A 288,358-nucleotide genomic window follows, 5' to 3' on the forward strand; every position below is an offset into this window, starting at 1 on the left:
ACCCCACTGATTCTGAAAGTTTTACCAGCAGTCTAATAATCTTGGCCATGGGAAATTAAGTAAAATTTCCTTACTTTAAATTATATTTATTGTGAAATGTTTTAATTACCCATGGATAAAATTCAACCGGCAATGAGACCCATTCCCAGGTCTGAATGCAGATTTGACAGTCGACTGATTACCTCAGTTGATGCTATGGCTTGCAGAGAAAACAGCAACCTAATTTCATCTGGAAGCCAATGTATTATATCCCAGTGTCAGGATCTTCAAACAGTGATAATCCGAACGAAGAGAAATGGCTCTAAAGGTACACCTAGCTCTCTGATTTTGTAAACACATATATCTTGTTCCAATTTGACCATCATCTAAAATTTAACTCCTTGAAATTGAGAATGGATCTCTCTGGTATCCAGTAGCTTTCAATCTTGGCTACACATTGAAATCACATGCAGAAATTAAAAAAAAAAAAAAGGCACTGATATTTATCTCCCCTCCTCCCCCCATTCTAATCTAACTGGTCTGGAGGATGATCTGAGGAGCCAAGGTTTAGATGCTCTCCAGGTGATTCTAATGTGCAGACAAGGTTGAGAATGTCTATTTTTAATGATTCTTTGAAAGATCAGATTTCTTTTCATTTTTTTCACAATTTCCTGAAGTTAGGAAAACCTTATTAAAATATACCACCAGTATAATGAGGAAAAAATGGTGGAGGGAATCAAATAAACAAGCAAACAAAAATAATGCAAAGACCAAAAAAAGTAGTTTTTCTAGGAAGTAGGGGATCTTGACAGGGAGAAAGTTATTTAAACTCTTTTTAAAATGGACAAAGCCAATACCAAAGACTACTCTGTACCAGAAATGTTGAGTCTAAAGGAAGTTGAAATTGTTCAGCCTAATAGGTAAAAAGATGTTTCCCTTTGACAGAGAAGCTATTTCTTATTGGCATTCTTATTATTTGGCCAATAGTTTTTATTTTCTTAAAGTGAGTATTTTGCTGATTGTTCTGGCAGCTGAGAAGCTGCTGGTTGGTTGGTTGGTTGGTTGGTTCTAGGAGAGCACTTTGGGAGGAGAGAGAGAAGAAATTGGGAGATGGACTTAAAATCGCCTCCATATGCATGCCAATAGGTCAGATCCTAAGATCTGGAGAGAAATTGCCAGTGAAAGCCTTCTATACCAGGGTTTGATTGCTGGAGGTTTGAAACAGCAATGTCAAGTACCTTTTTTTTCCATGTTAGAATTCCTTCTTGATTGTCTACCCAGGTCTTCAATAATGCTTTGCTAGTAATCAGTACTATTCATTGTCTATCTTGTGTTGGTGTGGTCTTAAGGAATGAAGAAAACAAGCTCTGGTCATGTTTATAGTGAAGTGGGACAACCTGCAGTAGCAGAAATGAAACATCAAAAGCAAGGAAAAAAGCTCTTGGATTATGGGTGACAAACTGAAATCCTATAAGGACTTCAGGGCAATTTTCTGCAGTTATACAGGAAGATATCCTGAGATGCGCTGTTTAGACATGAGTGGAATAGATAACTAGAAAGTTTAAGAAACTGAGGAATATATGCCTTTATGGAAGGGAGCCTCATTCCAGATCATTCTAAATGTACTACAGTAGAGAATGCTAGCACTCTTCAATATCCATATTATTTTTTCTCCTCTTCCTGAGAATACCTCTAAGCAACATTTCCTTCCCTCCTTACTATGAACCATATGTCCATATGATTGGGTTCCAGCTAATGGAAAGAGGGCAAAAGTAATTTAAAACATTTCCAGGCTTGACTTCTAGAACTTTTACTATGATCTCCCATGTTCTTTCTCTTTACTCATTACACAACAGAATGCAGAGATTTGTTCCACGTGGAAATTTGAGACTACCCTAGAGGATAACAGAACCAAAATAAAGGAGGCTGGGTACCTAAATCATCACAGGAAAAGCTGCCCATCAAACATAGTTTGGACTGTGAGAAAGATAAAAATATGTATTACGTTAAGCAACTGAGATTGGGGGTTGTTTGTTACAGCAGTTAGTTTCACTTAACTTGACAATGTACAAAGTGACTATCCAAATCCAAAGATTCCCATTCTGTACAGTTGTTTGCCAAAAAAAATTTTTTTAATTTAAAAACAGACCTAAAAAACCCTCAATAAATTTGAAAGAGTTCAAAATGTGCAAAATGATTTCTGGCCGGAATGGAATTAAATTAGGAAATCAGCAACAGAAAAAAATCTGGAAAATCCCCAAATATTTTAAAACTGAAACGTCTAAGAAACTCATGGGTTGAAGAAGAAGTCAAAAGGAAAATATGTGTTTTGAACAGAATGAAAATCAAACCACATTTCAAAATTTGTAGAATGATGTTAAAGCAGTACTTAGGGAGATGTACTGCACATTATAGTTATCTCTTTAGTAAATCAGTGTCCTTTCTCTTCAATTCTGTTCCTCTCTTGCCCATTAATTTCCTTTCTGCCCATGTGAAGATGGAAACTATGATTTGATCTTCTTTGTATTACCACTAACTATCATAATTTACCCACTAAATAAATATGTATTGAGAGACTACTGTTGGCCTATAATGCTGGTTTAGAATAAGGCTTGATAAATAGGTACTGAATCAATAATGAGAAAATTTTGGCTTGGAGAGAGAGAAATGAAGGAAAGGAAGAAAGTCAGCAGCTCCACTGTCCAGATAGCTTTGCCAAATAAGAACATTTCATATTCAGGTTCATTCCCCTTATAATCTTTTTTTTCCTTCATAATCTTGATGCTCATTTTCCTCTCTTTTAAAAGAAGTCATAGAATTACAAATCTAATGTCATTGCATTTAATGCACAGATCTGTGGTATCTACATAAAGATCCTACCCAGCCTCCTCTAAGTACCTCTGAGAACACTATCCAGATTGCCTGTGCCTTTCGTGATAGTACAATGCTTTGGACTTACCTTTCTAAACCGATCTGTAATTCTGATGAAAATGGGAATGTATTGGCATTGACTTTGACTTGAAGTCCTTCCTGCTCAAGTGATCTGTCCTATAATCAAAAGTAGCTTGTAGAAAAGCAGAGCTATCTTCACTCAGTGACTTCAGCCTCGGAAGAGAAAGGAGGTATCCCCAAAACTTCCATTTTCATCCCTTTGCAATGTGTTAGAAAGTAACAGGTCTGGGTACCTCACGTTAAACATGTTTGTGTTTCCATTTTCTACAAACTCTCCATATGCAAACTCCATGAATGTACACAACTGAGAGCAACACTTCTCTTTAAATGCCCTATATTAACCCCTTCAAAGGTAAAGCAGTGCCCGATGACCCTGAAAAAATGATTTTCATCACATTCCCACTCCTTTATGATGAACATCCACCTTTTGATTGACCGGTACATGATCCCTACTCATTTCCCTTGACTATTTTAGTGGACTCTTTCCAGATTTCTGCAGCCCCATTATATCTTCCTTATGACTTTAAAATTGCACATATTATCCAAGAGCTTACGTAAGAGGAAGATGGTGTTTGCAGTTTGATACCCATTGCCCTTCTCATGATTCCTTCCATTTGGATGGCATTATTGTCTGCATTCCAGAACGTGTCTTGCCAATGTCTTCGAGGAACAATCACCCATTACTGCCACATCGTGTTCTGGAGCTAAAACTTAAAGCACAAAATTTATCATAATTTATATTTTGGAATCTCATTTTCTAAAATGCATTACTTAAGTGTGGCCACAATGACAAATCCTGCTCATAAACTTTTTTGTCACTATTTAATGTTTCTCATATGTCAATTTAATAAGCCTTTTGTGTTCCATGTCTGGTTGCCTAACATTTTAAATGACATCATGTTAAGCATATAAATTCAGCTCCCTCCTTCCGAGGTAGTGTGTGACTCTTACTAATTTTTATTAGAACACAATAAACCTTGCCATTAAGACAGCGCTTTTAGATAGAAGCTGGGTAAAGCCAACACTTTGAATTCAGAATGACAGGTTAATAATCACTGCCATCTGCAGGCAACAACAACAACAACAAAAAACCTCTGGCTTCTACCCACTTGCTTGATCAAAGGCAATTTCAAATGAACAAAATAATTATATTTCCAGGGAACAATGCACTCATAGATAAAAACAGACTTGGTTATTTCCTGCCCTCCACATTTACATTGGAACGAACAGCACCCAGAGCAAACAGAAGAATATTGAGCAAAAACAGTTCCATTGACAAACCTGAGGTCACAATCTTCACTAGAGAATGTAGAATGAAAAGCAAGATGAGGGTGGGAATAGGTGTGTCCCCCAATAGAGTCCTTTTGGAACATTACCACTCTCAGTTGACAAATCCATTTCGTTTATTTCAGTTCCCTCTGCTGAATATCTGCCTGGTGCCCATACTCAGCTCAAGTCTATGTTACCCATTATCAGGGCAGGAAATTGATGTGTTCCAATTCATTGTTTGCATATATAAATACAGTATGGAGAAAAGATTACTATATCAACGGGAAACGTGTTTTGGTATAATGTTTTCAAGAAAATATATTTTTAAAGAGATATCCTTGGGTGATAGTTCAACTCAGTTTTTCCAGATGAGAGTCTCTGTTGGCGTTCAGGAAAAACACTTTGTCGTTATTCTTTGCATCACAGTATGGTTAGCATTCCTGGACTCCACCCACTGAGGGTCAATAGAATCTCCCAGTCATGTGACAGTCAAAAATGCTCCCCATATGTTTCAAAATGATCCCTAGGGCAACTGTCCTGTTTTCCCTCTCAATAAACAATAAATAATAAATAATTTCCCTATTGTATGGTCAATGATTGGAGACATTTTAAACCAAAGATACAAGGGAGAGCTGAATATAGAGAATAATTTGTAAAGAACCATAAAAATACTCATCTCTACTAGAACCACTTGCTAAATAATGCCTAATGGAGGGTCTAAACTTAGAAACTTTAAAAAGTTAAATTATATATGGCTAAAATGTAATAATAATAAAAGACAAATGACAAGCTAGAAACATATTTGCAGGGACTAATAATTTTAATGTATAAAGAATCCCCATATATCAATAAGAAAAAAACTAATGCCCAAAACAAAATTGGACAGAGGAAATCAGCAAGCAATCCAAAAGTAAGAAAAATGGTTACTAACATAAGAGAATATATTCTACCTCATTAATAATCCAGTGAGCATAAATCATATAAATTAAAACAACAAAGAAGTAATATTTGTACCTATAGAATTGAAAACTTTATTTAAGTGAAAATATTCAGTATTGGTGAGGATTCAAAGACATGAGTGAATAGAGACAAAAATTGATGTAGCCATTATGGAGGAAATTTAACCATAGCCTCAAAGCCTTCAAATTTTGCAATTCATTTAACCCATCAAACCTACCTTTGGGAATTTAGACTGGGAATATAATTACAGTTGTGAACAAAAATTTGGCTACAAGGTTGTTCATTGAATCATTATTTTTTGTAGTAACAAGGTAGATACAACTTACATTTTTAAGAACAGGAAAATTAGATTTAAATACTATTACTAGAAGATAAAATAATTGTGAACTAAAAATAAGACACTTGAAAAACATTAATGGCATGGAAAATACTCTTAGTATATTATTAAGGGGGAAAAAGGATACAAAACACTATTTTAATATAATACCCTTTCTGTAAGATACATGTATAGTGTATGTGTATATGTTTATATGCTCATATATATATTATAGAAAGATACAAAGAAAGAGAGGTACTATATATCTCTCGTAGAGACAGCCTGTCTATCTTGTTTTTCTTTGCAAACTCATACCTAGCATGGTGCCTGGCACATAGAGTGTGTATTAAGAGGGTACCAAGTCAGGGTGCCTGGGTGGCTCTGTCATTAAATGTCTGCCTTCGGCTCAGGTCATGATCCCAGGGTCCTCGGATCGAGCCCCGCATGGGGCTCCCTGCTCCGCGGGAAGCCTGCTTCTCCCTCTCCCACTCCCCCTGCTTGTGTTCCCTCTCTCCTATCTCTCTCTCTGTGTCAAATAAATAAATGTTTAAAAAAATATTTAAAAAAAAAGAGTGTACCAAGTCAATCACATATGTAAGTGAATGATTAATAAAGGACCATGAAAACATTCACTAAAATGTTTATTGCTTATTGGAGCTGAAAGTCATGATTTTTTATCTTTTTTCTCTTTGCTTATCTTTAGTTTCTGGGTTTTATTCAATGAATATGTATTACTTTTGTACCTTAAAAAAAAGTGTAAGAAGTCATAGGGAAAGCCTTAATTTAGTTAGAAATTTTTAGATCTTAAGGGGAAAGATTTTTTTACACATGCTGTAGGAATTTTGCCTTTATTTATCATGCTCAGCTGTTTCTTGGCCATAATTTGAACTAATATAAGTGCCTACTCACCTGCTGGGGAAAAAAGTGTTTCCCTACCCTCCTCTGGTGCCTCAGAAAACAATAAGACTCTGAACCATCCCCCCTTCCTAGGAAGCAAGAACAGGGTAACCGGGGGAAAAGAGCCCCTGGGAACACTGAAGAGAACAAGATTCTAGTGCCAATTGTATTGTTAACTCTGAAATGGTGCAAGTGTTATAGAAACGATGCTAGGCTCTTGGATTTTTATGTTTGCGGTGGTTCTTGTTTGAAGTGGTATGTATCTTACGCCAACTGACGTCAATTTTTATAGTTATAGTTTGAGGGATAGTTTAATTGCTTTTATGAAGTTGTAAATTGTAGTTAATTCCCTGTCTAGAAACAATCAATGATCTACTACGACAAACAAGCAAGAGTCCCACCTAGTGGCAGCTCACTTAATATGCGCGTAGTTCTTGGGCGCTGGAAAGAATTTAAGAAAGAATCCTGCAGAGGTAATATTGCAGGGATTGGGCTCTCTGACCTAATGTGCCTTACCAGCTCCATTACATTGATGGTGAAGTCTCCCTCCTACCTAGGATTTTAGATTTCGGAAATGTGACAGTTCCTGTCAACTTGGGAAACATATGATCCTGAATTGCTACTATCGCTACCGTGTGTTGCCAAATATAAAGTTCTTCTGGAAGATGTGGTATATATACACAATCGAATATTACTCAGCCATAAGAAAGAATGAAATCTTGCAATGTGAGACAACATGGATGGATCTAGAGGGTATCATGCTTAGTGAAATAAGCCAGAGAAATACAAATACCATACGAATTCACATGTGGAATCTAAAAAACAAAACAAATGAACAAGCAAAAACAAGGAGAACTGGATTCATAAATATGGAGAACAAACTAGTAGTTGTCAGAGGGGAGGGGGTGCAGGGATGGGAGAAAGAGTGAGTGGGATCAAGAGGTACAAACTTCCAGCTATAAAATAAGTAAGTCACAGGGATGAAAAGCACAGCATAGGGAATATAGTCAAGAATATTATAACTTTGTTTGGTGACAGATGGTGACTAAGTGTGGTGAGCATTTCATAATGTATATAATTGTGGAATCATTGTTGTACACCTGAAACTGATGTAATATTGTATGTCATACTCCAACAAAAATTAAAATAATTAAAAAATTAAATGTTCTTCGGAGATGACCATTGATCTTTCATAGCTTCTTTTTTTTTTTTTTTTTTTTTTTAAGAGAGAGAGTGGGAGAGAGAGAGAGATAATCTTTAAGCAGCCTCCATGCCAGTCCGGAGCCCAGGCGGGTCTCCATCTCACAATCCTTGAGATCATGACCTGAGCTGAAATCAAGAGTCTACTGCTTAACCAACTGAGCCACCCAGGTGCCCCCATAGCATCTTTTTTAATACAACCCAAATCATCAGGTTTCAGGGAGCCATTGTCCTCTCATTCACTTATTCAATCACTTCAGGAACATTTATTGAGCACCTCTAATTCCCAGGAGCTGAAATTAAGCACTGAAAATGTAAAGAGATTGAGGAACATTCTCAAGCTGAGGAGGAGTTCATAATCTATCATGTGACACTGCGCTGGATAATCTGTTACAGCTCAGCACCACCACCGTCCCCTTTAAGGTTTGCTCTCAAAAATCCCCTTCCCTGGGATTGGAGCTTCCCGTAAGAGGAAGTTGCTGGAGATTTGGAAGGTGGAAGAGAAAGAGGGGCTGTATACTCTAGAGGTAACTGCAGCTAGACTCAGGAGCAGATGAGAGATTCAGAGCAGCTCCCTGGTGAGCTCTTGGGGACTGTGGTGCCCAGAGCACGGGAGAGTGCTTCGGAGCACAGCATCTTCCGGGTGAGTTTCTGAGACCCGCCCTCACTGTTACTTCCTGCCAGGTCTTCTTCAGTGTTGGTGGCCCTCCCCTGGGCTCCCCTGCCTTCATGACTTCCTCAGCTCTTCCAATGGTCAAGTAAGACCCTCATTCCTGGAGCAAATCCTGAAAGCCCAGAAAACATGGAGTGCTTTCTGTTTCCCTGACCAAGCCCTGACTGATTCAGTCACACAGTGGGCTAATCCTACGACACAATGATGCAGGAATATACGAGGTATTTATGAGAACTGAGTAGTAGAAATGCATCCCAGCTTTAGAAGGATCAGGGAAGGCTTCCCCGAGAAATTGGCACCTGAGATAAGTCTTAAAGGTGAAAAGAAATTATCCGGGTAAAAAGGAAGATGTAGAGACTAAAGTATTTAGAAAAAAAAGCCAGGTTTGGGGAAGACTAGCTAACCAAAATAGAACCATGTTTAAAGGAAAGACAACAACACAAGACTCTAAGTTCTCAAGTTTACAATTAGTGTGTTGACAGAGAATAAAATGGCAGTGTGCTCACATGAGTATCATTTCTGTAAAGCTCATCACAGATTTGTAGATATCAATGTGGCGAAGTATAGCAATGCTGTTCGTACTTCATCCACCCCATCGCCTTAAATCAGATGGGCACACCAAACTCCCCAGCTGCTGTGGAAGCTAGCTGCGAACAGCTCAGAGCTGTAGCCTCTCCAGAGAATGACCTTCAGCTGAGGGGAGCTCCCTCACCTGGAAGTGCCTGGAAGGTTTTGCCTTCCTTGAAGGACGTCAGGAGCCCCGGGTTGACTGATCCAGGCGGACAAAAGCCTGGGCCCCTTGGGTCAAGGTGAGATAACTTTGTGGTGCCATATGATTTCCCCATGAGAACAAGTTGAGAATAGACGTTAGGAGAAACTTCGTCTTTGCTTCGCTTTCCTCTTGTCCTTTCCTCTGCTTTCCTCACTTCTTGATATGTGCCAGAACCGTAAAAGTTTGGAAGTGGTTAAGCATGAAAGGTAAGGCATGTCTTAGCCTAACCACGCCAGAGCTTCTTGCATACTGTGCAAAGGGAGTTTGAACTTTATCTTCCAGAAGCATGGTCTTAAAATGTTTGATTGTTTAGACCATCAGTAAAGAAATTTAGAGCATGCTATACGGATGTGTTTATTAGTATACCAATATGTCCTACATTTTGTAAATGAGGAAAAGAACGGAAATTTTAAACAGAAAAATTTTAAATTGAAGTTCTAGTTTTCCATGTACCCCATAAATCATCTTGCACCTTGCTTTAGATGGCGTGCACCACTTTGGGCACCATGGAGGCAGAGAGGAAGTTTGGTCAACTTTGCATTTCAGATCTATGATCGCATTAGGCTTCTCCTATCTAGGCCAATGATGTGTAGGTCTTTGCTGGAATGGGTCTCTAATACCTGCTCTTGAGGAAGGAGGGAGCAGAGATTACAGGACTACTCCATTTCATCTTCTAATGAGCATCTTACCTAAGAAACACACAAACACATGCACATGTGCGCGCACACACACACACACACATATATATACATATATGTGTGTGTGTATATATATATATATATATATATAGAGAGAGAGAGAGAGAGAGAGAGAGAGAGAGAGAGTGTCAAGCAGCTCTTTACCAGAATTTCCAGTGAGAATCTAAACAGTAGGGATGTAGGAGATGGGGATGGAAAGTCAATGTCCCTGCCTCCCACCTGCCAAAAACACACATACACACATGTTCTCCAGCTTTCTCCTCCTTTCCACCTTAAGAAAGCACTGACCTCACTGCCTAAATCTCCTGAATATGACCATGGAGACACCCCTTAGGCCACTGAAAAGCACCCTATTTGCTTTCACTTTCTGTGCCCCATGTTCCTCTTTGCTCCCCGCCACCTCCAGGTCTTCCTCCCAATGCCTCCGTTTTGCTAGACTGCTACTCTTTTCTCAAGAAGTAAGCAAGTCCCAAAACTTCTCTTGGGTCAGATACATTTTTACAGTCTCCTCTTCTCTGTGTGACTCTATCCCAGCCACCCTTGCTCTTCTGCTCAATGTTGCCACTAAGTAGAGGATTATGGGAAGCTTTTGAACCTAAGAGGGAGCAGAGAGGAAGATCATTTGGGCAGTCCTCCTCCCATTATTGCCTGCTTTTGTTTTTCTCAAGCCATCCCCTACAGTCTGGAAAAGAAAGCCTCAGACATCTCTCACAAGCATGAATCTCCTCTCCCTGGTGCCACAGGGTTCAAGGAGGAAATTGTCACCTCCACAAGTAGCATCACTTTGACCTTACGAGAATTTATGGGAACTGGGATGTCAGTCCAAATGGAGTCCCTCAAATATCTAAATGATCAAAAGTAATAAACCAAATAAATACAACTCCAGAATATAATTTGTTCGATCTGCCTACCTTGACAAATACACCATCGTAAGGTCAAAATTGAAAAACAGAGTGACTAGTATGTGCCTGGAAGTTGTTATGGTCTTAGGTGGTGCTATTTGTGTCTTTCTCACACCTTCGGTTATACTGGAAAGCCAGCTTTCTTCCATCAGCCTGACACTGATATATGCCATGCCTGTTGCTCCTTCCTAATTCTGTGACTCACCTGGGCTGGTGGCAAGGGAAGGAGCTCTTCTCATCTCAGACCCACACCCGAGATAGGGAATGAAGAGAGAAAGTGGGTGGGCAAGACGTGAGTTTCATTTTGGGCAGCAAAGTTCGTGATGACAGAAAACTGGAGATGCCCAAGAGTTAGATGGGAGTCTGAGATGTGACATTTTCAGCATCATCACATTAAAAGTCATACCATCTGCTGAGGCTTTAATTCTAGTAGCAAATAAGAATGGATGAGAAAATGAGATTGACCCTTTCTTTTACTCTAGCCGGTTATTCCACAGAATAAAAAAAGCTTTCATGTCTCTGCGAGAGATAGACATAGTAGATGTCTTTTGAATGAGCACAAAATGATAAGTAACTCAATCAACAGTGTATGAAGAGCCTGCAATTTCCACGATCCCAAATCAGGCTCTAGACCATGTTTAAAACTAAAGAGCTATGGTGTCTGACAACTGGAAATCTAAAATTTACAGGGAGAGGCAACAGAAACAAGACTCCTATATACGACAGGTCATATATTCACAAAACCTTTATTCTCTACTGAGTAGAGTAAGGGAGGAAAAACTTCTTTCTACCCTTCTAGGTTCTGTGGCTGGCCTAGGAATTAAACTGATAGAAGAGAGATGGATAGAGAAAAACACAGATTTGACTCTACATGTACAAGGGAGTCTCCACAGGAAAATGAAGACCCAAAGAGCAGAAAGGCCCAAGTGCTCATATACTAGACTGAACAAAGAGTAGTAATTGTGAAAAAGGAACAAAGATGTCATGGGGAGATGAAAGGAAGATAAGAGTTATTTTAGCAATGTCTGTTCCTATAGATTTCTCTCGACCTCAACTCTCTGCCTCTGGTGGTAAGAATATATCTTTCCTCCTGGCACCTAGAGAGTATCTTTCACATGGGAGTTTTATCTCCTGCTTTCAGAAAGAAAAAGGGAAGGTCAGTGTGTTTTTGCACCTGCTGCTTTTTCAAGTGCATTTAGCTCAAAACAATCCTTATGTTAAAATCGCATATTTGGGGGTGGTCTCTTCTGATATCCTTCATTCCCTCCCTTTGAAACTTCCCCAAGAAGTTTCCCAGTCCAGCAGCTGAGTTGGTAGGTTGTTTCATATCTCACTGAACTGGTCTCTTAGTCCTGAGAAGAGGCCCATTCAGTCAAACAGCTGTGTCTTATTTCAGAAGGCCCATCTAAATTAGGCCTGTACATGGTATGAGTAATCAGGCATTTTGTGAGGGGCATTTCTATGGAAACAAAAGAAAAGCAAAGGTTAGTGATGAGAAGAAACTACAAGCTCAGTTTTGATTTCACAGGGCAGTCCGTCAAGAAGATTTTTAGATCTTGGTCTCAAAACCTCTTTAGATGGTAATGAGTACAGTTAGTGGCAGTCTGATGAATTTTCCTTGGTTTGCAGTTCGAATGTGTCTGGTGATGGCATCCGGTGCTCTGATGAACGTTCTGAGTGGCCCAGGGGGCAGCAGGGATAAAGGCTGTTCGTACACATTCTGTTGTGGGGATTTCTTGGAAATTCATATCCTGTCACTCAGCCTCAGTTTGCCCGACTTCGGAAGAAAGGCAGTTACATTTCTCAGTGATGTCAAGTCAGGAGGATAGGAGGAAAACTGGAAATGTTACCTGCTGACAAAATGCACAAAATGGCAGGAGACAGTTTACAAAGAGGAAGAAAGGCTCCAAGTCCATGACCATGACACCATTCAACAACCCACAAGGCTATCCTATAGTTTTAATTGAAATGTAGAATTTTTGCCCTACGATCACTCCCATTTTTATCAAAGATAATCTAAGATTAATTTGTTTGCAAACTAAGTCTAGTCTCCTTAAAGTTGGCCCAATGATTTACGTAAATGCAGCAACAATAGTGATTTACCTATCATACAGGCTTTTTTTAAGTTTGCTTTACTGGAACTTTTCATGAGGAATCTCAGATTGGACTTTTAAAAGCCTTGTGAGGCTAAGAAGCTAAATCAGAAACATGCCACCAGACTTCACTGTCATTACCTACAGATTGGGGTGAACTCTTCTTTAGGTTTGCGAGGTATCTTGAGGTTCCTGGGTCTGCCAGGCAGTAACTTTCTTTACAAAACCCTTAAGGCTGAGAACCAGGGAGGCCAGGTACCAGGCCAGTAGTCCAAGAAAGTTTTCTAAGTATTGGCTCCATAACATCAAAATTCGTTTCTTAAATCTGGTCATATCTGATTCCGTGCATATTATTCTCAAATATGACATTCCTGTCAAAGCCTTGGTAATCTAACTGATGTTTCCAATTGTGTCCTGTTATAAAGAGAACAGATTCTTATTGAACTTATGCAAATTATTATATTTCCATGAAAATAAGAAACTTAATATGAGTTTCTGAATTCAAGAGGGGTCAGCCAGGGAGAAAAATAAAGGTTTCATTTTGTTTACAAAGGTACAGTCTACTAAATGGTTGCAAGTTACAGTTAGCTTAAGTGAAAAGAAAAAAAAAAAAAAAAAAGGTTTCCTTAAATCTGGAACACAAAGCACTAAGGAACCAGTAGTGTTTCAAACAAAAGAACCAGTCAGTTATTATCATCCTCATCAGGTCACTTAGTCCCATGTAATCAACTCTTTTTTTTTTTTTAGATTTTATTTATTTCTTTGACAGAGAACACAAGCAGGGGGAGCAGCAGACAGAGGGAGAGGGAGAGGGAGAGAGGGAGAAGCAGGCTCACCAAGCAGGGAGCCAGATACAGGACTCGATCCCAGGACCCTGGGATCACGATCTGAGCCCAAGGCAGATGCTCAAGGACTAAGCCACGCAGGTGTCCCCCCCGCCCCCAACCCTGGCCCAAGGAATCAACTCTTGCTCTGCTTGATCTTGGGTTAGCAGTTTTCTGAACTCATCAGTTTCTTTATTAGAATTCTGGAAATTCTCATCCATTTCACTGGAATGATTTTGAAGTTATCAGGAACCTGGACACTACAGTAATTGTCAGAGTCCTTTCTATGGATCTCTTTTAAGGTGGAGTGCTTTTTGCCCATAGTTGATTGCAAAAGCTTTCAGAAAAGCATCAGAGTACAACAGAAGTTTTTGAAGGTCAAGACTCAAAAATAGACATGGTTAAAGATCTGGTGAGAGTTAATTATAATGCAATTGACAAAGAAATTTGGTTATTTCTTTGGCATACAACATTCTCAGATAATAACTGGAATTATACCTGATTACTCAGTATAAAGACTTTGACATATTTCTGTGAATTTGGATATAATTCAATCCTCATACAAAATAATTTCTGAAACCTTTATATTGGTAACATATGCCCATACAAATATCATCTAAAGATTTAACATTACTTCTTATTTGACAATGTTTCTCATGTATTTTAACATATTAAATAAACCTAGTTAGTTTAACATCTCTCTTTTTTTTTTTTTACAAAGTCAGAGAACACATTCTTTTAAGATTTTCCAGGGAGCCTCTGGGCAATCTCGAAGTCAGTTTGAAGTCAAAAAGAGTTTACTTACAATTTGATTTGGGAAGTTTGACAAAAATGTCAAAAGGCTTGAACGCTTGATCAAGTAAGATCACAGATCACTGTGAAACAATTCTTAGCTATCTATGTAACAAAGTGATAATAAGAGATTTCAAAGATAAGTATTGAAGATTACATGATTGTAAAAAAAACGTTAGCTCTTTCAACATTGAGAAGACTCCGTTTTCTCAAATTATCAAAGACCCAATAAAGACAACATGAAGCACAGGAAATTATTTTGATAAAACACAGACTCTGTGTTTTCTAGGCAGATTATTCAACAGGTAAAGAAAGTCTTTCACAACAATCTAGGAAAACTTTGTTTTTTTAACTGAGAAAGGAAATTAAATTCTACTGTTGCATAGGTACAGTATTGCTATTGAAGCTCATTTTTTAAAAACCCTTTTAATAATTCATTAAATTTTAGCCAGCTTGACCACACAAGACTCTCTTCTCTCTCTCTCTTTTTAATCCAGTTTTTTGTCCTTTATTTTCCTCTTTTTAAATTTTTAAACAACCTTTAAATATCCTTAACTAGGACAAAATTACTCTACTCTTCCCTAACAAAACACATTCTTTATACCCCATACTTTTCCTTACCACAAACACATCATATTTTTCTTGAAATTTTGCATATGGTTTCTTTCCTCTACCTTCATTATTCCTAGTAGTTCTATTTACATGTATTTATTAGATTTCCCTAATTTCCAGTGAAAACCAGGAATTAAGTAGTTGTGAACTATTTCTCACCTACCAACATTCTGTAGTAGATTACCAAATTTATGAATAAACCATTCATAATTTCTAGAGGCATGTGCTTCCTCATAGTATAATTTTTCAATGTGGTGAAAAACATGTTTGCTGATCGAAATATCTTTCCTCTCTCAAATAAGAAGCCAAAGGTAGGTAAACTATACATTTAGCTATTAATATTTCAGTATTTTATCTTATTTGGAAATGACCTAGATATTCAGTGCATATCCATCATTTAATTTAATTTAGTTTATCTGTAAGATTTCAAGTTACTAAAAATATTTCAGAAAATACTTTTAAGTAGACACATTGTAAAACATAATTATTGTTGAAAAGTTCATTTATAAACTTTATCCTACCTACATTTATTTAATTTACTTGTTTTTAACCATTTTGCTTGAATTACTCATGAAAATTTCATAAGACGTTAAACAAAGCTGGCCATGGTCATATTTTTCTTGTTGACAAATGAGATAAGTATCAGAAAAAATTTAGAGAAGCAAAGAACCTAGAAGTTAAAATATACAGCTGTCCCCAACCTTTTTTTTTTTTTTACTGCCTTGTTTGACATACATCAATTTATTTTTATTGTACATTTTGTTCTTAGGTTGAAAATTTAAACTTCTGTAACTTAAACATCTAGTAGAGATAACATAAGCTTATGCGACTAGTAAACCCTGGTAGAAAAAGTTCTAAGTCTGCATCATATTTAATGTCGACAACTTTAAAGATACCTATTTTTATTAAACCAATAAATTTAAACTAGCTTTTATTTACTGAAGATTATCCCAGACCACGTGACCTTGAAAACCATTTGGGTTAGTTTCTATATTTCTGAGAGTTTTTAAAATAGTTACTTCATGTAAACACTTATTATTTTTATTTTTTTTTAAATATTTTATTTATTTGAAAGAGAGAGAATGAGAGATAGAGAGCACGAGAGGGAAGAGGGTCAGAGGGAGAAGCAGACGCCCCGCTGAGCAGGGAGCCCAACATGGGACTCGATCCCGGGACTCCAGGATCATGACCTGAGCCGAAGGCAGTCGCTTAACCAACTGAGCCACCCAGGCGCCCAACACTTATTATTTTTAAAACCAGTTGAAGCAGAGCTCCTTTATGAATTAATTTGGGCAATAACCTCCAGAGGTAGTAAATACATATACACACATACCTATATGCATGCATCCATATACAGAGACATCCATAACCATATAGGCAGATGCAAATAGAAATCTGAGAAGTTTCATTTTAAATCTCAGCCATGAGTTAGTAAATTGTTTCTATATTTATACCTGACTTCTATCAGTCGATGTCATCTTTGCATTATTACTGTTGTGATGATGATGATGATGACTATTACTTCATCTAAATTCTGTTTTTAGACAGAGGGAACAAGTTAAGGTTCCCTGCTCAGTAATGGCTAAATCTTCTTACCAGTATTTATGGGAAAGACTTTTAAGATTTTTATTTGCCTTTGGTAGGTAATTTTATGGAGACTGTGGACTAAATTTGGGGTGGGGGACCCTGTGGAAATACCAAATAGCAGTTTGTTGTGTTTTTTTTAAGACTCTTTTTCCTTTTTTTTTCTTTTTGTCTCAGAGGTTATATTAGCTAAGAATTACCTTCTGGAATATTTACATTTATGTTTCCAGGACTTTGAGAAAGGACATAGGATTTCTCTAAGAAGGAATTCGGAGGTACATTTGCCTATTATCAGATATCTAGGGTTGTTGCCATTTAATTTTTTTCTTTAAGTGTAGGATAGTCCAAGGAATTGTGTGTGTCAGAGGTGGGGGGGAATATGGAAAGGCCTGGAATCAGTGGGGTGTGGTTAGAATAGGGAACATAAATTGAGCCCTCCTGCATGTTTTCAGTGACCTTGTCAAAACTTTGGCTGGGGGGACCTGGGGAGCTATCAGTGTTTTATGTAGGTTTCAAGCTTGCTTGAGTGTCTTTTGCACTTCTTAATTTTTGCTCGAAGTCTGATCTCTACAACCTAATCTAGTCAAGGGAATCTTAAACAAGCCAAGGCATTCTCTTGTAACTTTTTCTTTTTCTCCCCCCTTTTCAATCGGATCTTCCCATAGGTATTAATAGGATATTTGTTTAGGATGAGAGCTCTCTAACATTCCTTTTAGATATAAAAGCCAAAGTCTTCAAAGGTATACCTATTTCTTTAAAAAAAAGAAAAGAAAAAAGATGTATTTTGCAGGGCGGGGTAGGGCAGAGGGGCAGAGGGGTAGAAGAGCAGAGCGAGAGAAAGTCTTAAGCAAACTCCATGCCGAGCATGAAGCCAGACACAGGGCTTGGTCTCACAACACTGAGATCAAACCCTGAGATCATGACCTGAGCTGAAACCAAGAGTCGGATGCTCAACCCAGACTGAGCCACCCAGGCGCCCCAGAGTTATATCTATTTCACTGTGACTCCAAAGCAATAAGCCTTTCTGTGACTTAACTATGGACACAAGAAGAGGCAAATATGCAGCCCCAGCCAAGATCCAGAGTTACTCCTATTAAGCTTAAGAAAGTAAAGACCTTCATTGTCACAGACAGTAAGAATAGTTCACGTTTGTGAAAACTTCTCTCTGGCTCTCCCATGAACGTGGCAGTCCAGTCACAGACCTGCTCATCTGTGATACTGGGTGGGCAATACTAGAATGAGACTTTGTAAGAGCTAACAAGGCAACTAAGGTGGAGATGACAAAGGCCCCTTATGGACCGAGACCCCTCTATTAAAACAAACTCCCCTGAGAACTAGCATGGTCCGGCAAAGAGAATTCTGCTTGTCATTTTGTGTTCAGGGTGCCTAGCCAGCTAACTAACCATCTGATACAAGTCCAATAACCAGCGAGAATATTCTCATTAGTCACAAAGCCACAGTCCAAGGACATTTCAATTCTGATACCAATTCCAGTGTGAGGGCTTTCTCCCCATACATCCAAGCAATTTTCTAATTCTTTGTAGATACTGACCAAGTGTCCCACAAATGTAACTCAATTCTGACACTTTCCACCTGAAGATAGCATCAGATCCCACAGATTAAGGGCTCTGTCCCCCAAGACTGCCCCCCTCTTCAGATGCCAGTTCCAAATTCAGATTGTTTGCCTGTACTCTGAATGATCAGACCCCATGACCCCCCTCCTTGAGTTTGATGAACTTACTAGAAGGGCTCACAGAACCAAAGAAACCATTTTTTTTCTAGATTACCAGTTTAGTACAGAGGATATTAATATGAATCACCAGCTAGATGAATAAATACATATGGCAGGGTCTCAAGCCTCTGTCCCCGTGGAGTTTGGGACATAACACATGGATGCGTTCTGGTACACCAACCGGGAAACTGTCTGAACCCTGTCTTTTTGGATTTTTATAGAGGCATCATTACATAGGCACAATTGATTAAGTCACTAACCTTTGGCAATTGATTGAACCTCCAGGCCTGTTCCCCTACCTTGGTGGGGGGGGATGGTGGGACTGAAAGTTCTAATCCTCCAATCACCTGGTTGGTTCCCCTGGTAACCAGCTCCCATCCTTAGGTGTTTTCTCAAAGTCACCTCATTGACATAAACTCAGGTGTGCTTGAAAGGAGTTTGTTATAAATATCAAGACCCATTTATTGCTCTTCCTAGGAAATTTCAAGAGGAAAACATACAAATTTTATCCTACATGTACATAGCAGTTTCCACAAGAAAATGAAGACCCAAAAAACAAAGGCGGAAGTGCTTATATGTACTAGGTTGAGCAGAGTAGTGAGTAATTGTGAAAAAGGAACAAAGATGTCATGGGGAGACTAAAGGAAGATAAGAGTTATTTTGTCAAAGTCTGTTTGGACCTCTTTCTCTCAACCTCAGCTCTCTGTCTCTCCTGATAAGAATGTTTTTCTCCTCCTAATATAAGGAGGGCAGCTTTTACCCTGGAGTATCATCTCCTGCTTTCAGGAAGTAAAAGGCAATGTCAGTGTCATCTTGCACCTGCTGTTTTTCAAGTACTTTTAGCTCAAAATAATCCTTATGCCGGATGTGACCTATTTTGAGGGGTTACGAGTTCTGCCACCCTCAGTAGCCCCACGTCTGTCACAAGGTCTTTAAGATAGGCATAACTGAATGAACAAGTAAAATAAAACTACAAAAAAATTCCTTCTTGGGCACCTGGGTGGCTCAGTCGTTAAGCGTCTGCCTTCGGCTCAGGTCATGATCCCAGGGTCCTGGGATGGAGCCCCGCATCGGGTTCCCTGCTCCGCGGGAAGCCTGCTTCTCCCTCTCCCACTCCCCCTGCTTGTGTTCCCTCTTTCACTGTCTCTCTCTCTGTCAAATAAATAAATAAAATATTAAAAAAAAAGACTCTCCCTCTCCCTTTACCTCTTCCCTCTCTGCGCGTTCACACTCTCTTTCCCTCTCTCTCTCAAATAAATAAATCTTAAAATGTTTTTATTACATAAATAACCAGAAGTAGAATTGCTGGATCATGGTAGATCCATTTTTAATTTTTTGATAAACTTCCACCCTTTTTCCATAGTGGTTGCAACAATTTACATTCCCACCAACAGAGCACATAAGAGTTCCTTTTTCTCCATATCCTTATCATCACTCATTATCTCTTTTTTTTTAAAATATTTTATTTATTTATTCATGAGAGACAGAGGGAGAGAGAGAGGGAGAGAAGCAGAGGGAGAAGCAGGCTCCCAAGGCTCCCATGACCTGAGCCGAAGGCAGACACTTAACCATCTGAGCCACCCAGGCGCCCCTATCTTTTTTTTTTAGGATTTTATTTATTTATTTAATTGACAGAGAGAGAGAGAGAGACAGCGTGGGAGGGAACACAAGCAGGGGGAGTGGGAGAGGGAGAAGCAGGGTTCTGGCTGATCAAGGAGCCTGATGCGGGGCTCGATCCCAGGACCCTGGGATCATGACCTGAGCCGAAGGCAGTTGCTTAACCAACTGAGCCACCCAGGCACCCCTATTATCTCATTTTTTGATGATAGCCATGCTAACAGGTGTGAGGTGATATCTCATTATAGTCTTGATTTGCATTTCCTTGATGACCAGTGATGTTCAACACTTTTTCAAGTACCTGTTGACCATTTGTATATCTTCTTTGGAACACTATCTATTCAGATCCTCTGCCCAATTTTTAACCATATTGTTTGCTATTAGTTGTATGAATCCCTTATATATTTTAGATATTAACCTCTTATCAGGCAAATGATTTACAAATACTTTCTCCCATCACATAGATTGTCTTTTCGTTTTGTTGATAGTTTCCTTTGCTGTGCAGAAGCTTTTTAGTTTGATGTAATTCCACTTGTTTGTTTTTGCCTTTTTTGCCAGTGCTTTGGGTGTCTTATCCAAGAAATCATTGCCAAGATCAAGGTCAAGAATTTTCTCTGCTTTTCCTTGGAGTTTTATGGTTTTAGGTCTTACATTAAGTCTTTGATCCATTTCAAATTGATTTTTAGGAGTTGGATAAAACATTGGTCCAGTTTCATTTTTATTCTTTTGTAAGTGGATATCCAGTTTTCCCAGGACAATTTATTGAAGAGACTATCCTTTACTCATTTTGTGTTCTTGATTTTCTTGTCAAAACTTAGTTGATTATATATGCATGGGTTTGTGTGTAGTCTATTCGTTCTACTGGTCTACATGCCTGTTTTTATGCCAGTACCTTACTGTTTTGATTACTCTCCTTTGTAATATAGTTTGAAGTCATGAAGCGTGATGCGTCCGTCCAGCCTTGTTTCTCTTTCTTAAGATCACAGTGGCCATCCTGGGTATTTTTTAAGTCCAAATAAAATTTAGGAAAGTTTTCGCTATTTCTGCGAAAAATACCATTGGGGTTTTGATTGGGATTGCATTGAATTTGTAGATCACTTTGGGTAGTGTTAATAATTTTACAATATTAATTTGTCCAATTTAAGAACTTGGGATATGTTTTCGTATGTGTCTTCTTTAATCTCCTTCATCAGTGTCTTATAGTGTTCCATGTACAGGTCTTTCACCTCCTTATTTAAATTTATTCCTAAGTACTTTATTGTTTTTAATATGATTGTAAATGGGATTGCTTTCTTAATTATTCTTTTAGAATGTTTGTTTTTAGCATATGGAAATGCAACTGATTTCTGTATGTTGATTTTGTATGCTACAAATTTACTAAATTTATTTATTCTAATGGTTTTTTCATGACATCTTTAAGGTTTTATATATATAAACATGTTATCTGCAGAGACTATTTCATTTTTTTTTCTTTCTGATATAGATGTTTTTCTTTTTCTTGCCTAATTTCCACAGCTACGATTTTCAGTACTATGTCAAATAGAAATGGTGAGAGTGAGCATCTTTGTCTTATTCCTAATCTAGAGGAAAGGATTTTCACATTTTACTGTTGAACATGATGTTTGCTGTGTGCTTATTGTATATGGCCTTTATTATGCTGAGAAACATTACTTCTTACTCAATTTGCTGAGTGTTTTTATCATAAAATTATATTTTGTCAAGTACTTTTTTGCATTTATTGAGATGCTCATATGGCTTCTATCCTTCACTTTCTAATGTGGTCTCAACCACATTGATGTGAGGATGTTGAATTTTCCTTTCATCCCAGGGATAATTCTCACTTAATCATGGTCAGTGATCATCTTAATGTGTTGTTGAATGCAGTTTGCTGATATTTTTTGAGAAATTTTGCATCTGTGTTCATCAGGGATATTGGCCAGTAATTATGTTTTCTTGTAACATCCTTGTCTGGCTCTAGTATCAGGGTAATGCTGGCCTTGTAAAATGAGTTTGGGAGTGTTTCTTTTTCTTCAAATGTTTGGAAGAGTTTGAAACAGATTGATGTTAATTATTCTTTAAATGTTTGGTAAAGTTACTGCTAAAACCATCTAGGCCTGGGCTTTTCTTTGTTGGGAAGTTTTGATTGCTAATTCAATCTCCTTACTAGTAAATTGTGCAGACTTTATATTTCTTCATGATACAGTCTTGATAGGTTGTATGTTCCTAAAAAGTTATCCACTTATTCTAGGGTATCCAGTTTGATAATGTATAATTATTCAAGTATCTCATAATCCTTTGTATTTTTGTGGTATCAGTTGTAATGTTTCGTCTTTCATTTCTGATTTTATTTGAGTCCTCTATCTTTTCATCTCAGTTAATCTAGCTGAAGGTTTGTTAATTTTTTTTTTTTTTGTCTTTCAAAAAAATCAGCTCCTAGTTTCATTGCCATTTTTTGGTCTCCATTTCTTTATGCTCTGATCTTTGTTATTTTCTTCATTTTGCTTACATTGAGCTTAGTTTGTTCTTTTTTAGTTTCTTGAGATGTAAGGTTGTTGATTTGAGATCTTTCTTGTTTCTTAATATAGGTGTTCATTACTATAAACTTCCCTCTTAGAAGTACTTTTGCAGTGTCCTATAGGTTTCGATATATTATGCTTCCATTTTCATTTGTTTTTAGTTTTCTGTTGATTTCCCTTTTGATTTCTTCTTTGATTCATTAGTTTTTCAGTAACATGTTGTTTAATCTCACACATTTGTGAACTTTGCAGCTTTCATCCTATTATTGACTTCTACTTTTATGCCATTGTCATAGGAGAAGGTACTTGGTATGGTTTCAGTCCTCCTAATTTTAGTAAGACTTGTTTTGTGGCCTATTATGTAATCTATCCCGGAAATGTTCTGTGTGCACTTGAGAAGAATGCGTCTTTTGCTGCTGTCAGATGGAATGTTCTGGTATATGTCTGATAGGTATATTTGGTCTAAAGTGTGATTCGAATCCATTATTTCTTTATTGATTATCTGGATGATTTTTCTATTGTTGAAAATAGGTATTGAAGTGCCCTATTATTATTGCATTGCTGTCTGTTTTATCCTTCAGATCAATTAATAGTCATTTTATATAATTTGGTGCTTTAGTATTGGGTACCTAGAATTGATCTCTTTATCATTTGTATAATCTTTTTTTTTTACTCCTGTTACAATTTTGACCTGTCTTTTTAAAGTATATTATCAGTATATTTACCCTTGCTCTCTTATGGTTTCCATTTGCATGGAATATCTTTTTCATTCCTTTCATTTTCAGCCAATGAATGTACATAAAGCTTAAGTGAGTCTCTTAGAGACACCTATAATTCATTCAGTCACTGTGTCTTTTAACTGGAGAATTCAAGCCATTTATATTTAGAATAATTAATTTTTGATAGGTAAGGACTTACTATTGCCATTTTGTTAATTGCTTTCTTATCATTTTGTAGTTCCTTTCTTCCTTTCTTCCTATATTGCTCTTTTTCTTTGTGAGTTGATGATTATTTGTACTAGTGTGCTTTGGCTCTTTTTCTTTATCATTTGTGTCTCTTATAGGTTTTTGCTCTGTGGTTACCATGGGGCTTTTATAATAAATCTTACAGTAACAAACTTCTATTTTAAGCTAATAACAACTTAACTTCAATTGCATTAAAATTTTCTGCTCATTATTCATGCCCCCTACAATTTATGTTGATGTACCAATTAATATCTTTTTATATTGTGTATCCATTAATATAATATTGTAGCAATAATTATTTCAACACTTTTGTGTCTTAACCTATATGTTAGAGTTTGAAGTGATTTATCACCACCATTGCAGTATTAGAGTTAAATTTGACTATATATGTACCTTTGCCAGTGAATTTTATATTTTATATTTTCATGTTTTCATGTTGCTGTTTAGTGTCTTTTCATCTCAGCTTTAGCTTCCCTTAGCATTTTTTTTTGTAGGGCAGGTCTATTGGTGAGAAATTCCCTCAACTTTTATTTGTTTGGAAATGTCTTTATCTCGCCTTTATTTCTGAATGACAATTTTGCTAGGCCTTGGATAAGTTTTTTTTCTTTGAGCATTTTGAACATATCCTTCCCTTCTTTCCTGGCCTATAAGCTTTCTGCAGATAAATCTGTGGATTGCCTTATCAGGACCCTTTTGTATTTGATACTTCTTTTATCTCTTGCTGTCTTAAAAACTCTGTCCTTGATATTTGAGAGCCTAATTATAATGTGACTTGGTGAAGATATCTTTGTGTTTAGTCTCTTTGGGGGATCTTTGACCTTCATGTACCCAGATGGCCATATTGCTTTCTATATTCGGGATATTCAGCTATTTTTTTCTTTAAATAAGATTTCTGTTCCCTTCTCCCTCCCTCTTCTTCCTAAGATTCCCATAATATGAATATTATTTTACTTGTTGGTTTCCCATAATACAGGTAGGCTTTCTTCACTCTTTTCCTTCGAATTTCTTGAATTTCCTCCAACTGGGTAATATCAAGAGATCTGTCTTCAAACTCACAGATCATTTTTTCTGCCTAATTGTGCCTGCTGCTGAAGTTCTCTATTGCATTTTTTCCATTGCATTCATTGTACTCTTCAGCTCCAGAATTTTTTTTATTCCTTTCCTGTTTCTCTCTCATTTTGTTCATGTATTGTTTTCCCAAGTTCACTGACTTACTATGTTCTCATGAATCTCTCTGAGCTTTCTTGAAATAATTATTTTGAATTCTTTTTCAGATAACTCATAGATCTCCATTTTGGGGAGATTAGGTCAGTAACTGGAAAATTGTGTTCCTTTTGTAGTATTTTGTTTCTTGTTTTTTTAATCTTTCTGATGATTTTGAACTGATCCTGTGCATTTGATGGTATTTCCCTCTTGAAGCCTTTTCATACTATCCTTGGTGGGAAAAGACTTTCATCTGGAAGTGGCTGTGAGGGTATTGGCTGGGTGGGATGCAGTATCTTTGGTTCCTGAGAAGGTATAGTGGCATAGTCTTCATGCAGACTATGCCGTGGCATAGTCTCCGTCAGCTGAGAATAGCATTGGCCAGACTACAGGAATCTTCTGCGACCAATACTGTAGAGGTCCTGCAGGTGTCAGTAGCAGGGAGGGCTATGGGGTCATCAGAAGCAAAAGCTCCTGGGATCTTTCTGTTCTCTTTTTCTTGGCTCTGGAAGGACATTCTTCTCAAGGGGACCCTTCTCAGCACCTGGCCTGGCATGCTGGTGCTCAGAGCAGTATCAGACCCAGAGTCCTGGGATCAGGCAACATGGAACTACCACAGCACCCTGGTCCTGGAGCACAGATGCACTTGCTGCAGTTTGTGGCACTGGTAGCTAAGGGGTGGGCATGTGTAGGTCTTCTGTGAAACCAGGACTTGGGGGCTCGGGGGCTCACCGAAGTGACTCTGGCCAAAGGAGGATGGAATTCAGCAGCAGCATGGGTCCTGGGATGACAAGGTGCAGCAGTGGCTGGGACCCAGAGGGTAGGGTGCAGTTGCAGCACAGCCTGGAGATAGTGGGTCAAAGTCCCAACACTGGCCCCAAGGGCAGTCAAAATATAGCAGCAGCAGAACCCTGGTAGTTATTTCCTGAAGCCACATATTGGGACCTGGGGAGCTGAGCTCAGAGCAGGGGCAGCACTCTCTCTGGCAATGAGAGTTCAAAGCCAGAAACTGGGGCCTGTGGGATGGGGTTCAGGGCAACAGAAGCACCCCAGGAAATTATGGATCAGGGCCATGACCTGGGACCCAGGGGGTGAGGCTCAGGGAGGTAGCAGCCCAGTCCCAACAAGAAGGGTTCAGAGTTGTGAACTGGGACAGGAGTACGGGTCTCAGGGCAGCAGCAACAACTGCAATGTCAGTTGAGGTGCACCTTGGGATTTGTGGGCATTGAGGGGATGGGGTTCACAGCCACGGCAGCCCATTCCCAGAAATGAGGGTTCAGAGCCATGACCTGGCACCTGGGGGGCCTGGGATCAGGGCAAAGACAGGATGGCCCCAACAATGTAGGTCAAAGAATGACTTGGGACGCAGGGTGTGAGCCTCAGAACAGCAGAGGCTGCTCTGATAAGATGGGACAAAGCTGCAGCCTGGAGTTGGAGTGGGATGCAAAGCAATAGCAGTTCTGGTGCTCTATATGGCAAGGTGCTGTGGCTTCCCACTCCCAGAGACTGGGGCACAGCAGCAACTGGGGCTCCAGAAGGCAGGTCTCACAGCAGGGGCAGCTCCAGCCTTTGGGAGTAAACACAGTGCAGGGGAGGGTGGATTCTGAGGCAGCTCTGTCAGCTGGGATCATCACTGGTGAAGACTCTGGGAGACCTTTGTAGCACAGTGATGAGGCTTGCTGGGGTTCTCCTGCTCTCCTCTGTCCAGTGGGGTAAAATTCTTCTGAAAGGATCCTTCCTGGTGTCAAGCTGCTCTTGACTGTGACACAAGTAATAGGCTTCCTGTACTTTTCTATACAGCCACCCTTTATTATTATTATTATTTTTTAATCTCTGCAGGGTTTTGCTGCTACTTTGGAGTCCAGAGCTTTCCCTGAACTATCTTCTTTGGTGTAATTTAGTGTGTGTGTGTGTGTGTGTGTGTGTGTGTGTGTGTGTGTGTAAGGGAAGACAATCATTGGAACCTCTTAACCTTCCATCTTCCTGATGTCATCTCCTTGTTTTTAACTACTGACAATTTAATTATAATGTGTCTTGATGTGGGTCTTTTTCAGTTCATCTTATTTGAAACTCTCAGAGCTTCCTGGATCTGGATGTCTGTTTCTTTCCCCAAGTTGGAAGAGTTTTCAGACATTATTTCTTTGAATAAGTTTTCTGCCCTGTTCTCTCTCTCTCTTCTCCTTTTGGGATGCCTATAATGTGAATATTGGTCCACTTGATGGTGTTCCAAGCTATTTCCTTTCCTTTTCACCCTTTTTGTTTTCTTTTTTCTCCTCTGATTTTTATAAATTCTACTGCCCTGTCTTCCAGTTTGCTAATCCTTTCTTCCATTTAATCTCGTCTATTACTGGACCCCTCTATTAAATTTTCCACTTCACTTATTGTATTCTTCAGCTCTGTGATTTCTGTTTGGTACTTATATTTTTCTCTCTTTGTTGAGACAGAAAATTCTTACTTTCTTCATGTGTCATTCTCCTCACCTCAGTGAGTATCTTTATGACCATTATTTTGAACTACATTTAGTTAGGGTCTGTTTCTGGAGTTTTATCTTGTTCTTTTGTTGGGATCATATTTCTCCATTTCTTCATTTTTCTTAGCTCTCTGTGTTGATTCCTATGCATTAGCAAAAACATCTCTGTCTCCCAGTCTTGACAGAGGTTCTTATGTAGGCAGTGAATCTTATCTACCAGCCCAGAATTGAGCTCTTGGTTGTCTCTCAAAACTTTGTGATTGTCCACACAGACTTCTTTGTTCTTAGTGGCTCCCAGCGGTTGAGGGAGTGCTAAAAAGGGGAGGATCTCAGTGAGTGCCTAGATGTAAGCCGATTAAAAGTTAGGCCCTCAGGCAGCAGCCTTTAAAATATGCAAATATACCTCTTTCAGGGGAAGGATGGGAAATGAGTTTCTGTCTACTGCCTGTGCATCAAGGGAGGGTGGGTAGCTGGGTCAAGATGTTTCTTTGTTTGTTACAGTTCCACTGAATCTGTGCATATAAGCCACGCTGGCCACCAGAACCAGGCAATCAAAGGGTGCATCATCTGGGTAACAGGCAAAAGCCAGGACACCATACATGTGCACAAGCTCTTTCCAAGGAGACAGTGGCCTCTGGAGCAGAGCAGAGAGAGAACATGGAGATGCCTTCCCTATTGCAAACCCTCTTGATATGTGCTAAATTAGGAGCCTGACCCTCAGGCTGCAGCTTTTTTAGGATATGCAAATATATCTCCTTTAGAAAAAGATGGAGAGACAAGTGTTATGTCTGCTTTTTCCGTGCTGAGCACTGTGGAGATAGCCTTGGTGAGTCTTAATGAGCCATTTAAGAACTGCTTCTTTATTTGCTATAATCTTGTGGGTCTCAGGGACACAAGCCTCACTGACTTTCAGAGCTTGGTGTTTCAGGACCCATCCCTTAGGTGGAAGTCTTCAAAGTTGAGGAACTAGATGTTGGGCCCACAGGCTCTACTTCTCAGGAAGAAACTGAGTTGTGAGTTTCCCCCCAATTATATGTCACTGTGCTGGGTGGGACTTACGATGATGGCATGGGGCAGCCCTTCCTACCCATTTCAATGTGGGTGTTTTTTTTTTCCTTGTTTGACTGACATGTAGGAGTCACTCAGCTGGATTTCTTTCAGAGGGAATTGTTCCTTGTGTAGCTGGAGACTCGGTGGGAGGTGAGTTCAGGAGGCTTCTATGTCATTAAGATCAAAACTGCCAAAATCAAGAGATTTAAAAACTAATATTTAAAAATCTAGATTTCTGTATTCTCTTACAGAACAGCAATATTGCCCATAGCATGGAAAGGTTGGATATAAGGAACAGCTGTGCCCTATACACAGCCTGATCCTTCTTTGTCATTGGGCACAGCAATCCAGGGTCCCAGCCCAGGCTGGCTTCACCATTAACACCTGCCCAGCTCCTCTAAGCTACTTTTTTCACTTGTATTGAGCTATAACTGACATACAATTTTGTATAAGTTTAGCCACGTATAGCATAATGATGTGACATACATATATTGAAAGTCATTACCATGATAAGGTTAGTTAACATCCATCACTTTATACAGTTACAAAGAAAAAAATTCTTTGTGATGAAAGCTTGGAGGTTCTACTTCCTTAGCAACTTTCCCTCTCAGCTGTGTAATTTCGGTGATGGTGTAGGACATATCACATGGTACCTTATGACCAAGATGTTTCCAAGGTTGTTACATGGGGGGGGTGTGATTTTAACCTATTACCATAAAAAAGTGCTAAACCACAAATGTGTACACACACACGAACATAGAACTCAGAGTTAAAACGGACCAAAAAATTCCCCCCTAAAATCTTGTGGAACATTATTTGGCTGAATATTGTCTTGCTCCACCTTGTGGTCATTTGAGAGACACACAACCCTGACCACCTCAGTGCCAAATAAAACAGAATGTGGCTTCATTTAGTGATAACGTAATAGGATTGAGATAATGTTGTGTTTGGCGTGTTTTAGCAAAGATCCCAAACCAGTAGTTCATAAAATTTGATCTGCTCAGTTGATGCAAAGCCTCAGAAACCCTGCCACTTTATCCAGTCATGAATTATTCTTTTCTTTTCTTTTCTAAGATTTTATTGAGAAAGAGCAAGCAAAAGCGGGTACACAAGCAAGCGTGAGCTAGGGGAGGGGCAGAGGGAAAGAGAGCATCTCAAGCCGACTCCATGCTGAGCAAGGAGCCTGACGAGGGGCTCCATCTCACAACCCTGAGATCATGACAACCAAAATCAAGAGTCCCACGCTTAACCAACTGAGCCGCCCAGGCGCCCTGAATCATTCGTTTCAACTGTTTTCTTCTTACTCCCTGAAACAGACAAACAGAAATCCAGGATTCTTCCCTAACTTTCCACTTTCAAAACCCCTTCTCCAGAATTTCTAACATTCTCACTAAAACCTCTGTTGGTGAGCTCAACCTCAAAGCATAAAGTTAGAGAACAGAAGTTACTACTTCTGTTTGTAAGAACCCACAAAGACACTTGTTGCGCAGCCTAGTGGTCATGGTGTGAGGGCTCACCAAGTTTCCACCGCCTCCGGTGCCTGGGTGGCTCAGTAGGTTAAGCCTCTGCCTTCGGCTCCGGTCATGATCCCGCAGTTCCAGGATCGAGTTCCGCATCAGGCTCCCTGCTCAGCAGGGAGTCTGCTTCTCTCTCCATCTTCCTCCCTCTCATGCTCTCTACCATTCTCTTTCACTCTCTCAATAAATAAATAAAAATCTTTAAAAAAAAAAGTTTCCATCGCCTTGCTAATCGAGACTTCTTTTCCACGGTATTCATTCTAATCAACAGCTAATTCCATCAGCCACGAGTTGATGGCTCTTTCAAGGTCTATAGAGGCAGTGCTTGTACATTCCATTTTTTTGGTCCATAAAACGGGGATGACAACAGCAGTGGGTACCTCTCAGGATTATCTTAGAGACCTGGTCTGGTCTTAGATCACTGTTAGCTGACAGTTGTCAGTACATAAAGTGGTCAGTACAAGGTTTTGTCTTCTGTCTGGCTTAGAGTCAGGGCTAGTTGCAGTAGGCAGTTATGGAAAGGACAATTCACGGATAGACTGATTATGTTCAAAAGGCAGATAAAAACAGATTTGGGCTTGTCCACATTCCTTCTTACCTTTGAGAGTATAAAAGATCTTTCCTTTTAAGCACATACTTTTTACAAGATGGATCAAAGGAGGGACATGAAAAGTTCAGAAAAAAATATATATCAGTTCATACTGGCCTATACAACAGTCATATGCTGTTAGCAAGTTAACTGTTGAGCTTCCCTGCTGGGATTTATTCTATGAAATCAGCATGTTATCTCTCCATCTTGGCATAAATAATTTGTCCCCACCACTAGGTTGGAGAAATGCCTTAGAAATTGCCTGGAGAGAAAAATCAGTGTGTTGTGGCTGCCACCTTGTGGTTTTATGTATTATATTTAGTCCTCAGAAATCAAGTATTTTCTACTGCAACCACCAGTTTCTAAAATATACCAACAATTTGAGTATAGTTTTTTTTTTCTAACATCATTAAAAATTCTCCAAGTTGCACAAAGGACTATGAACTAATTCCTTGGCATCCTTTTACTGTCTAGCTAGGGTTGAAATCAGGTAAGAGTTCACATAAGATCTAAGTCATGTTAGCTCTCAATCACAGAAGATCTCAATTACACAACTGGTGTGTGCTTATGTGTGTTCATTAAACATTTTCAAAATTAAAAAAATTCTCATGCCTAAATTAGATGTGTTAAATAACTTATGAACTACCCATAAAATGGGATATATAATCCCATTAAAAATACAGAAGAAGAGAAAATTTTGGGAATTATATTTTTCCATGCAAATAATTCAGTAATCTTTTGAAAGGTCACACAGAGTAGGGTTAAGTACAACCCTGGGACCTGGGATTAAATATCCCATTTGGATTACTTATTAGTTATGTGAACTTGATATATGACAGAATACCTGAGTATCACTTTACTCATCCATAAAATGTGGATGAGCTCAATAGTACATACCTCATGGGGATCTTGAGAAGATTGTAGCTTTTTTTTTTCTTTAAATTTTATTGTTATGTTAATCACAATACATTACATCATTAGTTTTTGATGTAGTGTTCCATGATTCACTGTTTGTGCATAACACCCAGTTCTCAATGCAGAACGTGCCCTCTTTAATACCCATCACCGGGCTAACCCATCCCCTGACCCCCCTCCCCTCTAGAACCCTCAGTTTGTTTTTCAGAGTCCATCATCTCTCATGGTTCGTCTCCCCCTCCGATTTACCCCCTTCATTCTTCCCCTCCTGCTATCTTCTTCTTTTTTTTTTTCTTAACATATGTTGCATTATTTGTTCCAGAGGTACAGATCTGTGATTCAACAGTATTACACAATTCACAGCACACACCATAATACCCTCCCCAATGTCTATCACCCAGCCACCCCATCCCTCCCACCCCCCCACCACTCCAGCAACCCTCAGTTTGTTTCCTGAGATTAAGAATTCCTCATCTCAGTGAGGTCATATGATGCATGTCTTTCTCTGATTGACTTATTTCACTCAGCATAACACCCTCCAGTTCCATCCACATCGTTGCAAATGGCAAGATCTCATTCCTTTTGATGGCTGCATAATATTCTATTGTGTATATATACCACCTCTTCTTTATCCATTCATCTGTCGATGGAAATCTTGGCTCTTTCCAGAGTTTGGCTATTGTGGACATTGCTGCTATAAACATTGGGGTGCACGTACCCCTTCGATTCCCTACATTTGTATCTTTGGGGTAAATACCCAGTGGTTCAATTGCTGGATCGTATGGTATCTCTATTTTCAACTGTTTGAGGAACCTCCATACTGTTTTCCAGAGGGGTTGCACCAGCTTGCATTCCCACCAACAGTGTAGGAGGGTTCCCCTTTCTCCACATCCCTGCCAACATCTGTCATTTCCTGACTTGTTAATTTTAGCCATTCTGACTGGTGTGAGGTGGTATCTCATGGAGGTTTTGATTTGGATTTCCCTGATGCCGAGCGATGTTGAGCACTTTTTCATGTGTCAGTTGGCCATTTGGATGTCTTCTTTACAGATATGTCTGTTCATGTCTTCTGCCCATTTCTTGATTGGATTATTTGTTCTTTGGGTGTTGAGTTTGATAAGTTCTTTATAGATTTTGGATACTAGCCCTTTATCTGATATGTCATTTGCAAATATTTTCTCCCATTCTGTCGGTTGTCTTTTGGTTTTGTGGACTGTTTCTTTTGCTATGCAAAAGCTTTTTATCTCGATGAAATCCCAATAGTTCATTTTTGCCCTTGCTTCCCTTGCCTTTGGTGATGTTTCTAGGAAGAAGTTACTGCAGCTGAGGTCAAAGAGGTTGCTGCCTGTGTTCTCCTTTAGGATTTTGATGGACTCCTGTCTCACATTTAGGTCGTTCAACCACTTTGAGTCTATTTTTGTGTGTGGTGTAAGGAAATGGTCCAGTTCATTCTTCTGCACGTGGCTGTCCAATTTTCCCAACACCATTTGTTGAAGAGACTTTTTTCCATTGGACATTCTTTCCTGCTTTGTCAAAGATTAGTTGACCATAGAGTTGAGGGTCCATTTCTGGGCTCTCGTTTCTGTTCCATTGATCTATGTGTCTGTTTTTGTGCCAGTACCATACTGTCTTGATGATGAGAGCTTTGTAATAGAGCTAGAAGTCCGGAATTGTGATGCCGCCAGCTTTGCTTTTCTTTTTCAACATTCCTCTGGCTATTCGGGGTCTCTTCTGGTTCCATACAAATTTTAGGATTATTTGTTCCATTTCTTTGAAAAAAGTGGATGGTATTTTGATGGGGATTGCATTGAATGTGTAGATTGTTCTAGGTAGCATTGACATCTTCACAATGTTGGTTCTTCCAATCCATAAGCATGGAAAGTTTTTCCATTTCTTTGTGTCTTCCTCAATTTCTTTCATGAGTATTTTATGGTTTTCTGAGTACAGATCCTCTGCCTCTTGGTTAGATTTATTCCTAGGTATCTTATGGTTTTGGGTGCAATTGTAAATGGGATCGACTCCCTAATTTCTCTCGCTTCTGTCTTGTTGTTGGTGTATAGGAATGCCACTGATTTCTGTGCATTGATTTTATATCCTGCCACTTTACTAAATTGCTGTATGAGTTCTAGCATTTTTGGGGTGGAGTCTTTTGGGTTTTCCACATAAAGTATCATATCATCTGCAAAGAGTGAGAGTTTGACTTCCTCCTTGCCAATTTGGATGCCTTTGATTTCTTTTTGTTATCTGATTGCTGTGGCTAGGACTTCTAATACTATGTCGAATAGCAGTGGTGATAGTGGACATCCCTGCCGCATTCCTGACCTTAGGGGGAACGCTCTCAGTTTTTCCCCATTGAGAATGATATTCGCTGTAGGTTTTTCACAGATGGCTTTTATGATATTGAGGTATGTACCCTCTATCCCTAACTCTGAAGAGTTTTGATCAAGAAAGGATGCTGTACTTTGTCAAATGCTTTTTCTGCATCTATTGAGAGGATCATATGATTCTTGTTCTTTCTTTTGTTAATGTATTGTATCACGTTGATTGATTTGTGGATGTTGAACCAACCTTGCAGCCCAGGGATAAATCCCACTTGGTCATGGTGAATAATCCTTTTAATATACTGTTGGATCCTATTGGCTAGTATTTTGGTGAGAATTTTTGCATCCATGTTCATCAAGGATATTGGTCTGTAATTCTCCTTTTTGATGTTTTTTTTGGGGGGATCAGGTAATGGTGGCCTCATAAAATGAGTTTGGAAGTTTTCCTTCCATTTCTATTTTTTGGAACAGTTTCAGGAGAATAGGTATTAATTCTTCTTTAACTGTTTGGTAGAATTCCCCTGGGAAGCCATCTGGCCCTGGGCTTTTGTTTCTTGGGAGATTTTTGATGACTGCTTCAATTTCCTTAGTGGTTATAGGTCTGTTCATGTTTTCTATTTCTTCCTGCTTCAATTTTGATAGTTGATACATCTCTAGGAATGCATCCATTTCTTCCAGGTTATCTAATTTGCTGGAATATAGTTGCTCATAATATGTTCTTATAGTTGTTTGTATGTCTTTGGTGTTGGTTGTGATCTCTTTCATTCATGATTTTGTTGATTTGGGTCATTTCTCTTTTCTTTTTGATAAGTCTGGCCAGGGGTTTATCAATCTTGTTAATTCTTTCAAAGAACCAGCTCCTAGTTTTGTTGATCTGTTCTACTGTTCTTTTGGTTTCTAGTTCATTGATTTCCGCTCTGATCTTTATTATTTCTCTTCTCCTGCTGGGTTTAGGCTTTATTTGCTGTTTTTTCTCCAGCTCCTTTAGTTGTAGGGTTAGGTTGTGTATTTGAGACCTTTCTTGTTTCTTGTGAAAGGCTTGTATTGCTATATACTTTCCTCTCAGGACTGCCTTTACTGTATCCCAAAGATTTTGAACAGTTGTGTTTTCATTTTCATTGGTTTCCATGAATTTTCTTAATTCTTCTTTAATTTCCTGGTTGACCCATTCATTCTTTAGTAGGATGCTCTTTAACCTCCATGTATTTGAGTTCTTTCTGACTTTCCTCTTGTGATTGAGTTCTAGTTTCAAAGCATTGTGGTCTGAAAATATGCAGGGAGTAATCCCAATCTTTTGGTACTGGTTGAGACCTGATTTGTGACCTAGGATGTGATCAATTCTGGAGCATGTTCCATGGGCACTAGAGAAGAATGTGTATTCCGTTGCTTTGGGATGGAATGTTCTGAATATGTCTGTGAAGTCCATTTGGTCCAGTGTGTCATTTAAAGTCTTTATTTCCTTGTTGATCTTTTGCTTAGATGATCTGTCCATTTCAGTCAGGGGGGTGTTAAAGTCCCCCACTATTATTGTATTGTTGTCAATGTGTTTCTTTGCTTTTGTTATTAATTGCCTTATATAATTGGCTGCTCCCATGTTAGGGGCATAGATATTTACAATTGTTAGATCTTCTTGTTGGATAGACCCTTGAAGTAGGATATAGTGTCCTTCCTCATCTCTTATTACAGTCTTTGTTTTAAAATCTAATTTGTCTGATGTAAGGATTGCCACCCAAGCTTTCTTTTGGTGTCCATTAGTATGGTAAATGGTTTTCTACCCCTTCACTTTCAATTGGGGGTGTCTTTGGGTCTAAAATGAGTCTCTTGCAAGACAGTATATCGATGGGTCTTGTTTTTTAATCCAATCTGATAGCCTGTGTCTTTTGATTGGGGCATTGAGCCCATTTACATTCAGGGTAACTATTGAAGGATATGAATTTAGTGCCATTGTATTGCCTATAAGGTGACTGTTACTGTATATTATGTGTGTTCCTTTCTTGTCTATGCTGCTTTTAGGCTCTCTGCTTAGAGGACCCCTTTCAATATTTCTTGGAGGGCTGGTTTCGTGTTTGCAAATTCCTTTAGCTAAATTTTGTTTGTCCTGGAGATTTGTATCTCTCCTTCTATTTTCAATGACAGCCTAGCTGGATATAGTATTCTTGGCTGCATATTTTTCTCGTTTAGTGCTCTGAAGATATCATGCCAGTCCTTTCCGGCCTGCCAGGTCTCTGTGGATAGGTCTGTTGCCAGTCTAATGTTTCTACCATTATAGGTTACATATCTCTTGTCCCGAGCTGCTTTCAGGATTTTCTCTTTGTCTCTGAGACTCATAAGTTTTACTGTTAGATGTCGGGGTGTTGACCTATTTTTATTGATTTTGAGACGGGTTCTCTGTGCCTCCTGGATTTTGATGACTGTTTCCTTCCCCACATTAGGGAAGTTCTCTGCTATAATTGGCTCCAATATATCTTCTGCCCCTCTCTCTCTTTCTTCTTCCTCTGGGATCCCAATTATTCTAATGTTGGTTCGTCTTATCGTATCGCTTATCTCTCAAATTCTCCCCTCGTGATCCATTAGTTGTTTATCTCTCTTTTTCTCAGCTTCTTTATTTTCCATCATTTGCTCTTCTGTATCGCTGATTCTCTCTTCTGACTCATTTATCCTAGCAGTTAGAGCCTCCATTTTTGATTGCACCTCATTAATAGCCGTTTTGATTTTGATCTGGTTAGATTTTAGTTCTTTTATTTCTCCAGGAAGGGTTTCTCTAATAACTTCCATGCTTTTTTCAAGCCCAGCTTATATCTTTAAAGTCATGATTCTGAACTCTAGGTCCGACATCGCACTAATGTCCGTATTGAGTAGGTCCCTGGCAGACGGTACTACCTCTTGTTCTTTTTGTTGAGGTGATTTTTTTCGTCTTGTCATTTTGTCCAGAGGAGAATAGATGAATGAGAGAACAAAATGCTAACAGGTTAAGAACATCCCCAGAAAATATACTCTAATCAAATCAGAAAAGACCTGAAACCAGGGGAAAAGAAAGGGAAAGAAAGAAGAAAGAGGGAAAAAAAAGATCAAAACAAACAAAAACAGAACAAAACAAAACAAACCAGAATATGATCAAATATGATCAGGCTAGTGCATAGATCAGTGCCACACACTAGATTTTGGGTGTATTTTGGTCTGTTAGAAGAAAGTACCTCCTAAAATTTTAAAGAAAGAAAGACTTATATATGTACAAAATAAGGGTTGGTATGATGAAGGGATGGAAAATGACTATAAAGATGAAAAGTATAAAAAATTTTAAAAAGAAATTGACAAGATGCTTGAAAAAAGAAAGAAGAGGATTTTAAAAAAAAAGGAAAGAAAGAAAGAAAAAAAAGGGAGAGCATGTGATCAGGCAGGAGACTAGAACAAAGCCATACACTAGAGATTTAGGGTATATTTTGATCTGTTAGAAGAAACTGTATCTCGGGGCTGCTGGGTGGCTCAGTCTGTTGAGAGGCTGCTTTCGGCTCAGGTCATGATCTCAGGGTCCTGGGTTCGAGCCCCACATCGGGCTTCCTGCTCAGCAGGAGTCTGCTTCTCCCTCCTAATCTCCCTCTCTCTCTCTCTCTCAAATAAATAAATAAATAATCTAAAGAAAAAAAAGAAGAAACTGTATCTCAAAATTTTAAAGAGAGAACAACTTATATATATATGCCAAAAATAAGGGTAACTACTATGAAGGGATAGAATATGACTCTAAAAATGAAAAAAAAAATTTTTTTAAAAAAAGGGATTGATAAGATGTTGGTTGAAAAAGGGAAAAAGAAAAAAAAACTGTTAAAAAAATTAACTTTGAAAGACTAATGAATCATGGTAAAAAAAGCCATGAATTCTATGTGCACTATTCCCCTAGCGCTGGAGTTCTCCTGTTCTCCTTGATCGGTAAACTTGGTCTTGGCTTGCTGGCTGTTCGTGCTGATCTTCTGGGGGAGGGGCCTGTTGCCGTGGTTCCGAAATGTCTTTGCCGGAGGCGGAATTGCCCCGCCCTTGTCGGTCCGGGCTAAGCAATCTGCTCAGGTTTGCTCTCAGGAGCTTTTGTTCCCTGAAAGCTCTCGGTACAGCTTTGGAGGACGACAGTGAAAATGATTGCCTCCCAATCTCCACCTGGAGGAGCCAAGAACTCGAGGCCCTGCTCCTCAGTGCGCCCCCAGAGAAAAGCAGTCAGTCACTCCCGTCTCCCCGGTCTCCGGCCGCACTCCGTGCTCACCCGGCCTGTGACCGAGCGTTTCTATCTCTGGCACCCGACCCCGTGTGGAGTCTCCAAACCCAGCAGATCCCTGCAGTGCGCTCCCGCGCCACTCCTCCCGGGGGAGCAAGGGGAGTCTCCCCGGCTCTGCCGCTTGTTGGGTCCCTGCTGGAGGAGCAGTGGCCCGACTGGGCCGCGGATCACAGTTTATGGCAACCCCGAGCTGAGAGCCTGCCCCTCCGCTCCGTCTCTGCAGCCGGCTTCCCCGCTCCGATACCTGGGAGCTCTGCCGCACTCAGGCACCCCCGGTCTTTCTGTGACCCCATGGGTCCTGAGACCACACTGTCCTGTGAGGGTTCCACCCCCGCTTAGCCACTGGAGCGACGTCCCTCAGCAGAGCCAGCTTCTAAAAGGTCCAATTTTGTGCTCCGCGGCTCTATCACTTCCCAGAAGCGGCCGATGGAGGCCCCCTCCCCCGCCGTCTATCCTCCGAATATCGCCTCGGATTCACTTCTCCGCACGCCCTACCTTCCAGTAAGTGGTCGCTTTTCTGTTCAGAGAGTTGTTGCTACTCTCTTCTTCCACCTCCTGAGTTCGTAGGAGTTCAGAATGGTTTGATCCCTATTCAGCTGAATTCCTGAGACCAGACGAAATCCAGGTCTCCTACTCCTCCGCCATCTTGCTCCGCCCCAGATTGTAGCTTTTAGAGCAGGGCGGGTCAGACTCGGGAAAGGAAATCAATATTCTGGGTAACCATAATTATGATGGCATGAGTCAAATTAGTTTTATTGCTGGCAATTAGCCTTCCCCTTCAGAGTGCTCCCCTTTTCTCACCTTACGCACAGGCACTAATTTTCTCAGCTCTTTCACCCCTGCCTGATGGTTGAGGGGCAATTTTTTGCTGGAGACCCAAGGTGAGGGCCCTCAAAATATCTGGGGAGCATGGTGTCAGAATTACTACCACTTAGGGTTTGCTGTATGGCTCCCATTCTATCCTTTTGGAAAAGCGTATGTGTTTTGTTCTTATTCTACTCCTGCCCTATTATATATTGAACCGGTGGGGAACAGATGACTTTTCTTCTCAGTTTACGGAAAGGTGCCACCTGAAACAGACTCCCAAATGGGTACAACACTCAGAATCTTAAGCTCTGGGCTTATGGCCATGACAAAGTGGAATGTGGGGGGTTGTCACTCTTGAAAAGGGGATGAGTATATGTGGATGTAAAAAGAAAGCAAGCTGAGTACTTGGTGGCTGAAGGGTGGATCTGAGGAGTCATCAGTACTGCTGTCCTTTCTGGGACACGTACTTTTAAAGCCCGGTGTGGCCGTATGACTTGCTTCAGCACAGAACATGTAAGAAAAAGTAGTATGTCCCTTCAGGGTGGAAATTCTGAGTTTCAGTACATGAGTCGCCATTTGCTCCATCCCCTGCCTTGCTGCTCATGGAAGCATGGGTCAGGATTATGCTTCCTTCAGCCTGGGTCCCAGAGTGATTATAGCCCCTTCAGTGATGAGCAGATCTCCACCCAGATGAACATGCAGTTCAGGCAAGAAATAACTTCACTTGTGGTAATGCACTGAAAATTTGGAATCTTCTCATCATCTACTCTATCCCATTTTAGAAAATGCTTAGCATCCCTGTGGTCTCCTGGCAGGTAACCTTGCTCTCAAGCTGAGAGGGGGTCCTTTCCCTCACTCTAATTCACCCCAGAGAGCCCGGCTGTAGTTTCATGCTGACGGGGGAAGGGGTAACCAGCAGAGAACACCACAAAGGCTCTGGAGCCAATCTGTCAAGTGACTTGGAGCTCCACTACTTAGCAAGCAGCTGAAAGACTGAGCAACTGATTTAACCTGTATAAAATAGGGGTACTGGGGCTTATCTGTTCCAGTTACTGACCCTGTGTAAGAAACCACATAAAGGGGGATGCTGTCACTCATCCATTTATTACACTCAAGGAATAATGAATCTGGAATTGGACATAGCATGCAGGGATTTATCCCATGACTGGGGCCTCAGCTGAAGACTCAAGAGTAGGTGCTGGAATCATCTAGAAATTTACTCACACACGTGGTGATTGATGTTGGCTGTTGACGGAGACCTTGGTGGGAGCTGTCAGCCCTAACTCTTACACGAGGCCTCTCCTGTGGCCTGGGCTTCCTTACAACATGCATTGAGAGGCAGAAAGCATAAGCCAAATTACCTTTTGTGACCCAGCATCAGAAGTCAAAGTGTCACTTCTGCTGGATTCAGCTAGTCAAGGCCATCTTGAAATCTTGCCCAGGCTCAAGAAGGGAAATAGACTACCTCCTCAGAGGAGTAGCTAGGGTCTGTAAGAGTCTGTGGGACCAGAAATACTGCTGTGGCCATTTTTAGAAAACAGTATCTGCCATACTTCCTCAGAGTGTGGGTAAACTCGCTGAGTGAGTTAACACAAGGAACTTAGAACATTTGGTAGCTATGTGCTTTGTGTTAGTGACTGATCCAATGTACAGGTGTAGAATCATACGGAACCACCTTTCTGTGACCAGCTTTTCCCTCTCATGGGGACCCAAGCCAAGGATCTATTATCTCAGATGCCAGACCAGACTGTGGCAACCCCAAGACAAGAGGAATTAAGGAGCACGCTCTACCTCCACAGCCTCAACAAGATATTCCTGCAACAGTCTGACACCGGTAGGCTCAGGGTCAGTTCCCTTTTATCATTTCCTTGTGAAGGGTTTAAGAAACTTTGAAGCCTATTTAACCAAGACTACATACTTGCATATGTACAACTGTGTGCCTTTAGAGCAAGAGATCTGCAAGAAAATGTTCAAACTGTTTGAAGCAGTGGTGGCATTTAGGTGGTTTTTCTTTTTCTACAGAATATAGCATGTCCCAAACTCCAAAGCACCGTTTTTGTTATGTATGAAGGCAAGGTGAAACAAGCCTGTGAAGAGGTACATCATCCATTAAGGTACTTGGATGAGGCTGAAACGGCAGGACAATAGGAGCTAAAAATCTTTTAGTTTCTGATGAGGGACTGGATTATTTGTTGCTAGCAGTGCTGTGCGGATTAGAAACTACATGCCTCCTTAGCACTGAGTCACCGATACCAGGGTGGGCCAGGCAAACAGGCTTGGCCGGTACCTAATTGTTGAGTCCCGTGTATATGCCCCAGGGGCTACCATTTCTTAGTTGCAAAAGAAGAGGCTAACTTTATACCGTGTGCCAAGAATCTTCAGTAGAGCTTGTGTGTGGTTTGACATCCAGAGAGTTGCTGTAGTTAGGGTTAACCTGGAGGACTGAAGTCACGCCTATGAAGCTGGCTGAACGGAGTACCTCTGCTGTCAGGTGGTATCTGTATATGCCGGCTCTCATAGTCACGCAAGTTAAAAATCTAGGGCCAAACTCCTACGCTCAAGACCTAGCGGTTCGTGGTTTATGGCATCCCTGAATCCTGCCACGTAGGCTGCCGACTATTACCTTGTTTCCCATGCACTCTTGGCGTCCCTTAGCTTGGTGGGGTGCGGCTTTACCATGAATAGGTTTGCCTGGAGCCAAATCATGCTAGGTTTGAGCGCTTGGAGCACCTATACAGGATTATCATTGAGTCATCCAATATTAACTCAGGGCATTTCGTCAGCTTTCTAGAGACATTTTAAGATTATTAAGTGAGGGCCTCTCACCTCAGACAGTCCCCATCTTCCAACTTGCCAGCTCAACTCCAGGCCTACAAGCTCTTTCCCATCAAGCATTTTTTTTTTTTTTAAGATTTTATTTGAGAGAAAGAACATGCATGAACAAGCAGGAGTGGCAGGCAGAGGGAGAAGCAGGCTTCCCACTGAGCCAGGAGCCCGATGCGGGGCTCGATCCCAGGACCCCGGAATCATGAACTGAGCTGAAGGCACACTTAACTGAGCCATCCAGGCATCCCCCACCAAGCATTCTTACGTTGACCTGCACGCCAGCACTTTCCTCTTCAAAAGTTCCTACTAAACAGAATCCATCTTTATAATGTATTTCAAAATGTTGTCCCTAAACAACAAATGAGCATTCAATGAGAATCTTCTACTCAATTCACTGAATGTTTCCTTGTTATATTGTCCCTTTTCTCACTTAAAATGCTTTTTCCTTTGATCAGAAGTGCTTGGGGAGTTGTTTCTCTACAATAGGGCTCTACAAACTAGGGCCCACAGGCCTAATCCAGCCCACTGCCTGTGTTTATAAACTTGGACTGGAACATAGCCATCCCTGCTTGTTTGCATATTATCTATGGCTTTTACACTCCAGAGAGTCTAACAGTTCCACCAGAGGTCTGCAAAGCCTGCACTACTACTGTCCCTTGAGAGCTTGCTGACCTCTGATCTAAAACAATAGTTCCAGAAGGGGGGGTCGGCTCCACAGAAAAAAAGAAAGTAAGAATTGCTATTTAGTCAAACAGAGCTGTCCTGGCCATCTGTGATGGCCTCGGCACGGTGGAGGCGGTCTGGCCAGCTACTGGGAAATAGAAAGCACCGAGAGGGAAGCTGGGAGGCAGCCACACGAAGAGGAGGCCAGGACGGGCAGGGAGCCACATTGGCACGAGGCCCAAGGCTTCTAAAGCGGCCTGACAGCACCTGTGAGTGCCCGCAAACGTCACCCTGCTTCCCCCTTTCTTGGGCTCATTCTCTACCTTATGGGGAAACAGTGAAAGCCGCTCAGTTTCCAGTTACCTCTAATGAAGGGGCTGTGTGAACAGAAGTGACTACAGCAATGGTTCCGATTTAAGACTTTTATTTTTTTTCAGGCCCAACGAGCCTGAGTGGCTGACGCTCACTGCTCCCCTTCTGCCCCCCAGCCCCCTGCTCTCTGCAAGAGGAATGTTTCCTTGCACTGACTTGCGCAGACGGCCCTAGGCTTTGGCAGCGGCCTTGTAATGGGCCAGAGTGCGGGCTGAAGGGTCAGTGGCGTTGATCCACCTCGGCATCCAGTAATGGGTCAGCCAGTCAGCCCGGCCCGGGTAGTGGCGTTCAAAGATTTGACGGTAGTAATAGCCCTCTTTAGTTTTAGGAGTGTTGAAGGGAAATTTTTGGGCCGCTGCTGCCATCATTGCATCATCAACCTGGAAGAGCATAAAAGCAAAATGGTTTTTTAAATGGCCTAGAAACCCTTGCATTTAATGTAGTTTCACAATAACAACCAAAGATTATGGAAAGGCTTGACTGTAAACTGTCCAAGAGATCCTTTGAATCACCCTTCACATAGAAAATGCTAAAATGCCATAATATACACAGCTGCAGTGACTTTTAAGGAACATTTTTGTGAATATCTCTACTAGATGGTGGCTCTGAGTGTTCTATTCTTTTATGCCTAATAATGTCTGGCCCCCAGCCGGTACCCAATAAGGTGGTAAATGAAGGTCAGTGTTGATGGGTAAGTCTCCTCCCTTGCCCTCTCCATTCTAGATGCTACTACATAATCCTTCATGCTATTTAAATCTTAAGAAATTCTTACAAAAGTATTATTTACCAAGAATTTCTCCAACACAGAAAACATTTAAACTAAACACAAAATGAAAAGCGATTACAACTCTATGTACACATTGTCCTATTCCAGAAAATTTTTTAATGACATTATACCTGATGTTCAATATATTCCTGTAAAATCCTAAACCAGGAATTCTTAACTGAGGTTATTCCATCACTGAAGGCTTCTTTTGGCCGCCAGAGAATGTCTTTAGGTATCAGGTTGGAGTCCTCAAAGGTCTCTCTCAGGAGATGTTTTTCTATCCCATTCTGACATGAAAACAAAGGAATGTCAGTAAAAGTTCCAAATATATTCAATATCAAGATATTTTTTATCTTGAATTGATTCACCTACCTTGGGAGTTCTCATATCTGGGGGCAGAGACAAGTAATAGGAAGAAAATCGATGATCCAGGAAGGGGACTCTCAATTCAAGGCTTAAATGGGAAAAGAAAATCCAAATCAAAATGGATATTTAGTGCCTGTCCATTGAGATTCTCCCTGAGAGTTTCTTAGCAATTCAGCCAGCCTCTAAGTAATGTTAAGATGATAAAGTCATCTTTGCAGTCCTCTGGATTATCCTACACTACTGCATGAACACAAAATCCTCATTCAAAAAGGATGTTTACTATCTAGGGAGTGAGACAAACTGCCAAATAATTTTACTTTCCCTTCTACAAACAATTAAAATGCACATCTCAAAAAGCAGAAAAAGGCAAGAATCATGAGTGACCTGACCACTGAGAATGTACTTTTCCTATACCTTTCTGTTTCAAAGTCTTTTCCAGGTGAGCCCATCTCTCGTCTTATTAAAAACCGTAAGAATTCAAAATTGTTGACTACTAAATGACTAATTTACATATAACATTCAATATAAACCACTGATCCACAGTGTTTCATCAAAGGCCGCATCATGTTTCCTGAATCCTGGTGACTCTGGTTAAGACAAATGGTGTGGGGAATGAACTGAATCCATGGTTATTATCCCATCCATCTTCTATTATTTCCCAATCTAAGTGTGATTTGGTAGAAGCAACTAAAACATTTGATGTCGGATGTCTATCATGCACAGGAAGCATCTTGAATCCTCCAATATGACTAGCTAAAAAGTGACAACTTCAGGCATCCAGAAATGGTCTCACAGAATCCAAACTCTTGATTTTCATGGTCCCGTGCCCACCCACGGTCACCACAGGCTCCAACAGGGATGACAGGCACTCAACACTTGGTTCGTGGGGCTGTATAATCTTTACTTAAGAAGTCTTAAAAAGAGCTGCATCTGCCTTCCTTCTCAGTTCTGATGGCAGCAGAGTGGCGCTGTGTTTAAAGACAGAAAGTCAGTCTAAACCGACAGTCCCCTCATCAGAACCACAGCAGCACTTGGAAGGAGACGAGCTTTGTTTTCTCTAAAAAGTCATACTTTGCAACATATAACCAACTGACAGAAATAATCAGCCGTTGAGCTTTATGATTTTTGAGGCTATCTTTACGATTGTATATGAAACTAATGGGTTACCCGTGGGCAGCAGTGGTGCGATCTGCCCGGAGCACATCGAACAAGTAGAGTTCCTTCAGAAGCCTCTCACTCTCCTCCTCGGCTTTTTCAGGAGAAGGAGCCTGTTTTACAAACAAACAGGTGAAGTTACAAATAAACCAACAGCTTTGCTTTGGGCACACAGAACGGTTTTTATTTCTCAGTCTTTCCCACATTCCCACTCTAAGGGCGGGTAAGACAAAAAGCTACACAAGGGAGTCCCTGTGTGCTACACCAGGTCTCCCTTCACACCCAACGGTTAGTGTCAGGCAATAAAATGGACACCGTGGGCAATAACCATGCTGCCTCACAGGACAGTAAGAAATATCAGAAGTGCGATTCTCATGCTCAACTGGCTCTGAAGAATGCAGATTATGTGACACCAGGAAGACTTCTTTCTCCCCCAAAAGGAATACAGAGCAGACACGATCTGGTTTCCTCATCTACTGTGATGTGTCTTGTGATAGATGTGTCTTGTGATAGACACTCAAGCGTTAGGGCTATAGTGACAAGAGAGGACAGCAAGTAGTCAAATAGTTCACTTTTCCTAGCCTAGCACCAACGTCCCTCCATTTCAGAATGCTTACCTTGTGAAAATATATGTAACCCTGCGTCAGCTCATCTGAGCCTTCTCCGGAGAAGATCACCACGCTATCTGTGTTCTTCCGAATGTACTTGGAAACTAAGTACATACCTTGGAAGAGACAGAAATTGTTCATGTCAACATAACTCTCTACCTTTTGTTTGGCTTTTGGAAGCTACTGAGTTTTACATGGATTGAACTCTGTATTAATAAAGCAGTTTCCAAAATAATGACCTTTTATCTCTAAGCCATTTTAATGTACCTAATCTAGCAAGTTGTACTGTTTCAATGGAATAGCCCAAAATCATGCCAGAATTTTCTACACAGATTTTAAAATTGTAGTGTTTTTAGACCAAGAATGTCCACCTTAAAACTCTGTTAAAACTGAACAATGACAAATATCTAAAAAAAAAAAAAAATTCCTAACTTTCATACCAGTATCATTCTACAAAAATAATAGGAGTGGGGAGTTTGGGTTGTTTAGTTTTGATTTTTTTTTTCTAACACTCCCCATCCACCAAATTTCACATATGGTTAAGAATACTATGTAAATTATTAAAAGATATCCATTGGTTGTGGCTGCCCATCCCTGTAAACCAGTATTTGTTCTTTACCATTTTTTTTCATGATCGCCAACCGAGGGAAACTTTTTAAGACTTTTTTTTCTAATTGCCCTCTCCATGAAATATTAGTGCCAGATATACTATGTATCTGTGGATATACTGTGGCCCTTTGGAGGACCACTGACCACTGTAATACCTAAGATTTTGTTACCCTCCAAGAACAAATTTTTGTTCCCTTGAGGGCAATATCAGCCCTGTGATACTATTCTCATGCTCTAAACTTTGCAATGGAGGCTTATCAGACTCTGAGTCTGTTTAAGAGAGAGGCCTAGCTAAGCCAGTAGCATGTTAGAGACTCATCAACACTGGTTCAGTCTGATTTGGAGTGTACTTCTGATTTCAGTGTATATCCACAGGACAAAACTAGTATTGCTTGCCGGGCACTAACAGTTACTGACTGATAAGTCCTATGATGGAATAGTTACCAAAATACATGGAAAATGAGTATTCCTCACAGAAATTGGTTACAACACAGATCTATTTCCTTATATAGCCCAAGAAACTATATGCAGAGAAATTGGTGGGGCAGGGAGAAGTGCAGAAAATATGCATCTACTCTTTGGAGAAATGGAAATACAGATCTCCCTTGATTTATGTCCTGATAAACCCACTTAAGTTGAAAACATAAAAAATGCATTTAATTCACCTAACCTACTGAATGTCACAGCTTAGCCTCGCCTACCTCAGGTATGCTCAGAACTCTTACATTAGCCTACAGTTGGGCAGAATCACCTAACACAAATAGCATATTGAATATTTCATGTAATTTGTTGATACTGTCCTAAGAATGAAAACCAGTAGATGGGAGTGTGTGTATGGAGCGGTTGTAAGTGTTTCAGTTGTTGAACCTTGTGATCACCTGGCTGACTGGGAGCTGCGGCTCACTACCACTGCCCAGCCTCAGGAGAGAGTATCCTCCGCATGGCACTAGCCCGGGAAAAGATCCAAATTCAAAAGTCAAAGTACGGTTTCTACTGAAAGCATATTGCTTTCACACCATCATAAAGTCAGAAATTATTTAAGTGGAACCCTGGTAAGTAAAGGATCGTCTGTAATGATACCATAAATGTGGAAGTTTATGTATTTATTCCTCTCCCTCCAAAACAGGTTGGGGGAATTCTTAAATGGTCTTGTCTTAAAATACTGCTGACCTAGGAATCTTATGTGCATTTATTCCTAAGTATTGTTTTTGAAACTGTTGTTTGAAATAATCTTTTAACCCTTATACTTTTTTTAGTATTAAAAATGTTTCTGATATCATAAAATACCTTACCTACTGAAGCACGAACTGTTGTAATATCGTAAGTTTCCAAGGAAAATATGACTTCATCCAAGACCTGAATGCCTTCCTCAGAATTAAAGAGGACTTCATGGTGTTCACTCCCAATGTGATTTGCCACCTGATTATTTAAGAAACATCCACATACTTGTGATTTAAAGAAAAGAACTGCCTTTGAGAAGGAAACATGACAGTAGTTCACAACGCAGTGTAAGTTAACAACAGTGAAAAACAAACTGGGCAAAATAAGAGGAAATGATTCTCCAGGTCACCACACACACAGCACCCCCAGTCAGGTTTCCTGGCCTCCCCTAGTCTCTGCCGGGACTCAACTAAGAAGTACACAGCCCATCAGCTCTTCCCACTCCAACACTTCAACCTAACTGTCCACAGGCTCCCAGTTAGTGTGCGCCCTATACCCCTAAGTTCCCCACCTCCTCTCTCTCTAGTCCAACAGGGCCCCACTTAACCTTGGTCCCCTATTGGCCCTCCAGTAATGTTTTACGTTACATTCAGGATATTATTCCTAAAGGAAATGTCGCCCCCCTCCTTCTTTATTCTTTGGCTATTTTGGATTCTTTCAGCATTGACCAGCTTGCTTTGAGACTGCACTCTAGCTCTTTCTCCTTCATTCTACTAAGTTCTTCCAGAGTAGGAACAAGGTCTCCTGAACACTGAATATATATGTACAAGGTCCCCTCTGCCCATAATCCTAACACACGGTGCTTTGCAAAAAAAAGTAACAGCTAATGTTTACAGGGTACTTACTACCTGCTGTGTTTTAGCCTAGGCACTTTATATGAATTATATCATTTTCACCAAAAAACTATCCCATTACTATTACTACTATTACTATTACTCCCATTACATAAATGAGGAATTACATGGTGGAGGTAGGATTTGAAAACAGCAGTCAGGCTCCAAAGCATGCAGTTGTAACCACTATACCATGCCCTTATGTTCAAAAAGAATTATTATCATAGGGTTTTTATGACGACTGCACGGGCTTTGGTAGAAGTATCCAGAGGACAGCGTACAACACAGCTGATATTCAACAGGAATTTCATTCCATTTTAATATATTTAATTTAAAATAATTACTTGAGTCAATACAGGAACATAAGCATAGAATCATTAATTATTGGCTTGATTTTTATTCTAATACGTCTGTCTTAATTACATAATGGACAGAGATAGTGTCTTACCTTTCTAGCAGCTAGTAAATCAGTACTATCTTCCATGCCAATTGCAAATGTCTGGAGAGGGTACTGGACATGGGCCTCTTTTAGCTGCTTTAACAGGGTGGCGGCAACCAAACTGGAATCTAAGCCCCCTGTGAGCAAGACCGGAAGTATACTGGTTATGCGCCTTACATCGAGAGGAACAGGTAAGGATTTAAAATCCTGTTAAGGTCCAAGATTAGTTTTACCATTTAAAATCCCCAAGTTTTATAAACTGAAAATCAACTTTAATCCAAGAAAAAATCTAGCATATATAACCCGAGATAATGGTTGCAGTATTTGAATTGGTTAAAAAAAAAAAAAAAATCACTAGACACTATTCTAAAGAATGTTTATTAACTCACTCATCCCAATTATAATGTAACCAGACATTGTATATTACTGTGAATACTGAATACAGCTTACAGAAAACATTTTCATCCTCTAATGGAGAGAAAGATTAAATTATAAATATTTTATAGTCAAAACCTCAGGGATAGCTACAAATCATTTACTTAAATATGCATTAAATATAATCAGGCTTTTTAACAGCCTTCACCTGATAAAAGGCAGCCAATCCTTCTGTCTGTCATCAAGCGTTTCTTAATGGCATTATCAAAAAGGATCCGGAGGTTGTTCTTCACAGTTTCTATCTCAAAACCTATAACACATAAGCAGTTCCAGAAAATCTTGGGTTGAATTATCTACTGAAACGAGGTACACAATCATCTCTATCTATTATGATATGTTCTCAACCATGGACTTTGCCAAATCCCAATGCGCCACCTCCAAATTAAATAGGAAATAGCTCTTCAGACCTGAACCATTCCAGTGACATGAGAAGTATCATTTTTTTTTCCTTTGGGGGAGAAGGGTGGGGAATAGGTGGGTGGGCACTTGCTTTAGTACCTGGAAACAGTTTCTCCACATTGTCGTAGAGGGCATGCAGAGGCTCATCTCTACAGTGATGATATTTGACCATTTCCACAGAGGCCACTTTGCCATTTGGCTTTAAATCCAAAACTTCATAGTGTCCTGGGAGAAATGGCTCCACTTTTAAAAAAGGAGTCGTGGAGTGCTTCAGATTAACAAGACCTACAAATTGGAAAAGATACTTTAACTCAAGATACAATTCACACTAACTTTCACAATTAACTTACCATCCTCTAAATTCCTGTTTATTTTCCCTTTTTAATATAAACACATATCCATTATATCAGCAAAATAGGGAAAAATTAACCCCAATGCTATTATCTACTTACTAGAGGTCACAGTGGCACAGAGATGTATAGAAAGACTACACTGATTTCTAGTAGTTCAAAGCAATAGGAAAATCTCCAATGTTCAATTTCTTCTCCCTAGCTGAAATTTCAGATCAAGAAAATCTATTTTCTATAATAAATTAAATATAAAAAGAAATGATACATTAAGCAAGGAGATGGAATTGAAATTATTCATTTTACAATATCCTGGCAGTCACTTCTTTGACTGAGGTATTTTAAGAAAACAGCCATGGGGGCGCCTGGGTGGCTCAGTCGTTCAGCGTCTGCCTTCGGCTCAGGTCATGATCCCAGGGTCCTGGGATCGAGTCCCACATCGGGCTCCCTGCTCAGCAGGAAGCCTGCTTCTCCCTCTCCCACTCCCCCTGCTTGTGTTCCTGCTCTCGCTGTCTCTCTCTGTCAAATAAATAAATAAAATCTTTAAAAAAAAAAAAAAGAAAGAAAAGAAAACAGCCATGGTTCCTGGACCTTTGGCAAGCAAAATGATCCACTATGAGGTACTTTAAAGTCGGACATTAAGAAGTCAGGCATCTACCCCTTAACTAGTTATTATATACTGTGTGTTAATAGTATAATCTAAATCTCCTAAGTTTTCACAGAGTAACCAACCTGACGCCACCATGATCTTTGATTCAAAATCATTGTTACACTGTAAATAGGAACAGCCTATCTAAATGCTCATTATGATTTACAATTTGAGTCTGTCAGCCCCATAATCTGTCATACTGAATTCAAAGACCAGATTGGACCCAGATCCCATCACAAATGGATCACTGAGCTAGCAGACCTCAACAGAGCCATACAACCCCTATGGGGGATGAGGAGTAATTAAAAAGTTTTAACCAGGGAATCCCATGAACAGATTAGTTTTAGAGACATTATTCTAAAAGCACTGAAAAACAGTCACTTGAAAACTTTTGGATTGCCCACCATGGGATGTGCAAATATGATCTAGAGGAAAACACAAAACCAGAGCAATAATGAAAACCTAAAGAAAAGTTCTATCATTACCTTTAGCTTCTGAACACACGGCCAAAAATCCATCTTCCGTCATGGCTTTAAACAAAGGCCTGACTCCATAAGTATCTCTGCCCAGGAACACTTTCTTATTGGCAGTATCCAGTAAAATAAATGCAAATACCCCATCCAACATACAAACTGTTTGCTCGATTCCTCCTTTGTCATATAGATGAAGGATTATCTCACCATCCACTTTGGTCTGGTATTCAAATTCAAAATGTTGTTGCATCTTTTAAAAACAATAGCAAAATAAACATGTTAGAATCTGTGTTCACTCATTAATAGTTTTTCATTGCAAAGTTGGTTCAATATTTCTATGTTCTATAAGCATGCACTTCAGTGATTTTTTAGAAGAATCATGGCATTATCAAAATATAACTTGTTTAAAGTCACAATTCTGCAAATTCTTTATAACATAAAGCTAACCCCATGAAAATTTTAGTTGCATTCTCATAAATGCAATGTATCCAGTCATGTGTAGACAGAAATGTACTTTATATATGTGCTATGTCTAAATACATATATATTTACATCTGTATGTAAGTGAAGCCAAAAGGTTGCCCCCAGTTGCCATGACACTAAAAATGTGCTTCCACACTGTAATATTTTGACTTGGGAATATAGTATCAGCTAAGGTTGTTCCAGTTCAGTCTCAAAGACCTGCCTATGAAAATGGAAAGCAAAAGGACAAATACAGGGGCGCCTGGGTGGCTCAGTCAGTTAGCATCTGCTTTCAGCTCAGGTCATGATCCTGGGTCCTGGGATGGAGCCCCATGTTGGGCTCCCTTCTAAGCAGGGCATCTGCTTCTCCCTCTCCCTCAGCTGCTCCCCCCTTCCCGGACTTGTGCTCTCTCTCCCTCCCTGTCAAGTAAATAAATAAAATCTTTAAAAAAAAAAAGGACATAGTTGGTACTGTTCCCCCAAAATGAATGATTCCATCACAATGATAAAGACACATGGTCTAAACAAAGCTACTGGCCCCCAGGGAGGACCGCAATACTGAGTCCTCCTACCACTTCAGTGGCATTAAAGCTACTTCCCACTGAGAGACAAAATGACAGGGGAGCGTTAGTAGCCCACATGTCCCAAAGGCACAGCACAGTGACAGTCATGACCACACCGAGTGCAGAGGGAGAGGGTTAGATTACATGACACCCCGACTCTGTGGCTCTCCATCACACTGCCAACTGTGAGGGTGATAAGTCCTTGGAGTTGCTCTTTCTGTGAACTTACTCATATTTTTAGCTGATCGTGGAGAGAGAAGAGGTTCACATTAACAAAATGAGGTGGAAATCCTGGGTACGTTTAAATATTTAAAACATATTTCTAAAATTCAAAAAGTAAATCCATGTTTGTATACGTATGACCTATAAACACCCTTCACAATCACACTCTATGATCTGTGAAACTTCTGTCTATAAGCCCTCACAGAACTTCCCCCCAAAATGGCGGTTAGCTGCCTCCAGTGACTACAGAGCCACTTCCTGTTCCCCTCTCCCTACTCTGAGATACCATCAGGGGAGATCCTGGCACTAGCAGGTGGGGTTTAGAAGCAGTCTTCTGCTGACCCTTCCGGGTTGAGGCGTCTGAAGGATGAATATACCCCAGCATTCAGTGATTTCAGTGAGCAACAGCTTCCCCAATCTATCCTCCACTGCCACCAAGTGAGCACTTCTCCTTACCTAAACCCTGCAGGTAAGTTATTGGTTAATGAGTCCCACGTACCACTTTCCACTCCCCTGAAACCACACGGGTAAAAGCTGCACTGAGAGAAAAACCCCTGTTTCTTGCCCCCATCCAGAAATCACACTGCCCTCTGACTCACTGGTTGGAAGCCCCTGATGCTCCCTGCAGAGACACTCCTCTCTGCCCCAGCCTTGCCTCAGATTCCTCCCCTCCTTCGTCTATTCTTCCTTCATGCCCAGCAAACCTGCAGTTGTCTTTTATTAGTTAAAAAAAAAAAAAAAAGGAGGGGCTTTGAAGTTTATGTTGCAGGGGACTTTATATAAACCTAAAATGGCCATCCTCCTCTCTCGGCACATTTCTGGCTGCCCACGCTGCATAAGCTTAGATGATTGGTAGAAGCAATGGAACATCTATGCTTTTGAAAATACAACATATATGACTAATTTAGAATAAAAATACTTTTGAAATAGTTACCATTTTCTAACTTTTAAATAAAATACATAAAAGCAGCAATGTTGTTCAAGTAAAACAAGGTATTTCCTATGTCATTTAAGGTGAAAGTCATGTTAATATTGCCATAATCCAACCCAGCATTCATGTGTATATGGTACTAACTTGGCTTAGTAAGAAAAAAGTCTTAACTGTTCGCTTCCTGTACTCTCACTAGTGTGAAATCCATTCTTATTTTTCCTGCTCACCATTTCATCTCCAAGTACCTAGAAAAATGATGCCTGTGTATAATAATATGCCCTTAAAAAATATATGAAAGGAATCTGCTGAATATCTATAAAAACTTCTCAAATGAGAAGCCTATTATTAAGAGTATTCCTAAAAGCAGACAACAATGGCAAAAGCCATCATCCAGATATAGTAATGTCCAAAGGGTGACTAGAATATAAATCCCTACCCATGAATGATTGACATGACATAGCAAGACTCAAAAAACACCAAGAAACATAACAACTAAATGTATGAAGTGTGAGCAATATCTGGCTTCAAAAAAAAACAAAGCAGCTATAAAGATATTCTTGGCAGGGGCGCCTGGAGACTCAGTGGGTTAAGCATCTGGACTCTTGATTTCAGCTCATGTCATGATGTCAGGGTCCTGAGATCAAGCCCCATGTGGGGTTCCTCACTGGGCATGGAGTCTGCTTAAGATTCTCTCCCTCCCTCTGCCTCTGCCCCTCCCCTCTTCTCCCTCTCCCCCCCCCCCAAAAAAAGATATTCTTGGCACACTTGCAGAAATTTAATATGAACTGAGTATTAAATGGTATTACTGATTCTTAGGTTTAACAGTATTGGCGTTAGGTAGAGGAATGCCCTAATTTTTAAGAGATAACTGCTTATATATTTAGGAGTAAAGTGTAACAATATCTGTAGTATACTAAAATGATTCAGCCAAAAAATTGAATGCCTAGGTGTATATACAGAAAGAGAAAAATAAAGCAAATATGGCAAAACATTAACAGTTATACAATCTAGGTTCTCATTGTTTTGTGTTTTTTTAATATGTTTGAAATTTTCAAAATTAAAAGCGGTGGAGGAGGGTGGCAAACAAAAAATTACTTGGAAATTTTAGATTAAAAAAATGTATGAAACACTAGCCAAATGATTCCAGATTGGAAGGCTCTTAGCCAATGTGGCTTCCTGGGGTCAGAATTTCCACCCTCTCACCACTCTCACCCTGAGTAAGCTTCCCCAGATTAGAAAGCTGTTCCAAATTTAATGCTGCTAGAAAATCACTTCTTACACTCCATTGCATTTGGCCATCCTTCTTTCTTGTGGTTCTGTTTAAGTGCAGTATGCAGACGCAATACATATCGTAAGGGCAGCATTGTATAAAAGCTACAAGTATCATGACCTCCAAACTATTAAACTCTATACCTGCCCTAAAATCCTCCAGTCTCACAGCTCTTAGAATGATATTCCAACACCATCTTACCAATTCCTTACTAAGTCCTGCTTGATCAGGTTCTGCCCACCCTCCCAGCCCCACCTTGCCCACCTTACCCCTTGTTCACATCTGACAATCCCAGGGCTGCTTCCTGCCTCAGGCTTCTATACATGCTATTCCCTCTGCATGAAAAGTTCTTCCCAGCCCCGCTGGTTATCACAGTCCATTAGGTCTCGGTTCAAGTGTCAGTTCCTCCAGAGGCCTTCTCTGACCACGCTTACTGACACTGGATCTCCCATATCAACCATTTTTTCAGAATATTTATCATATGTATAAGGATTTTCTTTTTGTCTTCGATTTTTAATGTAATAAGCTCCATCAGAGTGCAGACCTACCTCTCATACTTACTATTGTATCCCCAACACCAAACACGGGCTCTAATTAATATTCAAATTCATAATAGAAAAAAAAATGCTGAGAGTTAAAGAATTGTAATCCTCGTTTTTTCTTTTTCTTTTCTTTTTTTTTTTTTTTTTGTGACCAGCTCATTTGACCTCTTTGTGCATCAGTGCATCATCTTTATAACTGGAGCAAATGAGATAATGAACATGGAAACAGTTTGAGAAGTAAAAAACTTTATACAAAATATATAAAAATTATAACCAACTAGCTCTGAGGTTTAATCACATCCAGATACCTTCTGGTTTTGTTTTATTTACCTTCTTGTGGTTGTAGATTTCACCGTTGTAACAGAGCCACAAATAAGGATATTTCTTTACTCGAATTGGCTGCATTCCAAACAGCTGGTCAACCACTGCCAACCGATGAAATCCAAAGCAGCAGTTGGTGTATCCATTGACATTCTCAAAACGAAATGCATCTGGACCCCTGTGTGCAATCTTCATAGCACTCAGACACTGCACTGAAAGGCAGTCATCACTACCAAAGAGGGCCCAAATCCCGCACATCGTGCAATGGAGCTATGAGCTTTCTATGGAGAAAAGAGCAGGCCTGTTAAATATTTAATACCCATCCAAGTCTGTATTAAATCTTGACTCCAAAAACTGGTATAATCCACTTCAAAGACTGACATTTAAACTATCTTGTCCACAGCAATTTTCCATTAGGTTGGCAGGCACATAGGAGTTGAGAATGATTTAATTCACGTACAAGTATTGAGAAAAGATGCATGACCTTTCCATCTAGCCAGTGGTAGCAGTTTGGCACCTTGTCAAAGTCGGCATTTCTCCCACCTTGGGATTTGGCTAGCTAGAGCTGGAGGGAGTCGGGTCGCATTCGAGGTTTACTTCCAAGAGACAGATAACAGATGCAGGCTGGCTCCAACCTAGTGAGAGATCCCTGTCCCACTCTTCATCTCAGGACCTCAGAAGCCCTCAAAAATCCAAGAGACTCCCCATATTACTATTACAGTCCCCACTTGGGTCTCTTTGACAATTAAACGTCCTGTCTCTACCTGTAGTAACTGCACATCGAGACTAGCGGGTAAAAAAGATCATACATACTGTTCAGGTGTTATGTTAAGATACACAGCTATTATAAGCATTTCACAACTTCTCGCTTACCTTTAAGTGATTTATTCAAACGTGATGAAAGAAATTCTAAAGAGAAAAAAGAAAGGCATGTTATCTGATACCAGATATCTTGGCTGTATAATAAAAAAACATTTTACGTTGACAGAAATACATAATGTTTGCCATCCAAATGTCCTAAATGACAAAAATGTTCTAAAATATTTTTGTCTCAAAGTTGCCTTGGTTCATAAGAAAGCAAAGTGGGTGGGACATAAACGGCAACAACATCTCTGTAGAACAATTTGGCCATCCCTATAGGCCAAGAAGCAAACAATTCCTATGAATGTTACCTTGCAATTTCATATGCTCAACTGTGAAATAAAGAGCTGTTTTATTTGGATGCTGCCAGCTCAAAACAGTTATTTTACCAAAATATCTCAAACTTAGAAACTTATTTGGGTATTTTAAAGTGCAAATTTGCAGCAAATGCCTAATTTGCGACAAAAATCATCAAGAAAATATATACAAGTTACACCAATCACTCTGAGTAATCCTCTGAGGGGGTTTGTATCTAAATGAACGAAAGCTTTGTTTAGCTTTTTAATGAGACCACATCAAACTAACCAAAAATAATAGTGACTCAAACAACTTGGAATTCAAGTAGCACATGTCCTATGCAGTCCCTTCCATGTACCCGGCCAAATAGCCTCTAATGAGATATTTGAGATATAGGGGGGAAATACACTTAGATTGAAGTGAGATTGCTACAAATAAGCCATGTACGGTTCCTCTATACCAGTTAAAAATGGGCTGAGAAAGTGCTTCGAAAATCACAAGAGATCATTAGTGAATCATTTACCTAAGTCTTCCTAATGCGGATTAGTGAATCCCATTATTAAGCCTACTATAAGGAACACACCCTAAGCACTAAAATAGAGGGGAAAGAAGGGGAACACACATTAGTGAAGCACACTTAACTTCTCCAGCAGGAAAAAGCAAGTTAAAACTGTTACCTATTTTTGTTGGAATCAGGCTTACTTGCAAAGGTCCTACTTGAAATGCTTTCTCCTACTGCTATTACCTGCTCCCTGTAATTTTCTGTATTTCCTCATAAACTTCTAGAAGAGTGCTGTCCAGCAGAAATGTAAGCTAAATGTGGAATTTTAAAAAAAAATTAGTAGCCCCATTAAAAAAGTAAAGAGAAAAAGGACAGATAACTGTAAATGTATTTTAACACAATGTACCAAAAAATGTATTTCAACAGTAATCAGTTTAAAAAATTATTGACAAAATACTTTGCATTGCCTTTCTCTATTAAATTGTCAACATCTGGTGTTTTACACTTACACCACACCTTAATTCGGACTAGTCAGCATTTGAAGTTCTCAATAGTTACAGGTGGACTGAATTGGACAGTGCTACTTCCGTGCATTCGATTTCGATGGCTGCTTACCAACTAAAAACTTCACCATGTTGTTTTATTTTTACATTAAGGTATCAGCAACCAAGTCCTGGACAGGTTCAAGACCTAAGTTACTTTTAATTAATCTTATAGTAATGCGGTCAATCAAGGAAAAAAGAGTTATGAGTGCTTTTTGTTAGTCAAGGCACCCAGGACAATGGCCCATGAAGAAATAATGTAGGCCAAGGGACCAGCAGAAAACTGTCCTTTTATTCAAAATAGTAACATTAATCTGAAACCAGCCCCACGGAATAGTTATCCACTGAGAAAGAAATGTTAGTTCTTTTGCTTTTTTCCATACCACTCCGCCTGTCGCCCTGAACAGATCTCTTATAGGCAGGGTTTGTTCATCAAGTCACTTGTTGAGTCTCGCAATCTCGGGGGGAGGGGGGCAGGGGGAGGAGAGGGGAGCCAAAAGGTGGGGGGAGCCAGAGGTGAGGGGCTAAGTACAGACCCTTAGGCTTTGCCCGACAGGCGGGAGATCGGGACCAAGCGACTGTGCGACCCGAAACTCCGACTGCACCCCAGCTACGTGCACCCTCTGGCCAGTCCACCGCAGGGCCGCCGAACTGCGAAAATTTCCACAGGCTTCCACGAAATATAATAAAAAATTGTAAAATTTACAGGGGCCAAAGTGGGTCACAGCCCGGCCTCGCCTCGGTCTTTCACTTGATCCCTCCGTCCGAAGACCTAGACCCTAGGTCTCTCCTCCCACCTTGCTCCCCGATGCGCAACAATCGGCCCCGCCCCCTTTACCGGCAGGAGCCGCAGAGCCAGCTGGCCGCCTGCAGCCGCTTCTGCCCACCAGTGTGCTGGCAAGGCTGCAGCGCCACCGCCGCCGCAACGCCACCGCTGCCGCGCCGCCGCCACCTCCGCCGCCACCTCCTCCTCCTCCTCCTCCTCTGCCTCCTCCTCCCTCTTCCCCTGCCCCCAGGGGCGGCCCCCGGGCACGCTGCGCTGGGCAGTAGAGCCTGGCTTACCTGGGCTCGGATGGATGGAACCGAGGGAAGACGCCAGGTAGGGGCTGCAGATTGCGGGTGGGGCGGCGGGCCTCCTCTGACTTTATACCGGCCTAGCTCCTGTAATGCCAGCGGGAAGTTTCATCATGTCTGTGAGGACCAACCAGCGCGCAGGGGCGTGGCCCACAATGCAGACCTTGGCGGCGCGGAGGAGGAGCGGGGAGCAAGGAAGAACTGCTCCCTTCCCGCTCCTTAAAGTGTTAGTGCGCCTGATGAAGGAAAGCCTCAGAGGTGTAGCCAGGTGCCCCACTGACAGCTAGGGTTACCTTAGCTGCTGTACTGACCAATTAGGGGGTCTTCTGCACTTGGTTTGTTTTTTGGGAAATCCTCACCAAGTGCAGATCTCCCTCATATCCTTAATTGCAAAGTTTTTAAGTACAGGTATCCCCTGCTTTACTAAAGTACATGTTATGCCACTTTGCTTTTACAAAAGACCCACATTGGTATGTGTTTTTGCTACCTGAAAGAAATCCAAAGAGGATTTTTGCTTTTAGGGGGAAAGGCGAGAAATGAAAATAGCGTTCAGTATTTACTTTGCAGCCAGCCATTACAGAGGCACCATGGATGGAGCAGCAAGAAGGGCACTCCGCGTTCCTTCCCCAGAACTACACTCAGCATCAAGGTGCCATAGCTTTGAACAGTGCCTATGAGCATCTGTGTTTGATCTCTGTTGATTTTGTGCATTCATTAGCAGGATGTGTCCTAAGGTATCAGAAAGGCCTAAGAGAGGTTATTTTTGGGGTCTGAGAAAACAAATTCTCCATGTAAATTCATGGTAACTGCTTCTTCATTTTTGGTCCTTTTGGCCTATGAAATATTTCACAGGAACACTACTTTGAGCTAACAGGGAAACCTGTACTTTTCTCCATAACTACTAAGAGAGCATCTGATACTTAGATGTAGATAAAGAAGTATCTGTTCGATTAATAAATAAGGGGGGAGATGGGAAGAGCTGGAAGGATATCATCTTTTTATTAACTACGAGATAGATTTCACTATGTCTTCTACCTCAGACATAATTAAATTTATCCATCCTCTGGATATACAGCTCAGTGTATTTGTATTTTGTGTTGGATCATCATTAAACTTGTGATGTGGTTATATTCTCCTTCAACTAGATTGTCACCTTCCTGGTTGTGTTGACTTCACCTTTTGAGTCTCATTATCAGCTCAATGGATATCACCAGGTAGATTCTCAAACCTCTATTCAATTCAATTCAATTCCTCATCATATTTTGTCATTGACAAATGTCACTTTCAGGAAAGGATGGAGTTCCAGTCTGAATTTTACCACTAACTACTTCTATGACCATAGGCATGTCCTATAACCTCTCTTGTTTCCATCTTTGAATGGAAATGAGAGATTACCAGGGTCATTCCAGCCCTGAAATTCTAAGCCCTAAAGTGATGATCATTCTTTAGAGCCATAGCAGCCAAGAAGGAAATTTTTTTCATCCCCACAATATCAATCTGTCTTTTTGAAACTCAAAATAACTTTGCAATCTGAATATTTTTACATTAGGCCAGTTAGAATTATCCAAATTCACTCACCTGATACTTGTAGATCCAAGATGTGAAATTGGGTTTGCCTGGATCCACAGGACATGCTCTTCTGATCATATTCTGCCTGTGGACTAGCTTGACAAGAAGAGCTGGATAATACCAGAGACACTGACAGAAGAGCAAGGAGCTGACATAGCCTCTCTTATTTTTGCTAAATATGAATGATTTACATTCAGGATTAAATATATTTTCTTTTCCAGATTTCATCCCCACTCCTATATTGGAGCATTACCCTAAAATTAGATCTTTCTCCTTTTTATTATCTGCACTGAGAGTTTGAAAGGGAAAACTCTCCATTTTAAAGGCTTCGTTGAACTAGTACCAGTACTGTCCTCAAATCTGTTATGCAATACAGGGAAAGAGTTGTCCTCAGAAACCAATTTTTTTCTTTTTTTTTTAATATACGTTTTTATTTTAATTCCAGTTAGTTAACATACAGTGTTATTTCAGGTGTACAATATAGTAAGTCAACACTTCCATACATCATCCCGTGCTCATCATGACAAGTGTACTTCTTAATCCCTACCATTTACTTACCCCAATCTCCTGCCCACCTCCCCTCTGTTACCATCAAATTGTTCTCTGTAATTAAGAATCTTTCTTGCTTTGTCTCTCCAACTTATTTTTTTCCCTTGTTTCTTAAATTCCACACAGGAGTGAAATCACATGATACTGGTCTTTCCCTCTCACTTAGCATAATACTCTAACTCCATCCATGTCATTGCAAACAGCAAGATGCCATTCTTTTTTATGGCTGAATAGTATTCCATTGTATGTATACCACATCTTTCCTATCCATTCATCAGTCTATGGACACTACAGTTGCTTCCATATCTTGGCTATTATAAATAATGCTGCTATAAATATAGGAGTGTATGTATCCCTTTGAATTCTTGTTTTCTTTGGGTGAATACTCAGTAGTGTGACTGCTAGATCATAAGGTAGTTCTGTTTTTAACTTTTTGATGAACCTCCATACTCTTATCCACAGTGGCTGCACCAGTTTGCATTCCCACCAATAGTACGTGAGTGTTCCTTTTTCTCCATATCCTTGCCAACACCTGTTGCTTCTTGTGTTGTTGATTTTAGCCATTCTGACAGGTGTGAGGTTTGTAGTTTTGATTTGCATTTCCCTGATGGTAAGTGGCAAACATCTTTTCATGTGTCTGTTGGCTATCTGGATGTCTTCTTTGGAGAAATGTCTGTTCATGTCTCTTGCCCATTTTTAACTGGATTATTTTGTTTTTGGGTGTTGAGTTGTATAAGTTCTTTATATATTTTGGATACTAACCCCTTTAACGGATATATCATTTGCAAATATCTTCTCCCATTCTGTAGGTTGCCTTTGGTTGATTGCTTCCTTTACTGTGCAGAAGCTTTTCATTTTGATGCAGTCCAAATAGTTTATTTTTGCTTTTGCTTCCCTTGCCTCAGGAGACCTATCTTGAAAGAAGTTGCTATGGCCTATGTCAAAGAAAGTAGTGCTGGTGTTCTCTTCTAGGATCTTTATGGTTTTACATCTCTCATTTAGGCCTTTAATCCATTTTGATTTTATTTTTGTGTATAGTGTAAGAAAGTAGTCCAGTTTCTTTCTTTTGCATGCTGCTGCCTAGTTTTCCCAACATCATTTGTTGAAAAGACTGTACTTTTCCCATTGAATATTCTTCCCTGCTTTGTTGAAGATTAATTGACCAAATAATTGGGGGTTTGTTTCTGGGCTTTCTATTCTGTTCTGTTGATCTATGTGTCTATTTTTTTGTGCCAGTACCATACTGTTTTCACTACTACAGCCTTGAAATGTAACTTGAAGTCCAGAATTGTGGTGCCTTCAACTTTGCTTTTCCTTTTCAAAATTGTTTTTGCTATTCAGGGTCTTTTGTGGTTCCATATAAATTTTAAGGTTGTTTTAGTTCTGTGAAAAATGCTATTGGTAGTTTGATAAGGATTGCATTAAATGTGTAGATTGCTCTGTGTAGTATAGACATTTTAACAACATTTGTTCCTCCAAACAATAAGCATGGAATATCTTTCCATTTTTTAATGTGTCATCTTTGATTTCTTTCATCAGTGCTTTATAGTTTTCAGAGAAGAGGTGTTTCACCTCTTTGGTTAGGTTTATTCCTAGGTGTCTTATTATTTTGGGTGCAATTATAAATGAGATGGTCTCAGAAACCAATTTCTAAGGCCTAAAATTTCTTGACAAAATATAAACCAAGTTGATACACAAAGCCAAAATATACTAGTGGTTCCTAAACATTTTAAGTACAAGATTCCTTTTAGAATCACAGAAAAGTTTCTCTTGACCCGACCCCACAAAATAGTATGTTTTTAGTATTCCTTTGATAGAGAAAACATAGCACCATGATTAAAAACAAAATAAAACAAAAACAACAAGATATCAAGACTTCATACTACTCTTAAGTAAATTTGTATTTTATTAGTCACATCAGCACCAGAATAAACTGATAAATAGTAAAATGTGTAAGCCATACTGAGATCAGACTACAGTCAATGCTCATAGAGTACACAGGTTCGCTATCCCCCTACGATATACTCCCGACTAGTTTACGACTGCCAAGAATATAAATTCCACACAGAGCACATAGTGAACCACTTAGTAATTGACAGGCAAGAGCAAAGAAGGTAGATGACTAAGTTCTAAGGTTCCTTATTGCCCTAAAGTCTTGAGCAAATTGTGATTTTGCTGTATCCTAATCTACATAATAGGTCTGAAACTTGAGAACAATCTGGGAAAGGAGGTCTTCTATTCACATTTTACAAATATAAAACTAAGAATCAGAGAAGTTGAAGGATTTAGCCAAACAGTCTGCATTAAATCGTCAAGAACTGTATAAAACCCAGAGCACATTTCCTTTACCACCCTGTCTGTAGTGGAAGACAGATACTTGGTATGTTATCTAGTGTTGTTGGTTGTTCTGAGTATCTTCTACCTGTACATCCAGAGCCGCTCCATCCTTTCCCACTTCACTTTGTGTCCTGCTCCCTTACCCTTCTCTTCTCATGGAGGGAGACACAGAGGGCGGAAGGGAGAAGTCTCAGGGTAGTCCTTCCCCTGACTCCTTCACTACAAAACTGATCTCCTAAAGCCCACAGCTTCTGCCACTACCTCCATAACCACCTTCTCCTCAGATTCCAGCAACTGTTCCTTCCTCTTCCCCTTCAGGCCTACCCCTAGGGTACTGAACCATCTTGCTTTTCCTATATCCTGCCCACACTTCTGTAATTACTGTCAGTTGGAGTGTGACATCTGCTTCCTATCAGAACCCTACCCAATACATCGATCTGATGTAATGGAGGATGCTGTGGATTTAACTAGAGTAGAAAATGATTCATAGCCTTTCTTAATTATTGGACACAAATGAGAACTCAATTATGTCGGCCTATTTTCCCACATCTTATCCACCCCTGTATTGAAACCTCACTCTAAAAGGAACCTGGTAGCATTTAACTTTTTTTGAACTGAGTCACTGAGGAATCAAATAAAACCCTCCTCTGTCAAGTAAAACCTTTAGGCTAGTTCCCCATCCCAAAAGTGTAACCGACAACACAAGAATGTACTTGTTCAGCCCAGAGAGCATTAATTAAAGTAAATTCTTTTAAAGAACTACTAAATTGGGTTTTCTCAATGGGTTTGTTTTTGGGTATTTTGTAGATTGATCCATTTTCTAGAATTAAAAAAATATAAAGTAATAAGACAAGCACATAACGGTAGCTCTCCTTTGGTATTCATTGATTGAAAAAATGTACATAAGGGCACCTGGGTGGCTCAGTTGGTTAAGCGACTGCCTTCAGCTCAGGTCATGATCCTGGAGTCCCGGGATCGAGTCCCACATTGGGCTCCCTGCTCAGCGGGGAGTCTGCTTCTCCCTCTGACCCTCTTCCCTCTCGTGCTATCTCTCATTCTCTCTCTCAAATAAATAAATAAAATCTTTAAAAAAAAAAGAAAAAGAAAAGTTGTACATAATAATAAAAAAGCTTCATCAATATTAAAACACCTTAAAATAAGGTTGCATCTCATTCAACTTCATATACCTTTGGAAAAGTGTTTGTTGATGAGTTTGGCATGTTTATTGTCTATAGAAAGTGCTATAAAACCATTCAGATTTGCCGACCCCTATCCTAACTCCAAAGCTACCCAGGAGCCCATGACGCACACATTAGGTAACACTGAATTTGAGGTTCAACTAGTTTACAGCCCATCCCATCCCTCACCCTCCAAAATAGAAAATGCTTCTGGAGCAGGCCACGTGGCGAGCACTTCCCTAAACACCAGATGAGTTATCAGCAATAGTTCCACCTTTAGATCCCAGTAACCAGAGCCATTGAGTTTTCCACTGGACATGACCTTGCCCACTTAGGGAGGAATTTAGGATGACACCACGGGTGAGCTCTCAAGGTACAGGATGGAGTCAGTGGGAGACAAAAATGTAGCTGGAGCCTCCATTTGATCTCTTCTCATGTCCCATAAATGTTAGCCATGGGCCTTCTTAGCAGCCTATGATTCTATTTCTCTGCTGTTTGACCTATTTTTTATGATTTTTTTTAAAATCAGGTGTTGAAATGCAATTTGAAATAGGACTTCTGATCTTTCCTTCTATATCCTCTACTTTTCATCTAATTTCATAGAATCCCCCTGATACCTACGTTAAACAGTCATATGGAAAATTCTGAAAATTCCAAATTCCAGAAAAACTCATCTATCATACTATTTTATTTGTCACTCTAAGATATGTTATTTAGCCTCAGAACAACAAAAAAGGGAATATTAACATGGGTTGTGTGCATATGTGTTTTGTAGAACCACAGATTTTATAAAACTGGGAACTATCTACTCTTTCAACAAAACATTTATATAGTCCCAAATACAAGAAGACTGGTATATAAAAAGGAATAAGAAAACACTGGTAAAGCTGAAAAAAATGGGAGTGTCTCCTCTGAAAGATTAAAAACTTACTGGGAAGTTCCACTAATTTAGAATCAGAATAACTGATTTAAAGAAGAGTAGAGTGTATTGAACATAGAAAATACTATTCAGAGTTGACCTTGCACAGCAGATGACATGTGAGAAAAGACTGATATTTAAGATAATAATATTAACAGTCATTTATTGAATACCTCCTAGCTGCAATGTATTTTGCATAAGTGTTTTTCTGTTCTGCACACAAACCATGGAGAATAATTATTCTTCTTTTGACAGTTAAAGAAGTGGCTCGAGAATATAAATTAACATATCCAACACCAAACACTTATCAAATGGCTGAGCCAATGGCCTCAACCCCAGCGTGATGACTTGAGAACTTCCATGCCTGCCTCAGAAGTTGCTCAGCAAGCCAACCAGGTAGAGAGAACCCTTCCAAGAAATGGCAGTAAGACATGAAAGGTCTCAGTGTGTCCCTAAGGTCAGCTAGAGAAAGTACAGTTGACCCTTGAACAACACTGGTTTGAACTATGTGGACCCACTTATACACAGATTTTTTTTACAATACAGTACTGTAAATGTATTTTCTCTTCCTTATGGTTTCCTTAACATTTTATTTTCTCGAGCTACTTTATTGTGAGAATACAGTATATGACACATACAACATACAAAATATGTGTTAATTGGCTATTTGTGCTATTGGGAAGGTCAACAGTAAGCTATTAGTAGGTAAGTTTTGGGGGAGTCAAAAGTTATACCAGATTTTCCACTGTGTGGGGCAGTCAGTGGAGCACCTAGGGCCCAGGTTGTTTAAAAGTCAATGGTACATAGAACAAGTGGAAAAAGCCAATGAAGAGGAAAAGATTCCATTTTAAGAGAGCAAGAGTAAATGGAGCAGGGCAGCCACAGGAAATGGGCAGAATGCATGCATTTAGAGAAAAACTATTATTTTTACTTTTAGGACAGGAGAGGGAGAAAGAATGGTGGTGTGTTATAGGTAAGCCTAAAGAAAAAGGAAAGAGAAGCAGAGAGAAAATAAACAAGACAAATTAAGTATATCAATGATGATAAATAAGCACTATGGAAAAGAAAAGAAATGGGGGGATTATAATTTTTAGAAGAATTTGTACTTACAGGCCTCTGTTTTTACTCTAAGAAATAGAAGGAAGGCATGTTGTCTATGGTACTAAAAAGGCTTGGGATGTGGTGACGGTGAACTTTGAAATAACAGCCAAATGTCCACAAAAGTTGATGAGAGGGGGAAAAAAAAAAAAAGGTTGGGCAACATGGAGGTCCAGCATGGGAGGACACCATAAACAGGAATGTGACTGGGGCAATAAGGGAGGGCATATTCTCCAACCACAGTCACATAGGGCAATCCAAGATTTGGGGTCAAGGCATGGAGGGGAATGGATCCAGGGTCTGGGTTGAGCAGTGCATGTATAGAACACAGATAGGCGGGCATGGGAATGTGCACCCTATGTGCCTTGGTGGGGACAGCCCTTTTGGTAAACTCTGTTACTGTTCACAAATATTCAGTGCCCCTCCGTGGGGGAGGGTTATACCATTTCTAACCCATTGACATAAGGTTTAGCCATGTGACTGGCTATTGCCAATGAAATGTGAGAAGTGACAGAAACTTAGGAGCCACTGTTATAGTTCACTACATCCTCTCGTCCCTCTGCCAGGAACCTGGCGGTGTTCCAGAGGCAGGCAACTCCACCAACCCAGAACGAAGGGTGGAGAGGGACCACAGCCTACCTGTGATCCACATGTAGTTTTCTGGTTACCAGTGTCTGAAATTTGGGGGTCATTTGTAACTGCAGCATAATTCAGTCTAACCTGACAAGCAAAGCTTGAATGTTTTAAGTTGGAAGGGAAAGTAGTAAAGTCAGAAGTTAGTTAATTTATCAAAAGACTAACAGGGGCTAAAGGATTACAGGCTTGGTTTGTAGGCTAGGGAAGTATAGGAATAGAAAAAATAGATGAACTGGATATTTTTATGGAAAAGGAATGTATAATTTTAAAGTGTAAAATAAAATAGTGAATGCAAGATTACCTATCCCAGTTTCCTGAACACAATAGGCATTAAGGAAACAAAGGTCCTCCCCAAACAGAATTCCCCTGTGCCTTACCAGGCTAAGTCCTGTCTGGTCAAGATGTTTATTTATTAGATTAGGTATTAGCAGCCCTGGAATAAAAGACCCCCCCAAACAGAGTCAAACAGCAAGTCTTGCAGCTTGACAAAAACATCCCCTCTTCTCCCAATACCTCTCCTACTGCATCGCACCCCAGGCCACTGGGGTCCTTGTTCTTAAACAGACAGAGGTATATAGGGTTTTTAGCTGCCAAAAGTTGGACTTGTAGCTAGAAACCAGATTTACCCCTTTTCCTTCTTGTGGAAGTTATGCATATTGAAGTCATCAGGGCACAAAATCATAGTTGAATTTCTTCATTAAACTAACAATGTATATGGAGCACCTATTGTATTTGGGAACATGGAGCTTACATTCGTGGTACAGAGGAACAGGAAAAATCAACAAGATACCTAAGTGCAATACATAGGTAATGGTAAATAAGTACTATGGAGAAAAACAGAGCAAAGAAGAAAGAACATCATACTACAGCCCTGTTGTTGCATTTTATTATATCACTCTACAACCTTTGTCTTATATTTGGTTTTCCCATTTAGTAAAATATTCAGAGCATGTCTCCAGGATGAAGCTGAACCAGAGTTCACATTTCTTAGTTGAAGTTCCCCAGAAGAGAGTCATCCAGTGGTCCCTGAGGACTTCTCAGATACGCTCAATTCTCCCACCACATTCAGCCATTACTATTCTAGATAATGCCCACCAAATGGGAAAGAGTTTGCTGGATTCCAGCCATGAGCATAGCTCATGTTTGCAACAGCTGTTTGCAACAGCTGAAGACTCATCACACTCTTCCTCCAATTTTGGCCATCATAAAAGGACCCAACCTAATACTTCAAAGCAAGATCTTTAACACCATAGTGGAGACCAGTGTTTCCCAGAAGGATGCAGGTACAAATGGCATTCACTACTGCATCTGTAGCCCAGAATGCTGAAAACAACAATTATTAGCAATCGAAGCTGCTTTTATGGCCTGGAAACAGGACCATTAAGAAACTAACACCTGATAAAAGCTACACTGAGGCTATCCAGACCAATTGTAGCAGATCTAGAAATTACAACTGTAGATGCTATTTACTGAGGACATTTTGGGCCACCTTTTCTAAGTGACTTATTTTTACCTACTGCTAAGTATCCAGGCAAACGCTGTGGCTTGGAAGTTGGACTCCAAGCCAAGACCCTTGCCCTCAGGAAATGCTTCAGACCGAGCATATCTCAGCCATCAGGCCCCAGCACAGACAGAAAAGTGCATCTTCCCCGGGCATCTGGCCACAATCCACAATATCTGGTGGAAACACAGAGGTAAGGAAGGCTGGGAGGGGATAACCAGTGTGAGCAAATAATAGCCTCAGGTTCAGGCTTACCGTTGAGGTAATCTCTGTCCACTGGTGTTTCTGAACATTGTATGCAAAGGACTTGGTGTAGTGGGTTGAATGGTAGCATCCAAAACATCTGCCTAAATCCCAGAACCTAGGAATGTAAACTTATTTGGGAAAAGGGTCTTTGCAGATATTAAGTTAAAGATCTCAACACAAGATCATCCTGGATCATCCAGGTGAGCCTTAAATCCGGTGACAAGTGTTTTATAAAAGACTCACAGGGAGAAAGAGGATAAGACCATGTGAAGACAGAGGCTGAGATGGCAGTTATACAGCTACAAGTCAAGGAACACCCAAAGCCACCGGAAGATGGAAGAGGCAAGGAAGGATTCTCCTCTAGAGACTTGGAGGGAGTTCGGTCCTGCCAACACCCTGATGTCAGATTTCTGGCCTCCAGAACTATGACAGAATAAATTTCTGCTATTTTAAGGCATCTAGTTTGTAGTAATGTATCTTATTAGCCCTAGGAAATTAATACACGTGGTGAATCTCTTTAGCTTGACCCTACTCTTGATGTCTATCTCCAAGACAAGAAGAAGCCCAGGCAGCAACACCATTCTCAATCCTAAATTCCTCTGTAATTATCACGACCTCTCAAATGTGCTGCCTACCATATTCAAACTAAGGTGTATCCCTGCACCTCCACTCATGCCACAACTACCCAAGTTTGGAGCAAAGTAACTGATCATGAAAGAGACTCTCCATCTTCATGGACGATTCAACTAATTAGCCTCCAACCTTCCATTCTAACACATGCTACAACTTGGCAAACACCATTCAAAACTGTCAATGCAATTATCCTCCCGTCCAGTGCCCAGACACATGCAGACAAGGTGAATCAGCAGGTGCCTTTCTGATGCACCCTCTACAGACATCACGGTTCTTCCACCTGCTCAGTTTCCACAGAAGTGGCATAAAGCAAATTGCTCTTTTCCTCCCATAGAATAGCCATTTCCCTAAAAATTATCATTTCTCCCTCTACCTTTTCTCAGCTCTCCACTGCTTTTGACATAGTCCAGAGCTGAGCATAACATCTGGCACATAGAAGGCATACAATAAATACTTGCCGATGGAATGATTGGGAGCCAGATGGCTTTGGAGCATCCAGAAAGATATTCTACAAACTAACTAGTGCATGAAGGAATGTTTTAAAGACTCCCGCTGGCACTGCTGCCACTGGCCTCCTAACACACTGGATAAGTCTCTTTAGCTTGACCTTACTCTTGATGCCTGTCACCTAGTGATGATGAAAGCCTGTTTTGGCCTCTTCCCATTAAGCACACAGGTACATATTAAAGCTTGCTTCCAGCAAATCCTTCCTGTCAGAGAGGAGTCTATGAGGTAAACAAGCAAAAATTTAAGCACAGCCCCTACCTTCTGGCTAGCCTTCTACCCCGTTTCTTCTTCCTCCATTTGACTTCACTGGTTATAGACCTTACTTTCAAATCTCAGAACCCTTGGCTTTTAATTAATGTTGGAACCAGCTTCTTCACCTAATGTTGCTTTCACAAGCTCTCATGCTATGCTTTGGGAGAGACAATCAGAGTAATGTAATCATACAGATCAAATGCAGAATCCCAGCAACATCACCTTCAAGCTACATGACCTTGAGCAAATCCCCTCTGACCCTTCATTCTTTCAACTGCCAAACAGAAAAAAGGTGTGACCTTTGCAGTTTTGTTGGGAGGTTTAGAAATGCTGAGAGGGTTAGAGAACTGGCAGAAAAGCTGAAACAATAAAAGTTCAAAACACATCAGCTATTGTTATTATTGGACTTACCTTGATATTCGTATTGTATATTGCAGAAAGGAAGTTTTGCAGAAGGCTGGCAGCCTTGCCCTCTCTTCTAGACCTAGAGAGATGAACAGGACACTTCAGCTATCCCCAGAAGTCTCTACAATTCTACATCACCAGACTAGGGATGGAAATAACCAAAATCATAAGAGAAGTTTGAAAAAACTAGTTTGAAACATAGTTTGAAAAAAATGGGGCACCTGGGTGGTGTTGTCAGTTAAGTGCCGCTTGATTTTGGCTCAGGTCATGATCTCAGGGTCATGAGATCGAGCCCCATGTTAGGCTCCACATTCAGCAGGAAGCCTGCTTGGGATTCTCTCCCTCTCCCTCTCCCCACTCATGCACAAGCTCTTGGTCTCTGACTTTCTTAAAAAGAAAAACAACAACAAAAAAACAACTTTCTTAGCCTTTAATTGGATCTATTAGAAATGTAACTTTCTAGTTTTATATATCAGCAGACGTCACTCAAAATGCTTTGCAAAAATACACGAGTCGCACAACATTGTGAATGTACTAAATGGCACTGAATTGTACACTTTAAATGGTGAATTTTATGTTATGTGAATTTTACTTTAACAAAATTAATTTTTTTAAAAGATGCAGAAACTTCTGTTGTCTTCAAAATCAGAATGTTGACCTGAGGATCATTTTTACAAATACAGATTCCGATTCTGTAGGTCAAGGTGGAGCATGGTTATCAACACCTTTTATAAACTCCCTTAGTAATTCAGATGAGCCAGGGTTAAGAACCATTGATTAATAACTTAAAATATCTCAAATTAGGCAAAGGAGATGAATAGAGTAGGAATTGCACTTTTTACAAAAAGACAATTATCTGGCTAACATGGTGTGACTCTGGGGACATTCTTTTCTTTTTATAATTTGTATTATTGCAGTTACAATAAAGTTTGAAGAATGCATTTACCCATGTAAATCACACTTTCCTGTGGATCTTCATTCATTTCACTTTTAGGAAGAAATATCTGCTTGAGGTCTTGGAGCAAGCAAAAGGTAGGGCAAGCTTGGGAGCCATGAGGGGAGGAAAAATAATCCCCATGGTACCTCCTGGATTCTCTTCATCCAGTTCCATTCAAAAAGGTCCCAAAGCACAGTCTAGCATCCCATTGTGTCCTGATGGGAGGTGGGCAGGGGGGATGTGAACTTTCTGAGTTTCTTCAGTTCATCAGAGTGCTGTGAGATCTGGAGGAGAGAGGGGTACAGAGGTGCATCAAGGGTGCTGCAGGCAGTGCTCAGCTGTCCGCAACCTTCCCTCCGACCTCTCCCAAGTCATTCCCTGGCCCCCTCCATGCCTGCATGTCTGGCATGTGAATGCAGACTGGATGTTACCTTTCTGAAAGCACCTACTGCTACTAGGAAGATTCTACCTTGGACAAGAGGCTGAGGTGAAGGGGAGTGGATGATGAGAAGGGATGGTAAAGGGAGAAAAATATTAAAGCTACATCTGTGAGCCAGACAGTAAGAAAAAAGGGACTCTAAATTTAAAAACAACAAGAAAACACACAAAAAAAACAACTGACTGGCCTCTTTATTTCTCAGATTGGAGAAAAGGAACCTCATCCTTGCTATTAAGAGGTTGCCCAGTTTGCTATTATGTAAGAGATGGTGCTCCTGTATTTGTTTGCATTTCTTTTCGGGATAAAAACACTACTTGTTTGACTACCCTCTTCCACATTTTATTTTTCCCTCATCCTTTAATTATAAACTCTGACTTTTCAGATCAACTCAGATACTACCTGGCAGACTTGCTACTGCATAAATACTTATTGAATTAAGAAATGGTAAGTTGGGGTGGAATAAATGAGAAGACTAGAATGTTCTCTTTTCACTGTAACAGATTTGATGAAGCTTTCCTTGTGGTGTGTCACATTCTTACATTGTACGTTCTTACACTTCATTTAATAGAAGTGTCTCCTACTTCTCTTAGAGCTGATGTCCAAGCCTCATGTAACTGAGTTGAGGCAGGAGTCTGGTACCAAGCTGTGAGCTCCTAGTAGACCTATTAATGCAAGGTTAGGAGACTAGAATATTGATGTCTACTCCCAGATACAGAAATAGTTTATGATTTGTCTCTTGGCAATTCACATCATCTTCTTGGGTTTCCACTATTGTAAAAAAAGGTGGGGAGCTGAACTACATAAACGTCCTGGTCCCTTCTAGTCTTAGAGCTCTAATTGTTAAAACTAAATGGATGTGAGCTATTTAGGGCATTCTACTGCAGGAGAAATTAACCCTTATTGATCTTTACTCCCAAGAACCCTCACATTCACATTGCAAATAGGATTTCTCCCCCATTTAAACATAATTGAGAATCAGAGGTAAGATGGGACTTGCTCATGATCACACAGTTGTCCAGGAATATATCCCAAATGGATCTAAACCCCGATTCCATTCTCTGCCACCCCACATGGCCTCCTATCTGGGAGACTGATCTCTAAAAGAGGATAGTCATCTTTATTTCAGGATACAACAAGTCCAAGTTGTGCAACATTAAAAATATAGTATATTATTAAGTATAATCTTGTTTCCAGGCTTCACTTGCATTTTTTTTATTGGAAGCTAACAAAGGACTGGACACATTTTTTTATTATTTTAATTGAGCTATTAAGAACACAGAATTCATCCCATTACTGTTTCAAAAAGACCCTGCTGTCAGTATCCCCATCTCCTCCCATCCCCATGTATGCATCTCCACTCTGTCACTCATACATTACTCAAGTTTATTGTGTAAAATTAATGTCCCCTAGGTGCAAGATCCACAGCCAGAGAACAGCTCTGGCTAGGAATATTAATTAAAACAAGAACTTTTACATGAAAATAACCTAATTGGCATGTAGTTAGGAAGAAGAATGCCATTTTTCATGTCAAAAAACGGAGCAGTCTCACATGACAATAGTTGTACATTTAGTTTCCCATTGAGAACAATAAGTGATCAGCCACTTAAATGTAGAAAAGGTTCTGAAACCCATTTTGTTTTCTTCAACATAACAGCATCTATGTTTATCTTAAAATATAATTCTTCACATAGGTTCATGATATCTCTGATAGGCAAGGCAGGCAAGGCCAACTACAGAGCAAGAGTATGGAAGGAAAATGGAAAGGACAGTGGAGGTGACAAGGGCTATGAGAGGTTTTTAAGTGGAATGGAACGATCAGATTGACTGTTTCCAAAGCTAACCCTGCTGGCTGTGAAAAGAACCAACCCCAGTGGGAGCCCAGCAGCACAGGAGAAGGTCAGCAGCACTGGGGGTGCAGAGGCACCTCTGCAGTGCCCTGCAGAGGAGGATGAGGGACATGGACATGAGAGAGAGGGCAAGTCCAAAACATTGCAGTCTTGGGGAATGGGCAGAAGGAGAAACCATGATAAGAAATAAAGACTATCAGAGGAGGAGATATTAAAATAGAGACATTTGGAGATTAGGGAAGGGGTTGGAAGGAGGGGCACCAAATATTGAGTTTAACATAATATCTATCAAGTTTGAAATTCCTGAGCTACATCAATTATGCAGTTGGATGGATGTACCAAATCTCAAACTTAGGAGAGACTTAAAAGACAATAAAACACAGTCATTGTATAACATCAGCTTTAGAGTCAAATAGACAATGGGTTCAGTCAAAGCTCTGCCACTACTAATTCTGTGAGACTGGACAAGATTTGGACACTTTATGAGCATAAACTTCCTCATTTGAAAATGAGGATAGGGAGGGGGCGGAGCAAGATGGCAGAGGACTAGGAGACCTAGATTTCGTCTGGTCTCAGGAATTCAGCTGAATAGGGATCAAACCATTCTGAACACCTACGAACTCAACAGGAGATCAAAGAGGAGAGTAGCAACAACTCTCTGAACAGAGAAGTGACCACTTACTGGAAGGTAGGACATGTGGAGAAGTGAATTCGAGGCGATATTCGGGAGGATAGATGGCGGGGGAGGGGGCCTCCATGGCCGCTTCTGGCAAGTGATAGAGCCGCGGAGCACAAAATCGTAACATTTAGAAACCGGCTCCGCTGAGGGACGTCGCTGCAGTGGCTAAGCGGGGAGTGGAATCCTCCCGGGACAGTGTGGTCTCAGGACCCTTGGGGTCACAGAAAGACGGGGGTGCCTGAGTGCGGCAGAGCTCCCAGGTATCGGAGTGGGGAAGCCGGCGGCAGAGACGGAGCCAAGGCGCGGGCTCTCAGCTCAGGGGTTGCCATAAACAGTGATCCACGGCCCAGTCGGGCCACTGCTCCTCCAGCAGGGACCCAACAAGCGGCAGAGCCGGGGAGACTCCCCTTCCTCCCCCGGGAGGAGCGGCGCGGGAGCGCACCGCAGGGATCTGCTGGGTTTGGAGACTCCACACGGCATCGGGTGCCAGAGATAGAAACGCTCGGTCACAGGCCAGGTGAGCACAGGGTGCGGCCGGAGACCGGGGACACGGGAGTGACTGCTTTTCTCTGGGGGCGCAATGAGGAGTGGGACCCCGAGTTCTCAGCTCCTCCGGGTGGAGATTGGGAGGCAACCGTTTTCGCCCTGGTCCTCCAAAGCTGTACCGAGACCTTGCAGGGAACAAAAGCTCCTGAGAGCAAACCCGAGCAGCTTGCTTAGCCGGGACCGACAAGGGTGGGGCAATTCCGCCTCCGGCAAAGACATTTGGAAACCACAGCAACAGGCCCCTCCCCCAGAAGATCAGCACGAACAGCCAGCAAGCCAAGACCAAGTTTACCAATCAAGGAGAACGGGAGAACTCCAGCGCTAGGGGAATACTGCACATAGAATTCATGGCTTTTTTTTACCATGATTCATTAGTTCATCAAAGTTAATTTTTTTAACTTTTTTTAATTTTTCTTTTTCCCTTTTTCAACCAACATCAATCCCCTTTTTAAAAAAAACATTTTTTATTTTTCATTTTTAGAGTCATATTTTATCCTTTCATACTAGTTACCCTTATTTTTGGCATATATATATAAGTTGTTCTCTCTTTAAAATTTTGAGAAACAGTTTCTTCTAACAGATCAAAATATACCCTAAATCACTAGTGTATGGCTTTGTTCTATTCTCCTGCCTGATCACATTCTCTCCCTTTTTTCTTTTTTTTTTAAATCTTCTTCTTTCTTTTTTCAAACAACTTATCTTATCAATTCCTTTTATAAAATCTTTTATAAATTTCATGTTTACAGTCATCTTCCATCCCTTCATTGTATCAACCCTTATTTTGTACATATATGTCTTTCTTCCTTTAAAATTTTAGGAGGTACTTTCTTCTAACAGACCAAAATACACCCAAAATCTAGTGTGTGGCACTGATCTATGCACTAGCCTGATCATATTTGATCATATTCTGCTTTTTTTGTATTGTTCTGTTTTTGTTTTTAGCTTTTTTTTTTTTCTCTTTCTTTTTTCTTTCCCTTTCTTTTCCCCTGGTTTCAGGTCTTGTCTGATTTGTATACAGTATATTTGCTGGGGACGTTGTTAACCTGTTAGCATTTTGTTCTCTCATTCATCTATTCTCCTCTGGACAAAATGACAAGACAAAAAAAATCACCTCAGCAAAAAGAACAAGAGGTAGTACCGTCAGCCAGGGACCTACTCAATACGGACATTAGTACGATTTGGATCTAGAGTTCAGAATCATGACTTTAAAGATACTAGCTGGGCTTGACAAAAGTGTGGAAGTTATTAGAGAAACCCTTCCTGGAGAAATAGAACTAAAATCTAACCAAGTCGAAATCAAAAAGGCTATTGATGAGGTGCAATAAAAAATGGGGACACTAACTGCTAGGATAAATGAAGAAGAAGAGAGAATCAGTGATATAGAAGACCAAATGATGGAAAATAAAGAGGCTGAGAAAAAGGGAGAGAAACAACTACAGGATCACGAGGGCAGAATTCGAGAGAGAAGTGATACGATAAGATGAAACAACATTAGAATAATTGGGATCCCAGAAGAAGAAGAAAGAGAGAGAGGGGCAGAAGGTATATTGGAGCAAATTATAGAAGAGAACTTCCCTAATGTGAGGAAGGAAACAGGCATCAAAATCCAGGAGGCACAGAGAACCCTCTCAAATCAATAAAAATAGGTAAACACCCCGACATCTAATAGTAAAACTTATGAGTCTCAGAGACAAAGAGAAAATCCTGAAAGCAGCTCGGGAGAAGAGATATGTAACCTACAATGGTAGAAATATTATATTGGCAATAGACCTATCCACAGAGACCTGGCAGACCAGAAAGGACTGGCAAGATATCTTCAGAGCACTAAACGAGAAAAATATGCAGCCAAGAATACTATATCCAGCGAGGCTGTCATTGAAAATAGGAGAGATAAAAAGCTTCCAGAACAAACAAAAACTAAAGGAATTTGCAAACACGAAACCAGCCCTCCAGGAAATATTGAAAGGGGTCCTCTAAGAAAAGAGAGAGCCTAAAAGCAGCATAGATCAGAAAGGAACACAGACAATATACAGTAACAGTCACCTTATAGGCAATACAATGGCACTAAATTCATACCTTTCAATAGTTACCCTGAATGTAAATGGGCTAAATGCCCCAATCAAAAGACACAGGCTATCAGATTGGATTAAAAAACAAGACCCATCAATATGCTATCTGCAGGAGACTCATTTTAGACCCAAAGACACCCCTGGATTGACAGTGAGGGGGTGGAAAACCATTTACCATGCTAATGGACACCAAAAGAAAGCTGGGGTGGCAATCCTTATATCAGACAAATTAGATTTTAAAACAAAGACTGTAAGATGAGGAAGGACACTATATCCTACTTCAGGGGTCTATCCAACAAGAAGATCTAACAATTGTAAATATCTATGCCCCTAACATGGGAGCAGCCAATTATATAAGGCAATTAATAACAAAAGCAAAGAAACATTGACAACAATACAATAATAGTGGGGGACTTTAACACCCCCCTCACTGAAATGGACAGATCATTAAACAAAAGATCAACAAGGAAATAAAGACTTTAAATGACACACTGGACCAAATGGACTTCACAGACATATTCAGAACATTCCATCCCAAAGCAACGGAATACACATTCTTCTTTAGTGCCCATGGAACATTCTCCAGAATTGATCACATCCTAGGTCACAAGTCAGGTCTCAACCAGTACCAAAAGATTGGGACTATTCCCTGCATATTTTCAGACCACAAGGCTTTAAAACTAGAACTCAATCACAAGAGGAAAGTCAGAAAGAACTCAAATACATGGAGGCTAAAGAGCATCCTACTAAAGAATGAATGGGTCAACCAGGAAATTAAAGAAGAATTAAGAAAATTCATGGAAACCAATGAAAATGAAAACACAACTGTTCAAACTCTTTGGGATACTTCAAAGGCAGTCCTGAGAGGAAAGTATATAGCAATACAAGCCTTTCTCAAGAAACAAGAAAGGTCTCAAATACACAACCTAACCCTACACCTAAAGGAGCTGGAGAAAGAACAGCAAATAAAGCCTAAACCCAGCAGGAGAAGAGAAATAATAAAGATCAGAGCAGAAATCAATGAACTAGAAACCAAAAGAACAGTAGAACAGATCAACGAAACTAGGAGCTGGTTCTTTGAAAGAATTAACAAGATTGATAAACCCCTGGCCAGACTTATCAAAAAGAAAAGAGAAATGACCCAAATCAACAAAATCATGAATGAAAGAGGAGAGATCACAACCAACACCAAAGAAATACAAACAATTATAAGAACATATTATGAGCAACTCTATGCCAGCAAATTAGATAACCTGAAAGAAATGGGTGCATTCCTAGAGATGTATCAACTACCAAAATTGAACCAGGAAGACATAGAAAACCTGAACAGACCTATAACCACTAAGGAAATTGAAGCAGTCATCAAAATTCTCCCAACAAACAAAAGCCCAGGGCCAGATGGCTTCCCAGGGGAATTCTATCAGACATTTAAAGAAGAATTAATACCTATTCTCCTGAAACTGTTCCAAAAAATAGAAATGGAAGGAAAACTTCCAAACTCATTTTATGAGGCCACCATTACCTTAATCCCAAAACCAGACAAAGACCCCATCAAAAAGGAGAATTACAGACCAATATCCTTGATGAACATGGATGCAAATTTCTCACCAAAATACTAGCCAATAGGATCCAACAGTACATTAAAAGGATTATTCACCATGACCAAGTGGGATTTATCCCTGGGCTGCAAGGATGGTTCAACATCTGCAAATCAATCAACGTGATAAAATAAATTAAGAAAAGAAAGAACAAGAATGCTATGATCCTCTCAATAGATGCAGAAAAATCATTTGACAAAGTACAGCATCCTTTCTTGATCAAAACTCTTCAGAGTGTAGGGATAGAGGGTCCATACCTCAAAGCCATCTATGAAAAACCTACAGCAAATATCATTCTCAATGGGGAAAAGCTGACAGCTTTTCCCCTAAGGCCAGGAACGCGGCAGGGATGTCCACTATCACCACTGCTATTCAACATAGTATTAGAAGTCCTAGCCACAACAATCAGATAACAAAAAGAAATCAAAGGCATCCAAATCGGCAAGGAGGAAGTCAAACTCTCACTCTTTGCAGATGATATGATACTGTATGTGGAAAACCCAAAAGACTCCACCCCAAAACTGCTAGAACTCATACAGGAATTCAGTCAAGTAGCAGGCTATAAAATCAATGCACAGAAATCAGTGGCATTCCTATACACCAACAACAAGACAGAAGAGAGACAAATCAAGGAGTCGATCCCATTTACAATTGCACTCAAAACCATAAGATACCTAGGAATAAATTTAACCAAAGAGGCAAGGGATCTGTACTCAGAAAACTATAAAATACTCATGAAAGAAATTGAAGAAGACACAAAGAAAAGGAAAAACGTTCCATGCTCATGGATTGGGAGAACCAACATTGTGAAGATGTCAATGCTACCCAGAGCAATCTACACATTCAATGCAATCTCCATAAAAATACCATCCACTTTTTTCAACGAAATGGAACAAATAATCCTACAATTTGTATGGAACCAGAAGAGACCCCGAATAGCCAGAGGAATGTTGAAAAAGAAAAGCAAAGCTGGCGGCATCACAATTCCGGACTTCTAGCTCTATTACAAAGCTCTCATCATCAAGACAGTATGGTACTGGCACAAAAACAGACACATAGATCAATGGAACAGAATCGAGAGCCCAGAAATGGACCCTCAACTCTATGATCAACTTATCTTTGAGAAAGCAGGAAAGAATGTCCAATGGCAAAAAGACAGTCTCTTCAACAAATAGTGTTGGGAAAATTGGACAGCCACATGCAGAAGAATGAAACTGGACCATTTCCTTACACCACACACAAAAATAGACCCCAAATGGTTGAAAGACCTAAACGTGAGACAGGAGTCCATCAAAATCCTAAAGGAGAACACAAGTAGCAACCTCTTCGACCTCAGCCGCAGCAACTTCTTCCTAGAAACATCACCAAAGGCAAGGGAAACAAGGGCAAAAATGAACTATTGGGATTTCATCGAGATAAAAAGCTTTTGCACAGCAAAAGAAACAGTCCACAAAACCAAAAGACAACTGACAGAATGGGAGAAAACATTTGCAAATGACATATCAGATAAAGGGCTAGTATTCAAAATCTATAAAGAACTTATCAAACTCAACACCCAAAGAACAAATAATCCAATCAAGAAATGGGCAGAAGACATGAACAGATATTTTTCCAAAGAAGACATACAAATGGCCAACAGACACATGAAAAAGTGCTCAACATCGCTCGGCATCAGGGAAATCCAAATCAAAACCTCCATGAGATACCACCTCACACCAGTCACAATGGCTGAAATTAACAAGTCAGGAAACGACAGATGTTGGCGGGGATGTGGAGAAAGGGGAACCCTCCTACACTGTTGGTGGGAATGCAAGCTGGTGCAACCTCTCTGGAAAACAGTATGGAGGTTCCTCAAACAGTTGAAAATAGAGCTATCATATGATCCAGCAATTGCACTACTGGGTGTTTACCACCAAGATACAAATGTAGGAATCCGAAGGGGTACGTGCACCCCAATGTTTATAGCAGCAATGTCCACAATAGCCAAATTGTGAAAAGAGCCAAGATGTCCATCGACAGATGAATGGATAAGGAAGAGGTGGTATACATACACAATGGAATATTATGCAGCCATCAAAAGGAATGAGATCTTGCCATTTGCAACGACGTGGATGGAACTGGAGGGTGTTAATGCTGAGTGAAATAAGTCAATCAGAGAAAGACATGTATCATATGACCTCACTGATATGAGGAATTCTTAATCTCAGGAAACAAACTGAGGGTTGCTGGAGTGGTGGGGGGGTGGGAGGGATGGGGTGGCTGGGTGATAGACATTGGGGAGGGTATGTGCTATGGTGAGCGCTATGAATTGTGCAAGACTGTTGAATCACAGATCTGTACTTCTGAAACAAATACTGCAACATATGTTAAGAAAAAAGAAAAAGAAGAAGATAGGAGGAGGGGAAGAATGAAGGGGAGTAAGTCAGAGGGGGAGACGAACCATGAGAGACGATGGACTCTGAAAAACAAACTGAGGGTTCTAGAGGGCAGGAGGGTGGGGGGATGGGTTAGCCTGGTGATGGGTATTAAAGAGGGCACATTCTGCATGGAGCAGTGGGTGTTATGCAGAAACAATGAATCATGGAACACTACATCAAAAACTAATGATGTAATATATGATGATTAACATAACAATAAAGAAATTTAAAAAAATATGCAGCCTTAACCCAGCAAAAAAAAAAAAAAAAAAAAAGAAAATGAGGATAGTAATAATCAAATGAATACTTGATGTGGACTGAATGAGACAAAGCAGATATATCAGTGAGCAAAGTGCCTGGCATATAGTGGTAATTGCTCCATAAATGTTATACACTATTATTATTACATAGGTTATTGAACCATGAATAAAGGTAGGAATTGAGGTCAGAAGTTTGGAGCTGATAACCCCGGAAGTACACAAGGGAAGACAATTAAAGGCAGGGCCTTAAGTATGCCAACTCTGGAGAGTCAGGCATAGCAGGGGCAGGCAAAAACAGACTGAGAAGGTGTAGAAGGGGAAAGGACAATCACAAGAGTATTGTGGCCTGGAAGCCAATGGGAGTAGGCAACAAGGAGGGGGATGGATCAGAATCATTGTATTAAGCAGTTATGGAACAGAAAATTAACCATTAGACCTGTTAATGAGGATGATTTCATGGACCTGAACAAAGAGTACTTTGATGAAAGAAAGAGTAGAAGCAGTACATAGAGACAGCATTCAGCTTTCCTAAGATTTTTATTCAGTAAGAAAAAGGAAGGACAGAGGCATCTGTAAATAAATAAATTTTATAGATTCCTCTCAAATGCTCCAAAGACGTGAAACCCTGGTCTCAGTTTCAAGTCAGACATTGGGATAGACAGTATATTGGGCAGCATTTGTTAAGTTTAAAACAATGGTCTTGCAGTCAGATCTGTGATCTAGTTCCAGAACTTTCAACCTGTGATTTGAAAAGATACACATCTTTTTTGATCCTCATGCCAAACAAGAATACAAATCTTAAGATTGTTCTAAGAATTAAATGAGGTAAAATATATTAAAAGATAAACACAGTTCCCACACATAATAATGTTCACCCCAAAATGGTATATTTTGAAAGTTGTAGGAGTATTTGGAGAATGGAATCAATCATCCTGAAAAAGCAGAAGAGGTAGGAATTAAAGACCAGGCCTTGCAAGTGCCAACATTTTGGGAGTAACAATAGAATGATCTAAGCAAATACACTACAAAATTATAGGTAGGGGCACCTGGGTGACTCAGTTGGTTAAATGTCTGTCTTCAGCTCAGGTTGTGATCCCAGGGTTCTGGGATCATCCCCACATTGGGCTCCCTGCTCAGTGGAGAGCCTGCTTCTCCCTCTCCCTCTGCCTGCTGCTCCCCCTGCTTGTGCTCTCTCTCTCTCTCTCTCTCTCTGTCAAATAAATAAAATCTGAAAAAAAAATAGTATAGGTAAACAGCCACAGAAGATTCACAAAGGATGGTGAACTAGAAGCAATGCAGGAAATTGTTTCATAGTCATGGGATAGATCAATAGCACCAATATAGGGAATACGAAAGACCAGAACTAAAATTATATCACTGGACTAGACAATGAGGAATTCCCTGGGAATGGCACATGAAGTTGATCTCTAAATAGTTCTATGACCAGCCATTGGTTTTGTCTCTGGTTGACTGAGGTCTTCTCCAAGGGCCACCAAATCATACCTCTGAAATATTGTTGTTTTTGTGTCAAATGGATCTTTCATGCATTGGTGGTCAGAGAAACTAAAGGGACAGAGAGCCTGTAACTTCATCAAGCTAATAAAAAAAAAGATCTAATATGCTATTTTATGTCTACTTGAACACATGACAGAATGGGACCCAAAGATAGTTTTCACTATAACCCAGTTCAAATTTTTCCAGCAACTACAATTTTCTATCAAGAATTAACTAAGGGCTTTCAGGGAAGATGGCAGAATAGGAGAATCCTAAGCTCACCTTGTCCCATGGATACAACTAAATAACACCTACATCAGTGTAAATAACCCAGAAAATGACCTGAAGACTAGCAGAATAGACTCTCCACAGCTAAATGTGGAGAATAGTCCACAACAAAGAGGGTAGGAAGGGCAGAGATATGGTTAGGAGCTAAACAGACCCACAGAAAGGTCTGTGGAAGGAGGGATGCACAGGCAGAGAATGGGGAAAGGAAGAGATACCCCAAGCATGGAGAACCCACAAAGAGAAGACAAACCACCATAACATTTGGCTTTGAAAATAAGAGGGACCAAATTTTGCAAGTTCTTACAATCAGAGGGGCTTAACACCTGGAACTTCCAAAATCAATTGGCTTGGCTCTGGGAGAGTCAAGAGGGCAGAGTCCCTACCTTTAAAGAGACAACAAACAGTCCCACAGAGATATAGCATAGAAGCAGCAGTTTGAAAAATGCCTGAGGTTTACAGGAGGGAGATCTGTTTACTAATCTCAGAGCATGTGATGGCAGGGATCATTGGGAAACTACTCCAGGAACAATAAAGCTGGCAGGCACCATTTCCCTCTCCTACCCTCCAGCCTAAACATACAAACACCTGCAGGAACCAGCACAGTGCCACGACTCACTACCTAACTTGCTAATACCACTCACTCTGCTCCTATGCACTTTTCTTCAAATACACTCCATCCAGCCCAGCCTACCTTGGTCTAGGAAGGACAAGCATGGACCCTGCTGGCACCATGCACCTAGCCCTAGCGTTCTCTTATGGACTAGCCCTCCTCCAATATGCATTTGAGCCCATCCAACTCTGTACCATAAGCCTGGCAGCGTGCAAGCAGTCCCAACAGAGACTAGCACCACTTCAAAGTGACTCCTACCCTAGGGAAATGGGGAGATAACCACACACACCAGCAGTGGGCTGGGGGCAGACATCTGGTCGGACTACAGGCCCCACCCACCAACAAAAACTTCTCAGGGCACAACACAGGGAAAATGCCCTGCAGTTTGGCAGTACTGCATCTCTGAAAAATGTCTGGTCTGACTCAATTCAGACCCAAAGTGGCCCCAGAATGACCCACTAACAACACAGGGACCAAATCCTGCCCACAACAGGCAAAGAGAGCCACTGTAGATGACTGGACTGAAGGCAAAAGCAGCTCAGCCACAATAGTAGGGTACACACAACACACATAGGAGACACCCATGAAGCACCAGGTTCTGGAGAACAGGAGACATTGCACTGCAGGGCACTACAGGACCTCTTCTTCTTAAGGCCACTTTCAAGAACAGGGGATATAGCTGACTTTCCTAACATATAGAAATAGACATAGAGAGTTAGATAAAATGAGGAGACAGAAAAATAGGCCCTAAATGAAAGAACAGGACAAAAATTCAGCAAGACACCTAAACGAAATGGAGATAAATATATGCCTGGGTAGAGAATTTAAAGTAATCATCATAAAGATACTGACTGGACTTGAGAAAAGAGTGAAGGACCTCAGTGAGACCCTCGACAAAGATAGAAAATATAAAAAAAGAACCAATCAGAGATGAAGAACTCAATAACAAATTAAAAATACATGAGAGGGAATAAATAGTGGACTAGAGCAATAAGAAGGGATCCATGACCTAGAAGAAAGACTATGGAAAACAATCAAAATGAACAGGATAGAGAGAAAATAATAATAATAATAATAAATGAACAGACTTAGGGAACTCAGTGCCACCTTCAAGCATAATAACATTTACATTATAGAGATTCCAGAAGAGAAGGAAAAGAGGTCAGAAAATTTATTTGAAGGAATAATAGCTAAAAACTTTCCTAATCTGGGAAAGGAAGCAGAAATCCAGGTCCAGGAGGCACAGAGAGCATCCAACAAAATCAACCCAAGAAGGTCCACACCATGACACATAGTAAATAAAATGGCAAAAATATTGATAAAGAGAGAATTTTAAAAGCATCAGGAGAAAAAATTTACATACAAGGGAAATCTCATAAAGCTATAAGCTGATTTTTCAGCAGAAACTTTGTAGACCCCCTAGAGCGGCATGATATATTCAAAGTTTTGAAACAAAACAAAAAATACCTGTAACCAAGGATGTGCTATACAGCAAGCCTATCATTCAAAATAGAAAAAGAGATAAAGGGTTTCCCAGACAAACAAAAGTTAAAGGAATTCATCACCACTAAATTAGACTTACAAGAAATGTTAAAGGGGACTCTGAGTGGAAAGAAAGACCATAAACAGGAATAAGAAAAGTAGGAAGCACAAAGCAGTAAAATTAAGTATAAAAAATCAGTCAAGGGAATCATAAAATAAAACAGTCTAAAGTATGACACCATATACCTAAAATGTGGAGCCGAAAGAAGAATGGGTTCAAACTTAAGTGACCATCAGCTTAATATAGACTGCTATATGCAGAAAATGTTATATACACACCTAATGGTAACCACATATCTAAAACCAGTAATAGATACGCAAATGCAGAGAAAGGAACCTACGTATATCACTAAAGAAACCCAGCAAACTATGAGAGAAGAGAGCAAGTGAAGAAAGGAATAGAGAGCTACAAAAGCAACCATAAAATAAGTAACAAAAGATCACTAAGTACATACCTATAGATAATTATCTTGCATGAAATGGACTAAGTGCTCCAATCAAAAGACATACGGTGACTGACTGAATAAAAAAGCAAGAGCCATCTATATGCTGCCTACAAGAGACTCATTTCAGACCTAAAGATATTTGCAGATTGAAAGGGGAAGAATGAGAGAGCATTTATCATGCAAATGGAAGTGAAAAGAAAGCCAGGATAGCAATACTTATATCAGACATAATAGATTTTAAAACAAACATTGTAACAAGAAACAAAAAAGGAGGCAACATAATCATAAAGAGAATGATCTAACAAGAAGTAGTAAAATTCGTAAAAATTCATGCACCCATCATGGATGCACAAAAATAAAGTAGCTAATAACAAACATAAAGGAAATTATCAATAATAATACAATAATAGTAGGGGACTTTAACATCCCATTTATATCAACAAGTAGATCACCCAAACAGAAAATCAACAAGGAAACAGTGGCTTTGAACGACACATTGGACCAGATGGATCTAACATACATTCAGAACATCCCATCCTAAAACAGCGGAATGCACAATTTTTTCAAGGGCTCATGGAACATTCTCCAGAATAGATCACATATTAGGCCACAAATCAAGTCTCAACAAATTCAAAAAGATCAAAGTCATACCAAGCATCTTTTCCTGACCACAATGCTATGAAACTAGAAATCAACTACAAGAAAAAAATCCGGAAAGAGAGGGCACCTGGGCGGCTCAGTCATTGAGCATCTGCCTTGGGCTCAGGTCATGATCCCAGGGTCCCAAGATCAAGCCCCGCATTGGGCTCCCTGCTGGGCGGGAAGCCTGCTTCTCCCTCTCCCACTCCCCCTGCTTGTGTTCCCTCTCTCGCTGTGTCTCTTTCTGTCAAACAAATAAAATCTTTAAAAAAAAAAAATCTCGAAAGAACACAAATACATGGAAATTCAATAACATGCTACTAAACAAGGAATAGGGTAACCAACAAATTAAAGAGGAAATAAAAAAATACATGGATACAATGAAAATGAAAGCACAATGGTCCAAAACCTTTGGGATGCAGCAAAAGCTGTTCTAAGAGAAAAATTTATAGTAATACAGGCCTACCTCAGGAAGCAAGAAAAATCTCAAACAAACTAACCTTACAGCTAAAGGGGATAGAGGGCGCCTGGGTGGCTCAGTTGGTTAAGCGACTGCCTTCAGCTCAGGTCATGATCCTGGAGTCCCGGTATCGAGTCCCACATCCGGCTCCCTGCTTGGCAGGGAGTCTGCTTCTCCCTCTGACCCTCTTCCCTCTCGTGCTCTCTATCTCTCATTCTCTCTCTCTCAAATAAATAAATAAAATCTTTAAAAAAAATAAAGGAGATAGAAAAAGAACAATAAGCAAAACCAAAACCAGTAGAAGAAAGATTGTGTGTGTGTGTGTGTGTGTGTGTGTGTGTGTGTGTGTGTGTTGTTGATTTTAGCCATTCTGGCAGGTGTGAGGTGATATCTCATTGAACTTTTGATCTGCATTTTCCTGATAAGAAGTGATGTTGAGCATCCTTTCTTATGTCTGTTGGTCATCTGAATGTCTTTGGAGAAATGTCTGTTCATGTCTTCTGCCCATTTTTAAATTGGATGATGATGATGATGATGATGATTTGATGTTGAGTTGTATCAATTCTTTATATATTTTAGATATTAACCCTTTATCAGATATGCCATTCACAAATATCTTCTCCCATTCATTAGGTTGTCTTTCTGTTTTGTTGGTTGTTTCCTTCGCTGTACAGAAGCTTTGTATTTTGATGTAGTGCCAATAGTTTATTTTTGCTTTTGTTCCCCTTGCCTTAGGAGACATAGCTAGAAAAATGTTGCTATGCCCACTATCAAATAAGTTATTGACTATGCTGTCTTCTAGGATTTTTATGGTTTCAGGTCCCATATTTAATAAAGATTAGAGCAGAAATAAATGAAATATACACTGAAAAAACAATAGCACAAATCAATGACCCCAGGAGCTGGTTCTTTGAAAAGATCAACAAAATTGATAAAACTTTAGCCAGACTCAGCCAAAAAAAAAGAAAAAAAAAAGTACTCCAATAAACAAAACCAGAAATTCAAAAGGAGAAATAACTGGCACCACAGAAATATAAACAATTACAAAAGAATACTATGAAAAATTATATACCGACAAATTGTATAACCTAGAAGAAATGGATAAATTCCTAGAAACATACAATCTCCCAAAATTGAATCAGGAAGAAATAGAAAATTTGAACAGATTGATTACCAGTAATGACAATGTATCAGTAATCAAAAAACTCCCAACAAAGAAAATTCCAGGACCAGATGACTTCACAGGTAAATTCCACCAAACATTGAAACAAGAGTTAATACCTCTTCTTCTCAAACTATTCCAAAAAATAGAAGAGGAAGGAAAACTTCCAAATTCATTCTATGAGGCCTACATTACCCTGGTACCAAAACCAAAAACAAACAAATAAAAAAACAAAAACAAAAACAAAAAAATGAACAGAGAGGGAGAGAACTACAAGCCACTATCTCCAATGAATATGGATGCAAAAGTCCTCAACAAAATACCAGTAAACTGAATCCAACAATACATTAACAAAATCATTCATAAAAGTAAAAAATCTTTCAAAAAAAAAGTTGGGGGTGCCTGGCTGGCTCAATTGGTGGAGCATGTGACTCTTGATCTTGGGATTGTGAGTTCGAGCCCCATGTTGGATGTAGTGATTACTTAAAAATAAAAACTATTAAAAAAAATCATTCACCACAATCAAGTGGGATTTATTCCTGGTTGCAATGGTGGTTCAATATTCACCTATTAATTAACGTGATACAGGGGCGCCTGGGTGGTTCAGTTGGTTAAGCGACTGCCTTCGGCTCAGGTCATGATCCTGGAGTCCCGGGATCGAGTCCCACATTGGGCTCCCTGCTCAGCAGGGAGTCTGCTTCTCCCTCTGACCCTCTTCCCTCTCATGCTCTCTATCTCTCATTCTCTCTCTCTCAAATAAATAAATAAAATCTTAACGTGATACAGCACATCAATAAAAGGAAGGATAAAAACCATATGCTCATTTCAATAAATGCAGAAAAAGCAGTTGACAAAGTACAATATCCATTCATGTTACAAAAAAATCCTCAACAAAGCAGGCTTAGCGGGAACATATCTAAGCCAACATAATAAAGGTCATATATGAAAAACCCACAGCTAACATCATACTAAATGGTGAGAAATTGGCAGCTTTTCCCCTAAGATTAGGAACAAGACAATGATGTCCAACATAGTACAGGAAGTCCTACCCACAGCAATCAGATGACAAAAAGAAGTAAAAGGCAAACAAATGGGTAAGGAAGAAGTAAAACTTTTCACTATTTGCAGATAGTATGATCCTATATATAGAAAACCCATGGACTCCACCAAAAAACTACTAGAACTGATATATAAATTCAGTAAGGTCACAGGGTACAAAAATCAATATACAGAAATCCATTGTATTTCTATACACTAATGATGAAGTACAGAAAGAGAAATTAAGAAAAAAAATCCCACTTAAAATTGCACCAAAAATAATAAAATACCTAGGAATAAACCTAACCAAGAAAGTGAAAGGCCTACACTCTGAGAATTATAAAACATTAACAAAAGAAATTGAAGTTGACACAAATGGACAGATATTCCACGCTCATGAATTGGGAGAACAAATATTATTAAAATGTTGATTCTATCCAAAGCAATCTGAAGATTCAATGCAGTCCCTATCAAAATATCAACAGCATTTTTCACAGACATAGAATCCCAAAATTTGTATGAAACTATAAAAGACCCCAAATAGCCAAAGTAATCTTGAAAAAGAAGAACAAAACTGGAGGTATCACAATCCCAGATTTCTAGTTATACTACAAAGCTATAGTAATCCAAACAGCATATTACTGGCACAAAAATAGACACACAGATCATGGGAACGGGATAGAGAGCCCAGAAATAACCCATGATTATATGGTAAGTTAATCTACAACAAAGGAGGCAAGAATATGCAATGGGAAATAGACAAGCCCTTCAATCAGTGATACTGGGAAAACTGGACAGCTACATACAAAAGAATGAAACTGGATCAGTTTCTTACACCATACACAAAAATAAACTCAAAGTGAATTAAGGACCTGAATATGAGACCTGAAACCATAAAAATCCTAGAAGAGAGCATAGTCAATAACTTCTTTGATATTGGGCATAGCAACATTTTTCTAGATATGTCTCCTAAGGCAAGGGGAACAAAAGCAAAAATAAACTACTGGCACTACATCAAAATACAAAGCTTCTGTACGTCAAAGGAAACAAACAACAAAACTAAAAGACAACCTAATGAATGGGAGAAGATACTTGCAAATGGCATATCTGATAAAGGGTTAATATCTAAAATATATAAAGAACTGATACAACTCAAGAGCAAATCATTATCATCTTCATCCAATTTAAAAATGGGCAGAAAACATGAACAGACATTTCTCCAAAGAAGACATTCAGATGAACAACAGACATAAGAAAGGATGCTCAACAGCACTTCTTATCAGGAAAATGCAGATCAAAATTACAATGAGATATCACCTCACACCTGTCAGAATGGCTAAAATCAACAACACACACACACACACACACACACACACACACACACACACACGTACACACAAAGTGAGGATGTGAAGAAAAAGGAGCCCTCATGTATCATTGGTGGGAATGTAAACCGGTGCAGCCACCAAGAAAAACAGTATGGAAGTTCCTCAAAAAATTACAAATAGAATTACCATATGATCCAGTAATTCCACTACTGGGTATTTACCCACAGAAAATTAAAATGCTAATTTGAAAAGATATATGTACCCCTATGTTTATTGCAGCATTTTTTACAATAGCCCATATATGGAAGCACCTGAGGTATCCATTGATAGATGAATGGATAAAGATTACACACACACACACACACACACACACACACACACACACACACACACACACACAGTGGAATATTACTCAGGCATAAAAAAGAATGAAGTCTTGCCATTTGCAACAATATGGATGGATCTAGAGGGTATAACGCTAAGTGAAATAAGTCAATCAGAGAAAGACAAATTCCACTCATATGTGGAACTAAAGTAACAAAGCAAATGAACAAAGAAAAAAAAGAGAGACAAACCAAGAAACAGACTCTTAACTATAGAGAACAAACTGATGGTTACCAGAGGTGGGGGGGGGATGGGTGAAATAGGTAAAATGGGTGAAGGGGATTAAGAGTACAACTTATCATGAACACAGAGTAATGTATAGAATTGTCGAATCACTATATTGTACTATACTATATTGTACATACTATATTGTACACCTGGAAGTAATGTAACACTGTATATTAACTATACTGGAATTTTTTTTTAAAAGATTTAAAAAAATTAAAGAAATAAAAGCTATAGTTTTATGTAACATTTTTTTTTAAATGAATTAATTAAGGACAGTTTATTAGGGTGATCCTCAGTCTTTGACTGGTATGTACTCTCTCCTTTTCTGTGGTGGAATTTTGATAAGCAAAAAGTCATATTGTAAATCTTGAGTCTGAGTCTCATTTTACACAACAATTTGGTGTAGCCTTGTTTGTCTGTGAAACAACAAAAACATAGGGGTTGGCTGAGGTGAAGCAAAGGACAGAGACAGGGTGAGCTTAGGGTAGGACTCCCTGATATCTTACTCTAGGTTTTCCTCAAATCTCATCTGCAGGTCCCTCAGTAATGCCATGCATAAGCTCTACTCCTGAGGTGTATCCTGTTCAAAAAGACTTTGTTTCCTGGAGAGGATTATAAACTTAATTTGTTTAGTTACTCTTCCTGTTTCTTAAATCTTTCTTATACGATTCCTTAAAAATAGATGGCTTATTAGGGTGCCTGGGTGACTCAGTTAAGCGTCTGACTCTTGGTTTTGGCTCAGGTCATGATCTCAGGGTCATGAGATGGAGCCCCACATTGGGGCTTATTTATTGATGCTCTGTCTAGTTCAGTTTTATATCAGTCTTCCTCAATTCAAGTTTTAAGAAGGCTATCCCACCTCTGCTAGGTGCATGTTAAATCATAATTATCCTTGGTCTACAGCAGCAATTCTCAAAATATAGGCTTTCAAAAGATTCTCTCAGTTATTTTATTAGGTCAAATTATTTCCATAATTACTAAGAAGTCATCTGACTTTTCACTCTCATTCTCTCTTGAGTGTACAGAGTATGAAAAAATCATTGATATTATTTCAGATTCTACAATTACAATCAACCTTTAAGAAACTACCACTTGCCCGGTTTGGTGTAGTGTCAAAAAAGAAAGTCCACAATTATCCAAAGAAGCTACTGAAATACTCCTCCTTTTTCCAACTACACATCTCTATGAGGCTAGATTCTCTTCAGATACTTATTCAAAACAACATATCACAACAGACTGAAAAAAGAAACATAGGTGAGACTCCAGCTATCTTCTAAGCCAGAAATTAAAAAGAGCTTCAAAATATGTAAAGAAAAGCTCTCTTATCACTAATGTTGGGAGGGAAATATTATTTGTCATAAAAATTATGTTAATAAGTAAAGGGTTTGTTATTTTTAAATGAATCAATGAATAAACAACTTCTAAATTTCTCGGTTCTAATTTCTTATACTGTAAATATTGATAGATATAATTTACATAAACAAAAGCTCTCTGGGGTCCTCAAAGATTTTTTTTTTACAGGTGGCCTAATTAAGAAGAGGAGGAGGAAGAGAAAAATTTAAGAATTGTTGGTCTATAGAATTTGGTTTTTGTTTTTGTTTTTAATGAAGATCCTATAATGGACAGGACAGGCAAAAAGAGAAAGATTAGTGGTTGCATAGGGCTGGTGGTGATGGAGGCATGGAGGGATGAGGGAGAAGTGGTGGTTAAAGGTGGTGCCTAAAGGGCTTTTCTTTTTGAGGTGATGAAAATATTCTAAAATTGACTATAGTGATGGTTGTATACAACTCTATGAATACACTAAAAACTATGGAATTGTATCGTTTGAATGGGTGAATTTTATGGTATATAAATTATTTTTCAATAATGCTCTTATCAAGAAAAATGGAGTTGCAATACTGGAGATTATGTGAAAATACAGCTTCTTGTCATGGCTCCTGTGACCATAATATTCCTTCCCCACCCCACTCCCCAGAAATTGTAAAAACACTTGGCATCTTTAGCCTAGAGGGCAGAAAGAATATATCCTGTGGCATCCCCGTGAGACTGAATGAAGACCTCAAGGGAACGTCTGTGCTCCTCAGGGAGACTTAGGACAAGTAATATCAGGACTTGGGTATGCACTGGTCAACCACCTGGCCAATACACCTGCAGAAGGACCCTCCTTCTCTGCCTCTAATCACACCCCACATCCTCAAGGATCCCTGGAAGTGATACTTAATAGTCATAACCCCTAGACAGATTCATACATATATAGGTATATATGTCTGGATTACAAACTTCAAAGTCAGGGAAGTTTCTGGAGAAAAAAAACAGCTCACATAATAAACAGAACTTCTTGTCATATATCATAAAAGATAAAAATCACAAGGTTTCCTTAGGCTACTGCTCTCCGTAATAGACATTGTGATTCTTTCATGGAGTGTTTATGTTTTTACTCCCCTGGACAAATAATGTGAATTATTTTTAGATCTTAAACATTTCATTGGATAAATAGCATAACTTCTTTCATTTCTAGGCAGTCTCTTTTAAAATGCCTTTTTCAAGTTTGTCAACTTGGGACTACAAGCTCTGCCCTCTATCAAGCCTCCCTCTACCCTATCCCCCCCCCCGCCATATCACAAAATCCAGTTCTATCACAAGGACCAGGATTTCTACTTACAGTTGTCCATGTTGTGACAGGCAATAGACTGAAGGCAGAGAGGAGAGAAAATGAAATATAAGCATGTTGGTAGACAGGAAGAATATGGAAGGGTGGAAGCTAATGTAGTCTCAAATAGTTGGGTGAGTTGAGGTAGGACATTAGAGGATGCTTGTCACATCGTAATCATCATAGATTTATGGAGATTTATATGAATTTATATATATTTACATATGTAAAATTATAACAACTTTCTGGCATATGGCAATTTACCAAGTCATTGTTAGGTATTAAGGAAAGGGAGACAGAAGGGGGCTCCATCTACCCTAAATTGCTCTCAGCCTTCCATCCACTTCTTCCTGCTTTTCCTGATATTTCACTGCTATTGGGGACATTACCTCCTTGCTACAAGGACAGACCAGGTCTCCAAATGAGGCAGGGACTCTGTTGCTGCTGTCAGGCTAACTCTACCCTAAACTATAGGCTGAGAAGAAAAAGGGTCTGAGGAAGGAAACAACAGTTGGCAGGAAGGACGAGGGGAGGGGAGAAAAGCCTACAGCTGTGTCTTTGAGTCAAACTGTCAGGACACAAATGAAAATCAGAGTTAATAAAAATCCAGGGCCGATCTGGATCTTATTTCCACATATCTGCCTCACACACGACTTGGAGGTTGCCTGGTATGTGGCTCTACAAAACAGGGAGCTTTTGTATTTGGTTATCTCTCCTTAGGAAATATTGATAAATTCTTATTATGTGACTTCCAGTCTTATTCCCTATATCCCTTAATCGTAAATTGTTTTGGCTCATTTCTTTTTCACAGATGATATCAAACACAATACCTGAAAGAGACATTTTGTTCCAGATGTATTTGTTGAATTAATGATGGGTGAGAACAGTTGGAATCACCCTTCAGCTTTCCCAAAGCTGTCTCTTTGATCCCCAGGCAAATCCCTCCTTGCTCTGTGTTCCCAAGCTCTTCTCATCTCCATCACAGTATCATTCCGTCATAAATAATATTTACTACTCAGTTGTGTTGATGTCTAATACCTGGATTGTACCCTAGACCAAAAGTTTTAAAAATCTGAATTTAAGGGGTGCCTGGGTGGCTCAGTCGGTTAAACATCTGCCTTCAGCTCAGGTCATGGTCCCAGGGTCCTGGGATCGAGCCCCACATCGGGCTCCCTGCTCCGCGGGAAGCCTGCCTCTCCCTCTCCCACTCCCCCTGCTTGTGTTCCCTCTCTTGCTGTGTCTGTCAAATAAATAAATAAAATCTTTAAAAAAAAATCTGAATTTAAAACTAGGTGAAGTCCAGGCATGAGTAACTTTTAAGACTACTCCCAGGTGATTCTAGGGTGCAGGTAGTGTTACAAATTTCTAGGAGCCATATCAGGTAGAGAAAGTATTTTTATCCAACACTGTACCCACCAGCACCAGCCCAATGCCCAGAATTAAGAAGATTCTCACTTCTTTGTTCTATTCAATCCAGTTAATATCTCATTAGCATTTGATTGAAGATCAGTTTGCCATACTAGGAATGGATAATACTAGGCTGGAAGAGGACTCCTCAGCCGATTCCCAATTATATAACAATTTTATGAAGTGATCAACGGATCTCACATGGCCTCTTAGTATTTTCATATTTATGAAATAAGGGTCTAGACCAAATAAGGGTTAAGTTTCCCCCAGCCTTAGAGGTTTAAGCACTAAATAGATGTGAGCTATTTGGGTACATGCTACCATAGATCTTTTCAAGTTCAACTCTATCTTATTTAAACTCCCAATAACCTTACAAAATAGGCTTTGTTCCTATATTGAAGATAAGGAAACTGAAGTGTAATATTTGGTGACTTTGTATTCAAGTTTTAACCCAAGCATTTCCAACTCCAGAGCCCAATCTCTTCCCTCACCTCACAGGGCCTTTGTATGAGGGAAATGACCTGTATAAGCCCATTGCTCTGGTGATGTTGTCAAAGGAATGAATAGTGGCTGCACTGGGATGGAAAACAACATCCATCCCCTGCTTTTAAGATAGTACACAACTGAAGACCAAACCACATTGGATACAATATTATAACCAAGTATCACTTTTTTCCTTTTTATTTCTTTCCCATTTCTAGATTGAAGCCTACCATCAGGCTTTAAAAGTTCTTTCTAATAAGCTGTGAAGAATAAAAATTAAATTCTTCCCTACTTTGGAAAGATCTTAGGGCTAATAACTCCATGCACACCTAGGTTCACACCCCAGAAAATCATTCCATTATTCAGTCCAGGAATGACTTTGGCTACAGGGTCTACAATTGAAACTAAAATGGTTAATCATGTTCATTAAAATTTTTAAGCTCTAAAATCCCAGAGAAAGGTTTTATGAAATGATGATCAATCAAAAAACAACCAATCAGCAGATCTCAGCCTTTTTCACTTATGAGACATTCCTAAATATTAAAAACAACTGAAGTATCCCATATAAAAGTAGTTGTACTTTTAACATCTCATTGATTGAGAAATTCACAGTGATAAAAATCCACTATATTTTTAGCAATACCTTAAAATTATTTTGTTCCTTATATAGCATGTACATACATCTGAAAAAGCCATCATTCACATACATGTGAGACAAATCTGATCAGAAAATACAGATAGGGTCATTTGTGAATGACCTTGGATGAATGCTATGGAGCTTGGTAGGCAACAAAGCCTCAAGAAGCCAAGAGAGGTTTTTAAGCAAAGTGACAGGATCAGATTGATTAAAATATCTGTTAATATCTGTTAACTGTGCAGGACTAATGGATTATGGAAAGACCAGCCCAGAAAATCAATTAGGAGGCAGGAGATGTCAGCAACATATACTTGCCATGACATCTGTCTAAATGCTGCTAGACATGAAGAACAATTTGACAGGGGATAATGGAAAGGGAGAGTCCAGGATGTTTCCAGATTTGGAGACTATACAGAAGATCAAATCATGAAGCAAAATAAGGAATACAAAAAGAAGTGTTTTGTGTGGTTAGGTTTGGGTAGGGGAAGTTGGAGGGTGAAATTGGAATGAATGGGAATTTTGGAAGACAGTAGACCACAGTCGTTAATGATGATAGTTTAAGATTCACATGGGTCTGTGTTCAAAACCAAGTTCTACCACTCACTGACTATGTGAGCTTGAACAAAATCTTTAACTATAATGAATTTGTTCCCTCATTTAAAAATAGGAATAGCGATAATATATCACTATATAAATAAAATGATATATACATAGAGCTTAGAGATGTGCTGGTATATAATGATCTCATGATCAATGGTAAGTGCAATTATTATTATGTAGATTTTCAAACCATCAGAAATGTCTGGGAGTTGAAGCCATGCAAGTTAAATTGGAGAAGCAATTTTCTACTCTGAGATATACGAGAGAAAAAAATCAAGGCAGGACTTTATGGATGTCAAGACAAATGACAGGGAAAAGTGAGAGAACCAGGAAAGGCTGGTGACCTGAAGCCAACAAGGTAGAGTTCTAACAAGCAAGGGAAGAGCTGAGTATCATTCCCAATTTTCACTGAGCATTGGAAACGGATTAAAAAAAAAAAATCAACCCTGGATTTGTCCCCTTCTAAGTATAGGCCAGGGCCAGTCATCATCTCTCAGATTTACTCTGTAGTATATGTATGACCTAAATGAACACATCCTGGTTCAATCCAGAAAGTATTAGTTATAATAAAGTTTTTTAAAATGTTGATATAGTTGGGATATAGGTCTACTAAATCAATGCTTTTTAGCCATTCCAGTTTATGGATTACTTCTCTAACATCACAAAACTATATGGATGCTTTTCAGGTATACATCATAGTAACTATTCCCTCAGTAATCATTGCTGAGAATATATATGAAAAAATGACTTTAGAAACACTTTAAAAATGAATTCCCATTTTATTGATCACAAAGGTACACAATTTTTTTTTTCAGAAATTCTTCAGTCTGCAAACAATACTACAAGAGCATTAACTCTGCAAGTCCATGGCCCAGAGACTAGAAAACACTGAGCTGGATTCCCAACTTAGGTCTGAGCCCCTGGACACTGGGCCACATTATGGCTTTCATGGATCCAGAGCACTTTTGCCTTCATGGATCCTTCCCTCTACACAAAATCTTAGGATGTGTATTTTATAATTGTATTGGTATACAGAAAAATATATTATTATATGTTAAAATATTTTCTTTGGTCTAAAAGTTCATTTTTTTTTCTTTCCGATTTTAGAAGAAATGGAAACATTTCCATCATGGGTCCTCAGCACTTTCCCTAATAGAGAAGCCAGCGATGCCCAGATGTAAGCACCTTCAGTGTCGTGTATATAGCAAGCACTCGTTAATCATTCAATTGCTTGTTAGTCAATAATTCAAATGATAGTCCTACTTTTCTCCTATCTTCAATCCATGGTCTAAAAGGACTCCTTTTTTAGTACTTGAAATGCAGGTTTGAGCAAACAAAGATCTATCATTCATTCCCCACCTTGCCAGTTGTCTCCCACGATTCCTAAGTGTGCTGATGGCTTCCAAATCATAACTCAATGGGATGAAAAACCAGGATGGAAAATTCAAGAAGAGAATTGCTAACTTCCAGAAGGAGTATTATATGCTCATTTGCTGTCCTTTGAGACCAATTAGTACTCTAACCCTTGGTCTCACATGCATCCTGTCTAAATTCATAGAGGAACTATTGACACAGCCCATCCATAAATGCATTTTTTCCTTTAAGAAAAGTATCTCTAGAGGTAGTGGGAAGGAGAGCTGGAATGTGAACTGCTGAGAAGCAGGAGACCAGTGAGGAGCAGGAGATGATGATGCAGCTGTGGAGCTGCCCAGACATTGCCAGGGCAGGCTCTGCAAGACGTGGAACAAACCTGATCAGAGGGTGGGATGAGGGGCGATCAGCCTGGGATGGTTCCTGAGCACCAGTTAGCCATGTATAGCTACCTATAGCCATTCAGCTTCAAATTCACCCAAAGCCTGCTCTGTGAAATGAATGTGGGCCCTTTAAGTACTTTTCCTTTGCCAGCTGGCACAAGGTTAAGGTTTGTTGGTAGAGGGCACAGGAGGAAAGGGTTTTGCTTCCCGGTTCTGGTGAAGTGTGTGTGTGTGTGTCTCTTTCCAGCACCTGCTCCTGTGTCCCGCACAGCTTCCCCATGGCCGGTAGCCAGCAGCCAGCAGCTCCCCCAGTCACCCCACTCAGAAAATTTGGCAGCAGAATGCCTCCAGTGAGACACCTTCCTGTGAACAGCTCTCCTTGCCCCCATACAGGGCTGATTTCTGGCAAGTTCCACCAGCACTGCACCACGGTGACTCTTCTGCCATCCAGGGAACTGGCTATGCCCCCTCCAACAACATCTGGGTCTCATGCTGAAAGCGCTGGGGCCTTCCTTGTGCACTCTGCCTCAGCCCTGGGGACAGTGGCTGCTTCTGATATCTGCTACCCTGGATTCATAGCAATTCTTCTTTCTTCTCCCAAGCCTATCTCTTAATACATCTATCCCCTTTCATAGTTAATAGCTTTTGTATTAAACTTTTCCATCATTGTATGGTTTTTCTTTCCTGATTGGGACTAGATTAATATACTTGTTCCTAAATTTATAAGGATTGTGATATTATTAACAAATAGGAAAAGAGGAAGAGGTTTGGAAGGAAAATATTTTGCTCTGTTTTGTACCTGTTAAAAGTAAGTCTCTTGACAAACATTCAGGACATAGTGAAGAACACGGTTTTACATTATTTGGTGCTTTCAAAAATAAGTATGTCCTAACACTACCCACTGAGATGTCTATTGGCATGTAGCACTAACTTAGGGCTCAAACACCACACCACAGATGGTTCTCACGAGCAACTACAATATTTGTATAGGGCACTGATTAAGAAAACAGTTTTGTAGTTAGATTAATCTGGGTTTAAATCTCAGTTTTGGGGGCGACTGGGTGGCTCAGTTGGTTAAGCGTCTGCCTTGGGCTCAGGTCATGATCCTTGAGTCCCAGGATAGAGCCCTGCATTGCATCAGGCTCCCTGCTCAGCTCCCCCCTCTCATGCTCTCTCACTCTCTCTCTCTCAAATAAATAAAATCTTAAAAAAATAAATAAATCTCAGTTTTGCTTTTTATTAGCAGTGACTGAACAACGATGAGCCTCTTCTGCAAAATGTGGCTAGTAATATTTAGCTATTTAAATTTTATGGATTAAATTAAATGACATGTATTTAGCATAGTTTTGGGCACATGATAATATTTTAGTAAATGGTAGGAGTGATTATTCTTCTGATATGTTCTGAATCAGCTTTATTTTTCTACATTCCATTTACCCACACCTCCACACCTGATATATCTTACATTTATGTCCTTATTTTACAATTCACCTCTCTAGAAAGTAAACTCCAAGAAAGTGGGGAATTTGTTCTAATCATAGTTGCTTCCTAAACCAAAGTAGGACAAATGTAGGTACTCAGCAAGTATTAGTTGTGTCAATAAAATGATGCAAACCTGAGCAAGACCAGAATCAGTTGCCCTGAAAGAGCAAGAGGGAAGTGAATTTGCAACAGAGCCAATATTTGAAAAGTAGGAGGAAAATGAGCAAAGACATTGTAAAGGAAGAAAAAACATTTCTCTACCCTCTTAGTTTTTTAATAAGATCTGTGAATTAAACTGGTAAAGAATAGATTAACAGAAGGCATACAAATTCTGCCTGATGTTATTTTTACATGTATACATAAAAAATAAGTGAAGACCAAAAGAGGCATTTAGACCTGGGCCTCATATTCCATTTTAACAAAGGGTTATAAATTGTGTAGATCTAACTATGTGGGGAGAACTAATGGAAGATAAAGGTGACTTAGTAAAGTTTTGTTTATTCAGACTTTACCTCCAGTGGTAAAGGCTATTGTTCCTTTTTTGGTGTGAGAGAGGGAGACACCTTCATAAGGGGATATTTATGCCCTGTTTTGAGGCAGGTAGAGGGAAGGTAAAGAGCTCTCTGGCTTCTGCTCTTTCTCAATTGTCTTCAGCTCAAAATAATCCTTATGCCAACATAGCATTTTCTGATCCCCCTCAACATTAAGAAGGGCAAATCAGAGGAAAGAAGAGAATCAGGGGAGGGTAGAGCAAGAAGGCAATGAAATAACATGAGAGAACAACCAGGGGGCTATAGTGAGAGTAGTGGCACTGATCTCTGGAGTGCTGAAAGCCTGATTAGTAAAATCACTATGTAATTCTTTTTTTTTTTTTTTAAGATTTATTTATTTATTTGACAGAGAGAGACACAGCTAGAGAGGGAACACAAGCAGAGGCAGTGGGAGAGGGAGAAGCAGGCTTCCTGCTGAGCAGGCAACCTGATGCGGGGCTCGATCCCTGGACCCTGAGATCATGACCTGAGCTGAAAGCAGACGCTTAAAGACTGAGCCACCCAGGTGCCCACTATGTAATTCTAACAAGCACAACATTGTCAAAACTAAGAAGAAGAAAATATTTCACTCTAGCTCACTGATGGTCCTAAGGTATTCATAGGAAGATGAAATGGTGCACATGGGAACCATGAATCTGCTCAAAGAAACAAAATTTATTTGTACAGCATAATCCTAGGCCTTTGAGGACTCAGTGACTCTGAGGCCTCAGTCCCCACCAAACTCAGGTGTCCAAACCCTCTGAATATCAATGTTCTAAAAATAGTTACCTTCTTGCATGATCAGTTGAAACCATGAACCATTAAAATATCAAGCTCTTAAGCTTATTGTTTGAAATGCTGGCTCAAAAACAACTTTTATAATTTGGTTTCTTTTGTATTTTTACTACTGGGAAAGAATTCTTATCCAAAGAACAGAATTTTTTTTTTTTTTTTTAATTTTAAAAGCAGTATGTTGGATTCTGATTTAACTCAGGGCATTACGAGTTTGGTCACCAAGAGTCTATTTATCTAGATCTGACCACTTCTGGGACACTTGGAGAACTTCACTTGTGGATGGAAAAGCTGAGGTTCAAAGCCCAGCCTGAGATGACTTTAGGAAATAAAACATCCCCATGAGATCATCTGATGGTCAGCCTGTCCACCTGCCTAGTCATCTCCCCTCTATTTTGCTATTCCCTTTAAGCTGGAAAAGACAATAAAGCATATTATAGAAGTGATACAGACTGAGGAAGTAAACACAGCATGCAGATGCTTTTCTTCCTGAAAGTTCACTGGGCAAGAACAGGAAAGACACAAGATGGTAGCCTACTATGAGGTTATAGTCAAAGGCAGACTTAGAGGAAGGACCATGTGAAAAGTGAGATTTGCTTATTATAGGGCAGAGGGGACAATGCAACAAGTACCTTTGGGGAGGGCAGATGAAGAAATAAGGTAACAATTATAATCCAGTATTCAGGAAAAGGGGTTGATCTCCAAGAAGACAGCCCTCTGTTCTTTTAGAATAGGAAAGAAGGGGTAAGAATGGTTGTACTTATAAGTAAGCCTAGAGAGGAGTAGAAAAGAAATTGGAAGAGCTTGTACTTCAAGCATTCCATTTTCTTTTAAGAAATATGCTAAGAGTGAGAGGGTTGGGAGAAGGCCTTGTAGATATTGCTTTGGTTTGGAATAACCAAGAAAGTAAATGTGAAAAAAGAGGACTAGAGACAAGAGGTCACACAAAGGCTGGAAACTATTTTCTACTTGGCAGCCAGGATCAGAAGTGAAGTAATCAGAAGGATCAGATGACTAGTTAATACAGAATAGTTTGCAGCAAAGATAGAAGGATGAAAAGCCAAGGAAAATAAGACATTTGGTGAAAGTCATTAATATTATGGAATTTACGTTTGGAGCTGAGAAGGGAAATATGTAAATCATAAACATATCTGCAGAGAAGGAAAATATGGAGGGGCAAAAAAAAGAAGACAAATTTAAAAATTAGCAATACTGGGGGTGATAAAGCAATGAAAGTGTATAAAAATGGAAGATGGGGCACCTGAGTGGCTCAGTCATTAAGCGTCTGCCTTCAGCTCAGGTCATGATCCCAGGTTCCTGGGATCAAGCCCCGCATAGGCTCCCTGCTCAGTAGGAAGCCTGCTTCTCTCTCTCCCACTCCTCCTGCTTATGTTCCCTCTCTCGCTGTCTCTCTCTCTCTCTGTCAAATAAATAAATAAAATCTTTAAAAAAAATAGAAGATGAAGGTGGAAACATGCATTATAACATTAAAAGGATCTACAGAGCCAATGCTAGGGTCTCGTGGGTCAAACTTCCTGGAAGATGGAACAGTAGGAGGATCCTAAGATCACCTCATCCCATGGGTACACCTATACAGTACCCACATGAGAAATGACCCAAAGTCTGGCACTACAGACTCCCCACAACTAAATGTAGAGAAGAGGCCACATCGAAAAGGATAGGAAGGGAGACACGATCAGGAAACAAACTGACCCATGAGGCTATCTGTGGGAGGGAGGCACACTACAGATGTGGAGAAGGGAGAGAACAGACCCCACACCAGGCACCCTAAGCATGGGGGACCTGAATGGGGGAACTCCATTACATTTGGCTTTGAAAACCAGAGGGGCTTAACTCCACAAGTTCTTACAGTTGGGAGAGTTTAACACCTGGAACTTTAAAATTCAGCAGGGTTGGCTCTGGAAGAGCCTGAAGGTAATAGAAAACCGAGTCCCCACCTTTAAAGAAACAGCATAACAAACAGCACCACTGAGATACAGAGTAGAAGCAGCAGTTTGAAAACGCCTGGGATATATGGGAAAAGAAAACAATTACATACAAGGGAAACCCCCTAAGGCAATCAGCTGATTTTTCAGAAGAAACTTTGCAGGCCAGAGGGAGTGGCAGGATATATTTAAAGTGCTGAACGGGAAAAATCTACAGCCAAGAATACTCTATCCAGCAAGGCTATCATTCAGAAGAGAAAGAGATAGACTTTCCCAGACCAAAAAACATTAAAGGAATTCATTACCACTAAACCAGCCATACAAGAAATGTTAAAGGGGACCCTTTGAGTGGAAAGGAAAAACCATAACCTGGAGTAAGAAAATAGGAAGTACAATAACAACAAAATTAAGTATATCTATAAAAATTTAGTGGAAAGATTCACAAAATAAAAGGATTTAAAGCATGGTACCATATACCTAAAACATGGATGTGAGAGGACTAAAAATTTAGTGCTTTTAGAATGGGTTCAAACGTAAACGACCATCAACTTAATACAGACTGATTTATGCATGTTCTATGTAAACCTAATGATAATCACAAATAAAAAACTGGTAAAAGATATGCAAATAATAATGAGAAGGGAATCCAAGTGTATCACTGAAGAAAGCCAGCAAACCATGAGAGAAGAGAGCAGGAGAAGAAAGGAATAGAGAAGAACTACAAAATGATAAGTAACTAAATAGCAATAAGTATATACCTATCAATAATTACTTTGAATGTAAATGGACTAAAAGCTCCCATCAAAAGACACAGGGTGACTGAATAGACAAAAAAAAAAAAAAAAAAAAAAACAAAAACAAAAAAAACAAGACCCATCTATATGCTGCCTAGAAAAGACTTATTTCAGACCTAAAGACACATGCAGATTGAAAATGAAGGGGTGAAGAAGCATTTACCATGCATATGGGTGTGAAAAGAAAGCCAGGATAGCAATACCTGTATCAGACAAAATAGACTTTAAAACAAAGACTGTAACAAGAGACAAAGAAGGACACCACATAATCATAAAGGGAACTATCCATCAAGAACAAATAACAATTATAAACATTTATGCACCCAATATAGGAGCACCAAAAAACAAAGCAGTTATTAACAAACATAAAGGAAGTAATCAATTGTAATACTATAATCTAGGGAACTTTAACACCCCAGTTACATCAATGGGTAGATCATCCAAACCAAAAATCAACAAGGAAATAGTGGCTTTGAATGATACATTGGACCAGATGAATCTAACATATATTCAGAACGTTCCATCCTAAAACAGCAGAATGCACAATTTTTTTTCAAGTGCACATGGAACATTCTCCAGAATAGATCACATATTAGGCCACAAATCAAGTCTCAACAAATTCAAAAAGATTGAAGTGATACCATGCATCTTTTTCTGACCACAGAGCTATGAAACTAGAAAGTGACTACAAACAAATCTGGAAAGAACACAATTATATAGAGATTCAATAACATGCTACTAAACAAGAAATGGGTCAACCGACAAATCAGGGAGAAAAATTTTTTAAAAATGCATAGAGACAATGAAAACACAACAGTCCAAAATCTTTGGGATGCAGCAAAAACTTTTCAAAGAGGTAATTTTATAGCAATACAGGCCTACCTCAAGAAGCAAGGAAAATCTCAAATAAACAACCTAACCTTACACCTAAGGGATCTAGAAAAAGAACAACAAACAAGCCCAAAACCAGCAGCAAAAATAAAGATTAGAGTAGAAATAAATGAAATAGAAAATAAAACAATGGAACAGATCAAGAAACCAAGAGCTGGTTCTTTGAAAAGATCAACAAAATTGATAAACCTTTAGCGTGACTCATTAAAAAACAAAAAACAAAAAACCTCTTTTTACATTCTTTGGCATGCCTAAGTCTCCCCTACCACAGTTGTCATGGACAGGAGTCCCCATATAAGGTGTTAACGAGTTCTTCACACATTCAGAGAAGACTGCTGACTCACTGCCCAAAGTAACATGGTTGAGGCAGCTTTAATAACTTGTCTCCTAAGAAAATAGAAGAATGGGTTAGAGAAGGCATGGTGATCACTTCATTCAGTGTTGTTATTATTATCGTTTATTGTTAGTAATAATTATCATTGCTAATGACAACCTAGTTCATTTCTAAGAATTCACTTTCTTGCAGTTGCAGTTCCTTCATCTCCCAATCTGGAGGCCAGGTTTTAATTGCATTGCAATTTCCAGTCAAGCAACCATTACCAGGGTTGCTCTTGCCAGGTTCTGTCCTGTGGTGGAGGGATACTGTCTTTTCTTCACCTGGTTATGTTGGAAAGTGCATGGATAAGGTAGGGGTCCTGTCTGAAGTAATCCTAGGGTATTTTTAATGTCCTTTAATTGCCATTCAGGATGTAAGTCAGACCAGACACAATTGGGTTTGGTCACAGTTCAGAACTGCCTAGTGGTGTTTATATAAAGGTAAAGTATATTTAGCAAATAAATCCCGTGAAGCTATTACTATAATTTATTTTTTCATTAACATCTGTTGATTCCTAAGCAGTGTGAAATTAGTTCCACTATACCTGCGTTTTATGTCTTTATTTGTTTCATTTGTGATCCCTGGATAGCACTGGGGGTAAAGTGGGAGGAGGAAATGGAATTAAGAATTTCACAAGGGCCTTGTCATTGCCATCAACCATTATCAGACTTATTTGTGGTTTTCTAGATGTCTGATTTTCTTCAAGTTTGGTAATGTTAGCAGATGAAAAGTAGATTAAGTAGAGTTTAAATCCTCTCTCTATTTGCTGTATGATTCTACTTTGTTTTGCATTGCTTTGGGTGTTTTAGATGTGACAATTTTTAAATTCAAAGGCACATTTCATAGTAAGGACCCTTCCCTCAGGGCCAGTGAAGGTATGGCAGCACACTTACCTTCTCTCTTCCTTGAAGTGATTTTAACTTGACCTAAAGGTAGAGGGTTTTTGTTGGTGGTGTTTTGTACTTAGCTCAGATTACCTCTATCAGTATGAGAGAATGTGGACTTTTTTAGAAGGGTATTAAGAATTTTAAGATTTGTCCATGACATCTTTTTTATTGAGTTACTGACTGTTAGTTATGGTCATCTGAACGTTCATCCATTGTGGTCTCTGAGACAGCATTGTTCTTAGGGAGGTTTTTTAAAAATTAAACATGATATGAAGCTGGGCCTAAAAAAAAAAAAAAAAAAAAGAAAAGGAGGATTCCAATAAACAAAATCAGAAATGAAAGGGAAGAAATAACACTGACACCACAGAAATATAAACAATTATAAGAATACTATGAAAAACTATATGTCAACAAATTGAACCACCTAGAAGAAATGGATAAATTCCTAGAAACATATAATCTCCCAAAACTGAATCAGGAACAAACAGAAAATTTGAACACACTGATTACCAGCAATGATCAATGAATCAGTAATCAAAAAACTCCCAACAAACAAAATTCTAGGACCAGTTGGCTTCACAGCTGAATACTACCAAACATTTAAAGAAGAGTAATACCTAGTCTTCTCAAACTATTCCAAAAAATAGAAGAGGGAGGAAAACTTCCAAATTTATTCTACAAGGCCCACATTACTAAAACCAGATAAAGACACTACAAAAAAGAGAATGAGGCTGATATCTCTGATGAACATAGATGCAAAAATCCTCAACAAATTACTAGCAAATTGATTCCAACAACTGGGTTTTGGCTCAGTTGGTTAAGCATCTGCCTTCAGCTCAGGTCATGATCCCAGGGTTCTGGGATCAAGTCCCGCATCGGGCTCCCTGCTCAGTAGGAAGCCTGATTCTCCCTCTCCCTCTGCCTGCCACTCTCCCTGCTTGTGCGCTCTTGCTCTCTGTCAAATAAATAAAATCTTTAAAAACAAAAACTCATTCACCTCAATGAAGTGGGATTTATTCCTGGAATGCAAGCATGATTCAATATTTGCAAATCAATCAACACGATACATCACATCAATAAAAGGATAAACAACATATGATCATTTCAATAGATGTAGAAAAAGCATTTGACAAAGTACAACAGCCATTCATGATAAAAACCCTCAACAGCGTAGGTTTAGAGGGAGCATACCTCAGTGTAATAAAGGCCATATATGAAAAACCCACAGCTAACATCATATTCAATGGAGAAAAACAGAGCTTTCCCCCTAACATCAGGAACAAGGATGTCCACACTCACCATTTTCATTCAACATAGTACTGGAAGTCCTAGCCACAGCAGTCAGACAACAAAAAGAAAGAAAAGACACCCAAATTGGTAAGGAAGAAGTAAAACTTCCACTATTTGCAGATGACATGATACCATATATAGGAAACCCTAAAGACTCCACCAAGAAACTGCTAGAACTGATAAATGAATTCGGTAAGGTCATAGGATGCAAAACCAATGTACAGAAATCCACTGCATTTCCATACACTAGTGATGAAGCAACAGGAAGAGAAATTAAGAAAGTAATCCCAATTATAATTACACCAAATATAATAAAAAAACCTAGGAATAAACTTAACCAAGGAGGTGAAAGACCTGTACTCTGAAAACTGTAAAACACTGATGAAAGAAATTGAACATGACACAAACAAACAGAAAGATATTCCATGCTCATTGATTGGAAGAACAAATATTGTTAAAATGTCTATACTACCCAAAGTAATGTACAGATTTAATATAATCCCTATCAAAATACCAACAGCATTTTTCACAGAACTAGAATAAATAATCCTAAAATTTGTATGGAACCACAAAAGACTCCAAGTAGCCAAAACAATCTTGAAAAACAAAGCTGGAGATGATATAATTCCAGATTTCCAGTTATAATACAAAGCTGTAGTAATCAAAACTGTATGGTATTGGCACAAAAATAGATCAATAGAACAGAATAGAAAGCCCACAAACAAACCCCCGATTATTTGGTCAATTAATTTCAACAAAACAGGCAAGAATACGCAATGGGAAAGATATCTCTTAAACAAATGGTGTTGGGAAAATTGGACAGCCACATGAAGAATGACACTGGACCACTTTCTTACACCATGCACAAAAATAAATTCAAAAGGAATGAAAGACCTAAATGTGAGATAGGAATCCATCAAAATCCTAGAGGAGAACATAGGCAGCAATCTCTTTGACCTGGGCTGCAGCAATTTCTTGCTAGGCATGTCTCCAAAGGCAAGGGAAACAAAAGCAAAAATGAACTATTGGGACTTCATCAGGATAAAAAGCTTTTTTCTTTTTCAAAGATTTATTTATTTACTTATTTATTTGACAGAGAGAGACAGCGAGAGAGGGAACACAAGCAGGGGGAGTGGGAGAAGAAGAAGTAGGCCTCCCACCGAGCAGGGAGCCTGATGCGGGGCTCGATCCCAGGATCCTGGGATCATGACCTGAGCCGAAGGCAGACGCTTAACAACTGAGCCACCCAGGTGCCCCATGGATAAAAAGCTTTTGTACAGCAAAGGAAACAATCAACAAAACTAAAAGGCAACTTGCAAAATGGGAGAAGATATTCGCAAATGACACATCAGATAAAGGACTAGTGTCCAAAATCTATAAAGAACTTATCAAACTCAACACTCAGAAAACAAAAATCCTAGTCAGGAAATGGGCAGAAGACATGAACAGACATTTCTCCAAGGAAGACACACAGATAGCTAACAGACACATGAAAAATTGCTCGTCACTTGGCATCAGGGAAATACAAATCAAAACCACAGTGAGATACCACCTCACATGGGTCAGAAAGGCTAAAATTAACAACTCAGGAAACAACGGATGTTGGTGAGGATGTGGAGAAAGGGGAACCCTCTTACACTGTTGGTGGGAATGCAAATTGGTACAGCCACTCTGGAAAATAGTATGGCGTTTCCTCAAAAAGTTAAAAATAGCACTATCCTACAACCCAGCATTTGCACTTAGGTATTTATCCAAAGGATACAAAAACAGTGATTTGAAGGGGCACATGCACCCCAATATTTATAGCAGCAATGTCCACAATAGCCAAAATATGTAAAGGGCCTAGATGTCCATAGACTGATGAATGGATAAAGAAGAAGTGGTGTGTGTGTGTGTGTGTGTGTGTGTGTGTGTATACACACACATATACATATAATGGAATACTACTCAGTCATCAGAAAGAATGAAATCTTGCCATTTGCGATGTGATGGAACTGGAGGGTATTATGCTAAGTGAAATTAGTCAGAGAAAGACAAACACCATATGATTTCACTCATATGTGGAATTTAAGAGACAAAAGAGATGAACATAGAGGAAGGAAAGGGAAAATGAAATAGGACCAAAACAGAGAGGGAGGCAAACCATTAAGAGACTCTTAACTATAGGGAACAAACTGAGGGTTGCTGGAGGGGAGGTGGGTGGGAGGATGGGGTAATTGGGTGACAGGCATTAAGGAGGGCACTTGATATAATTAGCACTGGGTGTTACATATGCAATTGATGAATCACTAAATTCTAGCCCTGAAACTAATAATACAGTATATGTTAACTAAATTGAATTTAAATAAAAAATTTTTTTAAATCTAGAAGAGAGCACAATGAGTAATTTTTCTGACGTTGGCCATAGCAACACATAGGTCTCCTGAGGCAAGGGAAACAGAAGCAAAAATAAACTACTGAGACTACATCAAAATAAAAAGCTTCTGCACACTGCCAGAAACAATCAACAAAACTAAAAGGCAACCTACTAAATGGGAGAAGATAGTTGCAAATAACATATCTGATAAAGGGCTAGTATCCAAAATATATAAAGAACTTATACAACTCAATACCAAAAAATCAAATAATCCCATTAAAAAATAGGCAGAAGACATGAACAGACATTTCTCCAACGAAGATATCCATATGGGGGTACCTGGGTGGTTCAGTTGGTTAAGCATCTGCCTTCAGCTCAGGTCATGATCCCAGGGTCCTGGGATTCAGCCTGGCATTGGACTCCCTGCTCTGCTGGGAGCCGGCTGCCTCTCCCTCTCCCTCTGCCTGCTGCTCCCCCTGCTTGTGCTCTCTGTCAAATAAATAAAATCTTTAAAAAAAAAAAAAAAAGAAGAAGAAGAAGACACATAGATGGCCAAAAGATACATGAAAAGATGCTAAACATCACTCATCATCACGGAAATGCAAATCAAAACTACAATGAGAGATCCCCTCACACCTGTCAGAATGGCTAAAATAAAAAACACAAGAAACAACATTTTGGCAAGGATGTGGAGTAAAAGGAAACCTCTGGCACTGTTGGTGGGAAACTGGTGCATCCACTGTGGAAAACAGTATGGAGTTACCTCAAAAAATTAAAAATAGAACTACCCTATGATCCATTAGTCAAACTACTAGATATTTACCCCAAAAATATAAAAACACTCATTTGAAAGGATATATGCACCGCTATGTTTATTGCAGCATTATTTACAGTAACCGAATTATGGAGGCAGCCCATGTTCATCAATAGATGAATGAATAAAGAAGGTGTGGTGTATACACACACGCACACGCACGCGCGCATGTGCGCACTGGAAAATTATTTAGCCATACCTAGAATGAAATCCTGACATTTAGGAGACGATGGACTCTAAAAGCAAACTGAGGGTTCTAGAGGGGAGGGGGGTGGGGGGATGGGTTAGCCTGGTGCTGGGTATTAAAGAGGGCACATTCTGTGTGGAGCACTGGGTGTTATGCACAAATAATGAATCATGGAACGCTACATCAAAAACTAATGATGTAATGTATGGTGATTAACATAACAATAAAAAATTAAAAAAAAAAAGAAAAGAAATCCTGACATTTACAATGACATGGATGGGAAGTAGAGAGTATAGTGTTAAGCAAAATAAGTCAGAGAAAGAAAAATACCACATGATTCTATTCCTATGTGGAATTTAAGAAGCAAAACAAATGAACAAAGGAAACAAAAAGAGACAAACCAAGAAACAGACTCATCACTACAGAGAACAAACCGGTGGCTACCAGAGAGAAGGTGGGTGGGGGATGGGTGAATTAGGTGATGGGGATTAAGAGTATACTTACCATGATGAGCACTGTGTCATGTATAGAATTGTTGAGGCACTATATTGTGCACCTGAAACGAACATTGTTATGTTAACTATACTGGAATTAAATGTTTTTTTTAAAAAAGGATTTTACTCATGAAAAAAATCAATAAACTAGAGACAAAGAGAAAGAAACAATGGAGATAGCATGTTAAGCTAGGTACGTGAGTCAGGCTGTCCGTAAAGACATGCAGCTCTGAATCACTGAAGAAGTTTGGCTTCTGGTTTCTCACCTCCACAGAGAATGGGGGGGGGGGTGCCTTTTTCTACCATTTGGTGATTGCCTGGTTTAGTCTTCTGCAAATGCCAGTGTCTTTCTGATTTGTTTCTATCTCTTTTGAGGATATTCATTCATTCAACAACTACTTATTCAGACCTTACCAAGTGTCAAGAACTATTCTGAGCCCTCAGGACACAATGAACAAAACAGATGAAAATCTCTGCCCACTGGAGCTAACATGCTAATGAGGAAAGTATCACCTATTGTGGTAATTATTCTTCTTATCTCACCACCAGCCCCCTTGTTTGTTAACTGTTTGGCACATTATTTGCCTTCTTTTCCTCTGACCAAATTAAACAAGTATCTGGTAAAGATTTGTTCCTTCAACATTTGTTGAACTGATGAATTGTGACTCCAAAGCAATGGCTAAAATAGTAGAGCACTTTCAGTATGCATATAATGGATTTAGTCAAGCTTTCCCTTTTGTCTATAGGCAAAATTAATACCTCCCTCCTTCCGTAGTCTCAAGCTTTTATTTCAGCTGCTAGCCCAGCCCAACTGCAGCAAGATTTGATTTAGTTTATACCTTTGTCTCTGTCAGATTAGGAGGATCTTCTAAGAAACTAATTGAAGTGCCACTGCATTCACCAGCACTAAGAAGACTCAAAAATTCTTTCAGTTCACTTCAATGTTGATTTCCCTTATATTTAGTTTCTAGAATAATCTCTCTATCCATAGAGTAGAAACTGCAGCTAGGAAATTAGGGAAGACCCTGAGCTCAAGTCTCAAGCAACTTGCATTCCCCCCTGAGGTTTCCATGCTTGCCAAACTGAGTCCTAATTAATATACTGTTAAGATTCCTTTTAGCCCTAAAATTCTAAGCACTAAAGAGATGTGAGCTAACAAAATACGGCACTCTTAAGCAGGAAAAATACTATTTGTTAATCTTCAAGAGACCAAATTTATATAAGTCCCATATTATCTCTTAAGTATTTTATTCCTTTTGAAAATTATTTTTAGTGAGGGACTTCAGGTACAAAGATACAACCAGTCCAAGATCAAAGGGTTGCTCACTGTTCATCCAACATTTGAACCCAAATCTATTTGACTCCAAGCCCAGTGTAATTGTCCCTATAGCAGGAGACGGACTTATATAGGGGGTTTCACTAGGATAGAAACCAATTTCATCATCCCTTTTTCATTACAGGATACAATCAATAGAAGAACAAATTGTCATGTGGTAACAGTATTAAATTATCACTATAATATTATCACTAAATATTTTTTCCTGACTCCTGCCCCATCCACTTATTGGAAGTTATATGTGCTGGAGACATTTTAAAATTCTTTAAATTGTGCTATTCTGAATTGATGAGGAAACAGAAGGCAAGCTGAGGACAAAGCAGAAGCTGACACTCCACAGCCTCCAACTCCTGGGTGGGACCTGTGTGAGACCTGTGTGACATTCTTCCAGGAATCTCCCAACTATCTGAATGTTAATGCCTTGCTAGAGGGAAAAACAGCCTTAATTTGACAATGGCAAGGCCTCCCTTATCTTATAGGTCCTCTTTAGCATATGCAAGTTCTTTTGAAACCTCCCTTTTCCCTTACCTCCCCCAACCCCATTGTATATAATCAGCCACCCCTCACAACCCCGGGGGGCAGCAGCTCTTTCTGCCCAAAGGTCCTGGCCCTGTGCTTTAATAAACCGCCATTTTGCACCAAAGATGTCTCAAGAATTCTTTCCTGGTCATCAGCTCCAGACTCCACCCCACTGAACCTCACCTATATTCCAAAACCACATCAAGAATGACCACAGTTCCTACTAATCAAGGGCACTTGAGCTAGCATTACCTCCTTCCCCACCTACTACCTCCACATACTCCCACATAAACTCAAATTATTATGCAAAACAATCTGCCTTTGGCCTCAGGATTTGCAGTCATGGAGTAATGGTAGCTGAGGAAATTCTCTAGGCTCTGAAACCAAAAGAAGATCTTGGGACGCTTGCCTTGGGAGCTGACATATAACAAGTTGCTACCCTAAAACTGCCAATGCTGTAGAGATTTCGTGTAGAGGACACATAAAGTAGAGCTGCCCAAGGAGCCCCAGATATGGATGCCTCCACCTATTTGAGTCTTCCTAGAATCAACTGCCGGACACCTGAATACAAGAGCCTTCTGAGGATTTCAGCCCCAGCCTTCAAGCTGCCCCAGGCAATATCACACAGAGCAGGCATGAGCACTGCACACATTGCAGATTTGTGAGCAAACTTGACATTAAACCAGCAACTCTCCGGATGCTTTGTTATGCAGCCATGCTAATCAGGGCAACAGTCCTGCCTCCAAAAACACACTGTTGCACCACATCTAAGAAATTTTTTCTAGAATATAATCACCTGAGGCACCTACATTACAAAGATATTCCCAGGCATCCAAAGTTCTTCTGCTCCAATCTTGATTCCTGAATACCTTTGGGACCCACTCACTGCCCTTTAGGGGTCAACCAGCCACACTTACTCCAGAATCTTGGTCCTCTTCAGAACTCATCACCACAACATGTGCATGAAAGATATTTTCTATCCTTAAGGTCTAACCAACCACCTCATTTTCACTATTCAAGCTCAGTGGATATTTCAGTTTTGGAGGACAGTTCAAAAACATGCTCTTATTGAAGCACCCAATAGTCCAGACAGATTCTCTACTGCTGTACCTCCAAAATCAAATATCACAGGCTCACCCACTCAGGCTTCATTGTCTCTTCAGAGGAAAACATTGCTCTGCCCCATGCAGACCTCTCACTCTCACCAATGCTGGTGACTACCTGATCCATCCTCTACCAGTCCTCCAGGTCCCCATTCCTCCTGGACCTGTTGTCACTCAGCCAATTTAGGGACAAAACCTCTCATGTCTCTACTTGCCTTCACCGCCAAAATTTTAGAAAAAGCAATCTATGCATGTCTCCGCTTCATTGTTCATTCCTTCTTTACCTCCTAAAGTGGAAGACAGTTCAAAGGACACAGCTAGACAGAGAGGCAAGGTCTAGGCTAGGCTGAATGGACAGCCACCAAAACATGGTCTCAGGGAATGTGTTATTTCTTGAAGACCTCACAATCTGAAATTTGGATCTTTGCTTATGCATCCAAAAATCCTATCTTTCCAGAACAGAGTTGATAGGATCCACAATTAGGGTCATGGTGATTCAACTAATTCTGATATGTAAACTGGAATTCCAACAGCATAATTTACAGTAAGAAATTATTCCTGCTTTGTGAACCAGAATGCTTGTGCCCACAAGATTTACTATTGCTTTTTTCCTCAGTTAGCAACAGGAATCAATAAAAAAAGATGAAATCAGAGAGGGAGCAAACCATAAGAAATTTCTTTTTTAAAGGTCTTATTTATTTATTTGAAAGAGAGAGAGAACGCGAGCAGGGGAAGGGACAGAGGGAGAAGCAGACTCCCGGCTGAGCGGGGAGCCCAAGGTGGGGCTCCAATCCCAGGCCCCTGAGATCATGACCTGAGCTGAAGGCAGATGCTTAACCGACTGAACCACCCAGGCATGTGCACCCCTATAAGAGATTCTTAACTATAGGAAGCAAACTGCGGGTTGCAGGAAGGAAGGAGGGTTGGGGGATGGGGTAACTGGGTGATGGACATTAAGGAGAGCACATGATATAATGAGCACTGGGTATTATATGCAACAGATGAATAACTGAACTCTACATTAGAAACTAATGCTACACTATGTTTAATTGAATTTAAATAAAGTTTAAAAAGAAAAAAAACCAACAGGAGTCAGATTTTTATATCCTTTTACACCAATCCTAAACCACATTTTCCCCCCAAATTTAACCTCTCCAAAATCAGAATGCTTCTTACAATTGACTGTGTTTTACAGACACAGTCAGCCAGATGGCAGTCATGACATAGTGATTTAAAACTTTCTGTTGATCTGGCAGTTCCTCAAGAAGTTATACATAAAATTACCATTTAGCCCAACAATTCCACTTCTAGGTATATACTCAAGATGCTTGAAAACACAACATGTGTTTACACATTAACTTGTACATGAATGGTTCATAGCAACATTATTCATACTAGTCAAAAAAGTAAAAACAGTCAAATATCCATCAACTAATGCATGAATTCAACACATTGTGGTACATCTATGCTATGAAATATTATTCAGCCATAAAAAGGAATGAAGTACAGATTCATGCTACAACATAGATGAAAAGTAAAAACATTATGCTAAATGAAAGAAGCCAGACACAAAAGACTATAAATTGTATGATCTCATTTCCTCATGTACATGAAATGTCCAGAACAGACAAATCCAAAGAGACATTGAGAAAGTAGGTTAGGGGTTGCCAGAGGTTGAGAAAAGTAGGTAATGGGAAAGGACTGCTAATAGCATTAGGGATGATGAAAATATTCTGGAATTACATGGTGATCATGGCACAATGTTGTGCATATACAAAAACTGTACTTTACAAGGGTAAATATGATATGTGAATTATATCATAATAAAAAGGGGGGGCGTTAACAACAAAAAGGTCACAAAACCTATGTCAAAAATGGAAAAAAACAAGATTAAGAAAGTGCCATCATCAATGTGTCTGAGATTTGATGATGATACACAATTTGTGAGAAACGATGTTTGCCAAGAGCTTCAAGGCCACAGAATGAGATGGATGTTTAAGTGACCAAGGGCTTCAAATTATCACAGGTGAAGGTATCATCTGCCTTCATTTCTACAGCAGGGGTTAGCAAACTATGGTCCCTGAGCCAAATCTGACCCCCACATATTTTTGTATGGCCTACAAGTTAAGGCTGGTTTTTACATTTTTAGAGGGATGAAAAATAACCAGAGAAGATTAATGTTAATTATAATTCAAAATTGCATGAAATTCAAGTTTTTGTACAAAAATAAAGTTTTGCCAGAACACAGCCTTGCCCATTTTGTAGTATAATAGCTGTGGCAGTGACCATATGGTCCACAAAGCCCAAAATATTATATGGCCCTTTCTAGAAAGTTTGCCCTCCCCTGATCTAAACTACTATTTTACAGAAGGCATTGGATTACTGGTAATAACAGCACTCTGTGTCCAGAGCAATGCAGCTCTAACACATCTTACATCTTTTCCAGACAGGTATTTCTCTGATGACTATTCTAGTTTCTTCTAAACACATTAGCCCAGTAAGTTTGGCTACAAGGATATTTTCCCTTCCTGTTCAATTAAGATCATTGTCTCTATGTTTCCTGTTGATTTTAATATTTAAACTCTTAGAGGTCTAGGGGTGCTTTCTGCTGCCTGTGTGCATCAACTTTTCCCTCAGGACAGAGGGTAGCAAACAGAGCCGGTGCCCTCTCGTATCCTTCAGACCTTTTGGTGGGCCCCACATGACTTCCAACTGCTAGCATCTGCCTGTTGGTGCCTGAGAACTTTTATTTCAAAAGCGCAATAGGCCTCTCTGCCTAAGCTTCTGGCAGGTGGAAAGTACAGAAGAATTAACACCCCTGGGAGTAATCCTCAACTGGCAACTCTTGCAAGTTGGCATAGGCATACCATCTCATACACTGGGCATGTATTTTGCATCATTTCCAAGAATGCAAAATTTTCTTAATCCTTATGGAATTAAGCCCTAGTCTCCCACTGTGGTAGCTCACTTAATATGATCGTTTGATTAGTTGTTTTTCTTCCCCATTTCACTTCTCCACTTCTTATCAATGTTTCCTGAAATTTCCAAATAACCTGCATGTACTACAGTCCTTGCGTTAGTCTCGGCTTCTAAAAGAATCCAGATTAATTTTCCAACTAAAATCATCCCTCCCGCAGCCCTTTCATGCTCATCACATGTGGGGCATTGTACTTAGATTTACAGAATCCCCAGAAATATCAATCTTTCAACAAGGGCCAAGATGGGTACTGACTAGAAGAAAGTTTGCTCTCCTCCCAAGAGGGGTTAAGAACATACCCTTGTCCTGAGATTACAATCAAGCTTTCCCTAGGTCCCTACTTATGCCATCAGGGGAATAGTTTCCTGCTATCTGAAGCTCTAGCTCCTATTGTCTCAGTTTAGATCCACATGTACAGCTGCCTAATGCCCACATTTGGTTGTAATCAATCTTTATATATGTTTATATATATTTCAATCATATATATTTACATACACACAGGAAGAGAGTATTTATAAAATCCATCTCCATTATCTATATCCTCCCCTATTCCAATCCTTCCCCCCCAAACAAATAAACTAATAAAAAGCCTCTTTCTCATATATTCCTTACTCCTTTCATGATCTCATCCTCCAACACCGTTTCCAAGTTTAGAAATACTCTTGACCATGTCCCCTCTGGTATGCCCCAGATCCAGCTGGTTACCCAGTCTCCAGTACTGGGGCCAGAGGGATCTCTGGCCTTCTGCTATTGGTCTTTCTACATGCCATTTGGCACTCCACACTGCTGTCAAAATTATCCTTCAGAAAAGCCATCAATTGAATTCTGCCACTTTGCTTTGAAACCTCTTTGACTCCATTTTGCCTACAAAATAAATTTCAATCTTCTTGTAGGTCTCTCAAGGCCCTTAACAACTGGTCCAGCTCCCTCTAAGTTAGCTATTTTTCACCCACATATGAGTGATTACTTTTCAGATGGATATAGATGTTGCTGAGATGAAGAAAATATAAACTCATTTCAAAGCTTTACTGAACTCATACTGATCTTATTCATGTATTTTTCAATCAATGGAATACAAAAAAAGTACAGCTATTATCCCGTGGAGCTGCAATTTTCTGATGTTAAAAGGTGATTCTCATATTTTAAACATTGGGAGTGAACTGGGTTTATATTTTTGAAGTTTTTTCCAACATTCAACACACGCTAAGTAACTTTTTATGTCAGGGTCCTTCCAGTGAGGCAGGCTTTGAGAACAATGGTATGTCTGCCCTGAAAAATAAGCTTGGTTTTGGGTTAGTGGGTGCATGTGTGTATATAGTGTAGGTGGTGGTGGCAGTGAGAAGGAGATTAGCCCAGGCCTTATATAAATAGGTCAGGATGTTCTACCTTTTTCACAGTAATTCAATCAAAACAACTCTGGTTCATTTGGTAGGCTGCAGTAAGAGAACTGGAGAAAATTCATCTCAATTATAGCACAACTTATAACAATTTAGTCTTCCTTAATATCCTGTCAGAAAAAGGGAAGATTATCAACCGTCTTCCACCTACTGAAGCCACTAGTTCTTCAGGCAGCATCACCAGGATACCACCTTGTATCAGACAGTATCCCATGGTAGAATCAGAACGTGGTAACCGGACGAAGTGAACCCTGGGTTCAAATGTATTTGGGGTCAAATCCTGGGAACATTCTTGGGTAACTCTGTGAACGTGAACAAATCACTCTGAGTCTCAATTTCTTTAGTGTGTGAATAACACATACGTTGTATGATCTTGTGAGGACTTTACAAGAAATTAAGTTATTCTTGTGGGTATTAATGTATTTTTTTCTTTCCCTATTAATATTACTAAAATTACCATGAATACCTCGTATGTTTAAGGCTTCAAACTCAGTGTCTGAGCTTATTTAGACCATTTTACTTACTTTTCAGATAGGGAAACCAAATGAGGTTATATAGGTTGCCTCTCATTATATCATGAACTAATGGTATTTATAATAACCTGAAAAGCAAATAGGGAGGGAAAGCTTATGAGAATTGCTAAAAATCGTCAATATCAACAGAGGTATAAAACAAAAACAAAAGCTCACAAATGTGCATCTGGGAAGGGGTTTTCCTCCAAAACTACTTTCAGAAATGAAAAGAACAAATACCAAAGATCCCCCTACTCCCACTTACTATCAGGAGACAATTCTCCATAGGTCTCTCATGTTTTGCTTATCTTTTAAGCAGAGGCACAGAGTGCCTTTGTACTCAACAACCTTTTCAAGAACTTTTGTATTGTGAACAGTCTTAGGAAATGTAGCGTCTCCCTCCAGAGCAAAGGTTTTGCTTACTGACAATTATAAAAGACGCAGGTTCCCTAAGCTCAGGGTTCCTCTCTGTAATGCCACAAACTTTCAGCATGTGCAGCTGTCACCTAGCCCTCTTTACATTGCCCTGTGGGAATTTGGATTCAGGCAACCATTACAGGAAAGCCAATCATCTGGCTATTGCTATTATTGTAATTCAATTCTTTGTATCTGACCCAGTGTCTCTCTTCTACTAGCATTCATGAAACTGTCGGGCTACTTGTTAGTTTACAAGTAAGGGGAAAAAAAATCTCAGACCTTCCACAGTTCTTGACATTTGCTAAGTATTATTAGCTAGCAAAGCTGCCTTTAAGTCCCTGAAGCAGAAACTTTATATAACAAGCTCTCCTGATGGCTTCACGCAGACCCCTAGCAACAAAGACAGATTCAGAAATAGCAGTAATAACCACTTACTTAGTGTATGCCCCATTACCCTCCCTCCCCTTCTTGGATCTCTTCCAGCAGCTCTGTGTACTAATCCCCCGGCTTTTGAGCATTTTGCTGCTAACTGCTCTTACCTGAGGCCTTCAGAGGCTGAACCTGGGCACTGGAGCTACTTTGCCTGTACGGAATACAGGAAGTAGCAGGGACTTGACATTTCTGCCTGGGAGACCTAATGACTAACTGAAATGGAAAGAGGGGAGCCCTGCTCCTTTTCCTCAAGGCCAAACTCTGAAGGCATAATTTACATTTCATAACTTCCTGTGGACCAAGCTAAGGCCGGGTCTTGCCCTGAAATGGGCCCTGGGCCTGGCCACTTTTCCTTTCCTGTCTTGCTTCTCCACTATCATTACTGGTTTCTCCTTGGAACAGATCTTTAATAAATACATGACAAATGGCTGGCCTAGGGGATTCTTCTAGGAGATCCTGACTGATCTAAGATAACCAGTGATTCTCAAACCTGGTTGTATATTCGATTCAACTGGGGGAACCTTTCAAAAATTATGATAGTATCCCAGCTTGTACAATTAAATCAGAATCTCAGGCAGTGGCGCCAAGGCATATCATCCCCAGATGATTCTAATGTTCAGCTCTGATTTAGGTCACTTGAGTGCCACCATCTTCAGGTAGTTTAATTTCACCATTTGCTATATTCCCAGCATTTAAACAGGCCTAGCAGAAATCCTAGCTAGGATATTGCCCAGCCCAGGAAATCTTCCAGTCTGATAACTTGGCAGCGACATGGCCCAGCTTAGGCAGCAGCAGAATGCTTTCTCTGGGCAGTCTTGAGATGGGAAGAGCTTAGGGAAAGTCGTATACAGCTGGCAAGCAAGAGCAGACCACTAGTCCTCCCCACTACCCTGGAAAGACCACTGCCGTATAGCTCCAAATCCAGTTTACAGGGACATCTGGAGATACCACATCCATAATGAGTCTCATCTCCACAGCGCTCCTTGACCTCTACCTCCTGGTCTAGGGCATTGTGATGGTTACATTTTATGTGTCAACTTGGCTAGGCCCAAATGCCTAGTTGTTTAGTCAAATACTGATCTAAATGTTGCTCTGAAGGAATTTTGTAGATGGGATCTTTAAGTGAAACAGATTACACTTGACAGTGTGAATGGGCCTCATGCCATTAACTGAAGGCCTTAAAAGCAAAAACTGATGTTTTCTGGAGAAGAGGTCTGCCTCAAGAAATGTAGCATAGATATCCTGAGTTTCCAGTATGCTAACCTGCCCTAGATTTCAGATTTGTCAGCTCCATATAATCACGAGTTAACTCCTTAGAATAAATCTCTTTTCTCTCCCTCTGTCTCTGGAGAACCCTGACTGCTACAGGTACAATCACCATTCCCAGTCTCAAGAGTCCCCGGAAAACATGGAAAACGTAATATGGTTTTCATTTTAGCTAATACCTAAGCCATGCTCAACTAATTGAATTTGACTTAGCCATCCTCCTAACCTTCCACTTTCAGCTGCCAAGCATATCTCCCTAATCATCTGTCCACCCAGTGCCCAAATGCAGCCAGGTGTTCTGTACACTCTTTTTAGACAGGTAGCCAATTACATGACTTGGCCACCTATCCAGCCCCCATGCAAAGAGCCAATCACCACCTTCCTTCACACAACATGCGGTACCCCCAAACTATACTTTCCCCTTTACCATCTCCCAGATGCCCCATTCTTCCTGGAACCACTGTCATAATCCAGTGCTTAGCACACTTCCTGGCATAAGGAGGTGCTCAGTAAAAACCTAATGAAGGAAAGGTGATCACTTAGCAAGCTCAGAAACTATAAGGGGGCTTTTAAGAAATCTTCTGACAGGCCAAAGAAAGTTGGAAAGTCCATCTACCCCTTCCCCAAGTGGTAGACCAGTGGCATCTCAATGGAATGCTATACTGTCAAGGTCAAGTTTCTCCACCTGAGTGTATTCATTGGTGTGCAGGTCGATTCTACCATTTCTACTGAGGGGGAAGGGTCTTAAATGGGAGCAGGTAAATGGCCAAGTACAACCATATCGTATCTTGGCAATCATCCTGTCCACCTCCTGCCCCCTGTTCCAGCCTCCTCAGTGCCATTTCTTTGGCTATATACTCAAGCATCCTGGATTTTATCCTATGTTTGGCCAGTGCTCTCCACCCAATTTCATGTTCTCACAAGTTGTAATTTTGAGAATCTGCACTTTAGAATCAGAGACATTCATTTTGGAATCCTGGCATTATTACTTACAAGCTAGATGACATTAAGTCTCAGCTCCTTTACCTGTCAAATGAAAACCACATAACAACCTTCCATGACTGTTGGGAGGTTTCGATGGAACCAGAGAATTAGGCAAATCTAACAGTACATTTGCCACACAGGAGTTTTTAAATGTCAGCTATTATCATTTGAGTAAAAGTTAATATTTGACATCCAGACATCACCACAATTATTTAAAAAAAAAACAGATCTTACACATGGGCCAGGATACCCTATCCATCCCACCAGACATGAGTATCTGAGCAGAACACTTCTGAACTACTCCCATAAGTTTCCCCACAAACTGAAGGAAGGTATTAAGAGCTGTTAAAAATGTTTGTATTTTGAAATTGCAGTTTTCTTCATCATTTATAATCTTTAAGCTTGACTTTACTATATGTGAAAGGAGTTGGCTTGTCAGCTTTCCATCATCGTAGCTCTCACAAAAACAACTTAAGGAAAACTCTACAAAACTGAATTAACTCCTGTGCTTCTCAGCGCTCACTGCACAGCATAAGAAACACCTGTACCAGCTTAACAAGACATGCTCTGACTCACTTTCCAGCCAAGAGAGTCCTACTTCTCTGGGTCTGCTTGTGGCCTGGATGATCCCATCTTTTCAAAGCCCCCTTGAAGATTCTGCTCACCAACCAGGGTTGAGCACTACTGACCTACTTGGATTACAAATAAGTCAAAACTGTACAGAAGATGTGATGCAAAAATAGAAGCAGATTCGTGCCAAGGGGGCTGTAGGCAGCCCTCGGCTGTTTCAGCCTTCTCCCTGTCCCCCTCCTCCATGTTGTTTGTCTGGCTAGATAAGTGTAGACCAGAAGTCCCCTCTTTCTGTGGGGCCCCACCTTCAAATGGGTGGAGCCTCTGCTGCTGCTGCTAGGCAGGTATGACCTCAGACCAGAAACCCAGGAAAGGAAAGAACATGGGGGCAGGGGCTGTGACAGGACAGGAGGCAGCTGGGTGTGGAGAAGCCCGGAGAGGGCAAGGAGTAAAGCTCTATCTACGTGCCTGGCTGTCAGAAAAGAAATGTGACCCAACAACAGAGGCAGTTCACACAGAAAACGACGAGCCCCATCCCAGCTATTCAGGGGTTTGCTGGTTTACTGCACTGTAAATAATGCTGCTTCCACTTTTGTTCACAGGTCTTTTAGAGAAAATTATCGCCTAGCGTTGTTTTTGTTTTCCTCTGCATCTTATTCTTGTCCCCACTTTGTGCACATTATTTGGTAGGTTAGTTCTCTTCCTATTCTCAGATCTAGTATCATGACATAGTAGTTGCCTGACACAGATTTGTGGCTCCAGAGATTTGTGTCAAATTAATGAACGGTGAGCTGGTAGACTGCCCTCCCCACACACAGTGCCACAGACTCTAGATGCCAATTCTATTTTGTTTCCAGACAAAATGCATCCTTCTTTCCTCTGGGTCTACAGCACTTGACATTTCACTTAAAATTATTCCAACCTAACCTACCGTACAGATCTTGGGTTACATCCCTGTTTCCACCAGGCTGTGAGCACCTCAGATAAAGTGATTGCTCTATCCCACCAGCTCCCAACACAGCACTGAGCAGGCTCTTGAATGTCTGCTACATGCAAACCAGTTTTCTATCTCAGTATTACTTGTCTGGTGTCTGATTTCTTCATCACCAAGAATGCAATCAATGGGAAAAAAACATAGGGTGGGGCCTTGCTCTTATAACTCCTTTTAATGTAACTGCAGATAACCTAAGGCCTCTGAGTTTCTTTAACTATAAACCAAGTGGACTAAATCAGCTCTCAGGACCCTTCTAGTCAGAGACTGAAGCACGAAACATAAAGAAGTTGGAGGCATGAGGTGGTAGAAAAGCAAATGAACCTGTATAGATTCCCCACAGACCAACTTGACTTCATATAAACCTCACCACGACTCTGAAGTGTGGATTTTATTCCCATTTGAAGAAAAAAAAAAAAAAAAAAAGAGTCTCAGAGCTTTAATTTGTCGACGGTCAGATAATGTGCCTAGGATTTGAACCCAAATGTTTGAACCCAAAGGCCACCACTCTAACCTCTAACCTCCACCACTACTTCTCCAGTGGGAGAATGGCCACACAAGACAATGTGCTGGAGGATCCCGCTGAAATACCAGTGGCTTCTTTAGAATGAAAATAGTTTTCATCTCCCGTAATCACAGGACATAAAGACAAGAGTTTCACAGCATGACATTACAGTTTTATTCAATGACGTATTTTGCCTGCCTCTACCTTTATTCCCTGATTGGAGTCTATTAAAAGACCCAGGGGCATTTTAAAAGTATTTTACCTGAATTGAGAAAAAAATAAGATCTTTCCCTGCTTTTTACAGGTCTTAGGGCCAATATTGCTCCACCATCCTACCATACCATTCTCCTCATCCTCTCTGCAAATATACATAAAAAAACAAATGTATTTGTCCAGGTACATCCTTGACCTTAGAGCCCATACCCTTTTACCAGCTTTGGCTAAGATAGTTACTTGCAATAACTAAACTCTAAAACCTAGAAAAAAATATTTCATGAAAATGTGATCTAGTCGGTTCCCATTATTTACATTATAAGAATCCTTTTCCTACCAAACATAAAATCGCAATTCCTCATAAAAGTTGTGTTTTTAGTACCCATTGATTGAGAAGATATGTGATAAAGAGTCAAAATGAATTCAAGTTTTGAAATGCTTTTATATTCTGCACTTCTACAGCATCTATCTCCATCTGAAAAATAATCACTTGTGTATATGTGAAAAATAGCTGACTGTAGGATAGGCTAAGCCAATTGTCAAGGGCCTTGGTGGGGGCAGGGGTGCATATGAAGGAAATTGGAATTTATTCTGTAGGCAAAAGGGCATCAAAAGATGTTTTAAAGCAAACTGATGGGACTGGATTTTTTTTTTTTTTTCCCAGAAGATAATTTTGGCAGCAGTGTGAATAGCCAATTGTGAAATGGAAAGAACAGTGGCAGGAGTCCAAGAAGGACACAGGAGAGGATATCAGGAAACACAGTGGCACAGAGATACCTCTGAGCCCAACATTGGAGGACATGGTGAGCAATCCGAGGTGAGCAGCACAGAAGATGGAGGGCCCAAAGAGGTTTCCTACTTCAGAAACCTTCAGAGATTGTTACCTTGAAAAGAATAGGAATGCCAGGGGAGGTATGTGTATTTTGGATAAGGTTGGGGTGGTGGAATGGTTGGTGAGACTGATGATACTGACATGGATTTATATATATATTAAGTTTGAAATGATAGGGTACATTCAGGTGATATCTCTTTAGCATGCCATTGGATATTTGTCTGATAATGAGATCAGAGCTGTATCTTTAGTCAAAAGTAAACCTTAGTTGTTATGACAATAGCTTATAAGTTAGACAGGCCTTGGTTCAAATCCACTTATTAACTGGCTCAAGCAAAATTCCTGAACTTTACCAAGCCTCAGTTTCCCCATTTGAAAATGGAGATCCTTAATACCCACTTCAAGGGTTTCTTACAAAAGATTATAGGTTTTTTATATTTTTAATGATTATTTATTTTTGAGAGAGAGAGAGATGTGGGAGGGGCAGAGGGAGAGGGAGAGAGAATCTTAAGCAGACTCCCCGCTGAGTGTGGAGCCCAACACAGGGCTCAATCCCGAGACCCTGAAATCATGACCTGAGCCAAAATCAAAAGCTGGATGCTTAACCAACTGAGCCACCCCAGGGAACCCCTTTAGGTTTAAGTTAAAGATTATATATATTAATAAAATGCATGGCATGCGGTAGTTACTAAAAAAAAAATACCAGGTGCTATTATACAGATGCAAACAATCAGAGTATTGGTCCCATCCCCTGAGACAGTGGAACTTGTCAATCTCAAAGAGCAAAAGAGAAAAATAAAAGGTGGGGCCCTGGGGACGCAATGCTAGAGAAGAACTGAAGGAAAGGCTGGCAAAAAAGGCAGAGAAGGAAAGAAATGAATCAGAAAAAGAGGGTAACCTGGCAGTCACAGGAGGAAAGAGCTTCTACAGGCAAAAGATGGGTTTGATTCCTGAGGATGGGACCTCCACATTAATCTTGACTTGATAAGGGAGTCATGATGCCCAAAGAGTGATGTGAGATTTGGGATGGGAACATATGAGCAGATTCCAATAAAGCTGGGGACCTTGAACCCCCAAATTCTGCTGATCCTCCTTTGCCAGCAGAAAGCAGCCCTTCCACCTCTGTCTGAAGAGCTTAGTCTTCTCCAGCCTGAAGAATCTATAATGTCTTCTAAAGTAATTGCCTTGCAGGAAACCACCAATCTTCCTCAGGAGCTACTCTCATGCCTCTCATTACTTCTATACCGGTAACTAGACTCAAGTCCCAGCTGGCCTCAGGAGGGAAGCTATAAAGCATGACTCATAAGGAGGTCAACACACACACACACAACTGCAAGATTTTGTCAATTTATATTGACACTCTGCACTAAATAGATTTGAGGTCTCATAACCTTCTCGGTATACTTATGAAACGATCCCGAGGCTTAAATGATATGCTTAAGTAGATTTATTATGTAATGCCCTCTACATTCCTCAGAATGGTCCCAAGGATACACCTTTTACTAAGGCTTTGAGAAATACACTAGGGAAAGAAGCCCTAGCATCCATAAAGAGCTCTGTGGTGGCTATTGTCTAAACGTTAGAAATGAGAGGAAGAAATGCTGCCATCAAATTGGGGTCCATGATTCTAATGGGGATGATGAAATCATGCGGTGGCAGGAGTTACTTGGTGGCATTTAATCACAAAAGATGAGGAAGATGTTGTTACCATAATGGGCAACACAGCTGAAAGGCATCACAAAAGTCTGACCCATACAGACCTTTGACATTCAAAAGTTGACCACGATGTCCCTAGAACTGAAATAAACGATCACCCTAGGAATGTCTCACTCGATTATAAACAGTGTGGTGAAAAGAAGTCATACCCTATTTAGCAATAAAGAATTGTGGACCCTCAGCCAATTGCCAGATTTAAGCCAGTTTAAAGACCCAAAGTCCCTCGAATGAAAGGAAAACAGAGTCTCCTTGAGGTATACTACTACTAGACAATTAAAAATTTATATTCTAAGTCTTCCTCACAGCCATGGTTGAGGGATCTTCCACCTGGGGCGATCTTAACCTCTGGAGAATAGTTGTTAATGTCTGGAGACATTTTGGTTGGTCACAACTGGGAAAGTCCTTCTGGAATTTAATGAGTAGAGGCCAAGGATGCTAATAAACATCCTACAATGTATAGGATAGTCCCCACAACAGAGAATTATGTAGCCCAAAGTATCAAGAGTGTTAAGGTTGAGAAATCCTGGTTTTCCCAAAAGAATTGTGACCACTGAGTTTCAGCAAGCAGGAAGTGGATCAACTCAATTTGCAGTGATTCAAGAAGACCAAAACTGAACATTATGCTTGGATTTGACATATATAATAAGTCTGGGAGTCAAAACACAGATTGAAGAGTGATGTGAGCTCTGAGCGATGTGAGCTCTGAAAGTTTAATTATCCAAAGCATTATATAATTGCAAGAGAGAGAGGGTTATCTGGAATAAAAATATAAAGAATATAATTAATCATATTAACAGGTTTTTAAAAACTTAGTTTAAACTAAAAATACTAAGCAATCCTTTCTTTCACTTACCAAATCCAATTCCATCAGCAACTGCACTCCAAAATTTAGTCCAAATACCACTCTTCTTGTCTACTCTACTACAACTCTACTTTTCTTCTGCTCCCCATCCTAGAGGAAGCCACCATCATGTCTCTCCCGGAAAGACACTTTAGCAACCTTTTTACTTCCTCCCTTGTTCCTGGAGAATCTATTCTTGATATGCTGCTGCCAAGTGATCTTCTTAAAATGTAGATTACTTGCAATGCTCCTGTGCAGCACAGAGTCCAAGGGAAGATGTGGGCCATACTATGAGAAATGAAATTGGAGTCTTTTTCCTACCTTTAAGCGAAGCCCAGAGGTATGAGTAAAGAAAACACTGATCTAGTTTCACTCTGCTTAAGAGAGCACATGTGGAAGGTCTCCCTGCTTCCATGCCTGGTCCTGCACCACTTACACACACACACACTCACAGACTACCCTTCACAGCAGCAGCGTGCTCCATTCAAACCATAAATCAGGTCACTCAGCATAAAACACACTCCCCGAAGAGCCTGCTGGAGCAAGCACCTAATCTAAATTGTCCTGAGTGGGGCCTAAGGAACTTAGAGTTTTTAATCTCTCCAGGTGATTCTAATGTCTAGCCAATGCTGAGAACCACTACCTTACAGCTGTGCTTCTTAAAAATCTAATGTGCATACAAACCACCTGGGAGTCTTGTGAACTTCGCTTTCTGACCCCATGGAGCTGGGGTGGGGCCTGAGAAGCTGCAGTTCTAGCAAGCTCCCAGCTGTGCTAATGCTGCCTTCTGAGGACCCCATTCTGGATAGCCAGAGCCTAGGAGGGTAAATCATTGCTTCCCTCTATCCAGCTTCCTTGTTCATAATTACTTGCAATCATATTTTTCACCCTCTACCAGTCCTCCAGTTTCCCAGCCTCCTGGACCTACTAATAACTCTGCAGTTGGCCTGCTCAGGACTTCCCAACAAGGACCTTTAGGACAGACTTTTGTGGACAAAAGAATGATAGAACGATGGCGCCCACTATGAATAGGCCCAGAATATTTGAATGGGAAATGCTTATATTTCTTCCCAAGGTACAGTAAGGCTTTCATTCAGGTAAAATTTAGCAAAATTCAACCCCGCCATGTTCTGTTGGAAAATGGATCTTCAGTGACAGGTTAAAACCTAATCATAGTACCCTCCTCTCTCTAATATGTATCTAGAGCAGTGTTTCTTAATTTTTTAGTTATTATCACCTCCTTAGGAGCATTAGACTTTTTTCCCTAATCACAACCCCTTCCCCCATGCAGTGTTAATACCACAACTCCTTCACCTGTCAAACAGCAGTTAAAAAAAAAAAAAACCCACCCCCAGGGCTATCATGCGGTTTGGGACAATTAACACTCAGCAGAGAGCCTGGCTCCCATTTGGGGCCTCTCTAGTGAGAGACTGCCTTGCAAAGATGGTTGCCTTGGTGATGTCGCCTGAAGAATTGGTGGCTTCCCTGGGAGGGGAAATAGTGTCCAGTCTCTTTTCTTTATTTCAGGATTCAACTGATGACCAACTTGTATCATATTACAGTACAAACTTATCACTAAAGGATTATATTAGTTTTTCCTGACTTTAATCTCTTTCCAAATTAGATCCTACCAACAGTGCCAAAGGCCTCTTGAGATTCTACCACATAAGAAAAAAAAATTCTTTAAAATATTTAGTATTTCAACAAATAATTAAAAATAAGTATTTCATAAATAAATAATTTTTAGCCATTTTCATCATTTAACCTTATTTCTTGAAAAGGAGAAGGGTAATGACTTATGATTTTCCTATTAAATCACTATATAAAAAGAAATTTTAAATTGAAATTCTACATCAGAACTGCATTTGACATTGTCATGGTTCTCAACCCTGACTGGTCTTCAAAATCACCTGTAAAAGATCTTAGAAAGAAAGATGGGTAGCTCAGTCGATTAAGCGTCCAACTCTTGGTTTTGGCTCAGGTCATGATCTCACTGGCCGTGGGGAGCTCTGCGCTCAGCGGGGAGTCTGCTTGAAGATTCTTTCCCTCTGCCCCTCCCCCTACTCGTGCCTGTACTCTCTCTCTCTCTCTCTCTCTCTCTCTCTCAAAAAAATAAATCAATCTTAAAAAAAGAAAAAAAAAGTTCTTTGGGGCCATAGCAAAGGTGCCTCTACGAACATCTCATAGTCATCTTTTGGGGCATATATCTGTTTCTGTAGAGTATATATCAGAGAATAGAATTGCTAAATCATAGGATATGCATGTGATCAACCTTTGTAGATACTCTCAAAGAGCTTCTTGAAGCAGTTATACAAATTAGTAATCACATCAACAGTGTCTGAGAATCCCCTTTATTCCATACCTTCATCATCACTTGGGATTCTGTCCTTTCTACTTCAACCATTTCAGTGATTGTTTAAATTTGCATATCCTGAAACACTAATGAAGTTGAACATACACCTATTGGTCATTTGCATATTTTCTTTTGAGATGTGTCAAAGTATTTTTTTTAATTGAGTTGTGTTCTTTTACTTATTAATATGTTCTATATATGTATTATATTCAAGGTACAAGTTCTTTGTTTTATATATACATACATGTATTGAGGGTATTTCCCTTTATATCTCATGCTATTTGTGGTGGCTTTTATTGAACAGAAGTTCTTAACTTAATATATCTCAATTATCAGTTGTTAGCCATCTAGATGCCCATGAGTAGTAGATAAAGAAATTATAGTTTATTTGCAGAATGAAATACTATATAGCAATAAGAATGAACAAATCTACACTATCTGCAATAATATGGATGAATCTCATATAACATTGAGGGAAAGAAGCTGAGTATATGTTGTTTTAATTCTGTTTGTTTTTTTTTTTTTAATTCCCCAAACTATACTAATCCATGATGTTAGAAGTCAGCATGTTGACAACTTTTGCTAGGCTACAATAACTGGAAAGGGGCTCAAATGGTTCTCTTGAATTGCTGGGGATAATCTGTTTCTTGATCTGCAGCTGGTTACCTGAGTTTGTTCAGTTTGTAAAAATTCACCTAGGTTCACATTTATTATATGTTTACTTCAATAAAAAGTTAACAAAAATGGAGGTACACAAGCCTGAGCCCCAACCCGAAAGGGCCCAGGAGTCCATGTTTCTTTGTGATTCAGATGGGTAGCCAAGGCTGAGGACTTTTGAACAACACTCTGATTATAAATATATACAGATGTAAGAAGGACTAGAAGCCCCATTTCTGAAAAAAATGTCTAGTTTATTGGACTCAGTAAAATGGTGGGATTATGGAAGTTTTTTCCCTTTATCTTTGCCACTTTGTATTCTTGAAATATTGTTTTGTGTAATTATTAAAATCCTATGGATTATACTTCTCTGTCCTCTCATTCATTTTTTTTTATTGTTGTTGTTGATTATCCAGCAAGAAACATGTGCTTGTAGGTCCAGATGTGCAGCACAAGGGAGGAGGGACAGAAGCCAGGAGGAAGTGAGAAGATAAACATGACCCTCCTGGTGTCGGCTTTCTCCATCTTTTGCAACTCTGATTAGTTCCAGCCCTCCGCCAAGCAGCCTCCTCTGACCAGGTGTGGGGGGACAGTGATGATGTACACGTCTCAGGAGGGCAGGGTCCAGAATGTATGGGGCTCTGCACATTGCCGGAGGAGAGTGAGGTCCTAAAGAACGGGAAACACAGAGGCGGCCGCAGCTGCTGGGCATAGCCCTTTCATGCCCTGCTTGGCAGTTTGAATGAAGACTAGTCATTTCATCTTTTTTTTGCAAGGGCCTATGAAAAGGGGTATGGACTCTGATGCGGCTAGGCAGATTCTAATTTAGATTAGAGGCTGGAGAAGTAGGGCAGGGGACATGAGAAGGACATGTTAACACTTCATTCATGAGCCTGGAAAGAAAGGTGACTCTGGATAATGGAGATGTTGGCCAATGGGGTCAGTTTTTCAGAGAAAGAGCCTTCATTTCCAGGCCTTTGGTGGTTGACTGTTTTGTTTTGTTTTGTTTTTCCCCTGTCATAAGCCCTCCTTTTTATTCCCAGGCAAAACAAATCCCTCCTTCTCCTGCACTTGGCACTTCTGAATATCCCAGCTCATCTGCACTGTGCTTCGTGGGTTGAGATCCATGACTTGCTCTAGACCCCAGGTTCTCCGAGTGTGGTCCCTGGAGCACTTGTAAGACATGCACATTCTTGGAACCCAGCCCAAACCCACTGAATCAGAAACTCCAGGTATGGGGTCCAGTGATCTGGAGTAAGGAACAAGCCCTTCAGGTGATCCTAATGCAGGCTGGTGTGGCTCCCAAGCTCTAGCAAGTGGACTTCCGTTTGAGGAGAACACCTGTGAAGTACATCCTGATGGACTTGGAGATCAACTGAATGTAGGAAGGTAGAGAAGCAGTAAAAGACAAACACATTTCTAGTTTGGGAGATTCGATTGATTGGTGGGACCATGAAACCAAATAAGGAATATAAGGAGAGGAGATATTTCAGCCTGTTCCTATTTGTTTGTAGGGTTCACAGAAGGGAGGGAGCAGGTGAGAAGTTTGGTTTCATGCCTATTTTCAGCTGTGTGAGCGACATGCATGTGTTGTTCAGAAGGTGTCTCCAAGTACAGATCTGGAAATGTGAGGTCTGAGCTGGGGCTCCAGGCAGCAGCAAGCCCTGGCCTGGCTTTCAGTCCAAGTCCTGCCACTTCTAATTCTTTGAGCTTGGGCAAGTCTTACACCTTCCTGAAACTTTGCTCCTTCATCGGACAATGAGAAAAGTCATACGTGCCCCCAGAGTTCAGGGAAGAATGAAATGAGAGAATGCACTTAACTCAATTAGCAAAGTCCCTGGCTTATAGAAATGGCTGGTGCTGCTATGTTACAGATTGCGAGAGGCAGAATAGAGCTGGGAAATGCAGACAATGGAGTGGATCTGATGACCCAGGTGATGCAAGAGAGGAGAAACACCTCTGAGCCTGGGGGCGCCGGTGCTGGCAGGGCCACGCAGGAGCAGGCAGAGATGGACGAGAAAGCACAGGCTGAGAGGCAGGAAGAGGCTCAGGAGAGAGAGGGTGGAGGGGACAGACAGACAACTGCACATGTGCCAGGACTGGAACGGAGACATGGCCATTTTATTAGGCACTAAGAAAGTCAGCGATGACCTGGAAAACAGCACCACCATGGAGTGGGGGCAGGGAGAGGCAGAACCCCCCAGCAGTGTCAAGCAATCCTTAAATGCTCTAAGTTTGGTCATTAAAATGGATCCATCATTGGAAGAGAGAAAGGGAATGTAATCCACCTTAAAAATGGGAAGAGCCTAATTAACGGCATTAATACACATGATGGAGTAAGTTTCATTTGCTCAAATCAAAAAGGATGTAGGCATCATCCTCGATTCCCTTTTTTCCTTCACATCTCACGTCTAAGTCATCAGTTACCTCTGTTGGACCTATCACCAAAATAATTCTGGCATCCATCCACTTCTCTGCTCTACTGCTCCCGCCTTACACCAGCCTACTCTCATCTCCCTCCCGGGCAACTGCAGTAGCTATAACTGGTTTCCCTGCTACCTCTCCTGCCTCTCCGGATGGCCTCCCCACCCTGCCCTCTGCCCAGCAGCCCCAGAGATCTTTTCACAATCAATCACTGTAGTCTCCTGCTCCAAACCCCCCACGAGAGGCTTCTCACCACACTTAGCCAAAGATCCAAACTGCTTACTTCCGTGGGCAAAGGCTCCCTGAGCTGTCCCTGCTTTCCCTCTGACCCCGTACTGCCCAATAGGGTAGCCACTAGCCACATGGTGGCTATTGAGCATTTGAAATGCTAGTGAGAGTTATTAAATACATACTTAAAAATATTTATATTCACGGAGCCACATGTGGCTAGTGTGATTAAAGAGCTGAATTTTAGATTTTATTTAATTACTATAACTTAAATAGCCCATGTGGCTAGTGGTTACCATAGTGTATAGCACAGAGGTAGAACATTTCTGTTATAGAAAGTTCTACTGGATGGCGCTGCTCTGGCCTGATCTCCCACCATGATCCCCCTTGCTTACTGGACTTCAGCATCACTGGCCAACCTTCTGTTCCTCACCCACCTCAAGCTCCTTCTCCCAGAGCGTTTTCGCAGATTGTTCTGTCTAGACTTTGTGGCCCATTGATCTTCACATGACAGCCTTGTGTCAGCTTCAATGTTACCTCCCCAGAAAGGCCTTCCCTTTCCACCCAAATAAAAGTCTCCCTATTGTGTTAGCGTCAAAGCATTTCTGGCTAGGTAAAAATATTTTCTATATGGATTATTTGTTTATTGCCATACCCCCTTTTTGGCATGTTTATTTTCCCAAGGACAGGGACCTTGACTCTCCAAACTTGGAGAGGCAGAATTTCTACTTCTCGAGAACAAGAGAGCAGAAAGTGAGCACAGGTGCTTTCCTTGGAAGAAGACAAATGCATCAAATATTATGCCTCATGATCTCTAAGTTCTTTAAAAAATAAGAGGCAAGGTCATCTGCTGAATGTGAGCCTCCTGGGGATGAAGCAATTTGAGAATCTGGGAAATCTAGTAAGGAACTGCTGAAAAGGACTTAACTAGTTATAACTGAGGGGGACAGTGAGCATCACTGAGGATCCAGAAGAAGGTGGAAGTTATAAGCAGTTTGCGGTACCATCTGTAGTATGATTTTTCTCCAAAAAGGAAGAGCCTGGATGTGCTTATCACATTTAATCCTTATAACAATCCCTGAGATACATGTTAAAGTATCCCCACTTTATAGGTCGTTAAACTAAAAGACAGGGAAGTTAAGTAACCTACCTAAGACCATGAAGCTAATAAGTAGAGGAGCTACAATTTGAGCCCTAGCATTCAGAATCCAGAGCCAGAACCCTTAGCCACATTGCCTCCCTCCTTATTAGAGTCACACAGAGTAGCTATTTCATGAAAAATGTAATAAATGTCCACTTTAGGGCTCTGAGACTTCCCATTCCTTCCAAAATGGCAAACCAGGCATAAGAAACAGGATGGGGTAGAGAACTTAATAACATTTGCAACCATTTACATAAAATCAAACTTTTGCTCACAAACAATACACATTATGCAAGAATGCATACATAAAGACATTACATACTTTAGCATGGTTACACATGGGGGAATTCAGGAGAAACAGAAAACTGATCAGTAAAACAAGAGAAGGGCCTCGCATGGACGGATAGTGGCAATGCCCCATGAACTGAGAAATAAAATTCAGCACTCTACTCCTGAGACCAGGTAGCCTTAGGACTGCCCGGCCCATTTCCCCACACATGAGGACCGGGGGCAGATGCTTTCCTCCTCCCCACAGAGGTCTCCCACCATTCTAACCTCATGGGGCTTGAGGTAAAGTAGGAAAGATTTCAATGCATGTGGAAATGCTTATAAATATGTATTTTTTTTTTACTCTTCCTAGCTTTTGTCACTCAAAACTATGAATACTTAGCAATTTTAGGTGAGACAAAATGTGGGCCTTCAAATCAAAAGCCTATAAATATTAATGTTATATACTTTGATGGTTCTCATCCTTCGAAATGACTCTCAAATACGCTTCCATATATTAGGAATCTGCAGCTCTGCAGCAGAGCCAGGGATCTGGAGTGTGTATGTGAGTCTTTTAAAAGCAGCCCCCAGATGACTGTCATGACCAGCCACTCGGTAAGTGCCAGTCTTCTAGTCAGACGTAGAAGAGAGGGGCATTCCAGGCATGGAGAAGGACAATATAGCATGGAAAGTTCTGGTGGGTTCTGGAAAAAGGCATCTACTGGAGCTGGGGTTTGCGGAGATCCGTGGTGGAAGCTACTGCAATGGGGTCTGACTCTAGTCTCTAGGAAGCAAAGCTGAGGGCCCTGCCCCTTGCTCTAGAGACAACAGGGCTTGGCACGGGTGTCTAAGCAGGCGGTGACCTGATCGGGCATGCTGGTTGTTAGCATAACCGGTAGCCACGTGGACTGGACTGCAGGGCGGTGGGACTGGTGCACATGCTAAGTAAAAAGGGAAAAAGGAAGGCAGCAGTATGGCCTTTCTGCCCAAGAGATGAGGCAGGTTAAGCATGACTCTGATGTTTCTATCATCAGAGACTGAGTGGAAAGTGGCACGAATAACAGTAGGTCCCCCTGCTTAATTTACAAACTGAACATAGATAAAATCAGGAGGAACCAGGCAGCTGAGCCACCCTAGAAATAAATCCTCTTCTTTTTTGAGTCATGTAAACAAGAATGTTTATGTTTAAACTCCGTGTTCAGGGCGCCTGGGTGGCTCAGTTGGTTAAGCAACTGCCTTCAGCTCAGGTCATGATCCCGGAGTCCCAGGATCGAGTCCCGCATCGGGGTTCCTGCTCAGCAGGGAGTCTGCTTCTCCCTCTGACTCTCTTCCTTCTCAGGCTCTCTGGCTCTCATTCTCTCTCTCTCAAATAAATAAATAAAATCTTAAAAAAAAAAATAAATAAACTATCCGTGTTCATTTAATCCTGACTCTACCCCGAGGGTGGAAGCCTGGGAGGAAAATAACTATTGCAGCTTATTTATTCTAAATGCTGTGCAGAAGCAGCTCCGCTTACTTGGTATCTTATGTTTGATAATCTAATTTAGCCTTCTGGCTCCCTAGGCCCGTCTGGCCTCCCCGTAATTACTTAGCAAATCTGCCACCTCTTTACGCCTTGAATCAGCCTGGCAAATATCACTGACCTACCAGACGATATTGTCTGTCATGCCGGTTTCAAGCATCTGTGTCCCTTTGTGTTTTAGTAGCTTTTCCCTCCTGCCCAGATCATTCTCTTCTCAACTGCCTTGTTAGACTCTTTCTTTTTCTCTCTGCTTCAGTCTAGCTGGATGATTATAAAAGCAAGTTACAATTTCTTGTATAAAGTACTGTTCTAATAAGCATGTTACAGTTCAGCTCGGAATCCTCCACAGCAGCGGCTGAGGAAGTCCCACTGGGAGGCTGTACAGTAATCCCGAAAAGACAGGATGAGAACCTGCCTGAGCAGGGCTCAGGGAAATGGGAAAAGGGGAAGAGGCCAGAGAGGTCACGTGGAGAAGGCAAATAAATTTGTTGAAGGGAGAGACAAAAGATATGCAAAAGATTAGGGATCATGATTCAAGAAAAAAGATGTGACAAAAGAAAAGATGAAAAAATAACCACTGGGAGCAGGGGGCGCCTGGGTGGCTCAGTCAGTTAAGCGTCTTCCTTCGGCTCAGGTCACGATCCAGGGGTCCCGCATGGGGTCCCACATCGGGTTCCGTGCTCAGTGAGGAGTCTGCTTCTCCCTCTGCCACTCCCCCTCGCTTGTGCGCGCTCTCTCTCGAATACATACATACACACATACAAACCACTGGGAGCAGAGATGTAGGTAAAGCAGGTATTCCACCCCCCCCCAGATTCTAGTATGGTAGAACCAGGCAACATCTCAAAAACTTGGAAAGATTTAAAAAGAAACAACCTCTTAAGAGTAGCAATTCAGCCTATCTACACTTCTGTAAAGAACTGCACCTGCTGTAGTGACACACATCAGACTCCAGCTAAGTTGCCCCTGCTCTTATATCTAGGATCCCAAATTGCCTGCCCCCCCCACCCCGCTAAGACATCGACCTCCTTGTTTCTTGTACCCCTGGTGGTTTCCAAAGACCACCCATCTTCCTTTCACACCCTCAGACTTGTTCATAAGTGAACTTCTCTTAAGATTTTTCACGACACTATATCCTGCTAACTCATTTTTGGGGAGTTTATCATGTGCTGAGCAAAGCACTAAGTACCTTACAGAACTTTTCTAATTTAGTGAACACAACTTAGGGAGACAGGCTGTTGAACAAGATGGGTCCATACCTGTAGTTTAGTATGTGGCAAAGGTATATGCCCACCATTAGAGAGGGCTTTGAACAGTCATGGAGTCTGGGTGCTTTATTTAGCAAACACTGTGTAAGAACCTTGTCAGAGAACTAAGTTCACAGACTTCAGAGCAGGCGACCTTGATTATGAATGTAAGAAAAATAAATCTAAGTATCAGATAGGATCTGAATCTTTCAGGAACATAGTCACAAATTTTGCTATTATGACAGGTTGATAGGAAAAGTTGAGTCCCCTGAAGGAAGTTAAGTGATTTAATGATCAAATAAGAGGTAAAAGGATAAGCCAACTAGAAAGACCAGGACAGGGCTTTTAAAAAAGTGCTCCAGGGGTGCCTGGGTGGCTCAGTCAGTTAAGTGTCTGCCTTCGGCTCAGGTCATGATCCCAGGGTCCTGGGATGGAGCCCTGCATCGGGCTCCCTGCTCAGCGGGGAGCCTCTTCTCCCTCTGCCCCTCCCCCACCATGCGCACGTGCCCACACACTCTCTCTCAAGTAAATAAAATCTTAAAAAAAACTAAAACAAAAAAAAGTGCTCCAGGTGATCACAATGGTGAGTTTAGAGGCCCCTGCTTTGCTTTCCTGTAGCTCACTTTATACATCTCCCAAATGACAAGAACAGAACATACCAACAGAATATTAATTTATGTTATATGCAAAAAATCTGAAGTCTGCAATATAGCAATGGAAGAAGGAAAATGAAATCAACGAGGGTTAATGTCATTAGGGTTGACGCCAGACTCACAGAACTTTGTCCAAATGTAGCATTATTTTCTGCCACATTTTACTTAAAAGATTTTAGTTGATGCATCCATTTCCCCATCTAGGTTATGGAGGCTCACAGACATATACTGCTTTCTATTTAATCTTTGTATTCCTAGCAACTGATGGTGTACCCAGCACAGAAAAGACTCTCAAAACATATTTGATAAATGAATGTGGTTGGTTTTCTTGACAAAATGATAATAAAGGAATTTCTCAGCTAGAAAGAAACTCATTCCAAGAATCGTAACTGTAGAGACTTAAGGAAATCAGGGTCTGTACAATGTGTTCCTGTCTCTTTAAACAGAGCAGGCCCACCCAAATACCCTACCTACTACATTTGGCCTATAAGATCCAACTGCAGAGAAAAATTATTCAGGAAATTTCCCTGGTGCACTCCCCATTCATATACATATCCACTACTGCTTCTGCCATGCTTTGGCTTTCCAGACTCAGGTTTAGATCTCCAACTCTGATAGATGGCTGCTTTGGGCTCCTTCAGGTTTGAGGACACCAAATGTCCCCCCTCTGGTTCGCAAAAATCTCTGCTTTCCACCTGGCTCTTGTCCCTACTTGCTCCCCAGTGATTATGATTTTATTAGGCTCCAGAAATACCTTCAGGATAATCAAATCACCCCTCCGAGTGCTAAGTGAAAATGGCAGTGAATATACCATGAAATGAATTAATAGAGACATCTGTCATCACTGGGGTCAATGACACTCTTCAGTGGTTCTGTCTTGGCTGTTCCTGGAAATCACGTGGGGAAATCTAAAACTACTGACCCCTGGTTCCCACTCCCATGGATTCTGATGTGATTGGTCTGTGGTGAGGTCTGGGCATCAGAACTTCTTAAAAGCTCCAGGTGATTCCTATGTAAGGTTTTCAAAACATTGCTTTAGGTTGAAAAACAAACTGGTACCATTTTCCCCCCACATTGCAAAGAATAGACATTACTAAATGAAAATGAAACAGTTTCTTAGCTTTGTCTTCTGTTCTCTTGTCTGAGTATACCACAACATCTATTTAAGTATTTCTAGATGAATGTAGGTTGGCTTAGATGGTATATTTAAAATTACCCTGCAAGTAAAATGAGGTAAGATGGGTGGATAGCTTTCAGACTTCTTAAAACAAACAAAAAAAACTCCAAAATGTTAATACCATAAGGATTGATTCTTCTGTCTAAAGTAAGAACTAGGGTTGAATGTTTTCCCCACTCCCTATCTTAACTGAACACTGCAATCTGTCAATCCTCTCAGGATGTGGGCCAATATCCACCAACCCCACAAAATTAAGAATTGGCATTCTCTTACTGGACCCTCTCCCACCTACAGATCACGTGCCCACACACTGGCTGTTCTTAGAAATTCTAGTCTGGACAGACATGGGTCTTAGCTCTTAACTGAGGGGACAAATGCCAGCCTTTGGCCTGGACTCATGCCTAAGAAAAGCAAAGGGAGCCCAGGGGTATGCAGGTCTCTTTCATTAGCTGTTCTTCCTTAAAGAGCTGATGGGAGTGTGTCCCTTCCAGATGCAGTAGCTGCGGAACCGTGCCAACCATGCCAACTCAGCCTCTGTTCCCCAGGCTTCAGAGATAAGGGTAAAGTACACCCTGGATGCTGGCATCTTCCGTCTTAACTCCTGTGTGTCGTGTGTCTCTCTAGACATAAAGGCCAGCTCATACTTGGTACCAAAGCAAAGCTTCAATTTCTGGGGAAAAAGGGGGTGCTTATTAGTTTGAACAGAGTTGCTAACAATGCCATGAAATTTATACTATGTGTAGTTTAAATAAGCCACACACAGTGTATTTGTCTTCTTTTATTATGCCCATTATAGAGCTCTCTTGGGACGCTCCTCAGCATCCCCCACCTGGGTAGTCCAGGTCCGAGGCTCGTCTCAGAACAGCGCTGGGAGGAGAGCGGTCACTAACTGTTCACAACTTGCACCATCCCTAACAGAGATCCTGAAGGGGTCCTGCCACAGCCCAGTTCTCACGGCCCCCAGGGGGGTGTGGCACTGTCATTTAGGAAGACTCCTGGCTCTTCTGTGAGGACACATTTGGACCGATGTTGTGATCGGCTGCCTACTTGCTGGTGGAAGAGAGAGGGCTACGACATCCATTACTGGCTGGCGCTACAACTTGCACAGAATGAGTCAGGCAAAAAGAAGCAGGCAGGCAGGGGATGCTCAGATAGTCTCCACTGCCAGGACTGTCCAAAAGCAAGAGAAAGCTCCCAGCAGGGCTTGCGTGCATTATGGAGAGGGGGAGCATAAACAGCCAACTCCCTGGCATCTTGAACAGCCCGCCTTGTCTGCAGAGTCAGAGATGAACAGGTCTCCTTGGCAACATCGGCCCTTGCTCTGCGGGGCTCTGGGGCAGGCGTCTGCAAGCCTGGAAGGAGTGCTACTGTTCCTGCCTTTCCAGACACGCGTCCTCCCACTCCCCTTCAGTGCTGTCATCGACTGCCTTCGGGTCACTCTCTGTCATTGAGGAAAATCCATCTGCCCCCTCCCACCCCAAAGCCTAAGAGATTTCAACCCCTATGAAAACAGCCAGGGAGCAATTTCACTTCACAGGTCCCGAATCTCCTTGGCTGCATTGCACTTCAGTCCCCTGATGCAAGGAGCCCATCCGGGATCCTAGAAATGCCCCAAAGCAGGAATTCTAAACTCCAGCCATCAGCGCGCAGATCGTCTCCTACCCTCGCCGCTTTCTCTGCCTTCATCCCCGTCGTACTTGTTCCCCCAGACTCTCGAATTCCTTCCTGGCAGGCTAGCCGGACCCTCTCAGCCTCTCCTCTCCAGGACTCAGCCCCTTTGCTCTAAATTACCAGCTCGCCGGAAAAAGCCACACTCGCGGTCCACTCCACCCGCTGCCTTCTCTGCCGCTGGACTTGGGCCCTGCTGCAGCATTTGCGCACAACGGCACACAGTGACTGCAGAATCTCGTGCTTTGCCCCTCAGCTGAGCCCTGAGCACCATTTATCAGCCTTTCTGTTGGTGTTTGACAAGCTTCTTCATCCCGTCTTCTCAACGGCTGTCAGGTGATTGCTTCACTTCCTACTTTATCCACAAAACTGGCCACGGCAGAAGCAGCACGGTCAATGCCCTACCTCGTTTCGCGTGTACACACTTCAGACAGGCTCTCGGTGGGCAAGGGCCCCCCGGGCAAGGGCCTCCCCCCCCAAACCACCCAGGGAAGGCTGGCCTGGTCTCCCACCTGCGCCCTCCAGAAGTGGTGTCATTGGTCTTCCTCGTTTTCCTTGACTTTCAACAGCTCCCTCCCCAAGGGCCCCTCCTCTTGTGTCTACAGACCTGCTCCGGTTCCTCTCACCCTTTGGCCCAGCAGACCCCCTCTGGGGTTTGATAAGTGAGGGCCCGCAGGAAGTCTGTAATGGTGAATAAAATCTGATTGGGATATCACCATGCGCATTTGTTTATAGAGTGTCTACAGGGGCTTTTGCACTACAACAGCAGAGTGGTTGAGTAAGTTGTGAGAGAGATCATACGGCCCACGAAGCCAAGAAAAACTGCTCCATGGCCCTTTACAGAAAAATTTGTCTGCTCCTCCATATTCACCCCCCACCTTCCCTCCTCTCTAACTCCTTGATCCACAGCCACTGGGATCTTTTTTCCATGCCTTACCATCTTCTTAATCTTACCTTACTCAGGCCACTCAGATGATGCATAATTTCCTAATCCCAAGACAGGGGAGATTCTCTCATTCTTTTTCTTCCTAGTTCCAAGGCAGGAGAAATTTTCTCATTTTTTTAAAGATTTTTATTTATTCATTTATTTATTTACTGGGGAGAGGAGTAGGGGGAGAGGGACAAGCAGACTCCACGCTGAGTGTGGAGCCTAACATGGGGCTGGATCCCAGGACTGAGATCATGACCCCAGCTGAAACCAAGAGTTGGAGGCCTAACTGACTGAGCCACCCAGGTGCCCCAGATTTTCTCATTTATTCATTCCTCTGCCACATTGGACATTGTCTATCACAGCCTTCTTGAAATTCTATAGAAAAATCCCAAATTCAAATGCCCAGAGGAGCCATGCAGACCATGTCAATGAATAAAGCAGGCCACACTGAGATAGGAGTGTGTGGGGACCTAGAAAGCCTGTCCCCATAGCAAAAAGGCAGCCCCATGCACTCCTGTAGGTCCCATATACCCAGCTTTTCCAATGCTTCAAGGGAGGCTATAAATGCAGATTTTATGTGACATCTCTCGACTCTAAAATGTTGGCAACTATTTTAAAAAATATGAACCCTGATGAGCCAAACAAAACAAAATTTTTGGCCAACCTGATCTACAGGCTGTGGATTAGGCTGCCTGGATTCCAAGTCCATGCCTGAATTTCCCTGGTTCTCTTGGAGAATCTCTGATTTTTGCTGCTGGAGGTTCTCTGTGAGACAAATTGCTTCTGCCTTCCCAGGTGGTCATCCCCTGCCCATGGGTTTTTTATTTGCTACACAGGCTCTTTAGGCAAAATCCCAAATTTATATCTCACCCTTACCTACGCCCTTGCTTCTGACTCTCGTTTCCAGTACCTGCTGGATCGCTCCACCTGCAAATCCCATGGACACTTCAACATCCACATAAGCCCTCCACCATCCTCAACCCATACCCTTTGCCAAGCCAACACCTATTTATCATTTAAGACTCAGCTTCCCCCCACCCATGAAGCTGCCCTTCTTTCTATCTTTCCGTGGAAGGATTGGGGCCCCTTTCTCTCTGTCTTTATAATATTTGGTAACTATACTTTCTATAAAATATTATAATTATTTGTCTTTGTGTCTCTCTTAGCCCCCTAGAGTGTGACCTTTTAGTGGGCAGGGACCATGTCTCATTAATCTCTATATTTCCAGCTTCTAAAAGAGTGCAGCCATATAATAATTTCCTAATAAAAGTTTGGCAAATTAATATATGCACAAATAAATAAGAGAGGGATGCACTAAAAATTAAATTGCCAAATTTTCTATGTCTATAGAACACTTGTGCTAGTGTTATTTTGATTTTATGGTATCTTTGGTACATAACTAGAATTAATAACATCTTAGTATTTATCAGGAAAAGATGTAATTTTCTCTTATGATTGTTGAAAGCGTTTGTTTTCATGTTACAGTAAAACTTTATTATGTCCAGCAATAAAAAATAATAAGGTTTAATAAATGGAAGTCAATGAATAAAGTAGGATTTGCCAAATAAATATAGTGGAGACACATATCTTTTAATACGTGTGAGATTTACCGGGAAAATTTACTTCTGTACAGAACAGAAAAAATAGCTTTTTGATCTTCGAATTCTTGTCCTGTGGAATGATAGTTGACAATGAAACAGGTTTCTCTCAAGCAAATGGGGGCAATGATTCCAGCTTCCGGGAGGCACTTATAGTGCCCTACCACGTCTTTGGTTTTGTGGCATACTTTTAAGAATCCTATGAGCTTTATCTCTGGGGGGAGTCTGTGGGGACACAGCAGGGTGAAAATGCTGAAGTAACATTAATTTTTGTCCATGGTTACTTGCCTGGGACTCCCCATCATTACCACTTGCAGATTAAACATTAAGGTAAAGTTCTTTTTCTACCAATAGGTGGCAGTATTGCTTTGGGACAAACAACTTTTTTTTAAGATTTCTAGATGTTTATCTTTATTTCATTCCTAGACTCTAGGCCTCAGAGTGCCCAATATGAATAACAATGAAATAAACAAGACACAAACATGATATCTGAAGAAAATTGAAGAACGCTTACCAATAACACCCCTTCATTCATTGCCTTGCTTTTGAAAGAAATGCCCACTAATTTCTCTCCCCCCAGGAAGGCTTCTTTCTCATCAAGTAAACCTAGAGTTACAATTAAGGCAGAAGAAATAGGTTCCATATTGCAAGTGGCAAATTTGCTATCATAGCAAATTGGGTTATATCCAATTCACCAATCTACTCCCCAGCCTGGCAAGAATCTACTCTGAATATGTATTCACATAAGTCTCTTTCTTACATTGACTGTTAGCACAGGACTAGAGTCAGACTGACCAATTTGTCGATTGTCTCTTAATTATTTTAAATTTATACATGTATATGTGCCCATGTAACCATCACACTGATTAAGATTAGAATACTACCAACATCTCAGAAGGCTGTCTATGCACTCTTAATTTTTAGAATCGGGAAAACATTTTATTTCTCAAATAATGTGTTTAAAACAAAAGCAAACAAACAAACTCATGAGGCAGAAAATTTGGGGAGAGGAGTTGCCCTGCTTTATACATCAGGTCAGAGTCTCTGTGCAGTCTTGAATGGGAACTCTGCGATAGATGCTTTGGGGCGGATGTGCTCAATGCAAGGCTGGGATGGAACATACCAAGTTACAGTGAGGATGTCGAGCAACTGGAACTTGTATAATCACTTAGGACAACTGTTTGGTAGTATCTACATATGCGTACCCTATGACCCAAAACTCCACTCCTGCATAATATGCAACAAAAATGCAAACATACTTTCGCAAAAGACATCTACCAGACTGTTCCAAGAGCAAATGGCCTGTCAATAGTAGGATGCATAATCAGATTGTGGTATATTCACGCAATGTAACATCATATAGCCACAATGAGTATAATCGTCCACAAATACATAGAATGATATGAATGAATCTCACAAACATATCAGTATCAGCAGAAAGAATCTAGATACAAAAAAGTGCCTATGTTATGATTCCACTTTTATGAAGTTCAAAATTCATGTATCCTCTGAAGTGTGGATAGTAGTTACCCCTGGGTAGGAGCAGTGATGGGAGAAAGATTTCTGGGGTGCTGGTAATGTTCTGATTCTTGGTTACACAAGTGTGTTCAGTTTGTGAAACTTCTTCAACCTGTACACTTACATTTAGGTAAGTATGTTAAGTATGGAAGGAAGTAGAGTTAAACTTTAATTAAAGTTTAAAAAATTATACTCTAGCCAAGTATAGATAGAAGTCACTTCTACGTGAAATGACAGTGCAACTTGCCCTCAAAGATGGGCAAGCCTTCCGAAGTAGAGAGGAGAATGGCCATTCTATAAAAAAGCAATGTAAAAAACTGTGATGGTATGAGCAAAAGCATAGAAAGGGTAATGAGTAAGGAACATTTGGAAAATGACAAAATTAACCAAAGAATAAGGTTGATATAAAAAGCAGGAGAAACATCTCAAAACTAGTCTGAGTCTAAAGAACTTAGTCTTTTATTTATTGGGCAACATGAAACTAGTGAAGTCTTTGGTTTTGGTTTTTATTTTGTTTTGTTTTGAAGTGGGAAGCAAAATGATCAAATCTCTACTTCTCGAAGAAAAATGTGCAGGATGCAGTGAAGGAAAGGAAAGTCCAGATTGGGTGGGGGTCACATTCAAGGGCACAAAACCTCTGTAATCCAGCCCCTGTCCATCCACCTCTTCAACCCAGTCCTTCACCTAGCCCCACCCAACTACAAGCCAGTCATCTAACCACTCGTAGCTCCTCAACCAAACCAAGCCCTCCTGGCTTTGGACATGAGGCTCCATCTCCTGGGAAGACCCTTTCTCTGCTCCCTCACTACGCTTACACTGGAAAAGAGCCATCTCTCTTCCAGCAGCATGCCAAGAAGCTCTGCCATAAAATAAATCAAAGTCTGCAAGTACAAAACTAGTCTTCAGGACCAAAAAGTGTGTATGTAAACCACATAAAGAACATAAGATACAAACGGTTTCTATGGCCAAATCACCTGCAAACTCCGAAGGAAAAAAAATCTATTGATTTTCAACATATTAATTTATAAACAATGACGTTTCATTCACTAGTTTCTCAGCACTCCTGAGTCTTACTAATCTCAGTAGTTTGACGACGGTCTTGATAACCACAGGAACTTGTAGTAATATCTATAATGATAAACCACCAGGGATCACCCCAGAATATAACTGCAGCCCAATTTTGTTTTGGTGTACCACACGCTGTCACTCCCCCTTGCCATACTAGCAACCAGAAAAACGCACCCTGCTTGTTGGCAAGAAATTAGAAATTAGGTATTGAGTCATTGGATTTACCAAAAAGGCTCAAATTGTGAAATGTTTGAAGAAAATGTATAAGGGCAAAAGAGAATTATCCGGACATTGTCCAAGATTCAAAAGGAAATAGGAAAACTTAAGTAGTTCATATCCTGTACACCTTCTAAGCAAAACACACCATTTAGCATTTGTCCGTTACAAATGCAAATATTGGCAGTGACTCACATGCCAGGCAGCAGAAAATGTGAGGCACAAATATTTGTAGGGAGGCTGCAGTGCCAGGACCCAATCCTGGTGAAGAGGAAGAATGGAAGCCAGCCATTGCCCTCTTGGAACAGGAGGGGCAGCAGTGAGCAGTTCAAATGAAATGAAGGGGCAGGAAGGATGTTGAGTTTGAGAAGTGCTTTATAGATTTTGGATACTAACCCTTTATCAGGTATGTCATTTGCAAATATCCTCTCCCATTCTGTAGGCTGCCTTTTAGTTTTATTGACTGTTTCCTTCACTGTGCAAAAGCTTTTTATCTTGACGGAAGTCCCAGTAGTTTATTTTTGCTTTTGTTTCCCTTGCTACACACAAAAAACAAATAATCCAGTTTATAGCAGCATTAGCAACAATAGCCAACCTATGGAAAGAGCCCAAATGTTCACTGACTGATGAATAAAGAAGATGTAGTATATATACATGATGGAATATTACTCAGCCATCAAAAAGAATTAAATTTTGCTGTTCACAATGATCTGGATGGGGTTAGAGTGTATTATGGTAAATAAAATAAGTCAGAGAAAGACAAATACCATATGATTTCACTCATATGTGGAACTTAAGAAACAAAACAGATGAACATATGGGAGGGGGGCAAAGGGGAGGGAACAAACCATAAGAGACTCTTAAAGATAGAGAACAAACAGAGGGTTGATGGAGGGAGGTGGGTGGGGGATGGGCTTGGGTATTAGAATGGATGGATGGATGGATGGTTGGATGGGTATTAAGGAGAGTACTTATCATGTGAGCACTGGATATTGTATGTAAGTGATGATGAACCACTGAATTCCATTCCTGAAACCAAGATTATGCTGTATGTCAACTAACTAGAATTTAAATAAAAATTTGAAGAAAAAAGGGGGGGCAGTAAGGGAATTGCTCGTCTTAGGACAAAGGTCTTAGCTGGAGATCAGGATACTAAAATCTTAAAAATACTGATCCTCAGCCCCTACCCTCAGATTAAATTTGTCTAGGGAGGGTCCCAGATATGGACATTTTCCAGGTGATCCTAAGGTGTAGCAAAGTTTACAAACCACTGCAAAAGCAGAAAGGCAGTAGAGTCAGACCTATGGGAAAAGTTCAGGTTGTATTACTTCCCTGATGAGAACTCATTCTGTTACTCACTCACCCCACCCCTTTCCGCCATACCTCACCTCACCTCACCCACACTCACCTTATAACCACCAGCTGGGTTTTGACCTCTCTCAAGTCAGGTCCCTGGGAGTTTCCATCCTTCCCTCCTGAACCCCCAACCCTCACCCAGCACAACTTTCTCAATCAATCAATCACCAAGTTCTGTTTTTTTCTGCATCCTAATTCTCAAATCTACCCTTTCTTCTCCATCTCTATAGTTTCTAACCTTACTCTGGGCATTTGTTTGTTCAACAAATAATTAGGAGTGCCTACAACTCTGTAGGTGTTAGGTATGTATACTGTTTGAGTGAATAAAACAGACATAGCCCCTGCCCTGAAAGGCTTATAGTCTAATGGAGGAGAAAGACCATAACCAAGTAAGTTAACAAATTAATTTAAGATTATAAATATAAGTACTGAGGAGGAAACAAGCAGGGTGTGGTGAGGGAGACTAGGGGAGGTGGAGGGAATCTGACTGGACAGGGAGGGCAGAAAGGACTTCTAGGAGAGTCACCTAATTTCCTTCTAAACATCCAATGCTCCATGCAGAACGTGCCCTCCTTAATACCCATCACCAGGCTAACCCATTCCCCCACCCCCCTCCCCTCTAGAACCCTCAGTTTGTTTCCCAGAGTCCATAGTCTCTCATGGTTTGTCTCCCTCCGATTTCTCCCCCTTCATTTTTCCCTTCCTTCTAATGTCCTCCATGCTATTCTTTGTTCCACATATAAGTGAAACCATCTGATAATTGTCTTTCTCTGCTTGGCTTATTTCACTTAGCATAATCCCCTCCAGTTCTGTCCATGTTGATGCAAATGGTGGGTATTCATCCTTTCCGATGGCTGAGTACCATTCCACTGTATATACGGACTACATCTTCTAGTGCTGTCTTTCAAAGTCAGTGTATACACACTGCCTCCAGTGCCCTTTCATGTCTTCCATCTGGCTTATGCCTATTTCTCCTTCAGAACACATCTTACATTGCCTCCTATTAAGCCTCATTGGACCCTCCCTTTTAGCTGGTCCTGGTAAGTCTTAGAGGAAAACCGGGTGATATTTTGCTCATAAGTACTAAAGCCAAGGGTTAAAGCCAACTTCTATCAACAAAGCCCATATTTCTTTCCCTTAATGATGTCACAATTTTCTCTACACTGTTTTTAAAATCATTGATACTATCTACATTGCATAGCTACTTAATACACGGTCACATTACAAAACTTTGAAAAATACAGAGAAATGAAAAGAAAAAAGCCACTCAAATGTCATCTCTAACCACAATCACTATTAACCTCAGAGTGGGTATTCTTCCAGACATTGTCCCACACAAAGGCATCATATACAAACATGTACATTTTGTAACCAGGCTTACAGGTATATGTGTGCAGACATTGTCCTCTCCTACACAGTTTCAAGGTTATGACTGCAGTTTTTTTTTACGCGGAAGAGACTATTCCTTGCTCAGAATTCAAAAGCTGGGATTCAAAAACAGTTGTGCTGGTTGGTTGTTTTGTTTTTGTTTGTTTGTTTCACTTCAACATTTGCTTAGAACAGGACATGTTGCTTTTGGACCATGTGCTCTATTCCTTTATTATAGCCTCAGTTTTTCGAGCCCTCTCTGATGAACCAATCCAAGCCACCGCGGTCTTACTCTGAGCAGTTTCTCTCAGTTTCTCCATCCTTCTCCAGTGCAGGCTGGGTGCCCTGCAGCCTGATGCTCAGCAATGATCCTGGTAACTTTTAAAAAGGTATTTTAGAGAAAAAAATTCTAATCCTTAAATATTTGAAAATGTCCCCTTCCTCCACCCCCACTCCAACTTAATTCATAGTTTGGCTGAGCATAGCAATCTAAATCTAAAGTTATTTTCTCCAGAACTTTGAAAGCCTCCATGTTTTTCTCAGCATCTCATGAAGCTGATAAGAAGTTTGATGCAATTAATGGTAATTGCCCTTTGTAAATTTTCTGCTTTCTCTCTCTCTTAGATTTTAAGGTGTGGGAGTTGTGTTTATGTATGTAATTGTTGGGTAAAAGGAAATGTATATTTTATTGAGTCAGACAGAATAATGCTCCCACCCCCTCAAAGATGTACATGCCCTAATCCTCAGAACGTATGAATATGTTCTTTTCCATAGCAAAAGGGACCTGGCAGACATGATTAAGGTTACCGACCTAGAGCGGGGGAGATTATACTGGAATACCTGGGTGGGTCCAACCTAATCACAAGAGTCCTCAAAAGCAAAGTGACTTTTCTGACCAGGTCGGAGCTGGAACAGGAGGAGGAAGAGATGTCAAGTGTGAGAGAGACTTGAACTCTGTCACTGCTGGCTTTGAGGATGGAGGAAGGGGGCCGTGAGCCAAAGTTTGCAGGTGGATTCTAGGAGCTGGATCTGCCCTCAGCTGACAGCCAGTGAGAAAAATGAGGAACTCAGATTAAACATCTGCAAGGAAGTGAGTGTGCAAACAAGGGGAATAAACTAGAAACAGATTCTCCCCTAGAGCCTCCAGAAAGGGACACAGCCCTGATGATGCCTCCATTTTAATCCAGTGAGACCCAAACTAGACCATGACCTTCAGAGCTTAAGTTAATAAGTGTGTGTGTGTGTGTGTGTGTGTGTGTGTGTGTGTTTTAAACATGTATTGTTCAAAGCCACTGAAGTTTGTGGGAATTTGTTATAGCAGCAACAGAAAACCAATACATTTATATTTTGGTAAATGCTACCAAAACTTCATCCCAAAAGGCTGGATTTATTTATACATACACCAATAGTTGTTGAGCAAACTTTCTCAAAACCTTCACTAACAGGGCATATTTTTAATATCTTAATTTTTCCAAGCTGATCCTGAAAAATATTTCATTTTTGTTTTCATTTGTAGTCCTCTAATGTTTTAAACAAAGTCAACCATCTTTTATATATTTGCTAAACATGTTTTGTTTTGTTTGAAATTGTACTTTTTTTATCCTTAGATTGCTAACATTTCAAATTGTTATGACTATGTGTATAAAAATGTATCCTGTTAGGTGTTAGGTACTTTTAATTTAATAATTTGTATCTCCTTTCTGCTCTAGAAGCTACATTGCATATTAAACCATGTGCAGAACATGCTAGCTGCCCAACTCAAAGAATCCTGGTCTTTATCTGATCCTATTGCTGCTGAGAATGAAGGATTACATGTCTTAGCTTTTCTTGCAACTAGGTTTGACAAAAGTGATGTAAGCAAAATTATGGGAAACCTGCTTAAAGATAGTTGCCACAGCTTGGAAGACCTTTTCTTTCTTTTACTTTCTTTCTTTTACCTTTCTTTCCTCCTTCCCTTCCCTCCCTTCCTTCCTTCCTCCCTCCATTCCTTCCTTCTTTCTTCCTTCCTTCCTCCTTCCTTCCTTCCCTCTCCCTCTTTCCCTTCATTCTTTCCTTCTTTCTCTTCTTCTTTTCATTATTCTGTTGGCTTCTCTTGGGTTTTCCTTTTCATATTGGAGACTTTCATCTGATATCTATTAATTTTTGGTTGCTGTTCACATTAAGAATGAGGCAATAATGGGACAAATTAACATCATATGCCTCCTGATAAGATGCACTAAGAAAAACACCTACTTGTGTGGTATTCTGCCAAAAGTGTATAACCTGAATTTAATCATGAGGAAAAACCTGACAAACCCAAGCTGAATTTCTACAAAATAATTAAAGAGTAGTCATAAATGTCAATGTCATGAAACACAAATTGGTGTTTGGTGATTAGCCCTCATTGAAAAAGATTAAAAAAGACATGGCAGCTGAATGCAACATGATCTGGTCATTTCTTTTGCTAAAAAGAAATGTTAAAAAATAATCGGCAAAATCTGAATAAGATCTACAATTAGATAATAGTACTATGTCAATGTTAACTTTCTGATTTTGGTAATTTTTCTATCCTTGCATAAGAGAGTGTTTTAAAGAAATAAATATACACTGAAGTATTTAAGTATCATGTTTATAGCTGTCTCTAAAATGGTTCAGCAAAAAATAAAATGTATATATACATATATGTATATATACATACATATATGTATGTATATCTGTATGTATATATACACACATAGACACACACACAGGTCTACCTGTTTGTTAAGAAAGAGAGAAAGGGATAAAGTAAATATGTTAAAATGTCAATATTACAGGACTTAGGCATTGTGTATATAGAAATTCTTTCCACTTCTCCAACTCTCCTATAAATCTAAAATTATACCAGAATTAGAATAAAATTGTGCCAAAATTTAAAAAAAAAAGCTTTTTTTAAAAAAAGAGAATATGGCAATAGAAAGACTCTCTGGGAGCTGCGTGTACACGGGCTGGTTGATGGTAGGCTTCAATAGAGTCCATACAGGCATGAAGCCAGCTGTGACTCTGGGAATCCTTAAATGCCAGAATAAGGAGGCATTTACCCTGGAGGTGTTTCCTGTAGTCATCTGCTCTAGTCTTTCTTTGGCAATTTCTCAGGATTATTTAAACCTTCCAATTTTTGTCCTGGCCTAAATGGCTGTCTGCAAATCCTTTCAGTCCAATGTCTCAGTCTCATCTCGTATTACATCTGCTGTGTTAAAGTCTAGGGCCTATCTGGGGCTCTACCAGACAGTCAGCTCCAAGGTGTGTTTTCGGCTAAGGCTTCCTCTACTCTGCTTCATCAAACACCACTCACGAATCTGTTTTGCATCTTCCAGAAATTTGTTGAAATCTTTAATTTGTTGAAACTTTTGTTTACCAACAAGCCCTCTCATTCCTTTCATTTTTATTCCTGAGCATGTACTTCAACAGCCATCCTAAACCAGAATTTAGACAATTTAATGTTAATCTGTAACTTATTACTCAAGGAACACATCTTTTTTCTACTTTTTTTTTCATATCTGACAATCCATCAGCTTTTCAATATTCCATGTTATCATAAGCTTTCTCAGCTCACTATAGGTCACATTGAATTTTTAGACCTTCATACTTTTTTGTCATACTATTTATTTGGTCACCTGGTAAAGTTATATTATTTAATTATTTCATGTGTATTGTCTTCTACAGCTTCACTTTATAGATTTGGGCTTGTCAAGGCCAACCTCAATTTATTCCTTTCTTTATATTTTATCTGAAGTAAGGATATGCCCGGAAGAATGGGGTAGCCCAGCACATCACATGTTACCTCTCCTTCATCCAGCCATGGCTGATTAAACCAGGTATCTGCCCCAAATGGGCAGCCAATCCATTGGTTGATCAGAGACCTTTGATTGGTGTGGCTTGACTAGAACAGATACCTAGACTAATCAGATCCCCCCCACTATGAGTTCAAATTATAAAATACAGAGATGGTTGCTGGTCAGGGGTGGGCACTGAAATGGCAAAGTCATGTCAGCTTAGTGATTGAGGCAGCCATTTACAAACAAATGAAACTGATCTTCAGAGAGATGAAAATGTTTTAATTGTGGAAAAGAAGCTGTGATTACGTGAGAAAGAGAATTTATCTTGGTTCTGAAAAGCCCTCTAGTTTGTGTGAGGCCCAATTGCACAGAATTCTGTGAAATATCTGTAGCATTGAAACAAAACTTCCTTCCTAATAATGAAGCTAATTTGGGTGGGTATCTATTCCTTGCAACCAAAAAATAAAAAGCCTTAACTTTATTATCATTCTCTGGTTCTTGTTTTTGAAAACAGAAAACTATTTGTTAACAAAGCTATTCATAAAAATTAACATCTATATCAATCGGTACACAAATTAAAATGTCACAAGAATTAGGAGGGGTTTTTTTAATCCTCCGATAGAATGTGGGATCTTTTTCCCTAATCCTTGACTCTTTTTAGTCAATTTAATCTAATCCCACCCCTAGAATACAAATTTCTTTAGGGTGAATTCAGGTTTGTTGTTTCAAGAGTCAAGGATTAGGCATGAATTTTCCATTGTGAACTCTCCTATAAGATTTCCTGCCAACAACACATTAAGGAAACCTAATGCTTCCTCTGCTCCCTTTATTTGTCCTTCATCTTCCTCCAGAAGCAGTAAGAAAAAAACTCGATGACTTCAATATGCTTCCATATTTGCTACTGTGAAATTATGTCTTAATCCAGTACTATCCTCTCTATGCATCTTGACCTTTGAAGCTACAATTTCTTCTTGTTTTTATATCAAATGGATCAGATATATCATGGGTTTTGGAGAATGAATGCATAGATTTATAAGAATATCCAGCCAGAATAAAATTATTTAAACACACTTAAACAAATTCTACTTTCAAAAGAGTTATAAAAGAGTTCTACAATAGTCTTCTAAAGTGAGTTCCTGAATTCAGGGACCATGTTCTTTGATTTCTTCTACATTCCCTCCAAAAAAGCAAAAGATTCAGAACTATGTAACTTTCAACTATCCAATTAATGTAGTTGAATCGAATCATTTCAATTACCAGAAGAAAATTTTATTAAGCTTTAGTGCCAAGTTTTAAAAATGAAAATATATTTAAATTAAAGTTAGGAAATGACATTAAAATTTTTAAATTGCAAAAGTCAGCAGTTAAGAGTAATGTTCCAAAATAAGCACTGCCCATCTTCTGTGAATAAGCAGTTTATTTTGGCAAGCGCAGAAGTTTGTCTTGGGTGGATTCATAATGATCCATGCCATTGCTATTCTCTTCCAGACCAGTTAGAGATTTACTTCTTAATTCAGCTATCTGATTGCTACAGCTAAAACAAATGTGGTTCATATCATCTTCAAACAACAATTTTCTTTCAATTTAAAATAGTTTGTTCATAAAAGAAAATTCTGAATATAACAAAATTGGAAAAATAAATTATCCAGAGTTCCACCACGCAAACAGATCTGCTCTTAATATATTCTTCTAGTTACTTTCTGCTCACAAACCAAAGAAATATATGTTAATCGCTTTTTGCATAGGATAATAAGCTAATCTGTATGACATGCTGAGGAATTTATGATCTAAATTGTAATGTACCATTTGTCCATGAATTCTCCCAGACTTACTTTTGTGCTCTAGGTCAAAGTTGCCCTGCTGGAAGGAATGCTTTGTCCCCAATGACAGTATGTTCAGGTACATGAGTGTTGAGGAGGGAGAAGGAAGCTTTCAAAAACATTGCTTCTTGGGCACCTGGGTGGCTCAGATGGTTAAGCGTCTGCCTTCAGCTCAGGTCATGATCCCAGGGTCCTGGGATCGAGTCCCGCATCGGGCTCCCTGCTCCTTGGGAGCCTGCTTCTCCCTCTGCCTCTCTCTCTCTCTCTGTCTTTCATGAATAAATAAATAAAATCTTTAAAAAAAAAACAAACATTGCTTCTCAAACTTCACGGTGCATAGGAATCATTTGTTACTCTTGTTAAAATGTAGAGTCAGTTGGCATTTTTAACAAGCTCGCAGGTGATGTAGGAGCTACTTGTCCATGAACACACTTTTAGTAGCAAAATCCTAATATAACCTGAACATAAGAAAATTTGATGGAAGAAATTTTTGCCTTTACACATCCATCCACCATTAAGCCATGCCATGTTTCTGACCCATTTCCGGGAAGACATGGGACTATTTCTCACACTTGGAAAGTTTGCCACAGGCTGAGGGTGGAGCAAGGATTTATTTATTGCAATGCAAGTGAAAATATTGAGCAACTATACTGAGTCTCCCCTCTGCAAAGGAAGCCTTGCAGAATTCACAAAGTATCTGTTCATCTCTTCTTCTTTGGTAGCAATATCTATGACATCTGGGCACAGGGTCTCCTAGAATGAAGCCTACCTTTCCCAGCCTTTGAAGCTGAATGTGGTCAGGTTACCAACTTCCAGCCAATGGGATCTAAGTAGCAGTATATGTGCAAGCCATGTTTTGAGGATGACAATTAAATTGAACCATTTTATTTGTCCTAGTTAGGATAAGCTGCAACCCAGGTGCAGTCAGCTAAAAGTTTAACTGAAAGTGTATACCCCAGAGGTCGTCCCTGATGTTCCAGTCAAAAAACCCATAGCTTACAAGTGACTAAGTGTTTCTGTCATCAATATCTGAATCAACACCAGACTTGCTGCTGATGCTCTCAGTGAATTTCAGAAATGGGGTTTTAAGGGTGAAATTAGCAGTCTACTAACGAGTATGATGAATGCTAGAAAGGAACCCTCATTGGTTAATTTAAAGATACGTAAGAAATAAGGTTGACTAAACCCTTTTACAGACACTTCCCACCCTTGCATGAATAGAGTAAAAGAATCCAGTGAGGCCTGCAGCCCACACTTTTAGGAATGGTGCCCGAGGTTTGATCTCTAATGATCCTGGGTCAACCCTTTGGTTTTAGGCTACCTAATGTTGACCATACAGATAACAGATTCCTGCTTCTGGAGTGTTGTCATGCCTGCCTTGATTGAAGTTTTCACTCCAGGTAAGACTGGAGATTGGAATTGAGACTTCATTGAATTGAAAAACTAGATACTATAAACTATTCTTATGCTTGCTTATAAATAAATGTTTTGTTAATAAATATTTGCTTTTGTGGCAGAATTTTTTCTGAGACTTACTTATCACCTGGTACCAAGGTTGGGGAAGCGCTTTGAAACTACTGTTATCTACCAAAAAGACCCTAAGAACTGTGTGGGACCCGGTTGGCTGGTGTCAGCTCATGGTAAAGAGAAAGACGGATAGAAGGAACTGGATTTCCTGAAATCCATGGAGCAAACATAGAGCTCTGGACTTCTTTCCTCCAGATGTGTTTTCATGTCAGAGAGAAATAACTGTCCAAGTTACATCAGACATTATCACCTTACATTTTCTGTTACTCACAGCAGAACCTATCCTGATAGTCAGGGATGCCCCAGTCACCATCCCAGGAAAAACCATTCCATGCACAGCTTTTATGATTTCACTTCCCCTCCTCATTCTTATTATCTTCTGTATTTAGGATTCTCTTCTACCACCACCCTCCTCCCTCTACTTTCAGATACTTTGGACCCCCCTTCAATCCTTTCTAGTCAGAAATATCTACTCTCCCAAGAAAGGCTCATCTATGACATTGCTGCCTTGGTCCTCACCAAGGGTTGATCACTCACCTTGACTATTTCAAGGAAAAACAGTTGCTAACCTAACTATTTTCCAATGACAGCTGTATCAGAAGTCAGGCATTTTATCCTTAGACTTCACATCTTAGCATATATGATCTTAAAAATAAAAATGATCAATTGTTCATGATCAAATATAATCCAAAACCCATATAACATGCTATGGAACTTCTCGCCATTTTTCATTTATTTTCATCCCATCCTTTGCATTCATTTCACAGATTTTTTTTAAAGCAGTGTTGCAAGATTACAAATGCCTCAAGACTATATAACGTTCATGATTACATACATGGCCTTGACAGTTAGAATGCCTTTCAGGCTGATTATCATTCTTTATCCTTCTTTTCATGCTTCCCTTCCCGCTTCTTCAATAAGGTAGAAAATGGAACTAAATAAAGGGCTTCGGGTTCCTCAGACCTCTTTTTTTGCACAGCAGAGTACCATAATTTGGACTTGGGGAGATTTCTTCTTCATGCAAAGTGCAGTCCATGAGGAAAGTGGTAGTCTGGGCGCCTGGGTGGCTCAATCGGTTAAGCATCTGCCTTTGGCTCAGATCATGACCCCAGGGTCCTGGGATTGAGCCCCACATCGGGCTCCCTGCTCAGCAGGTCTGTTTCTCCCTCTCTTTCCACCCTTCCCCCTCCTTGTGCTTGTGCACCCATGCATGTGTTCTCTCTCTTTCTCCCTCTCAAATAAATAAATACAATCTTAAAAAAAAAAGAAAGAGGGCGCCTGCATGGCTCAGTTGGTTGGGCAGCTGCCTTCGGCTCAGGTCATGATCCCGGAGTTCTGGAATCGAGTCCCACATTGGGCTCTCCCTGCTCAGCGGGGAGCCTGCTTCTTCTTCTGACCCTCCCCCCTCTCATGTACTCTCTCATTCTCGCTCTCTCAAATAAATAAATAAATCTTAAAAAAAAAAAAAAAGAAAGAAAGAAAGCAGTCAAGTGAAATGATCTAGCATACGCTCTAGAGTCAGTCTGAGTTTAAATCCTGGCATGAGCTATGTGTCCTTAGGCAGGTAACGTAATTACTCTGTGCCTTAGTTTCCTCATCTAAAAATATGGCAATAATAATAGCGCCTCCTTCCCAAGGTTGTTGTAAGAATTAAACAACATAATCAATGTAAAGAGCTTAGTGTAGTGCTTGACATGCAATAAACTTGTAATAGCACTCATGTATTCAACAGGTAATTACTTGCTATGTGCTATAAGCAAAGTACTACCTAACACTGTAGCAAATTGAAAGCTGAGTCAGAGTGTGTTCCTTCCCTTAAGAAACTTACAGTTCATTGGGAGAAATAAAACAGCAAAGTAGATCACCACAATACAGATGGATATATGTCAAGATATTCCAAAAAATTATTTATTGCACTATATTAAAGATAGTTGCAAACTCTGTTATTCCTGACATGGAGTCTGGTTCCTTCCCTTTGAATTTAGGATGGCTTTTGTAACTTGCTTAACTAACAATGTAATAGAAGTGATATTCCAGGACTTTCACCCAGGTCGGCTTTAGAACACTCTCACTCTCAGGGAAGCCAGACTTCGCACAAGAAGTCCAAGTGGGTGGAATCATCATGCTGTAAAGAAGCCCAAAATATCCACCTAGCGAATCTGCATAGACAGAGCACAAGGTCTGGCTGTTTCAGCCATCCCAGCCCAGGAATCAAACCTGAGTGAATCAGCTGTCCTGGCAGCATCTCGGCAGCCCCAGGAAATGCAATGTGGAGAAGAACCAAGAACCCAAATAATAGCCATGACTGAGTCCAAAGATCTATGGTCCTAGGTCAAGCCATCGCAACCAACTAACTAGATAGGACTTTAGAAAAGCCATGTAAACCATCCTTGCTACAGGTTACTTATTTCAAATGGGTTTATGATAGATAGCTGTCTTTCTTACATCTCTATATGTGCTGGAATAAAGTAAATAGTATGTGCAGAAAAGAGTTAGCTGAGCAGTCCTGAGACTGCTAGACTTAGAAAGGTTTACTTGCAAAATTGGCCCTGGGCTGGCATCTGGAACCTTGGCTGCTAAACAGTTCCCTACACTGGTATAAAACTTTCCCTATAGGATCAAGGTGGCTCTCTAATGCTAGACTGCTTCTACAAACCGTATGGTTTATGCTGAGCACCTGTTTTCCTTCTAGAAGTCTGGGGTTGGGGTATGTGGTGAGCAAAGAGTGCTTCTTTGACCACACTTGATAAAAACCTTGAGCACCAAGTCACTAATGAGATGTCCCATGTGTTGTCACTGCTCATTGCTGAATGAATTAAGCTACCCCACTGTAAAAGGGCTCTTCAAACCTTGAACTTGAGGTTGCTCCCAACTTCACCCTATGCACCTTTTTCATTTCTGATTTTGTTCTGTATGTTTTCATGGTAATAAATCTTAACCATGAGTACAAACAGATGCTGAGTTCTGTGAGACCTTTTCTATCAAATCACTGGACCTGGGGGGTGACCTTGGGGACCCCCAATACGCAGCGTTTTAAAAACTGTGTGAGAAATATTAGAAACTTCTTCAACTTTCTTTTCTTAAAACGTGGTATCCCTCTTAACTCTTTCATGTTCTGCCTCGTATCCCGCCTCCCCAGAATATGCATATTGAACTTCCTTCCCACCTAAATCCAAAGTGGCATGTGGACATAAACACACTGTTGGAGATTACACTTGGTTCTTCAGGCCTAGAGCAGCTGTGTAACTACTATCTCTCATAAATATAGAACCATGATTGCCTGTATTTTATTCTTTATCCTATTGTGTTTGCCTTGTGTGGGTGTAGTATAGGAGCCCCTCATTGGGCTAAAGGTATCACTGAAGTTCTTTTTACAATATTTACCCTAAGACTGAACTAGTGATAAGTATTTTCTTTGCAACTGTATAACAAGACTTTATAAACTTATGGCTAGTCATAAAAGAACTGGCACCACAACATCGGCAAGAATCTAGATCTCCCTCATAAAATATATGCAGCATATCTGGCTATGCAGCATATCTGTCTCACATTGTGTAATATGCATGACTTATTTTCAGATGGTCTTCCTGATAAACTTTATCATTTTACTTGGACAGGGCTGAATATCATTTCTTTAATCTCAGAGAATGACAAGAACTGAGGCACTATGACAAGCAAAGTCCTTGAATTTGGCTCTAGAAATCCACTGAGCACAGTATATTTTAAGAATTCACACAATAAGCCAGCAAACTGAATATTATGTGCTAAGCACTTAAAATCATACTGTAGACCCAGGACTGAGACTTAGGAGACCAAGTCCTAACACAATCTATGTTCTAAAAACACGACCTTGATAAATAATTTATCCTTACTGGATCTCTATCACATCAGCTGTAAAATGAGAGCATTCACATGAACCTTATTTTCAATCTCAAACATTCTATGACTCAATGATAATATGAAGTGTGGGAAGGTAAGGTAAGTACCAAATAAGAGAGTGCAAGTTTATTTTGTGGAAGGGAGAGGTTCCTGGAGATTAGAATAAGAAAATTTAACTGGCCAGAAAAGAGAGGGGCACTCCTCTCAGACTAAGGAGCTTGGGTAAAGGTATACAGAAAGAAAATTTTCAATATAAAATAACAATGATAATAATAGCCAACCATTGTTGGGTATTTAGTAAGGTATTATATATCATCTGATTTAATTTCCATAACAATCCTAGGTATTGTTATTATTCCTGTTTACAGAAGAGAAAACTGAGGCACAGAAAGATTCAGAATTTTCACGAGGTCACATAGCAAGTGGTAGAACCCAGATATGAAGCAATCTGACACTCTAGAGAATAGCTCTAATTGCTATTACGGCAGTCGTGTGTGAAAGTCAGCAATAAAACTATCCTCTGAAGCACTGTAGCTTAGATACAACTGACTGGAAAACTAACATAAGCAGAAAATAATAGGCCATCATCAAGAAGAATCATGATAGTTACTTTTCATGGAGTGCCATTTATGTGCTTTTCATTTATGAGCTCTAACCTCTGCAGATGTTTTTTGTTTTTATTTTTGTTTTAAATTACCATTTTACAGTTAAGAAATTTGGGCCCAGGAAGTTCAACTCATAATAGGTCGAGAGCTGTTAGGCGGGAGAATTGGGATCCAACCCTGAGTTTGTCTGACTTCAGAGACCCTATGTACTCTACTATGCCATGCTAGATTCTTGGCAAGAAAAAGAAAACTATTCGCAAGTATTAAAAACAGCTGTATCCTACCGCATGCTTTTATTCTAGAATAGGGAAAAGTAGTCTACAGAGATAGAAAGCAGACCAGTGGTTGCTTGGGGGATGAGGAGATTGACTGCAAAGAAATATAAAGGACTTTTTTTGAATGATGGAAAAATTTTATAACTTGATTATGGTGTTGATTACATTTGTACCATATTTGTCCAAACTCATTGAACTGTATTCTTAAAATAGGTGTTTATTGTATGCAAATTATACCTTGATAAAGTTGATTTTTAAAAAATGCAACCGAGAGGCACCTGGGTGGCTCAGTTGGTTAAGCGTCTTCCTTCAGCTTAGGTCATGATCTCAGGGTCCTGGGATTCGAGCCCCGCCTCTGGCTCCCTGCTGAGCAGGGAGTCTGCTTCTCCCTCTCCCCCTGATCCTCCTCCCCACTTGTGTGAGTGCTCTCTCTCTGTCTTAAAAAAAATAAAAATAAAAATCCAACTGAATCCAGTACTTGGCCCTTAGACATAAACTTGGACCACTGGCATTATGTGTCTTTTCATATGCATGGATCACCATGGTGGATATGAAATACTGGCTCTTAGCAATCATTCTGAACTCTTCTATGGCTCCTTCTTGTATTGCCATGGCTAAAAAGCTCGAAATCACATTTCTCTGACTCTTTCACAGCTAATGTTCAGACTGTGAGTTAAATACACTCAAGAGACTTGAAAGGAAGGAGTAAGACCAGGGCCAACTCCCTGCTCTGTTATTTGTTGCTACTGGCAAATAAGGTCATGCAGACATTGAGTCTTTTGGCAACCACGTTCCAAACATCCAGTGTCCAGCTTCCTGAGGATTAGAAGTTAGTGGCTACAAGGGTGACAGTGTTTTCATGATCCTCAGATTGCAACTATACAGTCTCTACAAGTTTCAAAAGCTTCCCCCAAAGACGCTTGACTTCACATCTTTATGACTGTGGCAGGAGCAAGAGCTCCCCTGGGAAACCAGATGAATAGTTATCTCCTGGGAGTTATTTCCGGCATTGCAGTTTAGAAACTGCTCCTCCAGCTCTCCAATGATTTTGCAAGCACCTAACTACCTGTATTAAATTTCTTTCTACTTATAATTGCCGGAATGGTTTCTGTTCCCCCAGAACTCTACACTGACATTGCTAGGAAAGATGCTGTGCATTTGTTGGTCAGAATGGCAACTAAAATAGCAGCAGAGCAATAGCAACTTTTTCTGAGTACTGACTTTCTCCCACATGAACTCACTAAGGTCCATTCAGAGCACAGTTTTCTTCTTTTCTCCATCCTACTCAAACTCTGTGGGTAGATTTGTCCACTCCTCCTTCTTTTTCAGTCACTCTCAGATCATAAAAATCCTCCTGTTCATTGCAGTCCTCCAAGTCAACTCGTTTCAGTCCTTAAAATGTCCAGTCCAGGGCCATTGGCATATAACCCGAAGCTCTCATCTGGTTTAAAGTGTATTTATGCCCTCAGTTTGAGCTTCCTTTGGGCTGGAAAGTCTGGCATTTTTGAGGACGAGAACACGGTTGGTTTCTACTCCATTTCTCCATAAAATATTTGTTTCCCTTCTCCTCCCCATGTCCCCTTGCCCACTAGGCTGCTTCAGGATCTTCTGAGGTTAGAATGTGGTTGTGAAGAGGTAAAACTAGTCTCTAAAAAAGTCTCTCAACTGGTCTGAATACAACCTGGCATGTGAGCCCTCTGGGTATGGCAGATTTCCAGTGCTGATACTTTCTCTGCTGGAATGCTGACATAGCTTCCTTAAAGAAATCCCACTGCTGCCTTCCAACCTCCAACCCGCATCTTTCCAGACTGCACGGTCAGGCATCCTCCTCATTTCTGTATAGGATGGTATGCTCCAACTTCTTTTTGCTGACGTCCAGTTTGGCACAAAGCCTTCTTGGGCAGTCTTTCCAAAATGACTCCCAGTGAGCTCCATCCTGCCAGCCCACTAGGCACACAAGAAAATTCCCCACTTCCCCGCTCTGGTGTCGGTGAGGGAGCATCTGGGTCTCTGCAGCCACCAGGCAGGCAGCTACACCCATGGTCTTCCACATTTAATTTCCCGAGGCACGAGTCAAATATCAGTTCCTACTTCCCTCCAGGTCTGAAGGGTCCCTGTCACCTGACTTGAGGTGAGCGGGAAGCACTCCTCTCCCCTCCCACATGAGGAGGAGAACAACTCTCTAAAAATACATTTCTTTGTAGCCTTGTCAGCCTTGGCTTCTTTATCAGTAGAAGGTGGGTGATTGCATACACCAGCTCAAGCAGTCTCATAGTCTGTGAGCATGTCTTACATCGGTGGTCCAGCAGCTCACTTTAGAATGCGGAGGCACTTTGTAATTGTTTACTTTGTTTTTGGTCTTGAAGCCATGAAATTTTGGTCTTTATGGCCAAAATTGAGACCGATTGTTGTTGAATTACCACAACAACCCTAAAAGGTAATGACTAATGCTCCCATTTTAGAGACAAAGAAACTGAAGTTCGAAGGGCAGAAAATGAGATTTCAACACAAATGAGTATGACTTTAAGGCCTTTGCTGTTAAATATTATGATTATATATTTGACAATGCAAACGCTAATGACTGCTATGGGTTGAATTATGTCCCCCAAAACTCATATATTGAAGTCTTAAGCTCCGGTGCCTCGGAATGTGACCTTATTTGGGTATAGGGTTGTTGCCGATGTCATTCATTAAAATGAGGTCATATTGGAGTGGGGTAGGCCTCTACTCCAATATGATTGGTGTCTGTATTAAAAGGGGAAAATCTGGACACAGACATGCACACAGGGAGAAAGCCATGTAAAGATGAGTTAAGCTGCCACAAGCCACGGGACTGCCAGGAGCTAGGAGAGAGTTCTAGAACAATCCTTCTCTGGTACCTTCAGAGGGACCATGGCCTTGCTAATACCTTGATCATGGACTGTGAGCCTCCAGGCTGTGAAATAATAAATTTCTGTTTTTCAAGCCATTCAGTTTGTGGCACTTTGTTATGGCAGTTCTAGAAAACTCATAAAACAACTGTGTGACAGCCATGGAAGCACTGAAATTTTAGCTGAAATAAGCATTGTGTGAGAGAACCAAGCTGCTAGGAGAAGAAAAGGTATTGGAGGAGCCAGAGTGGGGCATGCTATTTGTTCATGTTGGATGACAGAAAATTGGGCTGGTCATTAGGAGCCTTTGAGTAGGTTATTAAGTAGAAAGCTTCCAAACAAATTTTACTTCCCTAGGAACAGAGAATGATTACAATACTCACCTTGAAAAACGTTAAGAAAACAAAGCTCAAGCCAGGATTTTGCATAATTGTTTCTGGGAAAGCCTGAAGAAATTTGAAACTGGGCCAGCAGGAAGTTATACCTGTATCTGAATATACAGAACCAGGAATAAGTAAGTGAAAGGGCAACACAGTAGAAGCTTATATTTCATATTTCACACTCCTGATGGCTTTGAGAATAGGAGTACTGAGATACTAGAATACCTTAATAAAATTTGTTTATACATTAATGGGACCTTGAAACATATAAATAAATATGAAGATTTTCAAATTGTAATTCATGCAGAATGTGAAGACACATCTGCATGGCCTAAGCAACACACACACATGCAATATTATTTAGACATTTTAGGCTTTAGATTTTAATTTCCAAAAATGTTGGTCCAAGTAGCATAGGTATACAATTAAATATTAATAAAAATACCTCAAAAACTATTAATAAAAATATCTCAAAATTTCAATGGCTTGTCACAATAAAGTTGGCTTTTTGGTTTTTTTTTCACTACCATCGCAGTCCAGTGTATCAGGTGGCCCTCCTAAAGCTTGTAGCTCTGCCATCCGGAATGCCTGGCCTCCACTGAGGGGAAGGGAGGGATAGAAAAGGCACACTGGTTCTTAATTGTCTTGGTCCAGAAGAGACACACACCACTTCTGCCCACAGATCATTGGTGAGAACAAGTCACATGGCCCAACCTAACTGCAAATGAGGCTGGGTAACATCGGAGAACACCTGGAATATTTAGGGAACAATAATTATCTTCACCATAAAACTATACAGGGAATAAGTGTATAAAAGGTGCTTAAAAGGTGCTAACCCCAAAAGTGAGATGTTTCTTAGATGATAAATCCAATGAGAATCTGATCTCATTAATCTTAATGAGGGACACTCTGATGCCTTCCTATCTATATGCAAATTACTATGCCCTGGTAATTTGCTCAAATTTAGTGCTGCTCAAGAGCCCCCCCATTACTTCTGATACTTCCCAGAGGAGTGCCTCACATGTGACCCCCAAACTAAATTGCTTCATATATAAAACAAAAGGAAGCAGGGATTTGGGAGGGAGTCAGTGAAAGGGAGATAGCAGTGAGAGTCCCAGGACTTGGAAGAGATGTGAAAAGATTGAGGAGGAGATCTAAGCAGAGGGAGGGAGGCCGAATCAGATGGCAACTGGCAGGAGGCCTGGAGCAAAGGGTGGCTAGTGTACATCCCCCATGCCAGGACAGTGATACCTAATATTCAAGTTTCTATTTTTTTCCTATCTATCTATTTATTTATTGATGTAGTGTTCCATCATTCATTGTTTGCATCTAACACCCAGTGCTCCATTCAGTACATACCCTCTTTAATACCCATCACCAGGCCAACCCATCCCCCCAACCCCCTCCTCTCTAGAACCCTCAGTTTGTTTCTCACACTCCATCATCTCTCATGGTGCATCTCCCCCTCTGATTTCCCCCCCTTCATTTTTCCCTTCCTACTATCTTTTTTTTTTTAAACATATAATGTATTATTTGTTTCAGAGGTACGGGTCTGTGATTCATCAGTCTTACACAATTCACAGCGCTCACCATAGCACATATCCTCCCCAATGTCTACCACCCAACCACCCCATCCCTCCCACCCCCCACCACTCCAGCAACCTTCACTTTGTTTCCTGAGATTAAGAATTCCTCATATCAGTGAGATCATATGATACATGTTTTTCTCTGATTGACTTATTTCGCTCAGCATAATACACTCTAGTAGCTTAGCATAATACCCTCTAGTTCCATCCATGTTGTTGCACATGGCAAGATGTCGGGTTTTTTTGATGGCTGCCTAATACTCTGTTGTATATATATATACCACATCATCTTTATCCATTCATCTATTGATGGACATCTTGGCACTTTCCATAATTTGGCTATTGTGGACATTGCTGCTATAAACATTAAGGTGCACATACCCCTTCAGATCACTACATTTGTGGTAGTGCAGTGGCTGGGTCACAGGGTAGCTCTATTTTCAGCTTTTTTAGGAACCTCCATACTGTTTTCCAGAGTGGCTGCACCAGCTTGCATTCCCAAAAGTGTAGGAGGGTTCCCCTTTCTCTGCATCACTGCCAACATCTGTCGTTTCCTGACTTGTTAATTTTAGCCATTCTGACAGGGGTGAGGTGGTATCTCATTGAGGTTTTGATTTGGATTTCCCTGATGCCGAGTGATGTTGAGCACTTTTTCATGTGTCTGTTGGCCATTTGGATGTCTTCTTTACAGAAATATCTGTTCATGTCTTCTGCCCATTTCTTGATTGGATTATTTGTTCTTTGGGTGTTGAGTTTGATAAGTTCTTTATAGATTTTGGATACTAGCCCTTTATCTGATATGTCTTTTGCAAATATCTTCTCCCATTCTATCGGTTGTCTTTTGGTTTTGTTGACTCTTTCTTTTGCTGTGCAAAAGCTTTTGATCTTGATGAAGTCCCAATAGTTCATTTTTGCCCTTGCTTCCCTTGCATTTGGCAATGTTCTAGGAAGAAGTTGCTGCGGCTGAGGTCGAAGAAGTTGCTACCTATGTTCTCCTCTAGGATTTTGATGGACTCCTGATTCACATTTTAGGTTTTTCATCCATCTTGAGTCTATTTTTGTGTGTGATGTAAGGATATGGTCCAGTTTCATTCTTCTGCACGTGGCTGTCCAATTTTCCCAACACCATTTGTTGAAGAGACTGTCTTTTTTCCATTGGACATTCTTTCCTGCCTTGTCGAAGATTAGTTGACCATAGAGTTGAGGGTCCATTTCTGGGCTCTCTGTTCTGTTCCATTGATCTATGTGTCTGTTTTTGTGCCGGTACCACACTGTCTTGATGATGACAGCTTTGTAATAGAGCTTGAAGCCTGGAATTGTAATGCCACCAGCTTTGCTTTTCTTTTTCAACATTCCTCTGGCTATTCGGGGTCTTTTCTGGTTCCATACAAATTTTAGGATTATTTGTTCCATTTCTTTGAAAAAAGTTGATGGTATTCTGATAGGGATTGCATTAAATGTGTAGATTGCTCTAGGTAACATTGACATCTTCACAATGTTTGTTCTTCCAATCCATGAGCAGGGAACGTTTTTCCATTTCTTTGTGTCTTCCTTACTTTCTCTCACGAGTATTTTATAGTTTTCTGAGTACAGATTCTTTGCCTCTTTGGTTAGATTTATTCCTAGGTATCTTATGGTTTTGGGTGCAATTGTAAATGGGATCGACTCCTTAATTTGTCTCTCTTCTGTCTTGTTGTTGGTGTATAGGAATACAACTGAATCCTGTGCATTGATTTTATATCCCACCACTTTACTGAATTCCCGTCTGAGTTCTAGCAGTTTCGGGGTGGAGTCTTTTGGGTTTTCCACATACAGTATCACATCACCTGCAAAGAATGAGAGTTTGACTTCTTCTTTGCTAATTCACATGCCTTTTATTTCTTTTTGTTGTCTGATTGCTGTGACTAGGACTTCTAGTACTATGTTGAATAGCAGTGGTGAGAGTGGACATCCCTGCTGTGTTCCTGAACTTAGGGGGAAAATTCTCAGTTTTTCTCCATTGAGAATGATATTTGCTGTGGGTTTTTCATAGATGGTTTTAATGATACTGAGGTATGTACCCTCTATCCCTACACTCTGAAGAGTTTTGATCAAGAAAGGATCCTATACTTTGTCATATGTTTTTTCTGCATCTGTTGAGAGGATCATATGGTTCTTGTTCTTTCTTTTATTAATGTATCGTATTACATTAATTGATTTGTGGATGTTGAACCAAACTCGCAGCCCAGGAATAAATCCCACTTGGTCATGGTGAATAATCCTTTTAATGTACTGTTGGATCCTATTGGCTAGTATTTTGGTGAGAATTTTTGCATCTATGTTCATCAAGGATATTGGTCTGTAATTCCCCTTTTTGATGGGGTCTTTTTCTGATTTGGGGATCAAGGTAATGTGTTCTCATAAAATAAGTTTGGAAGTTTTCCTTCCATTTATATTTTTTGGGACAGTTTCAGAAGAACAGGTATTAATTCTTCTTTAAATGTTTGGTAGCATTCCCCTGGGAAGCCATCTAGCCCTGAGCTTTTGTTTGTTGGGAGATTTTTGATGACTGCTTCAATCTCCTTAGTGGTTAAGGGTTTGTTCAGGTTTTCTATTTCTTCCTCGTTTAGTTTTGGTAGTTTATACATCTCTAGGAATGCATCCATTTCTTCCAGATTATCTGATTTGCTGGCATATAGTTGCTCATAATATGTTCTTATAATTGTTTGTATTTCGTTGGTGTTGGTTGTGATCTCTCCTCTTTCATTCATGATTTTATTTATTTGGGTCATTTCTCTTTTCTTTTTGATAAGTCTGGCCAGGGGTTTATCAATCTTGTTAATTCTTTCAAAGAACCAGCTCCTAGTTTTGTTGATCTGTTCTACTGTTCTTTTGGTTTCTAGTTCATTGATTTCTGCTCTGATCTTTATTATTTCTCTTCTCCTGCTGGGTTTAGGCTTTATTTGCTGTTCTTTCTCCAGCTCCTTTAGGTGTAGGGTTAGGTTGGGTATTTCAGACCTTTCTTGTGTCTTGAGAAAGGCTTGTATTGCTATATACTTTCCTGTTAGGAACGCCTTTGCTGCATCCCAAAGATTATGAACAGTTGTGTTTTCATTTTTCATTGGTTTCCATGAATTTTTTTAACTCTTCTTTAATTTCCTGGTTGACCCATTCAGTCTTTACTAGGATGCTCTTTAGCCTCCATGTATTTGAGTTCTTTCCAACTTTCCTCTTGTGACTGAGTTCTAGTTTCAAAGCACTGTGGTCCGAAAATATTCAGGGAATGATCCCGATCTTTTGGTACCAGTTGAGACCCGATTTGTGACCTAGGATGTGATCTATTCTGGAGACTGTTCCATGGGCACTAGAGAAGAATGTGTATTCTGTTGCTTTGGGATGGAATGTTCTGAATATATCTGTGAAGTCCATTTGGTCCAGCGTGTCATTTAAAGTCTTTATTTCCTTGTTATCTTTTGCTTATATGATCTGTCCATTTCAGTGAGAGGGTGTTAAAGTCCCCTACAATTATTGTATTGCTGTCGATGTGTTTCTTTGATTTAGTTATTAATTGGCGTATATAATTGGCTGCTCCCATGTTAAGGGCATCGATATTTACAATTGTTAGATCTTCTTGTTGGATAGACCCTTTAAGTATGATATAGTGTCCTTCCTAATCTCTTATTATAGTCTTTGGTTTAAAAAATCTAATTTGTCTGATATAAGGATTGCCACCCCAGCTTTCTTTTGATGTCCATTAGAATGGTAAATGGTTTTCCACTCCTTAACTTTCAATCTGGAGGTGTCTTTCCGTCTAAACTGAGACAGTGTATCAATGGGTCTTGTTTTTTTTTATCCAGTCTGATACCTTATGTCTTTTGATTGGGGCATTTAGCCCATTTACTTTCAGGGTAACTACTTAAAGATATGAATTTAGTGCCACTGTATTGCCTATAAGGTGACTGTTACTGTATATTGTCTGTATTCCTTTCTGGTCTATGTTTCTTGTAGGCTCTCTCTTTGCTTAGAGGACTCCTTTCAATATTTCTTGTAGGGCTGGTTTCGTGTTTGCAAATTCTTTTAGTTTTTGTTTGTCCTGGAAGCTTTTTATCTCTCCTTCTAATTTCAGTGACAGCCTAGCTGGATATATATTCTTGGCTGCATATATTTCTCATTTAGTGCTCTGAATATATCATGCCACTCCTTTCTGGCCTGCCAGGTCTCTGTGAATAGGTCTGTTACCAATCTAATGTTTCTACCATTGTAGGTTACAGACCTCTTGTCCCGAGCTGCTTTCAGGATTTTCTCTTTGTCTCTGAGACTTGTAAGTTTTACTATTAGATGTCAGGGTGTTGACCTATTTTTATTGATTTTGAAGGGGGTTCTCTGTGCCTCCTGAATTTTGATGCCTGTTTCCTTCCCCAAGTTAGGGAAGTTCTCTGCCATTATTTGCTCCAATATACCTTCTGCCCCTCTCTCTCTTTCTTCTTCTTCTGGGATCCCAATTATTCTAATATTATTTTGTATTATCGTATCTCTTATCTCTCAAATTCTGCCCTCATGATCCAGTAGTTGTTTATCTTTTTCTCAGCTTCTTCATTTTCCATCATTTGGTCTTCTATATCACTACTTCTCTCTTCTGCTTCATTTATCCTAGCAGTTAGAGCCTCCATTTTTTATTGCACCTCATTAATAGCCTTTTTGATTTCGACTTGGTTAGATTTTAGTTCTTTATTTCTCCAGAAAGGGTTTCTCTAGTATCTTCCATGCTTTTTTCAAGCCCAGCTAGTATATTTATAATCGTCATTCTGAACTCTAGTTCCGACATCTTACTAATATCTGTATTGATTAGGTCCCTGACAGTCGATACTGTTTCTTGTTTTTTTGTGGTTTTTTTGAGGTGATTTTTTTCCACCTTGTCATTTTGTCCAGAGGAGAATAGATGAACGAGAGAACAAAATGCTAACAGAGTAACAATGACCCCCGAAAAATATACACTATACAAATCAGAAGAGACCTGAAACTGGGGGAAAAGAAAGGGAAAGAAAGAAAAAAGAAAAAAAGGAAAAAGAAAAAGAAAAAAAGGATATGATCAAATATGATCAGGCTAGTGAATAGATCAGTGCCACACACTAGATTTGGGCATATTTTGGTCTGTTAGAAGAAACTGCCTCCCAAAATTTTAAAGAAAGAAAAACTTACATATATACAAAAATAAGGGTAAATACGATGAAGAGATGGAATATGACTGTAAAGATGAAAATTATAAATGATTTATAAAAGGAATTGATAAGATAAGAAGTTGGTTGAAAAAAGAAAGAAGAGAAATTAAACAAAAAAGGGAGAGAATGTGATCAGGCAGGAGACTAGAACAAAGCTATACACTAGAGATTTAGGGTATATTTTGGTCTGTTAGAAGAAACTGTATCACAAAATTTTAAAGAGAGAACAACTTAAATATATATATATACCAAAAATAAGGTTAACTACAATGAAGGGATAGAATATGACTCTAAAAATGAAAAATAAAAAAGATATTAAAAAAGGGATTGATAAGATGTTGGTTGAAATAGGGAAAAAGAAAAATTCAAAAGAAAAAGAAAGTTTAAAAAAAATTAACTTTGAAATACTAAAGAATCATGGGGAAAAAAGCCATGAATTCTATGTGCTGTATTCCCCTAGCACTGGAGTTCTACCGTTCTCATTGATCGGTAAACATGGTCTTGGCTGGCTGTTCTTGCTGATCTTCTGGAGGAGGGGCCTCTCGCAGTGGTTCTCAAATGTCTTTGCCGGAGGCAGAATTGCCCCAGCCTTGCCCGGCCCGGCTAAGTAATATGCTCTGGTTTGCTCTTGGGAGCTTTTGTTCCCTGCAAGCTTTCTGTACAGCTTTGGAGGACAAGATGAAAATGGTGGCCTCCCAATCTCCACCCCGGATGAGCCGAGAATTCAGGGGCCCACTCCTCAGTGCGCCCCCAGAGAAAAGTAGTCAATCACTCCTGTCTCCCCGGTCTCCTGCCGCACTCCGTGCTCACCCGGCCAGTGACCGAGCGTTTCTATCTTTGGCACCTGACCCCGTGTGGAGTCTCCAAACCCAGCAGATTCCTGCGGTGCACTCCCATGCTACTCCTCCCAGGGGAGGAAGGGGAGTCTCCCCGGATCTGCCACTTGTTGGGTCCCTGCTGGAAGAGCAGTGGCCCGACTGCCCGGATCATGGTTTATGGCAACCCCGAGCTAAGAGCCCACTCTTGGCTCCGTCTTTACAGCCAGCTTCCCCACTCTGATACCTGGGAGCTCTGCCACACTCAGGCACCCTGGTCTTTTTGTGACCCCGAGGGTCCTGAGACCACACTGTCCCAGCGAGGGTTCCACCCTCTGCTTAGCCACTGGGGCAATGTCCCTCAGCCGAGCAGACTTCTAAAAGTTCCGATTTTATCACTTGCCAGTAGCAGCTGATGGAGGTTCCCTACCCCCGCGGTCTATCTTCCCATACATCGCCTTGGATTCACTTCTCTGCACGTCCTACCTTCCAGAAAGTGGTTGCTTTTCTGTTCAGAGAGTTGCTGCTCTTCTTTTCTTCAGTCTCCTGTTGAGTTCGTAGGTGTTCAGAATGGTTTGATCCCTATCCAGCTGAATTCCTGGGACCAAACAAAATTTAGGTCCCCTACTCCTCTGCCATCTTGCTCCTCCCCTAATATTCAAGCTTAAATTATTTTCAATTCTTTCCTGAGCTGTCAGCCTAACTACTACTAAACAACTGCTATTCCAGAGAAGGAGCCTGGCCTTCAGGATTAAGGAGGGTTGGAATAACTATAGAGACGTTGGTCCCATGTTTTCTAGTGCAAACCCATGATCTGGACCCATATTTTACACAAATTCACTTCTTAGACCATGTGCCCCAAGTTTTGTTTTCAAAAAATATTGTCACTGTGCAAATCATCCCTGTAGGAAAATGGAAAAGAAAGGATTTTTCTGGGCAGGGGTAAGGCCCCGCTGAGAGCAGATGACAGCACAGATTTGAAAGTGGGTCCAGGCAGCCTATTTTCATAGCTTTTGCCAGCAGTGTTCAGCAGGAAAAAAAAAAAAAGCTTTCTATATTTGCATTGTGTTATATTTGCATAAGTAAACCCTAGAGGGATACCAAGAAAAGCCAATAACATAGCTACTTGGGGTGGGAAATGGGGACAAAGAGGGCAGACAAGTGCAGGGGTAGCAGTGAGAATTTTCACCAGGCACCCTCCTATATAATTTGATTTTTAACCATGCAAATATATTATCTGTTCAAAACTGTAAACACAAGCACCCCAGCCTTGTATTCAAGCTACTTTGGGAGAACAAAAGACTTGAAGCAAAAGCAAGAGCAAAGCAGTGTGAAGTAGCCACCGGAAGAATGACACTGTGAGCACAAGCAGGAAATGAGAGGGAGAGGTAACTAAGGGAGCGAAGAGTCCCTGATTCTACTCCCATTCCCTAAAGCTCCCGAGATATTTGGGGGGAAGGCCCGAGGAAGAGGAGGGTGATGGTGGGCTCTCTGCACAGTGTGGAATGCAAGGTAAACACTTTGTCGTTTTGAATATAAGATGAAAGGGTGGCCTGAGAAGGGGAGGATGTGGGGACATCCAGGTAGTAGACACCTGGATTATAATTAGCATGACATTCAAGGCTCTTGACGATTTTGACCCACTTCTTTACTTGAGCACTTCTCTCATTAAGGACCAGTCCAGGCTAAGTGTTAGTGTTTTATTCATCCAGCGATGAATAAAAAATTAAGAAGCTCACAGTCGGGTTGATAAAAACTGACTTAAAAACAACCAGGTATTACTTGTGCTCTGTTAGGAAAGTGTACAGTTTCCGTGGGGCCATGAGTGAGGAGTGGACAACTGTGCCCGGAGGAGACCAGGTCATGAGGCTTCATGGTCAAGGTAAACCTTGAGTTAAGTCCTGGAGGGCAAACAGATATGCTGGGAGGTGGGGGAGGCGAGGAGGGCATTCCCGGCCCAGCCATCTGTGCATAAGCTCAGACAGAGGACACAAAATGGGGTTTCGAGCCTGTGCTGTGCAAGCAACTCCACATGGCAAAAAGATAAATGAAGGGGGTGCAAAGAGCTGCAGCTGGAGAAGCGGGAAGAGAGACTTTGTATGCCATGGGCTTTTATCCTATAGACAGCCAGGTGTTAATAAGGGTGAACCAAAGATCCCACAGTCATCTGATAACACTGGCTTCACTAGTGAGAACTGATTGGATCCACCGAAGGGATGTGAGACTGAAGCTGGTGAGATGCAGGAGCGACTGCTGCCATAGAAAGAGGAAAATCGGAGAAAGCCTGAAATGAGGCCTTTACCCTCCAGCTGACCATCCTGCAATGACCATGCTCCCCGTGAGGCCTTGAGCAAGTTACTTAACATCTCTGCAGTTTAGCTTTCTCATCTGCCAAATTACCCGCCATACAGGGTTACCATGGGGGTTAAATAAAACAAAACAATGTATGTACAGTACAGGCACAAAGAAAGTACTTGATTATGGGTAAAAACAATTATTCCCTAATACGCCTTTAGCCCAGGACTTCGATACTCTCACTTCTAGGAAGCCATGGTTCATTGTGGGTGTTTCAGTTACCTATGGCTGCATAGTAATAAATTATCCCAAAACATAGTGGCTTCAAAGCACCACCACAACTCTGTTGGTCTTATTGGGGCTCCCTCATAGGGCTGCACTTAGCTGGTGGCAAAGCTATATTAGGAGGCCTAGGGAGGTGGCTTTACCCACAAGCCTGGGGCCTTGGCAGAAATGACTAGAAGGCTGGGACTGAAATTTCTCCACATGGTCTCTCATTATTCCATTATGTAACCCAAGCTTTATATATGGTGGCTGACTTCCAAGATAGTGACAATGGAAGCTGCAAACCCTCTTATGTTCCAGGGATTTAATTCTATGAAACAAACCATCCCAAACAACCCCAACCATTTATTTGATTTATTTGCTTGTGATTCTGCAACTTGGGCAGATTGGCAACTTAACTCTGTTCCACATGGTATTGGCTGGGGCCGCTCAGCAAAAGCCAAAGGATCCAGGGTGCCAGGCTTCACCTGCATGACTGACACCCAGCTGAGGTGACTGAAATGGTAGCAGACTGGCTGGGCTTCTCTCTCTCCACTCCCCACCTCATCATTCAGTAATCTAGCCTCAGCTGCCTTACATGGAGGCCACATCCCGAAAGGGAAATAATGAAATCTGCAAGGCCTCCTAAGGTCAGGGTGTTTAAGTCATGCCACACCATTTTCACCACATTCTGTTGGTTAAAGCTAGTCATGGGGCTAGTCTAAATTCAAGGTAAAGGAAATAGACTCCATCTCTTGATGGGAGGATTGGAAAAGTAATATTGCAAAAAGGTGAGTGGAATGGGAGTGGTTAGCTGGCTATCAGTTAGGAAGCACTGGTGTGGGAGGGAGATCCTCATTCCACCACTCAGTAACCATTTTCTCTCAAACTTACTAAACTTAGATTGACCATCCAGTATCTGGATTGTCTTTTTAAATATGGGGTATCCCCCCTTGTGAGCACAATTTTTTATGATCCACCACTAGATGTGAACACATTAAGGGAAAGATTCTCCAGTAATCGTCTCTCTGCATTCAAAGTTTTTCATGGTGCCTGGCACTTAGTACAGTGCTCAGTAAGTACATGTGTTAAACTACTAAATAAGTAATAAATAAATAAATAAATAAATAAGCACCAATATTAGCTCTTTACTGGGCACTTCCTATATACCAAGAACTGTTCTAAACACTTCACATGTATTGATGATTCATTTAAATACTAAAACCCTAGGAGGTAGGCCCTGTCATTCCCTGTGTTCAGATCAGGAATCCGAGGCATGAAAGGCCATGGAGTTCACCCAAAACTACACAGCTAGTATGTAGTGGCTCTGGATCTGGACCCACTTGACCTGGCTCCAGAGCCTGGCTCTGAACCACCAGGCTTTGCTGCCTTTGTAAAAGTATAAACAATTGCAATAAAGACAGGATTGAAAACTGAGAAAACAATGGACTTGGAAAGGGATAATTATACAGGGCATGAATCATTCTAGAAGCATTATAGCATGCTGGTGAAGCGTATAGAGTCTTGAGTCAGACAGATACTGCTTTCAAGTGCAGCTCCACCGAGTACTACTCTATTACTTTGGATGGGATACTCCTCAAGTCAGTTTTCTCACCTGAAAAATAAGTCTAAGAATAATACCTATCTCAGAGGGCTGTGGTGAGGCTCCAAAGAGAGAGGGCAGGTGTAGTCCTTACTTCAGTGTTCATATGTAAATATTCCCACAGACAGGGAACAGGGAAATGACACGGTAAGGCAATGCAAAAAAGAAAAAAATAGGGTCAGAGGCAGGTACGTGTATACTCCCAAAAAAGTTTCCTTTTAAATTGTACTTAATACAAGGAAATGGAAGAAGTTGGAAATGGAAAAACAATTAAGAGTCTTCATTAGAAAGTTAAGAGGGGTGCCTGGGTGGCTCAGTTGATTGAGCATCCAACCCTTGATTTTGGCTCAGGTCATGATCTCTGAGTTGTAAAACTGAGCCTCCTGAGGGGCTCCATGCTGAGTGTGGAGCTTGCTTAAGATTCTATCTTTCCCTCTACCTCTGCCCCCTATCTAAAAAAAAGATAAAAGGAAAAGAAAGTCAAGAGAAGTCTGAACATTAAAAATGTCATTTTTTAAATCCAGAATGCTATGTTGACCTTTTGGTAGAGGTAGATTATATCAATAAAGTTTTTAAAGGGCTACTATAAGCAGAAAGAAAAAGCTAGGTAAAATAGTAAAGCATTATAAATCTTGAGTCAAGGGGACTACCCAAAAGAGCAAAACACAGAAAATGATTATCTCTATAAGAAAATAAAGAAAACTCCAGCATGCTAAAAAAGCTAATGCCAGTTTTCAAATTAAGTTTCAAGAACACCATAAAGAAAATCAATATGTAAACACCAAGTGATGAAAGGTTTGCAACCTATTGACACAGGTTTTATTAAAAGGAGATCATCCTAGCTAAGTTGCATAAGTCTGTGATTGATATCTGATGAAAGAAAAGTCACAGACATGGTCACCGGGGTTGTCTAAATAATTTTTTTTTTGTCAATGAAGCCTTTATTAGAAAATTAGCAGGCAACTGCTGTAGAAATAGAAAATGATGCATCTTACATTTCACTGGCAAAGACGACAGTTGAGAGAATCCTCCTGTCCTCAGGCGAGGGAGGTCAGTGGGAAGAATCTGAGTGACAACAGTGATGGTGGGGAGGAGGTGGGTTGAAGCTTCTGAGCCTACTCCTTCCTTGCTTCTACCACACATAACAACAACCAAAAAGGGTTTGTTTTTCATGCATAAACTAGATCTCTTTTTTGTTTCAAATTATAAATACAAGTTGAAGTAGATGATTATAAAACTGCAATAGATCTTTTATAAGAAGATTTTCATAAAAGAATTGGCTCTGCAAAGCTCTGGAAAACTAGAGACTCTACAAGGAATGCAGTGTTCCTTTTTTACTTCACCTGTTCATTATGCAGCTCCATAGACTATAAATGATCCAGCATAAGCATTTTTTTAGAAAAGAGGCAGAAAAGACAATATTTACTTTAGGTATAAAAGCATAAGAGTATTTTAGAAAGAGAAAAAATAATATACAAGGCTGCTTGTCTTTCATGGACTAAAACAATGGGTTTCATTCAATCATTTATGCAGCAAATATTTGTCAAATACATAGTATGTGCCAGGCACTGTTCTAGAAACTGGGGAGACAGCAATAAACAAGACAAAATTTCTGCTCTCTTGGGCCTTGCATTCTAACAGTAAAAGAGACAATAAACAAAGAGACATATAATAAGTGATTGGGGTGCCTGGCTGGCTCAATCAGAAGAGCATATGACTCTTAATCTTGGGGTCATGAGTTTGAGCCCCATGTTGGGTATAGAGATTACTAAAAAAAATTAATAAACTTAAAAACATTTTTAAGTGATTGAGTTCTATGAAGAAACATAATTCAGAGTAAAAACAGGAGGGGAGAGGTTGTGAACCTTTTTGGGTTCTGACCTCCCCCTTTGAAAGGTCTAACTCCTAGGGCACCTGGGTGGCTCAGTAGGTTAAGCGACTGCCTCCAGCTCAGGTCATGATCCTGGAGTCCCGGGATCGAGTCCCACATCGGGCTCCCTGCTCAGCAGAGAGTCTGCTTCTCCCTCTGACCCTCTTCCCTCTCGTGTTCTCTATCTCTCATTCTCTCTCTCTCAAATAAATAAAATCTTTAAAAAAAAAAAAGTCTAACTCCACACCAAGATTCTGGCATATGGTAATCTTTGAACAACTTTTGAAGATCCTGGCATATAGAAATCTTTGTTGAATGACTACCAGGGCTATCAGTGGTCCCTGGTAAGCACAAGTCTCCAGGGTATTTGCTTGTGAGCATGTTAGAGCCCCATGACAAGTCACAGGGACCAGGGGGATTGAAGAACCTACAAAGGAAACATAAACTGTCTGGGGTCTTTTTCATGCAGTTCCTGTCTGATGAAGACATCCTTCTACCTCCATAAGTGACCCTAAGAACACAGGGCTGGGCAGGCTTCCTCATCTGGCCACCACATGAAGCAGTACTCACACAGAAATTTCTTTCATTGTGCACAAATCCTGACACTTCCTGGGCCTCAACTAATCCCCAGGACACCCCATCCCCTCTCCTTTAGACCCTAAGGCACAAAAGATCTCCTATTTCCCTAAAACAGAATTACACTACCTTTGAGAAAGGGCTCAGAACTGAGAAAAGCCAGTTTATCCTCCCTGAGAAGTAAAAGGGGACAAAATTTAGAAGCTTTGAAGAACAGAGTTTCTTTTACTCTCTCCCAACACTGAGTGTGAGTGTGTAAGTATGAGTGTGTCTGACTGCGTGTGCGTACCTACTGATCCTCTCCTTCAGTCACCTACCTGTTCCTCCCTTCTGTAGTGGGCCATCACCTTGCTAATCCTATTATTTGAACACTGGGGGAAACTGAAACGGTATTGGAAGTCATAGTGACATAATTGAATTAGGTTTTTTCATATAAACAATAATGAGGAAAAGATTTGGTTTTTGACCAAGGGCCTAAGAATGACCAGGAAGACCAATTGTTTAATCAACTATAAATTACAGAGCTATGTCAAAGGAATGTCTATACCTAGATAGAGGCTTTTAGTAATAAATCTAATATGTTGGTTTCTTGAATTTTTGTGTTAAAGGTTACAACATAAATGGCTCTTTACCAGTTGCAGAATCAATGTTTATTTTTTAAAATAGATACTATTATTAAAATGTTCATTGCATTAAAACACATTTTTAATTGACATTTCTTCTGAAAAAAATATGGAGACAGAAGTACCGCATTTATTGTTATTAAAAAGAAAACCTTAAGCCCAAAATGGTGTCACTTAGGTTAAGGCTGCAAGTCAGTAACTGGGGCTTAATACCTAATCTAACTGCAATTTCAACCTCTCCCATAAAGATGAGTCTTACCCAGATCAGTCAGAAGTTTTCTGATAAGCACCAATGAGGTAATCTGTCTGGACTTTCTCTATCCCCAACAAAGAAACCTGAGGTCATCTGCATAATAAGATCTCCTGTCCTTCCCCCTAAAGGAAGGTGATCTTGCCTGAAACAATCCTTTCTCTATTTTGCTTATACCTTTCTTACTTCACCCTCCTTCCTAGGAAAACCTTCCATTTTGTACAACTCCTCTGAGAGCCCCTCTACTTGCTAGATAGGATACTGCCTGATTCATGAATCATTTTAAAAAGCCAATTACATCTTCAAATTTACTCAGCTGAATTTTTTTTTAACATTATAAAGGGCAAAATGAGTTGACTGAATTGTTAAACTCAGCAAAGGTCTTTACTTGGCCAACCTAGAAACAAGGGCATTTCCATGTTCAGGAACCAATACAACTTAATTAAAGGTAATCGAACAAGCTAATGGTTATGTCAAGTAATAAATCAGAAGGTGAGTCAAGGTCAAGTACATAGAAACAAATGGTTCCAAGAAAAGCAATTGCCTAAGGAGGAATACAAAATGAGATAACGGGCTCACCTACGTAATAGCGATATATTATTAGCTAGAAAATGATCATCTCTGTCATTCAAATATGACAATAAAACAAATTTGAAATCATTGCTATTCCTGTCTCTGTTGCAACCTCTGAACTGTAATAGTGAAAGAGAAAGAAGGACGCAAAGGTGTAAACCTGAACTCATGCAAATATAAATATACAAAATAAAGATGGAATCTAACATTTCAGAGTATCTACTTTATACCAGGCATATCCATTATCCTATTTCATCCTCCTCAAAACTGAGGAGATTAGGCATTAACGTATCCATTTTACACATGTTAAAATTGTGTCACAGAGACGCCTTGTAATGGATCTAAGTAATAAAACTAGCAATCAATCAATCAATCTAGCAAATAGTGGTACTGGAATTTGAACCCAGGTCTGCCTACTTCCAAAACCCTTGTTTATCCTGCTCCATGGACCCAGCCTCTTTTCTGATCCCAACTAAACAGGTCCTGGTAAGTGAGATGTAAGCACGGGTTCTGGGAGCCTGAGTATGGAGTGGAACAGGACTGAACTTCGGGCCTCAGAGCCAAGAACCAGATACAAAATAACAGAAACAACAACGATAATGATAATAATATACCAGACAGAGTCAGAATAAAGAGGCAAGAAGACAGCCAAAAAATCTATCAGAAAGATACCAACCAGTGTTTCAGGAAGCACTGGGCTCTTGTTGGACAGTCATCCTTTCAAAACAACCCATGGGAAAAAAAAGGAATCTTTAGGACCCAGAGGTGTGGGATGGTGTAGAAGGGAAAGCTACCATCACCTGTAAGATTGGACAGTGACAAAGCCCAAATAACCACAGGAAGCCAGGGGCGGGGAAGAACTGGGGCCTTCACATCTCTCAGATGAGATGACGGTAGTAGTAAGAATACCAACCACAGCGAGAACAGCAGCTCATGGAATAGAGAGAGAGAAGGCCCAAGTGGGAGTTGCAGAACCTTCCTACTCATTGCACTGGGCAGTACAGGCACAGTGTCCAGGCTCACAAGCATTTCAAAGGTCTGAAAAATGGTTTCATGCCTGAGAAGAAAAGAAAGTATTGGGCCCACAATACAAAAGAAGAAAAAAATGGAAAAATTAGAATTAACAAATATTGAATTAAATATCTAAAGTAATATCAAGTCAAGTGGTCAAATGCTGCTAAACCTTCACTTGGTTATATGGGAATATCTTTGATGAGAAATGGCTGCCCTTTAATATGTTTGATATGACACTGGGTGGATCCAACAAAGGAAGACAGGCTGAGTGGTGCTCCACTCCCAGCCTCCAGGGTGCAAGCTGGGGCTGTCCTCTGTAGCTTCTCCAGACTTCTTCAGCACTAGGCCATATACAGGAGTCCTCTTGATTCCCAAGAGCCACATCTAATTATGGCATCTCCATAAGAAGCCTGATCAAAATGGCCAAACATATTTACTTCCAGTTTATCACTCACAGCTACTTTTCCCTCAGCATATAGTTCTCTCCACTTCTTGACTCCTCTCTTTTTCCCCCACCCAAGAAAAAATCCCATCTGATGACACGGACTCCAGGTTTCAGGAGGACCTAAGGAGCTGTAGCTAATCAGCTTGGCAAGTTTAAGATCTATGTCAACTAAATATAAGGGGAGAACATAAATTAGGGACAAAAGTTACACTACTTATAAATGACATCAAATGAACTGAAATCATGCACTACTGAGGAAAAGAAAACATAAGGTAAACATTAGAATGGGCATTTCTATCAATGTAAGATCCATTTTAAAGTATTTTTCCTGTATTTAGTTCTATATTTTTTTTGATTCATTAAAATATTTATGGAGCAGCTAGGGAGATATAAAAGTGATTAAAACATTGTCAAAGAGGTGAGGCAAACGCACACATCACAGAAAGCCAAGTGTAAGGGGTCACTGAATCACAGCAGTCAAAAGAAAAGTGCTTTAGGAGATCAAGAATGAGATTGCTTCCAGTGGTTAGTTCTATATTTGATAATGAAAGATGATCATGACTGATATATCAGATATGTCATGAAAAAGACTATAAAACAGTATGACCATATGATTCTAGTTTTGTTTTAAACACCATTGTGTGTTTGTTCAAAGAATGAAAAAGTCTAAAAACGTGAAGACAAAAATGTTTGTAACTGGTAAGAGTTTTGTTTGGGTGACAGGATTATAAGCAAAGATTTTTTTCTAATTTTTCCATAATAAACATATTGTTGCTGTAAAAGTTAATGAAAGGAAAAGTTATGACCTAGTCTTCAAGAAACATTTTATTATGGGATACAGAGAACAGGATTAGTTTATTTTGGGGAGAAAATGAATGATGCTATTTAAAAGTTTATACTTTGTCAGCAAATGAGTTTTTAAAGAGAAATTCAATAAGCTTCAGAAAACTGGATCCATTTCCTGGCTCATCCATGGGCCGTTTGTGCATCTTGGGCAAATCACTCTGAGATAGTTTATTCATCTTGATCTAAAATCTCCTCAGAACTAACATTCTTTGACTTCACATTGCTAGCTCTCTGGTAACTAGTAATATGGATAGCTCTTTCCTTTTCCCTACCAGGTATAGCCTGAAAATCACAAATTTATTCTTTAAATGTATCCATACATCTATCCATCTGTTCACCTAACATTTACTGGCAAGCTATTATGCTCCTAGAACTCAGCTGAAGAATCTCATGATTACTTGATTGCCTGAATCTTGTTTTCTAGGTAGATTTTTCAGGGAAAAATATTCCATGAGTTCTTGCATGTTCACAACTGCTTTGTTTTACTGTAGTTTATACTTAAAAGCAACTCTGCACATGTATAAAAATCAGTTTCATGTGTTCTTTCCTTGAGTCTCTTAAATATGTTGCTCTATTACCTTATGCTGTGGATAAATCTGATGAAAATATGATTTTATTTTTTCTTTATAAGTAACTTTGTCTTTATGCTCAGATGTCCAAAAAGTGCTTTATTTACTGCCCAGTTTTAATAGACTATGTCTTAGTGTTTGCAATTCTGAGTTCATTTGCCAAGGTTAATGGGGTGATCTTTCAATATAGATGTTCCAGTTTTTTAAAAGAAAATCTTGCATTATGGAGTTTTGTATTTGTTTTGCTCTATTGCGTTCATCTTCTTATGCTTATGTTGGATCTTCTTTTCCTATCTTCTATAGCTCTCATTTTTCTCTTGCTTTCTCTCTCTCTCTCCTTTTCTTTCTCTTTCTTTTCTTCCTTCCTTCCTACCTTCCTTTTCCTCCTTTATAAACTGTATTTCCCAATTTCTATTTCTGACAATGGTAGACTAGATTGTCTTGTGAAGGTATTTGAAGAATCCTCACTCAGGCAGTGAGGATATATGGGGACTTGATCCAGAAAATGAGGGAATCTGAGAAGAGTAACCGAAAAGATGAGAATTTGAGCAAAAATTTTCATAGATTCAAGTTGTAGGGAGAAAATTAGAGTTCAGAACCATGCAGGAAAGAGGGGACTCTATAAATTTCAATTAGGACCAAAAAGGGACACACTTTATAAGTAAGGGTAAGCTGGAAATAGGCCAGCCTTCACATGACTTGAGCCCAGTTCTGAATCTTACCAATCCCCAATTGATGTTTAGCCACCTCATTTCTCAGTCTCCTAATTATAATGTATGCTGTTCTTTTACAGTTTTTATTTATTGTTTCCTTAAGTTCTTTTAGATAATTCTATTATTTAGTTTTCATCTGCTTTTTGTAGTATATTTTCTAGAATACATTAATTATCCAGTTTCATCATGTAGCCCATTTTTTTTTAAAGATTTTATTTATTTGAGAGAGAGAGAGAGCACAAGCAGGGGAACCAGCAGAGGCAGAGGGAGAAGGAGGCGCCCTGCCAAGCAAGGAGCCCGATGTGGGACTCAATCCCAAGACCCTGGGATCACAACCCAAGCCGAAGGCAGATGCTTAATCGACTGAGCCACCCTGTAGCCCATTTTTTTAAATACTAGTGTATTTAGTGCTTGACAATATTCTTTGCTGTTGTTCATGTATAAATAAACCCAAGTGTTCCATGTCTTTATAAAAATGATTCCCTTGTAGGGGATTAAGATGCACTATGGTAGCTTTCCTACCTCTACTGCTTCAGAGCTTTCTCCTGTATTGTTATTACAAAGACTATAAGTAGAGAGATAAAGATACAACAAATAGAGATAGAAATAGCCTCTCTGTGTAGTCATACCCACTTTCTGAGATCTGCCATCTTTGGAATCCTACCTTCCCCCCAAAGTGTTTGATCCTTTTCTCCCATCTGCCCTAAGAGTTCCTGCCCTGCTCAATTTGAATTCTCTTCACAGGAGCATTTTCCTTAGGACAGGAATTTTATTAGATTATTTCTGAGTTCTTTGAGCATGTGAGCCATGGCATACCTTCTTATCTCTCCATAGTGCCTGAGTGTGCAGCTGTGCTCTTCTCATTCCACTCACCCATAACTACAGCCTGGAGTCTTCTCCTTTTCACTGTTAGTCTCACAATATTCAATTTCTGAGAATTCCATTCCAGGAGGGACTCTCTCTCCTTTGGGGTGTATCTTGGCAATTGCTGTAGTTTTCCCCTATCTGAAAGTAGAATGTTCCTATGAAAGCTTTCATAAACCAAAATGCCATAAAGTGAGGAAGTAATTATCATAACTTATATGGAAAACCTTTTAGAGTTCCCAGACCCCCAAGAAAAAAAATAACCTCTCTTAGGCTTTTCTGATATCTTAGGACACATCTTGCTAACAAACGCACAAAATAAGTTGAGAGAAAGCACAGATGCTCATGGATAGAATTCAAAGCTATGGCAGCTGGATGCTGAGATGCTAAGTGTAGCTCTCAGGGAAGGAGCTTCAGGGTGCCACTCTCACTGCTCTGGGTGCTCACTTCATCTATAAACACTGAACACTATTTTTGCTTTTTACCTTTCTTCATAAAAGTGAAAACCCTCTTTGGATTTCTTTTGGTTAGCAAAAATAGGTACTAATGTAGGTCTTTTGTACAAGTGAAATGGCCTAACATGAACTTTCTGAAAGCAGAGGAAATCTGTATTCCAGTGTTCACAGAACAATTAAAACTCTCTTTCTCTCCCCTCCACTACCTCTGCATAGCTGCTAAGCCTAGACATGTCCTGTATGGGTCCTGCATTGTTTGTGGTTTGGGTAAGGTAAGCCATAATCTGAAAGGGTATTCTGAGGTCCATGGGATGTTTTTTTAGTTGAGGATGTTGTGAGGATGTTGTAAATAGAATTTTTCTTTTGCTATTCTAGTTATATAGTATGTTTTTAGAATGGGGAATTGGAGAAATTTAAAAATTATGCATCATGAACTTGCCTTGACCTGAAGTCAATATGGGCTTATTTTTAAATCATGATACTATCAAGCAAGGGAACATAATCACTGCTTCTTCATTATTTCACTGTCTTGACTAGCTTCTAAGATGATAGTTACTTCTGAAGTACTTTCTGCTCAACTTTGTTAAGTGTTTATTAGCTTCCCTAAAAGTATTCTTTGGAAATATAATCAGCCTCTGAGAGTTGTCCACATTCCGATATTGCTTTCATTTCCCTCACCAACTTCTCTTCAAATTATGGCTTCCATCATTAGCTAGCCTCAGATTGAGTACATACACATACATTCTGAACAATTTATTAAATCAATGATATTCTTTTTCCTTTAAAATCAGACTTCATTTGAGAACTTCCTTATGCTCCAATTGCTGTATTTTCCTCCTAGGCATGTTTCAAATTGTTCTTTGTTTCAGGAGCTTCAGTTAGAATGGCTCCTTTAATGTTCAGAGGACTTACTAAATCAAAAATGGTTTCCTCAAGTTAATATTGTATTAACTTTGCAGTAATTCCTTCCAAATGAAAATTGGCACATTCAAGCCCATTACCCTCACACTGCTAGAACTGACATATTCCTCTGATAAACAGAAGAAATTTACTATATTTCTCTGCAATTTTGTAGATTCTCTCTACTCTTCAGAACTTGTTAAAATGCCCCCTTCCTTTTCTCTAAAGAAATGAAATTAAATGGTGAATAGAAGTGGGGAGAGTGGCCTCAAGCCTCCAATGATCTACTGCAGGGTTCTGTACTTTACTCTGTTTGATTTAATTCAATCAACACTCCAGCCTTCCATGAATACCTCCAATGTGCTAAGTTTTGTGTTCAACAGAAAAGATAAGTAAGAAATTATCTTCCAAGGGAGGCTTAGAGTTAGATGTGGGTTAGAGTCCTTATCTATATCTACTAATAGGTGGCTTGAGTCAGCTATTTGATCTCTCTGAGTCCTAATTTCCTTTTATTTTATTTTATTTATTTGACAGAGAGAGACACAGCGAAAGCAGGAACACAAGCAGGTGGAGTGGGAGAGGGAGAAGCAGGCTTACCACCGAGCAGGGAGCCCAATGCGGGGCTCGATCCCAGGACCCTGAGATCATGACCTGAGCCGAAGGCAGACGCTTAACAGCTGAGCCACCCAGGTGCCCCCCAATTTCCTTATCTCAATGTAAATCCTACATGATACAGCTGTTGTGAAAATTTAACATGTACGTAACATTTTATATTATTATAGTTTATATATTACATACAAACATATATTTGTATATATGTGTACATATATATAATTTTTATAGCAGCTGTATCATGTAGGAATTTTTTATATAGGTATGTTTGTGGTCGGCAGCGCTCAATGTTTGTTCCTTTTGGATGATGTTACAATCTATTTGATAACATTTCTTCCCCGTTTACCTCTCCACCCACACAAAATGGCTGCTATATAGCCTATCGATTTTCTTAACAAAATGAATTAAAATTGATTATGTTCTATGATGTTTTACGATTCCTTCTATATCAAATTGTGTGACATTTGTGAAATGTATTGCAACAACCGGCAGGGTTCTTGATCTGAGGTCATACACTCCTAAGGGGTTCAGGGAGTTTTTGAACATTCTGAAATTGCATACAAATCGATTATGCCCATGACTTAGGCATTTTTGGAAGGAGGCAGTTCATTGCTACCACCAGATTTTTAATGGGACTGAGAAACAAACAAACTAAAAGCCAAGAATCATGAGGGTATTATAAAATCACAGTATACATTGTATACTTCAGAAGTCAGACACTATCTATGCAATTTCCTTTTTATAATGCCTAGCACAGATCCAGAAAGAGCAAAGAACTTAAACTTTTCTTTTAATGAAAGTAATAATGACATCCCTTTCTCTACTAGGAGGAGCAGATATAAAAGATATAAAAACAATAACTGAAAAATAAAAAGGAAGAGATTGAAAGGAGACAGACCAAACACTGAGGGCAGTGAAAGAGCAGGAAGCAAAGAAAAAGAAGAGAAAAACCCCTACCACCTTACCTTCCCACTTCCCCAAAACATATGCAAATGAAAACAGAAGGAGAGGGAAAGAGAGAGGAAGAGGAAAGAGACAGATGGAAAGAGTAGAAATGCAAAGCAGTTGAGAGAGAAAGGAAAAGAAAGTGATCTTTCTGTCAGACTGTAGTTAGTTTGTTCCGTTCCCGACTTCATCCCCCTCCATCAATACTGTCTTCAAGGCAAAGGCTCCCTAGAGATCCGGTAGAAAAAGAAGTTTCACAGATTGAATGAAGGTGCATGAAATTCTAATTTTAGTTAAATTTGATCATAATGTCTTTTGCAAGTCACTGTTTTACCTGAATTTTCCTTATCTGCAACATCTAGATAGTTAATGTTAGTAAACTAGAAAAAGTCTCCTGTCTCCATGTGAGCTGTATCCCAAAAATTCATTTTAAGGTGATCCGATATGAAGAATGCACTTTCCTACAGAAATAGTGTTAAAACATTATCATAACAGTTCACAAAAACATATTTAACATAGAGTGGAAGAAGAGGGAATTGGCCTTTCAGTCATCAGCTGGATAAACTGGAGTACAACATCTCTCCTCATTTCCTTTCTCACACTCTAGGGAGCTTTATACGTGTCCATGTTGCTAAATTGGGGGATATGTCCGCACTTAAAAGATAAAAGGCAGCAATACTATAAAAAACCATTGATACAAGAGAAGCAAACCAGCTAAATTTCCTGATGCTTATTCCTTCTTTCAACTCCTTTCTGCCCCACGTGTGTCTTTCTTGCCCCTATTAACTTTGTGTGTGTGGGGGGGAGGGGTGTAGAAAGCATCTTTCTTTCTTTTTTTATTGAAATTCAATTAGCCAACATAAGTACATCATCAGTTTCAGATGTAGTGTTCAATGATTCATTAGTTGCGTATAACACCCAGTGCTCATCACATCACCTACCCTCCTTAAGGCCCATCACCCAGTTACCCCATCCCCCCAACCCACCATACCTTCCACAACCCTCAGTTTGTTTCCCGGAGTCCAGAGTCTCTCATGGTTTGTCTCCCTCTCTGATTTCTTTCCATTCAGTTTTCCCTCCCTTCCCCTACGATCCTCTGAACTATTTCTTATATTCTGCATGAGTGAAATCACATGATAATTGTCTTCCTCTGATTGACTTACTTCACTCAGCATAATATTACCCTCCAGTTCCATCCACATCAATGTAAATGGTAGGTACTCATCCTTTCTGATGGCTGAGTAATATTCCATTGTATATATAATCCACATCTTCTTTATCCATTCATCTGTTGAAGGAAATGTTGGCTCCTTCCACAGTTTGGCTATTGTGGACCTTGCTGCTATGAACATTAGGGTGGAGGTGGCCCTTCGTTTCACTATTTCTGTATCTTTGGGGTAAATACCCAGTAGTGCAACTGCTGGGTCATAGGGTAGCTCTATTTTTAACTTCTTAAGTTACTGTTTTCCAGAGCAGTGTACCAGCTTGCATTCTCACCAACAGTGTAGGAGGGCTCCCCTTTCTCCACATCCTCGCCAACATTTGCTGTTTTCTGTCTTGTTAATTTTAGCCATTCTAACTGGTGTAAGGTGGTATCTCATTATGGTTTTGATTTGTATTTCCCTGACGACAAGTGATATGGAGCATATTTTCATGTTTCTGCTGGCCATTTGTATGTCTTCTTTGGAGGAATGTCTGTTCATGTCTTCTGCCCATTTCTTGACTGGATTATTTGTTTTTTTGGGTGTTGAGTTTTATGGCTCTTGGATACCAGCCCTTTATCTGTAGTGCCATTTGCAAATATCTTCTCCCATTCAGTGGGCTGCCTTTTAGTTTTGTTGACTGTTTCCCTTGCTATGCAGAAGTTTTTTATCTTGATGAAGTCCCAATAGTTAATTTTCGCTTTTGTTTCCCTTGCCATTAGAGACATGTCTTGTGAGAAGTTGCTCCAGCCGAGGTCAAAGAGGTTGCTGCCTGAGTTCTCCTCTAGGATTTTGATGGATTCCTGTCTCACATTTAGGTCTTTCATCCATTTTGAGTTTATCTTTGTGTATAGTGTAAGAGAATGGTCCAGTTTCATTCTTCTGCATGTGGCTGTCCAGTTTTCCCAGCACCATTTATTTGAAGAGACAGTCTTTTTTCCATTGGATATTCTTTCCTGCTTTGTCAAAGATTAGTTAACCATAGAGTTGAGGGTCCATTTCTGAGCTCTCTATTCTGTTCCATTGACCTATGTGTCTGTTTTTGTGCCAGTACCATGCTGTCTTGATGATCACAGCTTTGTAATAGAGCTTGAAGTCAGGTATTGTGATGTCCCAGCTTTGGTTTTCTTTTTCAATATTCCCCTGGCTATTCAGGGTCTTTTCTGATTCCATACACATTTTAGGATTGTTTGTTCCAGCTCTGTGAAAAATGTGGATGGTATTTTTTTTTAAGATTTTATTTATTCATTCGAGAGAGAGAGAGAGAGCACAAGCAGGGGGAGAGGCAGAGGGAGAAGCAGACTCCCTGCTGAGCTGGGAGCCCAACATGGGACTCGATCCCAGGACCAGGAGATCACGACTTGAGCTGAAGACAGACACCTAACCATCTGAGGTTGGTTAAGCACCCCGGTATTTTGACAGGGATTACATTGAATGTGTAGATTGCTCTGGGTAGCATAGACATTTTAACAATGTTTATTCTTCCAATCCATGAGCATGGAATATTTTTCCTTCTCTTTGTGTCTTCCTCGATTTCTTTCATAAATGTTCTCTAGTTTTTAGAGAACAGATCTTTTACCTCTTTGGTTAGGTTTATTCCTAGATGTCTTATGGTTTTTGGTGCACCTGTAATTTCTCTTTCTTCAGTTACATAGAAATGCAACTCATTTCTGTGCATTGATTTTGTATCCTGCCACGTTGCTGAATTGCTGTATGAGTTCTAACAATTTTGCGGTGGAGTCTTCTGGGTTTTCCACATAAAGTATCATGTCATCTGCGAAGAGTGAGATTTGACTTCTTCTTTGCCAATCTGAATGTCTTTTATTTCTTTTTATTGTCTTATTACTGAGGCTAGGATTTCTAGTACTACATTGAACAATAGTGGTGAGAGTGGGCAACCCTGTCATTTTCCTGACCTTAAGGGAAAAGATCTCAGTTTTTCCTCACTGAGAATGATATTTGCTGTGGGCTTTTTGTAGATGGCCTTTATGATATTGAGGTATGTTCCCTCTATCCCTACACTTTGAAGAGTTTTAATCAAGAAAAGATGCTCTGTTTTGTCAAATGCTTTTTGGGTATCAACTGAGAGGACCATATGGTTCTTGTCTTTTCTTTTATTAATGTGATCTATCACACTGATTGATTTGCAAATGTTGAACCACCCTTGCATCCCAGGAATAAATCCCACTTGGTTGTGGTGAATAATCCTTTTAATGTACTGTTGGATCCTATTGACTAGTATCTTGGTAAGTATTTTGGTATCCATGTTCATCAGGGATACTGGTCTATAATTCTCCTTTTTGATGGGGTCTTTGTCCAGTTTTGGGATCAAGGTAATGCTGCTTCACAGAACAAGTCTGGATGTTTTCCTTCCATTTCTATTTTTTGAAACAGCTTCAGTAGAATAGGTATAATTTCTTCTTTAAATGTTTGGTAGAATTCCCCCTGGGAAGCTATCCGGCCCTGGACTCTTGTTTTTTTGGGGAGGTTTTTTTATTATTGCTTCAATATCTTTGCTGGTTATTGGTCTGTTCAGATTTTCTATTTCTTCCTGTTTCAGTTTTGGTAGTTTATAAGTTTCCAGGAATGCTTCCATTTCTTCCAAATTGCCTAATTTGTTGGCATATAGTTGTTCATAATATGTTCTTAAAATTGTCTATTATTTCCTTGGTGTTGGTCATATCTCTCCCCTTTCATTCATGATTTTATTAATTCAGGCCCTTTCTCTTTTCTTTTGGATAAGTCTGGCTAGAGGTTTATCGATCTTATTCTTTCAGAGAACCAGCTTCTAGTTTTGTTTATCTGTTCTACTGTTCTTCTGGTTTCTATTTCATTGATTTCTGCCCTAATCTTTATTATTTCTCTTCTCCTGTTTGGTTTAGGCTTTATTTGCTGTTCTTTCTCCAGGTCCTTTAGGTGTAAGGTTAGCTTGTATATTTGAGATTTTTCTAATTTTTTGAGAGAGGCTTGTATTGCAATGTACTTCCCTCTTAGGACTGCCTTTGCTGTATCCCAAAGGTTTTGAACAGATGTGTTTTCATTCTCATTAGTTTCCATGAATTTTTTTAAATTCTTCTTTAATTTCCCGGTTGACCCATTCATTCTTTAGCAGGATACTCTTTAGTCTCCAAGTGTTTGAGTTCCTTCCAATTTTCCTCTTGTGATTGAGTTCAAGTTACAAAGCATTGTGGTCTGAAAATATGCAGGAGATAATCCCAATCTTTTGGTATCAGTTGAGACATGATCTGTGACCCAGGATGTGATCTATTCTGGAGAAAGTTCCATGTGCACTTGAGAAGAATAATTATTCTGTTGTTTTAGGATGGAATGTTCTATATATATGTTTATCTGTGAAGCCTATCTGGTCCAGTGTGTCATTCAAAGCCCTTATTTCTTTGTTGTTCTTCTGCTTAGATGATCTGTCCATTGCTGCGAGTGGGGTATTGAAGTCCCCTACTATTAATGTATTATTATCAATGTGTTTCTTTACTTTGGTTATTAATTGGTTTATATAATTGGCTGCTCCCATGTTGGGGGCATAAATATTTACAGTTGTTAGATCTTCTTGTTAGATAAACCCTTTAAGTATAATATAGTGTCCCTCTTCATCTCTTACTACTGTCTGGTTTAAAACCTAATTTATCTGATATGAGGATTGCTACCCCAGCTTTCTTTAGAGGTCCATTAGCATGGTAAATGGATCTCCTCCCCCTCACTTTCAGTCTGGAGGTGTTTTTAGGTCTAAAATGAGTCTCTTGTAGACAGCATATGGATGGGTCTTACTTTTTATCCAATCTGATACCCTGTGCCTTTTGATTGGGGCATTTAGCCCATTTACATTCAGAGTAACTACTGAAAGATATTAATTTAGTTCCATTATTGCATGTAAATGTGAAGTCCCTGTTTCTGTAGGTTGTCTCTATTTCTTTCTTGTCTATGTTACTTTTGGAGTCTCTCTTTGCTTACAGTATTCCACTTAATATTTCTTGCAGGGCTGGCTTGGTGGTCACATATTCTTTCTGCTGGAAGCTCTTTATCTCTCCTTCCATTCTGAATGGGAAGCCTTCCTGGATAAAGTATTCTTGGCTGCATCTTCTTCTCATTTAGTTCCCTGAATGTATCATGCCAGCCCTTTCTGGCCTTCCAGGTTTCTGTGACTAAGTCTGATGTTAGTCTGATGTTCCTCCCTCAGTAGGTAAGGAGCCTCTTGTCTTGAGCTGCTTTCAGGGATTTTCTCTTTTTCTTTAAAATTTGCAAGCTTCAGGGGCACCTGGGTGGCTCAGTTGGTTAAGCGACTGCCTTCGGCTCAGGTCATGATCCTGGAGTCCCCGGATCAAGTCCCGCATCAGGCTCCCTGCTCGGTGGGGAGTCTGCTTCTCCCTCTGATCCTACCCCTTCTTGTGTACTCTCTCTCACACAATAAATAAATCCAAAAAAAAAAATTTAAAATTTGCAAGCTTCACTATTTTATGTCAGGGTGTTGATCTATTTTTATTGATTTTGGGAGGGGTCCTCTCTGTCTCTTGGACATGAATGCTTATTTCCTTCCCCAGATTAGGGAAGTTCTCAGCTATGATTTGCTCAAATATACCTTCTGGACCTCCCTCTCTCTTTTCACCCTCAGGCACCACAATAATTCTGACACTGGTACGTTTCATGGCATCATTAATTTCTCGAAGCCTTTCTTCATGGGCTATTAGTTGTTTTTCTCTCTTTTCCTCAACTTCCTTCCTTTCTATCAGCATGTCTTCTAGATCACTTATTCTCTCTTCTGCTTCATTCAGCCTAGCTGTTAGAGCATCCAATTTAGACTGCATCTCAGTTATACCATTTTTAAGTTCAGCCTAATTAGATCTCATTTCTGTACTAAGAGATTCTCTAGTGTCTTTTATGCTTTTTTCAAGCCCAGCAATTAACTTTATAATTGTTATCCTGAATTCCATATCTTACATCCACATCTTACTTATATCTATATTGATTAGATCTGTGGCAGAGAATGTTACATCTGGTTTTTCTTTTGTTGTGAACTCCACCTTCTAGTCATTTTGCCCAGAGAAGAATGGATGAGAAAGTGAGCAGAATCAAAAATATCAACCACAACCCAAGCAAAATACACACTGGACAAATATGAAGTGGTCAGAAACCGAAACAGAAAAGCAAACAAAAACAAAACAAAAGGGGGGGTTAGAGAGAATATAACCTCACAGGATCAACAAAGCAGGGAGATCCACTTGTTCCTGAGTGAATTTTGATCTGTGTGTTACAGACACTAACTCCCAAAGTTGCAAAGAAAGCAAAGCTTATAAATATACAAAAATAAAATTGAATAGAGAAAAAAGGCCAAAAATGAAGCATATGTCTATAAAATGTAGATGTAAAAAATAAAAGTAAAAAAGTGATTTAAAAACAAAGAGTTCATAAAATAAGAAACTAGTTGAAAAGGAAAAAAGAAATGGGAAATTTTAGACTGAAAGATAAATGAATTGAGAAAAAAAACCTCGAGTTCTATATAATATTTTCCCCTGGCTCCGGAGTTTTACAGTCTTGTGGGATCCATAAACTAGTTGTGCACCTGTTCTTCCAGTTGGTCTTCTGTGGTAGGGGCCTGCTGTGCTGCTTCTCAGGTGTCTTTGCCTTGGCAGACTTGCACCACCCCTTGCCAGGGGGCTGGGCTCTGTGTGGCTTTTGTTCCCTGAAGGCTTTCTGCGCTTTAGAGGATCAAAATAAAAATGGCGGTGCCCCAATCTCCAGCCCCAGAGTGGAAAGATCTTGATCCCCTCTCTTCACTAAACCCTCTGGGACAAACAGTCTTCACTTTCCTGTGTGCCAAACTCTGCAGATTCCTGTAGTGCATGCCCACAACAATTCTCCCGGGGGGAGCCCAAGCGTCCTGCGTTACTGCCCTTTGTAGTGCCTTGGGCCTGAGAGAAGTTGCGGGCTTGTGTGCATGCCCACTCAGGTGCTCCCAGAGTACAGCTGAGTGTCACCGTACTGCCCTTTATGGGGTCGCCACCCTGAGAGCTGTTGCCTGGTTGTGGCACACCCATTGCACCCCTCCTGGGCAACAGCAGATGGTCCACGTGTTCCAGTACTTTCAGTGTTTCCAGGTGGAGAGCAGTCACCTGATGGGCCTTGCTGGTACTTTATGGTGACCCTAACGGAGAGTCACCACCTGGGCTCATTAACCATAACCAGTTTCCCTGCTCCATTGCTTGGGCACTTTACCGGCTCAGGCACCCCAGTTAGTTCTGTTACTCCTGGGATCCTGAGACCACACTGACCCACCTAGAATTCTGCCCTTTTCATCCCCTGAGCCCCTTTCAGACAGGGATGTCTCTCAGTGGAGATTTCCAATGGTTCCAATTTTGCCTTCTGGGGTTATACCCTTTTCTGGTAGCCAGCTTATGGAGGCTCCCTCCCCCCAACTGTTTATCTTCCAATATCTCCCCTCAAATTCACGTCTCCGCAATTCCTACATTGCAAAAAGCAGTCACTTTTTTACTTCTAAAGTTCCAGATATTTTTTTCTTACAGCTCAGGCTGAATTCCTGGGTATTTAGAATGGTTTGATAAGTTATCTAGCTACATTCATGGGACTAGATGAAGTGTGGTCCCCTACTCTATCACTATCTTGCCTCTGACCCTGCCCCCATTGTCTTTCCACATTTTATATTGAGCACAAATTCTACTCTCCTCATAGAACTGGGGTTCTGATTCTCCTGAACTCTGGAAGTTTCTATTGTTTCTGTATACCACCTTCACCTTTCATTTAGATCTGTCAGGCTTCAACTATAAAGTGTTACCTCCCTACTCAGCCTCTACCTTCTACCCTCAACCCCTGGCCGCTGCCATTTTCTTCCATTATTTATATCCTTGACAAAAGTCCAATGTATAAGGGGGTAGGTAATGTTATCTTGATTGGCAATGTTCTAGTACTTATATTAGATGGTTGAAGTAGGGTGAAGTAGGGTAGGGAGAGAGACAAAATGCTACCCTATTTCCTGTGAGAAAGCAGGTCAGACTCCTCTTCTTAGGCAGAAAGTAAAAAGATGGATGTAGGGATAGATATTTAGAAAGGGAGGAAAATAAAGATCATCTTATGTGTCTGCTAGCCTGGATCCACTCAGTAAGAGAAGACAAGTCCAACTCAAAGTAGAGCTAAGGCTTGACTGTAAATTGGTTCTAGAGGATGGATATATGTATACAACTCATTCCAGAGACAAAAGATGAAATGGGGGGTGGGGGCCACATGCCCTAGGACGTGTCCAAAGATGTAAGGTAGCTGCAGGAACTGTATCAGAGAAACTAGTCCCTGGGGGAACCCTGTTAACAGATGACAGAGGGAAAGCTAAACTCTTCCTCTCTGATTGGGCAGAACTGCCTCTGTGTTATATATAAACACTAATCAGCAGAAGGAATTAGTATTGAGAGAAAAATAATGAGCCATAATATATAATCAATTTAAATAGAGTTTAAGCAACTGTTAGGCTAGGGATAAATACTGGAAAGGTACTTCCACTTTTATAATAATGTAATCACTACTGACTACTTCTATACTGACAGGTATTTTGTACACACAATGGTATAACAGATTGAGAGTCTTGGAATTATTTGCAAAAAAGAATATTAGTCAAGGAGACTTAGAACTAAATTTCTGTTGACATGCAGCCACCCTCAATAGAGAGAGCTTCAAATCCCAGAAACAGTTGCTTCTATTTTTGGAGGGTCATCCTAATCCATAGACTCTTGAGGCTCTAAGCACTGAAAAAAGACTTAGAAATCATTTATTCCAACTCCTTTTCTTTAGAGATAATTGCCTCTTGGATGAAGATCATTTATGCACATTTCAGTATAGAAATCTTTATAGTGAATATCTTTATCAATTAATATTTACTACTAGGGGACTAAAAATGTGGCAATAAATCATAATACTTGTTGAAAAGGTACTTCCTTTTAAAACTTTTAGCCAATCCACTTATGTCATTATTATACTTGTTTATAAAAATAGCTACCATTATATCATGTGCCCTCTTTAATTCCCATCACCCAGTTAGCACTGGGTGTTATATTCAACTAATGAATCATTGAACATTATATCAAAAACAAATGATGTACTATACCTTGGCTAATTGAATTTAAATTTTAAAACATTAAGTAAAAATAAATAGCCACGATTTATCGAATACTTGAATGTGGTAGGCCCTTTGCAAATATCCTCTCATTTAACCAACACAATCACTCTAAAAGATGGGCATCATTACCTCTCCTTTATAGGTAATTATGAGGCTCAAAAAACAGCTAGTGAGTGACAGAGCAAGGATTACAACACATTTTGTCCAATATCTACTACTCTATCAGGTTGTATCACCATGGAAACATTTTAAAAATATACCAGAAAAAAACAGGAAAACTGTCTCTAGCATGTGATCTTTCAAGTATCCTTAAAATATGTGTGCAAGTGAATCTTTTATTGAGGCTTACCCTAAGGCAAATATGGTTATAAAGAGGGCTGACACACTGGAAGTATTTCAAAATTCTACCTCTGATTAAATGTGAACATTTTAAAAACTAGTAATTATCTAAATCAACATTGAACAGCATGGTAAAATGACTGTGGGCTCATTTGTGGACAGAGAACAAGACTGACGGGTTCACTGGTTCTATTTCTCTTCATTTCTCATGTGGAACACTGGTGTCAATGCATGAAGAACTAGCTCTAGGTAGGCAGAAATCACTCAAAATTATATCACCTATTGACCTTAGATACTTAGAAAAGAGCTTGGATTTCGAGGGGGTTGAGAAACAGCTCTCCTCTTGCTTTAGGTGTTGTCATTGGTGGAACTCCCCAGAAAACAGACTCTGAAACAGAGATCAGCATAAAAATTATTAGGAAGTGCTTTTGAGGTCGATGCCTGTGAAAGAGAAGAGTAGGAAGCAGGATTGTAGAGGAAGAAGTTGGGCTATGTGTAGTCTTTCTATGGGGAACTCCGATGTTGGAATGGCTCTAGAGAATACCACAGATTGAAGCTGGGAGGCTGAGTTTCTATATCCTTATGTTGATCAGTCCTTGCATGTGGGTGCCCTGAAAGGAGGCATGACCTTGAGTTAAGGCAGGTGTTTGCACCTGAGGCAGTTCCCTGAGAGGGCCGGCAGCTGTGGGTTGTCTGCTGCCAGCACTCCCAACAGCTAGGGGAATAAATCTTTCAGTCCTGAAGAGGGGATGAGAACAATGCATCACAGCGTCCACCTCAGGTTTGCTGCCTTTCATCACATGTACAGTTTCATTTTTATTATTTAAGATGTCTGGGTTGAGTCATCATAAAATGCCCCAAGAATGCCCAAGCGTGGTGAAGATTAACCTTGCCTGTCAATTTATTTCCTTTAGACCCTGAGACCCTCAAAAGAAGGACAAAATGGTGTCTAGTTAGTTAGAATTTCAAGAGTCAGGCTTGTATTTTTCTGTGAGCAAGACAAGAAATCACAGAAGTCAGTGAGAGAAAATGGTCAGATAACTGAAAAACAGGAGGCAGGTTAGGAAGTAGCTCAGACCAGGTTGTGCCCACCCATTTGTGTGAGAGGATGTGATTCTTGTACAAGTAGGTCTGGGACTAAATAAAGCTCTTTTGTGGGCTGGATTTAGCCCAAAGGCTGTAGTTTGCTGACCTTTGATTTTTAAAATTAGCATTAAAATCACAGGTCCAGGAATCTATTTGGTTCCATTTACATTTAGTACTATAAGATTTCTATCTGTGTGACCTTGGGCAATATCCCAAAGCCCTCTCTGTCTCAATATCCTTATCTGTTACGTGGGTGTAATAATAGTACTGGCCTTCCAGGGTTATTTAGAGTAGGAGACAGTCCCAGTTAAACATCCAGCAGGTAGTCTGGCACTTATCAGGAATTCAGTAAACAACTTTTGGAATTGTTATTGTATTTGTTATCATACTGAGTTAACTGAGTATTTTCTGCCAAAGCCACTATTAGCCTAAATTTTGGAGGCAAGAGAATAGGAGAATAGTTTAAATGAGTTGTTAAAGTTGTAAAGCAATAATCAAGGAAAAGGTTGTATCAAGACTCTTTATACTACTCCTGCAACTCTCCTGTAAAATCTGAAATTATGTCAAAATAATAATTGAAAGTTAAAAAAGAAAAGCTCTTTGACTGACTTTGCTGGGATTATTTGGGAGAGAAGCATGTTCTGGAACCCTTGACTATTTCTACAGTTTGGTTTTATATACTTATACCCTTTTAATTTATCCCTTAATTTTTGTGAAAACATCATTCTATTTCAGCCATGGTATGAGAATAAGAAAAAGAATTTGTGTCCATATTTGCATTAGAGAGAAAAGGGAAACATCATCTCCATGAGGTGCAGACAAGATGTAAGCAGGAGAAATTAAATTGAGCAATCTTCAAGAATGAGATGAAACTGCAGAAAGAAAGACTCAAGAAAGGCATATACTGCTATATTTTTTCTCTTTTCCTTCCCGGAGATATATCTTTCCTGGAGAAGATGAATATTTATAAGCACCAACTGTATGCCAGGCACAGTACTAGGTGCTTTCACATGTTATCTCACTAATAACGATCCTGTTGGGAAAAATATTATCGCCATTTTTACAATGAGAAAAACTGAGGCTCAGAGAGAATAGTTAGGTTTCCCAAGACCACACAGTATGTGAAGGAGCTGGGGAAAGAGTGTAGCATGGGGTTAGGGTCAGAAACAATTGGGTTAATTGTCCATTAGTGAGTGAATGGATACACAAATTGTGGTATATCCTATAATGAAACACTACTCAGCAAAATCAAGGAATAAACTATTGAACAAAACAACATGGTTTAATTTCAATGTAATTATACTGAGTGAAAAAAAGCCAGATAAAAAAAGAGCACACATTGTGTGATTCCATTTACAGAACTCTAAAAATGCAAACTGATCTATAGTGACAGAAATCAGGTCAGTGTTTGTTTAGATATGGGGAGGGGTGGGAAGCAGAAGGAGAAAACTTTGGAGGGGGAGCAATAGATATGTTCAATATCTTGATTGTGGTTATGTTTACATATGTCAAAACATCATCATATATCTTATATACACCTTATTGCATATCAATTATACCTTAATAAAGCAAAACAAACAAACAAACAAACAAAAACCAGAGTAGAATCCCTTTTACTATTTATAAGGGCTTAATCTCTGAGACTAGTTTATTAGTTGGTAATGCCTCCTCAGAGAGTCTGTGTGAAGATGAAAATAAATCAGTGAGGAAAGTGTTTAATATAGTGCCTAATATAGCAGTAAGTGAGCAGCAGAAGTTATGTAAGTCCTAGACTCTGAGTTCTTCCTTCTTAGAGCTTTCTCCACTTCAATTAGTAATGCTAGTCATTGTTATTTTTATTTATAGTTATAATTCAAGCACATAGATCTTAATCCAAAGCACAAGATCTTTCCACTAAACCACACCAAACCATGACAAATTTTATGATTTGAGTTCAGGGACATCATCTCCTGATGGGGGACCGGGCCAAAATCTTCTGCAAAAAAGCTGTTTTGTCTTAGAGCCAATAGTTTGTCCAACCTGTTGCTATCATACTCTTCAGTCCCAGAATTTTTCTTTTGTTCCTTTTTATAATTCTATTTCTTTATTGACATTCTAATTTTGTTCATACATCATTTTCCTCATTTCCTTTAGTTCTTTGTCCATTTTTTTCTATTGGTTCTTTGAGCATATTTAAGACCATTATTTTAAGATCTGTCCAGTAACTTCAACGTTTGGATTTCCTCACAGACAGTTTCATTCCTTTGAATGAGCCATTCTTTCTTGTTTCTTTGTATGCCTTGTAATTTTTTTTTTTTTTTTTTTTTGGTTAGAACTGACATTTGACTATTATAATGTTGTAACTAGAAGTCAAATTCTTCCTCTTTCACAGGGTTCACTATTTTTTGGTTGTTGAAGGCTGTAGCAATCAGTTGATTTAATGTCCTTCCCAAACTATTATTGCAAAGACTGTATTCCTTGTCACATGTGGTCACTGCAGTCTCTGCTCCTTAGCTTGTGTTCAGCAAGGATTGTGATAGAAATATCCTTGAATGCTAGGAACTCAGTCTTTGCAAATTGGCTCTAAGCCAGGGCCCTCCTTCAACTTGCCAGCTTTCAATGTACCAAGGGATGAGGCCAAGGTGAAAGCATAGGGTCTTCTTGAGTGTTTGAGTATGTGTCTTGCCCTGAGCATGCACATGGCTTTCTAAATTCCCCCATTTACATAGTTGCTTTTGAATGTCTTAATTTCCCAAAGAAACTCTACCCAGTTTTTGTCTTAGGCAGTCTGTTGTAAGTTTCAGCCATAATCTCTGCCTCAGGTGTTTGAGGATTATTAATTCAGCTTTCAGCATTTTCAAGCTTTTTTCACCTGAGTTCTGAATTAGGCAAAATAGGGCAGAACGTCTTGCATCAGAGCTTGCCCCATATTAGTCTGCTTGGGATGCCATATCAAAATATCACAGCCTGGATGACTTAGACACAAGAAATTTATTTCTCACAGTTTTGGAGAATAGAAAGTCCAAAATCAGGGAACCCACCAATTCAATTTCAGATGAGGATTCTTCCTAGTTTGCAGACAGCTGCCTTCTCACTGTGTCCTCACATGATAGAGAGAATGAGCTTTAGTGTCTATTCTTACAAGGGCACTAGCTCTACTAGATGAGGGTCTTATCCTTATGACCTCATTTAACTTATACCACCTCTTTATAAGCCCTACAATTACACTAGGGGTTAAGGCCTGAACATATGAATTTTGAGAGACACAATTATCTATAGCACCCCCAGATAGATTAGAACAGACATCACAGTAATCTCTGAACAAGGTCAGTTTGCTCCCTTCAGAACCAGGGAAACAGCATACATTTAAATACAAGTTAAAAGAAATGAGAAAAAAAAAGATGTCATAATATGTAGCTAAGATTTGTAAGTCAGTTAGTTCTTTACAATAAAATAAGTAGCATACACATTTATAATTTACTGCTTAGGGATTTTAAACTAAAGCCAGCTTCACCTTTCCATTTAAAACAAACGCTTTCTGCTTTTGTTGAATCACAAGGGAAAACAATTAAGGAATATTTTGATTCATATTCTAGGAAACTAGAGAAACTCAGGGTAAGTAATCCCAGAGAACCCAATCTCATAACTTGAGAATCTTTCTCTAGAAGACACAAGTTCCTCAGTGCAACCGTGGCAGTCTCTGCTTTCAAGCTAATATGTTGTGAGTCATGCTGAGTCCTCTTCCCTTGAGGTTAAAAGTATTTCCTAAACTTTCTTTTTTTTTTTTCCTTATCTTCTCCTCTCCTCTGTTCTCTACCTTTATCCCCTTTACACGTCGATCAACTTAGAAAATATCATTAGCCTTTCCAACTGTTTCAAAATCTTGGTAGATTTTGTGAAGATGCAGCTGTAAGGAATAAAAACTGTTTGGAAATCCTCTTTTAGTTTCTGTAGGATAAAAGTACTTTATCTTGGCAGGTATTTATGAAATGAGAAGCCCTGCTTGAAAAGCACACCATCACCAGAAAAGAAAGCTCCGTCCTTTTTTTCTAGAATTCTTCTCCTTCCTATTCAAGTTAGTATAGATGGTAGGTAGCGGGGGTCATCTACAACTACAAACAACCTGATGTTTAGTTAAGCCAGTAGTTAAAACTGATGTGGAGTCACACTGGATACCAGAAAGCAAGAAAGAACAATACAATAAAACCAGGGAATTTGGATAATTCACCCACTACATATTTTCTTGCTGTTGGGTACAATTTTGCTTTAGGATAAACTCTTAGATTCAGACCAAATTATTGGTTAAATGTATATTTATTACTAAGTATGCTTAACTACCACTGTTACCACAAAGAGGGGCACACACCCAATCGCAATTACAAATTAATTCATGGAAAGGAAAAGGAGGCAGTCATAATTACGTATTCTTTTAAAAGTGCAATAAATTTTCAACAGGCTAATAAAATGAGATCTGACATATAATAACCTACCATCCTGCCATACTCTTAAATCTTAACTGCTCACTATGAATGATGCTAATATTTTACAAAGGTACACAGTAAAATCAGTAATAAGTTATCACCTCTTGAAAGAAAACTCTTCATGGTATACACACCTAAAATATTTAATACCTAATTGCTTAAAAATAAAATAGGATCTCATGAGCCTAATGTAATTAAAAGAACATCCATGCTTTTCAAATACACTGTCACATATAATCAGATTAACCACCTTTTGAGGCAGGTTGGGATTATTTTCCACAATTTACAGATATGAAAATTGAGATTTAGAAGGTTTAGATGACTTGCCATGGGCCATTCAGCTAATCAGTGATAAAAGTGGGAGAACTATACAGGTCTCAAGGGTTCCACTGCTCTATTCACTATATGTTTCCTCCAGGATTGTCAATGTTTAGATTTCAGTAAGATTCACAATTGATTTCTCTATGATCACATCAGAAAACCCTTAGATAACACAGCTGTCAGGGAGCAAAGATAATACCAGCCTTGTATGCTACCCTTTAAAGTGAAAAAATATATATTCTACTTCACTGAATTGTTTGTTCATTCAAACAACAAATCATTAAACACCTACATATGTGCCAGCCATTGTGCTAGGCTCTATTATACCCAGCTATATTAGTTATCTTTGCTGCATGACAAATTATCCCAAAATTTAATGGCTTAAAACAACAAACATGTATTATCTTACAGTTTCTGTGGTTCAGGAATTTGGGAGCACCTTAATGGAGTGGTTCTGGCTCAGGATCTCTCCTAAAGTCAATAAAGATGTTGATGAGGGAAGCAGTCATCCGAAGGCCTGACTAGGACTGGAGCATCTGCTTCCAAGTTCACTCACATGGCTGTTGTCAAGAGTCCTTGGTTCCTTACTGACTGTTGGCAGGAAGCCTTAATTACTCATAATGTGGGCCTCTCTATAGAGTTGCCTGAAAGTCCTTATGACTTGACAACCATCTTTCCCCAGTAAGCAGTCCCAGACAGAGAAGAAGAAAAAAACTGGTGTAGGTTTTATTTTTTGGCATATGTTTTATAATCTCCTCTAAGAAGTCACACAAGTCTATTCAGGAGAACAAGTAGTGACTTGTTCTGTGGACTAACACAGTCCAAACTCAAGGTGAGAGGAATTAAGTCCCACCGTTTGAAGGAAGAAGCATCAAAGAACTTGTGGACATATTTTAAAATCACTACATCAGTGAATATAATTTAACTTACAGAATTTAATCAAATTATTATAAAATGATTTGTTAATCTCATTGTAACATTTGGGTATTTAAAGGGAAACTAAGTGTATTAGAGAGTGGTTTGTGTGTGTGTGTGTGTGTGTGTGTGTGTATGGTTGTTGCTTATTTGTTTCCATTTTGTGTCCCCATTTTTATTTTGCCCTATTAAAAAATTCTACATACAATGCTAAATAAATGCTGACTTGTCCTGTCTCGTTCTATGATTAGGAATTGCATTCACGGGGCGCCTGGGTGGTTCAGTCATTAAGTGTCTGCCTTCGGCTCAGGTCATGATCCCAGGGTCCTGGGATCGAGCCCCACATCGGGCTCCCTGCTCGGCAGGAAGCCTGCTTCTCCCCCTCCCACTCCCCCTGCTTGTGTTCCTGCTCTCGCTATCTCTCTCTCTGTCAAATAAATAAAATCTTTAAAAAAATGATGTTAATCATGATATATTGTTCAGTGAGAAAAGAACTATATACATAATAGAATCCAGTTTATGAAATATTGAATTTATATGTCTTTATGTGTTTTTTATTCTTTGTATCTGGAAGAATATAACATACACTTTAAAAAATGGTTACCTGTAGATTATGGGATTTGGATAATTTTTGTTGTTGTTGTTTGAATAACTATGTTATTGTTTTCACGAAAATAAAAGCTATTTTCAAATACCCAAAATGATGGGAGGGACTTACTTGATCTGGTTTTGTCCGTATCAATAGTGTTTCCTGCCAGTAATTTTCTGAGACCTGCTATGGCTGAACTTATCTTTGGAAGGGTTTCTTATCTTTGCTCAATGGAAAAACAAAATTATTCCTTATTCATTAAAAATTTCAATAAAATTAAAATGAAGTAAGGGATCTTGCATTTTTGTTTGTTTTGCTTTCTATTTGGAACACTGTGACCTCTGGAAGGGTCTCCTTTTCCTGTTTTACAGTGGCTGTGGAAGGGAAGGGGATGAGGCTGGGCAATTAACTATACACAAATTGGAAAAGAAAGAAGAGGATATAAGTAAGGATGTAAGGGAGAGAAGTCTGGAGGTATGGGCCAGGAAAAGAGCACTAACCTGAACATCAGGGTACTTGCACTTCTAGCTTGGGCCCATCAGTTTATCTTTCTGACCTCAGTTTTCTCACCTGAAAAATAAAAGTTTTAAATAAGAATCACTAGATGTGCTTAAATTCTTTCGGAAGATTCTCTTGGATCTATTAATGGCATATCATGGTAAACTACACTAGAGATGAATCTAAACAAAGGAAAAAGAACAATAACTTACATACATTGTTCATTATTTCTCTCAGGCACATTAAGTAACTTGCCAAGGTTGCACAGCAAATAGGTGGAGGAACCAAGATTCCAGCCCAGAGCCCACACTCCTAAAGGCTATGCTTAAAGGCACTAAAAGAACTGACAGAGACGGGCTTTTAAAAGAAGCTGGACAGTTTTCTCACCCTCAAGCTAAGGCATTGTAGATGATGTTAAAGCCCAGACCTTATCCCCACCTCCTGACTGCTGTTGGGTTGCCTCAGTGGCTCACAGTCTCCTCCCTCTATCCAAAAACACTTTCTGATTCAAAGTCCTTTAGCCAACTAAAAGGAAGATGATTTTTGGAAAGCCCTAAGGAAGCCCTTCCTGTTACTGCCTGACAGAAGCAAAGTAATGACAGACCAAACCACGTGTGATACAGAAGGCTTTGTGGTACCACTGTTTCCAACCCTTTCGGGTTCACGTATCTGGTTACCCAGCACCCGTTTGCATACCTCATCTTGCTGTATTTCCTTTCATTAAGGCCAGAGAGACACCGACTACAGAGTACGGTGGGGGCGGGGGGAGGCAGGGGAGTGGGGGTCAGGAGAAAAAAGAACGGGAAGCAGGCTAGAGGCCAAAAGACTTCTGCAGGGTTAGAGCCTGTCCCTCACACGGAGGTCCTCAGGTACCTCTAGCCTCAGTCCCTGTAGTTTCAAAACTGCTTTAGTTTCTCTTCAAAGTCCGGAAGCTAACGCAAAACCCTACAGCAGAATCAGGAAGGAGAATGCTAACAGGGAGAAGCCGCAAGTGGGCTGCGACTATTGCTTGTAGAAGACCCGACTTCCCAGACCCCTTCGCAGAAGGGCGGGGCGTGAGCTTGGCGGCCAATCCCCACGTCCGCACGTCGCCATAGCCCCGCCCCACCCTGCCCCCTCTCGCTCCGCCCTTCCCTGGGGCTGGTGCGGCGGCGGAGACGTCAGCGTTAAGAGACCCCTGGGTGGCGGCTGCGCCGTCGGCGGGCCGCGGCCTGGACGCGCTGCGGGGGAAGGGGCGGAGCGAGCGAGCGAACGAGCGGGCGGGGGGGGGAGGGAGGGTGAGCTGGGTCCGCCTCGGCCGCCGCCAAGGAACGATCTGGGCGGCAGCGGGCGGCCCCAGGCAGCGGCCGCGAGCCACTTCTGCGGGTACCGGGAAGAGCTAAGGTTGCCGGTCTCGAGTCGTCCCCCTCTCCGCCCCCCAGGAGGGGCGAGAGGGAGCCGCGGCTGATGTCAGGTACGGCCGGCGGAGGCGCCCTCAGGCTGCGGGTCCAAGGTCTCGGTTCCCTTCGTCCTCACTGCTCGGAGTGTGTGTTTGGGGGAGCGTAGAGGGTGGAACCAAACCTGGGCGCAGCCAAACAGGTGTCTTGGGGTCGCCGCCGGGGCCGGGGACTTGCGGGCTCCTGAGGGAGGCGTGGGGCACTCCTGCTCCGGCGCCTCTGTGAACTGCCATTGGGGCCGTCTGACCATCGGGCCGCTAGCTTGTTGACGAGTAGCCTCCTCTTCGTGGTGGGTTCTTCCTTTCTGCCCCCGGGTGCCCCTCACCTCTTCCTCGCTCCTCTCTCCTTTTCGCGCGCTGCCCACGGGCGGGCGGCGGCCGTGAGGCGCGGGACTGCGGCGGGTCGCGTTCTGACCACTTAGAGGTCCTGCCCGTCGGGCCTCTCCGCACCTCCCCCGACCTGTGGGTCAGGCGAGTCCCGGGGCTCAGGTGTAGGCACCTTCCGCGAGAGCCGCCGGGCTGCCGGGCAGTCGGAGTGCCGGGGGACTTCCTCGGGGCTTTCTTGGATCATCAGGTTTGTCTGTGGCTGATGTGTTTTTTTAAATTTCACTGCCTCTGGCAGAATGAGCAAGCCAGGTGTGTTTGACTCACTTGCTGCGTAGAGGGGGAAAAGAGTTTTTTCTCTCCACCCCCCCCCCCGCGAGTGTGTGAGTAGTAGGTGCTGACAAATTGGCCATACAGCTTTGAATTTGGAGAAACTGTATACTCTAACAGAAGAACGTAATTTGGGAATGGGGATTTATTCTTCCCTAGCTCGTACTCTCTCAATTTTTAAAATAATAAACAAGAAAGCACCACATGCTCTGGAAAAGTTGATTGGCTTTTTAATCTTGTTCTCTAAGTTCGTTATAGATACTGTAGTATATGTTTTTAACGCTTTTCAGTTTGGAAACTATTATGCTAACCATGAATTGACTTCATTATGAATTAGAAAGTTATAAAGGTAGAACTTTAACGCATTAAAGTGGATAATTAAGCCAGTGTGATTGGGACAGAAATATGTTCATTTACTAAAAGTTAGGCACTGAATATAGGTAGGTCGGCCTGGGTGCCAGGAAAAAGCGTTGTGCATGATTTCAACTTGTTTAATTTTGGTGTAGGTTTAGACAGTGGGAACCTGAATTTTTAGGAGATATTTAGACAGCTTTCCATACCTTTAGCAGATAAATGTCAAGTGAACCTTATGCACGTGATGTTATGTGTTATAAGTATTGTATAAAGTAAACTATACGTATTTTCCACTAGCCTTAGTATATATTGATGTGCACTTTAAGTGAATATAAAGATTCAAGTTACCAGTTAACTCTTTTCACCATATGTTAAGTAAAACAGTGATTTAGTAAGGAAAATATGACTCATTTAAAATTCTTCATAGGAAAAGAGCATGGTTTTTCAGTACTCGTGGAGAACTATTAAATATCTCTCTTAAATTTGCCTGTAATTTGTTTTTTCTGTATCTTTTTAGGCTTCAGCATTTTAAAAATACTTTGTGGTTAATACCTTTTGAGGGATAAATATGGTTTGTTGTTTTTTTAAAGATTTTATTTATTTGACAGAGAGCAAGAGAGGGAACACAAGCAGGGGGAGTGTGAGAGGCAGAAGCAGGCTCCCCCGCTGTGCAGGGAGCCGGATTTGGCGCTCAGTCCCAGGATGCTGGGATCATGACCTGAGTCAAAGGCAGACGCTTAATGACTGAGCCACCCAGGCGCCCCTTGATAAGGTTTTTCTTAAATATGCTTTTTTGGGGGGCATAGGTTAGTAGTACGTACAATGGATTAATTTTAATTTTCACCCAGTCATAGAAATACAAAACTGTGTCATTTAGGCATATGCAATTTACTATTTGTATATTGACTTGTGCTAAGATAAAAATTGCATCTTAAGCTTATAAACCTTGTAAACCATGGTAATTTAAAATAGAGTCTCTGTGATGAAATTATTGATCGGAATTCTTGTGATATTGCAGCGGTAAACATTAAATGGAAAGGGGAAAACTTGATGAAATTAATTTCAGATTCATTTAAAATTTTAAGCTTCCCAATACAACCATGTTACTTTTAGAAGATTTGTTGAGATTTGAATAAAGACACTAGTGTACAAACTGTAACAAGATGGCCAGAAAAGTATGACAAAATTTTTTTTGCTCAAAATTTTTTAGGATTAAGGTCATTACTTTAAAAGACAGAAGAAAGAAAAGGAAAAAAAAAGGAGACTTGTTCTCTAAAAGAGGAGATAGCATTTTATCTTAAATCTAAATGTATATCTAACGTGTACTTAAATTTTCACTTTGCAACTAATTCAGATAGCCAAAGGGAAACTATATACCAGAATGTATAATGTGTGAAAATAAGAAGTGTCCCTTGAAGAAAAAAAAATTAAAGAAATTGATATTAGTGAAATAGGGAAGCATGTAAGAAGGTAGGAGAAACCAAAAAAAAAAAAAAACCCTGAATAAACTATCTAGAACCTGTAGTATGAGCTGCCTTGTATATTGAAGGCAGGAAGAAACAATTAAGTTGGAGAGATTCTGAAACGGGAAATCTGATTAGTTTACAACTAAAGCTGTATATTAAAACATTTAAACTGGTAGAAATTAGATAATAGGCAGAATTTGAAATTATGTATGGCTTGGTGTAGTCATTTGCATTCTTGGTCCTTCTATTGGTTTCCTAGGGCTGCCATAATAAAGTACAGCAAACTAGGTAATTTAAAACAACAGAAATTTATCATCTCAGTTCTGGAGGCTAGAATTCTGAAATCAAGATGTTGGCAGGGCCATGGTCTCTAGGTTCTAGGGGAGAATCTGTTCATGTCTTTTAGCTTTTCATGTCACTGGAAGTTCTTGGTATTCCTTGACTTGCAGCTTTATCACTCCAGTCCTCAGTGTCTCTTGTCATATGGCATTCTCCCTTTTTTATAAGGACACCAGTCATACTGGATTAGGATCCACCCTGATGATTTCGTCTTAATTTGATTACATCTGCAAAGACCCTATTTCCAAATAAGGTCCCATTTATAGGTACTGGGGTTAGGACTTCAACCTCAGTCTTTTGCAGGGGGAACACAACCCATCACAGTCATATAATTTATCTTATACAGTGTTCGGCAAATTTTTAGCACCATATGGCAGGCCAAATCAGGGAGGTGTGGTAGGAACAGAGAAGGGAACATCTATATTTATTTGTTTGTCATTTACTTATCTCAGTGCTTACTCTGAACCAGGTTGCAGAGTGAAAGCAAACAGGTAGACAAAAATCTCTGTCCTGGAGGAGCTTATATTCTAAAACATTGGTTCTCAGAATGTGGTCCCTGGAATTGCAGCATTGGCATCATCCTGGAACTTGTTAGCAATCCAGACCTCTTGATTCAAAAAGTATTTTAACAAAACTTTCAGGTGATTCTGATGCAGACTCAGGTTTGAGAACCAATGAACAAGATGGAGAACAGAGACAATAAACAAGATGAGGAAGTAAAATATGTAATATATTAGATGTTAGTAGGTGCTGTGGGTAAGAATAGGGCGACCAGGGAAGACCCCCTGAGAAGTAAAGGCCTCGAAGGAGTTGGAGAGTAAGCCACATGACAATGTAGGTGAGTTGTGTTCCCAGCAGAGAACAGCAGATGCAAAGAGCCTCACGTATTTGAGAAATAGCAAGGAGTCCAGAGAGAACACAGCAAGGGAAACAGTAATGGGTTCAGTTTATGAAATTTCTGTTTGTTCCTTTTTTACCTATAAAAACCAGAAAGATCAGAGAAAGAAGATCAGAAAAGAGAGATCCGAAAAAGAAGAGTGGGGATGGGATAGCAGACCCTCGAGGTTCATCTTAAGGCTTTTGCTTTGTCTCTGAGTGAGATTGGGAAGACACTGGAGGATTTAGAGCAACTCAGTGATAAAATGTTTTTAAAAGGATCACTGGTGAAGTGGGGAAAAATGGATTGAAGAAAGAAGGATGTAAAGGGAAAAGTTGATTAGGAGTCGGTTATGGTAGTTGAGGAAGGGAGAGGAGAAGAGAGAAAGGGAGGTGACTTGGACGAGGGCAGTAGCAGTGGAGAGGTTAGAAGAGAGGTACAAGATCAAAAGAATATGAGATGGTAGTGAAAAAGAAGGGTTTTTTTCCCTCCTACTCTAGTTACTATCAAAAGAATATGAGATGGCAGTGAAAAAGAAGGGTTTTTTTCCCTCCTACTCTAGTTACCTCCTACAACTACCAGTTGCCTGCCTCAAGTGTTACAATTAGTCTTTATATATTCTTCCTGAGATATTTTATGTATATATGATAAACTAGGTTTTAACAGTTTAGTAGAGTGGTTCTTAACTGGAGCTGATTTTGTCCCTCGGGACATTTGGCAGTGTCTAGAGACGTTTTTGGTTGTCGCAACCAGGGGGAATACTGCTGGCATCTAGTGAGTGGAGGCCACAAATGCTACTAAACATCTTATGGTGAACAGGACAGCCAATCACAAGAGAGAATTATCCAGCTCAATATGTCATTGGCTTAATGGGAGTTACAGAGGTTGAGGCATAGATGGTGAAGGGAGGATAGTGTTGTATAGACAGAGAAAACAGTAGGAATAGAGGAGCCCACTACATTGGGATATTTAGTGAACTATAGATAGTTCAGGATTGCTGAAGAGTAAGTAATAAGGCATGGAGTATCGAAATATGAGGCTGAAAATTTGGACAGAGTCTAGATCAAGGAGAATCTATATATATCATGTTAATTAAAGATGCTTAGTTTTTGTCTTATAGGCAGTAGGGCTCCGTGGAGGATTCATGGAGTGACTTGGTCAGCTTTTCATTTTAGATAGGTCATTCTGGTGACAGAATGGGGATGAGTTGAGGAGAGAGAGCACTTGAGTGAGGGAGACCAATTAAATATTGCAATTGCTTAGGAGAGAGAGGAGGGTCTGAAATAGAGATGATGAATAAATAGATGAATAAATAGAGATGGAATGGAGACGAGAGGATGGATTTAAAAAAAAAATAGGAAATAAAATTGGCCCTATTTGGTAATTGGATATGGGGTAAGGGGAGTGAGGAGTGTTACAAAGAAACTCTGATTTCTAGTTTAGATAAACGGATGGCTCCTGGTAAAATAGGAACCCACTGGTGAGTAATTTAGATGATCGCCAGTAATTTTAGTTAAGATGAGCAGGTAAGAAGGGAATTAAGGGAGGAAGGTAATGAGTCACATTTGGACATGTTGAATTTGAGATGCCTATGGTCAAGGTGGAAATGTTTAATGTATATGTGAGTCAAACTTTGAGAAGTCTGAAAAGGATCCCCAAGTGTGGGGATTTCAGTGCACTTTGTTTTTCCTAGATTATCTTTATAGATGAAGTAGCCTACCTTTATTTAATTTTTGTGATTATACTATACAGACTGTAGTACTTTGTCTTAAAAAATAAATCTTTTATCTTACACAGTTTTAATGAATGAAGTTGTGTTATGGAAGAAAATAAAGGAAAAGGGTAAAGTGGAGACTAACAGATATAGCATCATCTCTTTGATTAAAGTAAAAGATGCAAATACACAGAGAAATGGGGAAGAAAACATACTCTTCTGTATATACACATTTTTTTATCTATGGTTTCAGTTTCAGTTTTTTCATTTGTTTTTTTTTTACATTTTTCTGATTTAAAAAGTAGCCACTACACCTTACTAGCAAAAAGTCATAATTGCCAAATATGCAAAGATTTTCTTTATTAGCACATATAGATCATTGTTTTGACAGCTGCAGAGTATTCTGTGGTATGGATGTATCATGTTTGTTTATTTAACTAGTTCCGTATCAACAAGCAAACATCTGTGGCAGTGGCTGCCATAAATATCTTTGCAGACTTCTATGTTCGTGTCCATAGGAGAAATTTCTGATGATGAAATCATGGGTCAGGTCCTACTCATTTAAAAATTTTAAAATACATTGCCAAATTGCCCTTCCAGAAGACAGTAAATATGTATATTGTGAGAAAGAATGCATGAGTGCCAGTTTCCTCTTCCATGTCATTATTGGGTGTTACTAAACATTTTTTGCTAGTAAGGTTAAAAATAGTATTTCTGCATTTGAATTACTTTAATGTGAAATTTGAACATCTTTGGCCATTGTATTTTCTTCTTCTGCAAATCCTTTATTTCATCTGTTTTTATATTAGATTGATCTTTTGTCTTTTTCATTATGTTTTTTGGCATTTTTTGCTGTACAGATTTTTTTTAACATTGTATACAGAAACATCTCTGAACCAGCAGTTTCACTGCCAGAAGTTTAGCCAATGAATAATTTCATACAGTTTTCCTATAGTCATAGCTTCTGAGTTTTGAGACCATCTCAATTCATGTTATAAAAATATAAAAAGATATTTTCTTCTAGTTTGTTATAATTTCATTTTTTTAAATATTGAAACCTTAGAAACATTTGGAATTTGAAAGAGAAAGGTAGGAATCCAGCTGGCTGATTTTTATCTTTTTCCCAAAAGATTATTTCAGTATCATTACTTGAATAAACCATATTTTTCTTGATTTGAAATGCTATGTATATTATGTATTAAATTTCTATATGTACTTGTTTTTTTAAACAGACTCTTTAATTCAGTCTGGTAAAGACCACCAGGGATATATATCTTTAGGCTGACAAAGGTTAATTAACTTGCTGCCGTGAGGAAGACCACACACCAGATGAACTGCCAGCATTTTACTAAATAAAGAAAGGACAGGGTTATTACAGATTTTGGAGAAGGGTGGAGTTTAGACAAAATTTAAATGAAGCAATATTTGATAGGTTTGAAGTACAGCGAGGCTGTGTGTCAAGGGGTTAATTAACATCAGGCCTGGGCTGAGAAGCAAACTCAAAGCCCTATTTCCTTAGAGACTACACAGTTAAGATAAATATGGAATGTTGTGTCTGGGAAACCCTATCTGAAACTCTGAGTTGGAAATTAAGGCTGCTGCTGCTTGATGAACTGTCCATCATCCATGCAAGAATGGGATGTTCCAGTCTCACTGATATACTTTCAGATAGCTTAGTTCTGATGGCATGGTTGTAGAGAAAAAAAGTTTCTCAGCATTATGTCTGTAGTATTAATTAAAAGCATTAAAAATATTTTTTAACTGATTCATAAAGAAATTAATATGTCTGGCCTGAATATCAAATTATTATAATGTTATACCACTGTTTATTGTAGGTAATATATTTTAATCTCTGGTAGGCTTAATCTACCCTCTAACCTGCAGTGCTCCTTTCAGGAATTTCCCAGTTATATTTATTTTCCCAACAACATTAGAATAATTTTTTACTACGTTACTTAATTTTTAAAAATCTTGTCTTAATTGGGTCCATTAGGCTTAGTCTACCCCCACACTCCTTTCCAGAATTTCCCAGGTATACTCACATACTTATTTTTACAAATCTTTTGAATGCTTTTACTGAGTTATTTAACTTTCTAAAATCTTCTTGTATTTAAAAATAATAAAAATAAATAAAATCTTGTATTTTAGTTTGGATAATATTACATATATAGATTAATTTGGAGAATATCAACATTGTTATTCTTTTTTTCCAATTTTTTATTGTAAAATACACAAAATTTACCATTCTAATCATTTTTAAGTGTACATTTCAGTGATATTTAATACATTTATATTGTGCAACTGTTACCACCATCTATCTCCAGAATTCTTTGTCTTGCAAAACTGAAACTCTATAGACATTAAACAGTAATTTCCCATTCCCCTCTGGCAACCATCATTAGGCTTTCTGTCTCTATGATTTTAACTGAGTGTCTCCTGTCTCTGGCAACCACCATTCTACTTTCTGTCTCTATGGTTTTAACTAAGTGTCTCCTGTCTCTGGCAACCATGTGTCTGGCAACCACCATTCTACTTTCTGTCTCTATGGTTTTAACTGAGTATCTCCTGTAAGTGGAATTATATAGTATTTGTCTTTTTGTGCCTGGCTTATTTAGCATAATGTCAGAGTTCATCCAAGTTATAGCACACATCAGAATTTCCTTTCTTTTAAAGGCTGAATAATATTCCATTGTATGCACATAACACATTTTGCTTATCCATTCATCCACTGATGGACACTTGGATTATTTCCACATTTTAGCTATTGTGAATAATGCTGCTATAAACATGGGTATACCGGTATCTCTTTGAGACTCTGCTTCCAGTTCTTTTGGTCATATACCCAGAAGTGGAAGTACTAGATCCTATGGTAACTGTAAATTTTTAATTTTTTGTGAACTACCATACTACTTTCCACAGTGGCAGTACATTTTACGTTTCTGTACATTTTACATTACAGTGCACAACTAGTTGCATTTCTCCACATCCTTGCCAACACTTATCATTTTGATAGTGGCCATCCTCATAGTTGTGAGGTGGTATCTTATTGTAGTTTTGATTAGCATTTCCCTGAATTTCAGTGATGCTGAGCATCTTTTCATCCTCAACATGCCCATGCTTATCAGCCAGTAGTATATCTTGTTTGGAGAAATGTCTTTTCAAGTCCTTTGCCCATTTTATTGGTTTTGTTGTTAAGTTTTAGGAGTTCTTTATATATTCTGGACATTAATCCCCTATCAAATAGATGACTTGCAAATATTTCTTCCATTCTGTGAGTTGCCTTTTTACTTTGTTGATAGTGTTTTTTGATACACAAAATTTTAAAATTTTCATGAAGTCCAATTTGACTAATTTTCTTTTGTTGCTTGTGCCTTTGATGTCCTATCAAAGAAATCATTCCCTATTCCAATATCAGGAAGTTTTCGTCTTATGTTTTCTTCTAAGAGTTTTATAGTTTTATATTTGGTCTTTGATCTATTTTCAGTTGATTTCTGTATATGATGCTAGATAAGGGTCCAGTTTCATTCTTTAGCATGTGGATATCCTGTTTTCCCAGCACCTTTGTTGAAAGATGTCCTCTGCTCATTGAATGCATGTGGCCAATTTGTTGAAAATATTTTGCCCGTAAATGCATGGGTTTATTTCTGAGCTCTCTATTCTACTCCATTGGTCTATATGTCTATCTTTATGCCAGTGCCACTGTTTTGATTACTGTAGCCTTTGTAATAAGTTTTAAAATTAGGAACTGTGAGTCCTCAGGTTTTATTCCTCTTTTTCAAGATTTTTTTTTTTTTTGGCTCCTTGGGGTCCCTTGACAATTCCATATGAATTTTATGATGGTTATTTCTATTTCTGCAAAAAAAATCATTAGATTTTGATAGAGATTACATTAAGTTTGTAGATCATTTTGGGTAGTACTGATATTTTAACAATATTCTTCCAATCCATGAACGTGGGATGTCTTTCTATTTATTTATGTCTTCTCTAATTTCTGTTGAGGACGTAAAAGAGGACATAAAAAATACTTATGTTCTTTTTTTTTTTTAAGATTTTATTTATTTATTCATGAGAGCCAGAGAGAGAGAGAGAGAGAGAGAGGCAGAGGGAGAAGCAGGCTTCCAAGGAGCAGGGAGCCCAATGCGGGACTCGATCCCAGGACTCTGGGATCATGACCTGAGCCAAAGGCAGACACTTAACCATCTGAGGCACCCAGGCGCCCCAAAATACTTATGTTCTCATGGAACAGTAACAAAAGGTATTCTCACTTGATTTTCTGAATATGAAATTGTGGGAATATTTTTTAAAATAGAATTAGAGCTCAAGACAATACAACTTGATTTTAACTTGGTTGTGAACTGTTATATAATTTTTGGAAGGTTATTAATTTGTTTCTTATCCTACATTTTCAGGATTTATGAAATCCCATGGTCATTTTTATGCTAACGTTGTGTAACTATAATGCTTATAAAATACTTCAGGGTCATTAGGTTATAGCTGTGTGTTAATTTTTTCTATTTCTATCATTTTAATTAGTAATAGAAAATGCTTTTAGTCTTTCTGTCTCAGAATTAATATGTACTTATAGTTCATATGAGTGGAATATACACCAAAGGAAATAATATATAGGTCATATTATATATCTGTTTTAAGCTTTTGGGTCAAAGAAGTGTAAAAGCGTCAAATGGTGGAACCATACATGATTTTTTTACTTAGTAAATTAGGTGGTATAAATATAGATCTCTGTTTGCAAAACTCATTTCAACTCTCTTCCCCCTTTCAGTAAAACAAACACACAAACATTTGAGTGCATTATATAAGCCAGGCAGTGTGTTAGGTGCTGGAGATAGAGAGATAAGAGCCATAGCCACTTTTCCTGAGGAACTCACAGTCTAGTGGGAAAAAAATGCACATACTTACTATTGTGCAGTATGACATATACATATTAGGAAGTGTGAGTAAAGGCACAAGGAAACATTCGAGGGAGAGCAGTTATTTTGACCATGGGCAGTAGGGAAGAGTGGTCATGGAAAGTACTGAAACTAAAGTAACCTTGGAAGAATTATGTATCTCTCCAGTAGACGAAATTGAGGAAGGCACACCCAGCAAAAAGAATAGAATGGCCAAAGTCATCCATATGAAAGGTCAAGGCAAACTTGGAGAATGGCTGAATGGTCTTTGCAGGTAAGGGAGTATGAGAAATAAGAGAGCAGGAAGGTGAACTAGAGCCAGTCTTGTGTACCAAGTAAGCGATACGGATTTGATCCTTGGATAGTTTGGCTGCGTCTAAAATTCTAGGTTTGAAATAATTTTTCCTAAGAATTTTGAAGGATTTTATCCATTGCCTTCTAGCTTTCAGTGTTGCTGCTTGAAAGTCTAAAACCATTTAATTCTTGGGGCACCTCAGTGGCTCAGTTGGTTAAGCCATCTGCCTTTGGCTCAGGTCATGATCCCGGGCTCCTGGGATCAAGCCCCTTGTCCCTTGTCGTGTTGGGCTTCCTGCTCAGCGGGGAGTCTGCTTCTCCCCTCTGCCTCTGTCCCTCCCCCTCCACTCATGCTGTCTCTCACTTTCTCACTCAAGTAATAAATAAAATCTTTTTAAAAAATTAAAATAAAAAAACATTTAATTCTTGTCTCTTTGCCTCTTTCCCTTTCTCTGCAAGCTTGCAGAATGGTTTCTTTGACCAAATTGTTCTGAAATTACCTGATACTATATCTTTGTGGGTCTGTTTTTGTTCAGAATATTAGCTATCATTGGAGCCTTTCAATCTGGAAACATCCTTGAAGTATTTGATTGTAGATTTCCTTCCTTTTTTATCTGTACCTGTAAACCGATCTTTAGTTATCAGTTTTCTCTCTTTATTTTCTATCACCTTATCTTTTTGTTTTTCTTACTTTGAGGGTAACTTCCTTAACTTTATCCTGTGGCTGTTCTATTCAGGTTTTTTATTTTCTTACAGTTTAATTTGTTGTGGAGTTCTTTTTGTCCTCATAATTTTTTTAAAGCTATTAACTTATTTCCTGAATAAAATGGCATGACATTTTTTAATCTCTCAGGATATCAATGATTGGGGTTTTCTTAGTTTTTATCTCATTATATCATCTCTTCCAAGTTGCTTTAAATTTGACTTTGTTGATTTTTTTTTTCTTTCGTATTAGAGGCTTTCCTTAAAATACCTGGTGATTCTTAAGTGGCTATTTATATTTTAGAGTAGATACCAAAAAGCTAATTAAAATTTCTATATGCATTGTTAGGCTGTGCAGTATTCTTCACTCTACAATGATTGAACTAGAATGATTGATTGCTGAACCTTTTGGGGATTCCATAGAGCAAAACCAAACCAAGTGATTTTTAACTTTCCAAATCATAAAGTTGCTGTAGCAGATGATGCTAATACTTTGTCCAAGGGCCTGTATCTCCTTTCTGTTCACAGGCTCCTAATGTATATTCATGCCCGTTATCTGTCTCCTAAGGTTCTTTGTTGCTGGGCTGCCCTCACACTGCCAGAGCCAATTTTGCCAATGTACAAGCTATGAGAGTGTCTGGGAATTTTATTTCCTAAGAACAGCCCTTAACCACTGATTAAATATATGAGTACAACTCTGAGGTGCAGCTTGTGTTGCCTCTAAAACTACCCTAGGGGATGGAGCTAAAATTACCTCCCATGGAACTTCGCATGACTTCTTTCCTTCCCTGTCCTACTTCCCTAGAAGTTTTTCCAGGGAATATTTCTTTTTTAATTCTTTTTTTTAAGATTTTATTTTATTTATTTACGAGACAGAGAGCGCACGCACAAGCAGGGGAAGCAGGAGACAGAGGGAGAAGCAGGTTCCCTGCTGAGCAAAGAGCCTGATGTGGGACTCCCTCCCAGGACCCTGGGATCATGACCTGAATCAAAAGCAGATGCTTAACTGACTGAGCCACCCAGGCATCCCCAGGGAATATTTTCTAATAAAACACTTTCACACAAAGGCCTCATTTCATGGTTTCCTTTCTGAGGACCCAACTTAAGATAACCATTAATGTTTGGGCTGCATTCCCTTTGATGATGTATTATTTTGGAGTGAGATTGGACTGATTTTTTTTTAATTCTATCTATATTTTGGGCTCTGTCAGAGATCAGTATCAAACTTTTACATAAAAGAAGGATTTAAGTTCTGCTTAACTTCCTGAATGATTCATGTAGTACAGGCATACCTCAGAAATATTGCGAGTTCGGTTCCAGACCACTGCAATAAAGCAAATAGCACAATAAAGCAAGTCAGATGAATTTTTGGTTTCCCCATGCATATAAAAGTTATGTTTACACTGTAGTGTCGTGTGTTAAGGATGCAATAGCATTATGTCTTAAGAAACAATGTACATAACTTAATTTACCTTATTAAAACATACTTTATTGCTAAAAAATGCTAACCATCATCTGAGCTTTCAGTGAGTCATGTTTTTGCTAGTGGTGGGTCTTGCCTTCATGTTGATAGCTGCTGACTGATCAGGGTGGTGGTTGCTGAAGGTTGGAGTGGCTGGAGTGGGGGAGAGTATATACGTGCTGATTTCCACATTTCTCACAGCAAGAAGTTAATAGGAACTATCTAAAACTGAAATACGTGGTTTTAAAAAAGGGCCTCCAATTGCTTTATATTTTTCATAGTCTTTTTCTTGTCTTTAGAAGGATCATTTAGAGGAGAGGAGTCGTATTATAAATGCTTCACTGACTTTCAGAGTTCATTTAGATTCACTTAATTTCCCTTTTTTCCTATACATTCAAGTAAATCTTAACATGTTAAATCTTTAAAATAGCATGAGTAACATTCATTCCAATTCTGTAAAACTACTGTAAAATGGTTAAGAATCTGAATTCTTGATTCATATTGCTAGTATGGCCCTGGGAAGGTTACATACCTTTCTGTCTGAGTTTATCTGTAAAATGAGATTGATAGTCCCTCATTTATGGTTTACAGTTAACCCACATAGAGCTCTTAATACAGGGTTCAACTGTTAGCCACAGTTACCTCTCCTTCCATCTCTGTTATTTATAAAGATGGGTTATTCATATCTATAATGATATTACTAAATGTTAATGATAGTTGTTTCTGAGTGATGGGATTTGGGGTGATATTTATCTTTTTCACATTGTTCTATATTGCTTGATTTCTCTTTTACAATGAATAACACAAAGCTGTCCTGTAAAAAATACAAATTTTAGTTGTCCCAGACCTTCTTTTGCAAATGAAATCTCAATTGTGATGCCTGAAAATCTATATTTTTAAAATGCTCCTCAAATGATTCTGATTACATACCAGGTTTGGAAAACAGTTGGCAATGAGAACTTCCCTCCACTTAATTTTAATTAATATCTTAGAAGCCTCGTAATGTGCAACTTAGTTACACAAGGTCTTCCTGTCTGGTCTATTTCAGCACTCTTGTTAAGAATCTGAAGAGTTGAGGGTGCTGATTTTTGTGAAAAATCAGAGTAAGGTTTGGGGTGCATTGTACCCATATGAGATGGCTATTTTATCCCAGGACCAAGAAAGAAAAATCAGAGTAAACAGAAATTTAGTCTTAAGGCAAGAGTCTTTGAAATTGGAAGGGTATGGAGTAAAGCAACAGGGATGAGCCAGCACATGTTGGTTGATAATGCTCTGGAGGAGGAGGGGTAAGAGGATGGTAGCCATCCAATAGCATCACAAGGTATTTTTTTAATTAAAAACAAAATTTTAAACATCAGGAAGTCAATTTTCCCTCCACTCACCCCAGAACAGGTGTGTTGCTAAAAAAGTGCCACCTCAGCTAAGAAAACCCTATCCATAACTATGTCACTAGTTTACTACAAACAATAAATCCTCCATGCTCCAGAAGTAGACTTGTTTTAAAACTCATTGTCTTTTGGAAAATGGTGGGGTGTCAGGTTAGTTTTCATAGTTACTGGAGCTGGATCAGCACTTATTTGATAATAGTCACTGTCTCGCAGTCCTCCTCAGTCACAGGGCTTTCTGTGACTGTTGATTCTGTAGCAGTGGAGAATTCATTTGGACTGTGCCCTTTTGAGACTGTGAAGTGATTGTATCTGGTATTAAGGTGAGGAAGGTCACGGCCAGTACAAAAAGAAAATCAAAACCAGTGTGCTAGAAGGCAGAGCGTCAGAGAATCAGATTTGGGAAATTACGCAGTGTGGCTCTTAGATGATATCTCAGTTTAAGTGTCTGCTAATGTTACCTCAATAGCCTTCCTTCAGGTTTATTGCTTCAGTCTTATTCTGCTAATCTTTTTACATTTACCATAAGAAAATTGGCATTATGATACCTTTCATTTACTTCTCTTGGCTTCATGTTTGCAGTTTATGGGATTTTCAAATTACCTCTCTTGTGGGTAAATTCTTAGTAATATACGCTCTTACTTTAAAGAATTTCAGATTCTTGAGTAGTTCTCTTCAGCTTTTTTCATATAATTCAACAGTTCTCTACATTACTCAGTGCTCATCACAGTAAGTATACTCTTAATCTCCTTTATCTGTTTCACCCATCCCCCCACCTCCCTTCTGCCAACCACCAATTCTCTGTATTTAAGGCTCTGTTTCTTATCTTGTTTTTTCTTGGCTTGTTTTGTTTCTTAAATTACACATATGGGTGAAACCATATGGTATTTGTCTTTCTCTGACTTATTTTATTTAGCATTATACCCTCTAGATCTACCCATGTTGTTGGAAATGGACAGATCTCATTCTTTTTCGTGGCTGAGTAACCCGTCCCTCTGTCCATCCCACATCATCTTTATCCTGTCGTCTGTGGATGGACACTTGGATTGCTTTCATATCTTGGCTATTATAAATAATGCTTCAATATACGTAGGGTGCACATATCTTTTCCTACTAGTATTTTTTATTTTCTTTGGATAAATATCCAGTAGTGGAATTACTGGATCATATGGTAATTCTATTTTTAATTCCTTGAGGAACCTCCGTACTATTTTCCACAGTGGCTGCACCAGCAGTATACAAGGGTTCCTTTTTCTCCGTATCCTGACCAACACTTGTTATTTCTTGCCTTTTGATTCTGGCCATTCTAACAGGTGTGGGGTGGTATCTCTTTGTGGTTTTGACTTGCATTTCCCTGATGATTAATGATGTTTAGCATCTTTCCATGTATCTGTTGACTATTTATATATCTTCTTTGGAAAAATATCCTTTCAGGTCCTCTGCTCATTTTTAATCAGATTATATGGGGTTTTTTGATGTGGAGTTGCAGAAGAAATTCAAATAATATAGAAATTATTTCTGTATTTCAGATATTAACCCTTTATCGGATTATATCATTTGCAAATATTCTTCAGGTTTTCAGAGTTTCAAAAGAGTTACTTAAACCAGGAGGGATATTTTCCCTGGAATTGCAGATTACACCTTTTGTGTATAAGGATTTCACTAAAAACCAATCTAAGTGGGGAAAAGACAGTAGCAAAGGAGAATTTGAGACCTCCTCTCAGGGAAAATAGCAACAAGACTGGGTAATCTTGTTTCTGCTTTTCCTCTGGGAAATTTTATGTAGGGGAGTTGGTGGGACATGTATGTATACTCTTCACCCGTGAAGGCCTACCTTTCTGAACCTTAGAATGCAAGTTAAGATAGAACAAAGGAAGTAAGTAAACAAGTGCCTGCCAGTTTCATGGGTAATTTACATCTCCTGTGTTACTGAGCAACTTTGTCCTTCCTTTACCTGGGCTTCCCCGGGGTCATCCTTCTCAAACTTGAAAAACTATTAGAGAGCCTGAGATCCGAGATATAAGATGAGCATGGTGTAGTTCCATGACATGACAATTTTACTTATGGATTTGAGGATAAATATATTTGCATTAAATATACATATATTAAACATGTATTAAAAAGGATAAAGTAAAAGGTCACATGAAGGTATTTTTATATAAATTTTTTACTATAGTAAATATTAATACAAAAAAGTATGTAAATCAAAAATGTAAAGCTTGGTGAATATCAGGAAGATAAACTATGTAACCGCTAATTTATTTTGATAACTGCATACTTTCTTTTTGTATGTGATCTTTTCCCATTCTTTTGCTCTTAATTTTCTGAATATACTTAATGTGTCTCCTATAAGCAACATATAGTTGGGTTTATTTTTTTCTGTAGTCTGGCTGGCAATCTTTATCTTTTACATTAACGTCTTTGGTGATAATATTTGCGTTAAAATCAATCATATCACTGTTTGTTTTCTGTTTATTTCATCTATTCTTTACTGCTCTTTTTCCTTGTCTTGCTTTTATTTTATTCATTTTTTCCTGTTATATATTCATTTACTATTTATTTTAATGATTATACTAGCAATTACACTATACATCCTTAGTCTTTTAAAGTTTAACATTAGTACTTTCACCACTTCTGGACAACAAAATGATTTTAGAACACAAACTCTCTGTGTCCTCCTCACAATTTTGTACCACTTATGTTATTTATTTTAATGATAATAGTAATATCTTGTGGAATATTATATTTATATATAATATATACCATATAATATAAAAGAGAAAAAAGGTAAATTTAAGTATTTTGACAGCAAAAAAGAAAAAGAACATGGCAAGCAGGCTTGGGTTCACAGAGGATTCTGGTGGGAAGAAGAGGAAATTCTGTGTGTAAATACTGACCTATTTACCCATACGCCACCTAACAATGATTCTCCAACTTATTACTCATCTATTTTATTGAATTGTCCACAAGGTGTGTTTTAACGTCAACTTGAAGGGATAAAAGTTAAATATTCTCAGAAACGTTCTCCTATATGGAAGGAATTAACTTTCCCATATGGCTCAAAGTTATCAACTTGATTTTTGTGTATTTTTGTGTTGTTTTTTTTTTAAGTTATCAAGTTTTTTACTCATGATACATATATTGCTTTATAATTTATAACATCCTGCTAATTTTTTTCTTACAGAAATACACTTTCGGGAAATGGCCTCTAAATCTTGGCTGAATTTTTTAACCTTCCTTTGTGGATCAGCAATTGGATTTGTTTTATGTTCTCAGCTATTGAGTATTTTGTTGGGAGAACAGGGTGATACCCAGCCTAATATTCTTCATAATGATCCTCATGCTAGGCACTCAGATGATAATGGACAAAATCATCTAGAAGGACAGATGAACTTCAATGCAGATTCTAGCCAACATAAAGGTATGGTTCACTTTATTAAGGAGTAAACAGAAACAGTATTTTTCAGTCTGTGTGTTATAAGAATTGGAAAAAGCTATTTGAATTTTGTTGTACACAATATTTTTGATAAAATTAGCTTAATTCCCAATATTTAATGACAGCTCTTGGTTTGCCTCAGGAAGGAAATTGCTAAAACCCAGATTTATTTAGGGAGTAAGATATTAATTTTGATTTTATTTTTAAGTAGAGACAGTTCAGAAACTGTAATTCCAGGAAAGGCAAAACTTTTCAGATTAGATTTTTTTTGAAAATATTTATTCAGTGTGATTTTGTTGTCATGGTTTATATCTGTGTCTTTAGTGTTTTTGCTATTATCTTGTTTTGGTCTTAGTTTTTGCTTTGTCTTGTTCTAGAGAAACTCAAGAGGTATATATAAATCTCAATTTATATTTTTTCAACTTATATTTTTATCAGTAACTAATATAACTAATCTTTTCACCTTTTAAGAGGCATAACATATAACATATAACATCTAAGGATATGTTATAATGACTTCATTTTCTCTTGGTTTCCTACCTCTAACCAGATGTTCTCAATTGCGTCCCCTACGTGCCAACATTTAAATGTTGGTTTTCTCCAAGTTTCTGTCCTTTAGCTGATTCTTTGCTTATGTGATATCATCAATTCTCATCATTTTAGTTTCCATTTATTCTTTACTGTCTTTATCTTAGCCCAGTTCCAAACACTGTGAAAAAACATTAACATAATTCAAAGATCTCTGCAAATGTGATTTATTTGACAGTAAAGAATACAGCAGCTTGGAAACAATTGGAATTCTGAGTTGCAGAGGGTCCCTCCGTTAGGAATTGTTTCCTTTATCTTTTTGGTAGTAAATACCAAGCAGAGGCTGAGGGATGAAGTGTACCACATCCTGGTTGAGTTATATGAACTAGCAAGCACATGCATACTATTACAAATTATGTCATGTTGTATAAACGTTTATATAACTGATTCAGCTCTGAGTAGGTGCTCTGTGTACTTATCATAGAGCAGTTTGATCACTAGACACTTGCTCTGTAGCCTTGCTCTGGATTGTTAAAGGATTGGCACCATGCTTCTCTACTAGTAGGGTGTGTCAGGTCAGTGTAGGAACATATATTAGGTCCCTACTTGTCCTGCGTGATGGTCCACATCTGTTTCAGCTAGAAACTATGAAGTCATGGTAGGTGTTTTCCTTCACTTACCAATCAATCCCATTTGTCATAAGTTCCAGCATTCTGCCTCTTTACCATTTTTCAGATTTCTTCTCAGTTCATTTCCCCTAGTTCAGGCCTTCACTTATACCCATGTACCTGCACTCAAACAAACTTCACTATACCTTTTGTCCTTTCTTATTGTGTAAAATGTAAAATGAGCTTCTACTCATTTAAGGACCTATTTTCTGCATCATCTCTGTTTTCCCTGATTTTGCTCTATCTCCCCTTCTCTGTTCCAGCCAAGTTCCCATTCCATTGCTCTATAGGATTTATCAGCCACTGCTTTCTTTTTCCTCAGGACATTGAACCCTTTTACATACCTCTATTATAGCATGCCAAGGTCCACTACAAGACTGAGTTCTTCTGTAGCAGGACATGTGCCGTGCTCATCTTTTCATCTCCTGAACCAGCACATGCCTACAAAGTAATTAATGAAGGAATAATTACAAAATGAGAAAGAATATCTACCAGGTCCCAGCAGTGGGGAGAAGGTTGTCTTATATAAAGTGAAACATTGAGAATTCCTGCATCTACCATTTTCCCTCTGCATCCAGTATTTAGTTTATAGCCAGGAGATTGGGCTCCTCAAGTACATGAAATGTGAATGCTCTCTGACTGAAGGGTGATTCTGTCTGTTTTTGAATTGTGAATTATTGATTTTCAGAAGGACATGAGAATATTTTCAAAAATTCCATGCCCAACCACACCCAACCATCAGTTAACTAGAAATTTATGCCTCCAGTTACTAATTTTTCACAGGACTAAGTTTTTGTAACTCACTGGTTGACCTTAATTTTAAGGATCTGCTTCCTTAGGATTCTGCCTACAGCATTACTACAAAAAGTATGGTTTTGCAGACTCATGCTGGTCCACAACTACATAAGTATTGAAACTGGGACTACAGAGAAACTTTCAGGGTAATTTAACAGAGTAATTTTGTCTAAATCAAAACATAAGAATTAGGATTTGTATTTTATATTTCTTTTTTTAGTTTTATTTTTCTAGTAATTCATTTTTAGCAGGTCTCTAACTATTAGAAATAAAAATTGATCCTTCACCAAGCACTGATCTAGAATCTTAAAATTGGACTCTTCCTCTAAACCAGTGATACTCAATATGTGATCCTGGCCTGATGGTCTGAATTGTTTGTTACCAGTCTGCACCCAGATAAGGAGCTTGCACCAGGATGTAACTCATTTAAGCTTACTGCTTTGTTAAGTGGACTTTTTTGGAGGAAGAAGTAATATGTGCTTTATATTCTGGCATGGCTGCCTATTTCTTTACAAAGGAGTACTTTGAAAAACACTGCTCTAGACAATCTTGGAAATACTATTGCTGCCTGTTCTGTTTCTGACTGATGGATTTGCATTTTGGAATGAAATATGTTACTATCAAAAGTAACCTCAATGCTGCATTAACTCCTCTTCTTCAAACTGGGGTAGTCATGAGAGCCTTTTTTAAAGCCACCTAAAGATACTTGTATAAATTCATAATAGTGAATCTTGTGGACTCCAAAATGAATTGTTATTTTCAGCAGCATGTCTTTCCTGTCCTTCAGAAGTTTGTTTAGAGGTGCAAGAAATTCCTGTCAGTGTTCTGTTGAGAACTAGTTGAAGCTTTCTTTGTAGAATGAAGTGAAAAGCAGATACTAAGACCATGCTTTATATTTATACCAATCTCCAGGAGAACTTGTTAAAATGCAAATTCAAATCAAGTAGGTCTGGGGTGGGGCCTGAGATGTTGCATTTCTAACAAGCTCCCAAGTGATGCTGATGATGTTTGGTCAACGAACCACAGTTCAAATAGTAAGAATTTAAGTCGTGGTGGAAATTCTTGTTAACTGCAATGGATCTCCTGGATAAGACTGACATGAAACCAATAAATCAGAATGTCAGTTCATATAAGGTTGAGTTTTGCTTTCTTTCAGCTAAATTACTGATGGTAGAAAGGTAAATAGAAGGGGGTTTTTGAAATTGTTTAAGAAAATTTTTCTTCAATATAATTTATTTGAATTTTACATCTATGTGAATATAACTCTAAAAATTTTTTGTTTAATAGATGAGAACACAGACATCGCTGAAAACCTCTATCAAAAGGTTAAAATTCTTTGCTGGGTTATGACAGGGCCTCAAAATCTAGAGAAAAAGGCCAAACATGTCAAAGCTACATGGGCCCAGCGTTGTAATAAAGTGTTGTTTATGAGTTCAGAAGAAAATAAAGACTTCCCTGCTGTGGGATTAAAAACCAGAGAAGGCAGAGACCAACTATACTGGAAAACAATTAAAGCTTTTCAGTATGTTCATGATCATTATTTAGAAGATGCTGATTGGTTTATGAAAGCAGATGATGATACATATGTTATACTGGATAATTTGAGATGGCTACTCTCAAAATACAACCCTGAAGAACCCATTTACTTTGGGAGAAGATTTAAGCCCTATGTAAAGCAGGGCTACATGAGTGGAGGAGCAGGGTATGTACTGAGCAAAGAAGCCTTGAAGAGATTTGTTGATGCATTTAAAACAGACAAATGTACACATAGTTCCTCCATCGAAGACTTAGCATTGGGCAAATGCATGGAAATTATAAATGTAGAAGCGGGAGATTCCAGAGATACCGTTGGAAAAGAAACTTTTCATCCGTTTGTACCAGAGCACCACTTAATCAAGGGTTATCTACCTAGAACCTTTTGGTATTGGAATTATAACTATTATCGTCCTGTAGAGGTAAGTTCAAAAATTTTATTACTGTATAAATACTTAGACTGACTTTTGTTTACTTAAAAAAAAACTAGCAAATAGTGTGTTTCTTTGGCACCAATAACTAAGAATCTCCTTTACTCCTTTTATATAGAGTGGCAATGTATAACAAAATAGATGAGAACATGAATGTCAGCGCTAGTAACTCAGTAAATATTGCTACTGTTACCTACTATTTATTGCCTATGTCACGCACTAAAAACGTAGCAGTAAATATGGCCAAGTTCCAGTTCTTGTAAACCTTATAAAAGTATATTATGAACCTACATTCTGGCTACAGAGACATACAGTAAACAGGCAGACTAGTAAAGATAAAATATGATTTTAGGTAGTGGTAAGTGCCCTAAGGTAAAATAAGGCCAAGTGAGGGGATAGAGAATGACCCAGAGTGGAGCGGGGCACCCTAGTTTGGGTGATCAAAGAAGGTGTCTCTAAGAGGTGACTTCTGAACAGAAATCTGAGTGAGGTTAGAGAACAGGCTGTGTGAAGAGCCTCCTGGGCTTCAGGAGCAATGTGTGAAAAGACTGTGAGGTTTAGGAAGACCTAGATTCAAGTCTTCTCCCACTTAATAGTTCAGTGACCTTGGATGGACAGAATTTGCCCAATTTCTGAGCCTGAGTTGCCTCATTTGTAAAATGGACCAGATCTACCTGTTACATTCAGTTGTGATTACAGTATAGTACAGTGCCTATTGCACTGTAAGCATGTAATAAGCCTTACCTCTCATTTAACACCTTAGCCTCCATTCCTGAGGATTTTATCTAAAATACATTATTTTATTAAATATCTCAGCTAAATGTTTAAGAAGAATTAATATACCCACCAACTAGCTTTACCATATGTTAATCTTTTGCCACATTTGCTTGTTTTTTTAAAAGAAAAAGGGATAGGGACGCCTGGGTGGCTCAGTCGTTAAGCATCTGCCTTCAGCTCAGGTCATGATCCCAGGGTCCTTGGATTGAGCCCCGCATCGGGCTCCCTGCTCCCCGGGAAGCCTACTTCTCCCTCTCCCACTCCCCCTGCTTGTTTTCCCTCTCTCGCTGTGTCTCTCTCTGTCAAATAAATAAAATCTTCAAAAAAAAGAAAAAGGTATAGATACAGTTGAGTCCTGTGTGTACTTCCCCAATCCAGTTTTCTTATCTCCTTCCTCAGTGTTAACCGCTATCATGAATTTATTCGTCATCACCGTGTACATTTGTATCTTTTTTCCTACATGTTTATGTATCCATAAGTAATATATAGTATTGTTTTTTAGGTTTTTACATAAATAGAATTATTCCATATATATCCTTGAACATTTGCCCTTTTCATACAACATTAAAATATATCCACATTATTATATGTATGTGCTTCATTAATTTAGGCTGCTCTGTAATCTGACATGAGCATATGTAATTTATCCATTCACCTACTGATACACATTTAGTAGATTGTTTCCAGTTCATCACTGTTAGGAGCATTGCAGCAGTGAGTGACTGACTGAAGGACATCAGGAATCATGAAACCTAGCTTTTAGATTCAGATCTGTTACTGATTAATAATGCATGTAGGCAAGTCATTAGTACTGTGTGCCTTCTTTTTTCTGGCCCTAAGATACAAATAATACACTTCATGCTAGCATTCTCATTTTCACAAGCCAGTGTTTTCAAATCATTATCTAGGACAGTGCTTCTCAATTGCAGGCTTTTTTGCCTGCCAGAGCACATTTGACAAATTCTGGAGACATTTTTGGTTGTTAACTGGGAGACTGGCATGGGGTGGACATTGCTACTGGCATCTAATGGGTAGAAACCCACAAGATTGTAAACCCACTAGATGCTAAACATCTCACAATGCACAGGATGGCTTCCCACAATAAAGAATTATCTGGACTAAAATGTCAGTAACACTGAGGTTAAGAAACTTTGACCTAGAACATTTGACCCAATCTTTAGACAATCAGCTTTAAAAGGAAATGTTGAAGCAAATCACTACTACAATTACTGGTATGTTCTTGGTACTTACACAGACACAGTAATTCCTTACAGTAATTCTGCATTTAATAGGTGACAGAACTGAGGATCAGAAAAGTCAAGTAGTTTGTCCTGATGAATAGTCTAGGCAATATTACAAACCATGCTGATTATAAACTCTTGTGATTTCATCATGAGTTCCCCTCCATGGTTAATATGTGCCCCAAAGGGTTGGGGGGTGGGGCTGAGGGATGTTAGAATAAATATTCTGCTGTTGGGATAAAAATCCACTTTAATAAGTAGTTTAAAGTTCAGTTCTACGTAATGAATCTGTTTGAAACCTTATGCTAGCATTTTATTGCTCTTGTGGATGCAACAGTATCCTAGACAGATGTATTCCTAAGTCTGCTCTGTGATAGTCTATTTTTGTTTTGTTCTAGTGAGGTACTACTTTGATTTTTTTTTTAAGATTTTATTTATTTGAGATTGAAGGAGGGAGAGCATAAGCGAGAGAGAGTACAAACTGGGGGGAGAGGGGGAAGGGCGGGAGTGGCAGAGGGAGAGGGAAAGGGAGGAACAGATTCCCTACTGAACAGGGAGCCCAAAGTGGGGCTTAATTCCAGAACCCTGAGATCATGACCAGCGCCAAAGGCAGATGCTTAACCAACTGAGCTACCCAGACGCCCCTGAATTTTTTTTTTGATGTAAACTTTTCTTAGTATAATCTGACCATTCCAAGATTACTTCTTTCCTTCTTAATGCTGTACCCTTTCCCACATAAAAATATATCCAAACTTAACATTACAAATAGATATAACAGAGACATCTAAATGCATATAAGATTTTACTGAGAGTATCTGCTACTACATACAGTAATAGCAAAGGGACATGATAATTGTCACTATTTTGTAACCAGTAAAATATCCTCCTTTCCTTTAAGAGTGCTACACACAATTCCCACCTACAGATAGGGTGTACCTAACAATATACTTTATATGAACAAAATAAATATTTCTGTGGTGCATCTTTTATTTAAATTGTAGTGGTTTTTAAAATGGATGCAAAATTTTATGTTCTTTCTATAAAATTTCTTCAGTTATGTAGAAGACAATAAAATAGACTTGGAAGGACCAAAATTGACCCAGCTTCCTAATGTTGCCTCTTCTCTCCCAGGAGGTTTAATACAAACACATGTGAAATCCAACTTCTCTTAGTACTTATCCGTCATTTAATAAATTTTCTTCTCCATAAGTAAGTTACTATTTTCAGAGTTATCCTAAATCTCATACATACACTTTTGCTCTGTAGTAATCATGGAAAACACTGTGGAAAATTTTTATTTTAGCAAGTCAGTGTGTGAGATATAAAGCTGATGAAAGAGTTATGTTCTTAAATTGGTTGTTTAGAACTTACTCTTCCTGCAGTTCTCTTTTCACACCACCTTCTCACTTCCCTAGAATTGAGTTTATTCCCTAGGACTAAAGTCAGCTCCCTAGGAATAGACTTTTCATCAGAGAATTTATAATCAGTCTTAATACAGAGGATTTAAAATGTATATGTGTATAGTCTACATGTAATAGTGTATATAGACACACATACATATATACACACACGTGTACACCAACACACATATATACATATGCCCCTATATGTGGAATTGCCTTTTTTATAGGTCAGAAATGATCAAATAGGATTTATTCTGTTCCTCAGTTCTAATTACATTAACTATAACCCATCTGAAACTTACTGATACATGGTTAAGGTTGAGAACTCCTGATTTTTCCAAATTGTTAACTGATTTTTCCAGTGCCATTTTTTTAACTAAATCTTATTTTCAGTAGTGATTTAAAATAATCTCCTTTATCATATACTGTAGTGTTACTTGCAGTAGTAGGATTGGTGTCTGGTATTACATTTCTATTCTGTCATCCTATTTGGTTTTGCCTCAGCACCGTATCGTCTTAAACCTTGTAGCTTTACAGAATTTTGAAATTATTACTCTAAGAGTGTATATTCCTTTACTTTTTCTTTCAAATTGTTTTGGTAACACTCATGCCTTTATGTTTATGTATTAATTTGTCAATTTAGGGACAATGAATATCTTTGGGATTTTTAAAATTTATTTTAGGTCTTTTAGTAACTTTATAGTTTTCTCCAGATTTTATTTCTTCTTAAGTATCTTATGTTTTTAATATTTTCACTACTATTCTACTTGGGCTCTTTTGTAATTAACTGGTATATATATAAAAGCTGATGTTTCTTAAAAGCATCTTTAAAATCTGGCTCTGTTCCTGGATTCTCTATATCTGATGATTTTTTACTTGACTCTCTTGAGTTTAGGTGGTAGCCATTATTATATGCAAAGAACTATTTTCTAATAGTTATAGCTGTTTTCTTTTATTGTCTTTATTGCTTATAAATTGTAATAACAGAATCCTCATCATCTAGTAAAAAAAACAATAATGCAATAGAATGAAACATAATGCAGTAAATCTTACCAAAAATATTATTATAGTATTTCAGGGTCATATAAAGTTGCTTTCAGAGAGGATCAGCAATTTAAAATTCACTGCTATTGGTCTAGTCTTTTTAGTTTAATATGTACTGGCCAGCATAGTAGCCAGTAGCCAGGTGTGACTGTTGAGTACTTGAAATGTGGCTGGACCAAATTGAGATGTGCTGTCAGTATAAAATTCATTCCTGATTTCAAGAACTTAGCACAAATAAAAAGAATGATTTCATTAATTTTTAAGATATTGGTTGCATATTGAAAAAAGAATAATAGGATTTACTCATTTGAAATATATTCAAATTCCTTTTTTTTTTTTAAATGTGGCTACTAGATTTTGAACTGCATCATGTGGCTCACATATATCTGTTGGACAGAGCTGATTTGATGATCACAAGTTGACTTATCATTTTACTTTTCAGATTTGTTCCTATCCTTCCATTGCCTAAAGGTGTTAAGAAGTAGGCACCAAATAATTTTCTAGTGCCTATGTGTTTGTCCAGAAACCCCACATATGCAGTGTTTGTTTCAAAGGAAAGTTCAGAGAGAAAGCCAGAGAAATACAGTGGACAATTCCCTGATAATTTTTACTGCATCGTAAGCTACCTACTTCCAAACATGAATTATTAAATGTTCAGTATGAATCTTCTCTGGGAACTTGCCAGAATATCTTTCTTCTTGGGTCCTTGCAAAGACTCTAGATAGAGTCTGAAGTTTTGTTGGAGTCACCTGGGTGAAACATTCTCTAGATACCAAAATAATCTTAGAACTGTTTAATTCTGGGGCCAGTTTTGTTTCTGTTATGTTCTTTTTTTTCTGTTGTATTTTTTTTTATTACTTTGTTTTTGTCTTTTTTAGACCTGTTCTCATACCAACTCTGTTAGGAATCTATATCTGGACAAATGTTTAACCTACTTACTGCGGACCACCTAAATGTGATTATTTTGTCAATAATGTCAACATTTATTGAGAATTTACTATAGGCCAAGCTGATTCCAAGCATTTTACATATATTATCTCCTTTAAGTAACCATCTTTTGCAGATGGGGAAATTGAAGCTTATAGAGATTAAGTAACTTGCCCTAGGTCATACACTAGTAGGTGGAATTTGACCCTAGTAGACAAACTTTGGATTCAAACTTAGATTTGACTCAGTACGTCCTCTCTTAAATATTGTACTCTTTGGGTTGATGTGCAGATGAAGTATTAGGTTGCAGACACATAATGGGCAAGGGTTTTGTAGTCATTGAATGCTCCAAAGGTGTCTTTGTGAAGTTGAGCCACGCAAAAAGTTAGAGTGAGAACATACGAAGTTTGAAAGCAAAACTTGGAAATAGAGCTTCATCCTTTGTCTAGCTGCCCCTTTCATTTGAGGAAGTCTCAAGATTTTTTTCAGTGAAAACACTGTAGAATATGAAAGAATATTATTTCAGGTCAATATATTTTAGCAGTTTTCATGTTTAGTTTTAAATCATTAAGAACTCTAAAAACTCCTGGTTTCTTCCACAGGTCTAATAAATAAGGTGCCTCTGCTTTACCTTGCCAACTTTAATGCTTGGATTCTGTTAAAATTAATGTTTCCTTTATCAGTATGTGAATATTGTATGTTAATTATGTACTGTTTCTTAATGCCTGTTTCTGCTACTTTTTTAGGGTCCTGGTTGCTGTTCTGATCTTGCAGTTTCTTTTCACTATGTTGATCCTACAACTATGTATGAGTTAGAATACCTCGTTTATCATCTTCGTCCATATGGTTATTTATACAGATATCAACCTGCCTTACCTGAGAATATACTAAAAGAAATAAGTCGAGCATACAAAAATGAAGACCCAAAAGTAAAATGAGAACTCTTGAAAGAAAAACATAAATGAAGAGGTAAACTGTCTAGCATTGCACTGAAGAACTTCTACATTTCTGATACAGAACACTGGAATCCCAGTGAGGAATTCTTTCTAAATGAACATTCCATATTAGAAATCTTTCATATGAATGACTGTAAACTGAAGCTTTAAGTGAGCTGTGAAGTCTGTTAAAATGTGTTTTGATACAGTAATATATATATATATATGAAAAACTTGTGTTTTTAAAATGTGGCCAGGCAGAGGATCTAGAAATGAGATTTTTGTTTTCTATTCTTGACCACGTGTATTATTTTCACTGAGAGACTAGAACATTTAAATTTTCTAAAACTACACTGCACATATTAATAACACAGATGATGCTAAATAGATCTGCCTTAAAGAAAATTTTAGAAGGAAACAGTGTTGCTTAATGTTATTTATAAACTCAAGACATGAACAGTATGATATAAATGAACCAAACCCCCCCCCACACACTCATACATGTAGGTTTTGTCTAATGAAAATTTCCTGTGACTGTAATTTCTTCCAGACAAGGTAAAATAAGAATGGCACTTATCCTAAAGTGCATTAATAAAACCACATTTTGAAATTATATGGTCCTTGACTGTATTATATACTTTGTTCTGATTAGTAGTTAATGTTTTACTGAGTCCCCGTTGTCTCTTTTCTAAATATGTTTATCTTTGAATACAATTTTAATTATTAATATTTATTTACTCACAGCATTAATAGCATTCTATAAATGCATTTTAAAATATTTTGTTCTCAAATTTACCCATTGTTAATTGTGGGTAATTAATAAATAGTAAATTTAATGCTATTTGGGGATGCTTTTCTTAGATCAGTTCCACTCTCAGGAATTACTAAGTGACATTTTAAATTGATTATTTAAAACTCTTTCCAACTACATAATTATAGTTCCTTTTGTTATCATCCTGTTGAGAGATGAGAATTTGTGCCTTTCATAACTTGTTTAAAGCAAAGTTTAGACATTCAGTTTTAGGCTCTGAGGTGGCTATTACACTGGCAAAATAATTTGAATGTACAATTTTGACGAGAGTTGACTAAAAACATTAGAAAAACAGAGTGCTTAAAGAAACTGAAATATGCCAGGTATTAAAAGACCAAATACTTAATTCATGCATAACTGCCTGAATTTTGATGCTGACTTATTATTTGGGGTGGTTTTTTGTTTGTTTGTTTGTTTGGGGTTTTTTTGGTGTTTGGTTTTGCCAGTGGATAATTCTAACAGAGCAGAATACCCAATTCAACACTGTCATCAAAAATATATTCATAAATATTTCATTCTAATTTTAGTGACCTTCGATTTAAAGAATTTCTGGAAGGAAAGAAAATTTTAAGTTTTGTTTTCTTTAGCAATATTATCTGAGTATATCATAAAAGAATATTTTGCAGAATTTCTATAAGATTATCTTAAATGTTACAAATGATTTACATTGTTTATCATGCTAATTTTACATGGTTGTCATGCCATTGAATCTGCTGCTTAGCTAAAGAGTTTATATTTATTGTGCCAAAACATGTCAAAATCATGATCTCTTTGGGTGGTATGTTGAGAGGATGTTCATCTTGGTGACAATTAGTGGTAATTATGTCCACACAGTGAAAAGTCACACCAGTTTTTACCTTAAATTGTCTTTCATTGTTTTCATGACACTGTCACCTGCCAGAATTTCAAGGCATTCATTCTATTCTTTGAACAACTCTTCACCTTGGTGTGGATATGAATTTATAGTCCATATATACTACTTTCTAAAAACCTTAAAATTTACTCATAGTAAGTTAACATTGTGATGAATCCTGGGGTCTGGAGTCAGACTGCCTGGGTTTAAATTCTTGATCTATCACTTACTAGTTTTGTAACCTTGAGCAATTTACTTAATCTCTCTCTGTGCCTCAATTTTCTCATCTTAAGGGACAGTAATACTATCTACCTCACAGGATTTTTATGAGGATTAAATGAGTGAATATATGTACAACTTTTAGAATACTTGTCTGGCCCAGACTATGGAGCAATAAGTATAAGGTTTTATTATTCTGTTACCTTAGAGTGTAAATACTTGTTCTAAATGAATGAAAAAAATTTGCTTAATTCTAAGATATTCTAATTCAATATCAAATTAGATACTGAAGGACTTATTTCATACATTTCTTATAATAAGTAATAGCTAGTTTTTATCTAATGCCTACTGTGTGCCACGTAGTATGCTTTAGATATTCTGTGTACATTAGTGTTAATCTTCACAAATTGGGTGTTCTTCCTATATTGTAGACGAGAAAACTGAGGCTCAGAGAATTAAAATAATTTTTCCACTGTCACAGAGCAAGTAACAGAGCCAGGATTTATGCTCAAAGCCTGTGTGTTCTTTGTACCATGTCAGCCTTGAGGTTAGTCATTTAGCACTATTTCTTTCCATTTTTACTTAATAACATGTGTGATCTCATACATCAGCCAGTAATAGACAAATTAACCAGCCAGATTGGCATAGTGACTCTCAAATTGTGGTTCTTCTACTCTTGCCTGGGAGCTTGTTAAAATGCAGATTTCAAGACCCCAGTCCCAGAAATTCTGATTCTAGCATGAGGCCCATTAGTATGCATTCTTACCAGATTCCCTTGGTCAGTGGTTCTCAAAGTGTTGTTGTTCCCAACTAGTAGTATTTGCATCATCTGGGAACTTGCAAATGCAACCTCTCCTGGGCCCCACCCCAGACCTTCTGAGTCAGAAGCTCCAGGAGTAGAGGCTAGCAGCTGTCTTTTAAACAAGCCCTCCAGGTGGTCCTATTCATTCTAGTTTGGGAACCAAGACCTGGGTGATTCTGATGCAAATGATCGTTGGAATGCGTTGAAGATTTATTGCCCCTTAAGTAGGATATCTTTGAAAAGATTTAGATGAAGCATATTTTAAATCTGTGTCCTCCAAGATCATATCATATTAAATTCGAGAGACTTTAAAGATAACTTAAAGGGTCCGTGGATCATTAATTTTTTGACAAAATTCTTTAGCTTCTTCAGATTGACTAATACCAGGGCCCACAGTAACATGTAATTCTCCCAAGTTTAGTAATTTAACAATTGGGGCAGGAAGAGTTTAAGTACTAGTAAATACATAATTCATTAAAAGCATACCTAAATGAGTGTCCTCACTTGTTTGTAAAAAAAACTTTCCAGTTAATAAAAAACTTTAAATGGAGGTAGCAAAATACTGCTTTATGATATGCAGAATGTTTTTCTGCCAATTCATACTATCAAAATTTCATCACTTTCAAAATCAGTTGACTGTCCTATATGACCTAATACAGCAAGAAATTCTCCAAGTATTCAGTAGAGAACATACAAGCAGATTTCATGATGATAACTTACCGTCTTTTAAATTAAGATCTTTGTCATTTGGATAAATTATTTTAGTGTGGTCTCAAAACATAAAGCTTTTGCTATCTTTATGTTTCCCAGTAACAGTAGACTTATATTTCAAGTGAGAAGTTCATAGATGATACAAAGCAGATTTTTGTCCCAGAGTTCAATTATTTGTTTTTAAATACCTTAAACTTCAGAGGAATTTTTGTTACTGTAAGATGATTCAAAATAAATCACTGGCCAGTTTTTAGTATTTTTTGAAATACGGTAATTGTATTTGAGCATTAAATTTGTTAACTGATTATTTTCATAATTGTTTCTTGAGTATTAATTTTTCACTTCCTTGAGCCTATTGAACTATAGTATTTCCAGGTTGAGACTTGAAAAAAAAATGCCTCACTTTATTGATTAGATCAAGTCTATCCTTTTGTTCTTCATTTAATTCAGTTCATTAGAGTATTCTATCTTTGACAGTTTCTTCTTCTTTGTATTTGTTGCCCTTTATTTTCTTTACAACTAACTACCCCTAATGCTGCTTTTGCAAGGTTAATTTGGCTGTAATTAGTGATTAGAATTTGTATCACTTACTAATAATTTTATACCTGTTTAACTTTAGATTTCCCTAGGAGATTGGAAGTAAAAAATCTAAGAATAATGCCTGCTGGCTCTCAGGATATTTGCCCTACTTAAAAGTCTGCAGTTTTAAACAAATTCTAGATATACAATTAGTAAATGAACTAAAGTTATTTGGATTCCATTTCCTCTACACCTTTTTCTCAAAAACAAACCAAAAAAACTCATTTGCCTCATTTCTCTATTGTAGGGCTGACAGAAACATTCTTAAGCAATCTGGGGGACAACCTGTGGTTTATTTTATGCTAAATGTAACCTCTATTGATTTAAGAATATGACTTACATTTATATATTGGAGTTGAAATAGAAGTTTTAATACAGATTAGATTAAAAAATCTTTACAAATTCTCTCTAGAGAAACCAACTCTAAAACTAGTTTCAGAAGTAAATAGTGCTCTGTCTCAACTCCTTTTACCTCTCTAGTTTTTAGTTTATATCAGTTCAGTTTAAATAACTTTGCAGGGCCCTACTAATTAATATTCCATATACAGTATTTATTAGAGGGAAACTAATCTTACTGCTAAGCAGTGTGTTATATTACACAGTGAATATTTGTGTTTTGGAATTTAAAAGTTATGTAAGGTAGTAGTGTTATGAATGGTTTAAAAATGTGTGGTGACTTGCTTACTTTAAGTGATCCACCAATAAGTCAGAAAAGATGTATTTTTAAATATGTTTTTAAAGTGCCTTTTGAACATTTTTAAACAATGGATTTAAACAACCACATAAAATAAATTACCATGTTTAAAGCTGTTTTATCTGATTATTTTTAACTGATATAAGAGTTATGGGAGACACTAAGGGGTAGTTTTGGGGTTATTTTGCCAAAAATATTAAAGTATTTTCCCATCAAAGTTACTCAATTTGAATAGGCTTAAGTAGTTTTTACTGCAATATATATCATTTGTCTTTAAAGCAGCAAAATATTCCACCTCTGATTTAGAATAATAACCTTTGAAAAATTAGAAACACTGTCATCCAGGTAAGTGTGTGTATGTGTACATAGTGGGGGATGCTTTTCTATCTCTTGGTATATTTTGATCTATCATGTACACTGGAATTCATTTATTCAACTGATTATTCAAGTAATATTCAAATAATGCCTAGTATCTACTAGAAATACAGTGGTGAGCAATACCTATAGGATTTCTGTTCTCATAGAGCCTCATATACTTCAAAAGTTATTTATATTTATGAGGTTCTTTGCCCCTACTGGGTAAAAAAAAAATAATAACCTTCCACCTTTGCTTAATTATGCTCTGGGCATGTGTAAAGACTCAGTGAAATGCATTTTATAGGCCAGAAACTTTGTGGTTTTAGATATATTTCATCCATAGCTCAGGTCTATCTATTGATATTAGATCAGTCTGGTACTTTTAAGATAGAAATAAAAATTGACCTACCTCTTCCTTAAGCAGATGATTGCAGCTGTTCATAAGGTCCTTGAGTCTAGCCTGTCTGCCTCAATTTTCAGTAACATGCCACCCAATATGTTCCTTATTAGTGCATATGTACATGTATGGGTGTATATGTATATATATACACACTGTCGTTTGGATTCACCAGCTTTAGAAAAGTGGAGGAAATGAATGCCACTTCATATTGTTTTAGTAGTGGAGTTGTACAATTTAATTTATTCAGATAACCCCATGTTTTCCAATTAATTGTATATAGTTGTACTGCTAATTGATAAGTCATTTGAGAGGAAACTGATTTACCTAAATACATACATATTTACGACTACCTATTTTAAGTTTTCCAAAGGTATAATCCTGGAAAGAATACAGAATTATTGCTTAATTTATCTTCTTACTAAAGGGAAGGGCTCTACCTCAAACATATTTTACTTCGGATCTAATAATGCTGATGATATAGATTATCCAAATAGAAATTCCTATAGTGTTTAAGACTGAATGAACATTTAACAACTGAAGTTCGGCAACATCGACATTCTCCAGATAAATCTATCAGAATTAGTAAGACATGGAAGTAAACTGTTTTGCCATGAGTTTGTTACTCATTATTGAATTTAGTATTGCTATCTAGAACTTTAACTATTTTAGTTCTTAAAACTATCTTTGTGTTGCATCATTTCTTCTGCCTAAAGAACCACCAGGTGTTTGTACTAGTGCTCCTCATTCTGTTATTGATAGCTCTTTTTTTTTCCGGGACTGAAAATTTGTGCAGGGCATTTCTACCCTTTCTGTATTGTATATTGCCTCTGTATAGTGCAGTAGAATACAACCACTTTTCTCCCAATAATGAAATATTCATTGTCTTTTTTTATGAAATTCTGTCCTAGGACTTCAGCTATTTGGGTTTTCTAATGAATGTCTAGTGACAGATTAACAGTACTTCCTCACTTGTAGAACAGCTAGGTGATGTGCCATCTTAAAACTAATTTGAGTAGCAATGTCTTAGTCTTAACAAGTCACGAAGTTTTGACTTTTGTTAGCTTCAAATCTTTTTTCATAGAACTCTAAACCACATTGTCTTTCCTCTTTCTATTTCTAGAATACCAGAATTATACTCCTGGTAGCATTTAGGTTGAATTTCACTTTCTCTTCATTTTGTTGTTAGACTGTAGAAAGTTGGTGATAAAATCCAGAAAGTAGTTTGAAAAAGAATAATGATCTACTCTTTCCTTTAGTTCTCTGCAAGGCTATCTTCCATGTATTTGCCCTGTTTAGTGCTGTATGTATCAGAGATATAGGAGTAGTAAGGTATGGTTATCTTAATACTTGGATTTTTCTTTAATGAAAATAGTAAACCTTAACTTTTTCATGCTAATTAGGTGTATATAGTAAGTAATTTTATTCAAAAAAGTGATTTTATTCTCTGAGGTGAAGGTAACTGTGCTTAGACTAATAAGATATAAAAATGATTTATTGTTTATAAAAAGTAATTTTTACAGGGGCACCTGGGTGGCTCAGTTAAGCCTCCGACTCTTGGTTTGGGCTTAGGTTATGATCTCGGGGTTGTGGGATCAAGTCCCACCTCGGCTACCTGCTCAGCTGGGAGTCGGCTTGAGATTCTCACCCTCTCCTTTTGCCCCTCCCCCCTGCTTATGCATGTGCATATGCATGTGCGGGCACACTCTCTCTCAAATCTTTTATTTAAGATTTTATTTATTTATTTGACAGAGATAGACACAGTGAGAGAGAGAACACAAGCATGGGGAGTGGGGGAGGGAGAAGCAGGCTCCCCGCTGAGCAAGGAGCCCGATGCAGGACTTGATCCCAGGACCCTGGTATCGTGACCTGAGCCGAAGGCAGACGCTTAACAGCTGAGCCACCCCAGGCGCCCCATAAATAAATCTTTTAAAAAAAATGTTTTAAATAATTTTTACAGACCTACTTGCCTGGTTACAGAAGCAGAAAAAAAGGGAAATAATTGAATCACCTATATTTTCTTAATGATCCTAAATTAGACATGTATCTAGCTATTTCTGAGCTTCTAAAGTAATCATGCTATTTGGTGTTTTTTTTCTCATCTGAAAGTTTCGATCTTTACGAGGTTACACCTTCATTTTATGTTTTATTGTCTTTAGACCCTCTTAGGCTACTAAATCCTCAGATTTACCAAATGGAAAACTGGTGTTCAGAAGTCAAATGACTCAGAACAAGTGAAGCAGAACTGAATGGTGAGATTGAACCTGAGTCTGAAGTTTGAAAACACATCAAGATCCAGTCTTCTTAATAATATACTTACTTAGAGGGTAGAAAGACAAAAAACTACTGGGTGCACATAGTTTTAATTTAAGATCACCAGTGACTTCATTTAGGGCTAATCAGTTACCTCATAATAATGTAAAATAGTGCTTATTAAAGAATATTAATAGAATTTTTGCTGTATATTAAATAGTAGAAATTTGTCTTACTAATTCAGTAGTCATTATAAATCCTAAACTTAGAGTGTATTTTCTAAATTTACTCTAGTAACTCTAGATTACTGCCTAGAATTACTTAAAACTCACTTTGTCAGGGTGTCTTTAAAAGGGTTTTCTTTTTTCCCCTTTGCATCTAAAACTTTTGATGTAAAATTACCCAAACTTTCTGTTACTACTAAAACTGAAATAAATGAAGCAAGAGAAATATGAAAATGTGAAGCAGGCACTTGACCCAAAAGCACAGTTATTTACATCAGTGAGATTATTTTTTTAAAGAAGTTAAAGTAGGTTGGTTTCCTTTTGACACCCGTTTTTCTCCAGACTCCACCTTATGTGACAGGATGGTAGTGGTTTCCTCCCTAAGTTATTCTTCTTACACCTAAGAATTAAGTATTAGCCTCACTCCATGACATACCACGTTAAAATTAGGAGTTGTCTTGTTTACTTCTTCTTTCGCCTCTCCCACAGGTAATTTTTCCTAAGATTCCACCCATGCTTTGTACACAAAAGGTCAGCAAATATTTGATTTATTTCATTGACTTATTAAATATATCAAAATCACACCCAGGATCCCAGGGTGTGGTACTGCAGACATCAAATCTCTTACTACCCTACTTCTAAACCAGTCAGTGCACACCCTTTTTCATATGAGAAATAATGACAGAGACAATCTGACAAGTAACAACAGGGCTTCCAGAGCCAAGGGTGATTGCAGTTAAATTAAGTCTTCACTGTTCTTGACACTTCAGAGCTATCTTCTAGGAATACTTGCTCTCCCTTGTTAACAAAACAGGGAACAAAACATCAGGGACCTCACTTTTCATTTAGTTCAGCAGTTGGTACCGGGAGCTGTACCTGAGGCAACACAAGTATTTGAGTGACCCCGTTTTCCACTTCATGGATTGCACACAGGAAAGGTCAGTAATTTGATTCACCACTTTTTTTGCTTCAGTATTTTAGTCTTGAGTCCAGGTAATTAAAGAGTAATTTTACTTCACTTATGTATTGTGATCCCACAGTTTCCTTCCCACTGAATAAAATTTAGCTCTCTGCTAAACATGTAAGATGGGCGAAGGGTTACCATTAAGAGAAGTGGGAACGGATCAGCCCCCTGCTCCATACTACCAGTCAGGACTTTGGCAGACTTCCCGCTTTTTATGATTCTAACAGAAGAAACAATACCTTTTGGTAATGAGAGGAGGATCACGCTCTGAGTCACTGTCAAAGGAGGACTGGCCAGGTAGAGGGAAGCTTGAGCTAGGCTTCTGCCTTGAGAGGAAAAGCAGCTTCTAAGTGGTGTGTAGTTCAGCCCTTTGCCTAGTGCTTGTTTTTTCCAAGTCTCTCAGTAGCCCTTTCTTCATTTTCCTTCTACTCTTCAAGTCCCAATTCTTGGATGCATAGGAGTGACTGTTTTTACCCCCAGGTAGTTTGCTGGCCCTAGAGTTGCAGAGAGGAAAAAATATAGTCTTGCCCCTGGGGAACTGAGTGTTTAGGGAACACTCCTCTAATTTAACTGTAACAAAGCTGACGACAGTCTTCAAATATGTCAAAGCAAAATGGGCAATGAAGGGCTTCAAGAGCAAAACTCAGACAACAGATGCCTGTTCACAGAGGTAAAGCCCTGCCGGTGTACTGTCCAGGGCAAAGAAAGTTGCCTTTTGGAGACTAAGTTTTTTTATGAGATTAGAATTTGAGAGAGGTCTCCCAGTGACTTCTGTAATGATAAGTTTTGTTGGTAGTATTGGCTCACTATTAAGCCCATCTATTGAGTTCTTGGTTTCATTTATCAAATATTTCAGTTCTAGAATTTCCATTTGGTTATATTGTATAATTTCCAGATCTCTGCAAATGTTCTCAGTCTTATTTTTTTTACATCCTTAAACATATTAAGTATAGACGTTATGGAATATATGTCTGCTACCCCCATTATCTGGACCACCACCACCACCACCACCACGGGTCTATTTCTATCAGTCACTTCTTTTGGTATTCAGTTACATTTTCTTGTCTTCTTATTTATTTTTTAATACCGTCTTTGGCAGGAACATCACACTTCTTGGTAGTCTTTTGAATAGGAAAAATGAATCTGTGTCCCACCTTATAGAAACCATAAAATCTGTGCTATCCCGAGTCTGTGTAACCATCGACCCACGCACCCCACTGACCTGCTGACTGGCCTCCTAGTGAAGTGAAGAAGTTACACAGAGAGGTCAGCCAATGATTGTCCTCAGAGAGCCAAATGAGAGAGGAGCCTACTCTGATTCCTGTGATGTGTATAATACCCACATTGTACTAACTAGGATTCAGCCTAATCAAATCTCTTCATTTTAGGTACTCAAGGATGAGCAAAACCCACATGATCTTAAAGGATAAACTTGTGTTTAATGCCTTAACAGTCATACTTCAGTGAGGGCTCCATGAACTCAAATTTAAGCCAAGTACTAAGCCAGTAGCTTACATTTCTTCAGCACCATTGAGTCTTAGAAGCACACCATACACTGCAGGCTTAGCTGACCTAAATTCATTAAAAGCCAGATTTGGAGAAACTTCTAGGTATTCATCTAGATAGTAAAAGCTAAGGGTTGGACCCTGTGCACTTCTGAACAGATACTGTCTCAGCTCTAAAGGAGTTTCTAAAGTTAAACATAGAAGGCTGCAAGTTCTCAAATTTTAAAGTCAAGTCTTAAAATATAGAATACACTCCAGGTCGGGCTTTTCTTGCTGGAGTTAGAACCTTGATGTTGTATCTCTAAGGACTCCCTGAAACAGTTAATGGGCTGAGACACCCTCACACCAACAAATCGATAGTAATGTGACATACTACACTTGGGGAATAAGCACAGACCCTTTGACTATATTAACTTTGATTTTGTATGTTAAAGCCACATGCCTGATAGCATTTCAGTCTGATAGGGTAGGTTGGAATTACTGCTATTCACCTACTCATCTGTTCACTATCCTGGTCTCGATCTTAGAGTAGGGAGATAAATTGAGAGCAAAAAGTAAAATTACCAGTTCAATTTTATGAGCATTATATTAAATGACATCCAAGAGACAATCTTACATGAAGAGATATTAAGAATAAAAACAGATTTGGGGAAAGGTTGAATTACATATTTAGTCAAAAATTAGATGACATTTTAGATGCACAGAGAGCAAGAATTATGTCTCATTTATCTTTGTATCTTCCAGAGATTTGCAGAGAGTAGGTCATTCATAAGTATTTGTTCAACTAAGAGGATCTCAGATTTTCATTAAGTTTCATATTGTAGCATATCCATGTGCCTTGGTCACAGTCCAAGGGGTTTGGGCTAGATTTATCTTTGAAGACTTTTCTAGCCCTAAAGCTAATCATCCTATTACGCCAGTTTTTCTTACATTTCAGTGTGCCCAGAAATCACCTAGTACGCTAGTTACAGCGCAGAATCCTAGGCCACATAGGTCAGGAGTGGGGCCCAGGAATCTGAATCTTCAAAGTCATTCCAGATAACTCTAATGCAGGCAATGTGAAGCCTCACTTTAGAAGCCTTGAATTATACTATATAGTCTCATGTTTCGTGTTTGCTTAAAATGTAGCAATTTATTGTTATCACTCTAAAGAATATTAACCTCAGATGAGTCTCTCTAAAAATGTACATTTTATATTTTTAAATATCTTTTGAAGCCAAATTTTTACCCAGGATGAATAGCACAGGAAACCAGAATCTTTCATGCACCTCTTACCCACAGAGAGCCTTCTTGATTCCCCACCACATTTAAGAGCACTTTGCGCTCTCACTCTTTAACGTTGGGTTAAGAAGTGCTCTTTGCAAATTATCCCAATTTCCACAAAAACCAAAGGTATCAGAAGACCTAGAAAATGTTTATAGAATTGTCTACTTTGGGGCATGAAATAGACATTTAGACACATGAATCTGACCTATGTCTTAACATCCAGACTGATTCTACCTTACCCTATTCTTAGATAACTGTTATTCTCTCTAGGGAAGTTTTCAGATACTAGCTCAGCATCAGTGTCAGTTCCAGCCAAATTAACACTCTGAAAGATGCAGAATGGAGGTCCATGGGTCAGGGCTCTGACTGCTCTGCAGAAGAGCCCATTCTTGTCCTCAGGAGTAGCTCTTCCAGCAGGGCTGCCTCTCAAGGCCATGTTCCCACCTCCCACTGCAGACCCTACAGAAGAACTAAGATGAATTTTGGGAGAATAATTTCCTTGAATCATTTTTCTAAAGATGATGGAATATTCTTAAATGTTGCTAATTTGAACTTTGAAATGGCTCCATTATTTTGTAAGTACCACATCCTGGATAGCTAACTATGGCTGACAATCTACCCCTTGTCTTGACTGCACCCAAATCGTGTCTAGTGCATCAGAGAAGGAAATGAATTTGATGCACTTACTGTCTCTCTGAATTTTTCACTTTTCTGTCGTTAGCTTTTATAACTCTTCTTGGCAGATGAAGTTGAGACTTGAAAAAGAAAATTAAAGCTCATGATGAAATTTGAAAATCCAGTAAATTTCTGGTCATATTTTAAACTGCTAGATCATTTGCTCATTCTTTATTTCTCAAGCTAAACACCAGAACACACAGATACACCCTCTGCAGGCATAAAGACAGACACATCCTCAAGGTTGATAGGACTAGTTAGAACCTTCTGCCAGCCTGAGATGAGCATGCAGGAAAGTGGTCGGGAAGTGGCTGTGGAATTCACGCCTCTGGGGAGGTAGAGGGACAGCTTTGTGCTGAGGCAGGCATTGAACTGTAAGGTGGCCCTAACAGAGGCTTACACTGGTCTCAGGGAAACTCTGAAACTGGGATGGCCTTTCATTCTTGTCCTGCTTGGGGCAAGGCTGCCTGGGCTTCATGCACCAAAATTTACCCATCACTGGATGAGGACTGCCCAGGGAGGAGGCATGATCTTGCACAAGGTAGCTCTCATCAGCCAAAGGTAATTCCCTGAAAGGAACTTGGCTGAGAGCCCTCAGCTGCCAACCCTCCCAGCAGCTGAGGGATAGGTGCCTCAGACTTGAAGGAAGGACTGGACCATACCCCACAGTGTCCACTACAGAACCACAGTAAAAACGTGGACATGAAAGCTTACCTCTGGCTGCTGTCTTCAGGCCTTTATTTTTTGTTTTGGTTTGGTTTTTCAAGATTATCCAGACATTCCTCCTCTCTCCACTCTTTACACTTTGATTTTCAGTACTTTTAAGTTTTCCCAAGCTAACGATTAAAAATCAAGCTAAAACAATACTTGGCCTAAGACTCCTAAAAAATACTCTGGGTAACTAAGAGGTGGGTAGGCTTTGCTCCAAAGGAGTCATTTTCTGAATCAGTTTGGGCTTCTGAAAAAAGTCAGTTGCGTTTAGGAGGCAGGGAAGGTAGGGGCTGCCTGTGCTGGGTGATTGGAATGGTCGTGGAAAGATTGCCCAGGTCCTGCAGCTCTGAAGTAGTCTCCGTTTATAACTAGCTCTGAACCCCTGTGGTGCTTACTGTCAGTGTCCCTCACCTGGCCCTTGGAATGAACTGTCTCCTCTTGTTTATCACTTTGTGTCTAACGGGAATTCTCAGGCGTGACTGCCTGGTGCCTCCAACCCCTCGAGGTCAGGCCACACTCCTGATTCTCCATGTCCGTGCCCAGGGCATATATGACGTGTGAAGCTGACATTACTCCTATCCTGGTTTTTGCCTAATATGGGAAATAAGTTATACCTAATCGAGCTTCAGTAAAATACCTAACAGGTACTAACACTTTCACCTGCAGATTGCTAAATACTGGCTGATAGCAAGATTGGAGGATGGGTGAGAGCCACTGGGATAAAGGGGTGCTTGAACCAGGGAAGTAGATGGGCAGCTGTGGTAGGCAGAATTTCTAAAGTAGTTGCCCTCCCCAAAGATGTCCCATCCTAATCCCCAGAACCTGTGACTATGAGAAGTATCACGTCCATGATTCTGTTGTGATAAAGCACAGTTTACATATAATAAAGGGATCATCCTGCATTATCCAGAGGGGCCCAGTGAAATCACAGAAGCCTCTACAAATGGAGAGCTTTCTCCAACTGGAGCAGAAAAGGAAGGCAGAGAGCATGGAAGAATGTGCTGCACTGTTGTTGCTTTGAAGACGGAGGGGACCACGTGAGAAAAAAATGTGAATGACTTCTGAGAACCGAGAGAGAACCCCAGCTGACATCCAGCAAGAAAACGGGGCCTCAGTCCTACAGCTGCAAAGGGACTGAATTTTGCCAACCCCCTCAATGAGCTTGGAAGTGTGTTCTTTACCCAAGCCTCCAGATAGGAGCCCAGCCCAGGCCATTCCCTACATTTGGCCTGAGACCCTGAGCATGGGATGCAGCCTAGCCTGCCTGGACTTCTAACCCACAGAACTGTGAGATAACACGTTGGTGTTTTAAGCTACTGAATTTGTGGTAATTGGTTACTACAGCGATAGAGAACTAGTACAGTAGCCAAGATAACAAGTCTACTTAGTATTTTGAAAAGCGCTGTTTCTCTGGGGAAAATGAGAATTTTTTTTAAGATTCCACGTGTAAGTGATACCATTCAACATGTTGCTTTGGCTTATTTCACTTAGCATAATGCCCTCCAGATTTATTCATGTTGCAAGTGGCAAGATGTTCTTTTTTATAATGGCTGAATAATATTCCTATATATGTTATATATATTCTTCTCTCTGTGTATATTCCTATATAGAGACATTTCAATCTATATATTCCTATATATATTAAACGGTGTGTAGACACACACACACACACACACACACACACCCCACATTTTCTTTATCCATTCATCTGTCGATGGCTACTTCAGCTGTTCCCATGTCTTGGCTGTGGTAAATAATGCTTCTATGAGCAGGGGTGTGCAGATACCTCTTCGAGATACTGATTTCAATTACTTTGCATATATACCCGGGAGTGGGAATGCTAAATCATGTGGTAATTTAACTTTTGGAGAAACTGCCATATTATTTTCCATGACATTCTCCCTGTGAAAAAAGAGAGAAAACAAATATGTTAGCGCTGATGATGATGAGGTGAAGTGAGGCGAGGGATGTGTTAATTATCTCGACTTTGGTATTCATTCTACAGTATATATGTATACCAAATCATCACATTGTACACTTCAAATATATATGATTATATTCATCAGTTATCCCTCAATAAAGTTATAAGTAAATATTTTAGAAAAAGAAAAAGGAAACTAGAATCTGCCTCTAAAATCAATCTGGTGGAAGAGGAGGAGGGTAGAGTAAGATCCAAAACTTACGACGCGCACCTATTATGTGCTGGCTTGAGCTTCGACTTTATAGTTGCCTACCCATTTATTTCTAATACTTATCCTATGTGGCAAACACTGTTGTTATCCCAATATTATAGCCATAGGCTCCCAACTGGTGTTCAGAGAAATTAACTGGTCCAATGAGTTCTTAATCCTAGCTGCACACCAGAATCACCTCATAAGCTTTTAAAAAAAAAATCCAGTTGTTCAGGCCTTCCCTCTGACCCACTCAATCAGTGGAATCCAGGCCTCTGGCACTTTTTAAAACTCCTTGGGTGCTTCTGATGTAACCCAGATGATGTTTGGCAACCATCTGTTTAAAGTGTGGTCCATGGAATCCCCTAGGGCTAGGGAAGACACCAGTGGTGGTCTCCTGACAGCCATCCCCTTCTTCCTTTACAACAGAACTGCAGTTACGTTCAGGTGACAAAGTGTCTAGCCTTAAGGGATACATCACAGTTGTCTGAATTTTACACTCTAGTCAATCTCACCTTTCACTTTCCCAAATACTTCCCATCTCTTCGCACCTAGAGGCAACCAGTAACAGTCTGACCAAAAACATCTAAGCAGACCCTGCCTGGAATGGGGAATTTCTGGGAAAGATTTTACTTCTGAAAAGGGATGAAAATGCCCAAGGAGAGCTGTCTGGTACCATTCCTTGGGCATGGTAGTGAGAGGATTTGCTACTGGGAGCGGCAGTCCTCTGTGGCCATGAGGTGAGCCGTCTAAGATGAAAAGCTAACATGCTGAGAAGTTAGAGCAGAAAGAAAGCCCAGGACTCTGATGACACCACTGAGCCTCAAAAACCCTGGAACAATTATTAGGAGACTTCATACCATGTGAGATAATTAGATTATGAGTATTTTGTTATTACAGTGAAAAGCCTTTCCAAACACACACAGGACTAATTTAGAATACAAATCAGAATTTCTGCTAATGGAGCCTAGATCACTTGCATTCTGCGCAATCACCCAATTCACTGTGCCCTGAAGTAAACACACTGATCCAGGATCACCTATCCAGAAAATGATGAAACTCCTTCTAACTGGTCTGTTTTTTCCACTTTACTGTGCTGCAAATGAATGGAAAAACATCTGTATTCTTGTTACTACGGTCCCCATGGGAATGTTGGTATTAGTTATATCAGAAAATAAGAAGTAAGGAAATAACCTGAAGGAAACACATCTACAAGTTTTTTGTTAAAGAAAAAGTCTGTAAAACCCATATTTGCACATGAACTGGGAAGTAATGGGTATGTGGGGAGGGGTGGTAGAGGTGTGTGGGGGGGAGTGAAGACAGGGCTCACTTTTCATATTAATTACAGAAGACCTGCTGAAGGGTAGTAGCTTCCAGAATCTCTGAAAATCTGCACAGTAATCAGTTTATATGATTTTTCTTTTTTTTTAAGATTTTTATTTATTCGTTTGAGAGAGAGCGAGAGAGTATGAGCAGGGGTAGAGGCAGAGGGAGAAGCAGACTCCCCGCGGAGTGCAGAGCCTGAAGCAGGGCTAGACCCCAGCACCCTGGGATCATGACCTGAGTTGAAGGCAGATGTCTAACTGACTGAGCGACACAGGCACCCCTATACAACTTTTAATAAGTATGTTAACTCTGCATATCAGAGTACACCCTAATAACCTAGATATAGAGAGAGACACAATCTCCTTATCTAAAATTGCTTCCAGAGTTCTCATTTAGAGTGTCTTTGTGTCTTCATCATGACCCCTAGAATTGTCTCTTGATATTTCCCATTTGGAAATGATTTCCTGCGTAGTAAGTTGTATGTGTGCTCCTGAAATGAGTAGCCATCTCCTTTTTTTTTTTTTTTAAGATTTTATTTATTTATTTGACAGAGAGAGACACAGCGAGAGGGGGAACACAAGCAGGGAGAGTGGGAGAGGGAGAAGCAGGCTTCCCGCGGAGCAGAGAGCCTGATGCGGGGCTCAATCCCAGGACCTGGGATCATGACCTGAGCTGAAGGCAGATGCTTAACGACTGAGCCACCCAGGCGCCCCTAGCCATCTCCTTTTTTTTTTTTTTAAGATTTTATTTATTTATTTGACAGAGAGAGACACAGCGAGAGGGGGAACACAAGCAGGGAGAGTGGGAGAGGGAGAAGCAGGCTTCCCGCGGAGCAGAGAGCCTGATGCGGGGCTCAATCCCAGGACCTGGGATCATGACCTGAGCTGAAGGCAGATGCTTAACGACTGAGCCACCCAGGCGCCCCTAGCCATCTCCTTTTTGTTCCTTGTCGTATCCATAGTGTAAAGCATAATGCTTTGAACATAGTAGGAGGTATTGAGCCAATGTCAACTACAAGATCCAAAAGACCCAGCAGGTGGACACCTTCTAAGAACTGGTGTTTTGTGAGGCACCTGGAACATACCATTACATTATTCTTTCAGATGAGGCCAAAAGCAAAGCACTGTCCTAAAGGTCACAGAGCTAAGCAGCTGCAGAGCCAGCTATCTGAATTTATTCCTGTGTTCTTTCTCTGGGTTCATTCCTCAAAATGCCCAAATCACTCTTCTTTAAAATCAATCTGAAATAAATGTCCCCTGTGAAGATTACATAGAACAGCAAGTAACTACCCTCAACAAAGAACATTCTGCCATCTAACAGAAAAAAAGCTCAAATGTGGGTTTCCCTCATATAATTACAATTTAATGTCCTTGATATAGAGACACATAACTCTTATACTGTACATTATATAAAGCATAATGACTAGGACATGGAAATTTAGTATCCATTCACCATGTTAATGGATCAAAGCACAAGTTTTTAGACCCTTTTTCTCTCATTTCACCAGATTCCTACCCCAGTTCAATGTTTTTCCCCAAGAATCAACATCTCACTAAATGTACAAAGTAAGTCTAGCCACTTCCTGTCTCACACGGGGCGCATCATGGACTTTAGTCCATAGTGGCTAACAGTCAAGAGAAAGACTTGCAGAAATGTCCTTAAAATGTGGATGAAATCAAGCTTGGTCAAAAAGCCTGGTCAAAAGGAGCTGCCATTTTCCCATCACCAGTGAGCCTAGCTGTTCCCTTCGAGGACATCACTCTAAAGTCCCGTTGATCAATCTGGGATCCCTCTTATTTTAGAACAAGAAGACCCCTTCCCCAACAAGGCCCTGGACCTAAGCTATAGTCAATAAATGTTGTTTGTGTGTTGTGTTGTGATTTGAATTCATCAGAATGGCCTTCTCCCTGTAGGAAGGGGCTCCTTCCCACATGGCCCCAGGAGAAACAAAGTCAACCAGGATTGCAATGGGTTAGGCAAAACTGTCTTCAGGCACCTGCCTTGCCTAGTCCTGAGCAACTTTCTGACACTCCAACTACCGCCTGCCACCCAGGCCTTTATTACTTACTAGTTTCCTTTTCTGAAAGGTCAGCACAATGGGAAATGGCTGAAAGTTGGGTTTCATCCATTATTTGAACTTTACATTTCGCTTGCAATGAGTGAGACCCTAGCTACCTGAAATCAAGAGATTAAATCATTTGTTGAATGAATAACCTTACTTAGCACTGATCATGGGCCAACAAGGCATGGAGACTGAGCCATCAGGAAGCTTACAGAGAATTAAGGGCATAGAAACAGAGCGTGACATAAGATCTGATTCTATATAGGATTTAAAGTACCCTTTTATGTGTGTGGCGGGGAGAGGGAGGTGCTCTTTAAATTCTCTCAACAAGCCTGGATCTACACTGTTGGCTCAGCCAGGAAGAACACCTTGAGGCACCCACGGAACAGGCTTATTTGGATGCCTGGAGACCTTACCAGCCAAAGCCCAAGAAATGCCAAGAATCTAGAAAGAGACACTGGAAGTATTCCAAATAAGAGTTCCTAAAATGATGGTGTTAGCTTTTGTTGGACAAGTGTGAAAGTTTTGTTTAAATATAAATCAACTATGTCTTGATTCAGGAAAGAAGTTTATCTTGATGCCAGCAAGTCTTCTCAGGTTTGCATATCTACTATTTGGGCTTTTTGGGGTGCCTGTCAATGTTTCCAGAGATATTTATGTGTTGGTGATACTCTATTTCATAAATACTTTTAGATAAAAATATAACTCCTTAAGTACTATGTTAAAACATAAGGCTAATTGCTGAGGAATTTACCAACCCTACATTTCAACTCAAGGATAGCATTTTGGTTAGAAATGTGACATGAAAATCACTGAATTGATATCAAGAAATATCATGAGCATGCATGTAAGTTCCTTAGCACAGTGTCTTGGACATGTGAAAACTTAATAATTCTTTTACTATTATTATTAAGTTGTGTACTTGAACCAATCAGATCTATGCTGGAAAACAGCAAATTAGAATGAACCCTACTCTAGTTTCCTATATTTTCATTCTCAAGATCTAACCCTAAGCTAAGCCATCTCAGCCCTCATCTCTCATCTCCTTTCTTTTTCTTTCTTTCTTTCTTTCTTTCTTTCTTTCTTTCTTTCTTTCTTTCTTTCTTTCTTTCTTTCTTTCTTTCTTTCTTTCTTTCTTTCTTTTTCTTTCTTTCTTTCCTTCTTTCTTTCTTTCTTTTTTCTTTCTTTCTTTCTTCTTTCTTTTTCTTTCTTTCTTTCTTCTTTCTTTTTCTTTCTTTCTTTCTTTTTTTCTTTCTTTCTTCTTTCTTTCTCTTCTTTCTTTCTTTCTTTCTTTCTTTCTTTTTCTTTCTTTCTTTCTTTCTTTCTTTCTTTCTTTCTTTCTTTCTTTCTTTCTTTCTTTCTTTCTTTCTCTTTCTTTCTTTCTTTTTCTTTCTTTCATCCATGTGACTGGAGTTTTATTTCTCCAGAAAATGGGGCCCAAGGATCTTACTTGCCACTATAAGTGATTATGTTACAACATTTTGCTCAATCTCTGTGAATCATGATCAAGTTGCAAAGACATCTACTCATATTGTCAAGAAAGAAAGAGAAAAAAGAAAAAGAAAGAAAGAAAGAGAAAGAAAAAGAAAAGGAAAGAAGAAAGAAAGAAGAAAGAAAGAAAGAAAGAAAGAAAGAAAGAAAGAAAGAAAGAAAGAAAGAAAGAAAGAAAGAAAGAAAAGAAAGAAAGAAAGAAAGAAAGAAAGAAAGAAAGAAAGAAAGAAAAGAGAAAGGAGAAAGAAGGAAAGATAAAATGGGCCCTCTATCTCCATTTCTTATCTATGATTCCCTGATTCTATGATGGTATGGGCCTTGCATCTATGCTCTCCATAGTCCCATGGAATATCAGTTATAAGGGGTTCTAGCCTTTTGCAGGGTGATGAACTAGATTTTTTTTCTCAATAAACTGTGTCTCTCTTTGTCAAATAAATAAATAAAATCTTTAAAAAAAAGAAAAAGAAAAATAGTTGGAGATAAAGTTTAATAGGATAACCAGGTACTCATGGATCTTGATTTATATTTCCAACTATTACCTGGGATGTCACATATAGAACCTATACCACGTCTTGATGTTGGGTGTTACATTTCAGTCCTCTACACTAGAGGCTGTTTGTGGGAGCTCTTCCCTTCCTGGAAGAGGGAGACATGGCTAATTTCACCATCAAGAATACAGATTTAGCCATCACAGTGGGATTTGCTGGCCCCACATCTTGCTAATGGCTAATTCACCACTACACAAAAACTAAATCAAGCACAACTCCCTGCCATCATTTAAAATATAAAAAAGCAATTGTCCATAATAATGGGTGTGTCAGTGAGTTGCTTCTATTATATAGAACTGTTAGGTTGTGGTTCCATCTGTCTTGCCACATTGTGGGGTATTTCTTGATGCATGTGTAGATAATGACATGTCAGCAGCATAGATAAGTTTGCCTGCGTAGTTGGCCATTAACTGTTAATATGTTGATTGTGGTGTATTCCACAGCCAAATTCCGTATCTTTGTCAGTTTTTTGTGCCGTGTTAGATAGACACAAAAAGAACCAGGAATCTCATTCAACTTTACTTGCAGACTAGAGAGGGATGGAGTTCAACCACCACCATGTTACTATGTATCTTGCTATTTCAAACATTGAAATTTTTTTTTTTAATGTGAGAAGACACACATTGTTATCATGCATGTACAAGGGAGTGATTTGATCATAGCACAACCTTGAGGACGTGTTAGTCTGTGTGACTTGAGGAGCTCTGGACACAAACATACAAACATTCTATTAACTATCAAATTCATATGCCAAGGGTGCCTGGGTGGCTCAGTCGTTAAGCATCTGCCTTTGGCTCAGGTCATGATCCCAGGGTCCTGGGATCCAGCTCCACATCAGGCTCCCTGCTCCGCAGGAAGCCTGCTTCTCCCCCTCCCACTTCCCTGCTTGTGTTTCCTCTCTCTCTGTCAAATAAATAAATAAAATCTTTTAAAAAAAAAATTCATATGCCAAGGAAAAGAAGCTCCTGTAATGGGTAAATTTCTGTGCATTAGAAATGTTGTTAAAAGGAGATATTGAAAGGAGATGCACCAAAGAAGCTTCAGCATGTCCCCTTGTCCAATGATAAGATATGTTTTAAAATTTATGTGAATATCTGGAAGTAAGTTATAGAAAATGCAAAATCTATCCTCCCTCTTAAAGTAGATATTAGTTGACAAGCCATGTGATAATAATGGCTGTAGTCAGCTGTTGGTATTTTTGCAGTATTTAAGGGAGAGAGTATAAATGAATTCTTCTTTTGTGTACTGCTTCCGGTTAACTATAAAAGGAATCAGTGTGTTCAATCTCATCCAAGATCTCTTTTTGAACTATAAGCTAACCCTTCATGTGTGCGGATCAGTTCGCACGATTAGCACCCCCTGCTCTGCTTGGCAAACTGTCAAGCTTTTCTACCTATACACAGAAAGGACTAACTATTTGTATAATACACCATCATGCAGTTGCTGCAAGAAATTTGTTTACAAAAACAAAAAATGCTCAGTCCTTATAGAGTAACAAAATCTCCACCAGGAGATAAAAACCAAATCTTTGCTTCCTCCATGATTTTTGTTAAGGAATTGGTAGCTGGCACATCACCTGTTTCTATGTAGGACGTGACTTCCAATGGCAGCATGTTTATTTTGTAACAGGGTAAAATTATGAAAATTAGAAATGTGTTTCTTTGTCTCTCTGAGAGGGTGGTCTTCACCCAGTTGGCCTGAATGCCCATCTTAATTGAAGGAGGTGGGGGGGGGGTGCAGTGGTGGAGATTGGGATTTATAGTAAGAAAGAATGCAAAAAATATTATTTTATATTATTCAGATTCTGGCATAAGAAATAAGATTATGCAGAAAAAAAATAAAAAGGACTTCCAAGTCAGCCTATTGCCTTGAGAGAGGATTTTCCAAATACTCTTATCTCTCCTCTTTAACATATCAGAGTCTCAGCCTGGACGATCCAGTTTATAGAGTTCTGTGGGCTAGAGAAGAAACCTTTGCTACCTGACAGCAAAGCTCCAAGACCTGCTGCTACACAAAAGAAGATACATCACAAAATGGAAGGCAACCCACCCATGTTTCTTCCCAGGGGACGGCAGAAAGAGGGAAGTAAGATGGAGAAGGCAAAGTAAGACAGCAAAGTACAGGGATGACATATGCCCCCCTACCCCAGCTTGATGAGCGAGGAAATCTTGGAAGGAGAGGTGGGCAGAGGGATTCCTGCCCCAACTCTTCACTTGAAACTCTGAGAGGGATTGCCTCACAGACTGCCCTGCACCAACCTGGAAAGAACCCACATCATTTAGCTGTGCAGAAGGTCAGGAGGAGGTCGTGTTTTCTCCAAGTGGCCTTGGTTCCCATGTGGTATATAGATAGGATCCTGGAGTTGCTGAGACTGGGGTGGAGAGAGTCCCAGTGGGGGTTGCTGTCATGGGGTTGGGTGTTCTGTAGAGAGGGTTGCAGAACAAGTCTCCAGGCCAGGGACTCAGAAGTGTTGGTAGCCTCTGAGAAACCAAAGTGGCACTGAGTCAGTAAAGGGGAGACCAGATGACAGAGTGGCCACAGATCCCTCAGATGAGCTCTAACCCCATGAAGACCTTGAGAACTGCTCTAATGATTCCTAACCATTGACATTGAAGAAGAGGTCCAGAAGAATATGAAAAAGTGAAAATTTGTGTGGGGAGCAGAGAGGAGCGTGCAAATAATGTCAAGACAGCAGCCAAAGGGACTTTGGGGACACTCTATGCTGTTCAGTAGCCACACAATTGAGCCACAAGTATCAACTGGGCCAGAACCAAGCTAGGGATGTAGGTCTATCACCCCAAAGACTACTGTCCCAGGAGTCATGAAAACTACACTCATATCCACAGAAGCCATTTTGGAAAGGAGTTAGGGGGATACACAAAATAAGAGATCACAGAGGCTCTTTGTTTTTTTGTCTTTTCCCCTAAAGCTGAGCATTATTTAAAGGGATTGTTTCCTTTTTTCATTTGAACTAAGATTTCACACAGATAAGGGGCTAAAAGTTAATGATCCCCCTCCCCCAACTACCAGAAGTCAGGGGGAAGTCCACAATATTTATCGAGAAAAATAAAGGAATATGGGGTGTCTGGGTGGCTCAGTCAGTTAAGCGTCTGCCTTCAGCTCAGGTCATGATCCCAGGGTCCTGGGATAGAGTCCCTGCATCGGGCTCCCTGCTCAGCGGGGAGCCTGCTTCTCCCTCTGCAGCTCCCCCTGCTTGTGCACGCGCTTTCTCTCTGACAAATAAATAAATTAAATCTTTAAAAAATAAATAAAAATTTTAAAAATAAATAAAAATAAAGTAACAAATCTCAGTTATAGTGTAAGTTAAATCTGCAGCCATGTTATATTTGCTTTTGAAAGCCATAAGAAATATGTGTTTATGTACACCAAAGTAATACTTTAGTTGACAATTTAAAAACACAAAGTTTATCCTTTACCTGGCATATATAGCAACTGTACTCAAACATGAAAATGAACACAAATAACTCCTCTAAATAGTGATCTAATAAGAACATGGTATAGACAGAGAGAAATTATTTGCTTTTACAGGAAATTTCTAGTTGGGTTAAAAGCATGTTGAAATGACTTTCCTTTTCTTGGACAGTTTTAGAGAATGAAGAATTGACCATCACAGCTAATGTGACAACATATTTGCAACAATTGAGTGACTTTTTCCATTGGAGATTTTGTGTAGAAAAAAGAAAAAAAAAACAAGGATATCTGGGGCCATTTAAGAAAAACGACCCTCAATTCCATCAATATATAAACGATAATCATATTGAATTATGACACAATGAATATAGTTTAGGAAAAAAGCCTTTGGAATTTCTGGTGATATCCTACAAATGGCAAGAACAGCAGTAGAGATTATGTGATAGATTTTTTCTACTTTTTTTTTGAGATTTTATTTATTTATTTGACAGAGAGAGACACAGCGAGAGAGGGAACACAAGCAGGGGGAGTGGGAGAGGGAGAAGCAGGCTTCCCGCGGAGCAGGGAGCCTGATGCGGGGCTTGATCCCAGGACCCTGGGATCGTGACCTGAGCTGAAGGCAGATGCTTAACGACTGAGCCACCCAGATGCCCCGAATTTTTCTACTTCTATACATCTAAAAAGGTCTTGCGTGAATCACACCATCTTGGACAAATCCACCATGATGATCACTCTGTGACCTGAAGCCTTCCTGAACACATCCTTCTTAAATACATCCTCAGGGCATAACATCTTTGATCTGCCCTGGAGATAGAACTATGACACACACCTATTCTCAAACATTCCCCTCCCAGATGGTCTTCTAGTGTGTACTCTCCAGCCTGTAGGGCTATAAAAGCAGGTCTTACCAGAGGTGGAGTTGTGGAGATCTACTTGTTTTGTAGCAGCCTAAGACATGTTTCCGTATATAAGTCACCTTAATAAACCATTTCTTGTCAAGCTGGCCTTGACCTTTTTTCCGGTCTTAGAATTCTTTCAGCCTTTGGAGGTCATTTTGCATATACCTTCCTTTCATAGAAGTCTAGAAACTGATAAGGACACCAATATAGCTATTTTTAAGTAAAATGTCTTTATTTCTTAAATATCTTTGGACAAAAGCTACAGGAGAATATATTGTTTTTACAGGGCCAAAATTTTAATGTGTTAACATAGGATTATAACAAACACTAATTATATTTCATTCTATAGTTATAATTATCTAAAATGTATTATCCTCTTTCAGAGGTTTGTAACACATGGTGTAAGAACACATTCTGAGAGCAAAAGAATGCCAGTTGCCATCAAGTTAAGGACCAGGGTTCAATATCCAAACTGTCAGTACAGGCTTCCAAAGATCTGAAGCTTATGTTCCAACAGCAACTCATTGCAAAGCCCAGTGCTCTCACCTAAATGTAACTGAAAGCTAATGAAGGCATCCACTTGCCTTTCATTTTAAACCATGTCTTGTATGATCTGATACAATGTAATGTGTGTTAAGGAGCAAATCGAAAAGCTGGGCATTACACAGTCACTGTTATTGATGTAAAACAAATGTAATGACAGTCCAAAGCGTAAGAGTACATGTTGAATATAAAATCACTTCAAGTAGTCATTCCTGTCATGAGCTATTAGATCTTGAAAGCTCAACGTGTCTGAGCTTTTACTGAGCTTTCCATGTCTAATATATTAGCTGAGTATCATTCCCCTTCCCACCAGCGTGTTTCAGTTGGCATTCCTTGGACATCCGTCTACCCAGAGCAGCTCCGTTCCCTTCTTCAGTAGCAACGGGGTTCAAGTGAAAATGGTGGAACCTGCACCTGACATCCCAGCTTATCTCTCTCCTTTACTATCCCTCTTCTTGTCCAATCATTGTATCTTCTCGCATGCCACTGGAGCACCAGATCCATTTTCCAAGGTCTCTACCATGAGAAGATGCAGGGAGTGTGGAAAATCCTCACAGGAATAGTATGTTCTTAAAGCATACACTGGCTAGAGTTGTGCAATTGGCAAGATTACCTGGATTCAATGTCAGTTTTGCTGCCAAAAAGTTTGCATACAGCCAGAGCCTGCCAAGGTTTCCCTATTTTTCAGTACAAGGTTTTAAGTTCTTCCCCTCAAATAGTACTTTTTTGAGTGTTTTTGAGGAACCTAAGTCTGCATGGAGAAGACCTATTGCATGATAATCCTCTAGTACCTATTTTTTTTTTTTAAAAAAGACTTATTTATTTATTTTAGAGAGAGAGAAGGGGGGGGACAGAGGGAGAGAGAGAGGGAGAGAATCCCAAGCGGACTCCCCGCTGAGCATGGACCCTGACCTGGGGTTCCATCTCACGACCCTGAGATCAAGACCTGAGCCGAAATCAAGAGTCAGATGCTTAACTAACTGAGCCACCCAGGTGCCCCCTCTAGGACTTTGAGCTCAGGGATATACACATCCCAGCAATCACAGTCTCCAAGCACAGGTTCTATTCTCCTTGCAGCTTTTGGAGTTTGGGTGTAACCTCTCAGAAATGAAGCTATTAGCTGGATAAAAAACAAACATCTCCAAAAATGTGATTCACCCTGAAGGTTCCTTAAACTCTCTGTTGTCCAGACAAATCCTAGGGATATATACCCAAGGTGAATTATAGAGAATTAATTACAGACTCCTGAGAATCTAAGAATGGGATGGCAGCCCAGTTGTTCTGATCCCTGAATTATGCCGTTGCATAGATTCAACCTAACTTAGGGAAATTTGATGTTTATTTTGGATAATCCAGCAAGTATGAACATAGGACACACTTCTAAGTGACTTTCTTTAGGAAATTTGAGTATGTGTTTGTTAACACTAATATGTAGTAAAAAGATTATGCCTTCTAAAATTTGGGCAACAAACTGAAAAAGTGGTATTTCTGTTCTTTGAATAAAAAGCAAATGCATTTAAAGTATATATATATGTATATTTATATACACACCCTATATATATATATACACATTATATACTATACTATATATATATAATATACTAAATATAATATATACTTATAGTGTATACATACATAGACATATATGTGTATACACATATGTAACATATATAGTATATAAGTAGGTAAGAGAAATTTATCAGAAGGAAAAAAATAATCAATTCTATTTAAACTACCTGTTTTCAGACTTATGTTAGTCTGTTATTCAGAAATGTACTGGGTCAACTTAAGTACTATTTATTATAATCAGAACTACCAACACCCTTGTCAGCGCGTTTGGAAGAAACAACAGGGATCAGATGTCAGTTCCACCTTAAATAAAATAAGTCATTTTCTTCCATTTTAATAGCTGAAATTTAAGGAAGAAATGGACCCGGTGGCCATATGATCCCATAAGCAGAAGATGAACGTGTTCCAGATGGCAGAGTAGTTCCAAGGAGACCTTCAGGTTTTTATTCCAAGGGTTGGCTCAATACTACATTACACAGAAATTGTGTTTGATCAGGCGAGACCTTCAAATCTAAACTCCTCTTTGGTCAAGGGAATGCTAATGACTGTCTGACAGCTTGTCACAGACTTTGGATTTTTCCCCCTATCATCCCTGGCCAGTTTTCCCTCTGTCTGGCGGCCACCGTGGGGCAGACTGCCAGCAGGCACCATACCCATGATCTTGGGAGGAGTTTTGTCTCCGTCAAGCCTTCTTTTACTGTCATCTCTATTTTGCATCTCTATTCCAAGTCACTAGAATTTATAGGCGGGCTAGTATGGTTTTAATTTGCACTCATTTGTTATATTGCTTTACATGACTCCTTTTCATGAATCTGTCTGATCTCCCCATGACCTCAAAGTGCCTGGAAGGTCTGATTCTCAGAGGCCATGCCTCTGATTTAGTTTATGACCCTTTAGAACATGATTTCCACCCCAGACTCTTTTGCAGACCAGCAAATGACCAAATTATTGAAAGCTACAAGCCCTCACCTTTTGAGGGCTTGTAACAAAACAAGGGCTGAGCAGGTGGCATGGTTGTGCCAGGAAGGGGGAGTGGAACCTCAGGCCTTGGTTCTTGGTCAAGTCCTAAAAACTTCTGTTGCAGTCAATGCATAGGAGTGAATGGGGCCGAGAGTGAGACCCTGAGGATGAGTAAGAATGAGAACAGCTTGGCAGACCCTGAGTGCACAGGGAGTCAAGAACGAGTGGCTGGTTATACCAATGGTTCCATGTTGGCAGAGCATGGGGATGAGAAGCCAATGACATGCAAACATGTCAAATGGTGATTACTTGGGTCAAGGTTACCAGAAGGATCAGTGCTACCAGGATGTTGGCTTTTTACTCTTTAGAATGTTTATCCCCCACCCCAACCCAGAATATGGACTCCTTGACTTGTTCACTGCTGTCTCCCCAGCTCCTGGAGTACCCTGGCACATAGCAGGTATGTAATAAATATTTCTCAAATGCATGATGAATGAAACTGGCTGGTATTCCTTCTCAGTCTCATTAGTGGAGAGATGAAGAGCCAGCCAGCCTACAAAACCTGTTCTGGATTTAGAAGCAATATGAAGCCAAGCAGTCCAATAAAAGCAGAGAATCACTCTTGTGTTTCTTCCATTCTCTACCTTTCCCTGTCCCCAACACTATCCCCCCCACCCCCAAACTGCAAAGGACCTTTTCTGTCCATATTGAGTCCCAACACAAGCCTTCAACATGACTCCCCCCAACTCACTGGACACTATTTTACCACACGGTGGGGCATCACCCTGCACCTCCGTGCCAGGAGCTTTTCTCAGCACCACTAAGTTTGCTGGTAAGTGGAGGTGATTTTTCCCAATGCAGAAAAAGCCCAGATGAAAAGCAGAGACGGGGCTAGAGGTAGATAAAGCCTTTCTGGAGGACATTTTATATCTTCCTAAATTTCATCCATTATTACGCCATGAACCAGCCCTACTGATTTAATGCCTAGGCTTGCTGCACAACTATATTTAGCAACACTTCAGAAGAGTGCAGAGTGACTTCCTGCAGTAGTTGGCACATCGTCTGATGATGTCAGATTCTTTACTGTACCTGTACAGGTCTCTTTTATTCAACTCTTTACTGGGGACCCTTAGCTGCTAGCTCACAACCTCTTTGAAAATAGTGATACATAAGATAATTTGCTATAGATAGCTTTATCCAAAAAAAGTATTAGCAAATATGGAGAATCCACAGTATGTACTCCTTTGGTTTCCTGAGGTCTCTTGGTCAATATGGAATTCTTTAAAAATGTAAGAGACATTTTGATACCATCATAATCAGGATTCTATTATATCACTAATGGCCACTAGACTAAATTTTGTGAGCTATTCCCCTCTCCCCAAGCCCTAGACCTCACCCAGAGCCTAACATGGTGGCTAGTTCATAGTCCTCAGCAGACTGGTACTGGCCAGATTAAAGAAAGCACTCATTAATCAATGTGACAGGAAGAATTTGAATAAATAATTCCTATTTCCCTCAGTCTAACAAGAGGGAAACAGCTCAAACACATTTGTTTGGAGGAATTTTTTTGTGTAGTTAGGTACTTTTGGTACTTTTGGACATCTTCTTTATTAACCAGTTTGGTGTCCTTTTCTCTGGGTTTTCACTATAGTATGCATGAATCCTATTAATTATTTTTTCTTAAAAGATCTTTTTTAAAGAAAGCAAAGGAACTAAGTCACCCCCATGGGGAGGCTGGGGATGGTGGTAGAAATGGAGGAGAGGAGGGATTACCAGATATAACTAGATAGGTTTTGATTTGCAGGAGGGCTAGCTCACATGTGGATACTCTCCACTCCTGTCACTTTTGCATTGGCAGAAGGTAGTCAGAGCAATATGCAAACGGAAAATTCTAAGATGAATGTGCCAGAGGAAGAAAAGATACATTTGGATGTTGCTTTTTTCATTTTTTCAATGATGATCCTTTGGTGCTTTACATGGTCCCCTCCCAACTTTTTCTGGGGCTGTGGTGGAGGACGTGCCCTAATTACAAGATTCTGTGCTATAGAAGCTGCTGTTTATGCCTGAACAACTGCTCAGAATATCGCTATAATTGCACGTCTGCCTTTCTGACTTCTTCAGAAATGGGAGCATGACTTACATGTTTGGAGAAGGTTAAAGAAGTGCTTAGGGGGGTGCCTGAGTGGCTCAGTCGTTGAGCGTCTGCCTTCAGCTCAGGTCATGATCCCAGCCCCGCATGGGGCTCCCTGCTCTGCGGGAAGGCTGCTTCTCCCTCTCCCACTCCCCCTGCTTGTGTTCCTTCTCTCACGGTGTCTCTCTCTGTCAAATAAATAAAATCTATTAAAAAAAAAAGTGCTTAGGGCTAAAGGAAAAATAAAAAGCACTGAAAACTCGCTAGTATTTCACTATAGTTCTGTTTTAAGGTTGTCTTTATCACAGTAGCAATACTTTGAATTTATAAAATTCTGTAATGTTTTAACCCTTGGGGTGCATACTTTCCCCCTAGAAATATGAGGTGGGCTTGAGGGTTATCATTAAAGGAAACTTGCAGTTTAGAAAAGAGAAGTGACTTGTCTTGCTCTCTGTCTTCTCTCTGTCCCTGGTCTCTGTGGGAACCCTTCTGTCCCTAGGGTCCTGTCACCTCTTACATGTGGGAGGAAGACTGACAACTCCTTTTCTGCAGCTTAGACCTCTCTGTAGAGTTCTTGCCCCACATATCCTCCTAGTCATTGTCCACAGACATCCCCCAGGTACCTTGAAATGAGTATTTGAAAACTGAGCTCATCCTCTTTACTGTGACGTTGTCCTGTAATTGCATATCAATCTACCATTGTCTCAAAAAGTCTAATGAAAAAATAGCTGATGCAAACATTTTAATAAACATATGTTGATTTGACTAAATATTTCCAAGATTATTGAAGACCAACTCTCAGCACCACTGTTTATTAGCAACAGCCCCACTATTTATTAGGTCCTCATGAGCTATGTAGCCTTAACTTTCCCAAACCTCAATTTCCCTCCCATGTATAGTGGGGAACAATAATACTTTACAGCAAAACTTCCAACTGATGTTCTGAGACACCGTGGTATCCCAAATGTAGAAATAATAAAAGTGGGGATAGATCATTTTCCCTTTACTCCTCAAGGTTCTTGGTTGAGACCCCAATAATAAAAGACAGATTAACAGGAGGAAAAAACAATTTTAATCAAGTGCATATTTCATTTTAATTAAAATTAATTATGCAGGTAATTCCATTAATTTTAAATAATTTAACATTTTAATTAATTAATTAATTATGGAGTCCCACAAAGATATGAGACTCAAAAGGCTTTGAGGCTAGAGAAAAAGGTAGTGTTCTGGGGCTGCACAGGCAGGGAGGGCAATTCAAAAGAAGGTGAGAAGAGGAAATACTGGATAAACAATGCAGTTAAGTCTCTCCAGTGAAAAAGTGATCTCTGGTAATAGCCCTTTTGCTGATACAGACACCCTTTCTAATGTAAATTTCCCTTACAAAAGGGTAACTTCTATTCTGCTCTTAGAGCTTCTCCTGTGTCTGCAGTTTCTCAAAATTATCAGGTCAAAATAATCCTTTTGTCAAAAAGGCATGTTTTGGGGTAGCACATTCTGCTACCCTTTACAAATGCATTACAAAGATGCCAAGATATTGGCTGGAGTCCCTCGACTGCTCGCCTTTGGCTTTGGGCAACCTTACCTGCTGACCCCAGTGTACTGCCACAATTCCCATTTTGTATGTGTGTCATAACCTGAAAGGTCATATGTAAAAAGCCAACATAGGGTCTGCAGTACAGGAGGCATTAAAATGCATGTTACTTACCATTTTGTAAATGGGTGTCTTTATCTCAAAGGAAGATAGTATCTCATGTTTATTGAGCATTTGCTATGCATCAGGCATTTTATGTACTATACCTTATCTCATCTAAACCTCAAAGTGATTTTTATGGGCTCAGTAGTATTATCCACAAGAAACAAAGCTCAGAGAAGTTTACTAACTTGCTCAATATCTCACAGTCAGTGAATGGTTAGCCCAGGGGTTGTCATGTCAGATCCCAAGTTCTTAACATGGAGTGATTGCCTCTTACTGGGGAGGTCCTACATTCTGCAAAGTCCAGTGCTACTGGTGAATGAGAAACTGGTCCTTATACATATTAGAAAGTCTGAAGGCTGTGACTCAAGTTATGCCAGAGACCCACAAGGGCTTCATTTCTGTTGTCAAATAAATACAGTGCAAATACCTATCTATGAGAAGTAATACTTTAGATACTAGTAGTAAATGGTCTTTGGTATGAGGTAATGTTTCCTATTTTGCAGGGAAGAAAGGTCCCTCAGCTCTGGGACCAATATGAGGAAAGCAGGTTGGTGTTTTTGCAGACTCAAAGCAGACAGAAATAAGCTGAGTGGGGGAAGACAGAATTCAGAAAGAGGAAATGTAGTGCTCTAGTGCTACTTCACTAATTTTCCAGGCAAAGACGAATTCTCTTTTTAGACAGAATGGGACCGGGAGGCACTTTATAAATATGTAATCAAAGTAGTTATTATTTCCTTCCAACCCTTTCAACATCCTCACCACCTGATACAGACTAACTGGCAGTTTTCTAAGAAATGGTGGAGAACATTCTAGCTAAATTAATAGACAATATACCAAAGGGGATGGGGAACCCTGCACAGCCTCCAAGTGATAAGAGTGAAAAAAATATAATCATCAACTTAATGAAGAGTACTTTTTTTTAATTACCACACAATGTGAGCAATTTCCATCCAATTAACAGTTGCTTTGGATATAGAGTGACTAAGTCAGCAAGCTTCTGGTTTTCCTGTAGGTAGAAAACATATTGCCATGGCAGATGTTTCATGAGCTATCAGTAGTTTGATTTTCAATAGAAAGATTCCTTTCCTTTGCAGGGAATTCAGTGCAATCCACTTTAACCCAACAAATACTTAATGACTACCTACTATGTACAAGGCAATCTGATAAGCCTAAGAAGAGAAACAAAAATAAGTCTTGATACTTCCTCTCAAGAAGACAATAAAAAGGAACAATATGTTTGCATATATTATGATAATCCATGGTAGAATAAATGAGTGAGGACATCTGGTCCAGGTGGAAAAGCTTTGTTTTGCCTTTGAGATGACCTGGAAGATAGGCAAGATTCCAAAGACTGAGACAGGGGAAGGAATTTTCAAGAAAAGAAAATACTGCCTATTAAAATACAAGGCACTGGATTATAATGGAGAAAAAGTATTTTTCTTTTTCTTTTTCCTCTACTCACCTTAGATCCATTAGCTGGGACCCTGAAAATTAGACAGATTAACAAGACAAAGACAAGCAGGATTTTATTAATTCGTGCATTACACATACGCACAGGGGTACTCAGTGATGAATAACTCGAAGGAGTGGTTAGAACTTAAGCTTATAGGGGCGCCTGGGTGGCTCAGTCGTTGAGCGTCTGCCTTCCGCTCAGGTTGTGATCCCAGGATCCTGGGATCGAGTCCTGCATCGGGCTCCCTGCTCCACGGGAAGCCTGCTTCTCTCTCTCCCACTCCCCCTGCTTGTGTTCCTGCTCTCGCTGTGTCTCTTTGTCAAATAAACCAATAAAATCTTAAAAAAAAAAAGGAACTTAAGCTTATATAGCATCTTAATAAAGAATAACTAGTTTGTGGAGAAGTGACAAGACGAAGGAAAGAGACTTTGAGCTTCCAGAGTTGGCAAATTGTGGGAAGGCAAATATATGACAAAACTAATGGAAGATAAGGATTTTTTTTTTAGCAACGTTTGTGTTGATTCCTTTGGTGCCACTTCTGGGCTGTTAAGAGTCTAGACTTGTCTCCACTCGTTAAGAATCATCCTTCCTTTTCTAAGAGAAAGGAGAAGGGCAGAGAGTTGTTCTTATTGCCTTCGGCAACAACAGTCCTTATGTCAGAATGGCATATTTTGGGGTGGCATGCTCTGAACCCCTCCAGGATATATTGGATTAAGTAAAATATAATATTAAGTGTAATTGTATTTCTTCTTACTTTTTAGATGTGACCCCTAGAAAATTTGAAATTACACATATTTTTTTCTATAGGATAGTGCTGGGCCAAACTATGGAATATCTTGAATATCAGACAAAATGTTTGAAAGGTGTTTCTCCCTCGGCACCAGATTTTGGCAATGTGAGGTGTATATGATACCATCAGCGAGGTAGGGCATATACTGCTATTATGATGATATGATGCAGGAAATAGGACCAAGAATTGGAAGGAGGCTGGAAAACAAGCTGCTCTATTTGCTCTGTTTCAGTAGGTGGTCTGGGGTTTTATTCATAATAGAAACAAATGACAAAGGTGCTAATACTGCTGCTGTGATAATAAAATGAAAGGCAGTAACTCTCAAGAGAGACTAGAGGTAATCCAGTACCAGATTTGCTCTGTTTCAATTTTATAGAAAATACTTCATCATTGAAATTTCTGTAGGAAAAACATCTGTTACTACTAGTCTAAATCTCTCTAGACTGTAACTTCCATTTTCCCCTTGAAATGATAGTTTTTAATGGAATTGTTAAAAACTGAAGGTTGCTTAGGGACCCAGTTACTGAGTTTTCACACTATGCAAAATTTACCTGAAGTACTTCAGAATAGATAGTGTGATGTGTAGGTGTCTGTTTAAATTAGGTTTAATCTATACCCAAGGAGATATTTGTTAACACCTGAAATATTCTAATCATAAATGCATACTTGAAAAGTGGGTGGCACGTGAAAGATGCTATACTCTGGATGACATTTCTGCAAGAAGTTCAAAAATTGCCATCCGCATCTGCACCTAAGGGGACTGAAAGGGAAAAACGAAGGGTTAAGTGAATGACATGCCGTGCCAGGAGCCTGGCAGCTAACACCTTGTGGAGAAATTCCTAGATTTAGAATTCTGTCCTGCATTCATTCTTTTAATGGAGGATTCTCTTGTCTGATCCAATTAGAAAGTTAGTTGATCTTCAGTCAGAACATGTTCTCGGTTTCCTGGGAACCAGCCTTTCAGGCAAAGTGCTCATTGGAGTTCCTAGATGATCAAGGAGCTAGAATTCCACTGAGCTTCCAGAGCAAGAAGGATGAGTGTTCGAGAGTCCATTTGTAATAGATATTTGCACACATGTCTTGGTCTGAGACTTATTTCCATGAGAGGTTATGGGAACACCAGTAGCCAAGTGACCATACATCCTGGTTTGCCCGGGAGAGCCCCAGTTTACACTTACTATCCAGCCTTGATATTAATATCACCACCTTTCACTCTTAAAAGTGCCTGAATTTGAAAGATAAATTATATAGTTACTCTTCTGTGGTGGCTTTAAAATATGCCCACAGATTCTTTGCTATTCCTCCCTTTAAGAGGTAGAACCTGATTTCCCACCTCTTGACTATGGGCTGGATTAGTGACCCGCTTCTAAGAAATAGCTTGAGGCAGAAGCGATGGTGTGTTGACTTCAGAGCGTAAAGGCACTTACTCCTTGCTCTCTTTTGGATCACTCACTCTGGGGAAAGCTAGCTGCCATGTTGTGAGCATTTTGTAAATAAGGAATCTTAGATTCTGGTAAAGCGGCTTGCCTAAATCCCCACAGCCAGGTAGGTAGTGGTGGATCCAGCTCTCAAACTGTGTCCGTCTGACTCCAAACCCACACTCTTAAAAGAACAGAAGTATGTTCTACTACTTTGCAAAAAAGAATCCAGAAAAATGCTATAACAGAAATTTTGGCAAAAGGCCACAAGCAAATGCAGGAAGACTGAAAGAGATTGCACACCTAGGGTTTTTACATGCTGTTTTTACCACATATCTTTTCAGAATGTATAATACATTCACATGGTTCAAAAGACATGAAACATATTTCAGTGAAATATCTCTCTCTCACATCTGTTCCCAGGCACCTACTGTCCCTTCCTAAAGACAACCAACATTACCAGTCTCCTGCATATCTTTCCAGAAATACTCTATGCTTGTACAAGGCCATATAGACATATACCCTTACCACTGCCATTTTTTTAAGTAGGCTCCACACCCAGCCTGGAGCCCAGTGCAGGGCCCGCAACCACAACCCTGAGATCAAGACCTGGGCCAAGACCCAGAGCCAGACGCTCAACTAACTGAGCCACCCAGGCGCCCCCTTTTCTTATTTAAAAAACAATGCTGTGATGAATACCTGTGTCCACCTGTCGTTTCTAGATGCAGGTCCCTAGTGCCATAGCCCACCTCACTGCCCTGATTTGCAGAAGGGTCAGTCCAAGGGCATTATGGACTAAACTACCCAACAGCTCGAAGTTAAAACTGTGATGGGTACTGAAACTTTTGTTTTCCTTTTCTATTATTTGGGGAATGGGAAGAGAGTAAAAGAGCAGAATTTTTTTTTCATCTTAAATAAATGCCTAAGTATTTCTCCTCTAACCCACCACAGCAGAGAATAGCTGAGAAGATGATTTAAACTTGGCGGGCTTACCAGTTTGAGTATTCAACATATTTTCATTTGTCTGTGCACCAAGGATATAGTGGATGCTTTCTTAAATACCTTTAAGTCTCTTCTTCAAACTTCCCCCTTCCTCCCTGTCCTCCTTTTGCCCACTCCCTTCCTTCTCCGCCTTTAGATGTCCAGTGGTCCAGGCCCAAATGCCGGGATTCATCCCCACTTCTGCCTTCTTTCTCACCCCTGCCCTGTGGTGCCATGGTCAGAAGAGCTGGAAGTGACCCGCATGCTCATTCTTGGTTGCCAGGACAGTGGCCAGCTGCGCCTGGATGCTCCTTCTCTCTCAGAGAGGCTGCCCAAGGGGGCAGTCCCCTCCTCCCACCTCCCAACCACTCCCAGCAGCTTCCCATGAGCCCAAGATTTCCCTCCCGGGAGAGACAACCAGCATTCCCAGGCAAGTTCTTCAAACAATACCTTCCCACAGTGTATTTCCCCAGCACCCTGCAACAGGCTGCTTCCTCACATCGGCCCAATAAAAAGGAAGGGTATGGATGGGGTTCAGGACACGCTACCCCAAAATATGGCACTGTGACATATTGAATATTTTAAACTGAAGGAGTTTGAGAAAATGGCAGGAGCAGGAAGGTCATTCTGACCTCCCCAACCCTCCTTTTGCCCCTGAAGCAGCACCAAACCCTCCCGTGGGACGTGCCTGCCCTATACCTGGCGGAAAGGCGCATCCTTATCCCGGAAGAACGAGGGACTGCAAGAAGGATCCTAACAAACAGGCCTTGGTAAGTTTCTCCTCGTTTACCACACTTACCTCACTCCTCAGTCTATCATAGTTCTTCACGGCAGCTCACCTTCATCAAACTTAGAATAAAAATACTCAGGTCTAGCTGTTTCTTCGGGTCTTCAGTTCCTTGTGAAGGCTCCTGTGTTACATAAAACTTATATTAAATAAATTTGTATGCTTTTATCCTATTAATCTGTCCTTGTCAGTTTAACTTTCAGATCCAACCAGGGACCCAGAAGCATTGAGGAAAGTATTTTCTTCCCCTGCAGCCTCAGGGGGCAGTTCCATCACATACCCAGCACAGCACCCTGCCCACAACTCCTCCCTGGGGAGTGATAGGAGAACGGAAGCTCCTGTTCTTCCTTGATGACACAGCTCAGTAATTCTCCCCTCAGTAATGCCTCTTGCCTAACCCATGCTGTGTAGCATTGTGGAATTTCTCCTGAGCCCTGACACGAGATAAGGGGTCACCACAAAGAGACCTATCTTGCACGACAGGTGACCAATCAGTCCCCAAATCCTCCTACTCCCAAGTAGCTGGTTTTTGAATGAGCTGGAATGATAGGTACAAGTAGAATGCAGTGTTTTTCCTTCTCACCTGTCCCCCTCCAATCCTCCTCCAACAGGGTAGTTGATCCATTCTAGGCAAGCTCTGGATGAAATCTCAGGCAAGTTCTGTCATCTTTCTGGTGACTGTCACATAATAAAAAGTCCACTCTGGCTGACGTAACTGCAGGGCTGGGGAGACACAATAGAAGTTGCTGTCACCACCCCTCCCCCTACTCCCCATGGTGGCAAGTCTTTCAAGCAGCTGCACATCTTCCAACAGAGAGTAGAAGGTGATGGACTGATCCAAAAGCAGCATCCTACCAAAATCCTGGGGGTAATAAGATACAAGGGTGAGAAGCAGATTCTTGGACTGGATAAAACCAAGCACCATGGACCAGATCATGTCAACATGAGTGATTAATCAGAATAAGCCGAAGGATGTACAGCTGAATGTTAATCAAGCCGCTTCCTTCTGGTAACAGACACTGAGTGGGGAGCATTTCCACTTGGGTTTCTGAAGCCCACCAAAGTGAGAAGGATAAAAGATTCCTATATGTGGTACATGCCTCTCAGGAGACATTCAGAAAGAAAAGGTTCGTGTAAGCCTAGCAAAATGAATCTATTCTAGAATGTTTTAAACCCTTGCCAAGGACAACAGGGATGCTACCAACCGTGACTGATCAATTTGCCTAATCACAGGTTATCAAAGCATAGCGTTCCCACCTAAGAGTTTTAGGAAGTTGCTTTGGTATTTCAGGCAGAACAACTGAGTTCCAAATAAGTACATTCAGCTTTGGAGAAACTACATTATTTAGCCTAGGCTCTCTTGTTTTCAAAATTTTAAAGTTTAAAAATAAAATACTTTGCATTTTAAGTTGCCAATAAAATAGAACTTAGAGTTATTTTAATGCTCTTTTTTCCCCAATAGGAATATGCAATGCAAACAGTAAATTAGAGGCTTTCACAAAGACATTGTCTTTAGGCTCACAGAACCTGCTGACTTTGTTGAAGGGTTTCTATTCAACTAGAGAAATCTCCATAAGAAGATCTTTAAACATTTAAATTGTCAAGCATAACCCCCAAACTCATTTGCCATAGTAGTTGGCATGACGCAGGATATATAGGGATATATACATATATATTAAAAACAAACAAACAAACCTGACTCTGAATGGCTGTTCAAGGTTCCTGATTCCTTATAGAAAGTTTACCAAAAGTTAACTTTCTCACAGTGTTGGCAAGTTCTTATCTAGTTTGTCCTCTGAAATGATAACACACAGAAAACAAAAAACAAGAAACAACAGGGTCACCTGGGTGGCTCAGTCCTTTAAGCCTCTGCCTCTTGGATTAGGCTCAGGTCTTGATCTCAGGGTCCTGGGATTGAGCTCTGCATCGGGCTCCGTGCTCAGCGTGGAGTCTGCTTGGGATTCTCTTTCTCCCTCTCTCTGCACACGCGCGCTCTCTCTCTCTCTCTAAAATAAATCTTAACAACAACAACAACAAAACAAGAAACAACACAAAAGCACTGCTTAAGAGAAACCTTGAAAAATTTGTAATTTTGGTCTAGCTTCTAAAAAGTCCCAGAGGTAAAGGGAATAGCATTTGTTCTGCTTTTGCATTTTTCTAAGAACTCAGACTAGTGCCTGATTTGGTAAGTAAACAAGCAGTTTTATCAGTCTCATCAGCGAGAGAAACTACGGATTACCAAAACTAAAAGTATTACAATTCAGATGCACTCCCATCATGTTACATGTTAAGTGAGTGACTAAGATATGTTATTAAAACATTGTCACATGTTTCAGAGTACTTCAGTAATTACCATTAGATGCAACGGCCACCAAATCCTCCCATCCTAAGTGCATGTCATTTGTGAAGTAAATGCTGCAAAAGGAGATATATGCTCTTTACTTTATGGGAATGTCAAGGGCTAAACATCCTTCAGGTTCAAAATAAATAAACAACTTGATGCTTCCTGCTCTTTGCTGGGGTTCTCTTGACTCTTTTCATGGGAGTATCAAAGAAAGTTTACAGTACTCTCACTTTAGATTATATCAATAGCAGGTCAAAACTCACGCTTGTGTATTTAGGTGTGTGTAGAATGTAGAACCCATCTGTGAATGAGTTGTTTACTGTCATGGAGGGCGCAAGGCAATGGCCCCACATATGAGCACTTGGTGGATCATACAGGGATCCCCCACCTCCTCTCACATGCTCTTCTGACTCCATGCATCTGTCCACATGGCTAATAGTTATTATGTATATTTTTTACATTAGGTAAGTCCTTAATCAATCTGTCTTATTTAGATCGAATACATCATTATATCTGACCTTCTTATAACTCCTGTGTGAGCAATAAGCTTCCAATAAGAAATATTGCCTTAAAAAAATACCATGCTGAGAAGGGTGACCTAAATCCTGCATTAGTGAGTAGTCACTTTATTTATAGGGTCTTTAAAACAATTACATTTTTAATGAACTAGGGTGAATAAAGGTAGGACTAGTAACTGTCTAAAAAGAAAAAAAAAATGTCCAGTCAAGGGTAATAGTGAAACTCAAGAGTCCCTTCCAATTTAGAACTTTCCCCTTGTCTTCATCAGGCTTCCTTGAGGCTGAGAAATGTGCAATGGAGAGGGTCATTTAGCTTTCAGATTCTTCTGGAGTGTTTGTTCTACCACCTTCCCACCACTTGGACACTGTGTTGGGCACCCCTGGGGATAAAGCACTTGAAGACTGGCGGTTAGAGGGAAGAGGCAAATAACACTGAAACTGAAAGGGGCAACTGCAAGCTTTCGAGGTGTCCCTGGGGCATGATGAAAAGCTGGAGCCAACCCTATTTCACTGGCACTCCCGGGGGGCCTTTGGAGATTCCCCCTGTTGCTGCCCGCTCAACTGACCATTTGGGGGGATAAGTAATACCTTTTCTGGGTATCTGTTTGCAAGTCCCCATTAAGTTCTAAGTTGCCCTGGGACTTAGGTTCATCAGTCATTGGAATCACTCCCTGGCCCCAGCCTCCCTGCAGTTTGCCTGTTTGGATGGGGCTTCCTCCCAAAACGACCGGATCCAGCTGCCTTGCCGCGTGCGTAGCCCACAGGACGCCCCGAGTCATCTTTGCCCTGCCACACCATAGAAGTGCAGGCCTTTCCCAAGCAGCCCCCCTCCTCCTGCCACTGCTGCCCGGTGGGGCCTCAGCCTCCTGGTGTTAGCTTCCCAGGCACGAGGGCCAGCACATTTCCAATGACTCTCAACCATCATGGCAACAAGTTCAAGGGCTCCAAATGGGGTGTTCTCTGAGCTCCTCTCATTAGCTTAAAGTGAGTTGGAAACCACCACCACACCCTGGTTTGAGGAACACAGTACCTTTCTGCAAGTAAATCCTCCTAGGAGGCTCTTCAACCTCTCAATGACCCTTCACCATCTCTTTTATAGTCGACGTGGGCGATGGGCTAACGCTGGTAAAACTATTTCATAATCTCTTCCCGGGCTGTGTGTAGGTGATCCACTACCTTGCTTTGGAATGAGGGAGTACTTGGCATTTACTCCTGTTTTCCCCCAAAACTGGGCCCTCTGTTGAGGTTTCCAGACAAAAAGAAGAGTCCATTTTAACACCTTATTTTACTTTATGTTCTCAATTCTTAGATGACATCTTTTGTAACTCTGTCTATGTAGTTAGAGTTTTGTTTTGTTTTGTTTTGTTCATTTTACTATTACTCAATAGCCGGAAGTTCTCTGAACAATTCCATTTTTTTTTTTTTAATGTAGTAAGAGTTTTGAGTGACTGGGGAGAGAGAAGCAGCACTGTGCTGTGTGCACGACTGACAAGGAGGTGTACCTCCACTTCAGGATCTCAGAGACTAAGAGGGAAGAGTCTGACCTTAAATACAGAAAATGCGTATTTCTTACATCTCTCTGCTTATCTCCATCCTCACTGCCCACCTTAGCTTTAGACCCCATTCCCTCTTGCCTGTGTGGGGGATAATCTCTCCGCTTAGTAATCTCAGTGACAATGTGTGTCCCTTCCTCTGCTCTCACCAGACTGTTTCTAACATATGCTCTATTTGTTTCCTAGGGTTGCAGAAACAAATGACCACAAAGATGGTGGCTCTAAACAATAACACTTCGTTGTCTCATTGTCCTGGAGCCCAGAGGCCAAAATCAAGGTGTCCTCAGGTTTCGTTCCTTCCGGAGTCCCTGAGGAAGAAACCACCCCATGCCTCCCTCCCGGCTGTTACTGGCTCCAGCAAGCTCTGGCATTCGGTGGCTGGTAGAGACATCATTCCAACCTCTGTCTCCATCTTCACATGGACTTCTCTGTGAGTCTCTGTCTCAGATCTCCTTCTTCTAGCTCTTAAGATGAGGACACTGGTCATTGGATTTGGACCCCCATCTAAGTCTCTACATAAGTCTCTAAAAACCATCTCATTTCGAGATCCTTCTCTTACTTAGGTCTGCAAAGACCTTATTTTCAAATAAGGTCACATTCACAGCTACTGGGATTAGGACTTGGATGGATCTTTGGGGCTGGGGGCGGGGGCGGAAGTTGGGAGCACCACTTAGCCACCACCATGAAAAAGGGCTTCTCCCACACAGCCTTCCCTCTCGTCTTTACTCAGCATTCATCATCCGACCTCCAAACAGTAGAGCTGAGAATGCTTCTGAAAGACTGAAATGTACACTGGCAGACCAGCTGTTTTGTTGTTGTTTTGCTTTGCACAGACTGGGTGAATGAGAATGGGCGTGGAGAACACAAAGTGGAGAAACCTCAGTCCTAGAAGGGGGAGCAGGACACAACACGCGGAGGCCGACTCGGGGGGGAGCCAACAGCCACTAGCCGGCAACTCCTCCCGAGTAAGCCGTAATCTATTTAGGCTGATCCTCATCCATGCTTTGGAAACCCTACCAATACACACACAGACACACACATGCCACACACAAGCACTGTACACACATAATAGACACACACGCCTCCCACCCTGGTGCCCCCCACACCCCCTACACACCATACCCCCTCCACACACACACACCATACCCCCCCACACACCATACCCCTTCCACACAGACACCATACCCCCCCACACAATACCCCCTCCACACACACACCATACCCCCCCACACCATACCCCTCCACGCACCATACCCCCACACACACACCATACCCCCCCCACACCATACCCCCTCCATACAGACATCATACCCCCCACACACCATACCCCCCACATACCATACCCCCAACACACACACCATACCCCTTCCACACAGACACCATACCCCCCCACACACAATACTCCCTCCACACACACCACACCCCTCCACACACCATACCCCCTCACACACCATATCCCCCACACACACCATACCCCCCCCCACACCATACCCCCTCCACACACACACCATACCCCCCACACACACCATACCCCCCCACACCATACCCCCCCACACACCATACCCCTTCCACACACACACACCATACCCCCTCCACACACCATACCCCCCACACACACCATACCCCCCCACACACCATACCCCCCCATACACCATACCCCCACACACACCATACCCCCCCACACACCATACCTCCCCACACACACGCCATACCCCCCACACACCATACCACAGACACACACCATACCCCCCCACACACACACATACACCATACTTTCACACATACCACAAAACTGACTATACGATGACCCTGGATTGGAGGTAGGGCTCTGGGACACTGATGGTGTGATGGTGACAAGAAGAGAAAGCCTGGCTCTGTGGCCAAAGTGAAATTCACACCCTGTGTGCTTTAATAACCACCACAAAGTCCTCACCTCCTTGATCTCCTGGCTTCCCATTCATTCCATGGTGTCCTATAGCGACCTTCCTAAGAAATCAAATCTGACTCCAAGGGCACTCTGGCTTAAACCTGTCAGGGGCTTTTTGGAGCCTTCAGAATGTAATCCTGCCAAGTTCTAACCACACAAACTCCTCGCAGTTTCCCTGAATACTGTGAGCACACCCTGCCACCGCACCCCTGCACATGCTGCTCCTTCGGCCTGGGGTTTGCTTCCATTTTTTTTCACCCCTCACCCACACCGAACCCATGTCTACTCACATGCCTGGAGGCATGAGCGTGGATAGGGGTTTGCAGGTGTGACCTCTCCGGTACCAACTAGGTGACTTTTACATGAACTTGCCTTTCTGAAGGCACACACTGCCCCGGATTGCATGCCATCTCTGGCTGTAGTCCAGCCCAAGGAATATTTGTGTTATTGTCTTTGTTTTCCAAAGCAGTATTTTTAATATAAATTAGTTTCCCCATCTGCAATTCCCAAGGGATAGTTTCTTCAAACAGAAGGTATACTGATGACTCTCCAGACCTGCTCTTGGTCCCAGGTGAACCCATTGGCAGTGCCACCCACACTGGCCAGCATTGAGGCAGAACAGTTCTAGGCCAACCTTGAAGGCACGTTTAGCTGGCACAGCCAGAGGTAGTTACCTTCTTAAGGAGAACTAAGGATCTGACCCAGATAATTGAACAGCGCCAACAGTCATGTCAAGTGAGTTAAAGAAAAGCAAGAAGAATTGTCCAAAGCCTAAGGGTTTGAAAGCTTGATGGACCCAGGTGACAAGAATGAAGAAGAAAGCAATTTAAAACCAAGACCATGAATGATAAGTGTATGCAGGATTTTCTCTTTCCTGCCTAAACAGTGTGTATGTCCAGGGTGGATGTGGTATCTTAGCCCAGGGTACACAGCCTAAGTCTCTCTATTCCTAAAAAATGCTTTTTCTGGGGCACCAGGGTGGCTCAGTCATTAAGCGTCTGCCTTCGGCTCAGGTCATCATCCCAAGGTCCTGGGATCAAGCCCCGCATCGTGCTCCCTGCTCCGCGGGAAGTCTGCTTCTCCCTCTCTCTGTCAAATAAATAAATAAAATCTTTAAAAACAATGCTTTTTCTGTGAAATTAACTTTTGTCCTGATGAATAAGCCATTTTGACATATTAGGACTCTGTATTTATGATGAGAGCCCTGAATATTTGTTCAAAAAAACCCAATTCTTAATTTAGGAACAATAGCAGAGACTGTAAGTTACTGACAAGGGTTAACTAGAGCTTAGCTTTGCCACTTATCTAGATATAGTCTACTATATATAACTTGTTTTCATGAATGTGAAAGTTATACCTATTCACTGTAGAGATTTACGATAGAAACTTGTTTTAAAAAAATGTTTAGGGTCTGATTCCAGAAGTGGTTTAGAAATGATTCTTCCGATCAGATCTTTGCTTAGGGTCTGTCCCTGTTAGCGCTTCTCTCTTTCCACTCCCTGAAACTCTAGCTTTACTCAAACCTTAACATTGTCCCCCCCGCCCCGCCCCCAGAAAGCACTGTTTTTACTCATCCTAGTTCCTCTATTAAGACAACTCTTAGCAAAATCTGTCAACTTATAGGAATATCTTACATTGCCTTTGCATACCTCTTATGAAGAACCTTGGGAAAGATCCCCATATGGAGTTGGAGACGCTTTGACCCCACAGTTATGCTTCCTGTTCCCTGGGAAGGAGATGGTATTAGCAGACTCTGATTATTGTCTCTGGTTCTTAGGCAAGGTACAACAGCAGCGTGCCACCTCTCAGACATGACTACATTTCTGCAAAAGAGAGGAGATGTCATGCTGCAAATTGACTATCGGAAGTCCCTCTTTATTTAGGAATAGTCCTTGCTTACTTTTAATGTTTTCACTTTAAAAATGGAGGAAAAACTGTCTACACAATGCCTCATATAAGGCAAGAGATTTCTATTATCATGGCCCTGGTGAAGGTAATAAGAAGGTTATAGCACTTTTACTCCAACCTTTTCCTCTAGTCACTTGTTTACCCCCACAGAGGCATGGCTGTGGCTGATAGACAACTGGGGTCCTTGGGCTTGTGCAAATCCGTTGGTCTTGAGCCACTTGTATGAGCCCCCATGTAGGCTCCTGCCCATCAGTGTTCTGACTGTGATTTGGCCTCCGGGCTCCAAACCTGAGGGCAGGTGGTGGTGGCAGGTGTTCTTTCCCTGTGTGCATCCTCCCAGTGCACCCAGGGTGGTCACCCTATCCCCTCTACAGGTTTTGCACCCTGTGCCAGTCAGCCCCAGGGGTGGCTACAACTATCTCCTCTCAGGGCTTTTGAAATTGTTGCCCCATCTTCCCAATGAGTCCTTCTGATCAACGTCCTTTCTTGTCTTCCATGAATGTGGTGACACCATACTCTTCTGGGTTGATCAGGTAAGTGAAGGACATTCTTTGTGTGAATGGGACTACCCTTCCAGTTTTGCCCATAGGTCCTTCTCCTATCCTCCTTGTTGGTGGTAGTGTATGGAAAGAGATGGTGAAGTCAACGCTAAAAAAGATCATATTCTAGAAATGTAGTCATTATAGCCTAAAAAAGTTCAAGAGAAGACATGGTTGGAAGACATGTTCTACATTTATGCTATAAAATTCCAAATGATAAATTTAACATGACCAGAAAATGAGTTATCACTCACATTTTCCCTCATACTCTGCCTGAGACTTGCATTTGTGGTCATTATCCGCAAAGCATTGGTAACAACCTTTGAGAGAGCCATTGTAAGACAGTATTCATGTGTCATGGGCAGCATGATGGATGATGCTACGTCATGAGTAATGATGCAAACATCATTAAATCATTGGTATTAGGGAACTGCACAGGCCAGAACAGCTATATTGTTTCAATCCTGAGAGTTTCTGAAGAGCCATAGCATTGTAAGAAATTGGCCAAGAATGGTGCATTTGACAGTAAAGAGAACAATGGAATGGTTCCTGGACCTAAACAGGGAGAGACATTACAAGGAATCTTCATGTGCACTGATTGGATAACAAACAAAAGGATAAATACTTCTTTACCATTATTCTAAATCTTCATTGATAGGTTAATAATGATACCTTACGTGAATCCATGAATTTTGTAAGATATTTCTCAATCAGATTGCTTATGTAAACAGAGACCTTGCAGAGAATGTTTGCCCAAGGCCTCCCACACCTTACCTTTACCCTATTTTCACTCATCTTTCTTGGAAGAAAGAGGTGACACAGTTTCTTTGTAAGAATAATTCTTTGGTCTATGGTCTTGATCTCATAACATCCCATTAGTCATTCTTCGTCTTTTCTGTCTGCTCAGTCGCTCCATCTCCATCCCTTCTTTTCCTCTACTATTTACACAGTTGAATTCTCCTTTCTTAGTGTAATCCTCTCTGACTTTTCTATCCCAGTGAGCCACCATACCGATGTACTTTCTTTTCATCATCACCCTTACTGAAAGGATAATTCATAGCCTCTCCACCCACCTGCATGAATTTCTTGTAGTCTGGGTTCTACTCCTATTATTATCCCCCTTTTCCCTTTTCCTTCAAGCTCTGTTCATGTGTTTGTGTGGTTTTGATTTATTCATTAGTAAGTCAGTACTGACCCCCTCTTATATGAACTTCAGATCTGCATTTCCACCTGCCCATGAGACAGCTCTTCCCTGAAGTCTTCATGGTCATTCAAACTGGACAAACTTCAAACCAAATCTACCATTAAGCCCATATCTTACTACTCCGGTTTTCCATCCTCACCCAAAATGCTACTGCAGGCTTTCCTGTTTTGAGGATGATTAGAGATTTTTTTTTCTTCCTCCCTTTTCCTGAGTTCCTGAATCCTCCCCCTCTAAAAGGTCGTTAACATTTGTTTTAACATTCATTCCCTCTGGCTTGGGAGAATGCAATTGGTTTCTAACCAGTATTTTCAGTCTTTTGCTCCATTCTTCACCAGGATAGTTGGTCAATATATTGATCATACATTAATAATTGTTTCCTCTTGCTGCATTAGAAATAATTGGGATATAGAAGAAGTTTCCATTGAATTCTGAGATATGTCTCAAGGAAGATTCATTAAAAAGGGGGGAAACCTTCTATATTTTCCTCTATTGTTCAAAATTAACAAAGAGGGTTGGAAGTTGAGGGAATTCAGGAAATCCCCAGGAGAGAAGAAGAAAGAGACAAAGAAATGAAAATAGGAGGAAAAAAATGGGTTAAGTAAGAGATTAATCCAGGAGTCCTCAAGATCTAAGAAGGAGCCAAGGAAACAGAGGAAGTGACACTTAAATGAGAAGGGGCAAAGGCCCCTTGGAGGTGACCCGGCCTTGGGACCACTGCTAGCTGCTCTCCAGAGTGGTGTCAGGATTCACGTGTTGCCTAGGCGGAACACCCCTAGGCCAATTCGGCCACTTGGCAGATGTCAGTTTCTTTTTAGAATGTCTATAGAACCAGACCATCAGGTAGAGTTAGCTCAGAGGCATGAAGTCAACCATTAAGTCAGGAACCTCACTATCAGATAGTAAAAGATAATGAAGACTCAAATCTGCTAGCAAAGCTATCTCTGACCAGGAAGACACAAGCTGTCCTACAACAGCTTGCTGGGATCTGGAAGAGGTCTCTCTTTCTTTACCTTGAAGAGCACTGGCTCGCAAAGGTAATGCAAGTCTGAGCAATGTGACACTGTGACATGGCAGGGTAGGAAGCCTTCTAGGTGACCCAGATGGGGTGGGGAGGTGGGGAACAGCTGGATAGAATCTTCTGTCAAGGCCAACGGGTTTGGTGCCACAAACTAGGCCCCACTAGCACAGACGCCATAGTATCCCTAAGTGTTAGTAAATATATCCAGTTGTACTACCATCAAAACTGACTTTTTGAATATTTCCATTACCCTAAAACTTTCTCTCATGCTCATGTGCAGTCAGGCCCATTCTTACTCCCATCTGCTTTCTATCTCTATCAATTTGGCCTTCTCTAGAAATTTCAGTAAATGGAATCATGCACAATTTGTGTTTAGCTTTTTTTACTTATCATAATGTTTTTGAGGTTCATCCATGTTGCCACAAGTATAAGCAGTCTGTTTTTTGTTTTGTTTTGTTTTGTTTGTTTCCTTTTATTTTATTATGTTATGTTAGTCACCGTACATTACATCATTAGTTTTTTTTTTTAATTTTATTATGTTATGTTAGTCACCGTACAGTACATCACTAGTTTCTGACGTAGTGTTCCATGATTCACTGGTTGCGTATAACACCCAGTGCTCCACGCAACACGTGCCCTCCTTAATACCCATCACTGGGCTAACCCAACCCCCCACCCCTTTGTTTTTGTTTTTACTGCTGAGTGGTAGGCCATGCATGGATATACTGCCATTTGTTTATTTATTCTCCGGATGCCAGCACATTTGATTACTTCCAGTTTGGGGCTATTATGAATAATGTCATTATCGACATTCCTGTACAAGTCTTTGTGTAGACATATGTTTTCATCTCCCTTTGGTCAATACCTAGAAATGGAATTGCAGAGTCAAATGATATGTCTATGTTTAACTTTTTAAGAAACTGTCAGACTATTTTCCAAAGTGGCTATACCAATTTACATTCTAACCAGTTCCAATCTCTCCCTGTCCTCACTGACACTTGGTACCGAAAGTTCTTTTTACTCTAGCAAATCTAATGGGTGTGAAGTGGTATCTCCTGATTTTAATTTGCATTACCTAATGACTAATGATATTGAGAGTATTCTCATGTGCTTATATTTTATTTGATGAAATGTCTTTTCCAATATCTTGCTAGTTTTTAAAATTAGATTGTTATTTTATTATAGAACTAAAAAATTCTTTATACTAGAAGCAAGTCCTTAATCAGACATATGATTTATAAATAGGTCTCCCAGCCTTGGCTATCATTTCATTTGCTTAATGGTATCCTATGAAAACTAAGTTTTCCCTTTTAATGGAATTCATTTAATCAGGTTTTTTTCTTTTATGGATCATGTTTTTTATATCTAAGAAATCTTTGTATATCCCAGGATCATGTAGGTTTTCCCCCTGTTATCTTCCGGGAGTTGGCTAGCTCCAGCTCTTACATTTAGGTCTGTCATTCATAGTGACTTAGTTTTTGTGTATAGTGTGTGTGGTAAGGGTCTCAGGTTTGGCTCTTTCTTGGTTTTGTTTTTTTTGCATATGTATATCCCATCATGCAGCACAGAGAGTTAAAATACTATCTTTTCAACATGGAGTTGCCTTGGCACCTTTGTCAATTATGAATTTACCATAAATGTGTGGGCTCCTTTCTGAACTCTCTATTATGTTCCTTTGACCTACTTGTCCATACTTTCACCAATACCACATTGCCTTGATGACTGTAGCTTTACAGTAAGTTTGAAATTTGTTCCTTTTACAAAGAAATATTTTGACTATTCTAGGTCCTTTGTATTTAAACATACAATTTAGAACCAGCTTGTCAATTTATAGAAAGGAAAGAAAGAAACAAACAAACAAACAAAAAAAAAGAAGGAAAGAAAGAAAGAAAGAAAGAAAGAAAGAAAGAAAAAGAAAGAAAGAAAGAAAGAAAGAAAGAAAGAAAGAAAGAAAGAAAGAAAGAAAGAGAAAGAAAGAAAGGAAGAAAGAAAGAAAGAAAAAGAGAAAAAAGGAAAGAAAGAAAGAAAAAAGAAAGGAAAAGAAAAAAGAAAAACTTGCTGGGATTTTGATTGCAATCCTCATAATATGGGGTCTTCTATTCCATGAATATGATATATTTTCCCATTTATATAGACCTTTTAAAGTTTTTTCAGCAATGTTATGTTGTTTTCATTGGATAGGTCTTGGCGTTTCTTTTGTTAAATTGATTCCTAGGGATTTTATTCTTTTTGATGCCATTATGAATATATTTGTTTTCTTAATTTCATTTTCAGATTGTTGGTTGCTAGTAAGTAGAAGTACAATTGTTTTTTGTGCACTAATCTTGCAGTCCTATGACATTGCTAAGCTCACTTAATATATCTAATAGATTTTATGGGTTCTTTGTGGCTTTCTACACAAAAGATTATGTCATCTGCAAATACCTACAATTTACCGCTTTTTTTCCAATCTATATGCTTTTACATTCCAATATATATGCTCTTTACATTATTTTTCTTGCCTTGTTGCCTTACATATGGATATGTATAGAGAGAAGACATATATATAGGAGATATATAGATAAAAGAGATATAGATATAGTTAGATGATTTATTATGAAGAACTGCTTCACATGATTATAGAGGCTGAAAAGTCCTATGATCTGTCATCTGCAAGCTGGAGACCCGGGAAAGCCAGGAATATAATTCCTGAGTTTAAAGGCCTGAGAACCAGAGGAACTGATGATATAAATCCCCCAGCTCAAGCAGTAGGCAGGAAGTGAATGAATCCTCACTTCCTCCACTTTTTGTTCTATTCAGGTCTTCAACAGATTGGAGGTTGCTCACCCACCGTGGGGGGAGGGACACATAATATACTTTATTGAGTCCACCAATTCAAATACTAATCTCTTCTGGAAAGACCCTCACAGACACACCCCAAAATAATGTTTAATTTTGGCACCCTGCGACCCAGTCAAGTTGACATAAAATTAACTGCCACATGTGGTTGGAGTGGATGTCTTTGTCTTCCTAATCTAAGGGGAAAAACATTCAACCTTTCACATTAAGAATGTTGTTAGCTTTAAGTTTTTATAGAAATCCTTTATCAGATTATGGAATTTGTCATTTTTCTGCTTCATTGTGATGATCTTTTTTTCCTCTTTTGTTCTATTTATAAATGTATTACATTAATTGATTTTTGAGTGTTAAACCAATCTTGCAATTCTGGGATACACCTCACTTGTTCATAGTATATAATTCTTTTTATATTTTCCTTTGTTTTGTTCGTATTTTATTAGAGATTTTTTTGCATCTGTGTCCGTGAGCCTAGTTTTCTTTTGTTGTGATGCCTTTAACCTGGCTTTGTTATCAGGCTAATACTTACCTGATAAAATGAGTTGAGAAGTGTTCTGTCCTCCTCTATTTTTTAAGAGTTTGTGGTGTTGGTATTATTTCTCCCTTAAATATTTAATAGAATTCACCAGTATAGCCAAATGGGCCTAGACTTTTCTTTGTGGAAAAAATTTTTGCTAATTTAACTTTTGGGGGTTTTTTGTTTCGTTTTCCTTTGGTTTTTTTGCTTGTTATGGGTATATTCAAATTTTGTTTCTTCTTGTGTCAGATGAGGTAATTTGTATCTTTCTGCAAATTTGTACATCTCATCTAAGAGATGAGATGCTGAACAGCTTAACAATGGCAGGGTTGAACTTCTGGAGATGATTTTATGTTGATGGTGGGGTCTAGTAGTGGGTGAGACATGCTGCATGGCCCTTCTCTTGGTGGAAGATAAAATTGCTACTTTAACATGGGAGGAAGCTAAGGAGAGAGATAATCATTAGGAGGATACTCCTTGTGGAGGCATATGGTCTCACACTGTAGGAGCAATAGCCTGCATGCAGTTTTAAGTTTTCTTTTTTGGACAGTAATTCCTTATTGTTGTCTTCCATCTTCAATAAATTTTTTGAAACCTTAATCTTGCTTTTAGCTGTATTTTGGACAGCTAACAAAGGGGCACGAAGAAAGTGGTGAAGAAGAGAAGAAGGAGAAGCAGCAATCCACAGAAGCAGAAGCAGAACAGCAGAATTTACAAGATGTCAAGAGGTGGCCTCGGTACAGGGTACAGCAAAGGTGGCAAGCAACAGTCAGAATCCGTGGACCATGTAGGCATTCCTCAGTGATTTCCAAAAATTCCTCTAGGGAGGGAAACTTGGGAGGAAAAAAAAAAAGGAATAGGTTAGAGTTATGTCCCAGTAACAAATCCAAAACTTTCAGTGGCTTAAGACCACAGAGTTTATTTTTTACTCACACTACATTTTCACTGTGAGTCAGCTAGAGGGCTCTAATTTAAGTCACCCTCCCTCTGGGATCAAGGCTGAAAAAAAAAAAGAAATTTCTAGAATCTAACGGATAAAGATTCTATGTCTTTGAGTTATGGGTACCTAAAAAAATAAAAAGTGGCCCTATTTGATAACCTCGGGCACATTAAGATGGGGACATATTAGTTACACACCATCTTCCCAATAATCACTATCTACATTTCCCAGGGCGCCAGTGGAGTCAGGGTATTAGCTGCTCCTTTCAAATTAAAAGCAATCAGATAAAATCACATCACGTAAAAGTGTTCTCTTTCCCAAGGTTAATAACTGCATTTTTGAAAGACACATTAGCTATCCCAGAGATACTGCTTATTACAAAGAAATAAATGGGTAACTAGCAGAATTTCAAACAGCAATGATGGTAGATGATCTTTTTCTTTGGGGCAAAATTTTTGAACTCCTTAGATCACACAAATATATGATGCTATAACTTGCCTATTAATAAATAAGTCCTGTCCTGAGCCAAGAATGGCAGCTACTCAGGCAAGCTGAAGAGAGAATGTAAAAGAAGTATTTAAACTCCATTAGCTGAGCACTTAGACAATCTATTCATGTCTAATTATTTTACTATTAAATGCCTGTGCAACCAACCAAAGAGAAAGCTTCAAAGTAGATACATTAGTGAATTTATTCACAGATCTCAGAAGTAAAGGATTATTTAAAATGGGGTCCTTCTTATCATTCTGCATGGAGCCTTGTTCACACTGAGATTGATATCTAATGCCTCCTCATAGGAAATCCCAGGCCAGCACACCATACTTCCCAGGAAATGTACTTGACGCCACATTGTGAGGGGCACCCTACTGGTCAGGGTGATTTAAGCACTGAGTGAACAGAGCACAAGACCAAGACTTGCTTGGAAATATTTTGGTGAATTGTTACTGACTCCATACTTTCCTTTTTTCTTATCTTCTCCATCTCCATCCCTGCTCCTAACAGGCTCTGCCTCCAAAGGGGCAGGAAGAAGCATGGAAAGCAGAGGCCTGTGGAAGCTTGGGGACTTCTTGTGTTTGTTTTCCAAGAAAATTTTATCAGTTGGGAAGATTAGGGCTTGAGGAGCGGGGGCAAGGCCATCCTGGGGAAAGAGACAGAAGCACCCAAAAGACTGATGGCCTAGGAGCAGGATGGAAGTAAAGAGAGGGGCCAGGCTTGAATTTATTGTCAGGTTAGCTTATGAGGACTCAGAATGAAAACTAAATTAATATAATTTTGATACAGAGATGAGATTTCCCATAAACTTTGTGAACTGAGGTTTATGTCAATGTACAGGTATATCCTTCTCTAGATACAAATGGAAAGCTTGAGGCTTTGGGCGTATGTATGGTAGGTTTCTTACTACGAAAATTTTTGATAGAGGTTAGGAAAGAAAGCAGGTTACAATCAGAGAATTGCTTTCAAGGCTACTGCCTGGTCAGCTAAAAGAACAGTTTCATTTTAGGGTTTTTCTGCCTTTGGAGTAGGGAGTGGCCCAACTACACTTGACTGGAAGGATGCATGGGAGGAGGGAGAGCTCCTTTCCAGAACATTACCTACCCCATTTCCTGACTGCTAATGAATAGTTAATACATTTTGTTCTTGATTTCAAGCTTTTAAAAACTAAGTTTCAAAATAAAAATGTATTGAAAAGATCCTCACCATCGCGGGTAGGATTTTCCAATGTCCCATCTCACTGAAAGTTCCCTTGGAAATGGAGGAGGAGGAGGGTGCAGCTTAGGAAACCTTATCAGGAAGGGCAGCTGAGGTGGACCTACTCTCCCTGAGGCTGCAGCCGGGGCACAGGGCTGCACGAGCACCTGGCTCCTGGTGTCCCAAACCGACCAGGATTGGCCACTCGCCACTGACAGAACCC

The 288,358-nt window shown here is 39.7% G+C and overlaps 2 protein-coding genes across 10 annotated transcripts; one reads left to right on the plus strand and one right to left on the minus strand.

Annotated features, from left to right (window-relative positions):
* Nucleotides 1–42,382: 42,382 nt before the first annotated feature.
* On the minus strand, nt 42,383–205,539 carry ASNS (asparagine synthetase (glutamine-hydrolyzing)). Of its 9 annotated transcripts, XM_088018707.1 has the most exons (19): nt 205,255–205,539; nt 204,561–204,630; nt 184,058–184,246; nt 71,148–71,285; nt 70,071–70,143; nt 58,223–59,913; nt 56,862–56,929; nt 55,832–55,867; nt 54,968–55,239; nt 50,660–50,897; nt 49,278–49,463; nt 48,928–49,029; nt 48,354–48,481; nt 47,144–47,270; nt 45,252–45,358; nt 44,647–44,747; nt 43,486–43,567; nt 43,245–43,400; nt 42,383–42,727 (listed from the first exon to the last, which is right to left on the minus strand). In XM_088018707.1, the coding sequence occupies exons 9-19, from the start codon at nt 55,214–55,216 to the stop codon at nt 42,518–42,520; spliced, it is 1,686 nt and encodes a 561-aa protein (XP_087874833.1). In that variant the 5' UTR covers nt 55,217–55,239; nt 55,832–55,867; nt 56,862–56,929; nt 58,223–59,913; nt 70,071–70,143; nt 71,148–71,285; nt 184,058–184,246; nt 204,561–204,630; nt 205,255–205,539; the 3' UTR covers nt 42,383–42,517. The 9 variants fall into 9 exon arrangements, with proteins under 9 accessions (XP_087874833.1, XP_027974873.1, XP_027974866.1 ...); XM_028119072.2 differs by lacking the exon at nt 56,862–56,929 and having other exon boundaries at nt 58,223–58,321; XM_028119065.2 differs by lacking the exon at nt 56,862–56,929 and having other exon boundaries at nt 205,432–205,538.
* A 306-nt stretch (nt 205,540–205,845) lies between these two features.
* Nucleotides 205,846–234,478, plus strand: C1GALT1 (core 1 synthase, glycoprotein-N-acetylgalactosamine 3-beta-galactosyltransferase 1). The gene is made up of 4 exons (XM_028120855.2): nt 205,846–206,011; nt 223,332–223,568; nt 226,862–227,529; nt 233,677–234,478. Exons 1-4 carry the CDS (start codon nt 206,005–206,007, stop codon nt 233,866–233,868), a joined length of 1,104 nt encoding a protein of 367 aa, XP_027976656.1. The 5' UTR covers nt 205,846–206,004; the 3' UTR covers nt 233,869–234,478.
* The last annotated feature ends 53,880 nt before the right edge of the window (nt 234,479–288,358 follow it).

Source organism: Eumetopias jubatus, unplaced genomic scaffold (assembly GCF_037043125.1).
Source record: "Eumetopias jubatus isolate StellerSeaLion01/CBP00866 unplaced genomic scaffold, mEumJub1_p1.0 scaffold_14, whole genome shotgun sequence".
In the NCBI taxonomy this organism is placed as follows: Eukaryota; Metazoa; Chordata; class Mammalia; order Carnivora; family Otariidae; genus Eumetopias; species Eumetopias jubatus.

What these genes read in the sequence shown, in the direction of transcription:
- ASNS (XM_028119098.2), bottom strand. Translation starts at nt 55,216, where the DNA reads ATGTGCGGGATTTGGGCCCTCTTTGGTAGTGATGACTGCCTTTCAGTG. An exon ending in GATTGGCTGCCTTTTATCAG is followed by an intron (nt 48,482 to 48,927) that starts GTGAAGGCTGTT and finishes TCTTGCTCACAG; the next exon opens with GGGGCTTAGATTCCAGTTTG. An exon ending in CAGATATGAGAACTCCCAAG is followed by an intron (nt 43,401 to 43,485) that starts GTAGGTGAATCA and finishes TTTTCATGTCAG; the next exon opens with AATGGGATAGAAAAACATCT.
- C1GALT1 (XM_028120855.2), top strand. An exon ending in AGATTCTAGCCAACATAAAG is followed by an intron (nt 223,569 to 226,861) that starts GTATGGTTCACT and finishes TTTGTTTAATAG; the next exon opens with ATGAGAACACAGACATCGCT. An exon ending in ACTATTATCGTCCTGTAGAG is followed by an intron (nt 227,530 to 233,676) that starts GTAAGTTCAAAA and finishes CTACTTTTTTAG; the next exon opens with GGTCCTGGTTGCTGTTCTGA.